The 228,174-nt window shown below is 40.2% G+C and overlaps 8 protein-coding genes, 2 long non-coding RNA genes and 1 other non-coding gene across 21 annotated transcripts; 8 read left to right on the plus strand and 3 right to left on the minus strand.

Moving 5' to 3' along the window:
- The first annotated feature begins 5,652 nt into the window (after nucleotides 1-5,652).
- Nucleotides 5,653-11,568, plus strand: LOC100552065 (selenoprotein Pb). Its single transcript, XM_062979629.1, is given in 6 exon segments — nucleotides 5,653-5,721; nucleotides 6,314-6,546; nucleotides 7,024-7,236; nucleotides 7,943-8,081; nucleotides 10,372-10,462; nucleotides 10,465-11,568. Coding segments are annotated over 6 exon segments (882 nt in total). The 5' UTR covers nucleotides 5,653-5,667; the 3' UTR covers nucleotides 10,617-11,568.
- Nucleotides 11,569-18,180: 6,612 nt separating this feature from the next.
- On the minus strand, nucleotides 18,181-29,273 carry prdx1 (peroxiredoxin 1). The gene is made up of 6 exons (XM_003220209.3): nucleotides 29,116-29,273; nucleotides 26,246-26,362; nucleotides 25,111-25,264; nucleotides 24,142-24,264; nucleotides 21,823-21,953; nucleotides 18,181-18,655 (listed from the first exon to the last, which is right to left on the minus strand). Exons 2-6 carry the CDS (start codon nucleotides 26,349-26,351, stop codon nucleotides 18,570-18,572), a joined length of 600 nt encoding a protein of 199 aa, XP_003220257.1. The 5' UTR covers nucleotides 26,352-26,362; nucleotides 29,116-29,273; the 3' UTR covers nucleotides 18,181-18,569.
- Nucleotides 29,274-38,181: 8,908 nt separating this feature from the next.
- Nucleotides 38,182-62,806, plus strand: akr1a1 (aldo-keto reductase family 1 member A1). Of its 2 annotated transcripts, none has more exons than XM_062979630.1 (9): nucleotides 38,182-38,339; nucleotides 47,054-47,149; nucleotides 51,446-51,565; nucleotides 53,241-53,392; nucleotides 54,239-54,434; nucleotides 56,287-56,486; nucleotides 57,226-57,298; nucleotides 59,729-59,815; nucleotides 61,899-62,806. In XM_062979630.1, the coding sequence occupies exons 2-9, from the start codon at nucleotides 47,060-47,062 to the stop codon at nucleotides 61,962-61,964; spliced, it is 984 nt and encodes a 327-aa protein (XP_062835700.1). In that variant the 5' UTR covers nucleotides 38,182-38,339; nucleotides 47,054-47,059; the 3' UTR covers nucleotides 61,965-62,806. The 2 variants fall into 2 exon arrangements, with proteins under 2 accessions (XP_062835700.1, XP_003230269.2); XM_003230221.4 differs by lacking the exon at nucleotides 38,182-38,339 and adding an exon at nucleotides 42,093-42,229.
- A 7,032-nt stretch (nucleotides 62,807-69,838) lies between these two features.
- nasp (nuclear autoantigenic sperm protein) lies at nucleotides 69,839-86,864 on the plus strand. Of its 3 annotated transcripts, none has more exons than XM_016993225.2 (15): nucleotides 69,839-69,996; nucleotides 73,540-73,596; nucleotides 73,883-73,993; nucleotides 74,965-75,045; nucleotides 76,754-76,857; nucleotides 77,493-78,437; nucleotides 79,641-79,726; nucleotides 82,605-82,681; nucleotides 82,769-82,842; nucleotides 83,585-83,773; nucleotides 84,289-84,455; nucleotides 85,108-85,164; nucleotides 85,272-85,343; nucleotides 86,110-86,238; nucleotides 86,705-86,864. In XM_016993225.2, exons 2-15 carry the CDS (start codon nucleotides 73,547-73,549, stop codon nucleotides 86,747-86,749), a joined length of 2,187 nt encoding a protein of 728 aa, XP_016848714.2. In that variant the 5' UTR covers nucleotides 69,839-69,996; nucleotides 73,540-73,546; the 3' UTR covers nucleotides 86,750-86,864. The 3 variants fall into 3 exon arrangements, with proteins under 3 accessions (XP_016848714.2, XP_008107730.3, XP_016848715.2); XM_008109523.3 differs by having other exon boundaries at nucleotides 69,840-69,996; nucleotides 79,635-79,726; XM_016993226.2 differs by lacking the exon at nucleotides 86,110-86,238 and having other exon boundaries at nucleotides 69,840-69,996; nucleotides 79,635-79,726.
- Nucleotides 86,865-87,906: 1,042 nt separating this feature from the next.
- ccdc17 (coiled-coil domain containing 17) lies at nucleotides 87,907-139,093 on the minus strand. Of its 2 annotated transcripts, XM_062979631.1 has the most exons (31): nucleotides 135,836-139,092; nucleotides 134,313-134,462; nucleotides 133,243-133,305; nucleotides 132,213-132,342; nucleotides 130,716-130,875; nucleotides 130,023-130,145; nucleotides 127,513-127,646; nucleotides 126,959-127,093; nucleotides 123,451-123,680; nucleotides 122,751-122,836; nucleotides 122,133-122,348; nucleotides 120,236-120,458; nucleotides 119,681-119,791; nucleotides 119,397-119,554; nucleotides 115,447-115,585; nucleotides 114,937-115,029; nucleotides 112,779-112,986; nucleotides 110,445-110,551; nucleotides 109,223-109,360; nucleotides 108,883-109,037; nucleotides 106,820-106,940; nucleotides 106,601-106,717; nucleotides 105,736-105,833; nucleotides 105,445-105,657; nucleotides 104,812-104,989; nucleotides 100,825-101,007; nucleotides 100,147-100,392; nucleotides 92,270-92,338; nucleotides 91,268-91,348; nucleotides 90,580-90,687; nucleotides 87,907-88,358 (listed from the first exon to the last, which is right to left on the minus strand). In XM_062979631.1, the coding sequence occupies exons 1-31, from the start codon at nucleotides 135,944-135,946 to the stop codon at nucleotides 88,329-88,331; spliced, it is 4,314 nt and encodes a 1,437-aa protein (XP_062835701.1). In that variant the 5' UTR covers nucleotides 135,947-139,092; the 3' UTR covers nucleotides 87,907-88,328. The 2 variants fall into 2 exon arrangements, with proteins under 2 accessions (XP_062835701.1, XP_016848713.2); XM_016993224.2 differs by lacking the exon at nucleotides 106,601-106,717 and having other exon boundaries at nucleotides 135,836-139,093.
- On the plus strand, nucleotides 132,339-133,932 carry LOC103278686 (uncharacterized). Its single transcript, XR_506260.3, has 2 exons — nucleotides 132,339-132,418; nucleotides 133,202-133,932. It is a non-coding gene; the product is annotated as an uncharacterized LOC103278686 (long non-coding RNA).
- Nucleotides 138,046-138,161, plus strand: LOC134299061 (U5 spliceosomal RNA). The gene has a single exon (XR_010006208.1). It is a non-coding gene; the product is annotated as a U5 spliceosomal RNA (small nuclear RNA).
- Nucleotides 139,094-139,413: 320 nt separating the features above from the next.
- kif2c (kinesin family member 2C) lies at nucleotides 139,414-173,746 on the plus strand. Its single transcript, XM_003220207.4, has 21 exons — nucleotides 139,414-139,594; nucleotides 144,533-144,627; nucleotides 146,246-146,350; nucleotides 148,777-148,825; nucleotides 149,619-149,741; nucleotides 151,105-151,224; nucleotides 152,242-152,342; nucleotides 153,349-153,444; nucleotides 155,070-155,124; nucleotides 155,625-155,787; nucleotides 158,846-158,936; nucleotides 160,625-160,688; nucleotides 160,950-161,041; nucleotides 162,581-162,723; nucleotides 164,832-165,036; nucleotides 167,598-167,708; nucleotides 168,107-168,174; nucleotides 171,348-171,456; nucleotides 171,542-171,649; nucleotides 171,878-172,001; nucleotides 173,262-173,746. The coding sequence occupies exons 1-21, from the start codon at nucleotides 139,528-139,530 to the stop codon at nucleotides 173,330-173,332; spliced, it is 2,160 nt and encodes a 719-aa protein (XP_003220255.1). The 5' UTR covers nucleotides 139,414-139,527; the 3' UTR covers nucleotides 173,333-173,746.
- armh1 (armadillo like helical domain containing 1) lies at nucleotides 169,782-207,041 on the minus strand. Of its 7 annotated transcripts, XM_062979645.1 has the most exons (14): nucleotides 206,938-207,041; nucleotides 204,980-205,043; nucleotides 190,644-190,865; nucleotides 190,277-190,345; nucleotides 185,476-185,642; nucleotides 183,996-184,192; nucleotides 182,158-182,242; nucleotides 181,242-181,364; nucleotides 180,639-180,711; nucleotides 179,517-179,661; nucleotides 178,606-178,683; nucleotides 176,871-176,985; nucleotides 175,873-175,974; nucleotides 169,782-172,101 (listed from the first exon to the last, which is right to left on the minus strand). In XM_062979645.1, exons 2-13 carry the CDS (start codon nucleotides 205,000-205,002, stop codon nucleotides 175,901-175,903), a joined length of 1,371 nt encoding a protein of 456 aa, XP_062835715.1. In that variant the 5' UTR covers nucleotides 205,003-205,043; nucleotides 206,938-207,041; the 3' UTR covers nucleotides 169,782-172,101; nucleotides 175,873-175,900. The 7 variants fall into 7 exon arrangements, with proteins under 7 accessions (XP_062835715.1, XP_008107721.2, XP_062835714.1 ...); XM_008109514.3 differs by lacking the exon at nucleotides 169,782-172,101 and having other exon boundaries at nucleotides 175,144-175,974; nucleotides 179,517-179,646; XM_062979644.1 differs by lacking the exon at nucleotides 169,782-172,101 and having other exon boundaries at nucleotides 175,144-175,974.
- LOC134298670 (uncharacterized) lies at nucleotides 178,808-185,660 on the plus strand. The gene is made up of 3 exons (XR_010005775.1): nucleotides 178,808-178,921; nucleotides 182,115-182,294; nucleotides 185,570-185,660. It is a non-coding gene; the product is annotated as an uncharacterized LOC134298670 (long non-coding RNA).
- On the plus strand, nucleotides 206,893-218,834 carry tmem53 (transmembrane protein 53). The gene is made up of 3 exons (XM_003220256.4): nucleotides 206,893-207,223; nucleotides 210,331-210,416; nucleotides 214,669-218,834. Exons 1-3 carry the CDS (start codon nucleotides 206,908-206,910, stop codon nucleotides 215,323-215,325), a joined length of 1,059 nt encoding a protein of 352 aa, XP_003220304.4. The 5' UTR covers nucleotides 206,893-206,907; the 3' UTR covers nucleotides 215,326-218,834.
- Nucleotides 218,835-228,174: the final 9,340 nt, after the last annotated feature.

A 228,174-nucleotide genomic window follows, 5' to 3' on the forward strand; every position in this document is an offset into this window, starting at 1 on the left:
CCACTTAACATAGGATTCCCCCAGGCAAGAAGCAGCCAGGCTTTGAAACTGCAAGGCTATTCAAGGCTAATCTACTGATAACAAACCAGTGTTTGCAAGGACTTGCTCAACTGGCTGATTTTTCTTTTTATGAAGTACCTTTGAAGCATCTTTTGTAGTGGCCACTGTAAACATTGCACAACAGATTTGTGTAAATGTCTAAAACATCCACTAGAGATGATGTTCAGGAAACGTTTACTGTTGCCAAATTTTTGGGACCTCAACGTTTAGCCAAGGGGGGCCCATTTGGGCTTGGGACCCACATGTTAAGAAGAAGTGCTTTAAAACAGGTTCTGGCTGCTTTGTTTCTTCCTTACAAACAAGCAGCTACCAAGAAATCAACTATTTTAGTTGCTCTTCTTATAGATGCTGTTTTTCAACTAAAGGTATGTTGTCATCACTATCCCTTCACATTTACACAAAGGACAGTGTGTTCTTCATCAGACTGGAAAAGCAGGATATTTAGAGACATTGTAAAAGGAATGTGATGCAAAGTTACAACATCAGAAAGAAGTAGAGCTTCTCTGCCATCCCACTTGTATTCACAACAGGGGGGAAATTGGGGGAGGGGGGAGTCTCAAAGATAGCAGTACCTATCCCTATCTGCTCTGCTACAGAACCAATCCTGGAAAACATAAAATAATGATGAAAATAGGGGCACCACAGAACATGGATCACATACCTTTTTCCACAACCTACTTTTCCACAACACTGTTAAAATACTTTTGTAACCCAGATCATTGTATAAACCTACCCTGTAGGTACATGGCTGTAACCCAAATACAACACATTTAAATAACCTCTGCCAATTGAGGAATATTTAAAAGAGTTACATGTACAGTCAACCCACCATATTGGCCCTGGTTAGGGGCACAGGAATTCTGCAGAAGTGGGAACTCTGCAAATAAATAACACTATTTTTAAGCTGAGAAATCATCTCTAGGTCTTCCAGTGCAGAGGTTCTTCGTCTTAAGTAAACTGTTATTTATGAAATACAGCTTATAGTAAAGTTTAACCAGGGGTATGCAATTTCCCTTGCTGAGTAGACTAACACTTAACGTATGCAATTCTATTGCTGCGCTGAGTACAAGAATCCACATATTACAGGTACAAAAAGGGGTAAAGATCATCACTGCAGATGACCTCCACACTAGATCCAACTGATAGTAATAGGATATTTGGTACTTGTATGCTTTTTATTTTCTTCACATTATGTTATACAATAATTCTTTGACTTAGAGGCACCCTGAGAAAACAGCACCAAAAGTACAAGCCACAGTCTACCAAAGATTATTTTCACCAGACTTTACTATATATGTATGTGTTTGCATTCCCCCTGATGCCACAGTGGGTTAAACCTCTGAGCTGCTGAACTTGCTGACCCCCCCCCCCCGATTGAATCCGGGGGGGGGGGGGTGCGGTGAGCTCCAGCTGTGGGTCCCAGCCTTTGCCAACCTAGCAGTTGTATGGCCATGTTGCAGAAGCCTTCTCTCCTGACATTTCGCTCACCTCGGTGGCAGGCATCCTCAGAGGTTGTGAGGTATATTGGAAAAACTAAGCACGGGAAGTTTATTTATCTGTGGAAGGTCCAGTGTAGGAGAAAGAACTCTTGTCTGTTGGAGGCCAGTGTGAATGTTCAGAAGTGTTTCTGGCCCAGATTGATTCATTTCTGGAATTCCTCTGCTTTGAGAGTGTTGTTCCTTATTTGTTGTTGTTTATTCGTTCAGTCACTTCCAACTCTTCGTGACCTCATGGACCAGCCCACGCCAGAGCTCCCTGTCAACCATTGCCACTCCAGCTCCTTCAAAGTCAAGCCAGTCCCTTCAAGGATACCATCCATCCATCTTGCCTATGGTTGACCCCTCATCCTTTTTCCTTCCATTTTCCCCAGCATCATATCTTCACCAAGCTTTCCTTTCCCAACAGTCCCTTATTTACTGTTCTGATTTTAGAGTTTTTAATACTGGTAGCCAGATTTTGTTCTTTTCCAATATTTCCTCCTTTCTGTTGAAATTGTCCACACACTTGCGGATTTCAATGGCTTCTCTGTGTAGTCTGACATGGTGGTTGTTCGAGTGGTCCAGCATTTCTATGTTCTCAGATAATATGCCGTGTCCAAGTTGGTTCATCAAGGGCTCTGCTATGGCTGACTTCTCTGGCTGAGTCAGTCTGCAGTGCCTTTCATGTTCCTTGATTCATGTTTGGGCAATGCTGCGTTTGGTGGTCCCTATGTAGACTTGTCCACAGCTGCATGGTATATGGTATATGGTATATGGTATATGGTATATGGTATATGGTAGACTCCTGCAGAGGTGAGAGGATCCCACTTGTCCTTCGCTGAACGTAGCATTTGTTGAATTTTCTTAGTGGGTCTGTAGATAGTTTGTAATAATAATAATAATAATAATAATAATAATAATAAATTTATTCTTATATCCCGCCCCATCTCCCCGAAGGGACTCGGGGCGGTTGTGTTTCTTTATTAGCTTGCCTATGCAGTCAGTGGTTCCCTTGATATATGGTAAGAATATTTTTCCTCTGGGTGGATCTTTGTCTTTACTCTCATGCAAGTCTATTAAATGCTAATCAAGGTGGCCAATTGCAGCATTCACACTTGTCTCAAGCAGACAAGAGTTATTTCTCCAACCCTGGGCATTTCACAGATATATACACTCCACATGCCTAGTTTGCAACACAACCTCTGAGGTTGCCTGCCATAGGAGAGAATGCTTCTGGAACATGGCCATACAGCCACACAGCAACCCAGTGATTCTGGCCATGAAAGCCTTCAACAACACAATGCAGGAATTGACTATTTTGGATTTCAGAAGAGCCGCAGAGATGAAACCCTTCCTTGTGGTTGCAGCCAAAGAAAGAGAGTATTGTCCACAAAACTTGACTATGCTGCAGTCCATTGATTCTTCCTTGCAGGCCACACAAGGTTCCCCTCCCTCCTTCTCCCCTCTTTTCTTGATGAAATACATCAAAGCTGCTTTCTCTTTTCTGATTGTGCTGCTAATTGACTTGGAAGACATTTCTTTCTTCCTCTCTCTGGCTGCATCTGCACTGTAGAGTTAATGCAGTTTGACACCACTTTGAACTGCCATGTCTCAATGCGATAGGATCCTGGGAGTTGTTTGGTGAAGCACTGGCTCTCTTTGGCAAAGAAGGCTAAAGATTTCTGGACCCCCCTTTTACACAGCTGAATAAATTTACTCATTTTTTATTTGAACTGGAATATATGGCAGTGTGGACTCAGATAACCCAGTTCAAAGCAGATATTGTGGGATTTTCTGCCTTGATATTCTGGGTTATCTGGCTGCGTGGAAGAGCCCTGGGAAATTTACTTTCCTTCTGTGAAGATCTCTCTAATCTCTGCAATCTCTGTCTCTTTATTTTGCTCCTCTGACTATGTTAAACTTGTTCTTCAATGGGGCTGCCACCTGGAGTGAAGGAACACACTGCTGGGTGGATAGGGTAAAACATGGCTTCAATGTTATTCTATGGGAACTTCAAAAGAAAAGACAAATTTGCTTGAAATTATGAGTGCAGAAAAAGGGGTTTGTGCAAAACCTTAACTTAGATCATTGGACTTGAGGATGAGTGATGCGTATTTTTCAGAAACTGGAAGTAATAAAAATATTCAAGATTATTGCACTTCTTTTCTTAGGAGGGCACAATAGACTTCCATTTCAAAAATAACATAGTGAGTGGGAATGGCCTTACCTATTTATGTGTAGTAAGTAAAGCATTCTGGGTTTTTTTTCAGTTAACATTGAATTGTATTTTCAAACTTTTTGTCATTTTCTCTTAAATAAAACATGGTGTATGAAGGGTGAAGGAACCACATGCGTAGCAGTATGCACGGGGTTTAAAAGACGAAATGAAAGGGGTTGGTGCAAAATGTAATTTTCACAGGTTAGCATTTTCCAGATGTAGTGGACTACAAATGTCATGAGACAGCAATCAGATTGTGAGATCTGCATATATTAGTTTGAGGAAAGCAATAAAATCTAGTCCCAAGAGAGTTTTGAATGAGTTGAATGTGCCATTTGTAGGCAGTGGTATTAATATCCTCCCTTGTATGTGGCTCATGCAACATTCTGTGAGGATGTAAGAATATGGTGTCACTTCTGAAATACAGGCAGTCCCCGAGGTACAAACATCCGACTGAAAAATGACTCATAATTAAGAATGGGGTTGAAACAAAGGAAATGAGAGAAATTGACCCCTCGAAAGGGAAATTCACATCTGAATTATCATGGGGAAAAGGTGTCTCCACTTAAGCTTTATCACCAATCCTTGTTTCCAATCCACCAATGAGACAAATTTTTCAAAATCCAGTTCTCACAATGGAAGTCCATTGCGCCTTCCTAAGAAAAGAAGTACGATAAACTTGAATATTTGTATTACTTCCAGTTTCTGAGAAATATGCATCACTCATCCTCAAGTGAGGTGAAATCTTCTGAACGGGGACATATTTATTTATTTTATTTACAGTATTTATATTCCGCCCTTCTCACCCCGAAGGGGACTCAGGGCAGATCACATTATACACACATAGGGCAAACATTCAATGCCCATAAACACATCAAACAGAGACCGAGACAGACAGACACAGAGGCAAGTTAACCTTCTCCTGAGGGGATGTTCGATTCTGGCCACAGGGGGGAGCAGCTGCTTCATCATCCACTCTGACGGCACTTCCTCATTCCAGCGTCGTAAATTAGTTAACCTTGCCTCCCCACTTTTTTTATAAGTGGTACCTTATTTCCTACTTGATAGATGCAACTATCTTTCGGGTTGCTAGGTCAGCAACGAGCAGGGGCTATTTTTTATTTTTAATTGACGAGTGCTCACCCCGCCACGGGTTGGCCTCGAACTCATGACCTAATGGTCAGAGTGATTTATTGCAGCTGCTCAACAGCCTGCGCCACAGCCCGGCAGTAAAACAACCATAGGAGTGTTATCCCTTAACTATGCTCTCCCTCCCTCTCCCTCTCCCTCTCTCCCCCTCTCTCTATAGAGAGAGACAGAGAGAGAGAGAGAGAGAGAGAGAGAGAGAGAGAAGGAGGGAGAGGCTGGAGTTATGCTTAAAAATGTACCTGTTCCTTACTTATATACAAATTCAAATTAAGAACAAACCTATACAACCTATCTTGTTTGTAACTTGGGGCTGCCTGTATGCTTTCTATAACAATACCCTCTTTTTGCTTCATTTTCTTTTGACGTTCCTTGAAATGGTCAGGCAGCAGTTTTGTCAACTTGCCATCCTCTCCAGAATGTATGTCCTGGCTTTGCATGGTATTTCTCCCAACTCCTGCCTCTGATGTTTTTGTGAAGCAAATAACACTGCATGATTGTCAGCAATAGGCACAAGCATACTGAAATTATCAAGAGGGATCTGTAGATATCCCAACAACCAACTCCCTCCTTCCTCCCAGCCCCTTTTGAGTGGAGAGATCTGGAGAGATAGCTTATGTTGGGGGTGTCAGTTTGGGGATGGGCGGTCAGAGGCTTGTATCAACACTAGAATAGTCCAAAGTCCCTCAGAAGACAAGAGTAGAGCAACAACTGGAGTCGCATGGAGAAAGGCAGAGTATATTTTTGTTGGGAATTGCCAGTGCAATGGACTGGGGGAGGGTGCCATTTCTTGACAAATGTGCTCTCCAAGTGGTTAAGGTAGCTGGTTTGTTGTTGAATTTAATATGAAAGAGGTATCACTAAAACATAAAGCTTGGAAGGGTTCAAAAAAGGAAAGTGAAAAATTCTTGGTGGATATCTGAGAGGAGTCATGGTTTTGTATGTTATCAATTCAGTTTGTGCTGATGAGAATGTAAAAGGATTTGAGTCACATATATAATTGTATTTTAGGGCTTTGCTATTTGAGCTTAAGGTTTGATCTCTGAGTTACATGAGAGCCAGCATAGTGGTTTGAGTGTTGGACAATGATTCTGAAGACCAGGGTTTGCATCCCCACTTAGCCGTGAAAACCCACCGGGAGACTTTGTGATAGGGTTGTCTGAATTTGGAAATGCCTTGAAGGCACACATATAATTGCATGTAGTCATTGCATGTCTGAAGTGAGACAGTCCCTGACATATACATATGGCCTCATTGTCTCACTGGGGAAAACTGTCTGTGAAGTTCTGAGGGGCTGCTATGTGACAGTTTCTTCAAATCACCAATTAATGTCTCATTGCCTTCAGAGATGCATGCTATACAGCGCAACCCTATCAGAGATCAGGGTTAATGCTGCTCTCTTCTGTTCCAGACTGAAGGGGTGGCTAGGATGGATTACTCCCTAGCTACCAGAATCCTGCTGCTGGGACTGGTGGTTATTTCTGCTACACAAGCAGAAGTGACTGAGAACAAGACCCGGATATGCCAGCCTGCACCACTATGGAAGATCAATGGGACTGCCCCAATGGCTGGGATGGAGGGGCAAGTGACAGTGGTGGCCTTGCTGAAAGCCAGCTGACCTTTCTGCCTCAAGCAGGCTGCCAAGTGAGTACATGCCAAAGGGAAGTTAGCTTTTCTTGGACTGTGAGTCTCACAGTTTCCCAGCCAAGTTTCTTTTCCAAACTGCTGTAACTGCATCTCTACTGTTCATAGCAAATATGGCCACTCAAATGTCACGGTTTTCCCCTGAGGCTTTCTGCCAGGAAATGTAAATCTGCTAAACAGAGCAGTAGTCAAATGTTAAACAAAACAGATTCTCCATAAATTCCAGTTCAATAACCTACAGCCTTGGCTGTAATAGACAACATAATGAACGAATGAAGCAATTTGCCTCAATAATTCAATTACAATATAAAATATAATCTATTTTTAGAGCTATGCAGCAATGGCAAAGAGTGAATTGATAAATGAAGGAAGGAACCTCTGGCTGTGAAAACATATATCAGATAGTATATGAAAAGAGCAAGGCAAGGGTTATATCTCCTTTTTGTAAATGTTGGTTATTTCTCTTCCGGCCATCAGCATTGGTGGCTTGCAGAAGAAGCTGTCCAACGAAGGGGTGGCCAATGTCAGCTTCCTGATTGTGAATGAGAAGACCCCTTTATCCAGGGCTATGTACTGGGAGCTTAAACGAAATGCCCCTCAAGGCATTCCTGTTTACCAGCAACAGATCCTGGAACCTGATGTCTGGCAGATTCTAGATGGGGACAAGGATGACTTCCTGATTTATGACAGGTCAGTACTTGTTGGGCATTTCCAGAAGGCTCTTCTCATTAGAAGGCACCAGCCACCATTCAAATTATTTTCCTTTTATTCCCTAAGGCAGTGGTTCTCAACCTGTGGGTCCCCAGGTGTTTTGGCCTACAACTCCCAGAAATCCCAGCCAGTTTACCAGCTGTTAGGATTTCTGGGAGTAGAAGGCCAAAACATCTGGGGACTCACAGCTTGAGAACCACTGCCCTAACGGATCTTGTTATTAACAGCAGTCAAGTTGACTTTGATTTAAGGTGATCCTACGAATAATATACCTCTTCACCTGGTTGGAAAAAATATAGAAAATCAAAGGAAGGTTGTAAGGGGATGGAATTGAAACTGTGTGAAAATCCTTTAATGTTCAGTGAATGAGTTAAGGTGGCATAATCAAAATTCTCTATGAATGAATCCATATGGGGAAGAAAACCCAAACTCACCTTGAATCTGCTGCTGGCTGTCTGTACAACATTCCATCAACGCATGGTTTTTAATGTTTAAACCTAAAGCTCTGGAATATCAGATGCCAACATGCATTGACTGAGTGTGTTTGGCCACCTTTTTGCACCATTTTGGCTTTCAAGCCATTTTAGACAATTCAGGCCTGGATACATTAATTCCTAGATGGCTATAGACTCCCTGATATTATGTTGGTGTCCTTTCCTTTTTATTTTTGTCTTGGGCTTTGCAGGTGCAGCAGGCTCACTTTCCACATCCAGTTGCCATACAGTTTTCTGCACTTACCATATGTTGAAGCAGCTGTGCATTACACACACCGGAAAGACTATTGTGGCAATTGTTCCCGGTACTATTCTGAGAGCAGCCAGGAGGTAGGAACCTCTTAATTCTCCCCCTTTCTATTTTTTTGTTTAAGACAGACATTTTCTTATTTAGCCAGCCTGATTTGACTAAGAATTATAGAAGACTTCTCATTGCTTCCTTCTTACAGCTGAGAAAGCAGAAATAGGTCATTTTTAGAATTGGTCTTCAATATTTTACTGCCTCAGGCAAATAATATTATAGTTTGAACTCCCATTTCTGTATGGAAAAGCTGGCTAACTAACTGCCCATTGAATCTTCCCGCCATAATAACAATTATATTACTACCTGTTGAGAACTGTGGGAGACGATGTGATTGAGACCTAGGAATGCATCTCCCTGAAACTGCTGTCCACATTCATAGAAATAGGGCCTTTTTGCTTGTGTCTAAGGAATGCAGTACTCAGAGACTAACACAGTGAAGCAAATACACTTTAGATAGTTTAACAGAGAACCAATGTGGTGTAGTGGTTGGAGTCAGACTGGGAAACTAGGGTCTGAATCCCCACTTGGCCATAGAAATCTTCTGCGCGATCTTAGCCAAGTTGCACATTCTCAGGAAGGAAGACAATGGCACTCCCCCCCCCCCTAAATAAGCCTGATAGTGTCTTTTTAGAGGCATCGTAAGTCAGAAATTACTTGAAAGTACACTACAATAATTATACTTTGTTATATGACACTTGGAGCCTCTGATGGCTCAGTGTGTTAAAGCACTGAGCTGCTGAACTTGCAGACCAAAAGGTCCCAGGTTCAAATTCGGGAGCGGAGTGAACGCCTGCTGTTAGCTCCAGCTTCTGCCAACCTAGCAGTTCAAAAACATGCAAATGTGAGTAGATCAATAGGTATCGCTCCGGCAGGAAGGTAATGGTGTTCTATGCAGTTATGCCAGCCACATGACCTTAGAGGTGTCTAGGGACAACGCCGGCTCTTTGGCTTAGAAATGGAGATGAGCACCAACCCCCAGAGTCGGACACGACTGGACTTGACGTCAGGGGAAACCTTTACCTATATGACACTTAAATGAATCGTGAGTGGGTAAAGGGATCATTAAGAGTATAGTGTATTTTAAAAACCTGCTTAATAGATAGGAGGTGGGGGTGGAAGACTATGAAGGGCGTATGCAGTGGTTTAGGGCGGAAAAACCCAGCAGGACAAACATTGTAAGGGCTTAGCATGTTCCTTCCCATTAAATTGTAAAATAGGAGTAGAATGGCTCAGTGGAGAATTGCAGTTTGAATTGAAGAAGGAAGCAAAGTAGAAGGAAACTATGGATTTGATCAGAAGCAGGAATGGGGAGGGACCAGTTGTTGTTACGTTTCTGCCTTGCCAGTTTCATTACTCTGCTTGTGAGATGCAATACTGTGTGTTATTTTTCCCAACATCTCCCCTCCCAACGCACCTCTTCCTTGGGCCATTCCTGTAGATTAAGGGAGCAGTGCATTTGTATTCAAAATAAAATATGAACATACTTTCAGTGCTATTAAACCAAATACCCCACAGCACCACAACCTTTCACATTCTGTTCCCATCACACCTAGGATGAAGACAAATGTATCTGCTTCTAGGAGTTATTGTATGATGTTTGGTTGCATTGAAAGCTCTGTTTTCCCTTTCCTTACCTTTTACTGATACTGTGGAGAAGAACAAACAACTCAGTATCTGTATGCTTGCCCACAATGCCCTGCTTCATGCACAGAGGTTGAACTCTTTAAAACTACAGACAATGCAGTCACTGTTGCCCATTTTTGGTCTACTCTAAAACTATTTAGCTGCTTGTGATCCCTTTATTTTATCAGTTTTAAACTTATTTATTTATGCAATGTTTTTGACATGAAATAAAATAACTGATACATACAGTTGGTTCCAGATTCCAGTGTAAATATTTTGCCCTCCAATCTTAGTTTTGGACTTTTTTAGACATCCACAACTTCCACCATGTTTATTTATTCCATAATTAAATAATCACCTTCTATTAATCACAAAAATGCAAAACATTCATTTGAGTAGATGGTTCTAACTTCTTCAATGGCTATTGAAGAAAATCTGATTGTGAAAAGTGGGAGAACTTCAGACAGTCAGACAACCAATAAGTACTTCATAGCTAGCTTCTCCAGAAGATACATGGGACCTGTTGCTTTGTATTCTGTTCACTCTGGACATGTATATATTTGTCCAAGAATATGAATGTGAATGTACCACTTGAGATATCTTAGTTCCTCCTTAAAATGTTTGTCTTCCTTCTGAGATCAACAGCCTGACTCTACCTGTACAATATATTAGAACCTGCTATTCTATTTACAGGTGAACAGCACAGCAAATGCTCAAACGATGACAACAACTGAAGCTCCCATGGTCATAGAGAAAATCCTTCCCAAGCACAAGCATGAAGAAAAGAGCAAGGCGAACATAACACTGATTATATAGCCCACCAATATTCACAGCATGGAGAACCTAGCAGAGAGATAGTTTTACATTTGCTCAGTACAGACCATCCATTTCACCACTCTCAGAGCTACTCAAAGAAGCTCCATGCAGGTGAACCCTAGTAAAATATATCCAATTACATAGAAATAAACCCATAAACAAACATTTAGGCATACATATACATACATATACTTTTAAAAAACTCACTTACCGTGTGCAAGCAATTAAAAAGAATAAAATAAAAACTCACCAACAGAGAAGAAGTTCCATTTTCAGCAAGTCAAGGAAACAATATCCTAATTCTGTGCCTAGGAAAAGATGGACCATCTAGATATCTCTTTGATAGCAAAGTATAACACAGCCTTTTGATTTTTGGTGTTTATTACTGGAAGGTATAGCCAGGGTCTTTGATGAGAGCAACCCCCTCATTTTGAATATTTTGGCACAAATTCATTCATTCTGTTCCACAAAAGCAAGGGTGCAATTTATCTCAAACTCCGACATCTTTTTAGGATTTCTGGATTTTCTGTTGAGGTTTGGCTCAAGTAACCTTCTTGCCTTCTGTCAAAACACTCAGGCGTTAGTCTTCTCTTCTGTTGGAAAGCTAGTTTTAATTCCCACTTCCATTTGCTTTTTTTGCTTTTTTGCACTTAATGAAGCATGTGGTGTAAACTAAAATATTTTAGTCACTGCAAGCTGACACTTTGCAGAAAGGTTTTTAAACAAGTGGAAGTATGTGATCAGTAGGAGGGTGGCTAAGTCATCAAAGAAGGCTAATTTTGACCTGGAACCTAATGCTTTGGACATTAATGGAGCTTGAAGACTCTGACATTTGTTTTGTTGTATGGAAAGAACAGCTGGGAAGTTTGGGATAATGGAGATGGGATGGGATATAAATATACTAAACTTGCACATTTCAGGGAGGTTTAGGAAGAAGCTGGAGTAAGCGATTATGTGTTGAGTTGATCAACAAAGAAAACCAATCTGTGCCAATTATACCAGAGAATTAAAATGATTAAATGCAGTAAATCTGTATCCTAGGGGAAATTATGGAAATAAAATTTCTGAAGTGTATGTATTCTGTTCTTACAATATCTTTGTGTATAAGAGGCTTTACAAATTTATGACATAACCACTAGGTTTCTGTTGGGGCTTTATGTCTTTGTAAGTGGACTTATGTCCATGGGATTAACCAAGAATGCTTCTTAGTCTCAGGCCAAGAATGTAACAAAGGATAGGCGATAGCTCCCAGCTACAAGCATCTTGTTTGCCCAGTCCAGCCATTCTTCTCCAGGGCCTGGATTTCATAATTCCAGGACTCTTGCTAGTCTGGAATGCCAGCACTCTTTTCAAATTCTTCTCTGCCCACAGAGCTTTCCTTGCCTAGCTGGGAAGAGATTTCCAACCACATCATCGGAGCTCAGCCAATCCGAACAGAAGAGAGAAGATTCAAACTCAAACAATTAAACAAACCCTATTTAGCCTCATGCAGGAGCACATGTAGTCAGACTTATTCTTTGAGGCAGGAGCCCACAAGTCTCCATCTCTGATCAGAATGAACAATAAAACACCTCTACCCTTGTCTTCAGCTGCTTTGGTGAATTTTAATCTGGGTTTATTATTAATTAGGGTTGGGTATTAATTGTTAGCATTTCTTGCCAGGAAGAATCCTCAAAGTATTGCAGTCTAGATTCTATAACAATAATACTGATCCAAAACATTACTGCTGTGTATTATCGCAAATAACATTTACTCTCCCAATTTTTATATTCGTTTAGTTTTCCCTCTTATTTTCCTGCATGTCTATTTGAAAACTAGAAAATCAATTTTGAATAAATATGAAAAGGCTCAATATCATAAACAGCTGGGAAATATAAAATTGTTGTTGTTATCATTATTATGTTTATTTGTACCCCGCTTTTTATCTCCACAAGGATACTCAACACAGCTTACATTAAAACTATTGCCATACAATATAAAATCTATAAATATACAAACATTAAAACAGTATTAAACATCAATGATATTGAAAAATCCAGTTAAAATCCAAGAAAAACATATTCAAAGCAAAAAGCCATAGCACCCCCTGACTTGATCTTTAAAACCTCTTTAAAGGCCTGCCTGAATAAAAAGGCAAAAGGACATTTAGGCTGCAATCCTATGTTTACCTCAGATTATACCCATATGAAGAAGTGGGACTTACTTTTGAGTAAATGTGCATAGGATTGCACTGTAAGAGCCTAAAATAATGTGTTTGTTCTTTCAGTGCTTTTGATCTAAATTTACCTGTTTTAGTATTATTATCATTATCATTTTGTTTTGGTTTTGAGAATAATTAATCTCCATATACTACTGATTTTTAAAAGACAAGAGAAAACTAATTGTTGCTAAGAAGAGCAAAATGAAGAGCTTGAATGGCTTTGGACTGTCATCTATTTTCCCTGGTCCCTTTTGATCAAGACTACTCTACCCATGACCCCATGACCTGGACTACTTATGGTCTGTTTATGAGTCCACAAGTTCACATCTCAAGTGGAGCAAAATCCTGGTTTCTTATCATGTTCACTATCATACCAGCTTAACATATTTCTCAAATATTTGCTAAAAGGCATTCTTCCTGGGGCCTCTCAGTTTCTCTGCAGCCTGAATCTACTCAGAAGTACAATCCACAGGAATATGCCTATTTTATTACATGTATGCCCAAGCTTTTATTTAAGTTGCTCAGGGCATACATAATTTCCCACGTTCACAGAATCTCTGCAAAATAAATTAGGCCAAGGTGAAGTGACTGAGCCAGGGTCAGTCACTACAATCACAAATGGTGATTTTGCCAGCTCAAGTCCAATAGACAAGTAATACTTTAAAAGTCATCCCATTCCCTATGAGGCATTACTTGGGGGAGATTGGATTAGTGGGAAATTAATAATGACCCTTTGGAAAATAACATAGGGATGGGTCACTATTTTGATCAGTGTCATATAAATTTTCCTATTTGATTTCCTTGGCTTTCTTTTTTTGAAGCAAAAATACTTTTTAAGGCACTTTGCTCAATTAACCCATTTAATGACTGCTTCATATTCCTATCCAAGACTACACAGTATTAGTAGGTTACTCTGATTGAAAAAGGAAAATCAATAAGTGACATCAACAAGCATAGTGCTTGCCAAATTATTACTCAATTCTCTGTCCAGCTGCCTTTTCCCAACATTTTTTAAGTGAAGAGGCATGGATGAGAAAACAGAGTTCATACATTCTCTGTTAATTTACACTTTAAAATACAATGAGAACATATAACAAGATGAACATTAAAATAGGATCTCACTATTGATAGTATTAAAATAAACTACACGTGAAACGATAAAACATGAAGGATTTTTACAACCTGTAACTGGAGACATTTTGGCTTCAAATAATGGGGGCAAAGTTTGGTTTCAAAATTCTAGAATTTATTGTCAAAGGCTTTCACGGCCAGAATCACTGGGGTATTGTGTGGTTTCCAGGCTGTACGGCTATGTTCCAGCAGCATTTTCTTCTGACATTATGCCTGCATCTGTGGCTGGCATCTTTGGAGGATCTATTCTAGAATTGCCTTTATGTTTGCTTTGCACTGGACAGAAGAACACTGAATGTGATTTTGAGTGTGGACTAATATGACTATGTAAACACTTGTCCATCCACATTTGTGGGTTTAATCTTTATAAAATTTATTCTTTACAGATTACTTGCTGTGTCCTTCACTTCTGCCCTACACCATTTTTAATAGTGACTTTTACCCACCTTGAGCCTAGAGACCTATAATGGTTTTCCACTTTCACAAGAGTTCTGAGCTCTAACCCACATAAAAGTAGATCGAGTTTTTTCAGTCAGGCAATTAGATGGTTGGGGATGTTCAAGGTTGTAGATTTTTGTCATTGCTGTTCTAGAAGTATTGGATTCATGGAGATTTCAGATCTTTGCACCCATTTCTTTGTTCTAAAAATGGTTTTTGGAACTTCTAAACCTTAATTTTGCTCTTTGTCTTCTCCCTTCTCTCTCAAACACACATGCACAAATGTGTATGACAGTTTTTGTCTCACTTAACTAGTATCAAAGTTGTGTAGATTTTTGGATGTTTTATTTTCCGTATAGCTCTGCCTTTTGCTGTGGAGGTCCTTGAACCTTGAATATCTGGGAGGGACATCTGTGGAAATAACATCTGTGGAAGTAGTACAATATTGTGTGCATGTAATTATTGGCCTGTGCATGTATGTTTTCCCATACAAGATACATTGAGGCTAGCCAGCACCTTCCAGGAAATACAAGTTTTGTCTGGATACTTCCCTATTTTCTGGTTGAATTTAAAAAATACTTGATTATAGTCATCCGTATGCTGAGAGCTGAGCACATTGAAACCTATTCTGGTTTCTCCTTCTGATGATAAATTTAGTAATTCTTTCCCAAGCATTATTTAAAGAATGTTTCAATTGACATTCTCTGAATCTTAGAATACTGGTACCCATACAAAGAAATCTCAAACTGCGGGCAGTTGATTGGATTTGAGAAAAAGCAGAGGAAAAGTTGGATTCAGTTACTGCCTTCTTCTGAATCTTTTCTTGTTGGTGAAATTGTACCAAGAACTCTATTGTCTTTGTTGGATGCATTTTTCCAGCTTTGTGGCACATGAATGACTCAACGTATTGTGGCTGTGGAAGACCTTCTGGCTACACCTGCAGAGGTTGTTGTAATAAGGCAATAAAATCTGATGACAAAATTAAACTTTGTATGTTTATTCAGTAATTTATATACTGCGATGGCCTGAGTTTTTTGAGATACAAGGTGGGCTATTTCTTGCAGAAATAAGTTATATCTCGCCAAAGGTACAACTTTTAAAAGTCTGTAGTGCTAGAGTGTCAATGCCCTGATGTGTTTTGTAGTTTACAGCCTATTTTTGAAGATATACAAAATTTAGAAAAATTAGGATGGTGTAATTGCTCCTATTGTCATGTACACAATGCATTCAATTCAACTTACTGGTACAGTGTGTAATACAATATACAGCTATCATGGTCCTAAGAGCATGTTTTATTTACAAGGCACCACCATTCACAACATGACAGAAGAAACTTGTTCGCAGAGCCTCCCACAAAAAGCACAAGTTATCAGAGGGAAAATATTAGGATTACGTTCTGAATCCTTTTGGGAAGAGCCCAAAGCTCAGTGTGTCCTTTCATATTCACAAATAAATCTAGTTTTCCATCTTTAGTCTATTTGAGTGGCATCTTGGAACGCTAAATGTAGTCTTTCCTTTCACATCAGTAAGCACAATTGATGCCACACATGGTATTTGGAAATGTTTTAAGTGTGTTGTCGAAGGCTTTCATGGCCGGAATCAACTGGATTGCTGTATGACCATTTTCCAGAAGCATTCTCTCGCGACGTTTAGCCCACATTTATGGCAGGCATCCTCTGAGGCTGTGAGGTCTGGGGGAATCCTGGCTGGGGGAAACAAAGGATTCCCCTAGGCAGGAATCAGCAAGGCTTTGAAGCTGCAAGGTTATTCAATGCTAATCAAGTCGGCCAATTGCAACATTCACACTTGCCTCAGGGAGACAAGAGTTCTTTCTCCCACCCTGGACATTCCAGAGATATATAAACCCCACTTGCCTAGTTTCCAACAGACCTCACAACCTCTGAGGATGCCTGCCATAGATGTGGGCGAAACATCAGGAGAGAATGCTTCTGGAACATGGTCATACAGCCAGGAAAACTCACAGCAAGCCAATGTTTTTTGTTTTCCTAAGCAAGAGCAACCTTCTTACAGTTCTCTGCAACTCGACAAGAGTTGGATATTACAAAAAACAAAGCCATCTAGGATACAGGGAACATTTCTTGGGCAGCTAAGGTAGCTCCTATGTCATGACAACCCAAACTAAAAACTTATATTCTAAGTTTAGTTAAATGTTTGCCCTGAAGGAATATTGAGAATGTACATGGAGCTATTTTTATTTAAGAATTTATGCCTGCCTCTCAATGCTCAGGTGGCTTTACACGGACAAAGGATATTTATTTATTACATGCATTTATACCCCGCCCTTCTCCCCGAGGGGACTCAGAGCAGCTTACATTCTGCCACGAGGGCCAGCAACAAGTATACTATAAAACAAAACAATTTAAACCTGATAAGTATACAAACATTAAAACGCTGCAAGGCAGCGATATTGCACCATCCTCAGTGACATTTTAATATGACAATGATAGTGATATGACATTTTAATGAAAATGACTGGATTCCAACAGCACCCTCCTTGTGACAATACCAGTTTAAGATAGCATACTGACACCTCGTGGTAGCAACAACATAGCATTGTAAATGAGACACAGTGGGGCCCTGGTCTCCATTAGCATTTGGTTCCCCTCCCACATCTCCAATCTCCATAGATGATTTATTTTTTTCCGTGTCAGGAACAACCCGAGTTGCTTCTGGTGTGAGAGAACTGGCCGTCTGCAAGGACGTTGCCCAGGGGACGCCCAGATGTTTTGATGTGTTTACCATCCTTGTGGGAGGCTTCTCTCATGTCCCCGCATAGAGCTGGTAGCTCATCCGCGCTCTCCCCGGGTGAGATTTGAACCTGGCAGCTTTCAGGTCAGCAACCCAACTTTCAAGTCACAAGGCTTTAACGCACTAGGCCACGGGGGCTCCTTCCATAGATGCTGAACTCCCGTTATACAGGCAGTCCCCGAGTTACTAACATCCAACTTACAAATGACTCATAATTACAAATGGGGGTGAAACAGAAGGAAGCGAGAGAATCCTATCCCTCGGAAGGAAAATTCACTCCTATAAGTTATCATGGAGAAACTGAAGCTCTCACACCAATCCTTGTTTCCACAAGCCAAATTTTTCAAAATCCACATGTAACACACTAATCTTGATTTTACAACAATATGCAAATGGTACCCAATAGGGCACTAGAATTTAAATCCTCATAAAAATAGCAACCAAAAGTAATATGTATCTATTACAACTGATAAAAGCAAATTGTCTCTCAAGGAAAAACTCAATTTCAATTACCTGAGGCAGGGGAAATGTGCTTCAATGGTGGTTTTAGATCAGAAGACTAATATGGCAGAGAAAATGCATTTTTTTCTTATAAAGAGCACAGGCTCAAGATTACTACAACCAAATTTAATTCAGGCTTTCATCCAGCATCCATTCTACTACTTTTACGAATGATAATTTACTAATACATTTAATACATTCTAGCTTGACTCTCAAGATATCTGATGCTATTATAATGTTCAAGAATAGCAGTGCAATTAAATTTGCAAGGAATTGTTTCTTAATGGAGTAGCAGTGACATATTATGAGCTTAACTGTCTGGTAAAGCTTTTTCTGATTCTGAACAGGTCAACAATTCTCATATGCACATTCCCCTCCTCTTCTTGACAAGGAAATGTTAGTTTCTCTTCACATTTGCTTTAAAAAAACAAGGCAGAAACAGACATAATGGTTCAATAACTTTTTACCTGCCAGTATTCTGATATGGAAGCCATAATTTCTAGTCTGAAAAGACATGCTCTAACCGCCCCACCCACCCCCTACAAGAAGCTGCAATACAAAATAAATATTTTATTGTTGGCGTCATTTCAGAAGTGCTGTTGCATCTGCTTTTCAGTTTGAGAACACTCAATAACTTTGACACAAGCTTCTTTTTTTGCACAAATTTAATGACAGTACAAAACAGAAGACCATTTGTTCTACACACATGACTGAGCCAGTCATTTAAATGATATTGGTCCGTAGTTACTCACATGAGCACAAGTAGTTCTTTACCCTGGTTGAGATGGTTAGGACGTATAATTGATTAACATTTATAACTACTGCTAACAGGCTTCAAAGGCATAATCCATATTCTCCAGAAACCACCACTGTAGAGTCAACTGGACTGATCTAGAATAAATGGTTTATGAACAGCACTGATAAGCCAATTAGCTCACAATATAGTAACTCTTTAAATAAGAGAAGGGTAAATACAATTCTGCTTTTGGTCTTGTTACAGAAAATGTTTTCTCATACAAAACACGATGTATAACATTTATTTATGCTTGGAGAAGTACTCTTTACTCTGCATGACATCAGGCTTGATTGTGTCAGAACCAGGTTGCCAGCCAGCAGGACACACTGTAGAGATAACATTACATTTTAGTTATAAGGAGTGCAGGTTAAGTAACAGAATGTGAAAAACTATTTTCTATGAGATGACTTGGATCTGCAGACAGTTACGTTATCTGTTTGATTATAGCTGGGAAACTACCGTGTTTCCCCGAAAATAAGACCTCCCCAAAGAATAAGACCTAGCAGGGGTTTGGGGGGGATTGCCAAATATAAGGCCTCCCCTGAAAGTAAGACCTAGCAACTAAGGCTGCAGCAGAGTTCCATTGGGAAGCATGGCTGCAGGGCTAAAGCAGCATTGGGATTCTCCTCTCATCCTTATTCCTATCCTATGCCATGAAACTGATTATTTTATACTATTATTCTATTACCATATTATTATCATCATATTCTGTTACTATTATTATATTATCCCATTAATATATTTTAAATCATTATATTATATTTTTCTATTATTATTATCATTATATTATTATTCTATTATATTTTCATATTATTATTATTCTGTTATTATTAAATTCCATTTTATATTACCCTATTAATATATTTTATATCATTCTATTCCATTCTATTATTCTATTATATTATCCTATTATTATATTATTATGCTATTCTGTTATTATATCCCATTATTATATTATCCTATTAATACCATATTATCATATTCTGTTATTATTATATCCTATATTATATTATCTCATTAATATATTGTATATCATTATATTATTATTATATTATCATATTATTATTATAGTATATTATTCATCATTCATGACTACATTGAAACTAGAATAGAGAGAAATCAGCGTGGAAACCTTGTGAAACCTAAATTGCAAGAGGTACCATAGATTGTTGTACATGTAAATAATGGTAGTAACAAGAAATTCTTGATAGGATTCATAGTTTGTCTGGTTATGCTGGTTTGTGATGACAACTACTTTACAGTATATAATAAATGTTCATTTTGTTGTTCAACAATAAATGTGAATTCTTCTTCATGGAAAAATAAGACATCCCCTGAAAATAAGACCTAGTGCATCTTTGGGAGCAAAAATTAATATAAGAGTCTGTCTTATTTTCGGGGAAACAGGGTACTCAGTTACAACATTCGTGGAACATTAGATGGCCTGATATTATTTCAGTACAGCCATCTCTCCTTCCACTTGGATTACTCCAAAAAAGAGGAGACAAGGAAGCAAGAAAATAGGCAAAAACAAAATACCATTAGGATTCCACATTTGTAGGTTTCACTTTGGCAAATTTGATTACATTGGTCAACATACATTTGGTGCCTCAAATGTCAGGCCTGTTTCTGGATATATTTGACCTGCTAATTCCAAAAATGGAACAAGTTTTCCCCTATCAGCTTTCAGTTGAGATACAGAAAATACCAGTCTTCATCTGCTCACACCTAAGAAACCACGATTACCATATCTGAGAAACTAGCACTGATGCAGTCTAGCCAATGTAATGTTCTGAATCAGCGTCCCAAAAAATTCCAAGAACAGGCCTAAAAACCAAGACTCTCTTTGTTTGTTGGACTCTCTTACTCCTGGCTTTACCTGAACATGAAGTTGAATTTAGTCCAGGGACATGTAAATACAGTAGAGTTTCACTTATCCAACATAAATGTTGGATAAGCGAAAATGTTGGATAATGAGAGATTAAAGAAATGCCTATTAAACATCAAATTACGTTATGATTTTACAAATTAAGCACCAAAACATGTTTTACAACAAATTGACAGAAAAAGTAGTTCAGTATACTGTAACATTATGTAGTAATTACTATATTTATGAATTTAGCATCAAAACATTGCAATGTATTGAAAACATTGACTATAAAAACACTGATTACTAAAAGGCTGACTACATTGGATAATCCAGAATGTCTGATAAGCGAGACTCTACTGTATGACCAAAAATGACAATGGACTACAGCTCTCATGAGTCTTATCATTATAGGGAATGGCAAGAGACATGTTTTGCGCATCCTTGATTTACATCTATGTACTACTGGTCAAATGGGGGAGGGAGGGAAAAAATGTATATTGCAGGCAGGACTGGCCCAAGAAAATTTAAAGGGGTACGCAAAAAGTTTTTTTGCGCCCCCTCCCCCGCGCCGCAGGAGGCGCGGCCAGGACTAACCCTGCCTCCCGCGCCGGGCGGCCACGCCTCCTGTGGCACGGGCGCCGTGGGAGGCGGGGCCAGGGCGCGGGCGGCGTGGGAGGCAGGGCCAGACATGGCCCCGCCTCCCGCATCCCCACCCCCCGTGTGATGCGGCCCCGCCTCCGCCAGGTGTGGCCCCGCCTCCCAGGGGCTCAATAGCGCCCCTGGGAAGGTGGCGCCCAACACGGGGGCGTGGTCAGCATGCCGTGTTGGGCCGGGCCTGATTGCAGGAAGGCTTGAAAAGGCACCATATACAGCCATGTCGGGAGCACCAAGAAACTCTGAATGCAACACTCCTCTTTTTTCAACGTAAATGAACAGCAGCCACATATTTAGGAGACTGCAATCACATATTCCAAATTACGAGGATGCTGTTGATATATAGTGTTCCCTCACTACTTCACGGTTCACTTTTCGCGGATTCACTGTTTCGTGGTTTTTCAATAAAGTCTAAAAGACTATTATAAATCATAAAAATTACAATTTACAGCCTAAGGAAGGAGAAGCCAAAGGGAGAGAAAAGGAGCTCAAGCGACAATAGCAGGAGAAGGAGGCAATTTATCAACACACAATTGGTTGATAAAGACTTAAAATAGTGTATAACTACCAAAATAATGTATAAATATTAAAATATAGTGTCCATACTTCGTGGATTTTCACTTATTGTGGGTAGTCCTGGAACCTAACTCCCGCAATAAGTGAGGGAACACTGTATTTGGCTCCTTTTCCTCCAATGACTCTCAAATCAATCTGCTGGAAGAAGTATTGTTGCACTGCTATTTGACATGCTATCCCATAGAAACTAACAATGATGATACCTGGCAATGCTTTTAGTCTATATTGCAAAGTGCTGCAAGGAACTACAGTTCTTGCATCTTGGCATTTTTAACAATTGTATACTTTCTGTAGACAAAAGATACAATTCTATTGTTAGAATTTAACACTTCCTTTTCCTTGAGAAAGTTTCCCTTTAATAAGTCAGATAAGCACAAATCACAAAAACATTACCTTCTCCATGTTTGTCTGTAAACTGAAAAGCTTGAACTAGCCGGAGTGTTTCATCAACAGAGCGACCAACAGGCAGATCATTGATCGTAATCTGGCGCAAAATCCCCTTCTCATCTATTATAAAGAGGCCCCTTAAACAGAAATAACACAAGTTGCAAACAAACAGATTTTTGCATTTGTTACTAGAAAAAATTACAGAATATAGCCTGATGGAGCAAAAGAAATGGAAAGCTTCTTGCCATGTATCTTCTTTACAATTCATATCCTAAACTGCTCTGGTTTAAATATTTATAGCTTACTTACAACATTTGGAAGGGCAGAGGTTAAGCTTCAACTGGTGCCAAAAGTAGATTTTCCAATACACTTGGCATTTAATGTGAAAATGTGGAATAGAAAGCAGAATGACTTCAAGGGGAAGTGAACACAATTGCAAGTATGCCTTTGTCTCTTATTTGCTTCCATAGCTTTTAATTTTAGAATCATAGAATCATAGAATAGTAGAGTTGGAAGAGACCTCAAGGGCCATCTAGTCCAACCCCCCGCTAAGAAGCAGGAAATCGCATTCAAAGCACCCCCGACAGATGGCCATCCAGCCTCTGCTTAAAAGCTTCCAAAGAAGGTGCCTCCACCACATTCCGGGGGAGAGAGTTCCACTGCCGAACAGCCCTCACAGTGAGGAAGTTCTTCCTGATGTTCAGGTGGAATCTCCTTTCCTGTAGTTTGAAGCCATTGTTCCGTGTCCTAGTCTGCAGGGCAGCAGAAAATAAGCTTGCTCCCTCCTCCCTATGACTTCCCCTCACATATTTGTACATGGCTATCATGTCTCCTCTCAGCCTTCTCTTCTGCAGGCTAAACATGCCCAGCTCTTTAAGCCTCTCCTCATAGGGCTTGTTCTCCAGACCCTTAATCATTTTAGTTGCCCTCCTCTGGACGCTTTCCAGCTTATCAGCATCTCCCTTCATCTGCGGTGCCCAAAACTGGACACAGTATTCCAGGTGTGGTCTGACCAAGGCAGAATAGAGGGGGAGCATGACTTCCCTGGATCTAGACGCTATTCCCCTATTGATACAGGCCAAAATCCCATTGGCTTTTTTAGCTGCCGCATCACATTGTAGGCTCATGTTTAACTTGTTGTCCACGAGGACTCCAAGATCTTTTTCGCACACACTGCTGTCAAGCCAGGCGTCCCCCATTCTGTATCTTTGATTTCCATTTTTTCTGCCGAAGTGAAGTATTTTGCATTTGTCCCTGTTGAACTTCATTTTGTTAGTTTCGGCCCATCAACAGCTGATATACTCCAAAATCTTTGCTCCCCAACAATCATGTGCCATCGATTTGTTCCCTGAAAATAATTTAAAGGTATCTGGCTAGAAAGCAAGATTCTAAGCAGAATTCAGTACAACATACCAGTTTGTTTTATTTTTCACCATCTAAAGTCTTAGGTACCATTTGACTAATATTTGCAGAATCATTTGCACATTTTAGAAAACTTTACTATATTAAACATTTTTACTATATACTGTACTTCCACATGTTCAGATTGCTTGACATGAATTATACAGTTAAACTGACTACTGTACATCAAATCTGTTAATATTATCCGCCATTTTTGCAAATGTATTTAGCTGACAGAGTGGCTCATTCAAGGAGACCTAGCAACATAATGGCAGAGGGAAGATTCATACAAGGACTTCCTGATCCAAAGTTCAGTTTCTTTGTCATTTCACCATACTGGCTCAACAGGTTTTTCTACCGGTACCAAGAAAAAAATCCCAATAATCTCAGCACATGCAAGTCAAGGAACAAAGGTCTTTTGTTCAGCAACACACGGAACACAAAAAATTAAGTTTAAAACAGATTCCATCTGGTGTAAGAGTCAGAAGAGACTTTGGATAATGCACACCTTTAGAGTAATTTACTGTTCCAATTCCATGTTTACCTGAAACCATGAATGTATCATGAATATTAATACCACCTTTGGTAAGATTACAGACACAAATTAATCTAGGATGCCCACACATTCCCTTTCCCTCTCCTTGCTAACGCATGAATGAAAGAATGCCAGAAGTTAACCGGGAAACTGAGAAATGCAAGCTAATTGTAATTTGCAACAGTTCAGAAAAAAGATTGTAAGGGAACTGAAAAAGACATTCCTGCTCATGTTTCATGTCTCATGTCTCAAACCAGTTAAAATAATTCCCCCCTAATTTCTTCACAGCCTTCATTCATGGAAAATCAACTCATATTCCTTTGTTATGTATTACAGGCTGCTTCTCAGAAATGCACCAGAATATTGGGGGAGTGCAGCAATAGCCTTACCTGTAAGAAATGCCTTCATCTTCTTTTAGCACCCCATAGTCTTTAGCAATTGTACGGTTTGTGTCAGACACCAAGGGGATGCGCATAGTGCCTAATCCACCCTGCTTCTTAGGTGTGTTAACCCTATAACAAAGAGATGCATTTCAAGAAAGAACACAGCATTTTTAGACTCCAAGTAGAAGTCACTGAAACATTTTGAAATGTCTTGGTCAACTGCAGTACAATCCGTATCAATGAACATTTTCTTATATTAATATGCAAACACAAGTTGAGCCACACAAGGCTGAAGAGACTGAGGATCTTTGAAATGGCAGAAATTGAAGTGTAGTGCTTGGTTTCAAATTCTCACCTCCTATCATTCCAGATTCTCAGTCCTGTCTAGCCTCATGTCTCAAACAAGATATAAGGCAACTGAAGTTTGGTGAACAGCCAGAGACATATATGCATGTGCAAATAAAAGTATTACAAAATTTAAAAATATGAAATACAAAATACTTTAGGTCCCAAGCATGCTGTAGCAGTGTTAATTAAACTGTACTATTCATTGCAGAAGTGGCTCACGGCTACTATCTCTAGTTTCAACCACTAACAAGTCTTAATTCATTGTAGTAGAAAGGTATAGGGGCAAATTCCAAGCTGTCCCATAATGTACTTTTAATATCCAGGTTCAGTAACCAATAAGAGTTTTATAATCCATGATATAATAGTGAATGTACAATTTGAAATGACACATAGAATTGAAACCTGGCAGAGCATGCCAATTAAACTTTAGACCTTATGCTTTCAAGTATGGCAGCTGGTAAGATACAAAGAGAAAGGAGTTGTCTATAGTAACCCAAACCCAAGTAAAATATCTCTGGCCAACCATCTTATGTGCTACTAGGAAAAAAGTGAGACAGCCAAGTAATTTTGTTGGTTACTGCCTGCCTATCTATGGCCCATCATTATATGCATCTCAGAAGTTCTTACCAGGCAAGATGGCAGAAATGAGAATCAACAGAAGCGCCGATTACTTCACAGTTGATCTTCCTGAAATCGTCAGACCTTTCACTGAACGCAACAATTTCAGTTGGGCACACAAAGGTGAAGTCAAGTGGATAGAAAAAAAACACAACGTATTTCCCTGAGAGGAAACAAAAAGAGAGGTTGGCTCTTTCAGGACAGCTTTAGTTGTGTATTTCTGTATGACAAAGGGTTGGATAAGCTGGACTTTCTGGTCCCTTCCAACTCACACATTGTTTTGCATTAAAACATTGTGTTTACTGCCAAATTAAACTATGAGAATGAAAGTAAATATTGTAGCAAGGAAAAGACAGACAATAAAAAGACTAAAACTATTCCTGGTATAGAGAGGACTTAAATATGAAAAAAGACAAAAGTATAATAAGCAAGAAACAAAAGGACTCTTGGTGAAATATATCCTGCATCTTTTCTCCAAGTGCTAATGAGTGTGCAAATAAGTTGGTTAGCGCTGAAGCATGTTGCAAAATCCTGACATTTCAGACATTAAGATGGAACAATAACCCTTGGGGATTAATTTCCAATAATAGAATTGTCAACTTTATAGAAATTAAAAACTATCTTGATCTAATTAACATTTGGCTAGTATTGTTCATGATTTTGATTATGTTGCACTTCAGAGCTTGGAAAGGTTTTGGAGGCCCTCACCTCCCAAACCCCATGACAGGTGACCATCCTAATTGGGAATTATTGGAAACTTATGTAAAAAAAGGAACTTCCCAATTTCAGACTGCTAAAGGTGTTATATGTCATACGGCAAGCACTCTAATACTGCCCATTAGAGATTATACTTGCAGATCTGTTTTATCATCTTGAGCACATAATAGAGAAGATCCTGTAGATCAATGGTTCTGAACCTGTGGGCCCCCAGATGTTTTGCCTTCAACTCCCAGGAATCCAAACAGCTGGTAAACTGGCTGGGATTTCTGGAAGTTGTAGGACAAAACACCTGGAGACCCACTGCTTTATATAGCCCAAGATGAGAGAAATTGTGGACTATGAACACATTACACGTGTGCATTATTTTTCTGTTGTCACTACCTCCGTTTCACTCCACATAACCAGTATGCTTCATTTGATATACCTTTGTAGTCAGAGAGTTTGATGTCTTTGAACTGCCCATCAGGCATCACTGCGGTGGCCTTGAAGTCTGGAGCTGGTTTCCCAATGTAAGCCTTTCCTGACGACATCTTGATAGAAACTAAAGAGAGGTGCAATTTGTTAAGCTCTATGACTTTAAGTTTACCTCACCCAGCCCAACCCAGAAAATTCTGCTGGCATTGAAAAGGTTATTTAACATTTAAAATACCTAAATGATTTGCAGTTGCAAGTTTGCATATATTTTACTTATGTTGATTTCATGGCCTCACTTTGAAATACTGTTTGAGACGCATTTTTAAAAAATGCATTTGTATTTAAATTATTCAAACTATAATAATTACTTCATTCTTTACGCTGACTTAAGGCAAACTTTCACTATGTGCAACTATATACTTAAATGCTGCTGCTGCTCAGTCGTTTAGTCGTCTCAGACTCTTCATGGACCAGTCCACACCAGAGCTCCCTGTCGGCCGTCACCGCCCCCGTTCCTTCAAGGTCAAGCCAGTCACTTCAAGGATACCGTCCATCCATCTTGCCCTTGGTTGCCCTCTCTTCCTTTTTCCTTCCATTTTCCCCACTTAATCCCAGATCCACTTTACTCAAAGGTGGAAGTTAAATAACACTGAATTTTCCAAGCACACCTTTGCTGAATATTTCTATTATACAACTTCCGTCAGTAATAAAGAAGGAACAAGCAAGCTGTGTTTTATCCTTTATAATCTACAGCACTGGTGCAATACTTGGCCCTCCTCCCAAAATTACTTCTTTAAAAACAAAAAGAAACTGCCATTCAAAGCTTGGCATTCCACATACATTACATACTCCAGCTAAGTGTTGCTTTAACAAGATTGCTATGTCTAAATGCTATGGGATCCTGAGATCCCATAGCATTTCATTCCAGAGAGTGCTGGGGCCACACCAAACTACAACTTCCAGGATTCCATAGCCTCTAGCCATGGCAGTTAAAGTGGTGTCAAACTGCATTAATTCTACTCTATATACACACAGGGATTGGGGTTATTGAATTAAACCACACTTCAAAGGATTGCATTTTTTTCTCCGAATTGTAATGTGCACTTTTGGTACTCAAAAGCTAAAACTAAATGTTTCTATCTTGGCAAAGAAAGACACTACACTGATACTTGGAAAAACTCTAAAAATGTTAAAAATGTAGAATTTATTGGTGGAAAAATTATTCTGACACCTGTAATGCAGCATGGCTCTAGTTCAACCATGTTACAATTACAATTTATATAACCGTTGCATACATATTCAATATCTCAAGACATTTCAGTGCCAATGAATTACAGCAAGAGCTGTTTTCCATAAGCCTACTAGTTTTGAAAACAAAAAAACAATTACTATATATATAAACCAGTCAAATCCTACAGTGCAAAATATGGATACCCAAGTAAAGCCTAAATCTAGTTTTAGTCCTATCATACCCACAGAAGCCATAGGATTTATCTATGTGCCAACTCTCCAAGTAACAACTGACTGAATGGGTCTACTCTAACTGGTGACTATAATGGAAGCCAACCTAAAACCAGATACAAGAACCTCTGACTCTATTTATTGCAGAAAAGTCCCTGGTGTTGGGTTAATTCAGTATAGTGGAAGTGCATCTACTCAAAAGTATCTCAGCTTTAGTTTTCCATTACGCAATGATGTGAAACTCGGAGGAGGAAGTTTGTTCAATAAATCTCCATCTCAACCTGCTCACGGATTTTGCAACATATTTGTTCTCAAGTCTCAGCATATTCCTCAGCAACATTTTTAGCAATTATGGAGATGGCTTACACTGCTTTGTCATTAATAAGTCATTTAATTTATCCAAAAGCAAAACTACCACCCAGAGGCATCTACAGTGCTAAATCCAGAAGGCAGAAAGCGGATCATCGGAAGCCACAGATTCTCCATCTCTGCTTTAAACAATTTGACTTCTCTTTTGCCAAGAAAAATTAAGCTTTCTTAAGTCGCAGCAATTAGAATACATCACTGAGCTTTCTTGGTGCTTTAATCCAGCAGGAAACCATGCTCAGAAAAGAAAAAAAGCAACCTTTTGAGGTGTGTCTTAATTCAGTAACCTCAATCACTACAGTAGAATTAAAGCAGTCTGACACTGCTGTAATCGCCATGGCTCATAGCTATGGACTACTGGGAGTTGTAGTGTCAGGGAAGGCTGATGGCCCAGTAAAACTCCAACTCCCAGGATCCTACAGCATTGAGCAATGACAGTTAAAGTGGTGTCAAGCTGCATTAATTCTACAGTGTAGATCAGGCACGGGCAAACTTTGGCCCTGCAGCTTAAGCAGCTGAGGGGGGAAAGGAATGGGCCTAAGGCCAGGAATTGTGGGAGTTTAAGTCCAAACACCCAGAGGGCTGAAGTTTACCCATGCCTGGTATAGATGCACCCTGTAGGCAAAGCTTCCAACTTTTGAATTGCTTTGTTCTGGTTCATCTCAAAAGGAGCAGAAAAGGAATTTCTTAAAATATACTCAAAGGCAAACAAATGAGTTGCATGGGAATATCAGGGGACTAAGTCCCAATTTTGCATCAATAACAAGAAAATAATAATTTCAACTATTAAAATAATAACAACAATTTCCCTATTTGTATTATTATTATTAAGCTTCTTCCACTCTACTTGGTGCAGCATCAAATACAGAGAACTGGCCTAGACTGAAATGCACCTATCACCTGTCTGCTCCAAAAATGGAGGGAAATGGTTAAATTACTAAACAAAACTATTACCGAACATATTTTTGCTTCAATGTGACCACCATCCACCCCAAAACATGCAAACGAATTCTGACATCCCTAGAATCAAGTTGAGCATCCATGGATATTTACCTGGAATCTCAGCAACACACTTCGAACCTCCAGCGACAAAGAGACTCCCGACAAAGCACTCTTTCTAGCGCGGGCTCGCCTTCCTTTTTATAGCCTGGAGAATCTCGCGAGAAGGAGAAGAAGACGAAAGAAGCCGCTCATTGGCCCCGCCCCCTCCTTCTTGGAGGAGCTGCAGCGCCAGCATGACTTTGCACTTTAAGGAGGCACTTTGGCTCATTAGCGAGGATGCGACTGGATGATGAGCCTTTGTCAAGCTTTGGACTTCGACTCCCAGAAGCCTTTACCAGGATGGCCAATGATATGGCATGCTGGGAGTTGAAGTCCAAAATGTATAAATTGGGAACCAATGGGATGTTGCAAGTGATCAATGAATGAATGAATGAATGGGTTGCTGTGAGTTTTCCACACTCTATGGCCATGTTCCAGAAGCATTATCTCCTGACGTTTCGCCCACATCTATGGCAGGCATCCTCAGAGGTTGTGAGGTCTGTTGAAAACTAGGCAAGGGAGGTTTATCTATCTGTGGAATGTTAAGGGTGGGAGAAAGAACTCCAACAGACAAATGTGAATGTTGCAATTGATCACCTTCATTAGCATTGAATAACCTTGCAACTTCAAAGTCTGGCTGCTTCCTGCCTGGGGGAATCCTTTGTTGAGATGTGTTAGCTGGCCCTGATTGTTTCCTGTCTTGAATTCACCTGATTTCAGAGTGTTGTTCTTTATTTACTGTCCTGATTTTAGAGGTTTTTTTTAATACTGATAGCCAGATTTTGTTCATTTTAATGTTTTCCTCCTTTCTGTTGAAATTGTCCACGTTCTTGTGGATTTCAGTGGCTTCTCTGTGTAGTCTGACATGGTGGTTGTTAGACAAGAAACAACAAGGGCCAGCTAATCACCTCCCAACAAAGGATTCTCCCAGGCAGAAAGCAGCCAAGCTTTGAAGCTGCAAGGCTATTCAATGCTAATCAAGGTGATCAATTGCAACATTCTCACTTGCCTCCAACAGAGAAAAGTTATTTCTTCCACCCGGTAAGCTGTTAGGAATTGTGGGAGTTGAAATCCAAAACACCTAGAGGGCTGAAGTTTGCCTATTCTTGATGTAGATGCAGCTACATAGAAACACTGTTGTTTTATTGCAGTAGCGGTTGCTTTTAGACACCGGCATGATTAATGCTGCAAGTTATAACTCTTTGCTGTTACCAAGGAACAGGGAATGTGGTTATAAACATTGCACTGGAATAGCTCTGCAACTGATCTCAATCAGTATTGAAAGAGCAAAGTCATGAAGATGTGATAGTTTAGGAAACAGGTGTGGAGGACTCACGTAATGAAACAACAGAAGTAATGGAGAATGAAATGAGAATCATACAAAATGTATATGCAGTAAGCTCTCTCCATTGAGATTGGTAGATGGTGCGTAAATTTAGTTTTTGGTTGCTTGAGAGATGCTTTTGAAAACAGACCTAACTAATACTATACTGCATATTATATCATATAATAAACTCTGTATTGGCTTGATATTAATAGGGAAATACAGCAATTAAAATCAAATTAAGACAAACTTAACGTAACACAATTAAGATTGGTCTAAAACTATTTAGCAGCTTGTGATCTCTTTATTTTACGAGTTTTAAACTTATCTATTTATGTAATGCTTTTGACACGAAATAAAAATAAAACATGGTTTTACTGTTTTATGAAAACCAGCTTTTTATTTAAAGTATATATTTTATTATTTCTTCTAATGTTTTGCTGGTTGATTGAGTTCTAGTTAATTGATGCCACTTTCACACAGCTGTATAAAATCCACATTGAACTGGATTATATGGCATTGTGAACTCACATAACCCAGTTCAAAGCAGATATTATGGATTATCTGCCTTGATATTCTGGGTTATATGTGGAAGGGCCCTTAGAATCTACTGTGTATATATATATATGTATTTATGTGTATGTATTCACACACACACACACACCTTGTAAGCGTCTATGGACAATGCCAGTTCTTCGGGTGAGAAATGGAGATGAGCACCCCCCCAGAATTAGACACGACTAGACTTAATATCAAGGGAATACCTTTACCTTTATACAAACAGTAAACTTGTTAGAAAGCACTCAGACTTGCTGAAAAGTTTTTGTGTTCCTTTCAGTCCACTTCAATTGTTGAAGGAAGGGGGTTGTATATCATAGTGAAATCTGTTAAACAATATTTTTCCCATATTATACCTTGCCTCTTTATGCTCTGTGTATGATGACAGGACTCATCATCGTTTGCATCTGTGACAGCATGAAACCTGGACATTAAGTCTTTTATCTCATCCTAGTTCAATGACGTTCGCTGCCAAGCGGATAACAGATAAGATAAATGATGGTTCTCCTCATTAAAGATAAGGAAAATGAACTGGGCAGCAGGCCACACAGATAGTACTGTACATGTGTAAGCAAACCTATTTGTAGAAGGTGACTTTAGGGTCTACAGCAGTGGTTCTCAACCTGTGGGTCCCCAGATGTTTTCAACTCACAAAAATCCTAACAGCTGGTAAACTGGCTGGGAATTCTGGGAGTTGTAGGCCAAAACACCTGGGGACCCACAGGTTGAGAACCAATGGTGTACAGGCACATGTAGAATTCATATACAGGATACTGCGACAATTAATCTCGGCAGATACTAATATGTATGTATATGGTGCCAACACACAATTAACTTATATGTGGGTAAAATATTGTCCTTGTGCTCTCTTCTTTTTATTGTTGTGTGCCTTTAAATTGTTTCCCAAAGGCAATCACATGGATTTTAATTGTATCTGTTAATTTTTATATTTATACAGTAGAATCTCACTTATCCAACACTCGCTTATCCAACGTTCTGGATTATCCAACGCATTTTTGTAGTCAATGTTTTCAATATATCGTGATATTTTGGTGCTAAATTCGTAAATACAGTAATTACATCATAGCATTACTGCGTATTGAACTACTTTTTCTGTCAAATTTGTTGTATAACATGATGTTTTGGTGCTTAATTTGTAAAATCATAACCTAATTTGATGTTTAATAGGCTTTTCCTTAATCTCTCCTTATTATCCAACATATTCGCTTATCCAACGTTCTGCCGGCCCATTTATGTTGGATAAGCGAGACTCTACTGTATGTATTGGCATTGAATTGCTGTCTGCTGTCAGGCCACCCTGAGTCCCCTTCCGGGTGAGAAGGGCGGGATACAATAATGTAAAATAAATAAATAAAATAAATAAATATAATGTGGACTATTCAGTACACCCTGGGCGCATCATTCTTTACATTATAGAATTAATGCAGTTTGATATTTTTACTGCTGTGGCTCAGTGCTATCAAAGTTTAGTAAGTTATCAGCACTCTTTGGCAGAGAAGGCTAAAGACTTTGTAAAACTACTGCTCCCAGGATTCCAAAGCATTGAGCCATAGCTATTAAAGTAATTTTGAACTGCATTAATTTTATAGTGTACTGTAGATTGCACCCTCTCCCAGAGATAAAGTAAAATGCAGCTGTTAGAGTGGATTGTGAATGGAATGGGAGTGAGGGCCCTTCTACACAGCCATATAACCCAGAATATCAAGGAGGAAAATCCACAATATCTGCTTTTAATTGGTTATCTGAGTCCACACTGCCAGTTCAATGTTAATTTTATACAGCTGTGTGGAAGGGGCCTGAGTTCCCTTCTACACTGCCATATAAAATCCAGAGTATCTGTTTTTAACTATATTATATGGTAATGTAGATTCAAACCCCCTTTACACTGCCATATAATCCAGATTATCAAATCAGATCATCCACATTATTTGCTTTGAACTGGATTATATGAGTCTTCACGGCCATACAATCCTGTTCAAATCAGATAATCTGGACTTTATATGGCAATATAGAAGGGGCCTGAGGGAAGTAAATAAGACATTTTGTCCTTTGCCAGGAAAATATCTTAGGTCGGTTATGGAAGGTAATGCCTTTCCCCAAATTTGATACAAACAGCTTCAAGAGTGTTTGAATGGTATTCCAAATTGTGTTTTTTCCCATGTGTAAAATCCCTACTGGGAAAGTAAATTATGTAGGCAGGTGTTACACAACTCCTTCTGCAGATTCATTATCTTATCTATTACTTAGCTTTGATTTCTATGAGATAAAGGTGCACAGAGTGAGACTAAGCTGCAGGACATGAACAGTAAGATTGGGAGGAGTGATGATGGAAAAATACGTAAAGGTGTCCATGGCTTATCAGAAGGGGCAGGTGTTACTGTTTACAGTCTCTTGTTTTAACCTGCTGTTGCAAAATATGGACAGAAATTTGAGTAAACCTACCAATCTCAATTGATGTAATTTCTTAATTGTTTGTGTTGTGCCTTCAAGTAATTTTGGATTCATGATGACCCTGCAGTCAACTTGTAAAAGTGGTTTCTTGCAATATTATCTGAGAAGATGTGATTTATCCAAGGCCACTAGTGAGTTTCCACAGACTGGATATACATGCAATATAATCCAGATTATCTGCTTTGAACTGGATGATATGAGTCTGCACTGCCATATAATCTTGGCCCCTTCCACACAGCTGAATAAAATCCCACATTTTTTGCTTTGAACTGGGATATATGGCAGTGTGGACTTAAATAATCCCTTTCAAAGCAGATATTGTGGGATTTTCTGCCTCGATATTCTGGGTTATATCGCTGTGCGGAAGGGCCCCCAGTTCAAAGCAAATAATATGGATTTTACATGGCAGTGTATATGAGTCCATAGTCAAGTAGTGAGTCTAACTCGTTTCCAGAACCGTAGTTTCACACCTAAATCACTGGCTGTATACTTTTGATTAACTAAATATCAGAAAGAATGTGAAGTATATTTGATCCAATAATCCCTCTTCATGTTTTTGCTGTAAGAATAACACTCTGCAACTATGTAAATTTGAATCCAGTAAACCCCCTTCATGTTTTCTGCAGCTAGAATTAACACTCTGCAACTAATTTTTATTATTATTTATGAGCAGCACAGTGAAGACTCAAAGACGGGGACTACACCCAGAATTAGAATTACTACAAGGTATAGTTTACAGTTTAATGAGATTGAAGAGTCCTTCAGTATAATTTATTATGTTTATATTAAAAACATTATGCCAAATAATGACACACAATATAGTTAATAACAATTAAACCAGACAGAACACATAAGTTGAATAATCACTGAAAATACATTAATGATGAGAAAGTCCATGCTCAAGAATAATCCTACTCAAAAGCCAAAGGTCTGAAAGGTTTGTGTCATCTAAATAGCTTTACAATACTCATTTTTCAGTTACGTCAGCCTGTTCCTATTCGGTTTGATAGCCTGCTCAAGTTGCCACAGTGACCCCACAGAAGAACACATCTACTAATCCAGTGGTTCTCAACCTGTGGGTATCCAGATGTTTTGGCCTTCAACTCCCAGAAATCCTAACAGCTGGTAAACTGGCTGGGATTTCTGGGAGTTGTAGGCCAAAACACCTGGGGACCAACAGGTTGAGAACCACTGCTCTAAATAAAAAGATCTTTGTCTGGTGGCAGAAGGACAACAGGGACAATAGGGTGTATCTATACTGTAGAATCAATGCAGTTTGACATTCCCTTTAACTGCCCTGGCTCAATGCTATGGAGTTGTAGTATGGGGAGGTATTGGCATAGTTAGGCAGAGAAACATTGAGCGATGGTAGTTAGTGAGGTCGAACTGCATTCCTTCTACACAGTGTAGTTGATAGGAGCCTCCGGTGGCCTAGGGGATAAAAGCCTTGTGACTTGAAGGTTGGGTTGCTGACCTGAAGGCTGTCAGGTTCAAATCCCACCCGGGGAGAGCGCGGATGAGCTCCCTCTTTCAGCTCCAGCTCCATGCGGGGACATGAGAAAAGCCTCCCACAAGGATGGTAAAACATCAAAACATCTCGGCGTCCCCTGGGCAACGTCCTTGCAGACGGCCAATTCTCTCACTCCAGAAGCAACTCCGGTTGCTCCTGACACAAAAAAAGTGTAGTTGATGCACACCTAGATCTATCACGACCTATTGTATAGAGCTCTCAGTGTATGACGTCCTAGATCAGGGGACCTCAAACTTTTTAAGCAGAGGGCCGGGCTACAATCCTTCTGTTGAGAAGCCGAATTATAATTTGAAGAAAAAAAATACAAACAAATTCCTATGCACACTGCACATGTCTTATTTGTAGTGCAAAAGCCCCCCAACAACACCAATGAAAGAACAATAGAATATTGAAAAATAAAAACAATTTTAACCAACATAAACCTATCAGGATTTCAATGGGAAGTGTGGGCCTGCTTCTTGCTAGTGATATAAGTCAAGTTAATTAGGATTGTTGTTGTTGTTGTTGTTGTGTGCTTTCAAGTCAATTCAGACTTTGGGCGAGCCTAAGTCTAAAACTGAGGGCAGGGGCCAGGTAAATGACCGCATCCAGCCCATGGGCCTTAGTTTGGGGACCCCTGTTCTATTGTATAGAGCTCTCAGTGTATGACATTCTAGATGTATACTTTGTGACGGAATGAAAAATCAAACAGTGTAGTCCACGCACTGCTTTGCCAGAGAAAGAAAAAATGTATGTGCCACACAGGTGAACAGTAAAGAACAAGTGGTTTATTCTTCTTAAATCCAGAACAACATATGTACAATGTCATCAGTTGCACCAACTCACATAATGTCCTTTCATGAGAGTTTAAAAATAGTATTTCCTTTGTCCATGTGGGTAAATTCCTTCCAGCAGCTTATGAAGCAGGAGCATGTATCAAACTCTGTATCTTTCTCTCTGCTTCTTTTTTCAAACTCTCTCTGCACCTGCTTAGCTCACAGAATCATAGAATCATAGAGCTGGAAGAGACCTCATGGGCCATCCATTCCAACCCCCTGCCAAGAAGCAGGAAAAGCACCCCCGACAGATGGCCATCCAGCCTCTGTTTGAAAGCCTCCAAAGAAGGAGCCCCCACCATACTCCGGGGTAGAGAGTTCCACTGCCAAACAGCTCTCACAGTGAGGAAGTTCCTCCTAATGTTTAGGTGGAATCTCCTTTCCTGTAGCTCAAGCCTGAACAAAAACACAACAGTATCACAAACTCCCAGGCTTAACCATCTCTCCAGACATGGCCCAACCAATCAGTTTCATACATCTTTTTTTTCAGTTGACACAAACACATATTAACTGATTTCTTACATATTGTAACATACTTTACATAGCTGCCTGACATAAACCTGGTAAGGATATAAACAGGTTAGGGTTAAACAGCACCAACCTCTCTTGCAAACATTATTTCAAAACAGGAGGAAGTTAATATCTTCCAGAAACTGAATGTGGAGGAATAATCAAATAAAGGCATGGTATTGTCTGGATAAAAGGCATATTCAGTTATAAAAAGCATCAATAAATTCCGTGCAACAAATCTGAAAGCCTGCAAGCCTAGCTCATTAAAGTCAGACAGCAAGGAGGCCTTTAAATGCATATTTCTCTTAGGTAAGTGAATGGCTGAAATGAAATTTTGGCAATAGAGGGAGGAACAAAAAAATTACTCTTAGGCTGCAAAGATGCTCCCACTGACAGGTTATGCAAAATACAGTTATTTTCTCCACAATCCTTACCTTTGCGGCAAGAGAGACAAAAAGGAAATATTTTGTACAGTATAACCAATATTTTGTATAGCCGGGCTGTTGCGCAGCTGGTTAGTAGCTATCTGCAATAAATCACTACTGACGAAGAGGTCATGAGTTTGAAACCAGCCCAGGTCAGATTGAGTGCTCGACCATTAAATAGCCTAGCTTGTTGTTGATCTAAGCAACCGAAAGACAGTTACATCTGTCTAGCAGGAAATTTAGGTACCGCTTTATGCAGAGAGGCTAATTTAACTAATTTACGTGTGTGCAAGAATGAGGAAGTATTCCATCAAGGACTTGGTGTCACAGCAGAAGATGAAGCAGCAGCTCCCCCTGTGGCCAGAATCGAGCATACCCTCATGAAGCCAGAAGCTGGAAAATGTTACATTGCCTCTGTGTCTCTGTCTGTATATCGTATGTCTATTGACATTTAATGTTTGCCATGTATGTGTATATTGTGATCCGCCCTGAGTCCCCTTCGGGGTGAGAAGGGCGGAATATAAATACTGTAAGTAAATAAAAGCAAGCCAACCAAGCAATATACTAGGAAAATAACCAAGTAATAAATGGGTCATGATAATGTCTTAAATAGCTTCCAAGCTACACCACTATCAGGGCAAACTTGGGCCTTCCAGGTGTTCTGGACTCCAACTCCCAGAATTCTTAACAGCCTCAGGCCCCTTTTAAGTGTCTGAGGGGTAAAACGAAAGGGCCTAAGGCTGTTAGGAATTGTGGCAGTTGGGAGTCCAAAACACCTGGAGGGCCCAAGTTTGCCCATGCCTGGGTTAAAGGCTGGACACCACTTTAAAACGGGCCCTTTCATTATTTCCAGATACTTTTGCAATTTGGGGTGCATTTACACTGAAAGATTAATGCAGTTTTACACCACTTTAACTCCCATGGCTCAATGCTGTGGAATCAACATTGGGCTCCGGCTGTGGCGCAGGCTGGAGAGCAGCTGCAACGAATCACTGCAATGAATCACTCTGACCAGGAGGTCATGAGTTCGAGGCCCGCTCGAAGCCTGTTTGTCTTGTCTTTGTTCTATGTTACAAGGCATTGAATGTTTGCCTATATGTGTAATGTGATCCACCCTGAGTCCCCTTTGGGGTGAGAAGGGCGGAATATAAATGCTGCAAATAAATAAATAAATAAATCTTGGGAGATGTAGTTTGGTGAAGCACCCAGACTCTTGGGCAGAAAATGCTAAAGAATTGTGTAAAACCACATTTCTCATTATTCCATTGCACTGAACCAGGCAAAGACATTCTAAAATTTCCAACTCCCATAGATCAATGAGCTATGGTAGTTAAAGTGGTGTTGAAACTGCATTCATTCTGCAGTGTAGAGAAACACAGCCATTCCTTCCACTTGGCTCTCCCTAAAACCACGTGGGCTGGGAAAATGTGAGCCAAGATATGATTAAATTTCAAACCCGGAAACGGAAATGGAGGAAAGTCCGGGTCTATGAGTGTTGCCACTCCGTTTTGAAGTCTTTTGGGGGGAAGGAAGTTTCGGAGCGGCTGTGGATTCCCCGCGTGTAGATCACTTCCTTGTGGGACTCGGTGTGCGTCAATCAGGTTTGTGCGGAATCAGGGCGTGGGGCGGATCTGCGGCTCTCTGAGAAGCGGCGCCACTCCTTGACGCGTCTCCAGCCTCTGCAAAAAATACTCAGTCTGAAAGTTGGTGGGCAGGAAGAGAGGGGATCTTCCTTAATCTTGATGCGTAACACTGAGCAAACAAGTGCAGCCTGGTTTGGAATGAGCAGGGTAAGGCTCAGGAGGAAAGCTCAGGGTGGTTCCTCATTGCAGAATTCAGGCCTGTGCAAACTTGGGCCCTCCAGGTGTTTTGGACTTCAACTCCCACAATTCCTAACAGCCAGTAGGCTGTTAGGAATTGTGGGAGTTGAAGTCCAAAACACCTGGAGGGCCCAAGTTTTCCCATGCCAGGTATAATTAGTGCAATTTGACACCACTGGGTCAGTGCAATGCTATCATGAAATGTGTAGTTTGGAGAGTTATCAGTTCTCTTTGGCACAGGAAACTACTACTCCCAGGGTTTCATAGTTTTGAGCCATGGCAATTAAAGTGTCAAACTGCATTGATTCTACAGTATAGATCAGGCCTGTGCAAACTTGGGCCCTCCAGGTGTTTTGGACTTCAACTCCCACAATTCCTAACAGCCGGTAGGCTGTTAGGAATTGTGGGAGTTGAAGTCCAAAACACCTGGAGGGCCCAAGTTTGCACAGGCCTGGTGTAGATGGGTTGAGTGTCCCTTCTATTTTGGAACGTATTTTGGAAATGGGGTGGTGGTGGGGATTTTTGGAATACCTATACCTGGAGGCACAGCGTGTTAAAGCACTGAGTTGCTGAACTTGCTGACTGAAAGGTTGGCGGTTTGAATCCGGGGAGCAGAATGAGCTCTCCCTTTAGCCCCAGCTTCTTCCAACCTAGCAGTTCAAAAACATGAAATGTGAGTAGATCAATAGGTACCGCTTCTGCGGGAAGGTGACAGCACTCCATGCAGTCAATGCTGGCCACATGACCTAGAAGGTTTCTACTGACAACACCGGCTCTTCGGCTTAGAAATGGCGATGAGCACCAATCCCCAGAGTCGGACGCGACTGGACTTAATGTCAAGGGAAAACCTTTACCTTTACCTTATATGTACATAATGAGATATCTTGGAAATGGGATCCAAGTCTAATCATGAGATTCATTTGTTCCTTTTGCACATAGCCTGAAGATAATTTTGTACAGTATTATAAAAATTTTAGTGCATTTTGCGAATATGCTTTCAAACCACAATAAAGCAAGGTGTCTCTATTTCAACCATCCATGCGGACAGTAATGAACTTGGGATTTTGGATAAGGGATGTTCATCCTGTATGGCTAACTATCCTGGTTTACACTGGCAAGGGAACTTTTCCATTTTGTAGTTGGTTGATGAGCTCATTTGAGCGGAAAACATGTTCCTATACTACATTTTGAGTCTAGTTTGCTTTTTATTTTGAAACTGAAACTTGTTTTCAAGATCTACAGAGTAGTCTTCAGAATCCTGTTCTGTGTTATTGTTATTATTAATACTTTGAGTTGCTGTGAGTTTTCCGGGCTGTATGGCCATGTTCCAGAAGCATTCTCTCCTTATGTTTTTCCCACATCTATGGCAGGCATCCTCAGAGATTGTGAGGTCTGTTGGAAACTAGGCAAGTGGGGTTTATATATCTGTGGCATGTTAAAGGTGGGAGAAAGAACTCTTGTCTGCTTGAGGCAAGTGTGAATGTTGCAGTTGGCTAGCTTGATTAGCATTGAATAACCTTGCAGCTTCAAAGCCTGACTGATTCCTGCCTGGCGGAATCCTTTGTTTTCTCTAGCCAGGATTCCCTCAGGCAGGAAGCAACCAGGCTTTGAAGCGGAAAGGCTATTCAGTGCTAATCAGGGTGGCCAATTGCAACATTCACACTTGTCTCCAACAGACAAGAGTTCTTTCTCCCACCCTGAGCATTCTGCAAATATATAAACCCCACTTACATAATTTCCAATAGACCTCACAACCTTGGCGGTTATCTGCCACAGATGTGGGTGAAAAGTCAGGAGGGAATGCTTCTGGAACATAGCCATGTGGCCCGGAAAACTCACAGCAACCGAGTGATTCTGGCCATGAAAGCCTTCAACAATACATATTATTACTTTATTTATACCTCGTCTTTCTCCCAATGTGGATTCAAGGCGGCTAAATATCTCACACTTTCTTCATAGTTTTAAAAGCACAGTATAAACATTAAAAAAACAATTACATAATACAGTGTGGATTAAGTTTGAAAAGATTATAATAAATACACTTAAATAGCCTTTAAAACTCGCACCCCCTGTAACAAATAAAGGGAGTATATATTTTGCACCACTTATATAAAAGCAAAAGTCTTGTTGGTTTCCTGGCATTCATATATTTCTCATGTGATTGCAATTGTTACAGAAAATTATAATTATGCTATGAATATGAGTGTGTGAATGTGGAGTTTGCATGAGCACATTGTACTACTATATGCATTACTATGGAACTCTTCAACTTTAATTTAGTTCTTTTAAGCTGAAAATTTATCAGCAAATACAAAGGTTGCCAAGTCCAACTTTCACATACTCACAAGTTAACTTGGTCAGAGAGCTAACTGACCTTCATGTTCAAATAGGGTAAGGCTCCTTCATTGGAACTATAAACTTAATTTGCATACAAAATGTCTGTCAAATTGCCACTTATTTGTTGAAAGATTACATCCGTGCAGTAAATTGTGGAGAGGTGGGTGATTCTGCAGGGATTTTTTTCTGTACTCCAAACCCCAAAGATTGTTGATTAGGACTGTGATGGAAGTTTAATCTGAGGGCATCTATGGAAAGTTCAATCAATTAAAATGTCATAGTGATAAAAATCATAATGTATACTTCAGGAATCCCTCTTACTGAATATTTGCAATAATAGAATTCATCAGCTATGTGTGCACTATAGAAAATTATAATTTTACCGGAGGTGTCTAAAGCAAAGCAAATTAAAATGGCATAATATAGTCTAAAGTTTTAAATAGAACACAATAAATTTCAATCTTTATGTTGTCGAAGGCTTTCATGGCTGGGATCACAGGGTTGTTGTGTGTTTTCCGGGCAGTATGGCATATTCCAGAAGTATTCTCTCCTGACGTTTCGCCCACATCTATGGCAGGCATCCACAGAGGTTGTGAGGTATATGGAGAAACTAAGCAAGGAAGGTTTATATATCTGTGGAAGATCCTAGATGGGGGAAAGAACTCTTGTCTGTTGGAGGCCAGTGTGAATGTTGTAATTAATCACCTTGATTAGCATTAAATGGCCTTCCCAGCTTCACTTCCTGGCCTGGGGAAATCCTTTGTTCAGAGTTGTTAGCAGCCCCTGATTGATTAATGTCTGGAATTCTTCTGTTTTTAGAGTGTTGCTCCTTATTTACTGTTCTGATTTTGGAGTGAAAATGAACAAAATCTGGATACCAGTATTAAAAAATTCCAAAATCTGAACAGTAAATAAGGAGCAACACTCTAAAAACAGAAGAATTCCAGACATTAATCAATCAGGGGAAGCTAACGACTCCGAAACCTTCCTTGCTTAGTTTCTCCATTTACCTCACAACTTCTGAGGATGCCTGCCATAGATGTGGGCGAAACTCAGGAGAGAATGCTTCTGGAACATGGCAATACTGCCCGGAAAACACACAACAACCACTTTCAGTCTTTACTTTCTTAACTTGAAGGCATCATACTGGGAAGGGTTAATTCTAATGTATTAACCAATAGGAACTGGGCTTCTCTATCAGCTGATGGAGGGTGAACTGTTGGTATCTGCTGATCGAGTTACTGATTATGCCTGGTAATTTGCCTTGGGTTAAAGTTCCATTCAAGATTAATGTGTATCCTATCAGAAGGTGCATAGCTAGGCTGAATACTCTGGTAAGTTATACAACTCAGAATCATATGCGTTTTAATTATAGCTTTTTATACGCGATTTTGCATGCTTATATAACACCAACAGTAATTTTTACATGCTTTTCTTTTTTCTTTCTTGTTGTCTTCTTGGAAAGTTACATTTTGTGGTGTCCAGGGTACAAAGGAGGCATGTTTCTGCACTTTTAGTACAAAAGAGAATTTCTGCAAATTGTTAAAACTAAAAGTACAGGATCCTGCTTACCGTTTCACTCTGCCACCTTATTTTTATTGTATAGCAATGCATTGCAGAGGGAAACTCAGAGGTTAAGTGGGGTCCTTGAACAAGAGCTCAAATTTTAGCACATCAATGAAGGATTTATAGCTATATTGGCTAGGTTTAGACCGCACACCTGTCTTGATACTTGCTTTCTTTTTTTAAGAGAGGGAAGGTATAAAATATGTAACATAATATTTAGAATATATAGTATGAAGAAGATTTTAAATAAACGAGGCAAATGAATCCATTCCTTGTTCACAATGACAAGGAAATAACTCTTCCTTGTTATAAATTTAACAGTAGAAGCAAAGGAGCTTTTTACTTTCTACTTTACTTGTCTGGTGTAGATGGTGTTTACATAATGATTCTGCAGGAAACCGCTTTATAGCTTATCCCAGCAAAAACTAAGGAAGCTGATGGGCCTGGAATCTCTTTAAGCATTATTTCCTCTTGTAATGCAGCCAGCAGAGCAACCTTTAAGTCACATTGCAGGAAGTTCCTCTTTGATAAAATGCTCTTCTGCAGGACACATGTGCATAGAACAAGCCAGTAAAACCAAATGGAATAATTTTAAATCACTTTCCACCCTGTAGGAGTCTTAGGAGACCACAAGCTGAATGAGTAAATTGTGTGATGTGGTAGCTAAAAAAGCCAATGTGCTTCTTGGCTGTGTCAATAGGAGTAGAGTACCTACATCGAGGGAAGTACCGTAATAATACCACTCTATTCTGGTCTAGTCAGACCTCATCTGGAATACTGACTAGACTGCAATATGATGGGTTTTCAGGGAAAAATAGAGACACAGATCTTAATTTTTAATTTGGCATAAATAGAAATTAGCTAAGGAGCTGAGGAGTCTTATAACCTAGGTGAAAGAAGAAAGTGCAAAAGCTGGGCCAGTTAAACATCAAGAAAACCAAGATTGTGACAGCCAGACTGATTGATAACTGGCAAATAGAGGGAGAAAACGTGGAGGCAGTGACAGACTTTGTATTTCTAGGCACAAAGATTGCTGCAGGCACAGATTGCAGCCAGGAAATCAGAAGACATTTACTTGTTGGGAGGCAAGCAGTGACCAACCTCGATAAAATAGTGAAGAGTAGAGACAAAGGTCCGCATAGTTAAAGCAATGGTATTCGTAGTAACCTATGGATGCGAGAGCTGGACCATAAGAAAGGCTGAGTGAAAGAAGATAGATACCTTTGAACTGTGGTGTTGGAGGAAAATTCTGAGTGCCTTGGACCGCAAGAAGATCAAAACAGTCCATACTCCAGGAAATAAAGCCTGACTGCTTACTGGAGGGAAGGATATTAGAGGCAAAGATGAAGTTCAGTAGAGTCTCATTTATCCAACCTTCGCTTATCCAGCATTCTGTATTATCCAACACAGTTTGCCTTTTAGTAGTCAATGTTTTTGTAGTCAATTTTTCAATACATTGAGAAGTTTTGGTGCTAAATTCGTAAATACAGTAATTATTACATAACGTTATAGTGTATTGAACTGCTTTTTCTGTCCATTTGTTGTAAAACATGATGTTTTGGTGCTTAATTTGTAAAATCAAAACGTAATTTGACGTTTAATAGGCCCATTTATATTGGATAAGTGAGACTCTACTGTACTTTGGCTACATAATGAGAAGACAGGAAAGCTTGGAGAAGAGAATGATGCTGGGGAAAATGGAAGGGGAAAGTGGCAAAGGTTCTCACTTTACTATCAGCTCATATGTGCAACAAGGGAACATAATCCCATACTTCACCTCAGGCAGCAAAGTATCTTGTACTGACCCTGGGGCTACTGGCTATACTTGGAGAACTGCATTCTCTTCATCTCACATAGGTAGTCAAACCTATTATAAAACTACTGTCAGCCCTTCACATTCATTGGGGTTAAGAGCAGAGGAGCCCTGCAAAAGTGAAAAACTGTGAATTAAAAAAATTGTTATTCACCATCCTCCTAATGCTGATGCTGCTAAAAAAATCCTGCTAAACAGAGGATGAGAAGGAAAAGGGAGACTTTTTTAAAAGGAGCTTCTTTGTCATAGGGTTTGATAACTAATGTATGCCTTGATATGCCTACTGGACTTTTCTCTCAGTTACAGTCAAATGTTGAGGAGTGTCAGGACCCAGGCTGCAGAGCACCAATAACCATGCACAGAGACCAGAATCTATCTAATATCTTTATTAAAGGAATATATAAAGTCAATAAAAACAAGTGAAGAATATAGTTCAGAAGTAGACCTTTCAGGAAAGGTCAAATATAGTCCAGGAAATCAATGTCCAATATGAGATATTAGAGTCCAAAGTTGTAATCCAATAACCGAAACACACACTTTGCCGAGCAAAGTGTGGGGAAATGACAGGGTCCTTTAGTCCAATGGAGCTTGATAACAAGGCTGGAGAGCAACTAGATTCTTGGCAATCAAGGCTTGATTCGAGGCAACAAGAAGCAAGAAACAAGAACAGGGTCCGTGGCGAAGTCCGTGGCGAGGTCCGGGGAACAAGGCAGGGTTGGAACAAGAACAAGGTCCTGGAAACAAGGAACAGGAGTAACGTAGTCCACACACGATCTCACTCCCGAAGCTGACGAATTGACTCCGCAAGGATCTCCTTGCGGGTAAACACCTATATAGGATCTTGTTTTCCCGCCAAAGAACACTTTCCCTGGGGAACAAGAAGTGAAACCCATACTATGTCCAGATGCATGACTCCTTAAGATTTCCCAAGGGAAACAGGCTTAATCAGCTAATTGTCTGGCAGCGATTCTGGCGCTTCGGCGACTCGCCTCCCTAGCGCCTCTATCTCGATTATAATTATCCCGGCGAGAGAACGGGGGAGAATTCTGCCCAAGGCTTGTTTGGCTGACTTCTGGAGGGCAAACATCCTGCAGGTGCAAGGGCTCCAATTCTGGCTGAAACGGTGGGAAACCAAAGTTTTCCTCTTTGTCTGCCACAATAGTACTTGGAAGGGGACTACATGGCCCATGAGACATCACACTATCCCCCTCCTCAAGGCCCCTCTCCAAAATGGGCCCTCTTCCCGAGGTGCGGGGCCGCGGCTTGGCAGGGTAGACCTGATGGAAGCGGCTTAATAATGTTGAATTTCCATAGTAAAAGTTGCAAAAGCTGATAAAAAAACTGGCAACCCTAAAGCAGATCACAAATAAATGCTTCATACTCCCGCTTAATTTTAGAGGAACCCATTGCTCTCTCACAGTCTTGAAACCAAGACAACATTACTGGAAAATTGTCTCTTATCATCCTCAATTGGTAATACTCTTGTCATGAACCAAGCAGCTATGAAAAAAATGCTAATTTCTCCTCTTCTTCATTATCTTTAACTTTATCTTCCAGGTTGATTATCTGAAGACAATGAGCGGGAAAACTCACTTTTCCTAAGAGCGATTTCATATGATATAGTTAGCGTACTATGATTTAGCGTTAACTACCATTACTATATTCTATCGGAATCCTGAGATTTATAGTTTGGGGCAGCTCTAAAGCTCTCTAGCTGAGAATTCGATGGCAGTTAAAGGCCCCTTCTGCGCTGCCATATAATCCAATTATCAAAGCAGATAATACACTCTATCTGCTTTGACCTGGATTATATGAATCTACACTGCCAGATAATCCCAAAGCAGAGAATCTGGATTTTATATGGCAGTGTAGAAGGGGCCTAAGTGGAATCATAATGCTGTACTGTGTTGTATGAAAAGGCAGAATGACTCTCAAGACAGTAAAGGCAAAACCCTTGACAATTTAAGAGTACTCTGGTTGGGATGGGGGAGTATGTTTCTTCAAGAAAGTACCTATTTTATACAACTTGGAAAAATTAATTGCCCTCCTCTCTCTGTCTCGCTGTTCCGTGAGATTAAGGCCCTCCATGGCCAAAGAGTCCAACCTACAACTCATTTTGCTCAGATTGGGCTGAGATATAAAGGGGACCAAGTGAAAACTTCTAGAAGTTCTGTAAAGAGGTCCATCTCTTTCTCCTGTCCTGTCTGATATTGACGAATAGCTGCACAGGACAGCTATCCTAATGAATGACGGGTGGAAAATGAGGATGACGAACATTTATTTATATAAGCATTAGATCAAATAGATTTATGGTTTGTAATCAGGAAAACCACAAATGAAATATTTTGTAAATAACATTTATTTAATGTAATAATCAGCCATCCGTTACACTTGTATTACATTATCTTAAATTCAGTGGAACCACACCATCAGGAATATATATATACTGTAGTACAAATAGTACAATAGGCCTTTTGGATCTGCAGGGATTTGGAACCCCACACAGATGCCAAAAAGAAGTGGATGGTTGCATCCCATATTATTAAATGATGGTGTTGTGTTCATATGCTCCAGTGCATCCGCATTGATGTCACCACCATTTAATATATATGACATGACAACTCCTAGTCAGTAGAAATCACGGATTCACAGCCTGTAGATCCAGAGGGCCCTCTACACTATCAAGTCTGCACGACTTTCAGGTTTTTTATAGTGAATGATTTGTACAGCTCAATATATTAGATTTTTAATAAAAATATCATTCTCGTATTTTATTTAGGAAAAGATGCCTTCGGAGAGCAACTATGTTTTGCTTCATACTGGACAGAAAATGCCTCTTGTAGGACTGGGGACATGGAAGAGTGATCCTGGGCAGGTAAGCGGTGATTTAATTGTCTGTGCTAGAATTATTATTCCTTTTCTGTATCTGAAACCCAAAATTTTGTGGACAGTGAAAAGGTAAAGTCACCTGAGCAGGAGCTATAAGCTCTTTACACATACACACACATATGTATATTTGTACACACACACACACACACACACACACATTGATATCCTAGACTTTTATTTGTAGTTTCTATAACTGCAACCATTTTTATTGCCTTCTTCTCTGCATAGTTCCCTCCACCTTATTCTCTTTTTCAGCAGTTAGTATGAATACTGTTACAATAGCAAAGCTAATTTAGAGATAACTCAAGGAGGAAAACACTCTTGATGTTAAAACACAGTAGACACAGTTCTTTCCGGCTATGTTTAAAATGTAGGTGAAAATGACAGATTCTGCTAGAATAATCCTAGTAAGTCAAGTTTTACCTAACAGTACAGTTTCTTGATAAAATCATGAGAAAAATACTGCAAGGAGTTCTAGTTTGTGTTCTGATTACACAAAGATTCGGTTTATATATGTTCAGTTAAATTGTTTCTGCTCAATGGAGCAATTTTAATTCCAGTATACAAAACGTGAAAGAAAGATTGTCAACTTAATTGAATTTATTGCTGTACCATTCATCCTCTATAAACAGTAGCCTGACATACTAGAATAAAACAGCTGAAGCATGGAGATGGTGACATCTTGGGATGCACTTACACTGTAGAGTTGATAACCTACTTTTTATAAAAGTTTTATTCACTCCCTGTATTTAGGCTATATCAGTGTACATTTTGTCTATATGAATACAGCTGACATGCACATAATACTCGCGTTGACAGTTCCTGGTTCCTCCTGGGTCCCAAGCTAGTACTTAAATACAACGCTGTATGAGCATGCCACATTTTATTTGTTTGATTGATGGCGAAACTTTGTAAAACCTAATATTTGTTGAAAGAAAATTTTCTAAGTTAAGCAACCATTCACAGTTCTCTATTTTTAGAATGATTGTTACAATCGTAATTCAGACCTAGGAACAAGGAAGGTAGGGTTGTGCAATTGTAATGAGGAACTGGAATTGCTTTATCATTGTGAGTAAAGGAGAATGGTTTTTCAGAGCTTTTTGTGTTGCTGCCTCCCTGTCTAGTGTCCAGGCTTCCAATAACTAAAAGGAAATTAAATTTGACATGAAGTAGGAGATCTGGGTTCATCTATAAAGGCAATAGTCATCCTTTTGTTGCAGTTGTTTGATCCCTATCAAAAACAAAACTCCAAAATCAAAAGCTTTATGAGTTCAGACAGATCTACTATTTCTCATATTATGATTTCTTTAGCCTTTTACCTAAAATAAATTAAATATCAAAATAAAAATATAAAATCTGAATTATCTTATCAGAAGAATTAATGAAATACATTTTTCAAAATTAATATTGTTGGGAGATAGATCAAATACAGAGCCTCTTTTTGTTGTGGTTGTGCTATCTAACACTGAGATCCATAGTAGCATAGTTATGGGTTGGTTAACCAATGCCAATATTCCATAACAACCGTGGTGTCCCAGCCTTAAATATGGAAAGTAGCAGATTATAAGTGTATATAGAAGTAAGATAACTTTCTGATAACCTTCATTGCCATTCACAAGGAAGCAGAACATTAGTAAACAAAGCAGGAGGAAACCCTGTTGCACATAAAATATATGTATCCTAAATTACATTGCAGAAAACTCTTCTTCAGAACGGGGGTTTATGGTGGCCATTCCAAACTTTAAAGCAGTTTAATTAATGAATTGATTAAATATACTGCTATTAATTATCCTACTAGCAACTATTTAATACTACTATCAAGAAAATCTTGCTTTTCTACATAGATGTTTATTGTAAATGTAATATCTATCTATATAATAAAAGTGAAATCGGAGTATGTATCAGCGTTTTGATTGGCCTGGCGGAATATGTGCTCGCGTTTTGATTGGCCGCCACTATCCCAGGCCACTGAGACCAACAGGAATGACAGATCTGCACCAAACTTGGCACACTTCATCCCCACGATGCACTTTATGACCTGCTGCCATTTGGGGGAGGATGGACCACAGATGATGGGATTTGCAGTACTTTCAAACACTTTAACTCCCACAGACTACTGCAATGCCCACCAATGATAGAAATGGACCAAACTTGGCACACAGAACTCCTGTCGACCCCTTTACATCCTGATGTATATTGGGGCAGGATGGACCAAGGATGATGGAATTTGCAGTACCTTCCCTCACTTCTTGAGACCACAGCAACTGCCACAAATCACAGAACTGAACCAAACCAGGCACACATATCCCAAATGACACACTTCACATGCTGCAGCAGTTTGACGGAGGGTGGACCAAGGATTATGGGATTTGCAGTACATTCATCCAATTCACCTCCCACAAACCACTGTGATGCCCATGAATGACAAAACTGTATCAAACTTGACACGCAGGTGCAGGGTAGCCCACTTTACATCCTGGTGCAGTTTGGGGGAAGAGGGACCGTGGATGAGGGGACTTACAATATCTTCAGTCACTTCCTGGGACTACTGTGACCCCCACCAATGACTGATCAAGACCAAACTTGGCACATAGAGCCACCATGGCCCACTCTACATCTTGGTGAGATTTGAAAGAGCTTGGACCTTGGATGATGGGACTTGCAGTATATTCATTCACTTCCTGAGACCACTGTCACCCCCATCAATGTCTCATCAAGACCAAACTTCAAACAGAGAACACCCATGACTCACTCTACACCCAGGTGCAGTTTGGAGGATGATGGACCATGGACGATGGGACTTCCAATACCTTCACTCACTTCCTGAGAGCACCGCGACCCACACAAATGACTGATCAAGACCAAACATGGTACATGGAGCCCTCATGACCTACTCTACATACTGGCTATGTTTGGAGGGGGGTGGACACTGGACGATGGGACTTGCATATGGGAGTTGGAGCTCACCCGCACCCACTGAACCCAGCTGACATTGGATATAGGCTACACTTGGAACACAGGCAAACAATGCCTTTCTCAAATGACCCGGGCATTGCCGGGTCTCCAAGCTAGTAACCAATAAAAATCAAGTACAACAGCAACATGTTATATAACCAACACTTAAAATCATAGCAAAAAATTAAAAATCTAACATCACAAAGAATGGAATAAATGCATATTAAATATTCCAATAGCACTATTGCACATGAAATGAAATTTCAGTTTATGGCAAGTAACATGGGCATAGTGCATCTCATGATTTTCAGATAGAAAGCAGTTATGTATTTTGCCAATCCCTTATCCAAAAAGTGCTATACATTGTGAAGAATTTCCATACTTCCAACAGAGCTTGTCTGTGGAGGAGGACTGGTACTCCTTGCACAGTAATGTTTGTGTTGTCGGCATGTATCTGTGGACTCAAGAGGAGAATAATTCCTAATTATTTATTGATTCATTTTTAATAGCATTGAACTGTTCCTGGTTAATATAATTTAACTATGCAGGTACATGACATAATAGTTCATGCTGAAATGTACAGCTGTGCAAACAGAAAGCTCTCTATATATTTCCCCCGGCTTCACTGAGAAAGCATTTTGGAAGAGCAAAGAATGGTGGATAGAGACACTGCATTATCAGTGTCAGTTGCTCATTCACTTAGCTACTTGAACTTTGCACAATGCAGTTGGCTTTCCCATAGTTGGGCATTTTTTCCCCTGAACTATCTGGGTGACTGAAAGAGTGATTTTCACTCAAGCTACATAGCAACAATCCTCTCTTTTTTTTCTTCCTCCTACTCCTCTTTCTCTTCCTCCTCCTTTTCCTTCTCCACCCTCTGCCCTTCTTCTTTCTTTTTTTCCTCTTTCTCTCCTTCTCCAAATCAATTTACTGCCATAACACACACAGAAAACAAAATCATCAGTATTCATTTGGAGCCACTGTTGTGCAATGGGTTAAAACCTTATGCTGGCTGGACTGCTGACCTGAAGGTTGGGTTGCTGACTTGGAGGTTGCCGGCTCAAATCTGTGAGATGGAGTGAGCTCCCATCTGTCAGCTCTGGCTTGTGGAGACATGAGAGAAGCCTCCCAGCAGGATGGTAACATATCCGGGGTGTCCCCTGGGCAATGTCTTCATAGACTGCCAATTCTCTCGTGCCAGAAGTAATTTTCAGTATGTTCTCAAGTCGCTTCTGACAGAATTAAAAAAATTGTTATTAGGTGAGGTATTGGGGTAGAGATGATCTCTTCACATTCTAACACACAAACCTCTTTGGTTCTGTTTTAGGTGAAAGAAGCAGTAAAGTGTGCTCTTGGTGCAGGCTATCGTCACATTGATTGTGCTGCAGCTTATAGCAATGAAGCAGAGATAGGTGATGCTTTTCAGGAGATTGTTGGAAATAATAAGGTAAGAAAATTGCTCATAGGCAGTTGTTGGGAAGTAATTGTAAAACAGGCAGAGGCATGAGTAATTAAGTTGGTTCTACAGTAGAGTCTCACTTATCAAAGACTCGCTTATCCAAGGTTCTGGATTATCCAAGGCATTTTTGTAGTCAATGTTTTCAATATATCGTGATATTTTGGTGCCAAATTCGTAAATACAGTAATTACAACATAACATTACTGCGTATTGAACTACTTTTTCTGTCAAATTTGTTGTATAACATGATGTTTTAGTTCTTAATTTGTAAAATCATAACCTAATTTGATGTTTAATAGGCTTTTCCTTAATCCCTCATTATCCAAGATATTTGCTTATCCAAGGTTCTGCTGGCCCGTTTAGCTTGGATAAGTGAGACTCTACTGTATTTACAAAGCAACTACTTTCATACAACATCTCCATGAAAGCCACTGCCTGCTGCTTGTCATGTTTTGCAGACTTTGACTTTATACTTTTCCTATTCCCTTGCACAATTAAAAAATGACAGTGCCGTTTTTGTGTTGCACTTGGAAATTATTAAGCCCTCAATTATTGGGTACACAAAATTGTTTCATATGTTACAACAGAGGCAATACAAAAAGAGGTGATCAAAAGATGAATAACTACTTCAGCATTTTAAAATTATCATTAGATTGTGTGATTGTTAGCCATCTTGAATCCCCATGGGGAAAAAGACAAAGTATAAATAAAGTTAATACTCTAATAATTAATAATTTAAAACAAACCATAAATATATATCATACATTCCAAAGGGCTTTCTAATTTTCATGTTGCATTCATTTAACTATAATTGTTCTGAAAAATGGAAAACATAAGACTATGCTTAAAATGGTTTCAATATTGCTTGGAGATTATTAATTTTTAGTTGAGGCTGATTTGTCTTGTTTTCAGCTCTCTTCAGGCTTAATGGGTTTTGTGCCTTAACTCCTGTTATTGAATCCATGATTGTTAGAGACGCTCTTTTAAAAAGAAGAGGGGAGACAGATCTAGAAAGCATGTAAAAATTATTTTGTAACTCTGTGTTGAATATGCCACTGTAGGCCTTTTAATGATGGATATCCGCTTCCTAAGTATCAGTTTTAGTATCGTAATTTAAAGCATTTTTAAGGTGTCAAATTTTGATTTGGTGTGCATTAAAACTATAGGTGAAATGTATGGCAAGCCATGTGACAGAAATTACCATATCATCAACATTGGAAATCAAAGATTCTTCTTATAATGGAAATAATTGAATAGATTGTATAGATTTGATAGCTTTAAGAATTTATGACAAAAGCAAAAATAAAATGTGCTACAAGATAGGATGGAGAAACCCTTAGTGTGCTGGCAGCACGGTCTGTGGCTATAATACTTCATTTTCGGTTTGTATGAGTATGTGTAAGACTCAGAAGATGAGTGTCTAGAATGGGGAAGTAGAGGGAAATAGAAGAGACATGGTTAGAAAAAGGAAGGTATTTGCTAAGAGAGTTAGATATATTTTAAAAGTGAAAAGGTTATTAAATAAAAAGTTGATGTTAGAGTTTGAATGCTATTCTTGGAAGCAATGTAGACATGGATGCATCTGCTTGATGTACTGAGCAATGTATAATTTAGAAATGGTCTTTATTTGTGCCTTTATTCACTTTCTTCTTCTTTCTCTAAGACTGTTAAGAGGGAAGAACTATTTGTGACGTCGAAATTGTGGAATACCAAGCACCACCCCGAAGATGTGGAACCAGCTTTAAAGAAATCCCTAAAAGAACTGAAGCTGGATTATCTGGACCTCTATCTTATGCATTGGCCACATGCTTTTGAGTGAGTGTCAAGATAAAGGAAATGAGAATTAAATCACAACAATGTGAAACAGCAATATAGAAAGCAAGACCGAATCAGATGTTTCTCACCATCTGCACAGATGCTAGTTGGTTTCCAGCTCTTTTATCACTTGTTTTTATGAGATTATAGCAGGTTGTTTTTGTGAGTTTTATTATTTGGAGATCTGAAATTCCATTGAAAATAGCAAGGAGAGGAAAGAGAGTAAAGCAAAATGAAAATTGAGAATCATATAGTTGGAAGAGACCACATGGGCCATCCAATCTAACCCCCTGCCATGCAGGAAAAACACAATCAAAGCTAAAATCAAGGCTAAAAAACATTCTGCATACCATGTGGTGGACTTTGATTGGACTTTTGAATATAATGCTAAAACTATGAGTAAAGCTAGTCAACTTGCTAGAAGTTACTTCTCCATCATAGTGGGTTGTTACATCGAACAAGAGCTGCCATAATTTCTTATGGCTCAGGATTTTTAAGTTAGTTTCTAATTGGGTATGAGCTAAATACTAGCCCAGGCAGTTATTGTTGTTTTGTGCCCTGTTTCTAACCTATGGCGATCCCAAGGCAGACATATCATGGGGTTTTCTGGGGAAGATTGGTTCAGATGAGTTTTGCTTCTGCCTTCCTCTAAGGCTGAAAGAGTGCAACTTGCCCAAGGCTACCAAGTGGGACTTTTGAACCCAGGTCTCCAGAGCTGTAGTTGGGTCAAACTGCTATGCCACTCTGACCCAGACAGTAAAATGAGAAATAAAAGGAACTAGTTATCTACTGGGTCATTAGCTCTTAATATTTTCTCTGAAATTTGGGATCTATGTTTTATTATAGACGGGGAGAAAATCTCTTCCCCAAGAATCCGGATGGCACCATGCGTTATGACTCTATTGACTATAAAGAAACTTGGAAAGCCATGGAGAAGTTGGTGGAGAAAGGTTTGGTGAAGGCTATTGGTTTATCCAACTTTAACAGTCGTCAGATTAATGACGTTCTTAGCATCGCTTCTGTGAAACCATCTGTATTACAGGTGAGCAGAAATTAAAATTTGAGTGTTGCTTCCTGAGATGATGTTTCCTTTATGAGTGTGAAGAAATATGGGCCACAAGGATGCCAGGTGTTTCTGCTGAGAGTGAAAAGAGGGCACAAGGGAACTGTAGCAAATGTTATCCTTCTAGCATGCGTGTGTGCCCCCGATGTAAACTTGTGTTTAGTGTTTCATATATAGCATTTGAAGAGGAAGCTTATTTCTCCTTTTATAAAACTTTCAATGTGAGGTTAGGGTGGGCTTCCTTTGGCTTTTGGGCCTACTTGCAAATATTCCTGGGTTCATCTCCATCCCATTTAGACTATTGAGAGTGAGGAGGAATCCCAGCTTAGATATTTTTGGATGTTCTGAGTAGAAAGAAGCCAGTTCAAAGCAGATACTGATCGAGAGGGGCAACAGCAGCCTCCTATGAGCAGGGGTATGATCAAGTGCTCAAATCAGACTTCTGTCAAGCAATGATTAATTCATGGTTGAGTGCAGTAGCCTATATAATTGTAGCAGATGTCCTCACCTTTGATTATGAAAGGCGCACAGAACCCTTTCTTTTTTCATGTTATTCCTTTTAGCATATTAGTATGCCTTGCCATATGCTTTGAAAATTTCAGTGATAGAGAATATGCATTATACTGATGAACTGTTAGGATTGGTTCATCCAGTTATTGGGAAGGCAAATCTGTCCAAGGGCATGGTAACCCTTGGAAGAAATGACAGCAGGACTCTGGGGTTCTTGAAGATTTTGAGTGACTAATAGGATTTTCTATTACAGAAACATCTCTCCTAATAAATCTGCTTAGAGTATAGGTTCAGCATGACTAACTCTAAGGAATGCTGTGGGACAGGTTATTTGCAAATGGTAGTCTGGTTAATAAAATGCATATTGTAGGTTAATACGGATTGTTAAAACACTATGCCTCTAAATGAAGGGTAGGAGCCAAATATCACAATTTTTCCCATCTGGAGATAATCTATAACTACATATCTTGCAGGTTTTATAATGTGGTATACAAATTACATGCTATATTACACAATTTGTCCTAGAAAAATTACTGTAGAAGCCTGGAGAACAATTGTATAAGCAGATTACAGGCTGTATAGGCAAGGGCATCTGTAGTCCAATAAACTTGGGATATAAGGATTGACATTAGATGGGAAGACTAATGTTTCAGTAAATCAATCACACCGCTTGCCCTCACTGATTTTAATGCATCTCCCATTTCTATTTGTTTTTGTAGAAATAATTGTTCTTGATGCTGATTTCATGTGGAAAAAATTACCTGGACAATACATCACAGTACTGGTATTCTGCATAAAAATGCAAGTTTTAATGCACAGAAAACCACTTATGCTGTGCAAGTAATGTTTCTATGTAGAAAATGCTGTTTTATGCAGGAAGCATGTTTTTGCTGCAGAATTCAACATTTTCTCTGCAGAAAACAACATTTTCTGAGCAAAACAAGCATATACATTTTTACAGAGCAGGTTCTAAATTAGGTATTGTTCTCAAAAACTTGAGTTTTCAATGATTATCCTGCAGCAAGGAGAAAAATGTAAAATTATTAACTCTTGCTTTTAAGAACAGAATTTTTGAACATTCATGCTTCTTTTGAAATGCTGCTCTGTCTCCCCACCATCTGTTGATGGGGGTTTCATACAGTTTGTGATTAGGCACTAGGTTTAGCTTGTACATCTGCCACTAGGAAACAGACCTTGTGGGAATGCCTTGATTTTCATGGTAGCTTTCACTTCTAATTGTCAGAAGTCAAGATTTATTTGAAACCTGCTGTTTTAATATGGTGATAGCAATCTGCCCATGACAATATATTGTTCTTAACAGGTGGAGTGCCACCCTTACCTGGCCCAGAATGAACTGATAGCACATTGCCATCAACGAGGGTTGGTAGTGACAGCTTACAGCCCTCTCGGTTCAGGTGACCGGATGTGGAAGCACCCAGATGAGCCAGTGCTGCTGGAGGAACCTGGAATAAAAAAGATGGCAGACAAATATGGCAAATCCCCTGCCCAGATTCTCCTCAGGTAATAATGAGTTAGCCATTGGTAGAGGTGGGTAGTGAGCATGGAACAAATACACAGAGTTTGTAGTTTTCTGTATTAGTTCATAATTGAAAACTACATTTTCACTGCAACTGCCCATCACTCCTGTGACCCCCCCCCCTGGAGTCAGAATTATTCTTTGTTAAAAATCAGTTTTTGTCCCCAATGCCATTGTGATGTGTGGGCAATTTTTCTTTTCGCACACTTGCTTAGCTCAATATTGTGATTTTTTATTGTGAGAAAGCATTTTAAGCCTTTTTTGACATTTATACAGCAAGAGTTTGGTTCCACAAGAACTATAAATTTAAAAGGTAACATCAACTGCAGAAGTTTTGCAATTTTAATAACCAATAGCTGTACTCAGCTTTCTGTAAGACTAGAGGAACTTAAGGTACTCAGAAATCATAAGCTGTGAAAGAAGAACCTAGTATTAAGATCTAAGAAGACTTAGGTCTTGGATAAATTGCACATATGTTAGTAAATGTGTTCGGCTTTAATAACAGCCATTGAGTTTGAATCTACTATGAAGAAGATAGTTTGGCCTGCCAGCTTGTAGGTTAAAGTGATTCTCAGAGCCTTGAAAATGCCTTGTAATCCATGAGAGAGCTGTAGAATCACAAAGGAAGGCTGCAGTGGCTGTGGCTTGTACTAACTATTTCTTTATCAGAGATGGCCATTTTTCTTGGTCTGTGGGCAGAAATCATAATGTCTTCTCTAATAGGTGGCAGGTGCAACGCAAAGTGGTCGTCATTCCTAAAAGTGTCACTCCGGCACGCATAGTCCAGAATGTCCAGGTAAATGAGGCGTCCTATCCGGCCTTCCAGAAAACATAGCAGATCGCTTTGGCTGGCCATATAAGACTGACTCTTGTCGTTTTCTGTAACATTATTTCCGAATATATAATCAAATACAGTACTACAGTAGAGTCCAAGCCTCTGGATAATCCAAGCCATTTTTGTAGTCAATGTTTTCAATATATCGTGATATTTTGGTGCTAAATTCATAAATACAGTAATTACAACATAACATTACTGTGTATTGAACTACTTTTTCTGTCAAATTTGTTGTATAACATGATGTTTTGGTGCTTAATTTGTAAAATCATAACCTAATTTGATGTTTAATAGGCTTTTCCTTAATCCCTCCTTATTATCCAAGATATTCGCTTATCCAAGCTTCTGCCGGCCCATTTAGCTTGGATAAGTGAGACTCTACTGTATTGATGAACTAGCTATATTGTTTTACTGGAGCCAACGCATGTATGTGTTTCCAATTTGTTATTCATAGCATCCACACCCTGCAGTATTTCATCAGCTCTTTTTCTGTTGGATGTTATTGCTACAGGGTCTGGCTCGTCTCATTGGCTCTGATTTTTAAAGATTGGAGAGATTCAGTACATTGAATTGTAGTGTACTTAGCCAATTTGTTACCGCTGATCCTTGCCATGTAAACATTAATTACCATCAGCTTCCTCTGCTTTAAATACATTTCCTGTTCTGTTTTGATCTCAGTGGTTTCATCAGATCCCTAATTCTCTATATGCTTTCATGTTAAAAGTATCCTTTTCAATTGTATTTCAAATGCTTTGAGATTTATATTAGCTAAACCTGATATATTTGATGTTGTTCTGAAGCCTTTTTTTAAATTCATGCAAAAATATTTTTTCTTTCTACTCCTCTTGTTTGTAAAAGATAATTCATGAAAAATTATTCTTTTATTTTTCCCTATAAGAAGCTGAGGTTTTGTTTAATCTATCTGTGTATTATGAAACTCTTCTTGCAATATTAGATTATCCAGAATGATTTAAAAATAGATGTTGTTTTGAGGAGAGATTTTGCATATGTTACTCAAGACACACCTAAGTATCTCTCTCTCTCTCTATCGGCCTGATTATGAGCAATGCCTACTGACAATTTGTTTTTGCAGAGTTTGGAGTAGTTATCACTTTTGTAGTTGTTTCCTTTGAACAATACTCCACCTTTTTTGGTTAAAAAAATAAACCTTTCTGAGCTTGGGGTGGGGTGGGGGTTATTTGAACAAAAAAATTATTTTAGAAACCCTGTTAAACAGGATCGTTTTTCCAAAGAATCCATGTTTTTTCCAATGACATTAGTCAGGACTGGTGAAGGGATGACGTGGACATCTGTTCTTTGAAGAATAAGATGTTCGTGTTCATTCCAAACTCCCTCAAGGGAGAGAGAGTCATTGAACAAAGCAGGCTTGCTTTATCAAAGAAGTCCATGCTGTGGGACATTTCTTTTTCTTACTGCTGTAGTCGCTCAACCTGAGAGGAAACAAATGAGATCCCTATATTTTTGTATTGATCACAAGGTATCACATCCATCCCCAAAGCATCTGGCTGATAAAGCGTGGTCTATGCTGGTTATCAGGTGATGGCTCAAACGCTGTAGACAGTACCAAAGTTTTTATATGGACAAGTTCTGTTAATATCTTTCTAAAATTGCCTCAGGAAAAAGGTTTGAAATTCCTTTTTAATTGGGTGGGCTATTTATAGCTGCTTCTTCAGCAGCATAAAACAACCCATTGTAATGTCTAGGATTTGGCATCCTTCTGATTCCAGTCTCCTCTCATTCCAAAGAGAATTACTAACTAATAGCCCAGCTGTTGTCATCTTCCCAAGGAGAATGAGATTTACAGGAACATTTCTTTTATTTCTTTCCATTTAACCTTTTTCAGAATAGTCTGGGAAAGAATCAACACATCATGTATCCTAGGCATGTAGACTTAATTGAAAACATACCGTATTTGACAAAATCCAATATTTTTCTAGTAATAAGCAATTTTTTGTCTTGTAGGTATACATCAACAAATGTAGTGTAAGAGGAATACATTTTAGGTATAAAGTCAGGGCAGGGGGAGTCATAGGGCCCTATATAACCCAGGGCCCTTCCAGACAGGCCCTATATCCCAGGATGTGATCCCAGGTTTTCAGCATTAAACTGTATTCTATGAGTCTCCACTGCCAGATAATCTGGTAGAAACAGAAAACCTAGGATCAGATCCTGGGATATAGGGCCTATCTGGAAGGGCTGCCAGAATCTCAAGGCAGATAATCCACAATATCGGCTTTGAAATGGGTTATCTGAGTTCACACTGCCATATAATCCAGTTCCGTGCAGATAATGTGGGATTTTAGACAGTTGTGTGGAAGGTGCCATAGACTTTGAAGAGTGAAAAGCATAAGAGTCTGTTTCTTTTTTTAGGTATTTGACTTCAGTCTAACAGATGAAGAAATGAGTTTTATTGGGAGCCTAAATAAGAACTGGCGATACATTGTGCCAATGGTTACGGTAAATATTACCTCTGCTGCTTTGTATAAAAATGTATGTTCACTTTTAATTCGGGTGTTGTGCAGTAAAGCTTTTCCAGGAGTGTGCTATCTTTCTACCTCTTCAGCCAGATCAGATTTTAATGAGTTTCTCCCTTGGTAACCAGTATTCAAACTTTTGAGCAAGGACCACTAGAGCAGAAGACAAAATGATCTATTATGTCCATGCTGAACCATTTTAATTTGCTTTGCTGCCTGTTGTGAATGCTGTTAGATAACAGGAATGTGTCGGGGAACATGAAATTGGCTCAAATCTGTGCTTTTGTGCTTCACATAAGATGCAAGGAGAAGGCAGAGCCTCAAAATCTCAAAGTTGTTTACCACAGAGATGACTGATTTTATATAATGTGGAATCAGAGCAATTCATGTGACAAATTGCTTTAAAACTGGACAGCTCCAGTATGTATGCACATACTGTTATTTTCAGACATCCTCTGTCAAATGGTTCTGAGAATGGAGGAAAGAAACGCAGCAGCCACCATTTCTTCGGCTGTGTTTTGTTCATGTAACAAAGCATAAATAGTTCTTGTTTGTTAGAAAGCCTTTTAAATACTGAGTTGTGCAAAATGCTTTAAAATGGTTGAAAATAGGAAGAGGATATGTATGGTAGTGACAGCCTATTGTGAAAATAGGATCAAATAATCCTTTGCTGTGGTAAATGGTAAATACAGATACATTACTGGTCCTGAAAAATATGGGGGCTTTTGTTTGCCCACTACTTCAAAAGGTAGTCTTTGCAACCATTTGTTTATGATTAATAAGTGAGGTGATAATTGTTGTATTATTAGTATTGTGTGCCCCCTAGTGGCTTCTGGGATACAGAACAAAAGTGTACTTACTATATGTGATACTCTAGGCTGCGTGAGCACTGGAAACCAGACACCAAAGCCAGTAAAGAATCTAATATCTTTATTAAAGAATTGAAGAAATAAAACAAAAATAAGCAGAATATATAGTCCAACAATAGACCTTCTGGGAAAGGTCAAATATAGTCCAGTATTATAAAGTCCAATGTCCAGTATTAGAGTTTAAAGGTGAAAATCCAATTAACCGAAACACACTCAAACTTCCAAGCAGTTTGAGTGGGGAATAATCCAGGTCTTTTGCAAGAGTCTCAGGAAGCTAATCCAAGGCAAAGGAGTTCAAGGCAAGGCAAGGAAACAAGGCAAGGCAAGGCTGAAGATAGTGGAGCCAAACGTGGTCCAGACTTGACTAGAAGGCGAGGCGCATCGCCCGGTCTACTCGAGAGTAGCACGCCACAAGGAACTAGAAGCAAAGTTACTCCTCCAACTGACACGTTGACACCGCGCTGGCTAGCCAGCGCGCAGAACTTTTAAGGGACTTCAAATCTCCCTTCAAAACAGGTGTCCAACACTTTTCCCAAGGGAAAAACTGGCTAGAGACAACATCTTCGCCAGATGCAAGCCTCCCTGGAAACTCTCAAGGGAAACGGGTTAGTCAGCAGTTTCTCTGGCTGCTAATCTCACGCTCCTCCGTAAGTTAGCCTTCTCCGAGCGACTTGATTCCCAAAACACCCTCCTATCAAAGGGTGGGGAACCGCTGGGGACAGGCTCGGCCCCAAGGTCTTTTTTAATGAGCTTTGGGCTTGAACTGTCAACAGGGAGCATCTGGAAGGGAACGGACTCTTGCTGAGTCGGCATAAACCCCATATCCTCGTTGCTCTGGTCCGCAACGAATACAGGATCATGACCCGAGGGTCTCTGGGACATTACACTATATCAGCTCTGTCTTTTCAAGCATTAAATGGCTTTCCATAAAGGTTTGTGCCATTTTCCATGTTAAAACGTCTTCCCTTTTATTAGATTCTTTCTTGCAATTTCCAGTTTCGTGTTTCCATTTTTTTTAAAGTTCCAAACTGATCACTATGTTGCTTCGTTAGAGGCAACATAAGTAAACAGTACTTAATTAAAATGTTTTTTTTGCCCTGCTGAAGGTCACTATTAGAAATTGATAGTACATGAATAAGTTTTGTAATTAGGTAACCTAAGAAATGCCATTTATTTTTCTTACTTTGTCTTTCGCAGGTGGAGGGCAAACTAATAGCAAGGGATGCTGGACATCCTCTCTATCCATTCAATGAACCATATTGATTCCAGCAGTTTATAGCACAGAAGGAAACTACGTTCAAGACTTCCATTTCAATCAGATATTAGACTGCCAAAAATCAAAATAAAATGTTGTGTTTCTTTAAGAATTTATTTTACCTTTCTTAATTAACATATGTTCAAAAGAAATCAGAGAGGCTGTATGTGAGACTCCTAAGTGTACTAACCTGCCTTGATCTTTTTTTACAAAGTTGACTATGATCCCTATTAGAAATACAGTATCAATGCAAGGAAAAGGAATAAATTGTAGGAGGTATACTGTGTAAGCATTTAAAAATTAAAATGCACCACAAGTTTGCACTTCTGCTTTGATACAGAATTAGCAAAGCAATGCTTAGCAGTATTAATGTTATCGTGACTATTAATGTGTTCAGTAGTGCACACCTGCTTGTCAGGATGTAGTTAAAGGAGATGTCTCATGTTATTGTTGCCTTTATGAGTGGATGGGGTTTTATCCTCCAGCCCAGTGTTTTGATATCTCAATAATGTAGTAGCATGTCTTTTCTCCTTTTATTTGTCTCAAATATGTTCTGCCTTATTGTGTTATACATGAATTGGATGGATGGCGATAACACTCTTTTCTAATAGCTTCACTATAACTGTAATTGATCTGATCGACCAGTTTATCTAAAGCAGAAGTATCCACTTTCTTATGAAATCATGATAAGATCCAAACTGGAAACTATAGCCTTTTGTTCTGGAAGTTAAAATTTGTCTTCTTTTTATTTCTTCTGTATTACATATAAAGGAATCTTATATTAAGTATTAGCTTAAAATGAAAGCTTCCCTTTTCAGCAAATAAATATCATTTTGTATGTATTGGAAAATGCTTATAAATGATGTGGTTTTTAAAGAACCATCTCTTACTTTACAATACAGTTTGATTAAAATACTGTATGCAATGCACTGTAATGAGAGCCTTAGATGGGCTACAAGAGTGGTTGAGAACCACTGGGCCAGGCCTGTAGCAAGGGGGGGGGGGGGGTTAGGAGTTCAACCCCCCCCCCTGAAATTTTTCAGGTTATAAAAAAAACCTTGTTTACTCATGAATTTTAACTGGTTAACCAAATCCCCATGCTAAGTCTATGAGACGCAAAACATTAAGTGCCCTCCAGGCACTATCTCAAGCAGATATTGACAGGTTTGTAGCTTCAACCTAATATGTATTATTTTGGTGGTTTGGTAGCATGAGCCCAATGGGTACAATCTGATTTCATCTAGCTGCTTGTTACTTCAATTTCATTTTGCTAAACTATGACTCAGGAATACACTTAACATCCTTTTAACTCTTAGATTACTCTCCAGATGTTTTAGGCACTCAAATCCCTTCATCCCTGCCCAGCATAACCAGAAGCAAGTTTTTTAGGAGCTATAATCAAATAGCCTCTGGAAAGCTACTATTATCTTGCTACCTGAACTGAAACTCTGGTATACAAATATAGTATGAAGGTGCAGACTGAGCATCAAGATGGTTACATGCTACTTAGCCACAAACCTGAGTTTCAGTTAACCTTACCGGTATTGTTACAACAATCACTATTTGGGCTGGTATAGGAACTTATTTTATTTGTCCTTGTCTTAAGACCAATGCCGATACTTTTCTACTGGAAACAATTAGTATTTTATTTATTTATTTATTTATTGTATCAGAAGCGAACCGAGGGTACAGCTGAAATGTATTTGAAACACAAAGTTAAAAACTTGGCGTTATACTAAATGTCCTTTGACCAGTAGCTGGCCACTTGGAGTGCCTTTGATGTGGCTGTGAGAAGGTCCTCCATTGGGCATGTGACAGGGCTCAGACTGCATTGTAATATTTGCTCTTCTCCACACACATGAAACAATTAGTGCAGGTAGATTTAGTCACAGATGCACATTACAATATGTTTAGAAGCAAAGTTACCTGTGTTCATCAAATTTCTATACAAGGCAGAATCCACTGTGGCATCAAACTGCAATTATTAGACAGTATAGATCAGGCATGGGGCAAACTGGGGCCCTCCAGGTGTTGCACTTCAATTCCCACAATCCCTAACAGCCCCAGGCCCTTTCCTTTTCCCCCTCAGCTGCTTAAGCTTAGTGGCAAAGGGGACTTTTCCCTCTGCAGCTAAGGGGGAAAAGGAAGAGGCCTGAGGCTGTTAGCATTGGACTACTGGATTATGACTTGTTAGGATCACAACCTAATGAGGATTATGACCTGTTAGGATCACAACCTATTGGATAGCAGAGTTTCAGGAGTGTTCCTTTAGTTTCTTCTTCGTGGTGCTTCTGTGGAAATCGCACATATGGGACATTATCCTGCGCCTGTGCAGCATTTCGGAACCTTCTAGAACTCTATATTTGAAAAAAATTGGCGGAAGCCCTGCCCACACTCCCCAATATAATATATATAGCCTTGTGGGCGGGGCTAGCCTCAGTTCATTTTTTCCGCCGCTCAGTCAACATTAGGAACCTTCAGCTCACTGTTCACTAACTTTTACTTTGGCTTTGACTCGGACCGGACTTAATTGTTTGTGCTTACTACACTCCAACCGATAGACCAGGAAAGGGCTTAACTTCTCTGTCTCAGGCTAGTGGATATGGCGTCTTTCTTTAAGAAATGTGGGGCCTGTGGGGGCAAGCTCCCTGAGGCGGATGGCCACTCTAAGTGCCTCTTGTGTTTGGGAGAGAGCCACAACCCGCAATCCTGCCAAGTGTGCTGAGGGTTTACCCCTCAGGCCAGGAAGAACGGAATCTAGATTAAAAGCTCTTTTATATGAGCAAGCTTTGGCCCCAGCGTCGGCAGAAACGGCAACTCCCGAGGTTGGGACAAGCCTCTTGGCAGAAGGAAGTAACCCATCAGACATGGCGGCCCTCACGCCGCCTGAGGAAAACCAAAATGGCACGGAAGAGGACGTGCCTATCCTTGAGAGAGGTAAAACAGCCTGTGCGGCAGCGCCTAGGACCAAAGAGGGCTGAAAGAAATCAAAACACAATCTTAGTCAACAATCTTCATGCGAGGGGGCGTGCTTCGGCATGGGATATCCAATCCATCCTTGGCCATATGGCCTCAACTACATCCCTTGTAGACTTTGCAAGGCTCAGAATGCAACCACTTCAGATATGGTTCTTAAGAGTGTTCGACCCATTCCTCCACAGCCAAAGGACCTCTCTAGAGCCCCCACCAGAGATCCTCAAGTCTCTTGCATGGTAGGCGAGACAATGCAACCTACGGGCCAGCCTTCCCTTCCATCCATCGGAGCCGTCTCGCGAGCTGACAACAGACGTGTCCCAGGATGGCTGGGGGGCACACCTGGAAGGCCTCACAGTCAACAGCAAATGGTCGAAACTGCAGCGCAACCTCCATATCAATGTTCTCAAGCTGCTAGCTGTAGAGAAGGCCCTTCATGCTTTCAGCAGTCTTCTCGAATGGAAGACAGTGCGAGTGATAACGGACAACACAACGGTCAAATACTACCTCAACAAGCAAGGAGGTACACACTTGGAGACCTTGCTGCTCCTCTCGTCGTGGATATGGGAATGGTGCATACGCAAACAAATGAAAATCGTAGCTGTTCACCTGCCCGGGAAAGACAATGTTCTCACGGACGCACTGAACAGGTCCTCCTCAACCACCCGCGAATGGCAGCTGAACATCAAAGACTTTTGCCTCCTAGCTCGCCACTGGGGTTGGCCAGCGATAGACCTCTTCGCATCCCCCCAAAACAGCCAGCGCACCAATTTCTGCGCAGGTCTCCGCCCGCATGCCACTCCAGGATGCCTGGGGGGTGCGTTCAGCTACACATGGACAGGGGATCTGCTATACGCGTTTCCCCCTCTTCCCCTAATTGGCAGGACAGTCACCAAAGTAATACTAGACAATTCCGACTGCATCCTAGTGACTCCCTGGTGGCCCCACCAACCTTGGTTCGCACCGCTTTGGAAGGCGGACAAGGGCAAATACCTTCAACTCAGGGCCTCACCAAACCTGTTGATGCTCCAGCAAGGTCGGGTCAACCACCCGGACATACAGACATTACACTTTACCGAGTGGAGGATCAGGCCTCGAGGAACCTCTCCTCCCCTGTGAGGGCAATCCTCCCGGCAGCTCAAAAATTTTCGACGAGGCGGGCGTACAAGTACAAGTGGGATAGGTTCAAGAAGTTCGTGGAACCCAAAGGACTGAACCCCGTCCCAGCCCCAACACCAGTTGTCCTGGACTTTTTAGTCCACCTGTCGAGGCTGGCCTCTCATTGGCCTCTCTGAAATGATATGTAGCTGCTTTGTCTTGGTATAGAAGAGGTCCTCTAGGGCAATCCTGTTTTCAGGATCCCCTGATTAAGCTTTTTTTAGGGGATTCAAGAACTTACATCCCCCAGTAATACCGCCGCCTCCAGCCTGGAGCCTAGAGTTGGTTCTGTCTCAGCTCTCAAAGCCACCATTTGAACCGATGGCCTCCTTGGACATCTGTTATCTCTCCTGGAAGACGGCTTTCCTTGTGGCTGTTACATCAGCAAGGAGGGCTAGTGAACTCTGTGCCCTTAGGGCGGACCCACCGTACCTCCGCTTCCACAATGATAAGGTTGTGCTGAGAACCAACGTCACTTTCTTGCCCAAGGTGGTGACTAGATTCCATATGTGTCAAGATATTACACTGCCAGCCTTCTTCCAGAATCCATCTTCACCCTTGGAAGTGGCATTGCACTCTCTAGATGTGAGACAGGCACTGGCATTTTATGTTCAGCGAACAGCAGAGTTTAGGAAGTCGACTCGTCTCTTCCTGAAGTATTGTCCGGACACGCTGGGTACCCCAGTCTCCTCCCAACGCCTGGCAGCTTGGGTGGTAGCGACCATCCGCCTGGCTTACAGGCTAGCAGGCCAAGACCCACCGTAATGCGTGACAGCTCACTCCACAAGAGCCTTAGCAGCATCACAGGCATTTCTCAAAGGAGTGCCTTTGGAGGACATATGTAGAGCAGCAACATGGTCCTCGTTGTTTACCTTTGCCTTGCATTACAAGCTGGACATCCAGGAGAAGACGGATGCAGCACTCAGGAGGGCCGTTCTCTTCTCATGCATGGCATGTCCCGCCACCTTCGGTGAGTAGCTTGTCAGTCTCCCATATGTGCGATTTCCACAGAAGCACCATGAAGAAGAAGATATAGTTGCTTACCTGTAACTGTGTTTCTTCGAGTGGTGTTCTGTGGAATTCGCACAACCCGTGCTCATGCCACGGTGCTTCAGCTGCTTCCTGGCGGCTGGGAACCGAGGCTAGCCCCGCCCACAGGGCTATATATATATTCTATTGGGGAGTGTGGGCGGGGCTTCCCCCAATTTTTTCAAATAGAGATTTCTAGAAGGTTCCGAAATTCTGCGCAGGCGCAGACGAATGTCCCATATGTGCGAATTCCACAGAACACCACTCGAAGAAACACAGTTACAGGTAAGAAATTATATCTTATTGGGTAATGGATGATCACTGGGAACAGAGATATTTTGTTTCTATTCAATGCTTTCAGCAGACAGTAGGCTTCTTTGAAATAACATGTTTGTTTTACTCACAACTTCATGTATTTAAATATACAGGTACATTTCTTGTCAGGTTAAGCTTTAAGGTGTTTCAGTTTGTATCTTTCATTTATAATCTTTAACAGTCCCTTTAAAATTATATTGTTCTGTTCAGCAATCTTTTATAACAATCTACTTCCAAAGAAACTCAGGCCTCAGCTGACTTCTAACTCCTAACATTGGCTTCTGCACTCTAACAGACTTCTGTACTCAAGCTCACTCAAGCATGGTTCAACTGACATTTCTAACTAATCCTTTTAAAACTGAACATTCTAAACCAGGGGTCCTTAAACTATGGCCTGCGGGCCACATGTGGCATGCTGAAAATGTTTATCCGGCCCGCCGGGTGTTTTTGCCGCCGTTGCCTGTCCTGTGGGTTTGTTCCCGTGGCGGCAGCTACTTCCTCCTCTGCTGAGGAAGGTGTGTGCGGTGCGAAGGAGAAGGAGGGAAAGGCACATGTCTTTTCCTCCTCCCTCGCCCCGCAGACATCTTTCCCGCCTCCTCCCTCACCTGGTGCGCGCCTTCCTCAGCAATGGAGGAGGGAGCTGCCGCTGCGGGGACAAACCTCGCCACTGCCGAGGAAAGTGCGCGGGGCAAGGGAGGAGGCAGGAAAGGTGCATGTGAGGTGAGGGAGGAGGGAAAGGTGTGCACCTCTTCCCCCTCCTCTCTTGCCCCACATGCACCTTCTATCTGTCGAGGATGCTTTGCTTGTGCTTTTTGTGCATGAAGGCAGAAGGGTATTGGACTAGATGGCCCAAGGGGTCTCTTTCAACCCTCTTTATTATTATTATTATTATTATCATTATTAATGACACAAAGACACAGCAAACGAGATATATATGCTGGATTTCGTATCACAAAATCACAAGTCGAACACTTCCCAAGTGTTTAGGGCTGCGTGATGTATTTTCGGATGATGCATGCAGATCCCAGTAAGGTGGCCTTTTGCAGTTGACAGAACGTAATTTTATCAATGTTTATTGTTTCCAAATGCTGGCTGAGATCTTTTGGCATGGCACCCAGTGTGCCGATCACCGGGACCACCGGGACCACCTGTACTGGTTTATGCCAGAGCCTTTGCAGTTCGATTTTGAGGTCCTGATAACGGCTGAGTTTTTTTGTCAATTTTGACTGTCACCTGGTATGGCGACATCAATAATTCAAACTTTTTTCTTTTCCACAACACTGAGGTCTGGTGTGTTGTGTTCCAAAACTTTGTCAGTCTGGATTTGAAAGTCCCAAAGTATTTTTGCGTGCTCATTTTCCATGACCTTTGAAGGTTTGTGATCCCACCAGTTATTTATTACTGGCAGGTGGTACTTGTGACATAAATTACCATTATTATCATTATCATCATTATTATTAACATTGAGGCTGGGTGGCCATCTGTCAGGGTGCTTTGATTTATGTCTTGGTGCACAAAAGCAGGAGGCGGTTGGACTAGATGGCCCAAGGGGTCTCTTCCAACCATCTTTATTATTTTTATTATGATTATTAACATTGAGGCCGTATTTGTTCCCGTTTTGTTTTTTTACTTCAAAATAAGATATGTGCCGTGTGCATAAGAATTTGTTCATAGTTTTTTAAAATAAAACTATCATCCGACCCTCCTAGGGTCTGAGGGAAAGTGAACTGGCCCCCTGTTTAAAAAGTTTGAGGACCTCTGCTCCAAACCGTCACTAAACCAGTCACATGGTCTGCAGCCCCTCCCACTCCCTCAAGTACATAGAGCTAAGAAAACTGCAAGTCTGCAAAGAAGACATACACTTCAGGAAATAAACCGACACATAAACAGAAACATCAAATAGAAGAGGCTTGAGAAGGTTGCAATCCAATAGTTAGGAATTGTTGGAATCCAAAATGCCTGGAGGGCCAAAGTTGGCCCATGCCTGGTATAGATAGCGAGGCAGACATTCACACTCAGATTGATGAGATAGAGCTGAGCTTTTGAGGTAAAATACTGTAAACTGAAATACAAAACCATGTTTTTTTTCAGTCACTCGCTGGATCACCACAGATTGGTGCTATTTATTTCACAGTCCCATTTCCACACACAGATTTGACCGTAGAAACTATGTTTCTACAAGGTGCTATGTCTGTGTGAGAGAGGAGGTTGGAAATGTTTACATCTATTTATTGGACTACGTTTCCCAGGATGCCCATCGCGCTCTCCTTGGTTACACGGCCCATACAGTCAAAGGTTTTTATGCTCTCGGAGTTGCAATCTGATTGGGCGATGGTGGAGTTGGGCGGCCGCGAGGCATGCCGGGAAGGGTAGTTCCAGGGTGCTGGGAGCGTGCCTCGCGCCGGCGGGGCGTGTCCTCAGGGGGCTATATAAGCATCCAGAGGGGCGTCGGGCTGCATTTGTCTGCCGAGTGTGGTCCCTTTTTCCTTGAGAATTTTTGTCGGCGGTCATTTTTGTCTGCCGAGGAGGCTCGAGCCAGGTTTTGTCCCTCTGTGGGAAAACGAGGTAAGAAAAAGGAAATGGGGTTCTTGACTTGGTTCGTGTAATGGGGGAAGGGAGAGGCATTTCTCCTCAGAGAGGCGTTTTTTTCTTTCCTCCCGGTTCAGCCTCAAGTAGGCTATTCTACTCTATTGTTGAATCCTTTCCCCTCGCCCTTAGTCTCTCTCCATTCCCTATCTCCAACCCCCCCCCCCCCGCCCCTCTTTGTGGTTTGGTACGTTCCACTTTCCCTAGGTATCGAGCGGGGGGGGGCGGTTCTCCTTCAAACCGAGGCGCCACGTGACCCCGCTCGCTCGAGCCTTTTAGGCGCCATGTTTAGCGGTCCCTCGGTCGGCGCGCGCGGAAAAGCGAGGGGAGGGGTCAAGGAAGGGATAGGGAGCGCAGTCACGTGGCAGAGGGGCTCGGCCAGTCAGGAGCAGCGGTTGGGATTTGGCGCCAAAAGGTGGCTCGGAGGGGGCGGGGCAAAGCGAGCCTATTGTTTGCTGAGGTCAGGCGACTCCCCCCCCCTTCCTCTCAGCGGACTTCCCAAGCTTCTTGGTTTCTAGAGTGAGCCTGGCTTTAATATGTTCTTAGTCACCCGAATATGTTTTAAGTAGCCTGGCTCTAGAAGTAACGTAGGGCTTAGTAAGATACGTGTCTATAAAGCAGGCATGGGTAGGCTTCAGTCCTCCAGGTATTTTGGACTTCAACTACAATTCCTAACACCTCCCAACAAAGGATTCCCCGAGGCAGTAAGCAGCCAGACCTTGAAGCTGAAAGGCTATTCAATGTTAATCAAGGTGTCCATTTGAAACATTCACGCCAGTCTCAAATAGACAAGAGTTCTTTCTCCCACCCTGAACATTCCACAGATAAATAAGTCCCACTGGACTAATTTCCAACAGACCACACAATCTGAGGATGCCTGCAATAGATGCAGATGAAACGTCAGGAAAGAATGCTTTCTGACACATGGCCATACATCCCAGAAAAACAGTAACTAAGCCGGTAGGCTGTTAGGAATTGTAGGAGTTGAAGTCTAAAACACCTGGAGGGCCGAAGTTTGCACATGCCTGATATAAAGTGTCTATATATCTAAGGCAGTGGTAATAATAATAATAACTTTATTCTTGTATCCCACCTCATCTCCCTTAAGGGACTTGGGCGGCTCACATGGGTACCAAGCTCAAAATTTAACAAGTACATTTTAAACATATAAAATCAGAGGCATATAAAATACAATAAAAACATACTATTAGCCTTCTAGGCGCAGTGAGCATAACCAGGACTGTTCAATATCTTGCAACCTCTGAGCTGGGCCAGAATAAAGTGCAATAGCTGGGTATAAGTGGAGGTGAAATGTGTTTTGGACTTCATCTCCCACAGTTCCTAACAGCTGGTAAGCTGGCTGTGGTTCTGGGAGTTGAAGTGCAAGACCTGGAGTCCAAAGTTTGGGAACCAGTGATCTAAAGGAATTAGCTCAGTTTCATTTTGAAAGCTAAACAGGGTCAGCCTTGGTTAGATCTTGGATGGGAGGTCACCAATGAATACCAGATACTATAGCCTATATTTCAGAGAAAGGAATTAGCAAAGTATCTCTTAGATTTTCCTTGCCTTTGGAAGTACATGGTCACCATTCTACAGGTGACTTGAAGGCACATTCACACACATGTACATGTCAGTGCATATATTTTATTGGTGTGTGTGTATACAAACACACTTGTATAAATACACAAACACACAGTCTCAGTTAACTGAAACTTTCAGGTAAGCAAAAAAAATATATATTATAGAATGATAGAGTTGGAAGAGACCTCATGTGCCATCCAGTCTAACCCTCTGCCAAGAAGCAGGAAAATAACATTCAAAGCACCCCTGACAGATGGCCATCCAGCCTCCGTTTAAAAGCCTCCAAAGAAGGAGCCTCCACCACACTTCCGGGGGGGGGGAGTGTTCCACTGCTGAATAGTGCTCACAGTTAAAAAGTTTTTCCTAATGTTCAGGTGGAATCTCCTTTCCTTTAGTTTGAAGCTGTTCCACATCCTAGTCTCCAGGGTAGCATAAAACAAGCTTTCTCCCTCCTCCCTATGACTTCCCCTCACATATTTGTACATTGCCATCATGTCTCATCTCAGCCTTCTCTTCTGCAGGCTAAACGTGCCCAACTATTTAAGCCGAAGAAATACTTTGAATTTCAAAACCCTGTTTTATAAGATTATAAAACTGTTACATTAAGTCCAGTTTGTCTTAATTCGCTTTCACGTACTGTATTTTCATATTCAGTCGATACAAAGCTTGTGGTATAATATGAGATACAATATTAGCTAGGTTTGTTTTTAATAGTAACTCTGAAGCAACCAGAAACTGCATTAATCTGGCACTTGGCAATCTCATTTAACTAAGTCACTTACACATATATATTAGCCCCACTAGAACTGCTGAATATATTCAACAGTTTGAGCAGAAAACTGGTACTACAGCTTCCTGCTCTACTAATGGAGAGGAGTGGGAGTTAAAAATGTATAGCTCCACAGGCAAAGCCTCAAAATACTGTCTTCATATTTTTCCTGGAGGCTGAAATTCCCGTTTCAGACTAAGAAGTAACTGGGAGTCAACTGTATGTGGCAGTTGTCTACACATGATCATTGTTACTCTTTTTTCCCTTATACCAAGTGGTGTGTTGGTAGTTGAAACTATGTTTTATATGTTTGAGTAGGGTTTCTAATGCTTGTGTAGAATTAAGGCCAGTCCATAATAAACATTACTCTTGGCATTTAGTGAACACCAAGGATTTAATGGACAATATGCATAGAATTTTATGAGTAGAGTAGCTCTCTTGGTGGAAATACAGTGTGCCCTCACTTATCATGGGGGTTACGTTCCAGGACCACCCGCAACAAGTGAAAATCCGTGAACTGCTTATTTAAGCAGTTACAATATACAGTACACTGGCAGAGAAAAATGGAAGCTAAATAATCTTTTTTTAAAATTTCCAACCCTTCCCTTCCTGCCCTTCTCTCCCTTTATGTCTCCCTTCTAAAACCCTTTGCACACTGCAAAAACCTGTGAAACAGCAAAAATGCAGCGATCAATGGTTACATTAATATTTATTGAAAACCCGTGAAACAGCGAGGGAGCGAAAAGTGAACTGCGAAGTAGTGAGGAACACTGTATATTGTGACAAGAGGGCTTCCATGATTTAGTAAATTACACTTGTATTCATACATAAAGTGAAATGGTGCTCACCTCATTTTCTGATTTTGAAAAACAGCAGACTGGCATTTGTAGAATCCAAAAGTTGTAGACACATTCCTTTGAATAATGCTGAAATTCTTATTTTATATTACAAATCTGAGCACATAATGCATTTTGGCTAGTGCACAGAGTATTGCATTGATGATTTTGTGCCTTCATATCAAAAGATAATGTAATTTGTGTACATGCAAAAGTTGATCGTATCAACAAGCCTGTAAATTATTTTCTATTTGAAATTGCTCCAGTACTTACTGCTATGGAGCTAACTGCTATCTGGTTGATCATGTATAAGCTGTTCTAATTTCACATCTTCAGTTTCAGAATGGCAGAAGAATCTGCTGCTCCATCCACCTCTGCTGACAAAACTGAGAGGTAAGATAACAATTGGATAAACATAGGAATAATGTATATATATTTTAAAAAGGTAGCATGACTGATGTAATAAAAGCAATATACATGATTGATTTCTGTTCTGTGAAAATATTGGTTCTATTTGATAGATTTACCGTAAGAATAGATCCTGAATATTGATGGTGATGCTAGCTTATGGCAGTAAACAGTGGCATGAGTGGGTGGTTAATTTGGCTGTTGCTCTTAAATTTGCACTCAGAATGGCTATAAAGTGGTCTGCTTAACAAACCTGTTTTCATATCTGCAGTATGAATGTGGATGGAGAAGCCAAGAAGCTACTTGGTTTGGGACAGAAAAACCTGGTAATGGGAGATATTCCAGCTGCTGTGAATGCATTCCAGGAAGCTGCGAGTTTGTTGTAAGTAATGAGATAAGATAATCTTCTATTACATTGTCACAGAGAACCAATATGCCTGGGTAAGCAGCATGGTGTCCATCATATTTGTCAGCCCCTGCTAGCATAAATTTTCCTTTTCCCAGGAATAGTAATTAAAGCCTCAAGAAGATAGTAGGGAAAATCTTGGCTAATGTTACTATGGTAGGATTTCAAGGTGACAATATGAGGGCCACAATAATTATGTCTTTGATTTTTTTACACACCAAAACAACACTTAGTTCTTGCTTACTGTTGCAGTGAGGTTTGGGGTGTGTTCTAAATAGATATTTGTATTGTATCTTATTAAATATAAGCACATCTTTGACATGTTTAGGATGGTAAAACAAAGCAGGAAGGTTGACAGAATGTTCAGGATGTGTACTAGATAACAGATGAGGATATCCCTTTCTATACTTCACCTTGTAGCCACAGGCTAATTCATATTCCATATGCCATCTTTTCCTGATAGTTCTATGCAGCTGGGTCTAGTTTAAGCAGAGATATCTGGTTCAGGCTAGAATCCAAAGTTGCTATTTGATCCCTGCCCTTTAGATCTCATGAATATCATTTAGTACTGAGCTGCTTAAGCTTTTTGACTCACGAACCCGTTTGACCCTAGAAATGTTACTGAACCCCAATAATGTAGAGGACGGGGAGGTGAGAGAGAAAGGAAGGCAGATAGACATGAGAGTAAAGGGAAAAAAGATAGAAGTGAGTGAAAGAAGAAGAAAGGCAACCCCAACATAGTTATGGCAACTCCGTTTAGGGTCCTGACCCATAGTTTACAAAGCTCTTCTGTAGTATACTATTTTATGTATTTCTTTCTATGGTAGAATGCTTCAGTATAAATATTTTTTTCATAGCCAGTTTTATAATTTAATGAAGCTTGACATTAATGGTGTTTAACAAAAGTTAGCCATAATATGAGAACCTAATCTGTAACTTTCTTGTAGGGGTAGGAAATACGGTGAAACAGCAGATGAGTGTGCTGAAGCTTTCTTTTTCTATGGGAAATCTCTTTTAGAATTGGCAAGGTAAGATTATATGTTCTGCTGTTGAGCAGCATCGTAGTTTGAACAGTATATGTAGAAGTCCCTCAAACCATGGGCAGACTAAGAAAGTATTAGTTACATTTAAGAAGTGATACTGTATAGTTTGAACATCTCTTATGTGCATTCCAAAGTAGTCCAAAATCTGAAATTGTCCACATGGATGGCTGAGATAGTGACGCTTTCTGATGGTTCAGTGTCAGGGTTGCCAGGTATCAAAGGTGAAAATAAGGGACAGGTGCAGGGAACTGTAAGTTGGAACTGGAAACATCCAAAGTTTGAGATGAAGCTTAAAGGGGGTGGCCACCTGGCACCTTCAGGGCTAAGCTCATTCAGAGGGTGCACGGCAAGTCTAGGCTGTGACCTCATCTCCAAAGGTATTCCGGCCCTTAAAGGGATCCCCAAATATTCTGCTGCTGCCACCACCACCTTTTCCATCATAAAGGTTGTGCATTTTCTTCTCTGGGAAAGGAGAGCCTGGCGGAAATACGGGACAATTGATGTCCCAAGAAAAACTAATGGGACGCAGGTCATTTCATTCAAATAAGAGACTGTCCCTTAAAATCCAGGATGCCTGGCAACCCTGTTCAGTTTACACAAACCTGGTTTTGTGTACAACATTAGTGAAAAAAAATAGAAATTTTCCTTCAGGCTATGTGTACAAGGAGTATATACAATATAAATAAATTTAATGTTTAAACTTTAGTACCATCTTCAAGATACCTCATTATGTTAGAATTTATTACAAATACAGGTATTCCAATATCCAAACCACTTTCAGGCATTTTGGATAAGGAATACTGACCCTCACTTCATTAACATTTTGTATGTGGGTGATGTAGAATTTTCAATGTTAAAGTTTGTGTTTTCATCTTTGAATAGGTTATACTTTGTTATTTAAATTGTAATTTTCATAGAGAAGACTTTAGGTGTTTTCCAGAAACTTAGTAGCCAATGTAGATTATGACAATCCAGTTCTTCTAACTGATGGGTTATAAATGTGGAGATACTAATCCTTCTTATCACTGCATTTGCACCAGCTCTTCTGGCAGGAGGGTTATCCAGCCTGGGTTAACCCCCATCTCTAGCTCCAGGTTTTAGAAGAAGTTCTGTCCTTATTTTTTGTCTGCCAGAATCAAGTTCCTCCCTTGCTACATAAAGGTGATAGACCTACTTATCAGATCCTCTTTAACAAATGACACTTGGTCCCCTTCTATACAGGCCTTATATCCCAGGATTTGATCCCAGATTTTCTGTTTATCCGAGATTATATGACAATGGACACTCACAATTCAGTTCAAAGCAGATAACCTGGGATCAGATCCTGGGATATAAGGACTGTGTATAAGGGACCTTGGTTTTCTGTTGGTGCACCTCCTTAAATATTGTTAGGCAATGGGATGGTATTTTCCTATTCAGGTCACAGTTTCTGGAGTGATCACATTTGCTGTTCTATCTCTCACAAAGTACTTGCTTTCTCCCCCCTCCCCCCAATATATTCTGATTCATATAAAATTGTCCAGCTGGGGTGAATACTTTAGTGGTTTGTTACTAGTGTATCAACTATGCTATATTGTAGCAGTCTTTCTTTCAACAATTTAGACCAGTATTTCTTTAAAATGTTCTACATGTAATTCTTTGTATCAGTATTCCTGAGCAATGGAGTGTAATGATCCTATCTGGTCTTTTCTAGAATGGAAAATGGAGTGCTAGGAAATGCCCTAGAAGGTGTTCAGGTGGAAGAAGAGGAAGAAAAAACAGAAGATGCAATTGTAGAAAGCACTGATAATATAGATGGTATGTAGAGCTGTCTTAAAATAATATAGAGATGCCAAGCTATGTTTTGAATATTGGGTCTGAGTTGTTTTTATTCACCATATAGCCTCTGTTTCTGGGGGGAAATAAATTGTATACTTAATTGTTTTAGGAAGAATTGGCTGTTTATAAACCTCAACTTTACAGGACAGATGTTCTGTGAATAAAGTGAGTAGAAAGTACAGAATTGATTAAACAGTTTAGCACAATATGATCCAATTTGCTTATGATGCCATAGCATCTAATCCAGCTACCTAAGTTTGATGGCATGAAGATTGTATTGTAACAATATATCATATTCACTTAAGTTAATGAATAATCTTTCCATATGCTTTGTACCTGAGTAGTTTCCTTTGTGAGCCAGTGTGATGTTTCATCTAGACAAAGCTTGGCATCTCTTGCTTGGCATATAGCTCATTGCTTAAGCGCAACTTCATGCAAGCTCCGAGTGTTATAGTGAGTCTCTTTATCAGGTTAAATATCTCAAGGATTTAATTTTAGATTGCTGTAAGTTGGTGGAAAGACATAATTGGGATTGAGGGTGGGATGTGAAGATCATGAATGCTTATCACTAAATTCGAAAGTTTGTTTCTGCTTGATCTTCCTTAAACATGTAGAAGAAGAAAGGGAGGAATTAAGAGAGCAGGTATATAATGCCATGGGGGAAAAGGATGAATCCGGAAGAACTGGTGAAGAGTCTGTGGTAAAAACTGAAGTGAAGATGCAGCCGAAAACCAAGAATGTAGAAATGGAAGACGCTAAGGAAGAAACATTAAATGAGACAGCTGTGGATGTAGATCATAATACCCTTGAGGAGAAAAAGGAAAAACAGGAGAAAACAGAAATGCAGGTAGAGGCAGTTCAAGAAAAGGAGGGGGGCAGTGGAGTATCTCCTGAGGATCCTCTTGAAGATAAAGCCAGGGATGAGAAACCAGTGGCTGAAGAAAGGGCAAGTAAAGAAAAAGAAGAGCTAGAGATGGCTGAAAAGGCTCTAGAAGATAACACTGTAAAGGGTACAATGGCTTTAGAAATGACATCTGGAGAAGCAAAGTCAGTAGTAAAAGAAATGCCAGAAGCAGCGGGAGAAGACACTGTAGAAAAACAAGTGACTGCAGAAGGGGAAGATAAAGCAGTTCTAGAGAAGACGGAAGGAAAACTGGTAACTTTGGTTCCTGAAAAACAGGCAGGCATAATGGAAAACAATGCAGTAGTAGAGGAATTAACAAAGGCTTCAGATGAGGCAATAGAAGGAAAGGAAATGGCCATAGCTGTTGAAAAAGTAGAATGTGAGATAGAGAAAGCAGAAGAACACCCAGCTAGAGCTAGTGATGAGAATGTGGAAACAATGGATCACGCAGAACAGGTGGTGGACTCCAAAGAGAAAGAAGAACTAAAGGAACCCTTGGCTTCAAAAGATGTATTGCTTTCCGTTCCAAGTGAAGAAATGACTCCTGGAGGGACCAATGACAAATGTGATGAAGTACAAACTGAAGAGAAAGTTGAAGTTGCTGCTAAGTTAGAAAAGGAAGATGAAAAGGATGAAGAGATGAGAGAGGGTGAAGGTAACGTGGACAGAAGATAACGGTGGATTACATTAGGAAGCTAACTCCTAGTAAAACTATAATCCATTCAGAATTCTCTCTGCTGTATGCTATGATTTAATCTAGCTGTGGCATAACTTTAAAGCTGTAAAGTGGCAGAATTTTTATTGATTAAAAGGTCAACTTGAAAAGCATAGCAAAACTGTTTAGTGGACAGTGATTAGCATGAGCATCAAACAGGCTAATAGAGAACCCTGAATGGATGTTTATTGCATGCCCTGGTGTTACAAGATTAACTCAGTACATTAAAAATGTAATTTGATTTTTTTCTCAGAGGATTGTCAACAGCAGGATCCACCAAATACAAGTAATACTTGGTTGTTGGCTCATGGATCTGTATAAATAGAACTTTAAGTTTGCTTTTGGGCTTATCACTAGATACTAATACAGGTACAGGCTTCATGGCTTCCATATCCTGCTTTGCTTGCTTCTGCTTTGCTATTCACCTCATAACATTTTGAAAGTTGCATCTACAAGTAGAAATTCTAAAGTTTAAAATGGCTGAAAACATAAATGATTAATCTAATAGAAATGTTTGCCATATTTAAAAGGATATGACTAGATGAAATCTGAGGTGGCAGGTTGATGTGTGACTTCTTAATTTCATAGTATGGTGCATTTCCTGTAGATGTTGTCTCATGGTCTTGCTTTAAAACAATTTGATGCTATAGTCATTCTTAAGAAGCAACAAATATTTAGAATGACATTCAAAGATACCTTTTCCTGTACATAGTAGTTTTTCCGAATGCTCTGTAGAATAGCTGTCTTGAGGGATCCCATTATCCATTAAAGTGTTCATCACCTTAATTATTCCTTTGTTCTTTTATAAATAATTTTAACATGCCAGGGCTATTCCAAGATTTCCTCTAAATAACTTGCTGAAGTGCGAGGAAGTCTTCAGCAAATAGTACCTCCCTCCAAAAAAGAATATCTTAAACTTTGGTCCTTTGATGAGATTACTCTTGAACCTCAAAAACATACCGTATATTGCAGTCTTTAGGCTAATCATACAAAAAATGACTAAACTCCAAAGGACTCAAGTTTAATGACTATATAATGGTGGCACAAGAATTTGCATGGACAGAATAGCAGAACATAATAAAGGGAATTTATAGACAGCGTACAGTTGGATACATATTAATAAGAAACTTATTGTAGAGACAGAAGGATCAGAAGAGGAAGACAAAGCTGAAGAGGATGATGACAAAGCTGAAGAGGATAAAGAAAATGACTCTACAGTTGAAGAAAAGGTGAAGTATACATTAAATGAGTGTCCAGAGTTGTGAAAGGGTTGTTAGAGCCTTTCAATCATAAAGTAAAGGATATCGCTGCACTGTAAAGCTGTTTTACAAAGTAGAATATAGAATGAATACTGAAAAGATTCTAGTTCCACCCTGACTGCTCAGGGTTATACTAGAATAAAGTAAAATTTTGGTATATGAGTGGCCTCTTTTTGGGGAAGGCACTGAAGGTTTAACTGAATCTTATCGGTAAAGTCATTGCTTCTGCTGTTAACTTTCTTTGTTCTTAGAAACTGATTTTAAGGACTGCTAAATTTTCCCAAAGTTTTATCTCAACCAATTCATTATTTGGGTCTACAGAATGAAATCCATAGCTTCTACAATTTCAATGGGCATTACTTCCAGAGATGCTAGGATTGTATCTTGAAGAAACTATTAGGAACTGCAGACCCTTTAGAATAAGAATTTGCTAATACCCTGGAAAGCTGGAAACACTATTTCTAAGTCAAGAAAGTCAGTTCTAACTCCCTAAGTGGAAAAACACTACCCTCAGCAGCCCTCCCTCTTCCCTTCATCTCTTATTTGTGTATAAATTCTCGGGTCTCTACAGCTTATCAGAATAACAATGTTTTTACTGGTATTCTTTCCCAGCCTTGATCCATCAGATGGAGGCAATTAACAGGTCATTGTGAAATGTCCTTTTGATGGCTTGGGTACCTCTTGGAACTTCCTTTGAAATTCAAGAGAGCCATGACAGACATACTTTAATTGTTGTGATGGATCTAGTCTCTGGGATGGCTCTTCAGTTCCAAATTCTTGGACTGTCACTCCCCTTGCCCCATTTCCATCCCCCCTCATGATCTGCCCCTGGATTTTGAGTACTTTGGCCTCAAGATAGTTCCTGTATGGGCTAGTTCAGTGCTTCTCAACCTGTGGGTCCCCAGATGTTTTGACCTTCAACTCCCAGAAATCCTAACAGCTCGTAAACTGGCTGGGATTTCTGGTAGCTGTAGGCCAAAACACCTGGGGACCCACAGGTTGAGAACCACTGGACTAGCAGATGTGTTCTTCTGTGCGGTCACTGTGGCAACTTGACCAGGCTATCAAACTGAATAGGAACAGGCTGACGTAACTGAAAAATGAGTATTGTAAAGCTATTTAGATGACACAAACCTTTCAACGATTTAGTCATTCACAGCTACCCAAAATCCTATTAAATTTTCCCCTTCCTTACTGACTTACCTCTATTACAACTTTTTCTTTTCCGTATCCACTTTTTCCCATCAGGTCTCTGATCAAGACAGGCCTGAGTTTTGTATCCTTTCTGCCCCAAAACCAACTCTTCACAGCATTATGTGAGGTGTGATTGTCTGGCATCAACTAGATTTACCCAACTCTTCTTTGCATTGTTATATTTAGACATGTAGTAAATACTACTGCTTCAAAACTACAGTAAAGTCTCACTTATCCAACATTCAATTATCCAACATTTTGGATTATCCAACGCAGTCTGCCTTTTAGTAGTCAAATTTTTGTAGTCAATGTTTTCAATACATTGTGATGTTTTGGTGCTAAATTTGTAAATACAGTAATTACAACATAACATTACTGCGTATTGAACTACTTTTTCTCTCAAATTTGTTGTATAACATGATGTTTTGGTGCTTAAATTGTAAAATCATAACCTAATTTGATGTTTAATAGGTTTTCATTAATCCCTCCTTATTATCCAACATATTCGCTTATCTAACGTTCTGCTGGCCTGTTTATGTTGGATAAGTGAGACTCTACTGTAGTTGCCCAGCCCTCACATATAGCAGTGGTTTTCAACTTGTGGGTCCACAGATAGTTTGGTTTTCAACTCCCACAAATCCTAACAGCTGGTAAATTAGCTGGGATTTTTGGGAGTTGGTACAATCCTATGTGCAAGGGCCAGGCAACTCTTTTTAAAGCAGTAATATATACTAAGGCCCTGAACATCATGAGGTGTTGACAGCCATAGAAACAACTAAAAGGTGGTGTTGTGTGTTTTCTGGACTGTATGGCCATGTTCCCGAAGCATTCTCTTCTGACATTTTGCCCACATCTATAGTAGTCATTCTCAGAGATTGTGAGGTATAGCTAAAGGGTGTGCTTTGTTCTCCATTATTATAAATTCTACTGAGAAGTAAATCCTTAATTCAAATAGGAATTTGCAACATGTTTCACTTGTGTGTCAGAATCCGTAACACTGGTGAGTTTTAACAGAGGAAGAAAAGGGCATTGCTAGAAGCATGTAAGTTCACATCAGTATAATGAAGAAGTGAATGACTACAGAAGAATTGTTAATTTTTAGTCACATTTTCACAGCAGATTGGCTGAAAATGTGACCAGTTGTTTTGGGATGGCTTCTTCCAGTTGAAAAAATGCATAGGTGTTGGAGAAAAGGGAGTTGAACTCTTCATCCAACACTGGTGCAGTGGATCAACTAACATATTAACACATTATGCACTTCCTGTCTGCTAACACAATTGGCATATCCATATTTACTCAAATGCAAGTAACTTCAGTTCAGTGAACCTTCTTCCCTAGTAAATATGCATATCATTGCCTTGGAGTGTGGCAGAGGCTCCTTTGGAGGCTTTTAGACAAACTAGATGATCATTTGTTAGGGGTGCTTTGTGCTTTTCCTGCATGGCAGGGGGGTGGACTAAATAGTCTGGGTTGTTCTATAGATTTCAATTGATATAATATGTGTAATAGTAATTTTTAACTTTATTGTTAGCTTTTTCTTGTTTTAATATTTTTGTAAGCTATGTTGTGTCAGATGCCAGAAGAAAGGTTGACTGTAAAATAAGTACCACATTTTCAACGCATTGCTTGATTATTTCAAATCACCTTGTTTCAGGAGAGTGAAGAAGATGAAGTTGGGAACTTGGAATTGGCCTGGGATATGTTGGAGTTGGCCAAAGTAATATACAAAAGGTGTGTCTTTGTAGTTTACAAAACAGTATTTTAACTAGCAAGTAAATGTATTACAACAAACCTGCTGACTCTGCTTTCTTGATATAGACAGGACACTAAAGAAGCTCAACTTCTTGCTGCTCAGGCTCACCTGAAACTAGGAGAAGTTAGCATTGAATCTGGTAACTATCTTAAAGATGCTCACATATGCCCCCGAATTATGTATTTTGAGTATAGTAGAAGTAGTTACACAAACTATTGCAATGTCCTATGTGTTTATTCTATTCTAAAATGTTGATATTTTATTCATTTTATCTTAATTATATTTAATCCCTTTTTTTGGTAATTAGTCAGCTTAGCAGTGGTAGTGTGTGTCATTTGGCTTCTCTTCATGCAATTCTCCCGTTGGCCAAAACATTGGCATTGTGCTCTCCAAAAGTCTCAAAAATAGGTTTAGTTTGCCAATTTTAGTCATGGAGGGTTTTTTCCCCGTAATTGGAAAAGAGTGCTGTTGTAGAAAGGTCTACCCAAGTCTCTTCAACCGGCAACCTCCAGGTGTTTGTGCTTCCAATTCCCAGGAGCCCTAGTCGGGTTGTAGAGGCCTAATCTATCCCCTGTAACATGAATCCCACCTAGTTGAAAATATCATAGTGACCAGTTGCATTTCAGAAAACATTGGCCAAATTGGAGGGCAATGCTCAAAAGGTGTGTATTTGTGTGTGTGGAGGGCTGCACTTCGGCCACCTATGAGCAAAATCTTTCCATAGATTGCATGTTGAACTTTGTTGTTGAACACTTGGAATAAACAGTAGGGCAAAGCTTATGACTATACAGATATATGCTTTTAGTTAATCCAGCTGGAATTACTGTGCAGTGTTGCTTCCTGGTGCAAATCCTTAATTGACTATCTGGTGTATTTTGCAGAAAACTATGTTCAAGCTATAGAAGAGTATCACTCTTGCCTGAATCTTCAACAGAAATATTTAGAGGCCCATGACCGCTTGCTTGCAGAAACTCACTATAATCTGGGATTGGCCTATCACTACAATGATCAGTATGATGAAGCAGTGCAGCAGTTCAGTCAATCAATGGATGTCATTGATAAAAGACTGGGTAAATGAAAATCCATATTATGTGGTTGCTTTAAATCTTTTATTATTTGTATGCTTTGTGTGCATGGGCCTTGCTTAGTAATAGAACCGGTTTTTATAACAATGAAATAATAATCCAGCCTAATGCAAAAGACATAATTCTTTTTTTCCAGTAGTTACGAGTACTATTGAGTACTAGATAGAATGGTATAAAAATCCACTTTGATTTCAGCAGTGAGGAGTGGAGGGTTTATTTTATTGCTGCTCTTGTTAAATGGATGGAATTTTTTGCTTATCTGTAAATCAGCTACTGATTTAGAAGCAAACCAGATTTATTTTTCATAAACCCTTTGCCAATATGTCTGAATTTTGAAGTCTCTAATAAGATTCTTCTGTCGTGTGTTTATAATAATAATGAGTTGAAGAGCTGGGAAAGCATTTGGTGTTCAGTGACAGTGCATTTTAAGTAATACTGCACAAATCAGAATTGTTGTGTCAGGTAGCACTGATGACTGCTAACTTGTTTCCTTTTTCTAGAAATGTTAACTGAAGGTCTAAAGGCAAAAGGGGAAGGATCCACTGAAGATGAGAGAGAAATTGAGGAACTCAAGGGACTGCTTCCAGAAATTAAAGAGAAGATTGAGGATTCAAAGGAGTCTCAGAAGAGTGCAAGAGTAGCTGAAATAGCTCTTAAAGCAAGTCTGGTGAGTTTTGGCTTTGCTCAAACAATCAGGGAGACTGCTATTATAGAAGGACAGGTTGCAAAATACCAAATCATTTTATGTCAACAGAGAAGATGGATACATTTCCCCCCTTTACTGTTGGAAGCAACTACATATCTTGATGTCTTCTGAAATGCTTATTGCTTAGTATTTGATCTGAGATGACCCATAAATAGCAAATTTTAGTATAAATTTAGTCTTTAAAACCAAGTTCACAAATGATGTGATTGTCAGAAAGCTTGGAGATAAAATACGATTGTGGATATCTTGAGAAGCTAGCTAGAAAAATCTGTTTTGGTTTCATCCTGCTGTCAGTAGCCAAACGTTTAGATACCATAAGACCAGCTTCCATGTTTGCTGCTCATGGCTACATGATGAAAAACTGTGTGTAAGAAGTGTGTAAATTACAGTAATTACACAGTTTTTAAAATTACCTGAATCAAATGCACGGCTTTTTGGGCTAGTTAGTATGCACATAAGAATTAAGTTGGTATAAAGTGCCCCCCCCCCCCCCTTTGCTGCAATGCTGCCAAAAAGGCATTGCAATGCTGCCGGAGAGACATTGACCCTTTAAGCTGCTGCTGCTGCTGACTTCCAGTAGTGACTAAAAAAATGTTGATATCTTTGTTTTCAGGTTGGTGGATCATCATCTAGCTTTTCACAGGGAACTGAAAGTGGTTTGGCTTCAACAGTAAGTGGTTCTTGGTAGAGAGCAATCTCTGTGGCACTCGAGTGCGAACAGTTTAAGGCCACTGTAATGTAGCCTTTCAATAATAATAACCTTTTTTTCTGTAATAGATCCCAGTGGGACAACAATCTGATGGAGCATCTCAGTGTATTACAGACATTTCTCATCTTGTTAGGAAAAAGGTATGTGTGTCCCACCAAACTAACAAATGTAGCGGTCACTGGCTTGCAATAGTTTGCCCCTTGATCAAAAGCTTAGCTAACCCCGCCTCTACACATTCTGCAGATCCCTGCATAAAATCCTTTCCACTGGGAGCCAATCAGTCTGGGAACCCATCTAGCTTATTTTTGATGCTTTTGTGCTGTGCAGCATCCACTTGACTCAATCTGGCTTAATTCCCACATCTTAATTGTGTGGATTCTGTAGGCACTTCAAAACTTGGCTCTGTTAAGGAGCTGCAAAATTGCCTGCAGTAGAGGTTTAGATTATGAAACTAACATACAAAGTCCATAGGAATTGACCTTTGCAGCCAAACAGCCAGTCTGAGATGGGTTCCCTTTATTTCAAGTGGAAATGGAGAATCATTTTAAAATAGTGAAAAGCCAGTCTGACACAAGCCATGTGTACAGTAGTACAGCTATGCAATCCATTCAGTAATATTCTCTTAACCAAATCTCTCCATATAGTTGAATCATGTTTAACTGGATTGTAGACTGGCTGCCCAGTGTTTGAATCCAGTCTTGGTGGTCATGTTTCAGCTCTTCAGAACTAAGTACAGCTAATTTTGTGTGCGTTTAAGGGGAACATATTTCAAACAGCAGAAGATGGCCAAGGAGAACCTATGTAGTTTGTAATCCACAGAACAGTTGAAAACTGCTCATTTGGCACTTGCTAGTGAAGTTGCATGTGAAATTGTACTTGGTGAAGAGTAAACAATTTTGTCTTCAGAGGAAACCAGAGGAAGAACCTCAACAGGGAGACAATGAAGCTAAGAAATCTAAACCAGAGTCGGCTGTCAATGGTGGTGATGCAGCCCCCAGTGGAAATGATGAGGTTGCAGAGAAAATGGAAGAGGAGGTGGGCAGTTGAGCCAGGAGTCTATGTATATGTTTACCTTCCCGGGCATGCAATTTCCTGCTTATTATTCATTGCCTTTTAGTCTTCACTCCAAGACTATTGGTACTTCCAAATTGGGAGTTTGCTCATCTCAGATTGCATGTTGGAGTTCATAGCTGAAAACAGAACAGCTAAGCTAGTTCTGTATATTTGTGAATAGCAGCACAAATTTCTTAAGGATGTTTTGAAAGGGCAACCTTGCTTCAATACTGTTTGTGCAGGAGTTGCATAATGCCCAAATTGCAGTAATTTAAATAGATTATTTAAGAATAATTTGGTTAATGGCTTCTGTCATGGTGCAGCCGTGCTTAGTTCTTAAGTGACCAGTCTGCTAATCAGTGCTTAATCCTTTAAAGTTGTTGCATGAATTACAGTAACTTCTGAAAAATGGGTGTATGCTTAACTCCTTTTCTCTTCCTCTTTGCAGACAGAGGGAAGGCCACAAGTTGAAACTGTTCAAAGCTCTGTATGATAGTTCTTTTATCCCTGACACTCCTCCCTCCCAAGGACCGTGGGTTTTGTATATAATGTATTTTTTTCACTTTTGGCAGTTTTTTCTATTCAATAAAGATTGTACCAAACATTAACACTTTGCCTTTGATAAAATGCAGCAAAATTAATGCTTAAACCAATTGTCTCAGATCATCAAACTTAAAAAGATGTTGTACTTGTTTTTAGTCAGTCTATGCCAACAGTGTAGCAGGACAGTTTTTAAAGATGCTGTTTGATTAAATTCAGATACCACAACTACAGTATAGATAGAAAGAAACTAAGCAAGACTTTCTCAGAAAAAAATGCTACAGTTGGCATGCTGCTCACTACTGAAGAGGCCGCTAGCTTGAGAAATTTGCACAGGTTTTTAAAGCCATGCAATGATAAGTGGCACGGTTTTTTACAAACTGAGTCACAGACAGTATGTGCTATTTCCTTGCACATGTGTTGTATATACTAGGGTTCTTCAAAAAGTTACTGCACTTTATCAAGAATTTCAAGTGCAAGCTACATCACTTTTCTACATAGTCACTTTCCTCTGCAATGCATATGTCTCAGCATTATCGCCATCAACAAAAAAATGTTTTTGGTTGAGAGTATAGCCACGGATGCACTGATGCAAATTGATTACAGGGTTCTTTGTTCATTCTTTGTGGGTCGTAGCAATATCTGGATGTCCGGAGCGCTTTGCATCCATAACACTAGTATGGCCATTTTCAAATATTTCAATCCATTTGGATGACTCTACAACAGAGAACATTATCCTCATACTGAGTACACATGTGGATATGAATTTGTGCTCCCATCACACCTCTTGCCCACAAAAAGCATATGACAATGCTGTTCCTCTTTGGTGCAATTTATAAATTTCATAGCCATCTTCACCACAGCGTTCAAACTTTTGCACTTCAAGATCAACCAACTTCCCAGACAGACCTGTCAATTGACTGTCAGACACAACCAATTATTGCTACTACTGCCCTCGCCATTTTCAACAAAAATATGAAAGTGCAGAAACTTTGAAGACCCCCCTCATACATCAATGTTTAATCAGCCCTGCACATTGTTAGCTATAATTATTGCAGACATTTAGTTGCTAAAATAAGGATTGAGATGGAAACCAGGTGCTAAGAAATCTCATTTTTTAACTATATCAATCATTTATTACATTCTGTTCAATGAAAAGAGCAGTAGAAACAAAAATAAGAACTACCAGAACAACAAGGGAAATACAACAGATTGAGAATGCATTATTGGGTAGAGTAGATAAGGAGATGGCTTTTCTTATTGTATTGAAAGATTTGTTCAGATTAATTGCAAAAAAGGCTGGTTTGGTAAACTAGTCCCAGCTGTTGACATAGAAAACTTCGAAGCAGAGGAAAATAACCATGGCCCATTGTGGAAAACTGCCTGGTTACTAGCAAAATTCTTGATTACCGAGCCAAAGATACCTGTTTCTGTGATGGTTGTCCCTTGAATGGTTTTTTGAAGTACTAACATCCATTTCTGGCAGCTTTATGTATTTTGAGGATAATGCACCATTGAATAATTATCAACATTTAAAATTGCTCCAGAGCCATCAGCCTTATCTGAAATAAAGAACAAATGCAAAATTTAAATCCAAAGTGGAAAGAGCAGGTGTGCTATTGATCACTGCCAATTTTTTTAAAAGGCTGGGAAGTGGTTTATTTTAATTTACTCGCACAGTAAATTTTAATGTGTCTTTTGCTTTCTTTGAGAATGCAGTATCTTCTGTTGGATTCAAAACTTTTTACATGCTTTGTTTATATATTAAATGACCTATCTGATCTCATCAGAATAATCACATATACCCTATATGTTCATGGATAAGAAATTTTAATTAAAAATTAACCCAGAACACCTGGGTTGACATCTAGGGGTCAATGTGATCACAGTACCTTAAGCCCCTATCAGAAAAAGCTATCCCCTTTTTCCCAGGGGGTCAAAAGCTCAGTTCATCCTGGGAGAACCTAAAAGAGGCACTGGCCCCCTCTATTCTCTCGACTATGGTGGTGCTTCTTACTTTTCTGAATGCCCAAGTAGGGAAATCGCAGCTGGCCTCCTGAGGCGGCATTGATGGTTTCCTCTCTGGAATGACCCCGAATTAGTCCACGTTATATCAAAACCCATAATTTTGACCCGAAAATCTGCCCTCAGCTTACGTATGAGATTGACTTATACATGAGTATATACAGTGGGGGGAAAGCATTTAGTCAGATACCAATTGTACAAGTTCTCCCACTTAAAAAGATGAGAGAGGCCTGTAATTTGACATTATAGGTAGACCTCAACTATGAGAGACAACATGAGAAAAAACATCCAGAAAATCACATTGTCAGATTTTTCACAAATGTATTTGCAAATGAAGGTGGAAAACAAGTATTTGGTCCATAACAAAAGTTCATCTCAATACTTTGTTATATAGCCTTTATTGGCAATGACAGAGGTCAAACGTTTTCTGTAAGTCCTCAAAAGGTTGTCACACACTTGCTGGTATGTTGGGCCATTCTTCCATGCAGATCTCAAGAGCAGTGATGTTTTGGGGCTGTCCCTGGGAACACGGACTTTCCACTCCCTCCAAAGGTTTTCTAAAGGGTTGAGATCTGGAGACTGGCTAGGCCATTCCAGGACCTTGAAATGCTTCTTACAAAGCCACTCCTTTGTTGTCTTGGCGGTGTGCTAGGTATCATTGTTGTTTCATCTTCAGTGCCCTTGCTGATGGAAGGAGGTTTGCACTCAAAATCTCACAATACATGGCCCCATTAATTCTTTCATGTATATGGATCAATCGCCCTGGTCCCTTTGTAGAGAAACCCCCAAAGCATGATGTTGCCACCCCCATGCTTCACAGTAGGTGGATGCAACTGAGCATTCATTCTCCAAACACGACTTTGAGTTGTGTTTCTGCCAAACAGTTCTACTTTGGTTTCATCTGACCATATGACATTCTCCCAATACTCTTCTGGATCATCTAAATGCTCTCTAGCAAACTTCAGTTGGGCCCGGACATGTACTGACTTTAGCAGGGGGTCTGGCACTGCAGGATCTGAGTCCCTGTTGGTGTAGTGTGTTACTGTTGGTAGCCTTTGTTACGTTGGTCCCAGCTCTCTGTAGGTCATTCACTAGGCTCCCCCGTGTGGTTCTGGGATATTTGCTCACCGTTCTTGTGATCATTTTGACCCCACAGGGTGAGATCTTGCGTGGAGCCCCAGATCAAGGGAGATTATCAGTGGTCTTGTATCTCTTCCATTTTCTAATTATTGCTCCCACAGTTGATTTCTTCACACCAAGCTGCTTGCCTATTGCAGATTCAATCTTCCCAGTCTGGTGCAGGGCTACAATTTTGTTTCTGGTGTCCTTCGACAGCTCTTTGGAGTTTGGAGTGTGACTGCTTGAGGTTGTGGACAGGTGTCTTTTATACTGATAACAAGTTCAAATAGGTGCCATTACTAAAGGTAATGAGTGGAGGACAGAGGAGCCTCTTGAAGAAGAAGTTACAGGTCTGTGAGACCCAGAAGTCTTGCTTGTTTGTAGGTGACCAAATACTTATTTTCCACCTTCATTTGCAAATAAATCGTGAAAAATCAGACAATGTGATCTTCCAGACGTGTTTTCTCATGTTGTCTCTCATAGTTGAGGCCTACCTATGATGTCAATTACAGGCCCCTCACATCTTTTTAAGTGGGAGAACTTGTACAATTGGTATCTGACTAAATACTCCCCCCCCCCCAATTGTATGTGTTCACTCTGCAAATGGTTGTATTCCTCAAAAAAGGCAACATATTTTACCTGTTTTTCTGATGTTTCCTGTAGCATTAATTCTGCAATTTTTACTCCAGAGGCTTCCTTGTTGTACAAGCCTAATGCTTCTTTTGGTAGAAACAATTGCTCAATGTCCTAAAGCAGAAAAATAACAGGATGTGATGGTCTGCTGTGTGAGTATACAGTCATTTGCCATGGACTTCTACCAAATTTTCAGTGAGTTGATAAACATTATTATGGGCAAAAAAGGTAAAGGTTTCCCCTGACGTTGAGTCCAGTCATGTCTGACTCTGGGGGTTGGTGCTCATCTCTAAGCCGAAGAGCCAGCGTTGTCCGTAGACACCTCAAAGGTCATGTGGCTGTCATGACTGCATGGGGCGCCGTTTCCATCCCGCCGGAGCGGTACCTATTGATCTACTCACATTGGCATATTTTTGAACTGCTAGGTTGGCAGAAGCTGGAGCTAACAGCGAGTGCTCACTCCGCTCCAGGGATTTGAACCTGGGACCTTTCGGTCTGCAAGTTCAGCAGCTCAGTGCTTTAACATACTTCACCGGGGCAAGATCCCTGTAAAATAATGAATGCTCTGGCTGCATAGTCTCATAGGATTGCAGAAAGAACAGAGGCATTCATGTTAGTAGGGAGGACAGCACTCATCCTCTGTATTGATGGGATGAATAGATAACATCCTCAGCTTCACTTTAGTTGTACATACCAATGATGTATAGCTGAATTCTCCATCCCATCTTCCATCAGCAATGCGCACAACCACAGATGCACCTGGCACTACCTGGATCTAGAAAGAAATATATTCTTACTCATCATACCTGCAGTATTGATGCCCTAGAGTAGAGTACTAATGGAAGTAAGGAAAAGTCCATGTCTATTGCATGCATCTTTTAAAATCTATTGTATAGCTTAATAATGCTTTCCTGAACCTGGTTTCCTTTTGATTTTTTAAAATTATAATTCCCATTTACACCAATGAGCAGAAGGAGTAGGTACACGCTGGAGGGCACATCTGGTTTAGGGTTCTGTTCATTCAAAGAACAAAAAATGTACTTGAAGCTGACAGACCCAAATGGGGTATAGAAAGTGGATAGGAATCTCCCCTTGTTTGAGAACTTAAGAGAATGGTGAGAAAAAGGTCCTGATTTCTAGGCATCAATCCAATCTTTTTAAACTAATCGAAACTGACAGACATCGGTATCTTATAGTACTGGATTCCACCCTAAATGTGAAAATACTGTGCAGTATTTTGAATTAGGCTGGAATCCAGTATTATAAGATACTGGCATCTGTCAGCTTGGATGAGTTTAAAAATGTAGGATTGATGCATAGAAATCAGGCTACTAGTCACAATGGGTGTACTGTATATTAGTTCTAATGTCAGGCAATATGCCTCCATCAGTTGCTGGGCAGTGATGTGGATAGACCCCTGGACTAGATAGGATCTCAGTCTGATTCAGTATGTTGCTAACTCTTTTCACATACTTTGTTTTTTGCCTTCACAGAAACATTCTGAGCAGTTAGATTTTCTGTGACCAAGAGTAACATATGACAGCAAATTCTACACCATTGCTGTACACTTCACATACAAAGGATAGCAAGGAAAAGTATACTTTACGAAATTCACTGTTAACACGTTTTAAATGCATAAAATCAAGACCTTTACATTCTTTATAAAACCACTTCCTATGCTTGTCTCAGCACTTACCATTTGTCTATGAAGCATGTTCTTTATCACACTATTGCATTTTCCTTGAGATAAAGCAGCCAACATGATCTGTTCAGGGAAGGAACAAAACACTAACTGAGCTGCTTTGTGCCTTTCTATTTCATAGCTGCATAAAATAATTTATTGAAAGGAGAATCAATGGATAGCAGTATTCTGAAGTAATTCATCTTGTAAACAAAATTATCCTTTGTAACTTTTGAACTGAATTTTGTACCAACCCTCTTCTCCCTGAGCTTCAAAATGAGAAAATGATTATAAAGCCCTGATTAAATTGTACATACTAGGACTAGGACCAATAACTGAATGAGCAAATGCACCAAATTTCTTCCATTTCAAAATAGAAATAAGGGCAACTGTCAAATCACTTCAGTAAGGTGGGGCACGTGGCAGCGTTGTACATTCATCAACCTCACACCACAAATCTGACAAGGTGGTATTTGTAGACAATAGGCATGTACAGGCAAGCTTAGTTTTTTATTTAATTTTTATTCTGTCTTTCTTCCACCACAGGCTCCAAGGTGACTTGGTTCTTTGGAAAGTACAGGATGCTCTGGAACATAAAAATCCCTAGAATTCATCTTTTGCCTGTTTTTTATAGGCTACTTTTACGTATCAATGCTTTTCTCCTTAATAGTTATTAAAATGACAATGATTCAGTAAAGTCATATGATGAAATAATTGCAAGGTATATTCATGTCCCAACTTAGTTCCCCCAAAATGTGATGAATATTTGTTTCCTCCATCGTGGTCAACTGAAATAGGCACATATGGTATCCCTCAGCCTATGCTGACAGTTCACGGAATCTTCTAGAGCTCTCCCAGTGGAAGCCCCGCCCACTCTACCCCATGACCTATATATAGCCAGTCCAAGGGGCTGCCGCCCAGTTCCCTTTTTTCCGCTTGACAGTTAAGAGAATCCTTTCTCTGCTCTCCACTTTAAAGAGTAAATTTTGACTAGTGGCATCAGCTACTGCCTTTAAAAGATGTACCTCTTGCAGAGGAAAATTACCAGACACTGATGGGCACACAATGTGCCTTCTATGCCTAGGAGAAGGGCACATAGTGCAATCCTGTGCCATCTGTCAGGGATTCACCCCCCAGGCAAGAAGAAATAGAGAATCGCGTCTAAAAGCGATGCTCTATGAACAAGCATTGCTGTCTTCCTCAGTTTTGGAAAGTCAAAATACCTTATCAGAAGTTTGCCAAAATCCTGCAGTTCCTGAGAGAAAAAAATCCAAGAAATTCAAAAATTCAATGACTATAACGGCCCCCCAAAATGGCAGCGGACGTCAGGATGGCTCAACTTTACCTCAGATAAATAAAGATAAGAATCGGCAATCCTCAGCACCACTGCTAGTCGTGGCTGCTAATGAGGATCAACAAATTAAGCCCTCTCCGACGCTCCCAGAAGAGGTGCTTGCACCCCAGCCTCAGACTGTTGAAAACCAGGAGGAAACAGAGGCTTCCCCGGGGGCAAAAGCCGAATCCCAGGAGCAAGTACAGGCTTCGGGCTCGATGCCCGCAATGCCAATCCTGGAAGGGCCTGAAGGCCAAGTATCAAAATGGAATGGAGCAATGCAGGCTCCCTCCTTACCTATTGGGCTCCATAGCCCAGGAATGGAAGTTTCTTGCCTCCGCAAAAGGCATCGGAGCCAAAGCCCATCCCGAGGCTCCAAACGCCTGCGCGGAGGCCATAGCCACTCCCGACGCAAGCATAGGAGTCGTAGCCACTCCTACCACTCCCATCAGCATCGACGTAGAAGGCCTAGCCCCTCCTCCTCCAGCAGCCACTCCTCGGATTCGAGCACTGGAGGCTTGTCATCGAGCTCAAGCAGCTCAGGAAGGGCTTGAAACCGAGGCAGGAAGAATTCAAGAAGGGAAAGGGAGGAGCATCCCCTTTCAAATCAATGGAGAGGAGTTCAATATGAATACCAGGGTCAACAGGCAAATCTGTGGCATATCTCCCCAGATGGACAATACTATTATTTTGGACCACCAGGCTCAAATGTGCCTCTTCCCCAAGGATTAGCCAATTGTAATCCTATACAAATGTATGAGTTAACCCCTTAATTGACTCAGCCCCAAAAGAGGGCTCTCTGGAGCATTCCTTAGCAACAAGAGAACTGCAGAATGCAGGCGTCTCAAAGGAAAACACCAATAAAACTATAACTCATCAAAAATTACTTTCTCCCTCCTCTAATATTGAGAATAATGCAACTACAATATCTAACCAAAATTTAAATATAGCTACATCAGTAGCAATGTCTGGATTAGGACTACCACAGCCACCAATACAAGCTATACCCAAGATATCAAGACCATCTCACAACAAACAGAGATCTTGGAATCGGATTCAAGTGATAATACAGAACAATTACAAAGCATCCTTGTGGACAATGATGAGTCATTAACAACTTCTGAGGAGCTACATAGTTTCTCATCTCTGATGATCCGAATGTCTAAAGCACTAGCCTTACCTACCCCTAAAATACCTACCACTGTGGATGATCCTCTCTTTCCAGCGGCTCAACAAAGACCACCAGCACCAACAACATTACCTGCACTACCGTTTTTCCTTCAGCTGGCAGGTACAATACCAACCGCACCAGCAGCAGTACCAGCCATACCTAGATATGTAGACAACATGTATAAACTAGACACTTCCTCAGCAGAATGGCTGGCACGTCCACCTAAACCAAATTCAGTAGTTGCAGACGCAACTCATGCCAAGCGCCTTAGAAAGCAAATGCCAACACCACCAGACAAAGGACGCAAAATTGACGCCCTGGGTAGAAGAGTGCATACCTCTGCGGCATTATTTACAAGACTAGCCCACTATGGTGCATATATGGGGGCTTATCAAACCCTATTATGGTCAAAAATTGAGCCTTTTATTAGTCTCTTGCCTCATGATCAACAAAGACTGGCCAGAGCATTCCACCTTGAGGCTATTTCTTTGGCTAAGCTGCAGAAAGACTTAGGGAAACATATGGCAGACTCTGCTGGGAAACTATTCGCTATAGCTACTTCGATTCGCCGGCATGGCTGGCTACGTGCTTCAGGACTCTCGGAAGAAGGTCGTGCTGTTGCAGAGGACCTCCCTATGGACAATACAGGTCTTTTTAACTCATAAACTGATGCCAATCTGAAACATGGCCAAGAAATGAGACAAACAATGTTTAAATACGGTTACCAGCCACCATATCAACAGAGAGGACGCTGGCAGCCAATCATGCAACCCTTTTACAGGAGATCAGATAGACAACAAGGTGCAGGCTATAATAAATTCAAAGGGGCATCACAATTTAGATACAATTCTCAGAGAAAACAATCTTATCAGGCAAGAGGTCGAGGCACTGGTAAAATGAGGAATCTAGGTGGCCCAAAGCGTCGGCTTTAGCAACTCGCCAAAAATAAAAAACCAAGTTGACATTTCCTCATCCCGCCCATTGGCGGATTGTGAACCATTAGTTACAAAACCTATAGAAAATACATTTAAATTACCTGTTTTTGGTTCTAGACTGGCACCTTTTATCTCAGTTTGGCATGGGATCACGTCTGATAGCTGGGTGCTCAACATTATAGAGTTTGGTTATTTTATAGAGTTTTCTAAACTTCCACCAGTTGGTGTGGTTCGTTTAACTCCCCCCTCTCCTGCATTATGGGAAGAGATCCAAGCACTCCTAAATAAAGGTGCTATCAAACACCTTAACCAAGATATGTTACCAAATTGTTTCTTCTCACGTTACTTCTTGGTACCTAAAAGGGGAGGGGGACGTAGACCAATTCTGGATTTAAGGGAAGTAAATACTTTCATTATTTCGAAAAAGTTCAGAATGATTACTTTGTCATTGATTCTTCCACTACTAAATAAAGGAGATTGGTTTGCTACCATTGATTTGAAAGATGCTTATTTCCATATATCGATACACAAAGACCATCGCAAATACCTATCATTTATGATTGGAAATCATGCATTCTGTTTTAATGTCCTTCCCTTTGGTTTGACCACAGCCCCAAGAGTGTTTACGAAATGCATGGCCGTAGTTGCAGCTGCCCTCCGTTTACGAGGTATAACTGTTTACTCCTATATTGATGATTGGTTGATCGTATCTAACTCTCCTTCACAGTTACAAACTGATATTGACTCAACGTTATCCCTTCTCCAGTCTTTAGGTCTTATCGTGAATCTAGAGAAGTCACATCTCCAACCAACACAATCAATTCAATATATTGGGGCTGTCATAGATTCAATACAACAAAAAGCTTATCTACCGAAGGACCATTTCCTAACCCAAAAAAATGCTGTGCAAATGGCAATCCAACAACCGAACATCTCTGCCAAACAGATTCAAGTAATTCTAGGTTACATGGCCTCTACCACGAGCGTAACACCTCATGCTTGCCTGCGTATGCGAATCTTACAGGCATGGTTCCTCAATACTTTCAACCCCTTGGTGGACAATCCCAATATGTGATTGTACCTTCCACTGGAGGTACGCAAATCAATGTTATGGTGGACCGTCCACAACAATGTCTGCGCTGGTCTCCCTTTCAAGCAGTCCGAACCAACTATATTTTTAACAACGGACTCATCCTTACGTGTTTGGGGGGCCCACACAGGGGAATTAACAGTACAAGGCATTTGGTCAAAGGAAGAAGCAGGCGAGCACATAAACTACTTAGAACTTCTCACAGTACAGAAGGCACTGAAAGCTTTCGAACCAGCTCTCACAGGACATGTCATTCAAGTCATCACCGACAATACGACTACAAAGTACTATCTAAACAGACAAGGAGGAACGAGATCAAAGCGACTTCTTCAACTCTCCCTTCAATTGTGGAATTGGTGCATCGACAAGGAAATAGACCTAATGGCGATACATCTGCCGGGAGAAGAAAATGTCCTTGCAGACCAACTAAGCAGGACATCTTTTGCGAACCACGAATGGTCACTCCACGAGGAAGTAGTGAAGATGTTAGTCAATTACTGGGGAGTCCCGCGCATAGACCTATTTGCTTCACCACAAACTTCGAAATGCCCTCTGTACTGTGCTCGCCAACCTGCCAATCTGAGACCAGGATGTCTAGGGGATGCGTTCCTTCAACAGTGGAACGGCAAATTTCTATATCTGTTTCCACCAATTCCCCTTATCACGAAGGTGATTTCCAAAATACAGAAGGACAAAACAAATTGCATTCTAATCACCCCGTGGTAGCCTCGACAGCCATGGTTTGCGAGCCTCTTACTTCTGTCCAAGAGGGAGTACATTCGCCTACCAAGCCGCCCGAATTTGTTATCAACCCAGGGAGGTATGGTCTGGCATCCGGATGTGCTTCAGCTCAAGTTGACAGCGTGGCGAATTCGTTAAATGCAGTGACTCCAACATTATCTGCTTCAGTGCAAAAGATACTGTCAGCAGCACATAGAACGTCCACAAAGAGATCATACATGTATAAATGGACTCGATTTAAAACATTCGCTCAACATAAAGGAGTTCAACCAGAATCAGCACCGTCTGCCATAGTACTAGACTTCTTGGGCTCACTTGTAGATGCAGGATTATCATTATCATCGCTGAAATGTTATCTTGCTGCAATATCCTGGTATAGGAGGAAAGCTGGTTTACCATCATGTTTCACAGACCCATTAATTGCACTATTTCTTCGAGATTTTAAGAATCTGAGACCATGTGATGACTCATGGGCCTTGTAGTCCTGTTCCTAGTACTATTGTGGCAGACGAAGAGGAAAACATGGGATTTTCGCCGGTTCAGCCAGAGCCGGAGCCTCTCCACCTGCAGGATGTTGACGTTTGCCCACAAGAATTCAGCCAAACAGGCCTTGGGCAGAACTCCCCCCCGTTTTCCCGGAGGGAAAATTACTCCAAAGATAGAGGAGCCAGAGAGGCTAATCGCAGAAGCATGAGAATCGCTGCCAAACAAATGGCTGATTAGGTCTGCTTCCCTTGGGAAATTCTAAGGAGTCATGCATCTGGACAGAGTTGGGTTTCGCTTCTCATTCTCTAGGGAAAGAGTTCTGTTGGTGGGAAAACGAGACCCAATATAGGTGCCTAGCGCCAGGGATACTTTGCGGAGTCAATTGATCAGCTTGAGGAGAGAGATCGTGTGTGGACTTCGTAATCCCAGTTCCTTGCTTCCCGGATCAAGTTTCAAGTCTTGCCTTGTCTCACGTTTTGCCACGGACCTTGTTTCATGCTTCATGTTTGCCTCGTTTTAAGTCTTGGATCAAGTCAAGAATCAAGTTTAATTCCAGCCTTGTTGCCAAGCTTCATTGGACTATAAAGACTCTGTTATTTCCCCACACTATTGCTTGGCAAAGTGTGTGTTTCGGTCAAGTGGATTAAAACTTTGAACTCTAATATCTTATATTGGACAATACATTTCTGGACTATATTTGACCTTATCTGAAAGGTCTGCTTTTGAACTATATTCTTCACATGTTTTTATTGACTTTATATATTTCTTTAATAAAGATATTAGATAGATTCTGGCCTCTGTGTAAGGTTATTGGTGCTCTGCAGCCTGGGTCCTGACAGACCATCAGTCGCTCCTATAGTTCCATGCTGGAGTTTGGAATTAGTATTGTCGTCTTTAATGAAGCCTCCATTCGAACCCCTGGCTACTGCGGATTTAGCTTACCTGTCTTGGAAAACAGCGTTTTTAGTAGCAATTACGTCTGCTAGACGAGCAAGCGAACTGTGTGCTCTTTGGGTGGATGCCCCATATATAAGATTTCATAAAGATAAAGTGGTGTTGCGCACTGATGTCTCATTCCTCCCAAAAGTAGTATCTGTGTTTCATACTTCCCAGGAAATAGTCCTTCCAGCCTTTTTCAAAAATCCATCAACAGCACTAGAAAGGAATTTACACATGCTAGATGTTCGAAGAGCACTGGCTTTTTACATTGACAGAACAGCTGATTTTCGTAAATCTCCAAGATTATTTCTGAAATATCGTGAAGATACTAAGGGTGCACCAGTTTCCACACAACGGCTGTCGGCATGGATTGTAGCTACAATTCGATACGCGTACAAGCTAGCTGGCCGAGAGTTGCCAGAACATGTTTAGAGGCCATTCAACGAGATCTATGTCCACCTCAATGGCCTTTATGAAAGGTGTGCCCATGGATGCCGTTTGCTGTGCAGCTGCTTGGTCCAATCCATCAACATTCATCAGACATTACAAGGTTGATGCAGTGTCTCGATGCTGCGTTTGGAAGAGCAGTACTTTTTTCTACGGTGGCATGACTCCCACCAGCCAAGGTTAGTAGCTCGCTAATCTACCATATGTGCGTATTTCACAGTTGACCACGATGGAGGAAAGAAAAGGTTGCTTACCTGTAACCGTGTTTCTCCGAGTGGTCACCTGTGAAATTCGCACATCCCCGCCCATCCTTCCCCACTATGTCATGCCTCTAACCTTGGGAGGTTGTCATGCCTCTAACCTTGGGAACTGGGCGGCAGCCCCTCGGACTGGCTATATATAGGTCATGGGGTAGAGTGGGCGGGGCTTCCGCTGGGAGAGCTCTAGAAGATTCCGTGAACTGTCAGCATAGGCTGAGGGATACCATATGTGCGAATTTCACAGGTGACCACTCGGAGAAACACGGTTACAGGTAAGCAACCTTTTCTTTTTACGGCAAACATCCCATCAATGTCAGTATACATCCTCATACATCATGTGCATCTGTGGTTATAGCATTCAAGGGAATGTACCAGATTTTAGATTATAAGCAAGAATCCTCTAGTGTTATACCCATAACTTCAAAATCCCAGAAATCTCTTGGTATAGATTGGGTTGTTATTTAAATGTGTAAATAAACATCCCTAGTACCTTGCTAGGAGCTCCTTGGAATAGGGGCAATTGGTAAACGCCAGTGTTACAGTAACCTGTAGAAAATACATGGAGAGCAGTCCACGCCTCACTTGGTGTGTTATCTGAGTGGTCTACCTTCGGGTTGGTTGTTTTCTTTCTTGGCTGAGCATTTTTGTTTTCAGTCATATGGGCTGAACTTTCTGCTCTTCTGGACAGGTGGATAATAACTGTTGAATGCTCATAGTAAACCCTGTGAGGACAGGACTGGAAAACAGGAGAAAGGTTCCATGTTCTGAATGAAAAAGCTGTCCAAGTTGTTATATACAAGGACTCATATATATCTAATACCATGATGTGTAATTTGTTGAAGAACACCGACTCATTACCAACACCAGCATTTCAGTATATACGCCCCAGATATAATATAATGGGTTTAAGTGGATAAATGTTCTAGAGCAGGGGTTCTCAAACAATCCATTACAACAAAACACAATAAAATAAATCCTAGTGACATATGACAAACCTGATAAGAATATAAAACAACAGCATTGAAACCATCAAATGCTCGACAAACACTAATGACCAGAAATACTAAAATGGGAGTGAACAGGCTATAAAAAGGCCTGGACATGGGATAGTGCAAAACAGTTCCTTGAATTACTACTTTTGTAGGATGAGTAGTAGACTGACTAATACCTTGAAACCATCGAGCCATGTAGGCCATTTCTCATAGCTGTTTGTGTCAAGTTCTTTAAGGAAGATGGGATAGTCATATTTCAGCCAATCTCTCCCAAAGTAAAATGCTCCAGGTGGATTGAAGCAGAAATGGGCTGTGGTCAAGCCTGACCAGGGTAAATTCATTGCTCTATCCACTGCAAACTGGAACAACACAGATAGATATCAGTTCAGCTAACAACATGATATAACAAAAGCTTTGTTACTTATAATCAGAAAACGAAATGTTAAACATATCTTAATAATATGGCTCCAGACTGTCTCAATCGCCACCAGAAGAAAACTGTTTCCTCATGTAGCTGTTGGCTGATGAGATAGGTTGGGATGATGCATAGCACAAAAGGCATATTTTTTTTTCTCTGATGGAGGATCATGGACAAATTTTATGTCATCAAGAGTCCTTGTGACACAATTTGTTTGGTACAGACTATGAACTTGAGCCAATGTCAAGTGTAGCATCATGCATCTGATGAAATTATAGTCCACCAAAGTTTATGCCAAATAGGCTTAAACATGTCTCATGACTGTTCATAAAAAAGTGATGATTTATGGTAATAGGAGTTAGCTATTATTCAACACAGGCAGAGGTGAAAGTTGAGGTGAAATGTTCAACAACATCTGGAGTGCTACACACTTCTCATGATACTCTGCAGTTATGTACAGCAAAGTATCTTGAAACTTAGTGGCTTTTAACACTGAGCAGATAAATTTCAGGTTGTATAGAACACTAGCTGTGCCCGGCCATGTATTGCTGTGGCTTTTTGGATTTGTTTGTTGGCCAGGTGGATTAGCAGTGAATATCCTTGCAGCCGCAAAGTATGGCCGTTTTCTTCCTATTGTAATCCTAGTTTGGTGAGCTGGAATAGTCTCGGTGCGGCAGGTATACATGCTGTTATTAGTCACCTTGATTAGCATGTAATGGCTTTGCAGCTTCAAAGCCTGGCTGCCTCCTCCCTGGGGGAATCCTTTGTTTGGAGGCCCAGTTTGCTAGCTGGCCCTGATTGAACCCCTCCCTTCCTGTCCAGGGAGTTGAAGAAGGACCAGCAGAAGACAGGGCTCAGTGGAAGGCGCCTCCCCCAGGCTGCTGTAATCAATAGCAATGATATTTAGTAATAATATGAAGGATGTGGGTGGACTACAATTTCCCAAAAATTTTGGGTTAATTCCCCCAAAACTTCCCCAATTATTCACAGTTGGCCGTGTTGGATCTGTGTGCCAAGTTTGGTCGAGATCCATCACTTGCTGAGTTCAGTGTTCTCTGAATACAGGTGAACTACAATTCCCAGACCCCAAAATCGTGCCAGTCTTCACAGTTGGGCATGTTGAGTCTGCGTGCCAAGTTTGGTCCAGATGTAACGTTGGTTATCTTCAGTGCTCTCTAGATACGGGTGAAGTACAACTCCTGGATAGCAAATTCAACCACCTCCAAACACCGCTACTATACCAAGTTGGCCGTGTTGGCTCTTGCACTGCATTTCATTGGGTTGTGTTATATGGGTCTACACTGCCTTATTATTATTATTATTATTATTATTATTATTATTATTATTATTATTATTATTATATAATGCGGTTTGAATGGCCTTGGACTGGTTTACATGGGTCTATGCTGACCATATAATTCAGTTTGAACTGCATTGGTCTTATATTTGCTTTCAATGGCTGCATTTCAGTATTAATGTCTAGTCCATACAGGGTTATGTGATGGCATACTATGGGGCATAGCATTAATACAAACTCTCAAGCAACCAGAGACGACTGTCAGTCATCCGACATCGACCGCTCCCCACAGGTGCCGGTTAAATGAGAGTCGACTGTCATAGTATTAATACATACTCTCAAGCAACCAGAGATGACTCTGCGTTATCCAGCATCGACCACTCCCCAAAGGTGCCGGTTAAATGAGTCGATTGACATAGCATTAATACAAACTATGAAGCAACCAGAGACGACTCTCAGTTATCCGGCATCAACCACTCCCCTCAGGTGCCGGTTAAATGAGAGTCGACTGTCATAGCATTAATACAAACACTCAAGTAACCAGAGATGAGTCTCTAATGTTCTGACCATTTCTAATTTAAACTCAACAGCGAAACTGAGGCCCTGGGCTGAGTGGGTTGCTAGGAGACCAAGTGGGCGGAGCTTAGCCCTCTAACTGGCAGCTCTTGGATAAAAACAATTATTCCTTTCCCTCTAATTAGGACTTCATTTTTCTTTTCTTTTTGTTGTATCAACCTAGAGCCGTGGATGATGGGTTGTGTTGTCAAATTTCGAAGTTGGGGGGCCTGTAGTTTTGCTGTTTTGTCTGGTGCCCTGATTCCATCACTCTTTTATATATATAGATTATTGGAACTGATAGAATAAAAACAGGCATAAAGATCTGAATGATACTGAGAATAAAAACAGGCATAAAGATCTGAGTGATACTGATGCAACTGGCTGGTTGAGAGCTGTAGCTGCATCTATCCCAACTAATCAGTAGATTTTCGTATTTGACTCAATATAATTAAAAATGACACCTAAGTACAATAGTCTTCTTTATCCAACATAAACAGGCTGGCAGAACGTTGAATAAGCGAAAATGTTGGATAAGGGATTAAACGTCAAATTACATATGTGAATTTTGTAAATTGGATGTTGCTCATCCTGCTTGTGAGAAGAACTGGTTGAATTCCTTGTGATATGTTTTGTCTTTAGTTTGTAATTTGTGTAGTTCTTTGGTTTCATTATATGAAATTAATATGAAAATAACAGAATGTGCTATAATAATGTAAATAAAAGTGATTTGGTCATGTTCACATTACTCTCCTGTAGAGTGGTATTTCCTATTCCCCTTTGGAGCCTCTGGAACTATAAATAGTCAGATATGGAGAGATGTGGTATATTAAAGCAGTATTAACTTGCAGTTTTTCTTGAGGTTCAGTCCCACTTTGTGAGCATAGTTTTAATCTCATCTACTTTCCCACTGCCGATTTTGAGTGCTTAGGATATAAATATTCTGGTAATGGGTAATAGGCCGGACTCTGTGCCCAATGGGAAAAGTCTGCGCCAGCAGCTTCTCACCTCTCCCAGCAGGCGCCCAGTGCACAGAGAGGCCTGCTGGTTGCGTTGGATAATACAGAAAGTCGGGTGAGCGAAGGTTTGATAAGCGAGACTCTACTGTATTGCAGATAAAGCTGCAGTCGAGGACAAAGGTACATAGCCAAATATAAAAACTGGATGCTATACAATAGATGGAAGTCATTTTTATCATTATTATCATTATTTTCTTCCTTCTTTTTTTAATTTTTTTCCTTTTTTCTTCTTTTTCTCTCTTTTTCCAGGAGCAGCTTACACATTTTCTGTCGGGTGTAAGGTAAATATACCTTAGGTTATATCGTCCTCTCACTCTAGGCAAATTTCCCTATTTGACTGGAGTCAATGTTTCTTTCCCCACCACAATCCCATCCCAAACAGTGTTTGTCCCATCCTTTTCCCTGTCCTTACCTACTTTCTTTCTGTGTAATCTCGGAGATGGGTTTATGCTTTATGTTGTTGTTTTTTGTGTGTTTTTTTGTGTTAATTGTTTTTTAAAAATATTTTTTTTTAAAAGCTGGATGCTGTTTTCAAGTTCAGGCCTTACCTCAGATTCGCCATAAGGTATCAGCCCTGTTGAAATGAATATTTAGGGTTTGGGTCCAAATGTTTTTGGAGTTATCACTCCCACTATCTGTGGCCAGTTTAGTCAGTAGAGACACAAGATGAGATTTGCAGTTAAATAATATAATGGAAGCACCAAATACTGATTTAGAGACTTGCTTGAAATGTTGTATAGTAACACATTGACTTTATGCATATTTATGCATAAATATATCAGAAGATCTTAATTTGTCTTATACCCAAACCCATGTTTGCATAATTTTAGTCTCCTACAAAATTGCTCTTGCTAGCCGGGGCATTGCCATTCACCTTGATGCCATATGTTGGGATGTATCTGGAGATGTAGGTGAGGTTGAAGGACTGTGGCCTACTGTCTGGTTCCCGTTTTAGTTTCTTGTGGATCCAGGTCAAGATTTCCTCATCTGTGTTCAAGCTCTTCTTATGTCCAACAAGCTGTTGAATAATCTCTCGAACTGAAACAACTGACCTATGGGGAATGAAAACTAGTTCTCAATATGGCACAGATTAGGCATATTGATTGACGTATTTATGGCTATAAGATAGTCTTTCGATTTAATTACAGTAGAGTCTCACTTATCCAACATAAACGGGCTGGCAGAATGTTGGATAAGCGAATATGTTGGATAATAAGGAGGGATTAAAGAAAAGCCTATTAAACATCAAATTACATTATGATTTTACAAATTAAGCACCAAAATATCATGTTATACAACAAATTTGACAGAAAAAGTAGTTCAATACACAGTAATGCTATCTAGTAATTACTGTATTTACGAAATTAACACCAAAATATCACAATATATTGAAAACATTGACTACAAAAATGTGTTGGATAATCCAGAACGTTGGATAAGTGAGTATTGGATAAGTGAGACTCTACTGTAATCCAATAAATTGTGAGTCAGAATAAACTCAGCTCACCTCATCATCATAGCCTCATAGAGGCAACTTTCTCCTGGAGTAGGTCTGGCTGAGTCTGAGTAATAAACGCCATCAGAATAATCAGGCCTGAGTTGGAAGAGGCCCAGCTGGACCCACTGTGTTTGAGGAATCATGGTTCTTTGCAAAGTGTGATGACTGGAATCTACAGGAGCCTTGAGAAGCCGCACCAGTAGGGTTGCACAAGGCACATATCTGTAGGGAAGATATATTAAATCCAAAATATGACGATGAAGTGGGACAGGGAAGGGATATAAGTCTGGAAGTCCTTACCGTCCTTTTGAGGTCAAAGAAAGGGTAGAAAAAGGCTGGTCTGGGCAGGGACTGTTGTGAAAAATGCGAAGCTGATGAGCACCATCATTTAAGGAGACCTGGAAGCAAACAGTAAACCAAGTATAATTGACAGACCATGTTTTAGTGTATTTCTTGTAACAGTTTTGCTAGTAGGTAACAGGTCACAATAGTATTTGTTTTATTACACCTCTGTAAAATGTCTTATGTTGCCCTTAGAGCACTATCTACATCAAATGTACAGTGTTCCCTCACTACTTCGTGGTTCACTTTTCGCAGATTCGCTATTTCGCGGTTTTTCAATAAACTCTAAAGGACTATTATAAATCATAAAAAAGTACAATTTACAGCCTAAGGAAGGGAGGAAGGAAAAGCCAAAGGGAGAGAAAAGGAGCCCAAGCGGCAACAGGAGGAGGAGGTGATTTATCGACACATGATTGGTTGATAAAGGCTTAAAATAGTGCATAACTACTAAAATAATGTATAAATATTAAAATAAATATAGCATCCCTACTTCGTGGATTTTTACTTATTGCGGGTAGTCCTGGAACCTAACCCCCGCGATAAGTGAGGGAATACTGTAATGAAATAATAACATACAATGCGATTTTCCAGTATTGTTCAATACCATCTTAGTCTTCTGGAAGATAATGAGGGTTTCCACCAAAAAAAAGCACTGCTAAGGGTGAACCGGGTATTTTTAAGATGGAGAAAATAGCACTTTTCTTTACACGATCCTCCTAGAGCCTGTCAGTGTTATAAAACTGGATTCAAGACATTTCCTAAATTCAGTTTTCACTGTTAGGCTGGTTCTTCTGAATTCTACCATCTTCTTCAGTTAACTCACCCGAATCCCCTCTGTTCCAGGCTCAGGGGCTGAGAGTGTTCCAAATTCCACAAAAAGACTGAGAGCTGCCCAGCCAATTTGGATGAGTCTGGAGCTCAAGGGATCAATTGAATAAACCTACAAAGTATCCATAGACATTATTTAATATTTTAATGTAGATATTATTCTAATTGAGAAATACTAGCATTTCCCTGGATGTCACCCAGCCCCAGCACAAACCTTTAAGAGAAGAGTTGCACATGGTGTTAACACCAGTTCCCGGATTTCAACGGAGTAATTGTAAGCTGGATCATAGATGTTGCTATTCAAGTCAATGTCGGTGTAAATGTCTGGGCCAACCCTAAAAAGAAAACACAGGTAATTTTCTCATGAAAGTATTATGAGTGGATCATAAACAACTCTGCATTGGCAGGTACCTTGGAGTGAAGAGGACACCCTTCTTGTTTATCAGACCCATTGGTACAACTCTTTATCAAGGGTTACAGGAATGTCCAGCCTCCTGTGACACCTCCCACTCCAGCTTGGAGTTTGGAAGTCGTCTTCTCATGTTTGTCCAAACCGCCATTTGAACCCATCTTCGACTGACATATTCCACCCGTCGTGGAAGACAGCTTTCCTCATCATCATCACCTCCGCTAGACAAATGGGTGAGCTGTGTGCTCTCCGTGTAGATGAACTATACCTACGCTTCTACAAGGATAAGGTTGTGCTGCATCACATTCCTACCCAAAGTTGTTTTTAAGTTCCACATGTCACAGGACATAGTATCCACCCTGGAGCAACTCCTTTACCTTCTGGATATTTGCAGGGCCATGGCTTTCTACATTCACAGGATGTCTAGTTGCAGAAAGTTCCCCAGACTTTTTCTTAAACATTGTAAGGATGCCAGTGGCCTTCCTGTATCTCCCCAGTGACTATCCTCATTGTGTTCATTATCCGCTTGGCCTACCAACTGGCGGGCTGTGACTTCCCCTCACAGATCAAGGGCTATTCCACAAGGGCTGTGGCCACATCTTGAGCCTTCCTAAAGGGCGTATCCTTAGAGGACATCTGCCAGGTGGCCGCCTGATCTACCCCACTCACCTTTGTTACCCACTATAAAGTGGATACTCTCTCCAGGAGAGATGCAGCCTTTGGCAGAGCAGTCTTCTTCTCTTTGGTGGCATGACTCCCACCATCTAAGGTTAGTAGCTTGGTAGTCTATGTGTGATTTCACAGAGTCCACGAAGAAGAGTTGCTTAATTGTAACCATGTTTCTTCATGTGATAATCTATGCAATTCGCACGTCCCCACCCATCCTTCCCACTATCTCATCATGCCTCGATTTCTCTTGCTGCTGTTATGCAGTGGAGGAACTGAGGCTGTAGCCCCTCCCACTGGCTGTATACCTCCATGGAGAGTGTGGGCGCACCTTCCGCCAAAATGTATCCTAGAGTTTTAGAAGATTTCAAACTGACTGCACAGACACAGAAAATACCGTATGTGCAACTTTCACAGATGACCACTCACAGAAACATGGTTGCAGGGAAACAACCTTTTCTTCTTCTTGGTACAAACATACTTATTTTTGTTGAACTAAAGATGTATTCTAACATGATAGCATAGGAATCAGTCACTTCTCCAGTAACTTCTCCCTATACCACTTGGATAATGTCAGAAATTGCGGATTATGTGTAAGACATCTATGACACAATTGCCTTTGGTATCAGCATATTGAAACTGATGTAATATTGGCATGTGAAGGCAGGAGTGGCCCTAGGTTTTTTCAGTATGTATGCAAACCTAACGCCGCCTCCCCCCCCCCCCCAAAACTTACCGGAGGCGGCAGCGGCGGCGACCATTGGGTCGCTCGCCGCGGAACAAGGAAGTACTTGCTATTCTCGTGAGATTTCGCTAGATTTCTGTGAGATCTCGCAAGATTTCTGCGAGATCTCACAGAAATCTCACGATATTTCGCGAGAATAGCAAGTATTTCCTTGTTCCGCAGCGAGCGACCCAATGGTCACCGCCGCTGCCGCTTTGAGAGCGCCCAGCAAGAGCTGTGCCCAAAGCGGCGGCTTCATGGGCCTCCATTAAGAACTGGCCCTGTACGAAGGGGATGAGTGATAGGTTTAACCCTCACAGGTTTAACCTTTAATATGCTGGTATTTAAGCAGCTCACCTCCTGAAGGTTAAAAAATAAAAACAGGCCCCAAAGCAACATTAACAAATGTTCAACAGATTAGGGGAAAAGTAGAACAAAAACTTTTAGAGCAGGAGAAAAAGAATCCCTTCCTCCTTACTGTTTGTAATTGCTGGTAAAGATGCAAGCAGTCACTCTGGTAACCGTGATGCCATCAGGCAGAAAGCGAGCTCCATCGATGTACAGGTCAAAGCCATCCCCAGTATCAAATGACTCAAGAGGAGGTGTCTCCCTGACATGGTGAATAAAAGCTTCCTGTAGAATTACAACCCATAGAACGTCATGACACATTATGCACATTGGATTTGGGAAGTAAATGGGGAATCTGCCATGACTGATTACTTCTATTGTGCTTAATTTTCTCAGGTCAAAAAAGGATGAGCCAGATATAACATACACTCTCTACAAGAATTTCAAAATGCTCTCTGTCCTATACTCACATCTGGCCATGTTTTTGCAGGGTTAAATACAAATGGTGATTCCGGTGGGAAAGGAAGATCAGGCTTCTGGGTGCTAAAGACATGCAGTCTCAAAGTTGCATCGCCATACAGCTTAAAGTTCTGATCTTGTTCTGCTGACTGTGAGATGTATTGCCATGTGTCAACAAAGAAAAAAGCATGAGAACGTAAGGCTAAGAAACAGGGAATCCATGCATGACGGACTAGACAGGCTTAATAGACTAAATCCTACAAATATTAAATGGTTTCTACCTACAATTACTTTACCATAGGCCCTCCACATTCTCAGGGTTATGGGTACAGGACTCCTGCAAAAGTGGAAAAATGTTAACCGCCCCCCTTTTAAAACTAGAGAGAAGCTCTAGAGCAGTGGTTCTCAATCTGTGGGTCCCCAGATGTTTTAAACTCTTAACAACTGGTGAACTGCCTGGGATTTCTGGGAGTTGTAGGCCAAAACACCTGGGGACCCACAGGTTAAGAACCACTGCTCTAGATCCACTAGCACAATCCTATGGTCAACTTCTACCAGAAGTTGACCATATAATTGTGCTGGAGGATCTACAGATAAACATTTTCTCTAGTAAGAGAATTGACCATAGAGTTGTGCTGGAGAACCTAGAACTTCATAGAGAAAACAAATGAACCACGTTTATGAAAAAATCAAATCTTTAAATGTTAAATCTGCAAATTTTGAAGGCCAACTGTATTTTAAAGCATCTACTAAAGAGAACCATTTAGGAGTATTGTATTAATAACAACAGCAAGAATGGAATCATCATTGTTCAGTCCAGTATGTCCTGCACATTTTGCTTTTGCATTAATGCTGGTGTGCTCCAGGGGTGTAGATAGATATAGCAAAAAAAAGAACCTTACCCCTACTTGAAGTTTTCCTTCACTGCTCACCTTTCTGGCATTGCAGTGTCTAAAACTCTAGTTGAGCTTTTAGAAAGACAATTTAGGCATCCAAAGAAAAGGGACAAGCAAAGTTATTAAGAGAATGGGGAATACAACAAGTATTTTAGGTGTGAATGATATTCCGTTCCTCACTCTCTATAACGCTTAAAATTTGTGGAGGAAGAAATGTTTTGTTGGGGAGGCAGAATTTTTATTGGTGGGCATTATTCTCATTTTGTCCCCCTTTTCTAATTACACTCCTGACGTGATCTGTGTACCTGCTTGGTATCCTGCCTTTGGGTGCACTTACCACTGTTGACAAGGCTACTACAGGTGGCACAGGAGCATGGAACAGAGCCAGCGTGTGGGTCCCTGTGTTCCATCCAAGCACTCTACGCTCTCCTTCCTGCCCTTGACCTGAGGAAGCAAAGGGAGACAACTTTGGGGACTGGCACTAGGAGGCCCTTCATTAGTGTAGAGTGGGGGAGGGAGTCATCCCATAGACCAGGGGGTTCTCAAACTTTTTCAGCCATTGAGCCCTTTTTGATCTAAAGCTTTCTCGTGGACCATATATATGGGCAAACTTTGGTAGATGGGCTAGGCCAGTGGCAGATGGATGGAGAGTATTTGTGTGAACTAATTGAAAACAACATGAACAAATGTCTATACACACTACATTTGTATTACTTGTTGTGCAAAAAAGAGGAAAGAACAATATAATAGTTAAAATTAAGAACAATTTTAACCAACATAAACTTAACAGTATTTCAGTGGAAGGCTCCAGGGGCCATCCAGTCCAACCCCTTTCTGCCATTCAGGAAAAAAGCACAATCAAAGTACCCCCAATAGATGGCCATTAATCCTTTGTAATAATAATAATAATAATAATAATAATAATAATAATAATAATAATAATAATAATAATAGGAGCAATCTCAGGGACAGCCAGTCAATCCCCTGATGACATGCAGAAAAAGCACAAAGTGCCCTGGCAGAGGGCACTCTACACTGTATAGTAGTAGTAGTAGTAGTAGTAGTAGTAATAGGAACAACCCCAGGGCTGTGATGTCCCCTGAACCCTTGGGCCGTGATCCTGCCTCCATTATGGACCACAGTGATGAGGACATGGAGTTTGTGCCGATTCAGCAAGACTCTGCCTCTTTCCAGCTGCTTCCTATTGACAATTCTAGTCCACAGCTCATTAAAAAGGCCCTTGAAACGGAGCCTTCTCCCACCAATTCCCCTCCCTTTGATAGACAAATATTTTGGGAAACTAGTAGGTTTGAGAAAGTTGGCAGGAGAAGGAGCGTGCGATTAGCGGCTAGAGAATCTGCTGATTAACCTGTTTTCCCCTGACAACTCTCAGGGAGGATCGCATCTGGTCGAAGATGTTGTTTTAGCTCTTTTCCCTTGGGAAAAGAGCATTTGGACACCTGCTCTGTGGAAAGATTTGAAGCTCCTTAAAAGTTCTGTGCGCTGGCTAGCCAGTGCGGAGTCAACGTGTCAGTTGGAGGATTAACTTCTCTTCCAGCCAAGTGTGGACCGCGTTTGGATCCACTACCTTCCAGTCAAGCCGTGCCTTGCCTAGCCGAGTTTCCGTGCCTTGCCTAGCCGTGTTTCCTTGCCTTGCCTCGCCGTGGTTCCAGCCTTGTCTTCTATACCTTGCCTTGGACTTACATTGAACTCTAGCAAAGACTTGGACGTTTCCCCACTCAAACCGCTTGGAAGTTTGAGTGTGTTTCGGTTTTGGATTACGAACTTTAAACTCTAATATTAGACATTGGACAATATATTACTGGACTATATTTGACCTTTCCTGAAAGGTCTATTGATGAACTTTATCTTCTGCTTGTTTTTGTTTTATTTCTTTAATAAAGATATTAGATTGTTTATTGGCCTCGATGTATTGGTTTCCAGTGCTCTCGCTGCCAGGGGTGTCACAAGGGCCCATCCAGCCCAACCCCTTTCTGCCATGCAGTAAAAGCACAATCAAAGCACCCCCAGAGCAGTGGGAGGGAAATAGGGTTTTGGAAGCAAAGAAGGTAAGAGGGGGAAGGTGCTGAGAAAAAGAGTCTAAGCAGCAAGGGAGGCAGGGGAGAAAGGGTGCATGCCCCAGGAGGCCACCACTGCTGTTTCACCAGCCCCAAACTTTAATTTCCCAGCATTTCCCAGGAGGAGAAAGAAAGAGGAGGAGGCAGGAAGCAGCATGGCACCATGGAGCCTTCACAATAACTTGTGGAGCCCCAAGAGCTCCCCGGAGCATAGTTTGAGAACCCCTGCCATAGACCACAAACAGCTTCAGAGGATCAAAGCCCCTCCAGAGATTTCCCTAAATCCGGAATACAGTACTTCCCAAATATCTAGCTAGCTAGCAAGCTTGCTATTTGTCTGTGGGGTGATTTTGAGACAATGTTTTAAATGCCACCAGCCCACAAACATGGTGGTTTCATCCCAATGCCACACCCCCCAACATACTTTAAAAGATGATTTTGCATGAATAATGCAAAAGAAGGGAACTAAAAGTTCTGATGTTCAGGTTTTGCTCACAGGGCTGAAAATTGGACCCTAGCCACCTATTCAGTTGCCCACCCCCAGCTGCAGAAGGTATCCTAATTCCAGGCAAGTTAAAAGGTTGGAGGAATACCTGCAAGCATCACTTTAGAGGATTCAGACCTCTTGGTCAACCTGAGCACAGTCCAAGCAGCTAGCCATTGTTCGCTGCCCACTAGTGGCTGGGGCTGAGGCTTGGCTCCTTTGTCCCAAGGGGCAGGCGCCGTTCTCCCACTAGGCCAGTGGTAAAAGCGGATAATAAGGATCATGTCCTCCTGTGGTGTAACATCCCAGAAGGTTACCTGGAGGAAAGAAAAGGAAGCAACCCAGAGGAACCATGAAGTAAAGCAGTATACATACTATTTGGTTATTTCACATCCATTCCTTCCCCATGTATCCTATTTTTAAAACCAGTTCTTCTCATTTACTACTACTAATAATATTACTTTATTTTTCTATCCCACCACCATCTCCCCGAAGGGACTCGGGGCGGTTAACATGGGGCGGAGCCCAAAACAGAAACAAAGTATAACCATTTAAAACACATATCAATAACTAAAAGCAATGAAACAACAATCAAATAAAATAATCGGTTAAAGCATAACATACAATAAAACATATAATCACCAAGCAAACATCAACCACTTGATGCAAACATCAACCACTATGGGTAAAAAGGGGTTGGGCATAAGAAAATACACAATTTCAAGGGCTTTTAATAAAGTGCATGGACAAGTGTCAGAGAATCGGCTGGGATAATGCGGGGTAGGATAAATAGCAAGGAGATAAAGTGCTAGGAAGTCATGTATCAGTGACAGGGGTCTATCATGTTGGTGGTTATTCAAACACACGCTGGAAGAGCCATGTCTTGAGCTGTTTGATGAAGGCAGACAGGGTTGGGGCCAGTCTAATCTCCCTAGGGAGGGAATTCCAGAGCCGAGGGACCACTACAAAGAAGGCCCTTTCGCTCGTTCCAGCAAGCCAAGCCTGCGATAGTGAAGGGAACAAGAGGGGGGCCTCCCCTGAAGATCTAAGAGATCGTGCAGGCATAGGGGGAAAGGCGGTCGCGAAGGTAGACGGGTCCCAAACCGTGCAGGGCTTTGTAGGTGATTACCTGTACCTTGAATTGGGACCCAAAAGTCAATGGAGCAGGGAGGTTGAACACTCCCTGTAAGTTGCTCCGGTTAGCAATCAGGCTGTCGATCGTTGGACTAATTGTAGTTTCCGGGCCGTCTTCAAGGGCAGCCCCATGTAGAGTGCACTGCAATAATCCATCCTGGAGGTAACTAAGGCATGGACCACCATGGCCAAAATGAGTGAGATCTGGTCTAGATTTAATTATACAGCATGCCATAGGTAAAATAATTCAACACCTGTTTTTTGGCGGTTTTTTTGCATGTAACAACAAAAACGTATAGCCATGAACTCAATCAAAGAATGAAGCAATTCCATAGGCAAGCTGCTGATGCAAAAGCTATGACCAGAGGTGCTCACTGCAAGTACTGGTGCAATGTCCATACACAGCATCAGTAGATGTGATTTTCATGAAAATGAATTGTGGACAGTAATTATGTCCATCCAGATGGGTCATTGTAAGTAAAGGTAAAGGTTCTCCCCTGACATTAAGTCTAGTCATGTCTGACTCTGGGGGTGGATGCTCATCTCCATTTCTAAGCTGAAGAGCTGGCGTTGTCCATAGACACCTCCAAGATCATGTGACCAGCATGACTGCACGGAGTGCCGTTACCTTCCCGCTAGATGGGTACTTATTGATCTACTCACATTTGCAGGTTTTTGAACCGCTAGGTTGGCAGATGCTGGGGCTAACAGTAGAAGCTCACCCCACTCACCAGAATCAAACTGCTGCCATTTCAATCAGCAGGTTCAGCAGCTCAGCGGTTTAATCTGCTGTGCCACCAGGGGCTCCAGGTCATGGTACCTACATTTAAATCTACATCTGTAAGTTATTTTCCCCCAGTGTTGGGGGATACTGCATAATGTATCTATTACATGTATGTTGCTGGGATTTCCCTCTCACATTTGTGGATCTTGTCTCCTTTTGCATCCTGATTAGTCAAGTTGCAAATTTTAACTTTTTTTTGTTATTGGCTTTGAAAAGGGGTATGAGGTTGGTTAAATCTGAAAGATAATAATTTGTCTAAGAACAGTTAGTAAACCTTACAACAAGAATGTGAACTTGAGTCCCCCAGTCTCCAAACCTAATATTCTCTGCCCAGGATACCATTCTGTACCTCCTGCTCTCCTAACACGAAGTAGCCATATTTGATGTTGGACCTGACAGAATCAGTGCAGTAATTCAGTCCTGAGTCTCTGGTGCCAATGACCTAGAGGAAAGAGTTATAGCATTTTAAATGGTGACAGATGCTCTAGTTTGTTCCTTAAGTTATTTTCATGTGTTATAATACATGCATTTATTTGGTATTCATCAACCTCTTCCTCAACTAAGTAGCTTCTAGCTACCTTGAAGAATATAGAAAACTTTCTTACAACAGATCAAAACTTTGGTCTATTTAGCTCTGTGTTGTCTACATAGACTAGCAGTGGTTGGTCACAATTTCAGACAAAACTTTTAAGCAATTTCAGAGCTTAATCCTATGATATTTGCATTAAAAAAAACCTCCAAGCCTTTCCCCTACTGTCAGGCTAGGAGTGCAGGAATATTGGGCCCAAGAATGTCGGTTCCTAATCGAGGGCGCTAACCATTGCACCAAAGTGGACCTAATGACACATTGGGTTCCTACCTGACCAGTTTTCTGGTGGTAACCTGTCAGCCGGATGGCCCCATCTCCAAGAGGAGCACCTTTCACTCTATCAAGGATGAACCCCAATTCTCCTTTTAATTTCTGCTGCTGATGTTGCGGCCTCTGAGGTGCTGTGTCACTTGTAAAATAATCAGATTGCTATTAATATACTCTTTGAAACAGCATACAGCATTCTTCCATCCTGAGAACAAATGTTTGTTTCCCACCAAACAAAAACTTGCTAGTCAAACAGTTGAACTTGATCTAGATGAAAGCCATCCTGATATAGCAGATGGTCTGATGTGCTATGTAGGAGTAACAGATGAGCTGATAAAGAATGTAGGGATAACATAGATTTCCGCACAACCACACTGCTTTTGAATTACAGTAGAGTCTCACTTATCCAACATAAACGGGCCGGCAGAACGTTGGATAAGCGAATATGTTGGATAATAAGGAGGGATTAAGGAAAAGCCTATCACACATCAAATTAGGTTCTGATTTTACAAATTAAGCACCAAAACATCACGTTAACAACAAATTTGACAGAAAAAGTAGTTCAATACGCAGTAATGTTATGTTGTAATTACTGTATTTACGAATTTAGCATCAAAATATCACGATGTATTGAAAACATTGACTACAAAAATGCGTTGGATAATCCAGAATGTTGGATAAGCGAGTGTTGGATCAGTGAGACTCTATTGTACTGTACTTCTGGACCAATCCTTCTGGTGACTAGCCTTACTGCTAGGTTATCACTATAGGCTGTAAATGTAGGGGAAGCGGAGGAGACAATAGCAGCATCCTTTCTCAATTGTTCCTTTTGATTCCTCTGACTATTCCGCTCTCTGTCAGGTCATAGTTATGTGTAACACATGATCCACTTTGTGCCCTTTATGCTAATCTGCTGTTTTCAGCTACAGTTGATTAAATACAATGATGGCATCCCGTATTTCAGTACAGGCAGTTGAATTGGTATGCCAATCGGAACAGGTACATTTTAAAAGTGTAGCTATAGATGTGTGTGTGTGTGTGTGTGGTGTTTGTTTTGCTGTCTGTGCCCCTGTTCTGAAAATTTCACCTAATTTTTTTGCCTTTGTGATAATTCGATTTTTAACAATTTGGCTTGTTGTGGAAACAAGGATTGGTGATAAAGCTTCAGTGGAGACACCTTTTCCCCATGATAACTCTTTCAGGAATGAATTTCCCTTTCTAGGGGTAGATTTCACTCACTTCCTGTTGTTTCACCTCCGTTCTTAACAAGGAGTCATTTGTAAGTCGGATGTTTGTAACTCGAGGACTGCCCGTGTAACCACTTCTTCTGATCTCTATGTGGTCAGTGTCTTATTGCCACTGCTGAGAACACAACATCTCATTGTATATACCAGTGGTTTTCAACCTGTGGGTCCCCAGATGTTTGGTTTTCAAATCCCAGAAATCCTAACAGCTGGTAAACTAGCTGGGATTTCTGGGAGTTGTAGGCCAAAACATCTGGAGATTCACAGGTTGAGAACCACTGGTATATACGGTCAAAATGTTTTGGTTAAGGATTCCTCTAAACACGGATCCTTTGGGCTCCAACTTTGAATCTATATAATAGGACTCTAATTCCATTACTATCCTATATGAATACTGAAGAAAGGATATGCAAAATTTATGCAAATTTCTTAGTCCTTTATTCTAAAGTTTTTCAGTCTCTAGCAATGGTCCTAATTTTCAACTATCTGTAGCTGCATATAATTTGTTCAAGAGGATGCTGTAAGCCAGCTCTTTCTTCATGCAGCAGAATGGTATTTTGCAACAGTTTTGATCACTTCAGACTATTTCAACAGTTGTGCTGGGATACAGGAGAGATTATCTTCCCATAGACATAAAGGGGGAAAATATACTTGGTCTTTACCTGTAATGATACAGTGAAGCCTTTTTTCCCTTGATGTCTTGGTGCTGCCAGTGCCACAGCCAGGACAGTGGGAGACAGTAGAAACAAAGAAAGGAAGGAAGGGGAAGGTTGCTACTTCTAAACTGATTGCAATATTAAGGCAAGAAGCCTCAAACTTTAACCACGTAGGAAGCAGGGAAGAAATGTTAGAAGTGGTAGATCATATGGATAAGTAATATGTGATGTACAGAAAGTGAAATTGAAAGAAAATAATATTGTTGGTAGGAGTAATTTATGCACATTTCTCTTAAAAGATATGGCCAATTGTCATTGTATTACATCTATAAACTATTTGGCAAGTGCACAACATGAAAAAAAACAGGTTCGTATTAAGTAATAACCCATTCACTAACTGGAGATTGACATAGGATAATCTAAAATGACAGAAACCTCAGACAAACCAAACTAATTAGGTACTGTATACAAACATGCTCCTTTTTTGCATATGCCTGAAGGATGTATGCCTTCCTTTTTAAAAATCAAATATCCTAGAATAAAAATGCAAAAAACAAAATCACGACAGATGTGGGAATGAAATGGAATAACTAAATCTAAAGAGAATATGTATCTTAGTTGACACTACTGATGAAACACTGTAAATATGGAACGATGCAATTTGAGAATATATCTGTTGAATTAAAGCGACAGAGAGAAAAGTTTTAAAGTAAAGGGTAGCATGTGTGCTGTTTCTCCTCTATCAGAATACGGAAAATATATTGGCCAGAATAGACTCTATTCCTGGTTTGAAAGTGTTATTTCCTGTTTACTTGTGCAGGACTTACTTTGAAAGTAATTGTTATACCCCAGAAACTTCATTTTTGTAGCTTTGATATACAATGTTGATTTTTTATCCTTCTGTTATGTAAAGTCCAAAAGTTTGTAATTTTCCTTAATGAAAATATGTCATTTTAAACTTTTCAATGTGCAGACTGCAAAAATGGCAAAAACAAGGTTTTGCAGTTTAATAAATTTTTCCATATTTTTATGATAGAACCAATTAGGAAATGACATTTATAACCCAGAAACAACAATTGTGTTACATAGTGTTATCACTCTATGTGCTTCTATGCATGCAGAAAGGGACTCAGCTGGTGCATGAAGGACCGATCCAAGGAAGAAGCAAGTTCAGCTAGCATCCAAGCTCTGTGTAGTGATATGAGATAAATAACATCTCTGAATGTAGGCATTTGTGTTTTAATTAACAGTTATGGAGAAATGCATCACAAATACGGAACTGTAGTTAATTTAGTAGGGTTGAAGATGCACATACAAACATTATTTATTTATTTATTTATTTACTACAATTATATCCCGCCCTTCTTACCCCGAAGGGGACTCAGAGCGGCTTACAAATTATATTTACATACAATATATTACATTATTAGCATAGCACAATATTAGCATTATATATTACTACATTGTACTGCCCTCTTGAGCAAGAGCCACACCCACCCCTCTAAGCCATGCCCCCTTTCCAGGGGGCGCTGAGTAATATTTTTTTCTGGAAAGGGGGTGGTAGGCCAAATAAGTTTGGGAACCACTGATTTAGAAAATAATTATTCATATGGAGAGCCAAAAATATTTCTCCTGCATCCAGTCTGTTGCTTTAGTGCTGCTCTGGAAATTCAGGAGAAACTGGTACCCAGCACTATAAAAATTGGTGGGAAAACATGTGATCAGCATTTGTACCTTAGATTACTGTGGTCACCCAGACACAGAGACTATTATAATTTCTCTCTGCTGTGCAGGTGGAGCATTTCCACAATGTACAGTGTTTAAATCCTTAAAGGCAATCTTTGGATCAAGCAGAAATTATCACAAATAATGTTGGATTAGAAGAACACATTTTATTTTAAGCCATTTTAACGCAAAACACACAGATATATACAAACACAGACACAAAAACAAATGATAACACACATATTTGTTTATCATTAGGAGGACAGTTCAGACCTTGAGGGAGAATGGGGGAGTGGGGAGAAAGATGGCTGTCTTCCTTTTTCCTCACCTTTTATTGGATTGGTGTTGGACAAACTGTTCCTGATTTGGAGGAGGGTCAACAAAGCCAGTGTAAGGAGGGACAGAAAAGGACAGGCTGGTGGGGGCAGAGCGAAAGGCGTGCTGGGTTGGAAGAGCATCAGCAGAAGATGCTGTGCCACTGAACGCCTGCATTTGGGAGAAAGAAACAGCATCATTAAAGTAGGGAGGCAGCAGATTCAGGAGAAACAAGGGGACAAACAAATAATACAGCAATACAACTAAAAACAGCAGGTGTCACAGAGCTAGACTCACGGTTGGAGGGTATTTGTACAGGGAGGCATTGCCAGGATGGACTTCAGCCATTGACTGCATATCAGCATCTCTTGCATTCACCAGTCGCAAGTAAAGCTCAGCCTTGCCAGCCTGTGAGATAAAACAAGGTCAGGTCTGGTTAGTTGAGTATTAAAACACATGTAAATATAACCAAATAGGAGACTGAAATAATACACCTTGGTTTGTCCAAGGATCAGTTTTCTCAGAATTAGTCATTGTCCCAGGAAAAACGTCAGAGTGTTGTTGTTTTTTTGCTGCCTGTCTAATATGGCTATCCTTTTGTAATATTACTCTGAGAAAACATGTATCAAGTGGACAGGACCTAGGAAGACAACTGTCTTAGATTACAAGGAGTCACATGAAAGAGGTGCAATGGAGGATGGAGGGATTCAGTGTGAAGAATTGGACTAAATGGTTCATCAAGACCTCCCTGAGACAATCAGCAGGACACTCTTAATGGTCAACAGAAAACAGTTGTTGCAGCCAACAATCTTGGTTTGTGGCTCTGCTTTGATCCTTGTTAAAGGCCCTCACCTGAGGTACACCATTCATCTGCTCCACATTAAGTCCTGGCTTCACAGGAAGCGCCCGGATAGGTACCTTCCATCGTCCACTCATCACTTGATGCAGTTGGTCAAAAATTTGGATTTTGGCCCACCCTCTGGGAGCCAAGCTCTCTATTTCTAGTCCATAAGCATCAAAGCCTCCGGAGGCTTGAAGTTCAGTTACAAGGGCAATAGAAGTTGAAGGGAGAATTCTGAAAAACAATTAACACAAATGAATGGTACACCAACATACCTACATTTCTTTTTCTATGAAAATTATGAGCTTGGAAATTGTTTGCACTCCAATTCCCAGAATCCTATAGCCATTGTAAGGGTAAAGGTTTCCCCTTGACATTAAGTCTAGTCAAGTCTGACTTGGAGGTGGGGGTGCTCATCTCCATTTCTAAGCTGAAAGGTCAACGTTGTCTGCATGGAGTGCCATTACCTTCCCATTGGAGCAGTACCTATTGATCTACTCACATTTGCATGTTTTCGAACTGCTAGGTTGGCAGAAGCTGGGGCTATCAACAATGGGAGCTCACCCCATCCTGCGGATTCGAACTGCTGACCTTCTGGTCAGCAAGTTCTGCAGCTTAGCGGTTTAACTAGCTGTGCCATCACAGCCCTATAGCCAACATAGTTTTTTTTAAAAAGGAATACTGCCAAATTCTGGTCTTGCATTCCAGTGGTTGCAGAGACCATTGCTATTTACGTATTATTTACTAATGCGTTTTAAATATGAAGAGACAGGATCTGTCAGTTGCAAAGTTGGACTGAATCAAATCATTTCATAGAAACTAGACAACACAGCATACTCAAAGGAAAGTAGCAAAGGCTCTGAGACTTTCTTTGGGAAAAGTTTTCAATTATACCAAGCACAGAATATACTGAAAGACGGAGAGCACCATCTGGCTAACCATGGGACCAGCTGTTTAATATTTGTAAAGGTCCTGCAGTCTGCCCCTTGGCTAGCCATATGGTGATGTCTATTTTTAATATTTGCAAAAAGCAGGAGGAGGAGTATATTCTCCTCTAAGCAATCATCCCTGTGTGTTGGCAGCTTTTAGTTGTTTCAGACGAAAATAGCTTATGATAGTTAGCTTTTTCCTACTGCTGTTTATAAATAATTCTTTGAATAGTTATATTTGATTTGAACACAGTTTTAGAAAAAATAGTCAGAATCATCCATGTCATATTATTTCTGATATCTATATAGGAGTGTGTATGCAGGCCTTCAAACTGCTTGTTGACTTATGGTGACCCTATTAATTTTATACAATTATTAAGGGAAGGAATACCCAAAAGTGCTTATGCCAGTTCCTTCCTCTCAAATATTTCTTCTCAACAAAAACACCTGATATTTGTTGATAATCTTTCACCCAGGTGCTAACCAGAGCTGATCTTGCTTTGCTTCTAAGATCAGACAGGTTTTGGTGCCTTTAGGGTATTTGAGGTATGCCTGGAAAGGTTGGATGATGAAGAAAACTCACAAGAAAAGAGTCAACTCATCTGAATAGTGGTGTTGGAGAAGAGTTCTAAATTTGCATAATTTATTTACCGGTATTTGCCAGAAAAATAACAATATTTGCCAAAAAGACAAATAAATGGGCCCAAGAGCAAATGAAGCTTGCTTGCTTCACTTGAAGCCAAAATTATCAAGCGTAGGCTGTTGTACTTATATCATATCATGAGATAACATAACTCAATGGAAAAGATGAAAATTCTTGGGAGAAGGAAAACAGAAGGAAACGAGGGAAAGCACATTACAAATGGATTTAGTCAAGGAGTTTGCAAAACCTGAGCAAGGCTGCTGATGACTAGGATTCTTGGTACAAATATATGTTTTATAAATAAAAAAACAAATAAACACAGTAACTGAAACTCACCTAGGAACTGGCTGTTGGGTCGCCAAGATGGCACAACACCCTCTTTGTCTATCCATCATATACTGTGAGGACTGTCCCATATCTGAGGAGACAACGGGCAGTGGTGTGGGCTTGCCCAGCTCTTTTCCATTACGATACAGGGCAGAGACCAGGCAAATTTGGTAAAATGTGGGATCCAGACCCAAGAGAAAATCATAAAATATCACAAAACCAGACCTGCAGAAACAGGAGAATATTTCACTCTCATTTAGCATGAATTATGCTACTTTCTTAGAGCTAAGTGGGATGTGGAATACACAAACTGCTTTGTTCCAAGTCAAGTGCTATGACAATTGATTGGGGAAAGTGAAACATCTTCACTGTGCATTCACTGACTAAAACATATTTTGGTGCCTCAAATGTTAGCCCTGTTTCTGGGTATTTTTGACCTTCTGATTCCAAAATTGGCGCCAGTGAGATACAAAATATATATAATTTACCAGTCTCCATCAGCTTGCCCATAAAAACCAAAACTATTTCTAAAAAACTATAGCTGATATGGCCTATCCAATGCAATTGTCTGAATCAGCCCACAAAGTACAAGTAAAACACCCCTTCAATAAGTGGAGGGAGACATACGCTGGATCATACGGAGCTGGTCCCAGGGCATCAGAGGGGTCCAGGAAATAATGGCTTGTAGCTCTGGCAGATGATCTCACGGGGTTCTGTAACAGGAAGAAACTGGATGAATTTGATAATCACTTGTTGTAATAGTATTTAAGCATCATATGTAACCACTAGTCCTTCCACAATACCACACCATAGCTTCAAACAAAAAATTCACTCCTAGGCAAATAGGCCAATACAATATTTTCTATTGGTGGAGCATGGCACATTTTCTCCAACATTTGTTGTCTTAACCTGGAAGTTAGCCACTGATTAATTGGAATGACAGTCAAGGATTCAATACCCAGATCCAACAAATAAGTATCTTAATATTCTGCAGGGTTAGCAAAGAGCAGTCTTTTTCTATGGTTACGATGTAACAATATATTCAAGTAAATAAGCCATTACCAAAATCAGAAACTAAGGCATAGTACAACAACCAAACATCAGAGAGATGAGATGGAGGTCTGAGAAAGTTTTTCTGGGTTACCCTTCTCATGTTAACCATGAAGAAAGCAAGCCACTGGAGCTAACAAAAATGGGATAATCAGCCACCTGGGTTATCAGCAACCTCCAAAATTTCAACAAGATGAGTATTCTCACTGATGACTATTTCAACTCCTTAGGCAGGTCTTCTGCAAAATAATTATCTTTGAATAGAAATGACACTCACCACACTGCTAGATAGAAAGCCAGGGTCTGGGAGGCCATGAAGATGATGAGGAGGTGGTGGTGGCAGAGGAGGAGCTATAGGAGGTGGCAATAGGGGTGGCAACCCCCTTCTGGGCCCTCGGGGTTTCATCCTCTCAGGGTCCTGTTTCAATCTGCCAATCTCAGCATGAAGATGAGCCATCTCTGCCATGTGCCTCTGTTCCAGTTTAGCCAGCTCTGTATCCAAAGATTCTGATCAAAGGAAGAAAGTGTCTCATTAATGCAACACACTGTACCTAGACAGGGAGGGGACTGTAAAAAAGAACAATTTCTGTGGGAAATATTTGGATAAGGTAAAAGGTAAAGGTTTCCCCTGACATTAAGTCCAGTCATGAACGACTCTGGGGGTTGGTGCACATTTCCATTTTTAAGCCGAAGAGCTGCCGTTGTCCATAGACATCTCCAGGTCATGTGGCTGGCATGACTGCATGGAGCGCCGTTACCTTCCCGCCGGAGCGGTACCTATTGATCTCACATTTGCATGTTTTCGAACTGCTAGGTTGGCAGGAGCTGGGGCTAACAGCAGGCGCTCATTCCGCTCCCGGGTTTTGAACCTGGGACCTTTTGTTCCGCAAGTTCAGCAGCTCAGCGCTTTAACACACTGTGCCACCAGGGGCCCCTATTTGGATAAAGAATTTAGAAATTAGTCCTTATGTGAGTGTATGATAACTTAAAATGCATTCATTTGGTGTTTTATTTTTTTTAACCAAAAGTTTGTTCAAACTCTTATTCCATTTTGGCAAAATTAGTGATATCTAATAGCTTAGCTTTGCCTCCTGAAGGACAAAATAACTGTGATAACATCCATAAACAGATCACACATCGGGTTGTTGTATGTCTTTCGGGCTGTGTGGCCATGTTCCAGAAGCATTCTCTCCTGACGTTTCGCCCACATCTATGGCAGGCATCCTCAGAGGTTGTGAGGTATGGAGAAAACTAAGCAAAGAGGTTAATATATATCTGTGGAAAGTCTAGGGTGAGAGAGGTCAGTGTGAATGTGTAGTTAATCACTTAAATTAGCATTGAAAAGCTTATCTGCTGTCTTCTTCCTGCCTCTGGGGCATCCTTTGTTTAGAGTCGTTAACTGCCCTTGGTTGATTCATGTCTGGAAACCCTCTGTTTTCAGAGTATTGCTTTTTATTTACTGTTCTGATTTTTGAGTTTTGTAATACTGGTAGCCAGATTTTGTTCATTTTCATGGTTTCTTCCTTTCTGTTGAAGTTGTCCACATGCTTGTGGATTTCAATGGCTTCTCTGTGTAGTCTGACATGATAGTTGTTAGAATGGTCCAGCATTTTTGTGTTCTCAAATAGTATTCTGTGTCCAGGCTGGTTCATCAAATGCTCTGCTATGGCTGATTTCTCTGGTTGAATTAGTCTGCAGTGCCTTTCATGTTCTTTGACTCTTGTTTGTGCGCTGCGTTTGGTGGTCCCTATGTAGACTTGTCCACAGCTGCATGGTATCCGGTAGACTCCTGCAGAAGAGAGAGGATCCCTCTTGTCCTTCGCTGACCGTAGCATTTGTTGGATTTTCTTCGTGGGTCTGTAGATAGTTTGTAGGTTGTGCTTCTTCATCAGCTTCCCTATGCGGTCAGTAGTTCCCTTGATGTATGGTAAGAACACCTTTCCTCTGGGTGGATCTTTGTCTTGACTCTCCTGGCTTGTTCTTGGCCTTGCAGCTCTTCTGATGTCTGTGGTGGAGTATCCATTGGCCTGTAGAGCCCAGTTTAGGTGGTTGAGTTCACCTTGGAGGAGGTGAGGTTCGCAGATTCTTTGTGCACGGTCTGTCAGGGCTTTGATTGTGCTCCTTTTTTGACTTGGGTGATGGTTGGAGTTTTTATGAAGGTATCTATCTGTGTGTGTAGGTTTTCTGTAAACTGTGTGGCCCAATTGTTGATTGGGTTTGCGGATGACCAGAACATCTAGAAATGGCAGTTTTCCTTCCTTTTCTTTTTCCATGGTGAATTGGATGTTTGGGTGGATGCTGTTAAGATGGTCCAGGAACTTGCTGAGTTCTTCCTCTCCATGGCTCCAAATTGTGAAGGTGTCATCTACGTATCTGAACCAAACAGTGGGCTTTTTTGGTGCTGTTTCTAGGGCCTGTTTTTCAAAGTATTCCATATAGAAATTTGCTACTACTGGGCTGAGAGGGCTCCCCATGGCCACTCCATCCTTCTGTTCATAGAATCCAGTGTCCCACTGAAAGTAGCTAGTGGTGAGGCAATGGTGAAACAGGGCTGTGATGTCTTCTGGGAAGTTTTGTTTGATTAGTGTGAGGGTGTCAGCTACTGGGACTTTGGTAAAAAGGGACACCACATCAAAGCTGATCAGGATGTCCTTGGTGCTTGGATTGAGGTTGCTGATCTTTTCTATAAAGTGTGTAGAGTCCTTGATATAATGTGCAGTGAGCCCAATGTGGGTTTGTAGCTGTGTAGCCAGAAATTTTGCCAGGTTGTAAGTCGGCGATCCAATGGCACTTACAATGGGTCTGAGTGGGATGGAGTCCTTGTGGATTTTGGGGAGTCCGTAAAGCCTGGGTGGGAGGGCTTCTGATTTGCACAGCTGTTGGCGTATGTCAAAGTTAATGGAGGAGTTCTTGATTAGAGTGTTCGTTTTTCTGGTGATTTTGTTAGTGGGGTCTTGTTTCAGTTTCTTGTAAATTGTGGGATCTAGAAGTTGTCTGATTTTTTCTTTGTATTGTTTTGTTTCCATGATTACTGTGGCATTCCCCTTGTCAGCTGGAAGAATGATGATTTCAGGATCTGAGTTGAGATCTTTGAAAGACATACAACAACCCTGTGATCCCGGCCATGAAAGCCTTCGACAACACAGATCACACATCTTGCACATGAAGCCATTGGGCCAAGATTTTCCTCAGTGAGGAATTTCAAGGGATAGATTTTATAATTAACTCTCTCTCTTTTTCTCTCCCCCCCCCACCCCCCCATCAAAGTAATATTTTTGGAAAGTCTGGGTACAGTAAAGATAAAAAAGGACAAGAACATTCTTTTGGAAACTCTCAAAGTGTGCACATATCAGATGAACCAGGAAGGCCCAGGTTAACACAATGCAGCCCTTCTGCCATTTTTTAGAATTTCTCCCAATAACGGATCATCATAAAAACCGACCTTGGTCAACAGGCCAAACCAGGCCAGAATCACTGTTCATCTGTTCAGATAAATATGGAACATTATGTCCTTCCTGCTATAGCTCCAAAGTGAAGAGATCCTTGCAAAGTTTTTTTTTACTAAGATGAAAATAATATTCTTAAGCCCTTGATTACAGAAGTGGTTGTCTACCTATCATAAAATAACCTTCCCCCAAAGCAGTGTTGTTGACTTTTAATACCACTATGGTATTATTATTGCTGCTACTACTAACGGCAATAAGACAAAAAAAATTGTGATGAATCCTAAGCTTCCCCAGGTGTTATCGTTGGCTCAGCTATAGAAACGTAGGCAGACCATCTACCATGTTCTACTATCCTTCTGTCCTTCAGGATCTTTAATTTTAGTATTTCATCTTCCAACTTCTGATTTTCCAACTCAACGGACAAGAGTTCAGCATCCAGACCCCTTGAATAGGCACTGGGGCTGCTTTCATATTCTGCAATGACAGCAAGAAAAGCTAATGAGCAACAAGATTTGGAGAGATATGTATCAGAGGAAGGAAATATTTGTCAAACTTCCTGGATTTATCTAAACAACCCTATAACATTTTGAAGACTTACACATTTTTTATATCTTTTGAGCTTTCAAAAGCAAGATGCTGCTTCCCAGTGTAATCAAATCCTCACATTGTCTATGAACAACAAACCTTTGATCAGATCAAAGATGTGCAAAATCTAGACCAGACATGGGCAAACGTTGGCCCTCCAGGTGTTTTGGACTTCAATTCCCACAATTCCTAACAGCTGAAGGGCCAAAGTTTGCCCATGCCTGATCTAGACCAAAAGTTCCAAGAAGACACCTAGTCTGTGATTAAAATGCAGGCAATAGAAAGGAAGGCAAGGAAACAGAGCTCACTCTTCCTTCTGCTCTTGTGTTCAGGTTTTGCTTCAGCTTTCTCCAGTGCTATAGCCTCTACCTGCAGCTCATACATCTGACGAAGGACGTTAACGTCACTGCCTCCACTCTGCACATAAGCCAGGTATACAGACCTGTGGGGATATACAAAAGCAGCCTCACCTTCCTGACAATGTTGCTAAATCTTTTTCAATATGTGTTTCATGCCCTTATTAGTTGCACTTTATGTATCGATCCCAGAGCTGTTGAAGGCATGGAAATTAATGATGGGAAAGCTACAACTGCTTAATTTCTGCATTTCATGCAACTTGAATATTGCATAGGGTTGCATGGGGTGGGGAGGGGGAACAGCAATCCTACTGACTAGGGCCCCTTCCACACAGCTGTATAAAATCCCACATTATCTGCTTTGAATTGGGGGGTCCTCCCACACAGCCCTATATTCCAGAATATCAAGGCAGAAAATCCCACAATATCTGCTTTGAACTAGGATATCTAAGTCCACACACTCAAATAATGTGGGATTTTCTGCCTTGATATTCTGGGATATAGGGCTGTGTGGAAGGGCCCTAGGAGCTAAATCCAATTGCTAGTGTCAACAAGAGGTGATTGATTAAATCAACATGGACTTTGTAAACTGAGGAATGGCTATATGATTTAGAAACTTTCAAAGGAAGCCATTGTCTTCTGAAGCAGTTTATTCCATTATGTAATAGCTCTTACCATCAGTGAGCTCTTCCTAGTGTTTAGGTTGAATAAATGTTTTATTGTTCTTTGATTTGCTCTGAACATTGTCAGAAAACATCTTTTTGTTAGTTTTCATCTCTCAAGCAAATCTCAGTTAATTTCCCCCCTTCAAGTACTGGCTTCTTTTTTAGATTTCTTTTTGGTTAATTTCCCCTTTTCCGTTTCTTGTCTCTTTTAAATCGCAGTCCAAATGAAAACGTTTATGTATCCAGTCTGCTTTCGTGAGACATCTTCCAATGTTTGACTGCAATTATCTGCTACTGCACTTTCAATATTGCTCCTAGAGATCATTCTGACTATGTGATCTAACTCAATATTTCCTAAAATAAGGTTTCATAAAGTCCTGAGTGCATTTTGCAGTAGATGAATGTCTCAAAAAAGGGAAGAAGGAAGGTTCCACAGGCAATAACAATGGAAAATATCTATGTTATCTTTTTTTGTGTTCCTACCACCCTTCTCTCCTGTCATATTGGTAGCCTGGTTTCCCAATAGGTTTGTGTTGCCACATTAATCTTTTGGAGTCCTTGATTAGTCACTCTGGTTCTATCCACTTTGCCATCATTGGTAGCACCGTGGCTCCACTTTGGGGAACTTTTTTTGCTACCTCTCCTTCCTGTTGCCAAGGTTTTTGAAGATGGAATTAGTGCTAAGAGTTTATTTAATGTGTATTTTTAAATTTCTGGAACGTCTTATTTGTTTGCATGTGATTATTTGTTTCATCTCCCTTTTGATGTTGGTAATTATTTTCCCCCTGGCTCTTAGAGTTGATTTTAAAGTGCTTGTTTTCATCCACTTTTGTCCGTTTTGTTCTTTTATCTCTAGACCGGGGAGTAGCTGTATCCTGCCTAGTTGTATCTGAAATCTTGACAGCCGGCATTACCTTAGTAGAATCACAGTTGTACCGGCTTTCTAAAACCTCCTCTTTAATTATTTTTGCAAGTGTACTCATGAGCACCATACTTTCCTGTAGAGATACTTCTTAATTATCACCAAATCATTATAGAAGGCAGTAAACTTGGCCTCCAGGTGTGAATAGCCCTCATTCAATTCTTCTCCTTGTTGCAAGTCAAGGTAGGGATACTGCTGTAAAAAATTCTTGGGTGTGTAAGAATTAAAGTGACCCTCTCCTGGAAATGAGGTTGGGGCTTTCCTGGTATTGGGTCCAAGCCCCAGTTTTGTGTTACCATAGTCTCAGGACTGTCCACCTCGGCTTCTCCCACCTTCTGAGTCCATAATATTACTCTCCTTAAATAATAGCCCTTTGGTGTTAATTGGCCAGTCTTTCAGCTCATCAGCAGGCATAATAGTATTGCCTACCCTTGTGAGCCTTGGGCCCTCATCAACGTCTGCCAACTGGCCCTGATGCGTCTTTTCCAGAGGGAAAAATGTAGTCATCTTTGCTTGGTTCCTCTCTACTGCTAACGGCCCCTCTTCTCAGCTACTACAGCCAGCTGTGGCTTCTCGGCTGTGTTTGTCCATGTAAAGTTAAAGCTTTCTCCATGTAATTATTCCTTGTATAAACTATTTCTAATAAAAGTTCAATTTATCAGGTACTTCTCTGCAGCGTCCTTTTTCCTGCTTTGGCAGTCAGTATTCTCTGTATCTTGGAATTCCAAAGTGAGGAATGAATGAATAGCATAGGAGGAAGGTTGCTGCTTGTAGCTTTGCTTGCTCTTTAATGGCAAATATCACTAGTAAACATTTCTATTAATGCTATTAATTACTTATTGCCTTACCAGTCTTACCCCTTCCTCTGTACTCACTGTATCTCTGAAGACAGAGGGCCAACAGCTGGTAGAAATGGCATAGACTTGAAGAAGACGTTCTCCTTCACCTTGTCTGTAACATTGTCTGATTTTATCATGGTGGTGGGTTCAGGTTTGCTCCTAAAAAGAAGACAGGATATATATATAGAAATATATATATATATATATATAAGGCCCCTTTGATTTATTCATGATTTCTTTAATGATGATGCTTAAGATTGGTCATAATTAGGCTGGGTGAGGCAACTGCCTCAAATAGCAGGAAGGGCTGAAGGAGAAAGGTGGACAGTATACAGCACATGGCCTGCTCAATACCTCCTGGTCCAGTCTGCTACTTCCAGTTATAGATGATGACACTGTCCCATGATCAGCAGTGAATACACATTCAATGACTGTATTAATCCAGTTGGACTTTTAAAATTATATGGGAGCAGTTGCTATTTTGTTCTTTGCCTCAGACAGAAAAATAGCCAGCCCTAATGGTGTTTGCATTTCCCACACCACCATCTATGTCACCCAAGTGATTGATAATGGGACAAACCTCAGATATATTTTTTGATCCCTGCACATTATGTACATTGGCCTGGCTTCTATGTCAGGATTATAACAAGAAGTATGAATAAGAAATATCCCCATCTCAGAATACTGACACATTCATCATTAAAACTAGTTCTCTCCTTGGAGTCTTACCTGCTCTCTGCTGTTACCTGCAGCAGTCCCACTTGTTTCCGCAGGGCATCCAGGGTGAGCTGGTTTTTTCCTTCCTGAGCATTCAGCTCCACTAACAACTGTTCTATATGAGATGTAGCCGAGTTCCCTAATTTCAGCTCTTCCAGGCGTTTGTGGATCTCTGGATAAAAGATATAGAGGCAGTCCCCATCTTAAGAGCAAGAAAGGCCAGATAGGTTTGTTCTTATAGGTTTTCTTAAGAAATCAGAACAGGTACCATTTTAAATGTCACTCCAGCCAAATATCTATATTTATATATAAGCTCTGGATAGAATAGGGAAGCAGCGGATTAAACCACTGAGCTGCTGAACTTGCTGACCAAAAGGTCGGTGGTTCGAATCCGGGTAACAGGGTGGTAAGCTTCTGCTGTTAGCCCCAGTTTCTGCCAACGTAGCAGTTCAAAAACATACAAATGTGAGTAGATCAATAGGTACCACTCCGGAACGTAACGGCGCTCCATGCAATCATGCTGGCCACATAACCTTGGAGGTGTTTATGGACAACACTGGCTCTTTGGCTTAGAAATGGAGATGAGCACCAACCCCCAGAATCAGACACGACTAGACTTAAAGTCAGGGGAAGACCTTTACCTTAACACACCTGTGGTGTTTGTTTTGCTGTCAGTGCCCCTGTTCAGAAGACTTCACCTTACTTTCAATCTCAGAAATGTGTCTATTGGGTTTGTTTCCTAAAATAATTGGTAAAGAAGATGTAGAAATTTGCCAATATAGTTTTGTGGCAGCAAAAATTACAATAGCAAAATATTGGAAAGGGGAAAAGGAACTACTCATTAAGGACTGGAGAAGAAAATCAGTGGAGTATATCCAAATGGCCAAGCTCTCCAATGGCATATGTGGAGGAAATAATGAAGATTTCATTAGAAAATGGAGACTTGTATTTGGACATTTAAAAAAGAAGACAAAAATAGACTTTGAATCTATTAGTGTAATTATAAGGATAGATTACTAGTTCCATACTGAGTGGTGTCGGAAGTCATGGGTGGTGGTTCACGGGTGGGTAAGGGGGTGGATGGGGAAACAATATTTGTATTTTTATTTTTGTATACTGCATGCTACTTTCACACAACACAATAAAATTTATATCACAAAAATGGATTTTGAAAAATTTGGCTTGTTGTGAGAACAAGGATTGGTGATAAAGCTTCAGAGTGAAGACACCTTTTCCGTATAATAACTCTTTCCCTTTCTAGGGGTAGATTTCTCTCACTTCCTGTTGTCTATCACCCCTGTTCTTAACTATGAGTTGTTTGTAAGTCGGATGTTTGTAACTCAGGGACTGCTTGTACAGCATTAGAACATCTCATGCAAATCAACATATTTCCAGATGTTCTCTGAATCAAATTATAATATCCTGTATAATTTTTAAAAAGACAAATTTCTTTAAGACTGTTGACATCAAAAATTGACACAAGCAAGAATATGCTCTCATTTCTTTTACCATTCTTCTGTTGTTCCAAGTGTTGGTTTCTGGATTGAATATCAGCTAATTGGCGCTCGTGGATTTCTGCTATTTGCTGATGTCGTTGCCAATATTCCTGTTGGTAGCAGATCTGCTGCGTGCCGCTATCCTAAGGATCAAGGAAAGTAAGTCCACAAGTTGAGATAACCATGAATTCTATAGTCAACTACACAACATTTCAAGAGGTAAGTGTCCCTAAAAGATGGTATGTGGTGAGCTAACTGTGAATTCCAGAAATTGTAAACTCAGCCAGCCCTCTACTGAAAGGCTGTATTTTCAATGAACAGAGTGTTGGGCTTGGATGTGGAAAAACGAGGTTCACATTGCTATTCATCTGTGAAGTTAAGTGAACAGATATCTATTATTCTCAGTCTAGAATTGGTGACCATGAGACACGGCTTTTTAAATGGCCCCACAGATATGGAACTCTATTCCAGTGAATTTGTGCTTTGCCCATTCAATTCAGATTTTGAAAGGTTATTCATTTTTACCATAATATTTACTTAAGAATATGAAGAGCTGTTGCGGTTCTTAGCAGTCTCGGATTAGTAATTGTACCAGAATTGGGGGGGGGGGGGATTTTAGGGGAGTTGAAAATCCTCCCCCAATATGGTCTCTCCTTACTCTGCCTATTAGTATTTGTAGTGAACCAGTTAAAGTCTATAGACCACGATGGTTATCTTTCTACAATAAAACCTACAAAGTAAGTAATCCTTAGGCTGATGGGAGAAGCGATATGAGAAAAGAAACTTTGTATGTATTACAGGATGGTAGTAGTAGTAAAAAAATGCAGGCACTGAACAGTCCATTGGAAGAAAAAGAAAGGAGAGTATGTTAAGAATGGAAGGAGTCAATCATATAGAAAAACGATTAAATCATTGAAGTGAAACAATTGGTAATCCAATTCAGTTTTATTGTCTAATGCTCAAAGCCTTTCCTTCCAATATGTGTTTTAAATTGTTTTGCAGGTCCAGCAAAAAGTTTTTAAAGCCCCAAGATGCTGTTTTACCTCTGTCTGGAGGGTCCTGAATGCAGGAAGCGTGCCTTCCAGTGATATCCTCATTTTCTGGAACTGCAGAAAGCAAGAATTATTTTAGTGGCACACAGTTTGTGGGCCTGCCAAATAATTTTCCTATTTGACAGTTTCAGCAATAGGGATTTGGCTAAGGACACACAGGATTCCAGGTGCCTATCATAGCACTTGATTTGAGTTGTTGTGCTTGAAAATTGATTCATCTGTATTTGCAACCATGTCTGAATGCTGATGCAGTTGTAGAACTGGAATGGAATCTGAATACAGTGTCTAAATCTCAATATCCTAAATTGGGGGCAATTGTCAATTGTTGGATTTATGAATTAGAAGAGTGTTACCAAATGCAGAAGTGTGATTATACAATACTATTTAAAGGAAGTAGAATAATAAGAGTTGAAAACCATAGTGACTGTGAGTTTTGTTTTCTTGTGTGTTAGTTTAGTCTGTAAGTCTGTATAGGTATGTATTTTATTTTTGTGTTTGTGCTTTGATGCAGATCTGTACTTAGTTGTAGTAGGTGAAATGGAACTGTGTAATTTTATCATCATATAAGACAAAATCTTGCGTATTTGCATTATTACTAGCGTTATATTATGCTATTTCTTTCTTGAATAAAAATATTGATATCCTAAATTCCTTATAAAGAAATAAAAATTAACTTCCTTACTAATGCCCCAAAGCCAACTTGGTTTTTTAAAAACTGTTTACATTACTAAAATGACCTGAGACTGAAGACTAAGGTACAGGTTTGAGATGGCAGAATGGAGTTAACCTAGAACAGGCATGGGCAAATTTCAGCCCTCCAGATGTTTTGGACTTCAACTCCCACAATTCCTAACAGCCAATAGGCTGTTAGGAATTGTGGGAGTTGAAGTCCAAAAAACCTGGAAGGCCCAAATTTGCCCATGCCTGATCTAGAACAATTAAAGATGACACTACTTTCTTCATAATTTAAATCTTATGGGGAAAATAATGTTATATTATAAAGAAAGTAAGGTCAACTTTGCCTGCAAAAATAGTATTTTCCTTCCTGTTTTCTGCAGTACCTCTTCTGTCAGTTTCTTCAACATCTGGCTGTTGGAAAGACTTCCTGTGTAGTCTAAGCTTCTTAAGTCAGACCTCTGCTGCTTGTATTCCTCATTTTCCAAGGTTTTCATGTGATGCCTCTTTGTTTTTGATGCTTCTGGCTCATGATACTGTTCCAAGGAAATCAAACAACAGGATGGAAAAGATAAATTAGTCATAATGAAAATAAATTTAGACTAAGTTTCAAAGAAGTCAGAATGTTTCAATGAAGTCCTTCAAGGGAGCAGCTGTAAAACCTGCTCATCCTCTCTGCCTTCTGGGGGACAAAGGAACTCTTTTGTGATGAGAAGCAAGTCCTTTAGGTTTTTCCCACAAAGAGCAATAGTAACTGATGCTTAACAGAAGAAGAAAAATATCCCAGGAATAGTCTATTCTTATGGCCTCCCTCAAAAAATGATTTGCTAAATACAAATATGAAGTTGTCACTGGCTTATTGGATATGGTGAAATTGTTTGAAATTCAAGAGTCATAGGCCAAATCTGGCCCACTAAGTAATTTTATTGGCCTTCCATATGTTGGATTACAACTGCTGTATTCCTCATCATTAAACATCATGAGTAGAGCTGATGGGGATTTATTTATTTATTTACGATATTTCTAGCCCAACTTTCTCAACCCCAAAGGGGATTCAAGGCAACTTTACATATAGGCAGCTATTCAATGCCTTAAAAACAATACAAAATTAAAATAGACATTTAAAATAGAATAATAAAATACAATTAAAACAATTAGAGACATTTGTCTCTACAGCAATATCTGGAAGGCTGTTTGTTCTGTTTTAGTCAGGATAGTGAGATTTGGACTTAGATACAAGGCTGATTTTAAAATGTCCTTTTATTTTTCCTTAGCCTCAGAGTCACAAGTGTAATTCCCATTATCTTCAGTCCACATGACAGATAATCAAAAGTGATGGGAGTTGTCATTCAATAACACCTAGGAAGCCAGGCTGGGTAAAAAATAAACTGCACTGATCACTATGCAATACACACACACAAACACACACACACATATAGTTGGCCCTCTGTATCCACGGATTCTCTGTCCATGGATTCAATGGCCCTTTGGAGGCAACCACAAGGCTGATGTTTGTAACTTGGGAATCGCCTGTATATAATTATTTCCCTCCTATATTCAATACCTATAACAGTAGCTCCAAAATATTGGGACAAAAAGTGTTAATTTTTTGTCAGAATATCAGATAGCAAACAAATATACCTATCTGGTTATGGTGTAGTAATTTAAACTAACACTCCAATAGGCCAGGGAACCCATTAAATGCCCTTGAGCAGGTCACTCTCTCTCAGCTTCAGATGAACATTTCCTGAACAAATCTTGCTGAGAAAAATCAATAACTGGGTTGCAATAAAATGGAATTAATGTGAAGACAATGTAGCAAGCAGTCCGTTCTATTTCTTTTCCTACTTTCTTTGCCCTTATGCGGTGCTTCTGCTGTATTTAGCATCCGTTATTCAACATCACTTACAATAGCTGTTTCTCGGCCGATGCAGAATTTTTCCATGTGCTTCTCTAGCAGTTTCCTGGAACGGAAGCCCATCTCACAGCTGGGACAGCGGAAGACCGCCAAATCTGTCATCGTGAGAAGGTATTTCTCTGGAAGGTATTGCCCACTTGCACTTCTTTGAAGGAAAGAGCTACATGGGCATATAGCGTTTCTGAGTTGCTATGCTGGTAACTGGGGTGTGGTGCCAACTTGCCAGAGGAACAGAGCCAAGTAGCCAAGAGCAGCTGGGATCATCACTATGACAATGGCTTCTGTTTGTGTTTGCAGTTGTGGGTTGGGATAAATAAGACTTAGGAATTGGTCAGAAAGAAAGGGAGTTTTTGCTTCTTCTGTAATGACTATTATCAAAGGGAGGATGATCTGTATGCCAGGAGTAGAAAGTCTCATTCTTCAGACGTTTCTACAGTCAGTGCTTATAGTCCTTTAATATTGGTGATAGGAGCCCCCAGTGTCACAATGGATTAAATCCTTGTGTCGGCAGGACTGCTGACCAAAAGGTCGGCAGTGCAAATCCAAGGAGTGGGGTGAGCTCCCATCTGTCAGCTCCAGCTTCCCATGCGGGGACATGAGAGAGGCCTCCCACAGGATGGTAAAATATCCGGGTGTCCCTTGGGCAACATCCAATTCTCTCGCACCAGAAGTGACCTGCAGTTTCTCAAGTCGCTCCTGACACACAAAAACCCCCAAAACATTGGTGATGCTGGTTGGAGCTTCTGGGATTTGATGTCCAAAACTTCTGAAGGGCTAACAGTTTTTTGTCCTTGCAATATAAGTACCGGGTTTAAGATGCATCTACACTGCCCAATTAACGCAGTTTGACAACACTTGGACCAGTACTATGGAATAATTGGAACTGTAGTTGCAGAACTCAATTTTCCAAGCGTTGCTACTGATATTACCAAAATATTACAATAAAAACAGTAATTTAAAATTTTCATCTTCAGAAACAAGTCCTTTGGAGAAAATGTTAAACAGAGGGGGGCATAAAAACAAAATCTTACTCCCAGTTAAATTGATTTCTCATCTATATTGTTCAGGGAGTTTCCCCCCCCTGATAAACTGATTCTTGTGCTGCCGAAGGCTTTCATGGCCGGAATCACTGGGTTGCTGTGAGTTTTCCGGGCTGTATGGCCATGTTCCAGAAACATTCTCTTCTGACGTTTCACCCTCATCTATGACAGGCATCCTCAGAGGGTGCGAGGTTTTTTTTGGAAACTAGGCAAGTGGGGTTTATCTGTTGAAGGTCCAGGGTGGGAGAAAGAACTCTTGTCTGCTTGAGGCAAATGTGAGTGGCCACCTTGATTAGCACTGAATGGCCTTGCAGCTTCGAAGCTTGGCTGCTTCCTGCCTGGGGGAATCCTTTGTTGGGAAGTGATTCGCTGGCCCTTATTGTTTCATGTCTGGAATTCCTCTGTTTCCAGAGTGTTGTTTTTGATTTACTGTCCTGATTTTAGAGTTTTAAAATACTGGTAGCCACATTTTGTTCATTTTCATTGGTTCCTCCGTTTTGTTGAAATTGTCCACATGTTTGTCAAACTACAGAGAAGCCATGGAAATCCACAAGCACGTGGAAGTTCAAAACACCTGGAGGGCCGAAGTTTGTCCATGCCTAGTGTAGATGCAGTCCAGCATACGGCAAAAATCAGGGTGATTTGCCTTTAAATTTCATGCAGCTAAAAATACCATCCAGGATCTCAGAACTCCCAAACGTTGCTTTGGGACTACAAGTCCCAGAGTTCCCAGGTCAGAAAGTCAATATCTAGGGATCATGGGATCGTAGTCCAAAAAGTATTTCGTCCAAGCAGGGTTTTCATTTCATATCCTCGCATTACTTTTGGGGAAAGTAACAATATAGTTGTAAGGAATCTCTGTTACAAACTGCAAACAAGGGAAAAAAGAGACCATGCTTCCTCTCCCAAAAGCGAGGGCGGAAGTGCCCGGGAGCTCATTTGCTTATTTTTGCAACCATAGTGCATTGCGCTAAAGGGAAGGGGTTTGCCGCATTTTGAGCTAATATTCTTTGCCAACATGAACATTAAGAACAGATAGAAATGCCGAAATGTCTATATAATCTTCTGAAAAGCAAAAGTAATAGTCGCTTTTCTGGTGTCACTATCACCTAAAGAGCAGGCGGCGATATTGTGAGGGCCGTGGCAGCAGCAGAAAAAAGTATACTCTGGTTTCTCTTCAGATCGTATAAATCTTTCGCCTTTTACTAAAGATTTCCGTGGAGAGGAACATTTATGAGTTTGTAACCAATTTTTTGAGGCTCCACCTTGGTGGAGCTACCCTTTTCTGTGTCAAAAAATAGAGGAAAAAAAATCTATTGCAGCAATTTTACTTTGAAACCAAAATGCAACGCTCTGCTTTACTCAGAGGTAAACTTGGGAACTTCTAAGATTCTTTACTTCAGTTCTCACATTTATTAAATACCGTTAGGAAGGGGCATGAGGCTGTCGAAGGCTTTCATGGCGGGCTCTATGTATGGCCATGTTGCAGAAGCATTTTCCCCTGACGTTATGAAATCCACAAGCATGTCGACAATTTCAACAGAAAGGAGGAAACCATGAAAATGAACAAAATCTGGCTACTAGTATTACAAAACTCTAAAATCAGGAGAGCGAAAAAAGAACATCAATCAGAAAACAGGAATTACAGACATGAATCAATCCGGGGCAGCTAACACCTCCGAAAAAAGGACTCCCCCAGGCAGGAATGAAGCTTGCAAGGCCATCAAATGCTAATCAAGTTAGCCAATTACAACATTCACACTGGCCTCCAACAGACAAGAGTTCTTTCTCCCACCTTGGACCTTCCACAGATATATAAACATCCCTTGCTTAATTTCCAATAGACCTCACAACCTCTGAGGATGCCTGCCATAGATGTGGGCGAAACGTCAGGAGATAATGCTCCTGGAACATGGCCATACAACCTGGAAAATGCACAACATCAGGAAATGTGGGAGCTGAAGTCCAAAACCTCTGGAGGGCCTAAGGTTTCCCATGCCTGATCTACACTGTAGATTTAATCCAGTTTGAAATCGCTTTAACTGCCATGGGTTAATACTACAGAATCCTGGGATTTGTAGTTTGGTGAGACACCAGCTCTCTTTGGCAAAGAAGGCTAAAGACCTTGTGAAATTAAAGCACTGAGCCTTGGCAATCAATATATTGATATATTGATACAATATATTGATACAGTACAATATAGTAATTTATTACCAGTATTGTAAGGTAAAGGTAAAGGTTTCCCTATGCTAATAATATAATATTGTATTTAAATTTAATTTGTAAGCCGCTCTGAGTCCCCTTCGGGGTGAGAAGGGCGGCATATAAATGTAGCAAATCAATCAATCAAAGCTTGCAAGGCAAAAAAGCCCGCTGACTTCACAAGGAGTCTCCTGTTTCAAAACAAGCTGTCAATCAAGTGCGTAAAGCGTGACTCAGCACTCTGAGAGAAAGCGCCGCGCCGCGCTGCATGCTGGGAACGGTAGTTTCGAGGGAGTTTACGGACCCTTGAGCGACGTCGCTTCCCGGCAGGCTTTGCGGCGCGCCCCTTTCAAAACGGTGGCCGTTGGTGCGCTGCTCATTTGCGATACCCGATTCAGAAGGGAAAGAGAGGAGCGGCTTCCTTGCTTTGTTTGGGAGAGGATGGAGTCGAGTGCTCTTTATGGGTGCCTTCAGCACGGACTGACCATTAGTATTCAGCGAAGCAATGGTAGGTTGAGGTGAAGGGCTGAGAAGAAACGCGACCCGCTTTGAAATGTCTCCAAGGTGTTCTTGCCTTCACTGCGCATGCTTCACGGTGCCGTGTTACTGCGCATGCGTCACTGTCCTCTTCCCTGTTTCTTTTGGAGTGGCAGTACTCTTGTGGCCCAACTATTTTGCAAGACAGGGGGCCCTTCCACACAGCCCTGTGTCCCGGAATATCAAAGCAGAAAATCCCACATTATCCGAGTGTGGAATCAGATAACCCAGTTCAAAGCAGATATTGTAGGATTTTCTGCCTTGATGTTCTTTGATAAAGAGCTGTGTGGAAGGGCCCTGGATTATCCAAGACTACATGTCTAATTTCTGTCTGTGGGCCCTTCCACATAGCCCTGTAACCCAGAATATCAGGGCAGAAAATCCCACAATGTCTGCTCTGAACTGGGTTATCAGAGTCCACACTGCAATATACTGTATCCCAGTTCAAAGCAGATATTGTGGGATTTTATGCCTTGATATTCTGGGTTCTGATATTCTTGATACTCAGTTGTGTGGAAGGGGCCTAGGTCTTCAATACTTCAGGAGATTCTTTAGACCTGTTAAGCATTTAAAAACATTACATTACATTTAAAAATCACAACATCCACAGTCGTAGTCCAAGCCTTTTCCATAGTAATTCCATAAATTCCAAATCTGTCATTGCAGTGCCCTATTTACTAAAAGCCTGATCCTACAGCGAGGGTTTTACCTTTCTTCTAAAGGCTAGGAGTAAAGGGGCTGATCTAATGTCACTGGGGTGGGAGTTCCATATCCAAGGGGCCACCACTGACAAAACCCCGTCTTGTTCCTATGAGTCATGCCTGCGAAGGAGGCGGAACCAAGAGCAGGGTCTTACTAGACGATCTTAATTTCTGAGATGGTTCTTATGGAGAATTACATTTGGACAGGTAAGCTGGGTTTAGGGCTTTATAGGCTAAAGCAAGCGCTTTGAATTGTGTTTGGTAGCAGACTGGCAGCCAGTGAAGCTGATGTAGCAAGGGGGTTGCATGCTTCCTGTACACCGCTCTGGTGAGCCATGTGGCTGCTGTCCGTTGGATCATTTGGAGCTTCCAAACAGTCTTCAAAGCTAACCCCCACGTAGAGCACATTAAAATAGAATTAAATACAGGACTTCTTAAAAACACAATGCTAAAACCATTTGAGTCTCCTTGACAGAGAGAAAGCGGGATACAAACAATAATTAATAAATAAATTAGGAGTCTGTTAAACTACATAACACATAGCACCTCCAGGCTTCAGAAGCCTGTGTTACTTATTTATTTATTATTGGGATTTCTATGCTGCCTTTCTCCAGGTGGACCCAAGGTGGCTCATATCATCTTTGAAATATACAGTGCAACACAAACTATTAACTTTTTTTTTTTAAAAAAAGAGTTCAGTGAATGCTCCATAGCATCAGCCATATTATAAGCAATAAAATTAAAATCAGTCTAAAATTCCCCATACAACCCAAGGTGCTAGGATTCAATGAAAATTAAATTAAAAGCTGATGTCTTTACACCTTTTCTAAATGACATCAGGGTGGGAGCTGATCTAATTTCTTCCGGCAACACATTCCATAGTTTTAGAGCTGCCCCCAATAAAGTGCCTTCTTTGATAATTTTAAAATGCAAGTTGGCCCTAGACTGTGTGGAAATGAGGTTTCCTTGCTAGACCTTAAAGGTCTGCCCAGTCTGTATCTCATGATATGATGTTAAATCAATATTTGCTTATTCATTTATCTGCTGCCTTTCCACTGAAAGTAGTGCTCATGTAAGCTAAAATATACAAAAACAATGATTCTTAAAATGGTAAAATTGATTGCAATAAAAACATAAAAAATGAACAACTCAGTACCTATCCATTTGCGAAGGTAAGAGCTAAGGTGTGTCAAACCAAAGGCTTATTTAAGCCAACATTCTGTTGGTAAAGTGGACAATTAATCTCGCCGAAGCATATCAACAGGATTTGAAGACAACTACATAAACTCTGAGCAGCCAGGAAAAATACGAAAAACAATACTTTAAATAAAAATAAAATCAATTTTCATAATACAGTCAAATTACCATAGTTTTTATAATACAGTAATACTGTGTTACATTAAGTTTGTCTTTATTTTCTGTATTTATTTCAGATCAATACAAGAGTTTATGGTATGGTATAGTATTAGGCTTATTTTGAATAGTAACTCCCAAGCAACCAGAAACTACATTTACCCTGCATCTGCCAATCCCCCATGGGTGTCGGTTAACTGAGGCCCCTTCCACACACTTGTATAAAATTCCACATTATCTGTTTTGAACTGGGTTATATGGCAGTGTGGACTCAGATAATCAGCTTCAAAGCAGATATTGTGGATTATCTGCCTTGATCTTCTGGGTTATACAGCTGTGTGGAAGGGCCCTAGGAGTCTAGTATATGTCCTCCATCCTTTGTTCGTCAGCTACTGACCCAACTTCATAGTTACCAATACAGCTTCATCGTGGAGAACATATAGCAATTCTGATTAGTAGCCATCAATATCTGTAGCCTCTGTGAATTCATCTAATCAGCATTTCAAAGTGCTCAGATTGTCAATCATCATTACATCTTGTAGCACAAAATTCTACAATAACTACATAATGTATGAAGAACTATAGTTGGCCCCCAGTATCTATGGATTCAGTTATCTATGGCTTGAAAATAAAACTCCAAGAAGCAAACCTTTTTTTCTATTTTATATAAAGGACACCACTTTATTAGCTCATTATTTATAATGGGACTTGAGCATCCATTGATTTTGGTATCTGTGGGAGGGGCTCTTGGAACCAAACCTCAGAGGATGCCAATGGCCCATTGTAAATTTATGATTTTATTTGGTTTCTTTTTGTTTTATTTACACAGGAGTATATATTCTGCTCTCAGACTGAATGGTATGCGGTTACTATAATGCACACAGGTTACCATAATGAATCTCAGTTTTATAGTCTTGTAATAAGTGGCTCTTTGCACAAAATGCCCGCCCGCGCGCCGCCGCGCCCCCCCCCCCCCCAGGGTAAGGACTTAACAAAGCAAAACTAAAAAGGCAGTAGGTGTTCTGAGATTTCAGTTTCACTTTGCAGTGTGGGCTGTTGTTACTAATAGTTTACTATAGGCTTTTACTAAGTACAGTAGAGTCTCACTTATCCAAGCCTCGCTTATCCAAGTTTCTGGATTATCCAAGCCATTTTTGTAGTCAATGTTTTCAATATATCGTGATATTTTGGTGCCAAATTCGTAAATACAGTAATTACAACATAACATTACTGCGTATTGAACTACTTTTTCTGTCAAATTTGTTGTATAACATGATTTTTGGTACTTAATTTGTAAAATCATAACCTAATTTGATGTTTAATAGGTTTTTCCTTAACCTTTCCTTATTATCCAAGATATTCGCTTATCCAAGCTTCTGCCGGCCCGTTTAGCTTGGATAAGTGAGACTCTACTGTAATAAGAATCAGAACCAGTAAGTTACTACAGTAGAGCAGCTGTTATGGTTTAGTTGGGCGTGTTATACAGCATACTGTATAAAACAAAGCATTGAGCTTGCAAACGTGGTTGGGAGTAGCAGGTAGTATACTCATAGCCAGTAGCTGATATGTGGCGGTTAGAAGCTGAAATTAATGCAGAGAGTGAAGGCTCATCCGATTACCAGTCAAGGGCATGCTGATTCCACAAAAGAGACAGAAACTGAACTGTTTACTACTTTTGTTTCCTGTCCTCATTTCAAGAAGACTCACTGAAAAAAGTTTGTTATGATCCTGTGGTGAGATCAGCTACAGTGAATTGTTTTGTAACATTGTAGTTCATTCACTTAGTATACAGTGTTCCCTCGCTACTTTGCGGTTCGATTTTCGCAGATTTGCTCTTAGGCTGTGAAATTATTTATTTACCCCTTTGATTCTTCTCCTCAGGGCTGTCCCCTTGTTTCGTGCCTGCAGTATTGCTCTGGCTTCCTCTGCTCCTGCAGCCAGGGAAGAAAGAACACTGCTCTGCCTGGTGAGTGAGTGAGCGCTCCACGTTTCTAGTGTGGCCTGGCTGGAGCGGCGGCAGAAGCAGAAGCGTGGCTGCCTCTTCCAGGCTCCTGCTGCCGCTGCCACTCTCTCACTACCCTAGCTAGCTAGCTCTCTTGCTAACTCACCGGGCGGAGCAGTGTTCCTTCGTCCCTGGCTGCAGGAGCAGAGGTAGCCAGAGCAACATGGCAGGCACGAAGCAAGGGGCCAGCCCTGAGGAGGAGGAGAAGCAATGGGGTAAATAAATAAATATTAAATATTAAAATAGTAGCATCCCTACTTCACGGATTTTCATTAATCCGTAGTCCTGGAACGTAACCCCCGCGATAAGTGAGAGAACACTGTATTTTTCTTTTCTACTTTAAAAAGCACAACTGGCTCAAGTGGATTTTTTGAGTTCAGGTTCGCACAGCATTAAAGGAGCTGGTATATCTTTAAAAGGATATGTGCTTACAAACTTCCAAAATCTGCTAGTCACACAATATTGTAATAGTCCTAACACTGGTCTGACATAAAATTCACTGGTCTGACAAGCAACTATCACCAAGTAAATTAGATCTGTTTATCAGCTGCAATATATAAAGCATGAATCTCATTATGAACTTTTAAGACCACCAAGGAAGTGATCCAGAGGAAAGTGATGCAACAGGTTTGCTTATTGTGACCATTGAGAGGAAGGTACCTACTGTTACCTATGATATGCCACTAGTCTCTTGCCCCTTGCTTATATCTTTGTGGTAAAATCTGCATTCCATTTTTTCAATAAATGTTTCAGATTACTTAAAAATTCAAAGCACATATTTTCTCATGAGGCTGGCTTGCTGACATTATAAATATCATGAAAAAGCATACTTAAATGTCTTTTTAAAATTCAGGTGTAATCCACGATGCCACTATCAAGAATGTGAATTGGGAAAAAATGTTTGTATCAGTGGAATGGACAGAGACTAGCACTATCAAAGGAAAGGAGGTGAGAAATAGGGTGTCTACCTGGAGGTTTTTCTCTAATAGTAAGTCTCTTTGAATTCAATATGTGTATCTCACAGAACATGTATAGCATTGCAGTTCTAAAGTGCAGACTACTTAAATTGATTTATTTAAAGTGTAAAGTAAAGCCAGTCCCCACACTTAATGCACACAATGCTTTGTGGAGAATTAGTAAACTGTTTTGTGCACATCTTTGTAAAAAAATTCAGTAGCAATTCCATCATCTCTTCACATTAGGAGTCTTTTTTCATCCAAAATTCTTCTTCTTCATAGGAATTCCACCTAAGCAACATGATGTAGACTTAATTCAGTATGTTTATAAATAGGACATGCATTGTAGCAGTGCAAACCTTGGGAACTTTTATCACACTTAAAGCATAACTAATTTGTATTATTTATATTCTGAATTTGCAGTCTTCCTCAAAAAGGGCTGTCATTCTTTACAAGCGTAACAAGAGCTAGATGGTCCATGTTTTTCCTGCACTGTTAAATGGTGTATAATGTGGAAATAGATCCCAAAGCAGTTGAGCTTTCTTTATTTTAAAGTCAGATAATCTACATTGCAGTCCTAACTCACTTGGAAGGAAACTCTTCTTTTCTTTGCAGGACTTAACATCTGAATACACACAAGTATGATAAGGTTACATGCTTTTTATCATATTTTTGTGTTAAGCATATATACGAAGATGTTTGTGTGCATTGTGTTTTGTGAAACATTACCAATGAACAATAATAGTATTTACCTGCCTCTCCTTGTGGCTCTAAACAACTTATAATATTGCTAAAAAAAAGAGTCATCTAAGGCCATTCTGCAGAATACACATAATAAAACACATTTTTATGAGATGCATATTAAAATATACAGAACAATGATTACATGTAAGATAAACGTTTAAAATGTGTGGTTAAAACTGGATATCATCTACTTCTGTTTTAATAGTAAGGAGTGATTTCTTCTAATATTGTGTGATATGTATAAGAGAGGTCTAGCTGGTCTGGAGCCTTGGGGTTTATTTAAATGCTTGCTATTTGCCTCTGTAGCTCAGTGAAGTGGTTGTTGGAATACTGAAGCATTAGTAATAGGATTATGATGTCACTCTAAGGTCAAGCAGTTGGACAGAGAGGACATGACTTGTTCACTATTTCTGCACAAAACTAAGAGGGTGAGGCCAACAATATATGCTAAGTCATTAATTGTAGATAGAACAATAAATACTTCACTTTTTGGAGTTCCAGTCTTTGCTAACATTTATTTCAGTAAGTACTAACTACTTAGCAAGCACATGGGACTTTCTCACCATAGAAATCAGAGGATGATTAGGATGTACTAAAATTAGTTCCCAGAGATTAAAGCATATGTGTTGAACAGACTTTGTTAGTGTCTTTCGAAGTACACCGTCTCCCATGGAACTGTATGGGGTTTAGGTGACATTGGTGGGCAGGTTGCTTTGGTAAACATCAGATCATAGTAGCAATTAATGTATTGTTCATCCTTCAAACTTGATATTGTGAACAAATAATTTTCTTTGATGGACTGACAATATCTAATAATGATGTTTTAGTACGGGTTATCTTTGCTTCTTGTTTTCTTCCCTTTGAAGATTGACTTTGATGATGTGGTAGCAATAAATCCAGAGCTGTTGAAGACCCCAGTTGCTGCTGATGGGAAAGAGAGTCTTCCTCTCCAGGAAAATGTAACCACACAGGTAGGTGATTTTGAGAAATTTTCTCAGATATTTGAACAAGCAGCAAGAGTCCACAAACTCTTACGTATGCTTTCATGAGAAGTAGAATATAAAGGTAGATTAAGATAGTAGTAGTAATGACACAGTACATTATATTGCATTCATTTAGCTACTTCCTATAAGACTGTTAATTTGGTTTTGCCACAACTTTTTGTGCACATGCTTTCAAGTCACTTGTTGATCTATGGTGACCCCATGAATTTCATAGGGGTTCCTTAGCCAATGAATATGAAGAGGTCCCCAGTTCTTTCCTTTGAAATATAGGATACAGCACCTTGTATTCATTGGTGATCTCCCACTCAAGTAGTAAACAGGGCTAACATTGCTTTGCCTCTGAGATCAAACATGATCTGGTGCTTTTACAGTATTTAAGCACCAGATCCTTTCTGCACACCTTCTCAAAATGTATTACCTAAGTATATTACCTGTGGCATATAAACAGCTGTGTCTCTACTAGTTTCTTGAATGGTTTTCAAGACTTTCACAAAAGTTTTACACCTATTATAGTGTACTTTATTCTTGTGGGCCAGTTAGTCATTTTAATATGATGAGGCAAAAATAATAAAGGGACTTTGTAGATTTGTGAATAATTTATAAACATACAAAACTTTAATCTCCCATCAACTTACATTCCTTTATTTTAGAATTTTGTGCTTCAACTGCTTTGGAACTCTTTCTTCCATTCCTTTAGAATCTTCACCCCATTTTCTTGGAAGTCAGACTTTGATACATTAGGTTGCCAGCAAGATTACTCAATTTACCTGGTTCTTTTCATAAAGCCCTATGTTGTTTCAGGTTAGGATAATTTTGAATACCCTTGCACATAAGTCTGCTATTCCTCTGGAGTCATCAGCAGAGGCCTTATGCCACATCTCATTGCTTTATTTGGTTGACACGCAGGACAAGGGTATCCTTGGTTGCAGCTCTAGTTGTCGAATTCTCTCCTAGAAAGGACTCATTGATTTCTTTTATTGAGAATTTTCAGTAGGACATACTATATAAGGTTTCTTGTTGAATGGCAAGGCTTTCTTCTTCTTGTTTGTTTTTTAAAATCTGATTATCTGGGTCTCAGGATAAGTTACTGGAATTGAAATTTTATTATCTGCTTTTGTTGCTCTTTGTCCCCTAATCCTCACAAGACCAAAAAAGAAATGCTTGCATTGAAATCCGCAATACCATCTCATTTGACAACATCTCAGGCAGGATATAGATTTACAATTTTTAAGTAGTTACCTTTTTTGTCCTGTATGGTTTTTAACATGTTTGCTTGATGAAGAGGCCAGTGAAGCTTTGAAGGCTTGTATAATGAATTGTATGTTTTGGAGCTGAACCAATGAAAATATTATGGTTTTTATTATGTTTTTGGGGCACAACTACCCTTGTATATAATATGTTTTGAATAAGAAATGCAAATTAATACAACTTTTTAACATTTATGAGTTTTTTGTGTTGCAAGTTATATGTAGCTTTGTATTAACAATTTGTCTGTAGACAGAAATTAATGAAGGCTAGTGCATAGGTTATCAGAGAAAGTTATAGATCTCTCTATTTTTTCTTTGACCTGCCTTATTTCTGTGTGAATCACAGAGACGAGAATTCTTTATAATCAGAATGGGAAAGTTAGAGCGATAATAAAATCAAAAATTCTCTAAAAGTGGTATCCTGAAACCTTTGTTAAACTGTTCAGAGGAGTTGCTTGGTCTTTTTTCTTAATGCCCATCTACATGGGTGCTTAAATCTGGGGCCAATCGGAAGCATTGCTGCTGTGGACCATCCCCAGATTCTGCCAAGGTCTTTTTGTTTCTCTGCTCCTGAATTGTGGTAGTGGAGTTCTGAATGTCCAGTCAGGCCAACCCAATGGATAGTTACCCTTTTGTGCCTTTTTGTCGCTGAAGCTGTGACCATGGAGCTCCAGAGACACCAACAAAGGTGTCCAGTGATGGCCAGGAGCTTTCTAGATCTCTAGGTGCTGCTGTGATAACAAAGAGCACAAAAGGTAAGAGCTATTCCTCCATTCCCCATGCTACAGATCACAGGGAAAAAAGGATAGCAATACCGACATGTGTGAACAGTGGTATTAGTTCTGAATTATAACTGACCCAGCAGTTTATATGCAACCATTTCAAAGTGCAGGGCTGAAACTTTGGAGTATCCTCCAATTTCTGGTAATGTGATCTATAGCTGGATTTACCCGTGTTAGGGACTGTATGTCCCTGAATGTTGTGTGCACACCCAGGAGAGATTTATGGCATGATCTGGGGCTTGTGGTCTGGGTAGAGATGCTCATATTTTTCATCAGATTTTTTTTTAAAATTACAGCCCAATAACTTCTAAACATCTCTAGACATACTATAGATGTTCACAAATATAACACTTTTTCCCTTCAGAGTCAAAACCCCAGGGCAACGGTCTCAAGAATTCCCGCTCCAAGAGAAGGTAAATGCCAGTTTACGAACTGTATATTATGAATAGTTCTATGTCTTACCTTAAAATGAACTCTGATTTTGCATTTACAATTGAAGATATTCATTGCTACCATTTAGTTAGTGAAACTGAATTTGTAGATGTCAAGTGTAAATTTTTCCATATTACGGTATTTGGTAGTGTCTTATAGGAAAAAAAATCCTACCCTTGTGTTAAGACACAACTTAAAGTGGCTAGTAACAATGATCACCAGTAACAAATCATATTTCCCCAAGGGTAATGAATCTTAATCTGATTATGGTTGTTTTCTCTCAAGAGACAAGATAAATGTTTTTGTTTAAAAAGTGATCAAGGCATGTATGGAGTGTATAAAACCGAGCAAGTATGTTTTGAATTTGAGTGTTTGCAAGTACATGGGATAAGTTATCAAAAAGATGTGTAAATTTTATGGTTCTTTTTCAAGGTAGTTTTGTCAGAAATTCTGTTTTTTCTCTAGAGATAACTCATTAGTTAACAATTTTGTTAACTAACCATTTAACTAAATAATGAGGGTGTGTAATTAAGAGTTGGTTAGAAATGGAATACTGGCTGTAGTGCTGATTCATTCACACTGTTAAATTTCACCCAGCTTTTCTGCAGGACTACTTTCCCCAAGCACTTGCTGAAATTGTTTTGTTTTGTTTTGATTTATTTTATTTTATTAATTTTAATTATGCAACTTTCAAAAATATGCAATTATTTTTTAATTTGAACATTAGTCCTGGTGAGTTGGCTACTGTGATACCACTTTTCCTTGCTCCTTTAGCACTACGGTACCAAGCCAGCAAAATGTCTGTAATAACCGAATCACAAAACAATGCTCTGGAAAGCAACATGGAGGTAGAATCACCTGCTCCCATGCCACCACGAATCCGTTCTTATCTTCCTGGTGAGTTGGGATATGTACAGGTCAGTGTAGCTTGCCTTGTAGATGTGTCTAAATAGGCAAGATCTCACACACTTTTTGCTTTTAAAAGGCCTTGTAAATGTGTACTATTTAAAGGACTTATGAAAATTTAAGAGTATTAACAAAATTTGGTCCTCTTACATTTCAGCTGCAAAACTGACTATTCAAATTCACTACATGGCTCAATCATTTCACAACCTGGTCCAATATATTCATAGAGCGATTGCAGTTAATAATAACTTTAGAGTACTTATGCGATAGCAGAAATTATTGTGTGGAGGGCATTTTTTCCTGCTTTTTATGAGACCTTATGCTTAAGGCTTCAAATGACATCATGGAATTGCGATCATCATTGCTTTTGCTGAATATTGGAGGTGCTTCAGCATTTCCAAAGTATGAATAAATCAATATTTCAGTCAATGACCAGCCTTAAAACAAGCACTAAAAGATAAATAAAATATATGTTTAGGCATTAGAATATAACATTTAAAAACAGAGTTAAGAAACAATGTTAAATAATGAGAATTAAAAACAGTGTTAATCATTTGTATATGTAAATAGCAATGATAAAAGCTGAGATAAAAAAAACTGAAGATTAGGACAATATCCTGTGCTGACAAGCTATTGATGCTGCAGAAAAACTAGCAACTTTGGCTATGATTCCAGAAGACTTGTCAGCCAAAAGATAATCAGTATAAAACCCTGATATACTTTGTAAGTTTGGATTAATAAAATATCGTCAAAGGTCTTGGTAGAAAGAACAGTACAATAAAACTTGTCCCACAGTTTCAATCACCTCAGCCTCACAGGGACATAGGCATTTACAATATGATATGCTGTTATATTGTCCGTCTAGTACTGCAGAAGAGGAAGCACATTGAATTTAGCTTTTGTGTAGCCCATAGTTAGGGTAGTTTTTTGTGAGAACATTTGAATTTTCAGCATAATGATCCTGGGGAAACTCACCAGAATAGAAACTCATGCATTTATTTTTTCACATATTTAGATTAGTGCTCTTTTGTTTGTTTAACAACAAATACATTTTCCTTAGTGTTTTGTAAATCACAGTATTAGCCTGCTGGAAATACTACTGCATACCTGCATACTATTTGGCGTCATTTTTAAAAGAAAGGTGGCTCAGGCAATTTGCCTGGTAGATATTCTGTTCTTAAATGTTCATGTCACTTGTTTGGACTTTCCCCTCCAATTAGAAACCTGCAGTTCTTGAGTTAAATCTATATGGGGTATGTTTTGTTTCCCTCTGAACTAAGTGGTACCAGTCGCCTCGCTGTTTCTTTTATTGGCTTGGGAAATATTTTTAATAACTGGTTTCCTACCCCAACAGTTGTGCGAGCTCGATCTAGGAGTAGTTACTGTTCTGATAGATGTAGTATACAACCAAATGGCAATGGAATGATAGAGGAACCTCCACAGTCTCTCAGAATTGTCTCTGCTGCAATTCAAGGTAGAAAAATGCTTTATAGTTTTCCTTCATAAACTGCTTGGTCCAGTTTTTATACAGGGTTTTTTACTACCCACTTGTTTAGATATAGCTGAGGATGTGGACTAGTTCCCATTCTACACTGTCCTTATATTCCGGAATCCGATCCCAGATAATCTGTTTATCCCAGATTATATGGCAACTGAGACACATAATCCAGTTCAAAGCAGATAACCTGGGATCAGATTTTGGGATATCAGGACAGTGTAAAAGGAGCCTAGATCTGAGCTGCACATCATCAATTCAGCAGCTGCATCTGGTTCAGCCCTGAAATATATAGAGAAAGAAAAAGGGGATTAGGAAAGGGGGGTTCTGTAGTACATTTAAGGCTATCAAGGTTATCTTCATATGAGTGTTCTTGAATTATAATCTGCTTTCTCAGATGCCCCAACTAAATCAATTCGTTTGTAAGGTATTACAAAAAGTATCTTGTTGCTTTTTCTGAAGCAGATTAGCATAACTTCTCCTTTAGAAAATTATATATAAAATAGCATTATAAATATACCATGATGTGCAGAATGCCCTTTCTGTTCACTACCACAGCCAATGGTTATTCTCCGATCTGTGAGACCAATTAAGGTCAAAGCAGATGATTTCCAGAATTTCTAGCTATTTTCCTTAAAAGCGATAGTTATTTTATACTTTATGGGATTATCTTTCTAGGAGACATCTCTTAATGTACATCAGGGATAGGCAGAGCATACCCTCATAGTTAATGTATAGCTCTAGGGGCATTCTCCCATGTCTCTACTGAAAAAGCTCCCTTGTGCTCTTGTGGGGTCCAGCAAAAGGATTTTTACCAGTTTTAGTGCAGCCAAGCCTCTCGTAGGCTGTTTTTCCCCCAAACTGGGGGGGGGGGGGGCAAATGTGGCCCTTCTAAGTTCAGCATGGGGCTTACATGGCCCAAGATCTGGAAAGGTCACCCATTTCAATATGGGTTGTTTTGTTTTGGTTTCACTAATGGCACCATTCTTCCTGTAGCTCGGAGAAAATCTACAATTGTAAAAGAGATGGAAAAAATGAAAAATAAGAGAGAAGAGAAAAGAGCTCAATACTCTGAAATAAGAAACAAGCGGGCACAGGTAAATATTGGTAAAAATTTCAGAAAGGAAAAAGTATTTAAAAATATAGAGCAGCAACAGCAGCAGCAGTTTAGCAGATCAGAAGCTTCTTGAGTATAGCAGCAGAGCGGATGAGCTTCAGCAATGCAAGCTTATTGTATTGCTGAAGTTATAAAAGACTTCATTGAAAGAACTACTTTTCTAGATAGGAAAGTAAGGCCTAGCTATCTAACTAGCTAGCTCACTTGTCTGTCCATGCTCACAGGAGAACAAATGGAGGACTCAGGGGCTTGCCACGTGCTCAGAAAAGGAGACTATCCTTGAGAAGTATCAGTCTAACAAATGGGGTAGGAGGAGATAATAGCTAACTCACCTGCTTATCTATGTCCTTGATGAGAATATAAACTTGTGCAGGACGTGGCTGAGTTCCAAGAGTAAGGATATGATGGCATATAATTCTTGAACTGAAATAGTCACTTACTAACTGAATGCTGCCAGTGTTCTGGATGACATATAAAATGTGCGTATCCTTCCTCCAATCTGAATAAACTAAGAGACTCAGGATGTATGCAGCTCTTCTGTCTTTGAGGAACGAATTAATAAAGTATTTCATATTAATCAGTGGCTATCTTTATGAAAGGTTTTATGTCAAAGCTGCCTGGATTCTTTTACTTGACCGAGAATACCGTTATATATGTAGTAGCATGTATCATTATCAAGGCTATGGGTGGAACAATACAATAGAAAGTATTTAATGTTTTAAGGAGCTTTTTAGTATCAGTACAAAATAAAGTTACATAAGATGTATTTTGAATATAATAAGTGCTGAATTGCACTTTAATTATAGAATAAAAGCTTAATGAAAGTCTTATGTTTGGGATTTTACCCAAGGAAACACCCCTTCCAGCACTGCTTCCACATTGTTTTGTAACTGATACTTCATGCTCTTGAAAGAGGGTAAAGCTTCCAGAGCTCTAAAATTATCACTGTACCAAGTTTTTAAATTAATTCCTAATTTGCCTTACAGGAGTATGACAGTAGTTGTCCAAACTGGGACTTTGCACGAATGGTCAAGGAATACAGAGCAACCCTTAATTGTCAGCCAATATCAATGAATGACCCAGTGAGTAAAAACTTGTAGCTAACTAGATGAATTTTATGTTGCCCCAAATGTTGTGTTCTTCCAACACCAGGCAACAATGAAGCCTCTGAGAACATCAAGAGCTATATAACTGAAGTAAATTAATTGTGGAAGGGAACTCTTTCTTATTCGATATACAGTAGAGTCTCACTCATCCAAGTTAAACGGGCCAGCAGAAGCTTGGATAAGCGAATAACTTGGATTATAAAGCGGGATTAAGGAAAAGCCTATTAAATGTCACATTTCGTTATGATTTTACAAATTAAGCACCAAAACATGTTTTGCAACAAATCCACAGAAAAAGCAGTTCAATGCACAGTAAAGTTATGTAGTAAATACTGTAATAAATTTAAAATACAGTACTGTTGGCTTCCCCTGATTATTTAGCCTACAGCTTGCATCACTCTTAATATGTCTAATGGTGAAGGCTGTGGGAGTTGTAGTTCAAACCATCAGAAGGGACTAAGATCCCTTATCCCTGATAGAGAAAACAAACAACAAATGGTTCTTGTCAGTTTTCCGAGCTGTCTGGCCATGTTCCAGAAGCATTCTCTCCTGACGTTTCACTCACATCTATGGCAGGCATCCTCACAACCTCTGAGGATGCCTGCCATAGATGTGGGCGAAATGTCAGGAGAGAATGCTTCTGGAACATGGCCAGACAGCCTGGAAAACTGACAACAACCCTGTGATCTGGACCATGAAAGCCTTCAACAACACAGGAGGAGCCAGGCAGCGAGTGGGTGAGCCAGGAGGACTTTTGGAGCCCTCCTCGCTCACCCACCCGCCCGTGCCTCGGCTCCCTCGCATGCTGGAGCCGGCAGCACCAGCACCCAGCATGGAGGAGGAGCCAGGTAGCGAGTGGGTGAGCGAGGAGGGCTCCAAAAGTCCTTCTCGCTCACCCACCTGCCCCTGCCTCGGCTCCTTCGCATGCTGGAGCCGGCAGCACTGGCACCCAGCATGGAGGAGGAGCCAGGCAGCTAGTGGGTGAGCCAGGAGGACTTTTGGAGCCCTCCTCGCTCACCCGCTCGCTCCTCCTCCATGCTGGGCGCCGGCAGCACCAGCACCCAGCATGGAGGAGGAGCCAGGCAGAAAGTGGGTGAGCGAAGAGGGTTCCAAAAGTCCTCCTCGCTCACCCACTCGCCCCTGCCTCGCCTCCCTCACGTGCTGGAGCCGGCAGCACCGGCACCCAGCATGGAGGAGGAGCCAGGCAGCGAGTGGGTGAGCCATTTCATAAACTATATGATTTATGGAAAATCTTGATGTAATACAGTTTCCATATTCACAGATTTTGGCATTAATAGCTTTACAATATATATATCAAAATTGCAAACTTTGATGTTGCTATTTTATATAAAAATACCATTTTCTTATGCCTTTGGGTATGACATCCATAGATTTTGGTATTTATTGGAGCGGGGTGTCCTGGAAACAAATCAAGGGCCTATTGAAATAGTCTTATCTCTTCTTCCTTGCTTCTGGTTACCATGTGATCCCATAATATTTTTGGATCTTGTGTATCTGCCAGAGAGATGACATCTGAACTATGGAATAAGAATATCAGCCTTTCTGATCTAATTGTGGTTGATGTTTTTCATTTTTTTCAGATAGAAGAACATCGAATTTGTGTCTGTGTGAGGAAAAGGCCCCTAAATAGGCAAGGTAAGATGTCATGTAAGGTTGAGTAATTTTAATCTTAGCTCAACTATTGCTCATGTTGGGTTCTATATCTTCTGTTATTGCAAACATTCTGTGTGATAATAACCTTTGAAACTAAACTGCTGTAGAAATTTGCTTTAAAATCACAGTATCAAATACTAGCTTTAATTTAAAAGATTTAGAATATTGCTAGGCCTCTTGAGGAAATTTGCCAGTCTAATAGGTACATATTGTCAGTTTTCTCTAATTTTATATAATTTCTCTCTCACTATTCTGATGTATTGCATTTTACTTTTACCCTATAGTCTTCTCTCACAGTTTTCATCACTACCAGAAGTTCTCAATTTCCAAAATTTATGTCCTGTAAATCAGTCTTTTTGCATTAGTAGGTATAAATGACTTTGGCCCCATCTTCCCTGCCATATAATGCAGTTTACTATTATTTTAGAATGTTTATAGAACCCACAGCATCCCATCTCATACTATTTCTTCCTCCTAAACAGAAATTGCAAAGAAGGAATGTGATGTTATTACTGTTATCAGCAAAAACAACATCCTGGTACATGAACCAAAAGTGAAGGTTGATCTGACGAAATATCTGGAAAACCAGCCTTTTCGATTTGACTTTTCATTTGATGAAAAAGCTTCAAATGAAATGGTTTATTGGTAATGTATTCCTTTCCTTTTACTGACAGTGAGCAGTACAGAGTAAGGTCAATTTTCAAATTAATACTGATGTTTCTTTCATGCCTTGCTGCCAAAAACAATTTAATATCTTCATGGGCTTCAGAGTGCTGATGTTGGATGCTGCATTGTAAAAATTCTTGCCTTTTTGTATCTATCCATATGAATACACCTTACATGCTGGTACTATGTATACTAAAAAGTCAGATCGATTGGATTCTTACCTACATCACAAAAACATGAAATTTTCTGTGCTTAAAGATTTTCTGATAGTACCTCAATCAATACTATCTCAACTAAAATTTGGTATTCTGCAGTTGGTTCATTCTTCTGGAAAATAAAAAGCATCACACGAAACAAAAGTTGATCTTACTTTATTGTGGTTTAAAGTTGAACTAAATGACAGATTTTGTGATAATTGCAAGTTTTTAAAATTCCCTTTTTTTGTAAGAAATATTTGGAATTTTTCAAATATTTGTTGTGAGATAAATTTGACAGATACCGACTCAGACCTTAGTCTGAGCCCCAGTAGTAAGGTTCCTATTTATTTAATTTATATCCCACCTTTCTTCTTATGCAGGACCAAACATGGCTTTTTGCAAAAAAAGATATTCTAACCCTATAAACTTCACTTAAAAGGAAAAAAAAAGCGAGACACATGCATTCTTTGTTCCTTGTTTACAATTTGTGTTAGTTGCAGTTTCTCCCCAGGGATTCAGTAGCTTTTACCTGCTAAGAGCAGCAACTCATTTCTGAATCTGCCTTAGTTCATTAAAGGGGCACATCAGTGGTTTATGCACTCCTATTTTAGGACACCTAAATCAAAGCAAGAGACACTCCTGCCACCTCATTAAATTTGGGGTTTTTTTTTGGGTTTTTTTCGTGTCAGGAGCAACCGGAGTTGCTTCTGGTGTGAGAGAATTGGCCGTCTGCAAGGACGTTGCCCAGGGGATGCCTGGATGTTTTGATGTTTTACCATCCTTGTGGGAGGCTTCTCTCATGTCCCCGCATGGAGCTGGAGCTGATAGAGGGAGCTCATCCGCGCTCTCCCCGGGTGAGATTCGAACCTGGCAGCCTTCAGGTCAGCAACCCAACCTTCAAGTCACAAGGCTTTTATCTCCTAGGCCATCGAAGGCTCCATTAAATTTGTTGAGGGCTTCTGTTTTCAAGATTGCGTGATGAACACATTAAGTACTTAATGAACTCTTAATTTTTCTAATTTTCCTTTCATTTTGAACTGTACCTTACTAGTTTTTAGACTGCACATTTTTTCTCCAACTGCACATCTTGTGTCCAACTACACAACAACAACCTCTAAATGAATTGCACCCTTTTTCTATGGACAGGGGTTTGGTATTGTTGGATTGCAGTTCTTTTGTGATTGAGGAATAGGGCAAGGCTCAGCAATGGAATCTGGAATTATGGTGGCATAATTGTTGTAGCCAAGCAGAAGACTTAGACCAGAGGTCCCCAAACTACGGCCTGTGGGCCACATGCGGCCCCCTGAAGCCATTAATCCGGCCCACCAGCGTTTTTTGCCTCCACTGCTTGTCCTGTTTAGCAGCCTGGGGGGCGGGGGGGCAGCCAAGAAGAGGAAAGCTGCTACTACTGTTGCTTCTGCTGGCTCTTGGCAGCAGGTGGGCAGGCAGAGGAGGGACTTTAGGAGCCCTCTCGCCGTTCTCCTTTTCCTCTCCTTCCTCTTCTTCCGAAGCAGCAGGCAGGGGAAGGACTTTTAGAGCCTGCCCACCATCCTTCCCCTCTTCCTTTTCTTCTCTTCCAAAGCGGCGGCAGTGGCAGCACGGCTGCAGGCTGAGCGTTGTCGTTTTCCTCTCCTTCCTTCTTTTCTTCCAAAGCAGCACTGTCACCACTGCTGTGGATGAGAAGGAAGGAGAGGAAGACAAGAAGGACGGTGACCGGGTTCCTAAAGTCCCTCCCCCACTCGCTGCTTTGGAAGAAGAAGGAAGGAAGGAGAGAAAAAGGAGAACAGAGAGTGGGTTCCTAAAGTCCCTCCCCTGCCCGCTGCTTCAAGACAAACATTGTTTTTTAAGGCTTTCATGGCTGGGATCACTGGGTTGCTGTGAGTTTTCCGGGCTATCTGGCCATGTTCCAGAAGCATTCTCTCCTGGCATTTCACCCACATCTATGGCAGCCATCCTCGGAGACTGTGAGGTCTGTTGGAAACTAGGCAAGGGAGGTTTATATACCTGTGGAAGGTCCAGGGGGGAGAAAAAACTCTTTTCTGCTAGAGGTCAGTGTGAATGTTGCAATTAATCACCTTGATTAGTATTGAAAAGCTTTGCAGCTTCAAGGCCTGGCTGCTTCCTGCCTGGGGGATCAACTATGGAACCGGACATTGACCATCTCAATAGCCAAAAGTAGGCTCATAAGATATGTGCAGTGTGCATAGGAAATTGTTCATAGATTTTTTTTTTAACAAAACTATAGTCCGGCCCTCCAACGGTCTGAGGAACAGTGAAGTGGCCCCCAGTTTAAAAAGTTTGAGGCCCCATGACTTAGACACTGTATGAGTATGCTATTCTTTTTCTTCCCCTTTCAAGCTGTTTTTGCTACATTGTTTCAGACCGATATAGCACTGGTCCCATTTGTCTGCCTGCCTGGGAACTGAAAGGGGCTTAGCTCCTGGTTGATCGATGGCCTCCCTGACACCCCTAGCCAGGGACACTTAATTCAAACCGTGAAATAGAAGAGGTGATGGGGTTTCCTCTTTCTACACCAAGGAAGCATTTATTAGTGGCATAAGACATAGAGATATTATTCTGTGATCCCCTTGGCTGTCATGTTGTGAAGCACAGGATTGCTCCCTTTGTAGAAAGCCAGTTCTTAGACTACTGAAATGGCCATATTTTTCAGTTGACAATATGTATTTGGTTATGCCAGTTTTTAAACCTGATTCATCTTAATTTTTTAGTGTCTGTTAAGACTTTTACGCTGTAATATACTTTTTACATGGGTCTTTATGGGTTCCATTTGAATGCTGTGAAAGTTGCTGTTCTCATGTACTGTAATTATATTTCTTCAGGTTCACTGCTAGGCCACTTTTGCAGACAATTTTTGAAGGGGGGAAGGCTACGTGTTTTGCCTATGGCCAGACTGGCAGTGGAAAAACACATGTGAGTATGTGACAGTCTGAAACCAAGATTGATTGACTTTCAAGATATTTTGGACGATGGCTGCTTAATATTTTGCTCTTGGCCATTCTGGGTGGGAATTATAGTCAAAACCTGAAGGGTCAAAGGTTCCTTATCCTTGTCTCAACTGTGCTATAATCTGGATGGAATGAAGGCAGTTTAGACCATTTCTAAATGTCTGTGTTGAAGATTAATTACATTTTACAATTTTCGTGTATTCTGATCAATTTAATAGTTAAAACTTGGATGTTATCTTGTATTTTATGCAATGCTTCTGTTCTGTTTCTCTACAAGAGGATAGAGTTGGCATTACTGAATTTTAAACTTCAAAGCCAGTTCATGCCTGTCTTGACATCTGGGAGAGAGGACTAGGTTTGTGTTCGCACCTTTCCTTGTGCTGCAGACATAAAGGAACTAGGAAGTCTGCATTTGGCCAATTCTGGATTACAAAAAGGAGTCTGAAATTAGTGAAATTAGAAAATGCATATGCGAAGTGGAGACCTCTTTTAATTTCTCTGTGGGTATTGCCCTGTGGACTGAGACTCATCTAAGAATATTTTTAATTTAGAATTACTTCTTGCTAACTTTCTGTTATCCCTATTTAGTACAAATGAGGATAGTATGTTAGTCTAGACCAGGGGTCCCCAAACTAAGGCCCGGGGGCCGGATGCGGCCCTCTGAGGTCATTTACCTGGCCCACGCCCTCAGTTTTATAATATAATATATTCTATATACATATAATATTGATAATAATATTATAATGTAATGCAATACAATAATAATACCATATAATAATATTAATTATATATTCTATATTACATATAATATTACTAATAATATTACAGTATAGTGGTATAGTTCAATATAGTAATATATAATGCTAATATTGTGCTATGCTAATAATATAATATATTGTGTGTACATATAATTTGTAAGCCACTCAGAGTCCCCTTTGGGGTGAGAAGGGTGTGATACAAATGTAGTAAATAAATGCAGTAAATAATAAATAAATAAATACATACATACATTTTAGACTTGGGCTCACCCAAAGTCTGAAATGACTTGAAGGCACACAACAACAACAACAACAACAACCCTAATTAACTTGACTATCTCATTGGCCAGAAGCAGGACCACACTTCCCATTGAAATCCTGATAAATGTATGTTGGTTAAAATTGTTTTTATTTTTAAATATTGTATTGTTCTTTCGTTGTTGTTGTTGTTGTTGTTGTTGTTTTTGCACTACAAATAAGACATATGCAGTGTGCATCGGAATTTGTTTGTATTTTTTTCAAATGATAATCCGGCCCCTCAACAGTCTGAAGGATTGTGGACCGGCCCTCGGCTTAAAAAGTTTGAAGACCCCTGGTCTAGACCTATGTGTGTATTAAAATTGTTTTCATGCTATGCCCGAGTGCCTCAACTTGCAAATCGGTCACTACATTAATCTACAGATTCAGACCTTGTGTAGTTATTTTTGAATGAGATTAGATGTTGAATACTGAGGATTGGCTGATCTTGAATGATCTTGCAGGGATTGAATTCCATGAGTTTATTTGAAAAACAAAAAACAAACAAACCAGTTTTCAGTGCTTAGAAATAATTACAGATATAACCATTTTCTTATGATGACTGATACTTTGTTTCTAATGTGTATTTCCTTTCTAGACTATGGGTGGAGATTTTTCTGGGAAAACACAGAAGGCCTCCAAAGGAATATATGCTTTTGCGTGTATGTACTCTTTACACTAGAACATTATTAAAGTTTAGTTTTTAAAGGCAAAGTGTTTGGTATGTGTTGAAGCCTTTGTCAAGGTTAAAGCAGTGTTCTATTTGAGCTGCTCCTTAAATGGTGTGTTAAATTGCTAACATTCGTTGCAAATGCTTCAAATACATTTTCTTAAGCACATTATAACTGAGTTTGTGAGAGCACCTCAAATCCTATCACACTATTGATAAAAGTTTCCATCTTGTATTTTTTTTCCTCTACTAGCTCAGGATGTTTTTCTCCTCCTGCAGCAGACACGGTACAAGGTCCAAGGACTAGAAGTATATGTGACTTTCTTTGAAATATACAATGGAAAGGTGAGGCCATTAAGAGTGCTGAAGAGGATCTCTTTGGTATACAATTTAGTAGTGGAAGTGACCGTGGGCTGATGCTTCCCCCCCCCCCCCCCCCCCGTTCTGTGTCTTGATGCATATAGCTATGATACTTGTCACTAAGCAAATGAAACTGGGGTCTGGGGAAAAACAGCTTTGTTAGTTTGCCTTGTCTAACTTTTTATTGCAATCTTTTCAACTTGCTTAACAGAGTGAATAGACTGGGAAGAAGGTCCTTTTATAAGAGGGATGTGATACATCAATTGCTCCTGAGGTCAAATCCCACATATACAGTAGATGTGACTTACTCCAGTTGTGAGGCAGATGTCCATAAAGGAACTACATCCTTATGGTAGAGAACTATGAGTTATTGTCAGGCCCATCTCCAGTTTCTATGTATAACTTCTTTTATTTTAAATATTTAGTTGACTCCCCATACTGGGCAAATTAGATTTTTAATTTTGTATCTTCAGTTTCGTTCTTTAGCCTACTATATTTTTCCTTCATAGGCTATCTACTTCTGAATTAGGGCTAAGCCTAGGATGTGTTTTAAATTGGAATGTTCATTTTGAAGATTTACAGTAAAATAACCCTATTAAGTTTAATGAAAGGCCTTCTTCCCAATGTGTCCCATGGTAGAGCCAACAAAACAATCTGAACATAAACTATAAAAGACTATTCTTTCTCCAGGGATTGAGTGTGCCTCATCAAACTCCCTAATGTAAGGTAGCTTTGTAATATATAATGCTTAATTGTAATATACTTTTATTGGTTAGTAAGCTTCATAAGGAGCACTTTTATATTGGGTATGTTAAAATAGCATAGTTTTATGTTTATTATTTATTTATTATTTATTTATTTACTATATTTATACCCCGCTCTTCTCAACCCCGAAGGGGACTCAGAGCGGCTTACAGATTATGGCAAAATTCAATGCCGCATTATACAACAAATAATAAATATAACATATCAAATTATAAAACAATTAAAACATATACATGCAATAAAACATTAAAACATAGTTTTAAAGGAGCAGATGTTCCATCAGGCAATGAGACAAAACTGGTGTCGCAGTGCCAGCATTCACTCGAGAGGGCCCAGGTGAGTCAAGGACCATGGCTGGAAGAAAAAATGCCAGTATCTCTGTGCTGACCCCAGGATGGTTCACTTCTTGCTTTTGCCTGAGGCCCTGCAGGTGACATCCTTTTTATGCTCCAGCCTCTGAGCAGCAGGTGTTGCTTCCTGGCTTTGCAGAGTCAGGGACTCAGTTCTGCCAGGAGTGAGTCCTCAGGAGCTGAGCAAGGGGCAGCAAGGGAAACAAACACTGCCCCTTCCCTCCAAGCCCCTGGTGATGGTACCTTCACTTCTTGCTTTTGCCTGAGGCCCTGCAGGCGACGTCCTTTTTATGCTCCAGCCTCTGAGCAGCAGGTGTTGCTTGCTGGCTAAAATAGCATAGTTTTATGTTGCTGATTTATATGTGATAGTTCTGGCATCAGCTCTTCCTGCAATTTTTTTTTAATACAGCTGTTTGACCTCTTGAATAAAAAAGCGAAGCTGCGAGTGCTGGAGGATGGCAAACAGCAGGTCCAGGTAGTTGGCTTGCAAGAAGTGCGAGTGAATTGTGCTGAAGACGTTATCCGGATAATTGAAGCTGGGAGTGCCTGCAGGTCTGTTGCTTTTTGGGTTCTGATAATCATTGGCTTATTGTTTGTGTGGAATTCCTATTTGGCCATTTCTCAAAACCCTCCTAGCTGTTGGGGGAAAGGGAAGTTTGTTTGCTGTATGTTTTTTTACCAGTTTTACATGAGAATTTAAGAGAGAAAGTGGTGACTGCTTGTGACCTTTAGACTTCAAGTGGTAATATATAGCACAAGAGGAGTCATGCAATAGAATAAGTAGGGAAATTGTGTGCTAAGCAAAACTAAAGTCAGCTCAAGCAACTTCAGTTCAATGTGCATGCTCTAAGTAAATATGCATCTATCTATACCAAACAAAAAGCTACAAACACAACTGAAGTAAGAAGTAGATTGATGGGTAGATGTGGGTAGTTCGGGGTCAGTTACTGTGGGGGGCTTGAAGGCAGAATTTTAGTCATTCATGTCAGAGAAGTTCAAATCCAGAATGCCAAAGAGCATTGTGCACATGTTATAAATCATGATACATTACCTTTCTCGTAAAACCTTGTTGATGAAGCATGAAATGGAACATGGCAAGATGGAAGTGGAAGTGTTATCTGGGAAAGAGAAGCAAGATCCAGAGCTGCTGAGAAATTTGTGTGGGTGAAGAGTCAAGGTTCAGTCATTTTGATTACCCCCTTTCTGTAACTAAAGGGGAGTCAGACCATGATGAATGGCATGACCCCAATTCTAGAACAGGCAGAGACAGGTCTTCATTCTTCAATGCAGAAGTGGAGTCAGATAAAAGACAGCAGGCTTCTCTTTGAATGCTGACATAGAAAAAGAGCAAGCCTCATGCTTTCTCCAACCTTGACCTGTTAAATGGTGGGATAGAATTAGATCCCTCCCCCCAAAAAAGCTTATAAGAAATGTAGATTGCTGTATGCATTTACATGGATGAATTGGTAAGATCTTAAAGTTCTCTGTTTCAGGTTACAAATTAACAAAAAACTAATGATCTGTGCAATAGGTAAATGTATCGAGTTGCCTGTTTCAGCACTTTACTGAGTAACAACAATCACTTAATTTTCAAACACTTGTAATGAGTAACAGATTTAAAATTGGAAAGGATAATCTGAGGTTACTTTTGAGACTTAGCATAAGCTTGTCTTCGGGAAAGTCTTTCAACACAATTTTGGTTGATCAGTAAGGTGTGCCCAAATTTGCAGACCCTTTAAAAATCAGATTTTTAAAAGTATGATTGCAAAGAAAAGAAACATACACATATATTGGTATAACCTAGCCATATTTCCAAAAACCATGCGTTAAAGTAAATAATTTAAAAATATACATTTATACACAGCTAACATGGTAACCTTTTCTGAATATTCATTGACAAGTTGTGAATGTTTCTTTCCAATGTTGGAATACAATTCTTTTTGAGCAGTAAAAACATACATTATCCAACAACGTTGACCCTTGGCTGAATTCACACTGCTTGAATTTACTTAAAGGAACATGGGCATATACAGATGCAAAAGAATTTTCTAATACAAAATTAACACATCGCACCTTCAGAAAAAACGAGCAACCACTGAATACACTACTTGATATGCCAGGGAAGCATTATCTTTTATAACATCACCTTTTTGAAGTAAACAGTTTATATCTAAAAGAGGGTGATGATCTCTTAACAGTTTTAGGCCTAAGGAGGTTATAGATACTGAAGTTAGGGCAGTTTTTTGTTGGTTAATTTGCACAGGACAGTCTACCATTCCTCTCAACTGTGAGGTTGTTAACATAAAATGTTAGTGCTTTTTCATAAACCTTTGTAAACTGGACATGTTTTCAGCTTTTCTAAGGATATGATTGTTTTTAATACATGCATAGCACTAAATAGTGTGATTGTATATGTATTACCACAATGTTCCCATGAATAATTGATAAGTAAACTACCATATTGAAAATGATCCAGAGCAGATCAAGAATTTTAGCCTGTTGGTTGATGCAAAGCATCCATCTCACAGTCAACCACATTTCTCTTAAAAGAGGTTGTTTTGTTATCTTCAAATTAGAATTATTTGACAGGGTTAGCATGAACTAAACTTGCCAAACCTTGTTAATTCCTGGTCTTATGAATGTTTCTGTTTTCTCTGCAGGACATCAGGGCATTCATTTGCAAATTCCAACTCCTCACGATCCCATGCTTGCTTTCAAATTATCCTGCGCAGAAAAGGGAAACTTCATGGCAAGTTCTCCTTAGTAGACTTAGCTGGAAACGAGAGAGGGGCTGATACATCCAGTGCTGATCGACAGACGCGGATGGAAGCAGCAGAAATAAACAAGAGTTTGCTAGCACTAAAGGTAAAGGGCAAGACATAAATGATAGAAGTAATGAGAGTTTGTTGGTATGCTATAAACTGGGACAGCTATAAACTGTTGCTTTGCAATAGGGGAAGGTCTTTTATTGCTCATCACACAGTACTCAGTCTGGATGCTAAATTAAATTGTGTGCCCATGCTGAATTTTTCTTCAAATGTGGACCCTGACCTTCTAATATAATAACACAATTCTATGTAAAACTTAGTTTAGATGTCGTTTTAAAAAGTACTGTTAAAGGATTAGCCATCCTATGTCAAGAGTCAGACGCCAATTAGCGAACAAAAATAGAGTTTATTCAGCAGATAAGCTAAAAAGTAATGTTAACACAGAAAAAACCTTGAAACACTTCACTATCAGTGCTTCAAGAGCAGTTCAAACAAAAATATAATTCAGCAACACAAGCAGGTAAAAACAAAGCTAAACAAACTTAGTGCAAACTGCACTTTCTGAGTCCAAGCCCTGCCAGCCGGCTCTGTAGTTTTCAAAGGAACAGTTTCCAAAAGAAAACACCAAATTGGTCAGCAAACAAACAAACTAAGAATGCAGTAGACTGCTTCCACAATGTGGATAAAGCCGAAGGCTCCAAAAGGATGGTGAAAAGACGTCGTCCGGGATTCCAAGGTCAGGTCAGGAGATAACAGCGGTGTCCAAAGAGCAAGCCAGGAGTCAAAAGCCGATAGTAGTCATCAATCACAGGGCGAAGGCAGTAGCAAGGTCAAATTCCGATCCAAGGTCTGAAGAGGGTGCAGTCATCCAAAACAGGCCCACGATAAGACACAGCGAGAGCCAAGCTAGGTGATAACAGCAGATTCAAATCATAGTCCAAGTCCAGTCTTCATGGAAACAGAGATCCCAATGGCGCCTCAGCAACACCTTGCCACACGCAAAGTGCAGTGGGCAAACATTCCCATTTTATTCCCCTTCCTCCTGGGTGACCAAACACTCACACCCCAAACACCAGGTGTCCCAAATCTACTCAGAGTCTGAGCTCCACACAGCTAGAGCTCGTGGATCTGGAGTACCTAGCAATTCGTCGGAGTCCCAATCATCCTGCCCACACTTAGCCCCATGAACACTTAAAGAACCATCCTCCCTTCTCCAAGCATCCCAATTGGGATCAGCTCCTGCAGAAACCCCAGGTTCAGAAGTATCCATAGATCCCAAATCCCCAGACATTTCCGGTGGCTGTGCCCATTCAGTGCCCGCTTCCCCAGCCACCACCTGTTCCTCAGCATCCATCTCCCCATCTGAATCTTCCTCAGAAGATCCCCCATATAGCTCTCTAAGTCGCTTCCTGCGCAACTCCTCCAGTGAACCCTCATCATGAGGGTTTTTCTTCCTCTTCGAATTCCATCCCCATCAACCATAATCCCCGAAGGCGCAGTCACAACATCCTATTTCCAGATAGCTCTGTAATTACAAAGATGCTACATTTAGTTTTCTTAAACTTGAAAGTGTGGACCATCCATGTCTATGGAATTAAAATGACTGTTTTGAAACCCTATAAATCTAATTTTATAATTTGATTAAAAGCTTTTATGTTTTTACAAAGAGGCCGTGTTCAGATGGCACTCAAAAAAATAACAAACAACTCCTGAAAATGTTAGTCAGTTAGATCATACATTATGGCATGGATCTATTACACTATGTAACACTATTTTTGTTCCTGGGTTATTGATGTCATTTCCTAATTAGTTATATCATAAAAACATGGAAAAGGTTTATTAAACTGCAAAAACTTTGTTTTTCTGGGACATCCTGCAGCACATTTTGCTAGAGGTTTTCAATGAATATCTCATTGGGTCTCAGCCAATTTAACATAGTTTGTGGCAGCCACAAAAATGAAGTTTCTGGAGTATAACAACTACTCTTAAAGTAAGTACCACACAGTTAAACAGGAAATGACACTTTCGAACCAGGAACAGAAAATGTTTCAAATTTTGTTACTTAGTGTTATTTTTCCCAACTATAGTAGAACAGTTAAATCAAATGAATTACTTTAGTGTCGATTCACTATTTAATAAATGGTATTACTTCTAGCTGAGGTCCTAGTCAAATTTTATTAAGTTTAAATAACATAACTTATGTCTAGACAGATGTTATTTATTACTTTAGTCCAATTGTGATGCCAGTACTTAACGGTGATGCCACTAGCAGACTCACCTTTCCAGAATTGCTATTTTTCTTAAAAGTAAAAAAAGTCAAGCTTGCAAAGTAGGCTGCTTGTACCACTCTGGATGCTAACATAAAAGGGATATTTGACAATATTTTGCTTGTTGGTCCATTGGTGACTAGATTTCCATTTTTCATCCACATTTTAAGGGACATGTTTAAGAAAATATGGAGAACTGGAACTTTCTAGGAGAGGGAATCTATTCAGTATATAGTACAGACTTGTCTTTTACCACCTAATTTTATGGTGCAGGATTAATTACAATGCTTTCCCTCTGAACCCAAATTTAATATTGAGGACCACAGTCTTGCCTATAGCTACAATTCTGTGCTACTATGGTTATTCTTTCTTTCCCATCCCCACCTTACAGGAATGCATCCGTGCTTTAGGCCAAAATAAGCAACATACACCTTTTCGGGAGAGCAAACTTACACAGGTATTGCGGGATTCCTTCATTGGCACCAACTCCAGAACTTGTATGGTAAGTTAAATGGCACATTGGTTAGGCACAAATATGTTATTGCCAAGTCTCGCTTAGCATGAAAATTTAGCATAAGCTTTTTCGGCCAGCGTCCTGCAGTCCAGCTTTAGAAAGCTGTGCTCTGTATTCTGAATTAAATATTAGCAAACAAATGTTAGCATTGCTATTGCTAGAACTGTTCATTGAACAGTAGCTCAAAACATAGAAAAAGCTCATAGATTTCATTAGTCACTAAACTCCAAGTAGATAATCTTAAAGGAAAGATGAAGGCTTAAGATGGTTTCTCTTTGCATTCAGAGAAGCAGAATCGATTGTAATGAATACGGACTAGAGAGAATGGATTGCAGTTGTACGAAAAGCAAGAAATGTTTCCTATTTAACTGTTTCTTGGCTTTCAGATTGCAATGATCTCTCCTGGCATGAATTCCTGTGAATATACCTTAAATACTTTGCGTTATGCTGATAGGTAAGTGATGTCTGAAATTTACCAAATGTTTACAAAACTTGGTGTAAATTATTTATATTGGGAAAACTTCAGTCTTTCTGGCAGACCCACCCAGTCAGTTTTAATTATGACTTTTAAATCACATGTAATGGCTATTGTGTTTTAACTTTTTCTCTCCGGTATTTTATTATATGCTTTTATGGTGGTATTTTAACTATGTTTTAATATGTGATTTTATGGATGTATTTAACTATTTTATGCCTCGCCTCAAGCTGAAAGGAGAAGTGGGAAATAAATATTATTATTATTATTCCTGTATGTTTTCCTAAACATCATACATAGAGGAAAAACTAAGAACAAAGATGTGAATGTACACCTAAGCCCCATCTTTCTTTTCTTTTTTTTGCACTTTAAAAAATTTTTTAAAATACATTTTATTGAATAATTGTGAATTTTACATATTCGATACTTAAAACTTCTTGTACATTCTTTAACAAATTTGCAGTACAGAATTGTGTATATCATAGCTCCTATGGTATTCTCACTCTCTAACTATATTACATACTCATATTATTTACCTTTTGTTACCCTTCACCTAGTGCTATCCCTTCACCCCAGACCAGCCAATTACAATATTTATTTCCAAAATTCCATTGTTTCTTTTACAGGTTTGTTCCCCTTACCTTCTATATATACAAACTCTATAAATTTTCCCCATATCTTCCCAAAATCATCCTTTTTTAATAACCCTCTTTTAATCTTATTGTTAGATGTCAATTTATCATTTATCGCAATATCCCAAATCATCTTATACCATTCTTCCAATTGGCACTCCCCCCCTCCTTTCCATTTTTTGGCTATTAACAATCTTGCTGCCGTTACCAAGTTGGCGATTAGTTGCTTTAACTCTTTTGATATTTGAATATTATCCATAAATGACAACAGTGCTATTTCAGGCATTCCTATTCTTTGTTTTGGTGATTCCCTTTATTTCTTTAAAAACGTTTTCCCAAAATTTTTGAACATATTTACAGGACCACCACATATGTATGTATGTACCGATTTCCTGACAGCCCCTCCAGCACTGCTTAGAGTATTTCTTATCAATTGGTGTGAGGTACCATCTCCAAAGCACTTCATAATAATTCTCTTTTATTCTTATAGACATGTTTTTAATAACACCTAAGCCCCATCTTATGTGTACAGCACCTGGAAGTCCATCTTTCATGTGCTGAATGTGGTTGTATAAACAGGCGTACAAAGCTCCCATTAGTGGGAGACAATCAATCAACAAATTTATTTATCTCTAACCTTTCCCCAAAAGTTAGAACTCCGATTCATTCAGGGTTTATGTTTATGACAGCTTTATTACCATAGTCAGATGAATGCAGTAATGAAGCTCATTTTAAACCTGCATGCTCAGCACTGAAAAGTCCTGTTTACTTCTGGATATTCAAAGACTTCTGGATATTCAAAGACTAATTCAAAGTCGCAGGGATAATCCACTTTGTGTTCAGACAAAATCCAAAGAGGGCTTCAATGTATTTATGGGGAAGATCGCAAACGAGATTTAATTTTGTCTTTTTTTAAAAAATTATTTTTATTCAAAGACAAAAGAAAAACAAAAGCATGTTTACACAAATTTTATTTGTTTTTGTTTTTTTAAAAAAACTACTTAACATAAAACAAACACATATGGGCAGTCCCTGAGTCACAAACACCTGACTTAGAAACAACTCATAGTAAAGAACGGGAGTGAGACAACAGGAAGTAAGTCATCTACCCTTCAGAAGGGAAATTCACTCCTGAAAGAGTTATGGGGAAAAACTATCTCAGCTGAAGCTCTATCCTTAATCCTCGTTTCCACAACAGGCCAAATTCAAAATACAGTTATCATAGGACAGAAAGTGAGGTGGAATCTGAACAGAGATACAGACAGCAAAATAAACACCACAGGGTTATTAACTCTTTCCTATGCTAGCCAAAACTTTTATCTCCCTCCCTCCCCCCCCCCTCTCTCTCTATACACACACACACACACACATATACCATATATTCACATACACACAAACTCTGTATTTACTCCAATCTAGGGCACCAGTGAATGCAATGCACACCTCAATTTTTAAAACCCTGAAACCAAAAAAAATTTGCTGCCAAATGTAATGCGCAGCAGCAAAAAGTGCACTCCTTGAAATTTGTCCAAAAAGGCTGCTGCCTGCTTATAATTGCTTCTTTAAAAACCAAAGTGTTAGGGCACCAAATCTTCCAGAAACGGAAAGGAAACCAGAGAAATAGAAAACCCTTCCCTCAAGAAGCCTCTTCTGTTTATCCTGCCTAAGCTTCTTTGGGCGAATCTATGCTATAGAATGAATGCAGCTTGACACCACTTTAATTGCCCTGGCTCAATGCTACGGAAGCCTGGAAGTTGTAGTTCTACAAGCTCTTTAGCCCTCTCTGTCAAAGAGGGCTGGTGCCCCCAGCTATAAATCCCAGGATTCCATATACTGAATAATGGCATTATCAATGTTATCAAACAGCATACATGCTTACAATATAGGTGCATCCTAGGTGATTCCAAAGTTCTTGGGTGAATCTACACTGGAATTAATGCAGTCTGACACCACTTTCACTAATATGGTTCAGTGCTATGGAATCATGGGGGCAGTACTTTATAAGGTCTTCAACCTTCTCTGCCAAAGAATACTGGTACCTCACCAAACTACAACTCCCAGGATTGCATAGTACTGAGCCATGGCAGTTAAAAGTGGTGTCAAATTGCATTAATTCTGCAGTGTAGCTGCATCCTAGGAGGGTTATGCAGGGGTCTTAGACTTTAGCCCCAAAATCTACTTAGAGCTGCAAAAGGGAACCACAAGCAAATCTAATTGAAAACTCCCCTGACTTACTGGAAGGAGTTATTGGGACTAAATACTCCAAAGGCAATAATCCAAAAATAGGATTTAGATTCTGTGTCTGCTTTTAATCCTGTGGCTGCTTCTTGCAGAATTCTGGGGTTCATAGTTTAGGGAGGGGTTTTTCCCATTCTCAAGAGAAGGTAGATTTTGTATTATCAGTGCTAGGGAAAACTAGTACAGGATGATGTTCATACACAACTAAGGGAGAGCAAAATCTGCAAGTTGAAGGAGGTATTAACCAAGCAATTCATTTGTGAGATCTCTATTATTTCTCAGAGTAAAGGAACTCCCTCATAATGGAACAGCTGATGAGGCACAGAACTGTATGGAAACTGAAAACAAAGAGCTTGAAATCAGTGAAGAAGAGTCAAACCACTTCCTTGAGGTATCATAGGTGTATATTTGGGATCAATTTCTTTATAATAGACTTTGGGAAGATTGTGCTAATACTTTTTTATTATGAACATCAGCTCTCTGAAGAGGAATTGTCGCCTCATCTGTCCAGTGTCCGGGAAGCTCTCACCCGAATTAATGAACTTGAAGATAAGGCAATAGAAGAACTTAAGGAAATCAGACAGGTATGTCTTCATGTGTAATGCTTTAAATCTACCATATTGGCTCTGTTTACCAATATGGCTGGCCTTAGTGAAAAATGGAAATTGTGTTACAAATCGTGCTCTTTAATGGCTCTGAAATGTTTACAGTTAATTAATTGCTAAACAAATCTAGTTAAATTGTGTCTTTGCACTGAATGACAGGATCACTATAAATCTCAATTCCTTAACTCGTCTCACTTCTGCATCCAGAAAATGAATGCCTGTAACGATCTCCTGGATATTGCGGAACAGCCAGAATATGACCTGGAGGCATTTGTGTACGAAGCTCAGTGCTTCATCAATGAAGGATCCAAAAGCTTTGAAACTTTGAAAGGTACATTGGAAACTGCGGTTTATTTGTTTGTACAGACTAAAAGAGTTAGGTTTTCCTGGGAGTTGGCCTTCCACGTCTATGACAGGATGTCCTTCTGTCACTATAAGAGAATACAGAATTAATGCTGTTGCTATGCGCAAGCCTTGGATTTTGCATTAAACATATGGTCTTCAATTTTATAGCAAGCAGTGGTAAGAGTAATAGGTTAAGATGATGGTGTTAAAAATAAGCCATGCAGAATAGTTACAATTAATTTAAATGGTTTAACAGAGTAACAGAATAGGGAGTTCTCACAAGCCAGTTATACTTGCAGTGCTAGCAGCTCAGCAACAAAACAATGTACTCTTGCAGAACTATGGGAATCCTCCTGTGCTTGAGCCAGAATCTTTTAGCCAAGGACATGCTTTCCATACAGTATTTCTGTCAAAGTGGGAGGAAGAACGTAGTAATCTTCATTTTGTTCTTGCTGCATTGGGGGCCAACATTGTGCCAAGTGTATTTTAATATTCAGAATAGTGTTCGGTAATTTCAAAAAGGAAAAAGCATTTAAAACTGTAAGGCAGCAGCAACAGCGATGATAGTAGGAGCAGTTTAGCAGATCAGAAGCTTCTTAAATTAGCAAATGAGCTTCAGCAATACCAAAGCAGAGTCAAGCTTTAAAAACTAAAAAAGGCTTTATTCCAAGAACTACATGTCTATATAGGAAAGTAAAGACCTAACTGTCTGTCTAACTCACTGAAAACATCTTTGCCGATCTCCATCTACACAGTTAAACAAAATGAAGGATTCAGGGGCGTCCTGTGTTCAGAAAAGGAGGCAGATCCCTGAGAAGTATCAATGTAATCAGCAGAGAATAGGCAGACAGAGAGACTAGTGGCGGAGGGCTTTCTCTATCAACGAACTCATCAGCTTATCTATTTTCTTGATAAGGATTGTTAACTTGTGCAGAGTGTAGTTAAGTTGCAGCTAGTACCATAGAACACTTCTTTGTGTGTGATTTTATAGACTCATCTTTTTTCTCTGAGAAATAGATTAAAAACTGGTTTAGGGCTTTTTCATTTACTATTCTCTCATGAGTGTAGATAGCTAAGATAAATATGATAAATGACTATACTGACCCAACATATACTAAAGAAATATATTGTGAGCAATATTCCTCTAATATCACAGATATTTTCAGTTTCTGTGTCTTGCGATTTCCTTTATGTTTTGTGAGCCTCATGTTAATTCATATGTTTGTTTCTTCCGCTTCTGCTGCAGAAACTTTGGATGAACTAACCCTTGCCATGCAGATGGAGGAGCAAGCTAGCAAGCACCTGAATAAGAGATAGCTTCAACGGCCACTCATTTGTTAAAATGAACCCTTTCTGTCTTCATTTGCCTGTCACTTCTTTGTTTTGGTGTTAATGTGTGTTAAATGCAATCAAAAATTCAGCCATCTAATTTGAGGAGGGTGGCCACTATTTTTTGCAGGGTGATGCAGACATTGTTTTATCAGGTTGTGATGTTTCTGGGGTTGCTCCTCATCTTTATAAATACTGAAAGCTGCACTGGGTGTATGCTTTAGTATCATTTGGTAAACTCATGTATATTTTTAGTGTACATAAAACCATTTATTAAATATGTTTTAATGTCTTAATTTTAATCCAGTGACTGTTAAACTGGATTTCTTTAATATTGTATACTTTTAATAGGGAAGAAACAATAGCTAAATCCATTTGAATAAATCTTTCTAACTTCATTAAGTACTGTTTTCAAAAAGCACTGATGTTTTTCTGGAGGTTACTCTGTTGTGAAAGTGTGTAACAGGTAATTATGGTATTCCCAGTGGAAAGTGCTCCACCATGACATTCCAGAGATTGTTCTAAAGGAAGTCATTTTTGGGCTACCTATGAGATGCCGAAGGATGGAACCTTGCTTTGTTTTTCTTTTGTTCTCCTTCACCCAAATTTTACCATATAAGTGTAAGTCCACCTAATCTGTAATTCAAAAGCATGTTTGAGGGCCAAAATGACACATTTTGCTATGACTCTTAGATAAGTTGAGGGCAAATGCCAGCTGTCCCTGGTTGCCATTCCTCCCATTTTCTTGTCCAGGCATTCAAAAAGGCCTTTTGCCCCGCTACTCAGAGACAATGGCTCATTTTAAAAAATAAAAGTTAAGGTACAATACTCTTTGAAAAAGAGAACTACCACCTACTTTGAATAGACTGACAAAAGTTGGGAGCCTAGTCTGTCCTGGGACAAACTAAAAGAAGAACCAAGGCCCTCTACTTCTTACAAGCAAAGCACCTAGGAACAGCTGCTGTCACAATTTTCCTGGGTATGGGAAATGTGGGAAGGATAGAGAAAGATAACCAAAAACCCAAGTCAACCTACATCAGTGATTTTTGTTAATTTCACTCACTGGCATAGTCTGGCCATATACTGAATTTTAGCATTACAAAACTACTTTAGTATTGGATAGTTTCAAAAAGGAAAAAAAAAGTTTTTAAAAATAAAGCACCAACAGCAGCAGTTTTAGCAGATAAGCTTCTTGAACATAGCAAAATGAATATGTTTAAGCAATTACAGGAGCTTTGAAAATTACAAAAGACTTTACTGAAAGAAATATGTTTCTATATAGGAAAGTTAGGGCCTATCTATCTATTTGGAGATATCTTGTCTCTCCATGATCACAGGAGAAGAAGAAAATAGAGACTTAGAGGCTTGCTATGTGGCTAAAAACTTCAAATAAAAGGAGGTATGTCACTGAGAAGTATCAGTCTAACAAACAGAAATAGGAGGAAAAAAGAAAGAGGCAGATAAAGAGGACAGTGTGGGAAGACCTTTCCTTACCAGCTAACTCATCTGCCTATTTCCTTGATGAGGATTATAACCTTGTGAAGGTTGTGGTTGACTTCCAACACTTTGGCCCTCAGAAAACTGGCAACTAACCGTGTAAATAAATGTGAGGCTACTGATTTTTATGGCTCTGGGAGGCCAGTGCAGAGATTGTAAAATAGATACATAATTTGAATCATCTTAATTATTATAGCCAACATGTTGAGTTGTAATCAGTATACACTTCTATAACTCAAGTTATAGATTTATCAGAGCTTTACAAGTCAATGATGGGAAGAATCGACACATTACACGGATACTGAAATTTAGCAAGATTTAATCTTGTCTCCCAAATTCATACTTTCCTATATGTGCTTAGAAGAAAATAACATCTGACCATTGTAATCTTTTTAAAAAAAAACTACAGATAGGTGCATCCATCTTCATTTATTTGCATAGATAATGGTAAGAATTAGCCAAGTGTGGATTAATTGGGTCACTTCATTCTAATTGTACAATTTAAGATTTACTAAGGGGGGTACTCTACAGGGAATAATTTGTTGGTTGAGGGAGAAAGTAGAGGAAGAATGGGTATGCATCAGTTTAAATATCTGAACAGCTGAATGTAAAATTGAAATGTTACTTTGGGGCGAAGCATGACCTTTCGTTTCAGGCTCAAAACAGTGAGTTATTTTTATTGCATCCTATCTTCTAGGAACTCATACAGTACAAGTGATGACGTCCTGTTTACCTTTACAAACCTGTGACATAGGTTGGAGCTGTGGTTCTGGGAACACTGACCCAACTGTACTGCATGTGCCATTTGGTGTAAACTATTTTAGATGCATATTAGAGCCAAGAAGGGTGGGGGAATGGCACGAGGGATTATCATTAATCTGTTTAAAAGCATTTAGAACTTAAATTGTATTGCAATCACATAGACATTCACACGTTTTTAAAAGAATAAATGAAAGGATCCAGCAAGGCACTAATAATCTAAATGAAAGGGATTCATGGAGGAATAAGATGATGAAAATGGACACTAGCACCTAACACTAGCACCGGAACAAGGGACAGTTACGATGTAGCAGGTTTAGGAGATGTATAGTTATCTTCAGGCTGCATTTCCTCTTCGGGGCTTGATTCTCTTTCTGCAGGTAGAATGAAAATGCTAAGTTGTGGTTGTACATTCTTTTAAATATAGTATTTCATTGCATAATAGTTACACTTTTATCCCTTTTTAATTGAAAAAAGAGGTGACTTTTATGCAACAAAAAAGTCTCTCTTTGATTTGCCAGTTTTTTTAATCGAACTGCTATATCTCTAAGGTAGGAGGAGGAAGAGGGATGATCCAGCCTCAAACAAACAATGTTTGTTTGTTGATTTTTTAAAAAAATGATTTTGCCTTGAAGGAGGAGGGAAGATCCCCCTCCCTTCTTTCTCTGAAGGAAATGCAATTTACAAAATCTAAAATGAAGCTCTTTAGAGGATGGAGGGAAAAGCAGAGCTTCAGAGACATCCATTTCATAATTTTTAAACCGCCTTGCCTTTGGAGGAAGGAAGACGGGAGGGAGGATCGACCCCAAATGGCTCTACAACTATTATGTGGGGACCAAAAATACCAAATTTTGCCATCCCAGAAAATGGGTGTGCGATTATTACACAATGGCAACTATTATGTGATGAAATGTAGTATTGTCATAACATATGAACATGATCAAAATCTTTTAGAAAGAAAGTGCAGCATGCTAGATGGAATGTTATAGAGTTGTTGGGTATAATAAGAAAAAATACATTGCACCTGAAGTTTTGCTGTAGAGATTATAGCATCAACAACAGCATTAAAGGATCAAGACCTATCATCAGCCTTAGGGTAAAGCTACTATCCAATGATGTGCCTTAACAGATAAGTCCATATTCTTGTTCCTCTGCAGAAGTGCCATACAAAATGCCATCCCATAATTCCCCATCATTTCTTTATTTTTCAACATCGTGCAGATTTTTACATACCCCAGAAATATGTGGCCTACACCTGCAGTGAACATACCTGGCCAGTCCATTTTTGCTCTAGCCAAAAAATCAGCTGGAATGTTAACTATATTAGAGGCCAGGATATCGGCTTGCACAGCATCCATGTTCAAGTATAAGTTTGTAGCATCTTGCTAGAATGAAGAAAAAGTGATATGTTCAGCAGCTGAATGAAAGAGGTAACTTTCTGGTATATCTTTGATTTCTGCCTGAAACCATGGCCAGCTTTTCTCTCTATTAAGATGTTAGGAATCCTAAACACAGAGTAGGAGACTGGTTTGTATACATATCCACCACTTGATTTCAGTCTGACATTCAACCAAATGTGTGAACTATTTACTGGAGGAATTTCTAAAAACAAAGTGTTTTAAGGAAACAACACACATGTCTGAGAGTTTTACCTATTTCCTATGCCTTGTTAATATGTATGTACTCTTCCAAATGTCCAACTATATTTTATACAGATGTTTAGATAACAGCTGTATATGCTCTGCATAAGTGCAATAACTACTGAGCAAAACTATGCTTTGGTTAATTTAACCATAATCCGAAATGCACAATGGTCTAGGTTATGTTAAGGTTGACTGAGGTGCAAATATTAGATAAAAGTGCCAAAATGCTCAGGAAACACAATGTTACATTCCACAAATGTCACCAAAATAGAATAGTTTTAGGAAGCAGCCAAATGCTGAAACATAACAACAGGTGTTTATCTCCTTTGTTGACACTCCTGATGTACCACAAAATGCATCAAACTCAAGAGGATGCTATTTGGCATGGCTATAGGTTTTATTTATCTACTTCTCCCAAATTTCCTTCTGCAATATAAACATATAGATTAGAAAAACAAAACTTTGAGAATCCCCCTTTGTCACTGCACATTAATAGCTATCTAACTCACAGCAGACATCTTGTCTCTCCATGCTCACAGAAGAACAAAATAGAGGATTCAGGGGCTTGCCATGTGCTCAGAAAGGGGTGTGTCCCTGAGAAGTTTCAGTCTAACAAGCAGGGAATAGGGCAGGATTGGGCAAACTTCAGTCCTCCGTGTTTTGGATTTCAACTCCCACAATTCCTAACAGCTGGTAAACTGACGGATTGCTGGGAGTTGAATGGCAGAGAGAACAGGCAGGCAGGCAGGCCAGCGAGCAGGCAGGTCAATGAGAGAAGGGCTTTTCCCTGCCTATCTAAGTCCTTGATGAGGACAATAAACTTAGGTTGGAGATGAGTTCCAACAGTTGATAGGCAGTAAAATAAAATAGGGATGACAGAAGGGTAAGGTTATACCATTACCCTTTCCCAATTGCAAATATTTAAATTATGTTAAATGCTGTTTTTTTTCAGGTACTCGCCTAACTTTAGGTCTATAGAGAAAGAAGATAAAGTGATTCTTATATGCGTACTGGCAGATGAAAACACGTGCAATCCAAATCTATTGGGCTAAATCCAGTTGTCCTGGATTATACCACTAAGTAACTGAAGGTATGCGACAGTATCTGAAACTCAGGAAATGTCCAACTGTAATCATGTTATCTTTGGAGAGTATGACCTCATACCTTCAATTACTCAATTAATTATACTATTTAGCAATTGAACGGATGAAACAGGGTTCTGGTCTGAATCTGAAAATGTGCAACTGTTATGTTACGTATTGCTCAGAATGTTTACTGATTGCCCTTGGAAAATACATCTGTGTCTTAGCTCCATGGGCCCCATCAAACAAAAGCTATATAGAGAGCATAGATAACACATACCATAAAGAGCTGGAACAATTTTTCTCCCATGGCCTCCTTTACATAATTCTCAACCACTATGAAATTCTGTACAAAGAACTGCAAGGAAACAATAGTCAGGCGATGGAGAAAAAAAATGCAACAATCCTTGTATGCTGTCTAAGACACAGGGCCATAAACCCCATTTTCTAGGATTTTCTATTCTGCTTGCATGACACCATGTTTTGTTTTGCTCCATCATTCTCTTTCCAGAATCATCAGGAAGAGAGAAAAAACCCCGAAGTCTTCTACAAGTCTCCAGCATCGCTCACCATCTCACAGCAGCTGATACCTTCAAGTAAGGAAATTCTTAATGATGAAATATGTGGTATAACTTTCTGGTCTTATTTGGAAGCAGTGCTTTCTCTGTTACAGATTATAGCTACCTTTAAAGTCTTAGGTAAAGGTAAAGGTTTCCCCTGACGTTAAGTCCAGTCTTGTCTGACTCTGGGGGTTGGTGCTCCTCTCCATTTCTAAGCCGAAGAGCCTGTGTTGTCCGTAGACACCTCCAAGGTCATGTGGCCGACATGACTGCATGGATCACCGTTACCTTCCCTCCGGAGCAGTACCTATTAATCTACTCACATTGGCATGTTTTCGAATTGCTAGGTTGGCAGAAGCTAGAGCTAACAGCGGGTGCTCACTCCGCTCTCTGGATTTGAACCTGGGACCTTTCGGTCTGCAAGTTCAGCAGCTCAGTGCTTTAATACACTTCGCCACCGGGGCTCCTTGGTATGTCTTACCAAGCCATATATCTTGTATTCTAATCACACATCACTGGTGTGGTCTCACTGTCCATTGGCTTCGGACACTAACCTTTGCTAGTCCTATCAATGCCACCAATCACTACTAAAGTATCCAAATGCAATTCTCTAGAACTGAAAACTACTTGCCTCTAGTGTAATGCTGGCTTGTCTCTGGGAGTTGGTGTGATCCTTGTTGCCCATGGCGCACATAAGGCCATGCACCACATTCAAGAAGAGCAGCTCCTCTGCCAGTTCTCTTGAGTCTTGGGCCAAAATTCTGTAGAGTTGAATACTAATCAGATCAATATATAAGAGAGGTGGGAGAATAGCAGAAACAGAATATGGGAGGCATCCGAGGTTTTAGTTGATTTGCATTTTTAATTATTGCCTAATATTATTAGTTATTAGATTAGTGAGAGCTCTTAGTTGCCAGTCTTGGTTTTCATGTTCCAATGAAATTTTTGAAGCATGGAGTATCAGAAAAATAAGGTGGCTGTGTCCAATAGATGTAAAGCAGCAACCAGTTAGGACAGCAGGATTGCATAGGTGGTACTTTGGAAACAGGTGTACAAATGTCAGTGATCTGTTTGCTAGATTCTCTTCATGCAGTGAAGAAGACTTCTGCTTGGGCTAGACAAAGATCACATGATTGAAAGAGACAATAATACATGGCTCACATCCCAGTTCTTTCCCTTGCTGTCACCAGGTTGTTTCTTAACCATTTATCTTCTGGTTCTCATCTCCATTGCCTCCTTGCTTTTTCTCTCTCTCGGCTACAATAGATAACAATGGGGAAAACATGCTGCAATCCTCCTGATCCTCTTTTGAAAAAACCCTGAAATCACCCCAGGAACATTTGTTTGATTAGGAACAGCTTCATGGCCTTATTTATTTATTTACTGTAATTTTCCCCTGCTCTATCTCAGTCCTGGAGGGGACTCAGAGAGGCTTCCAAATTGGCAATAATTCAATAATTCAATGCCACAGTATACATTTTAAGTTAAAATCAATAAAAATAATTAAAACCATAACATATAACAGCCTCTTTACGGTATCTTCCATTAGTCTTTCAGACCCATGCGGTCTCAATACCCACTGCTACTATCCTGGAGGATGACTCTTCGTTTGTTGCCTATCTGCCCTCGTGCCTGCTTCACATAATGTTAGTCAATATGTAAGACAGCATGTGCTTGCTGACTACTTCATACTGAGTTAACAATATACTAACATTTCATTCATGTATTGACAAATGACATTATCATCTCTTACCCAATAGCTTTTGCTGCAGCTGCTTGCTGAATATATACTGGCAAGGACTCCATCAGGTGTAATGTGCCTGCTTCTGAATTAAGAAAACAATATAGGAGTAAGTTCTATGACTCAAATTCTCAGCCACTTAACTTTTACCCCAAGAATTGGCTAAAAAAATTGACAAAACTATAAATTCCCAATGAAAATCCATATAAATTATGCATCTGACAACAGCATCTGTCTTAGCCTATCTTATTTCAGTTACCATTTCACAAGTGAGACAAGGAAGCAAGAAATTTTGGGTTTCGGTCTGCTTCTAGCTTTCCCTAGAAAGAACCTGCCAATTCTCATTCTTACACCATAGACTCACGTTATGCAAAGTTGGAGATCATTAGGTTTAAGAGTAAGGAACAAGATTAGATTAGTGAGAGAAAGGAACAAAGTTTGCATGTAAATTTGAGGTAGCACATTGGCATGCTCCCTGTGATAGTGAAGTCTCTGCCCGATACACGCCAAGCATGCAAATCTAACCCTGCTACTCCAGAAATGGGGAAGAAAATGGAAATATGATGTATATCTTCCCTTCAACCAGACTTAAATGGCAATCTTTGAGAATCGCACCTTCCAAGATTTTGGCTTGCATTCGGGCAGTCTCCTGTCTCGATGGCTTTAACAGTGCTACTAGTCCTTGTAAAATTGCTGGCTGCACATCATAAGCCATGAGGTCCTTGATCAACTGAATTGCTGAAAAGAGGAAAATGTTGATTCTTTGACATCTATTACAGTGCTCAAGCAGCTTCTGTTGCATAGTGATTGAGTCAGGAAACATTATTTAATGAAGTAGCACAGACAATGCAAAGGAAGAACCCCTTGATCAACACTATAGATGTTCACTGTGAAGAAAGCATCATATCAGCTAGCTTCTTTCCTTATGCAAAAAACAGCCCTGTCCCTCTCTGGAAAACTTGACTCCAAAGAAAAGCCCGAGTTTAGAACCTGTGCTTTACAAGATGATCCATTAAGTCACAAGTCAGTAAACTTGTGAGTTCCAGAACTGAGCTTCCAATACTCTTTAGTGGGAAAATTACCATCTCTGGAGTACATTTAATTGTAAAGCTGCATGCACATTTGATTAAAGAACAAATATCATGAGTATTATTGGGAAATCACAAGGTAGTCACTCTGCAAACTAGTCTCCCAGACCCATCCAAGTTTGCTGCTGGCCAATCATCAATAAGCGAAACAACTTGACTAGACTTGCCTCCTCTGATCCTATGAATTTTTCTATCATAACTTCTATCACACCCAGTTAGTATGGTCAACAGCTGACAAAACTATTTGGAAAGATCCATCTTGAAATAAACTGAACTAGATAATTGTATATGTACATTTGCCTCATGCTGTATACAAGTTCCTTCAGTGCTACAGATTTTAGGTCGCACTTACTGATATGTGAAATGTTAACCTCAACTTTTTGTATTTTTTTTGCCCCAGTATTTTGAGAGACAAGTTCAAAAATGGAAAGACAAGGGCTTACCTTCATACTGTACCTCCAAATGTAGTGAGTGAAGCACTCCCAGCACAGAACCTACAATACTCGGGTGGGCTTTCCCTACAATTGTCTGGCAAAGTAATAGAGCAAGAAGGAGGCATTATTTCTTGAACTGGAATCAGGTATTGTCTACAAAAATTCCAGAACAAACTTGTATGAAAAATATGGGTCATAATCAGATCACAAGAAAAAGCTAGCATGGTCCAGTAGACAACATATTATTATTTGTATTTGAAAACCAGCTCCAAATCCCCCTTTTCTGCTGTCTGTTGCATATATAACCTGAACAAGACAGTATCTTAGGTGCACTAAATTATTTTTTAGCAAATAATTTACAAGAGTGGCAAAACTCAATTAGAAGTAATGATGTAAAAGATGTGTAAAGGGAAGCTGAAGTAATTGGCTGCTGTAGAACATACGTTTTGCCATTTAGAATGTACCCCTTCATCTCAATTCTCAAATTGAACACCGCAACAACAACTAAAGATTAGAGAGATTCCTTTGAGGGCAAATGAAAATTGTAAACACAAGGTAAATAAAGGTTCTCTGCACGAGAAACCAAAAAGAAATTACACAGATGTTATAGATGAGTTCTTGCAAAGGCATACACTTCAAATTTAAAAACACCCATTACATCTCAAAATACTGTATATGATTATCTTGACCTTCTCTGCTTTTAAATTTTTAATTAGCTCAACAGTAGGATGGTAAATAAATAGAACTTTAAAATGATGGAAGTTGCTAGCATTGTAAGGGAGATAAGATCATTTAGTATCACTCACTCATCCTTCAAAGAATTTAGAAGCTTTTTATCTTTATCAGAATCCTTTACATTAGGCTAAATATGACTGGAAGAAAATCACAGCTTAACTAGATTCTCCAGTTATATGTCTATTAGGGCTAGGCGAATAAGTCACTACTTTTCCAAAACATAATATTAAATCAAATACTTGTTACCTGAACAAGGAACATAGATAGTATTAGGGAAAGCATTTTCCCCTTGTCCCTTTTCCAGGAAATAATCAATTACTGCCTAAGAGTACTTGTGCTTCTGGCCAATCCAGATTCTACAAACTGAGTGTGTATGGTTATAATGTAAACAGTTAAATGAATTTTATTCTAAATATGTGTGCATAGGTTTAGATATGGCATGGGAACTAAATGGTTCAGGTTCAATTTACAGTATAAGTAGCTGAGATAATAAACAGTTACCCAAACATTCTCTTAAAATGCAGTTTGTAGTTTCTAAATAACTAGACATTTTTGTTTTATTTTGTAAAAACCAGTAACTGACTTAAAGTGCTATGTGGCACTTTAAAAACTCACATTTATGCCTGTAAATGTACAATACTTTATTGATCTGTAAATCTAAAACTTTTTATGCCCTTGATGAAGTGGCTTTTAATCAATAAAACTTACGTCATAATAGTTCTGTTACGTTATCAATTACGGCTCATTGTTCGTTTTTGTAAGTGTAATTTAAAATATATGTTGTATTAAATATGTGGCAGTCTTATTTCTAATCTTTTCTGCTAAAATCTGAAATGATGTCTATAAAAATGCCTTATTTGGGCTAAGAATTATTAGTTTTTAAGGACGGTAAAGATGAAACCACGATGCACTCAGAGAAGTCTTCTTTATGCTTAATAATGGATTGAGGGACAGTTGGAACATAAAGACAGTTAATTTGACCATGTCATAATTATTACTCATTGGGTTTGTGAGCCTATTAAATATAATTTATCCATTAGAAAACAAGGTTCCATTTGATGGATAAAACTGAGAGTGCCCTGTCCCCAGTGTCCCCATTTTGTTTTGCTGACCTGAATTGTCCTGAGTGTTTGCAGAGAGAGCTGCTGGGCTTTGGGGGAAGTGCACTTTAGAAGAGCGATCAGCCCTTTGTACACCTGCATTTGGTATTTGGGATTGCCATGACCTAAAGTATCCAGAAGAATCTGCACTTGCTCTTGAGTCTCTTCCGACTTGGAAGTGGCCAAAAACTCAGCAATTGATCGCACACCTGAGTAGAGAAAGGATAGCAACTAAAATGAGTCAGCTAGGTAACTCCACTCTTTAATACAGAGGATTTTATGCAAATATTTTGAAATGTCATTGTGTGGATGGTTACTTTGCCATTTTAGAACAGGGCTGAGGCCAGAATGGTTGTTACACTGAAAGTGGCCTCAGTCTGTTTCCAGAATCCGCAGTATCTACAGTTACCTCTGCCAGGATGCACATGTGCATTCCAAGAGGCTTATGAAGTAGAAAAAATAAGGGAAAGTCACCGTTTTTGTCAACTAGATCTATTCCAAATTTTACAACACACGTCAATGTGCTGGGTGTCCACAATGCGCTTATGTTCTATGGAGCCAATTTCACTATGCAATATGATATACATTATGGGAGCATTGCAGTTCATTCAAGGGCTTGTTTCAGGTTTTCCCTAAAATTAGCTTAAATCGGTTTAATCTCTCTAACCTCTTTGGCAGCATGAGCTAGCTTCAAACTGTGTACCGTGTTTCCCCGAAAATAAGACAGTGTCTTATATTAATTTTTGCTCCCAAAGATGCGCTAGGTCTTATTTTCAGGGGATGTTTTATTTTTCCATGAAGAATTCACATTTATTGTTGAACAAAAAAAAGAACATTTATTATATACTGTACAGTAGTTGTCATCACAAACCAGCATAACCAGACAAACAATCCTGTCAAGAATTTCTTGTTACTACCAATATTTCCATGTACAACACTCTATGGTATGTACATTTACCGATCCTGCATGCTCTGGTGTTCTGTTTGGCGGGCATGCTTCCAAACAAAAACTTTGCTAGGTCTTACTTTCGGGGGAGGCCTTATATTTAGCAATTCAGCAAAACCTTTACTAGGTCTTATTTTCTGGGGATGTCTTATTTTAGGGGAAACAGGGTAGCAATATCTGAGCTAGCTTCAGACTGCATTGTGAGGTTAGTAGAGATAACCCCAATATGGTACTCTGTTTGTCCTGAACTACAATTTTCTACCTGACTTGGCCATGAAAACAGGAGCTGATTGAACTTGAAGTCCAGAAATCCAGAGAATGTAGTACCCCTGTCTTAGATTGTAAAGGATGGGATTATTACCTTCTAGGAAGCAACTGCTGTAAATCATTTTGAAGGAAGCGACCCTATCCTAGCTCAGATCACATACATCAAGTCCTGTGCAACAGCTACTGGCTCTGGGTTGGGATATACCAACACATCTGTTTAAAATGGCAACATCAGTTGATACATATGTCAGTACAATTTATTTGACACAATTTGCCTACCATAGCTTTCACAAATAATCTCTTTGAACTTCCTGCCAGAACTTGCTATTATCTGAAGAAGCTTTATTGATTCCTTTTTTGCCTCCTCTTTTAGTTGCTTGAGGCCAAGAATTTCCAGCAGTGTGAGGACACCACCGATTTCTAAGAATTCAATAATGTACCGTTGACTGAAAAAAAAAGAAAAGAAACCAAAGTAAATTCTTAACTTCTTGGGAACCATCTCTCTTCCCATGTTCTCCCACCCTATATTTTTTTCAGATATTCCTTAGTACATGTTAATTGTGTTAATCTTCTCTATCTTATACTTTTTCCATTCTCATTTTGGTAATTTCTTTATATAATAAGGAAAGAACATTCCTCTTTCTTTTTTAATGAAAAGATGAATATAAAATACAAATTATGAAGGAAACTAAATTTACAAATTAACACCATTGCAAACATCCATACAATGAATATTATCAGGCTTCCAGAGTTAATGATATATTTCAACCAAATGCATCATTCCTTATATGGAAATGGGTATTCGGGGCTTGTCTTCTTGGGTTTGTGGATTATTACCACAGCAAGTGAAAGTGAACTATAATAACTTCCTGTAAAGTTTTTTGTGTCTGTGTCTTCATTCAGTTCCTTAAATCTTTCTGTCAATTTTCCTGATAAAGCATCTTATTCTGTGTATCACGCAAGATGCTCAATGCATTTCCTGATTCCCACTGCTATGTTAGTAAGTGCATAGCAGCTAAAAGTAAACATGTGATCAGATGTAATTACTGAGTAATAGAACCAGAGAAAATGTTCAATACTGCTAAATTTAGGGGGGAAAGAACTTTCCCTTATATAATCCCACTACATATACATGCTGTTTCCTGGTAAGTCATCCCCTTCCAGTACTGCGAATGTGTATTTTTTGGAATTTTTGTAATATTTTCATTGGTGTTAGTACCATTCATAAAGAAGTGTGTACATGGTTTGCCTAAAATTTGGTGGTATTTAAAGGGGTTTGATTTCCAAACTCTGTTCCAGTCTCCAGCTCTAGTCTTGTGTCCTAGATCATTTTCACACTGAATCTTTTCACTATAGAGGTTAGAATTACTATTAGGAAATAACACAAATAATATTTCCCCTTTTTATAGTCCTCTATGGCAGGGCTTCTTAAGTGTTTCCATTTGTGATGCCTTTTGGCCCAAGAAAGTTGTACACGATCCCAGGTATATAGGTGTATAAAAACCAAATGTTTACTGATTTTTTTTTCGTGTCAGGAGCAACCGGAGTTGCTTCTGGAGTGAGAGAATTGGCCGTCTGCAAGGACGTTGCCCAGGGGACGCCCGGATGTTTTGATGTTTTACCATCCTTTTTGGGAGGCTTCTCTCATGTCCCCGCATGGAGCTGGAGCTGATAGAGGGAGCTCATCCGCACTCTCCCCGGGTGGGATTCGAACCTGGCAGCTTTCAGGTCAGCAACCCAACCTTCAAGTCACGAGGCTTTTATCCCCTAGGCCACCGGGGGCTCATGTTTACTGATAATAAATAAGCATTTGCAAGGCTTACTAAACAGGCTGTTTTTCCCTTTTATGAAGTACAGCTGAAGCATCTTCTGCAGAGTCCACTGTAAACTCTACATGTGGTTGCTAACAGATTCATACAAATGTCTAAATCAGCCGTTGTTAAGAAAACTTTTACTGTTGCCAAATATTTTCAGTTCCCAGCATTGAACTAAGGGGAGCCAATTTGGGTTTGGGACCCACTGTTTAAGAATCAGTGCTCTAAGCCACCTAGCCTCCCATTCTCTACAGAAATACAGGTTTAAAAATTTTCAACCTTATTTTGTACAAAGACGTATCCAAAATTTTCTGAATAAGAAACCTGGCATGGGTAGTCCCAAATTCAGTATTTACATTTGTAATCCCAGCCAGATAGAAAAAATAATGGCTCCATTTTCTAAATACCTTCTATGGCCTTTGTTGGAATAGTGTCTGTTTCCTATTCCAGCAGTATGAATATTTATTTATTTATTTATTTACAACATTTATACCCCGCCCTTCTCACCCGAGGGGACTCAGGGCGGCTTACAAAAATTGGCAAAATTTAATGCACAAATTGCAATCATAAAAACAAAACAATATAAACAGATCTGTTAATAACATTGTTAAAACACATTATAAAAACCTTAAAAATGTATATATAATTAATTCCATTCATCAGAGATCCTCATGCTTCATCCTTAAATCAAGCCATGTCAACTTTGTCATTTACTCATCAAAAGCTTGGGCACATAACCATGTTTTCACGGCCCTTCTGAATCCCAGCAGGGTAGGAGCCTGTCGGATATCTCCAGGGAGGGCGTTCCACAGTCGGGGAGCCACCACCGAGAAGGCCCTGTCCCTCGTTCCCACCAGCCGCGCCTGTGAGGCAGGTGGGACCGAGAGCAGGGCCTCTCCAGATGATCTTAGTGATCTTACTGGTTCATAGGAGGAGATACGTTCGGACAAGTAGTTGGGCCAGAACCGTTTAGGGCTTTATAGGTCAAAACCAGCACTTTGAATTGGGCTCGGTAGCATATCGGCAGCCAGTGGAGCTGGCTTAGCAGGGGGGTGGTACGCTCCCTGTATGCCGCCCCAGTTATTAATCTGGCTTCCGCCCGTTGTACTAGTTGGAGCTCCCGGGCCGTCTTCAGAGGCAACCCCACGTAGAGAGCATTGCAGTAGTCCAAACGGGATGTAACCAGAGCGTGGACCACCGTGGCCAAGTCAGACCTCCCAAGGAACGGGCACAGCTGGCGCACAAATCTGAGTTGTGCGAAGGCTCCCCTGGCTACCGCCGAGACCTGGGGCTCCAGGCTCAGCGATGAGTCCAGGAGAACCCCCAGACTGCAAACCTGTGTCTTCAGGCTGTAACCCTATTCCCTGTTTGGCCCTATGACTGACCAGGAGGACCACTGTCTTGTCTGGATTCAATTTCAATTTGTTAGCCCTCATCCAGTCCGACACAGCGGCCAGACACCGGTTCAGGACCTGAACAGCCTCCTTAGTGACAGGTGGAAAGGAGTGACAGAGCTGGACATCATCTGCGTACAGATGACACTTCACCCCGAAACTCCGGATGATCTCTCCCAGCGGCTTCATGTAAATGTTAAACAACATGGGGGACAGTACTGAACCCTGCGGGACCCCACAAGTCAATGGTTGTGGGGCCGAGCAGGTGTCCCCCAAGGACACCATCTGGGAACGCCCCTCCAGGAAGGACTGGAGCCACTGCAAAACAGTACCTCCCGGCGAGGCACCCCAGAAGGATACCGTAGTCAACGGTATCGAGGGCCGCTGAGAGGTCCAGCAGAACCAGCAGGGACACACTCCCCCTGTCCAGTTCCCAGCGTAGATCATTGACTAAGGTGACCAAGGCTGTCTCGGTACCATGACCCGGCCTGAAGCCAGACTGCGCCGGATCCAGAAAATCGGTATCTACCAAGAATGCCTGGAGTTGTGCGGCCACCACACATTCCACGACCTTGCCCAAAAAGGGGAGATTGGAAATAGGCCGATAGTTCTCCAATTGAGTGGGGTCCAGTGATGGCTTCTTCAACAGCGGTTTGATCACAGCCAATTTAAGGCTCGCTGGAAATATGCCTTCCTGAAGGGAGGCATTCACCACTACCTTCACCCACTCGGCCAATCCCCCTCTGGCTTCTCTCACCAGCCAGGATGGGCAGGGGTCTAGGATGCATGTGGTAGCTCTCACCTCCCCAAGCACCTTGTCCACGTCCTCAGGCTGAACCAATTGAAATGAATCCATCAAAATAGGACAAGCAGGTGCTCGTGCTACATCTTCGGAGACTTCCGTTAATATGGTGTCAAAGCCAGAACGGATCAAAGCGACTTTGTCCGCAAAGAACCGAGCAAATGCTTCACAGCGGGCTGCCAAGTTGTCAGGGATCCCGTCTTGAGGGACGGGATATAACAAACCTCTGACAACTCGGAACAGCTCCGCCGGACGGTTCTTTGCGGACGCAATATTAGCTGCAAAGAAAACATTCTTTGCAGCATCTATTGCCGCGGCATATGCCCTGAGATAGAGACATAGCCGTGTTCGGTTTGGCTCGCTCGGCTTCGAATGCCACACGCCCTCTAGTCCCCTCTTCTTTCACTTCATCACTGCCAACCAAGGAGATGGTTTAGCTCGGGTACTCGAGAGGGGACGTTCCAGAGCGATCGTGTCTATTACCCTAGTTACCTCCTTGTTCCAGAGGGCGACCAGAACATTGTCAGAATCACCAGCCAAGGTGGCGGGAAACTCCCCAAGAGCCGTCAGGAATCCATCCGGATCCATAAGCCTCCTGGGGCGGACCATTTTTGTAGGTCCTCCACCCCTGCGGAGGCTGGGGGGCGCAGTAAGTCTAAACCTGACCAGGTGATGGTCGGTCCATGGCAACGGAGTGATGGTGAGCTCCTCCACACCGCCACCTTCCTCCCATCCCTGGCAGAAAACTAAGTCAAAACCTACCCTCTGTGGGTAGGGCCAGATACTAGTTGCATAACCTGAAGTTTGAAAAATTCCATTGTAATATAAAGCACTGCAAAACATAAAGTGGAAGAGCTAATTTATGGGTACATGAAGGCTTGTAAACAGAACCTTGCTTTCAGGCAATGAAGTTGAGAGAGGATAATTTTATTAGAAAAGAGAGGTACAGAAGCACAATCCAGATAGCATTGCTTTCTACTGTGGTTATTTACTTTAACAACACAATTATTAAAACTCTTGCACAAACTATTGTACTAAAAATCTCCAGAAATGAAACACATTTTACTCACCCATTTGCAGCTGATAGAAAGATGCCAATGGACTTCAATTGTTGATCTAGGCATGTTCCATACATATAACTATTGTAAAATTGTTAAGGCTTTAAAAAGTATTATGCTACTCACTTGTGAAACCCTTTTGAGGACCTCATACATTCTATCCAGTTAAAAATAGTGCATTTTAAGCAGGACTTACACAATTTAAGTCAACTTTAGAAGTGGAAGGCTTGAAGAAAAATTCTGAGATCAGCAAATTCTGCTAAATTTTATGAATAATTACACTTAAGTTATATATTTCAAAGCTGTTCTCATGATGATAAACACATATGTTCCTTGTCTTTGTTCCACTTCACGACCAGGTTGCCAAGGAAATGGATACGTAAGCCGGAGCCAGGCAGTAATGCGGGCCAGAAACAAACTGGCTCCCTGAGAAAATTCCATCTCCAATTCTGGACCTGTTTTGCCTTTGTTTGCTAGAATGAAATTTTCCAGAATGTGGCTTCGAGTGACTTTGCCAGTACCATCCCATTCTTGTAGGAAACTTATTAATCTGCTGACAGCTGCCTGTTCCTTTATGGAAGTCATGTCTGGTGTGCTGCTGCTGAGGGCAGAGAAAACAATAGGGCTTCAAAACTTCTGAAGCATATTTGGCTCAGACAACATACCACCTTGCTTGATGTCCTTGATGTCATGACGTAAAAGTCCTGCACATTTCATTAATGTCAATTCAACAGATTGATTACAGTTTTAAAATAATTTCTTCTTCAAGTCAGCTGTGACATCGCACATATGGTAGTAATTGCGCCCAAGCAATACTGTCGGAAACCCTCAACAGGTGTTGAGAGGTACTCTGGCTCCAGCCCCGCCCACCCTCCCAGAAGGCATATATGCCCTGGAGAGGCTGTAGCCTTAGTTCCTTTTTTTCTGCTGCCTATAAGCAGCTCTTAGGAACCCCTCTTAATATTATTATTAAAATAGACTAAAGGAGTGTTTCTTTGATGATTCTATAAGTTTTCCTGGTACTTTGGCTACCGATAGGGACTCCACAACGAGTACTCTGACCTTTGGCTCCCTGACTCGGATTCCCTGACTTTAAGACAGGCTAGAATGGCTTCAACTGGCTTTGAAAAATGTAAGTCCTGTGGAGGCAAACTCCCGGACGGTGACGGCCATGAGAAATGCCTCCTTTGCTTGGGAGAGTCTCATGCTGTCAAAGCTTGTAAAATTTGTCAAGCTTTCACTCCACAATCAAGGAAAAACAGGGAGGCGCATTTGAAAGCCCTGCTTTATGAGCAGGCACTCTTACCTTCTTTGCCTCCTATGAGTGGAGCAGCCTCGGCCCCTCCCAACACCTCAGCAGAGCAGCCAGGCGGCCCTGCCTCTCCCAGCTGCTTCCCCAGGGCTTGGGAAGCCGGAGAAGAGACCATGCTCCCCAGTGGCTTCCCTGCATTCTGAGGCTATGGGGAAGCCGAAGAAGAAGTAAAAGAAGTGTGTAGATTCCTCTGCTGCTTCCGGAACGCCAGCAACGCTTGGCACGCCGACGGCCTGAGGGCTGTTGTTCCTCCCATGCCCTCCCAGCATCAGCATGGGGTCAATGCGTGCGCTCACGTCACACCTCCAACACCATCTCCAGGCATAGGCGTGGCCTTGCTCCCCAAAGCGGAGTCAGCCTGCCCCCCCGGCAGCACTCCATCTGCAGCCCTTCAGCTCAGATGGCAGGCAGCATACAGACCACGGAGGCTTGCAGCGGCCGAAGGTATCTCCCTTTTTGCTCTCTTCCCATATGAGAAAGAGTCCTCGGGCCCAAGGCCTACCCTGCACTCCCTCTTGTGAGGGACAGAGGTATTTTCCATTGCCTCCACCGAGGCAGAGGATGGAGGGAACACTGGCTCAGTGGCACCCATCTGCCCCATCCTTGCATGTTGGGAGCACTCATGCTCAATATATTCTCCAGGTGGAAGAGCATATTTTTTGGGACCAATAACGGCTTTGGAGCCCCAGCCACCTGTACTGTCTCTTCAGGGAGACATCAGGCCCCAGCCTGCACAGATGCCAAATACTGATCCAGCATACCAGTCTGAGCAACAGGAGTTGCAGTCATATTCGGGGCCTGAGTCTGATTCCTCACACCATTCGGCAGGGGACCAGGAGGCTGGGGCAGGCCCAGAGACCTCAGTCTCAGGAGATATGGCAAGCTTTTTACCTTTGATGATACACCTTTTGCATGCTCTTAATTTACCACAGTCAACTGCATATAAACCAGTTGAGGATCACCTATACCCGTCTGAAGAGCAATGCCAGTGAGATTCCCCTGCTATGGCAGTACCAGCAGTACCATACCTCCTGCAAGTGGCTCGAACTCCAGATGTGGCCCCTGCAACAGTTGGTGCAATTCCCCGCAGGAATGATAACCTGTACAAGGTTGACCTTTCAACTGCATCATGGGTTTCTAAACTACTGTAGCCAAACACGGTAGTTGCTGACATGTGCCACAGTAAACATTCTTTTAGAACAAATACAACACCTACTGACAAGGAAAGCAGAAAGCTTGAGTCAGTAGGGAAAAAGGTCCACTTAGGTGCAGGACTTATGACACGCATAGACCACTATGGGGCATATATGGCAACTTACCAAAACCTTTTGTGGAAGAAGATTGGCCCTTACCTCAATGCCCTGCCAAAGGACAAACAGCCCATGGTGAAGGCTTTTCAACAAGAAGGCTTGGCCTTGGCTAAGGCTCAGAAGGATTTGGCAACAGATACCACTGAAGGGGCAGGGAAAATTTTTGCCGCAGCCACCACAGTTCGTCGGCATGCATGGCTTCATGCATCCACTCTGTCAGAGGAAAGAAGGGCCCTGGTGGAGAATATGCCGATTCACGATGCAGGATTATTCAATCCAGACACAGACACGCAGCCCAAGACTAGTCAGGAAGCACATCAAGCAGCCCAAAAGTATGGCTTCCAGTGTCAAGCCTACCGGTTTAAGGGGAGGTCTAGCACTTCTTCAACATCCTACAATTGGAAGCCATATGACGCCGAGTCCAGATCACTTCCACAGGCATCATCCACAATACTCTCTAGGCAGGCCGCACCAGCACTGCAGCGACAGCAGGGTAAGGGGAAGTCCCAACCTAAGATGAAGCGATGTTTTTAGCGTCCACTCTCCTGTGACACGTTCTCCCCCTTCTCTCACTTGTCATCCTAGGGTTTAAGTCCCCTCACCACACCACGCACTGCGAACTACGCTCACAAAAAGCATTGTTTTTGGAATGCGCCTTGCAGATTATGCATCCGCATGACAAGCTATTACCACAGATAAGTGGATATTGGACATAATTCGTAATGGCTATACCATTGAATTCTTTCAGCAGCCGAGGACAGTCTGCTTTCTGTCCATGCCACCATTGGATGTCCTCATGGAGGAAATCAAAACTTTGTTGGAAAAGGGAGCAATAGTCCCTCTTCAGCCATCTTTATTTTCTCGATCTTTTTTCTCCAGATATTTTTTGGTTCCAAAAAAAGATGGCGGCCAGAGGCCAGTTCTTGATTTAAGAGGCCTGAACCAATATATTCGGCCAAAAAAGTTTCGGATGGTGATGCTTGCAACCATCCTTCTGTTATTACCAAAAGGGGCGTGGTTCACTACCATAGATTTAAAAGATGCCTACTTTCACATTACAATTACATCTTGCCACCACTCATACCTTGCTTTTATGGTAGCACAACACGCTTTTTGCTTTTGTGTCCTTCCCTTCGGGATATCCACAGCATCTAGGGTTTTCACTAAATGTACGGCGGTGGTGGGTCACAGTGTACCCCTACATAGATGTTTGGTTGGTGGTGGCACCCTCCCGTTACGCTCTTCAACAGGATCTCACTTTCACTATGCCTCTTTTAAAGGAGCTTGGCCTAGTAGTAAACTACCACAAGACGCACCTCAAGCTGACACAGGTGACACAATTCATCAGTGCACACATCGACTCCATCCGGTGTCTGGCATATCTTCCAGAGGACTTTTTCGGGCCTTGTGATTGGCACTGCTGCGCCTCCTTCACGGCCCATTGCCACGAGCCAAGGATATACAATCTCTGCTGGGGCACATGGTGTCCACAACATCAATTACGCCGTTTGCATGCCTCAGAATGCGTCCTCTGCAGGCGTGGTTTCTCCGTGCCTTCAATCCCATCTCGATGACCTGCACATTCATCTTGTTCTACCGCCACATGTGCACCAGTCACTGTCTTGGTGGATGTCTTGCAAGAATGTCTGCAACAAGACCCAACTGTCTCAATGACAACGGATGCCTCCCCATATGGATGTATAGCTACAAACCGACAACACCACAGTGATGTGGTATATAAACAAACAAGGGGGCACAAGGTCCCTTTCCCTCCTCAAGCTTACAATCACGATATGGGAGTGGTGTATACAGAACCACACCCATCTTGTGGCAGTGCATGTGCCAGGACAAGACAATGTAATAGCGGACTCTCTGAGCAGGCAGGGCTTGGAGAATCACGAATGGTTGTTATGCCCAGCAGAAGCACAGATGCTTTTCCTCAGGTTGGGCGAATCCACGATCGACCTGTTTGCAGTGCTAACAAACACAAAGTGTCATGTTACTGTGCTTGCCAGGTGTCAGATCACAGCATTGGATGTCTAGGAGATGCATTCCTGTTCAAATGGACAGGACAACTCCTGTACATCTTCCCACCGATTCCTCTGCTCCTCAAGGTGGTGGCCAAGGTCTATCAAGACAACACCAACTGTATCATGCTGACACCATGGTGGCCCAGGCAGCCGTGGTTCTCCCTTCTGCAATGGCGGAGTATTACATTCTGCCTCAGCGCCCAGATCTCCTCACAGCCCACCAGGGCTCCCTCCGATACTCCGATATCCACTGCCTGCACCTCACAGCATGGCACATCTGTCCCAGCCTCTCTCTTGAGCAGTAACAACCATTTTGGATGCTTCCCATAGGCCATCGACCATGAAATCATATTAGTATAAATGGGACAAGTTTGAGAAATTTGCCACGCAGCATGGTACGATACCATTGGGAGCTCCAACGTCCATCATCTTAGACTTCTTAGCATCCCTGGCATCTTCGGGACTTGCGTTGGCCTCTATGAAATGTTACCTAGCAGCCATTTCTGCCTATCACAGGATGGCAGGGTTACCCTCCTGTTTTCAGGACCCGCAAATACATCTGTTTCTCAGAGGATACAGAAATATCCAGCCTCCAGTTACGCACCCCATTCCAGCATGGGATCTACAACTAGTACTGTCGGCACTTACAAAACTGCCTTTCGAGCCGCTAGCAAAAGCAGATCTGTCACATCTTTCCTGGAAAACTGCATTCCTCATTGCCATCACAACAGCTAGGCAAGCGAGTGAGCTGTGTGCCCTCCCGGCTGACTCTCCTTACCTGTGGTTTCATAAGGACAAAGTAGTACTACGTACGGACATTGCTTTTTTACCAAAACTAGCTACAGCATTCCACTTTACAGAGGATATAGTGCTACCATCTTTTTTCCAGAATCCAACAACTCAGTTGGAACATTCCCTTCATCTCTTGGATGTTCGGAGAGTTCTAGCATTCTATGTTGATTGGACAAAGGATTTCAGAAAGTCTCCCAGACTCTTTCTTAAGTATAGGTCGGATGCCAGGGGCCTCCTGGTTTCCTCTCAGAGGCTTTCCGGATGGATTGTGGCGATGATTAAACTCGCCTATCAAATAGAGAATCAGCAGGTACCTCATCTGCTGAAAGGCCATTCTACGAGAGCAGTAGCGCCACCCACGGCCTATAGCCGTGGAATCCTGCTACACAATGTGTGCAAAGCAGCTATGTGGGCTACTCCGCTTACATTTGTGTCACACTACAAGATAGATGTGATCTCTAGAAGACAAGCAGCATTTGGCAGAGCGGTTCTGGCTTCAGCCCTGTCATGACGACCACCATCCACGGTGAGTTGCTTGCTAGTCTAGCATATGTGCGATTTCACAGCTGACTCGAAGAAGAAGGAATGGATGCTTACCTGTAATCATCTTTCTTCGAGAGATCATCTGTGAAATCCGCAAATCCCAACCCATCTTCCTCACATACGTCATGCCTCTGTTCTAGCTGCTGCTTAGACGGCGGGGAACTAAGGCTACAGCCTCTCCAGGGCATATATGCCTTCTGGGAGGGTGGATGGGGCTGTAGCCAGAGTACCTCTCAACACCTGTTGAGGGTTTCCAACAGTATTGCTTGGGCACAATTACTACCATATGTGTGGATTTCACAGATGATCTCTCAAAGAAAGATGGTTATAGGTAAGCAACCATTCCATCTCATAATAAAATAATATCTCATGTGAATTAAGAAATTATTGATAAAATTTTGGGATAATGTTAAGAGCAATTTAGGACTGCATAGCATTACCTGAATAATAGTAAACAGCTTCTTCAGGAAGGTCAAGACACAGAGCTTCCAAAATTTTGAGAACTTATTCCACTACATGCTTTTTTTCAAAGCTTTTGAGAGAGAGAACTCACTTTATGAAGAATATTTGGTATCTATATTAAACAGAGTGCAGTGCAGACTGTGCAATATCAGCCTTAGATAGAACACAAGAAAAAATAGAGTGCTCTTGTAAAGTTAAAAACTGTTATAGGAAATCTATCTTGTGATAGGGAATAAAAAAGGCAGATGATTACCAAAGAAGAGTCCCTAAAATTGGCTGTCATGTGTAGATGTAAATCCGCTTGAGTCAGGAGCCTCATGGATGCCTTTTCCCAGACAAATGACTAACCTCTGGAAGAAGGGGAGGTGAAATTTGAAGGAAGGAAGCAAAAAGGCACTGACAAAGAAAGAGAGAGAAAAGGGGACTGGGATGCTCTCTAGAATTCCCTCGCATCATTCACTTTGTACAAGCACTGATGCCTCTTTGATTCCAACAATCAATCCAGGTTTCTTCTGGTTTAACTTTAGTGCTCTTGAATTTTCAGTTTTCTCTAACTTAGGTTGCATCTACACTGTAGAAATAATACAGTATGACATCATTTTAACTGTCATGGTTTAATGCTATGGAAGCATGGGAGTTGTAGTTTTACCAGACAACAACTCCCAGGATTCCATAGCATTGGATCATGGCAGTTAAAGTGATGTCAGATTGCATTCTACAGCGTAAATGCACCCCTGGTTTTTTAGACTTTAAAGTCATAGGCATATTTTTACTATCCTTTTAAAAAAGAATTTAAAAATAAGATCAAGATTACAAATACTTTATGTTTCAATGTTTAATGAGTATTAAGACAGTCATGATCAATCTAACCAGCATAAACCCATCAGTCAAAAACAGACATAAAAGGAAACTAATCCATGTCAAAATGAGAGAATTAATACTTTGAACAAACTGACATGAATCATGGAAGCACATATTGCCATAATAAATCATTGAAGACAGAAGCTGGAATAAAAATAAACAACTTGACAGGATGGTAATAAACAATACAGAAGAACTGGTACTGGTGACCATTTTTTTTTTCGTGTCAGGAGCGACTTGAGAAAGTCGCTTCTGATGTGAGAGAATTGGCTGTCTGCAAGGACGTTGCCCAGGGGACGCCTGGATGTTATGATATTTTTATCATCCTTGTGGGAGGCTTCTCTCATGTCCCCACATGGAGCTGGAGCTGATAGAGGGAGCTCATCCACGCTCTCCCCGGGTGGGATTCGAACCTGGCAGCTTTCAGATCAGCAACCCAACCTTCAAGTCACAAGGCTTTAATCCAATACGCCACGGGGGCTCCTTACTGGTGAGCATGATCAACATAAACGAAAGGTAGTTTGTACTTCTTGGCTCAAAAATTATTAACAGTAAGAAGTACTGAACTATACATGTATCTCCTACAGATAAGATACAAAACTCAGATTTAATTCACACAAAAATAGCATTTAAAGAATCACTATAACTGAAGCAGCATTAAATCTCTGGAAGAAACATCTACCTCATATTATTTATTTTGCCAGCTCCTTCAAAATTGTATAAAGAAGCAGTGGCAAGTAATACATAGGAATCCATCAGGGAATTAACAATCTGTAGTCTGTAGGAGTTTTTGTCCTTGACATAACATTTCAGTAGAAGAAAAAAATGTTCCAAATAAATCAGCTTTCTGCAAATAGTTGTGATTGAAAGTGTTATTAGCCATAACAAATGTTAGTACTGATAAGGGAACAGATGTATCAGCTTTTTGAAGGAAAGAAATAAAACACGAGTCACATTTATTTGATTTACAGAATATTTTTGGAGGTACCTGTGAGCTTGTAGCTGATATTTGTGTGTTCAGATAAATTGTTTTTTGTTTGGGTAATGGGGAAATTGATAATTTCTTCTCTGCACCTCCCTCCCTCTGCACTGATCTCATCCAAAAAGTTGACCATCTGAAATAGCACTTAGATTTATCTTGGGTTAATATATTTGTACTGTATTTATACTAGGGCATCATATCATATTCCTTCTAGACAGCAATGAGTTCCCTCACTGAGAATAAATTAAATATGTTTAGCTGCCTGATTGCAGTTGACAACAAAAATAAGTCAATTAAAGTTTAGAAACGTGCATAACCTTAATGATAATTCCATATTATTCAGCAGTAACATCTATTGGCACAATACATATCTGTACCATAGCAGAGACAAAATCATTCAAGGTGTGGGATGAGTAGAGCTCTGCAGATTGCCAAGTGAACCTCTGGTATCATCACATAGTCTTCTAAAAAAGCATACAGACATTCTGTTTTAATCTCAGAGGTTGAACCCAGAATACAGAAATGTGTCATACAAATATATATTTCAAAGCAGATACAGATGCTCAGGTGACAGAATGAAGCTCCTATCCTTTTAATGTCTCCTCTGCCAATTATTATTATTACTTAAATTAGACCAGTGGTTCTCAACCTGTGGGTCCCTAAGTGTTTTGCCCTACAACTCCCAGAAACCCTAGCCAGTTTACCAGCTGTTAGGATTTCTGGGAGTTGAAAGCCAGAACTTCTGGGGACCCAGAGGTTGAGAACCACTGAATTAGGCAAACCTCAAACAGCAAAGTTTGGTGATTTAGACAATGTTCCTGGCAACAGAGGCCTCCACTGTTTATTCAACAGCTTATGGACTAGGGCACTATCAAAAGTGGAAATGTGGAATGTATAGTGCTCTAGTCCCTAATCTGTTAAATACGCAGATAGCATCTTATTTGGCCACATCAGTAAGCACTCAAGTAAGTCTGGAAGTAGCTTTAAAAGAAGTAGTGTCTCAGTTCACTTTGCTAAGAAGCACGTGGAAGGTGGAGAAAGAAGAAAAGTGGGGCAACTGAGAAAGGAATTGTGGAGTAGGTGCTATATGTGAACATATTTGCTGTCTGGAAGGTGGGAGATGATTTAGCTGAAAAGGATGGATTGATTGTAGGAAGGGGTCCCACCATTCTATTGCTTCTTTCACTTCATAGTTTTGCTGCTGCTGCCACTATTTCTCCTCAACTTCCCACATGCCAGACTGCAAGTTGGATGAATTGAAGGCACATCTACACTAGCTAATTGGGTTGGTTTGGAACCAATTTGGGACACACTGGTTTCATTGTGCAGATGGTTACATCATCATTTCTGGAACAGGTTTGAGGCCACATGGGTAATTACATTAACCACAGAACAAAGAACAAATTACTGACCAAGAATACGACAACCTAATATTAGGGGATTTTAATGGAGTGATAGATAATAATTTGGACAAAAGCAATACTCTAAAAAACAAAAAGAAAAAATGCAGGGAAACTTCCCATGTCTTTTAAGAATTTAAAAGAAGAATTCAATCCACAAGATATATGGCGACTCCATCATGAAGGAGAAAAAGGCACGCTGGGGGAAAATGGCTATCTCCAGGTCTGGCTACCCAAGCGGCTTCGGTTTACCTTATAATTATACCTCAAACCCCAAAGTAAATACTCTAGAAGCTGATTAAAGATAACCAAAAATATATTTATTGAAAACAGGAAACAGTCCTTTTAATGTATTAGAAATAATATGAGGTAAAATCACTGTAATTATACAGAAATAAAACTATATTGATTGAGAATGAAAGCTATAGAGACTATAAAGGATAAACACACAAGCTATGAGGAAAGGTAGGTACTAGGCTGTGATAAGCACTATCTATAATGACTATAATGACTCTGAGGTAAACTATTAGCTATAACTATGTGGTAAATACCAGCTATAGTGAACTATTTATAATAACTCTGAGGTAAACTATAAGGTGATAAGCTATAAGGTAAGTACATAAGGTAAGTACATGAGGTAAATATGAGACTATGAGGTGAACTATAAGTTCTAACTATGAAGAAACTATAAGCTCTATCTATAATGGTTATGAGGTAAACTACAAGGTGGTAAGTACACAAAGCTATGGTGGTAAGTACAAGGTGAACTATAAGCTTTGCTATCTTTGAGGTAAATACATAAGCTGTAAGGTAAGTACGTGGCTATGATGAGCTCTACCTGTAATGGTAAGTATGAGGCTATGAGGTAAATACCTAAAGCTATGATGTGACTATAAGGTAAGTACATAAAGCTATGGTGGTAAGTACAAGGCTATGAGGTAAACTGTAAGGTAAGTACGTGGCTATGATGAACTCTATCTGTAATGGTAAGTATGAGGCTATGAGGTAAATACCTAAAGCTATGATGTGACTATAAGGTAAGTACATAAAGCTATGGTGGTAAGTACAAGGCTATGAGGTAAACTGTAAGGTAAGTACGTGGCTATGATGAACTCTATCTGTAATGGTAAGTATGAGGCTATGAGGTAAATACTATCTATAATGACTGTATGGTAAGTACTATCTATGATGGTAAGTACATAAAACTATGATGTGACTATAAGGTAAGTACAAGGCTATGAGGTAAACTGTAAGGTAAGTACAAGGCTATGAGGTAAATACCTAAAGCTATGATGTGACTATAAGGTAAGTACGTGATTTATGTTGCCTGTTTGAATTTGCCAGGTCAAAGAACCCAGACCAAATTCTAAGATCTATCTCTAAGAGGTTTTTCTCTGGAATCCCAAAAGGAGGGGAAAAGCCTCTAGAGCAGGGGTCCCCAAACTTTTGAAGCCGAGGGCCGGTCCACAATCCTTCAGACAGTTGAGGGGCCGAATTATCACTTGAAGAAAAAAAAAACAAATTCCTATGCACACTGCATATGTCTTATTTATAGTGCAATACAACAATAACAAAGAACAATACAATATTTAAAAATGAAAACAATTTTAACCAACATAAACCTATCAGGATTTCAATGGAAAGTGTGGGCCTGCTTCTGGCTAATGAAATAGTCAAGTTAAGTAGGATTGTTGTTGTTGTTGTTGTGTGCCTTCAAGTCATTTCAGACTCTGGGCTAGCCTAAGTCTAAAATTATTTATTTATTCATTTACTACATTTATTTATTACATTTATATCCCGTCCTTCTCACCCCGAAAGGGACTCAGAGCAGCTGTATGTACATACAATATATTATATTATTAACATAGCACAATATTAGCATTATATATTACTATATTGAACTATACCACTATACTGTAATATTATATGTAAAATATAACATATAATTAATATTATTATATGGTATTATTAGTATTATATTGTATAACATTATAATATTATTGTCACTATTATATGTATATACAATATATTATATTATTAAAAATGATATAAAAATATTATATTATAAAACTGAGGGCAGGGGCCAGGTAAATGACCTGGGAGGGCCGCATCTGGCCCCCGGGCCTTAGTTTGGGGACCCCTGCTCTAGAGCCTAGCTCACAGGCTGAACCAACTCATACAAACCTAAAGGGGAGTCCCAAGCTCCACCCCCAAAACAGGAGCCAATGGAACATTCCTCCCAAGAACAGCAACCAGGAAATAAGCAAGGGAGGGAAAGCCAAGTAGGACAGCACAATTATACTTCATTCTAGGCCAGGCAAAAAAACTGGTCAAGGATTGACATGATTTGGGCATCAAACTCCATAGCATCAAATGTAAAGAAAATTAAAATTTTACCAAAATTAGATTTGGACCATTGCCCACTGGAATTAATATTATTCCAAACCACAAAGATATGGAAATAGAGACTGAACGCCAATTTATTAAGACAAGAGGAAGATGTAGATAAAAACAAAAAGATATTAAAAGAGTACTTTGAAATAAATGATACCCCAGAACTACCACTACATATCATTTGGGACGTGAGCAAAGCAGTGATGAGGGGACACTTCCTACAAAAAGGTGCCATAAAGAAAAAATTAAAAATGCAAAAACTTACAAAAATATATAGATGATAGCAAACACCACAAATACACTAATACATTGACAAATCTAAAAATACAGCAAAAATTGGAACAATTACATAAATAAACAGAACATGTAGAGATGGAGGAGAGAGCCAACCAATTAAAATTCATAAAGCAACTCCATTTTCAGAATGCAAATAAATCTGGGAGATGGCTCTCAAGAAAATTAAGAAGGAAAATGGAAGCAAATTATATAAACAAAATAAACGTGGAAGATAAATCCTATACATTAGAGCAAGATATAACAAATCAATTCCAAAAGTTTTACAAAACATTATACCAGAAAGATCAAATAAAGAAGGAAAAAATAACACAATTACAGTATTAGGAAGGCAGAAGCTACAAAAATTATGGAAGAACAGAGGGAAGAATTAAATAAAGAATTTTCAGAGAAAGAGATCCAAAATGCAATTAGGAAAAGGGATGCAAACAAAGCACCTGGACCAGACGGACTGACAGCTATATATTACAAAACATTTGAAGAACTCATAGCATATCTTAAGAAACTAATGAACGAAATTGGACTACAAAGAAAATTACCGGAGTCCTGGAAACAAGCAACAATTATGCTGATACAGAAAGAGAACTCTGAACCAGAAGACATGAAAAATTATAGGCTGATTTCATTATTAAATATGGATTATAAACCTTTTACAAGTATATTAGCAGAAAGAATGAATTTTTTTAATTACATGAGTAAAGGAAGAACAACCGGCTTCCTGCTGAATAGACAATCAAATGAAAGTGACAGAACAATTGTAGACTTATGGTAATAGAATATTATGAATCCAAAAATTAAAAAGAGGTAATGTTTATAGTGTTGGATGCTGAGAAAGCATCTGGGACTTCTTTAACTGGGACTTGTTTAAATTACTTACGCAAGAACTGGACATGGGCTATTACTTTGAAATTCAGTGGAGGCAATATATAAGAATCAGGAAGCAAAAATAAGAATCAATGGACAAGAAACAGAAACAATAAAATAAAGAAGGGAACAAGACAGGGATGCCTTCTCTCACCCCTAATATTTATCATGATGCTAGAGCTGTTACTCAATAATATGACAAAAAAGACTTAAAAGGAGCAAATATACAAGGCCAAACCTATAAAGTCAGAACATTCGCTGATGACATTATTTGTATTATTGAAGACCAAGTTAACAATGTGAAGAAATGGCTGAGAAAAATAGAATTTGGCGAGTTAGCAGGCTTCAAAATTAATATGAACAAAACCAACGCAATTACAAAAAATATCCCAAAAATGAATAAGAAACACTAACAAGAAACTGTGATGGAGGCTCCTTCTTTGGAGGCTTTTAAGCAGAAGCTGGATGGCCATCTGTCGGGGGTACTTTGAATGCGATTTCCTGCTTCTTGGCAGGGGGTTGGACTGGATGGCCCATGAGGTCTTTTCCAACTCTACTATTCTATGATTCTATGAGAGACATTAGGAATTAAAATAGTATCAAAATTAAAATACCTAGGTATAACAATAACAGTGAAAAATTCACGATTAATGAAAAATAATTATGAAATAAAGTGGACAGAAATTAGAAGAGATTTAGAAAAATGGTAGAACCTGAACTTATCTTCACTGGGTAGAATCTCAGTGATCAAAATGAATATTTTACCAAAAATGCTTTTCCTTTCCAAATCCTTCCAATTTTAAGAAATCAATGGATATTTAGAGAATGAAACAAAGATATCACAAAAATTGTATGGCAAGGGAAGAAGCCACAGATAAATTATAAAAATTTGATTGATGATAGAAGAAGAGGAGGATTCCCATTACCCGATTTGAAAACTGATTATGAAGCCTGTGTACTTACTTGGATCAGAGATGGGATAACTCTATATAAAATTAAGATCTTAAATCTAGAAGGCTTTGATCTAAGGATGGGGTGGCACGCAAACCTTTGGTATGGTAAAACAAAAATGGAAAAAAAATCGGCAATCATTTCATTAGATCAACCCTAATAAAAATGTGGGAGAAGTACAAGAATAGGCTCTACCCTAAAACACTAATGTGGCTATCACCCTTGGAGGCATCACAAAGAAAATTAATAGGGTGGGAAGAATGGCTGGATTAAAAACAAATACTTAAGAGACAAGGAAAAGAAATTAAACCACAACAAGAACTAAATTTAAGATACAAAAGTATATCATGGTTCCAGTATTTACAAATACAAGAATGCTTTAAGAATGGAAGGTGAAAAGGAGAACTGTGCTAAGAGGAAGGTGTGTCAAGCCACCCCTAACTGGGACTGCCTTCCACCTGGAAGCTGATGCCCTCATTGTGGAAGAACATACGGGTCAAGAATAGGTATCCACACTCACCTATGTATCCACTGCCAAGACATTGTACTTGGAAGGCCATCTTACTTGGACAGCGAGGGATTGCCTAAGTAAGGAAGGAAGGAAGTGACCACCAATAATGAAAGGACCAAGGCATTGACATCACCGGCCCATCCTCTGTTCGGATATCAGCCAGCATTCCAACACCTTAAATCAAGAAATGTGTTGTTTATTTAAGTCATTTTAGACTCTTCGTGAACTCATGGACCAGCCCATGCCAGAGCTGTCACCACCCCCAGTTCCTTCAGGTCAAGCCAGTCACTTCAAGGATAACATCCATCCATCTTGCCCTTGGTTGGCCCCTCTTCCTTTTTGCTTCCACTTTCCCCAGCATCATTGTCTTCTCCAAGCTTTCCTGTCTTCTCATTATGTGGACAAAGTACTTCATCTTTGCCTCTAATATCCTTCCCTCCAGTGAGCAGATGGGCATTATTTCCTGGAGTATGGACTGGTTTGATCTTCTTGTGAATTTTCCTCCAACATCACAGTTTAAAAGCATCTATTTTCCTTCGCTCAGCCTTCCTTATGGTCCAGCTCTCACATCCATAGGTTACTAAAGGTAATACCAATCTAGAAACAGCTTTCTACAGAGATGCTCACAGGAACATCCAGCAAGCGAGAGTCCAAAAGTGACAGGTTAAAACCCAGAATCTCAATTAGTGGCTGATACCAGATGAGAAACTCCCTTCTGGGCACACAGAAGACTGGGCGACTTGGAAATCGCTGAAGAGGCTGCGCTCTGGTATCACGAGATGCAGAGCCAATCTTAGGAAATGGGGTTACAAAGTGGAGTCCACGACATGCGAGTATGCAGAACAGCAAAGCACAGACCACCTATTACAATTCAGCCTGAGCCCTGTCACATGCACAATGGAGCAATACCAGAGGCATTCGAAGTGGCCAGCTTCTGGTCAAAGGTCATTTAGTACAATTACAAGTTTTAAACCTTGGTTTGGTGTCTTTTTATACATTATAACTATATTCTGTATTTGCTTCTGACATGATACATAAAAATCAATGTTTGCCGATTTAGGAATAGGGAGGGAAGAGCTTGCCGAGGTTTGAAACCTGATGTCTCCTTTCATTAAGAAGTCACAACTGATTCATTCAATGTGTTGTTGAAGACTTTCATGGCTGAAATCACTGTTTTGCTATGAGTTTTCTGGGCTATATGGCCATGTTCCAGAAGCATTCTTTCCTGACATTTTGTTTGCATCTATGGCAGGCATCCTCAGAGGTTGTGAGGTCTGTTGGAAACTAGGCAAGTGGGGTTTATATATCTGTGGGAGAAAGAACTGTGTTTGAGGCAAGTGTGAATGTTGCAATTGGCCACCTTGATCAGCACTGAATAGGCTTTCAGCTACAAGGTCTGGCTGCTTGCTGCCTGGGGGGAAATCCTTTGTTGGGACTGCTATTTTAACTGAATTTGCTTTGTTTTGTTTACGATGTATTATTTGTTGTGATAATTTATAGTATGTTGTTTTGTATTTATTTTGGAAACCGCTCTGAGTCCCTTCGGGGAGATAGAGTGGTATATAAATAAAGTTTTATTATTTATTATATTATTATATATAAGTGTTAGGTGGCCCTGATTGATTCATGTCCGGAATTCCCGTTTTTGAGTGTTGCCTCAAACAGACAGGAGTTCTTTCTCCCATCCTGGACTTTCCACAGATATATAAACCCCGTTTGATGAATTTCCAAAAAACCTCACAACAAAACCTCTGACGATGCCTGCCATAGATGTAGGCGAAATGTCACGAAAGAATGCTTCTGGAACATGGCCATACAGCTTCATTCAACTTCTGTTTTTTGTTTTTTTTAAGTGCTGCAGCTGAACTTTGCACTTCGTCCATGCTTTTCCTTTCCTCGCCTTGTTACATGTAGTTTGCCGTCCCTTCACCATTACTATGATAGCATACGAGAGAAAAACGACTTGCCTCAGGGCATCGAAATCCCCTCACGCCGCTCCTCTGGGTTCTGGCAAGGGGACGAGAAGAGAGAGGCAAAGCCTGCCGGTTGCCAGGGCCGCTGCGTTGCCAGGAAGCATCACGGTTGCTAAGGAAGTGAGGTCACGGGCGCGCGGGGCGCTGCGCTGGTTTGCTGGAAGGCCGGCCGAGGAGGCTTGCTTCCGGCAAGATAGTGTTGGGGAAGCCGGGGTCGGGATGGGGACTAAGGCCGCGGAGCTCGGGTGCGTGATGGAGGAACCTCCGCAGTCAAATACCGGTAAGGCAGAGAGGAGAGGAGGGACAAATAAGAAGCCAGGAAGAAGACTATCTTCCCTAGAAGGAGGAGGGGTCAGGCTTCCTCCTCAGTTCTTAGGCTTTGTTCTGGGCGGTAACCGTTGGCGCTGCCCCGAAGGGTCATTTCAGCGCGAGGTGCCAGAAAATGGCACAGCAACTGCGCATGCGCACTCTAGAGAGGAAGGGCTGTCCTGTAGAACAGGTTGACACCACTTTAGCTGCCATGACTCAATGCTATGGGATCCTGGGAGTTGCAGTTTGCTGAGGCACTAGCACAGGTATGGGCAAACTTGCGCCCTCCAGGTGTTTTGGACTTCAACTCCCACGATTCCTAACAGCCTCAGGCCCGTTCCTTTTCCCTCAGAGCCGCTTAGCGGGGAAAAGGAACGGGCCTGAAGCTGTTAGGAATCGTGAGAGTTGAAGTCCAAAACATCTGGGGGGCCAAAGTTTGTCCTTGCCTGCGCTAGCACTCTGACAGAGAAGACTAAGGATCTAGTAAAACTACAACTCCCAAGATTGCATAGTTTTGAGCAATGGCAGTTAAAGTGGCATTAAACTGCATTAATTCTAGTGTAGGTGCAGCTCTCACTTGTCCAGGAAGAGTTTCAATAATAGCACTAACTCCCGAGAAAGAGATTTTTCTATCAGACGTTTCCTGGATGATAATCCATTTTGTCAGATGCATAAACTGACACCTCTGTAAACAGATATTGGTGTGTTGTCGAAGGCTTTCATGGCCGGAATAACTGGGTTTTGTGAGTTTTCTGGGCTGTATGACCATGTTCCAGAAGCATTTTCTCCTGATGTTTTGCCCACATCTATGGCAGGCATCCTCAGAGGTTGTGAGGTCTGTTGGAAATAGGCAAGTGGGGTTTATATTTCTGTGGAATTTTCAGGGTGGGAGAAATAACTCTTGTCTGTTTGAGGCAAGTATGAATGTTGCAGTTGTCCACCGTGGTTAGCATTGAATGGTCTTGCAGCTTCAAGGAAAATGACCAAAATCTGGCTACTAGTATTAAAAAAAACTCTAAAATCAGGACAGTAAATAAAGAACAACACTCAGAAAACAGGGGAATTCCAGATATGCATCAATCAGGGCCAGCTAACACCTCCCAACAAAGGATTCCCCCATGCATTAAGCAGCCAGACCTTGAAGTTGAAAGGCTTTTTAATGCTAATCAAGGTGGCCAGTTGCAGCATTCACACCTGCCTCAAACAGAAAATAGTTCTTTCTCCCTCCCTGAACATTCCACAGATATATAAACCCCACTTGCTTAGTATCCAACAGACCTCACAACCTCTGAGGATGCCTGCCATAGATGCAGGCAAAACGTCAGGAAAGAATCCTTTTGGAACATGGACATACATCCCGGAAAACTCACAGCAACCCAGATATCATTAGTTTTATTTACTTTTTTTGTTAATAACTATTATTGTTACTAATTATTATTACTATTATTAATAGCTATTACTACAAATAATAATAATAATAATAATAATAATAATAATATCTACCTCTCTATATGGATTGAGATGAGCAACAACATATTTACCCATGGATGTGTGAACTGTAAACGAAATACGAAACAGGTTGGTGTGGTGATAAGTATCAATCTAATGATTGAGATAAAACTAGTTGAAAGGAGAAAGATGGAAAACAGGTTTTACATGTAGGCATAGACAAACTAGCACTGTATGCAAGATGCTCAGATAAAAAGCTTTCTCTACTTCATCAGTGTTTGTTCAAGTTCAGTAAATATTTTTGTAAAGCAGGTCCATTTGTGCTTACAGTAGTGGTAAAAGGTAGTATTGTAATCTGTGCAGTGGGCCAAGAAACAGTTATCACGGTGAAAAATAGCTGACTCTGACCGGATGGGAATTAATGAATTATAGACCTAGTTAAGATATATGCATTATTAATGTAATTACTAGGTGTTCTGAAAATGTGAATAGTTAAAGAATATATTTTACTAGTATACAAGTGGAAGAACACATAATAGTTTAGGAATGAATGGAAATCTCTGGCCAAAATCATGTGCATAAAATGCACACATGGAACCCAGGCAAAGCAGGTACTGTATACATTATTTTACAACTGTTATACAAGAAGAAATACATTAACTTCTTATGGAATACCTTTCCACAACTTCCAAGCTTTCTGCAAATGGCAGGTGCCCACTCCCTTAACCATTTTATTATTGAGGAATGTGCAGTGTGCCCAGGCTTCATCCAAGAGGAAAATCCAGCTGGCTGCACCCAACCCATTCATCTCGAGCATATTTCTGGGTGGTCCAGGAGGGCACAGCTGCCGTTTTTTGCTACTACCTGGGCACTATGCATCCTTCTCCATCTTCCACCTCCTCTGCCTTTAAGAAGGAGGTCCAGCCACACTGGCTTTCACACCTAAATGTGTAGCTCTTTCTAGGCCACTTGAAATATTGGAATAAAGCACGAGTGAGATTGAGACCAAATACATCCTATAGAAATATTTCCTTTTAGTTCATTATTATAATTTGATCATTTAGTTAAAATTAAAATATTTAAAATATTTTAAAATCTTACTATGGGCAGATTGGCAAGGATAGTGTTCTGTGTACATAGATAGTCCTTTTTTCTGTATGAAATGTGTGAAAAAGTGGGAAGGCAAGGAGATGAGAATATAATTGAGGAGGAAAGGGAAAATTGTTTTTTTGGAGTGGATCAAAATGTTTTTTTAATAGAAAATATAGCTGTTTCTTATTTTTTTTAAAGTTCAATACAGGGATAATGGGAAGAGGAGTAAAATGATTAAAGATTTTTCATGCCTGCCATAGATGTGGGCGAAACGTCAGGAGAGAATGCTTCTGGAACATGGCCACACAGCCCGAAAGACATACAACAACCCTTTGATCCCGGCCATGAAAGCCTTCGACAACACATTTTTCATCTTCATTTATAAAGCACAAAGTGTAGTCATGGAAATTTAAATATAAATTTAAATTAGTACCATTGTTATTTTTCAAAAGACATAATTTTAATTGATTTTAAATTATGAATTATTAATTTAACATTTTATTTTCTTTTACTAATTTTACCACCTCTGAAAAAAAGTCAACATGCCAGTGGTGATACTACTTGGGTGGGCTGGCTGCAAGGACAGGTATCTGGAGAAATACAGCACCATCTATCTTCAGAAGGTGAGTAGTGTCTGTTCAGGATGTCTTTGCCACCAAGTTTCTTCATTGTACCTGAATGTAAGAACCGTGGTTGACCCACCAAGAGAAACATTTGGTATTATTCTGTTTGGCATCTCTGACATATCTTCATATTTTCTAGGAAGAATCTCCTCAAAATTTTATGGAGGCAAAAACTGGAAACAATTTTCTTAACTATGGTTTTTCTATGAAAAATCTAGGTTGAACATTTTGTATCTTGAGCTTTCCCAGAATTAATGTATAGTAAGATCTTGTGTAGCAATGCTTACCCAACTGCTTTGCTTGCACTTTGAAGATCTTTACACACAATTGTCACAATTTACTACTTGAATTTTCATTCCTTGGAAATGAGATATTTGAATTTAAAAATAAATGCTTAAAGTTAATCAAATTTAGTGTGTGCTAATCAAACTATTTTGGTGCAGAGACTGGCGGTTAAGTTTTCACTTCTATATGCATTGGAAGTCCATTATTCCATGTGTTTCCTGTGAAGTGTATTGAATTTCAGTAACTTGAATGGATTGAGACTGTTTTGAAACAAAAACACCTTATTTCTATATTGTTAGTGCGAAATCTTCTAAAGGATTGTCCTCCCTCTAAATGCTTCCTTTCTTTTAGAATATCCTAATTGAAAAGTTTGGTTTTAATACCAGTACCAGGACCAATATTTGATGTTGTTCAGTTTCCTCCTTAAAATGCATTCTAAGAGTTATAAGTTTGAAAGCCAATTTGTCTCCAGAGATTGTGAAAATCAAATGAAGCATTAAAGTTATGTTTGGTCTTCTGTCTAGTTCACTTCAAGAATGTTATGTGTAGAGAGAAAATTCTGTACTGCTGGAATCCCCATGTTGGAGCATGGGATTATGTCTCACTTCCATTTATGACACATGGGCATACAGCCACTTTGGATTTAAGTGCAAAATGTTTATGCAGATCCCTTCTTGCTGCCTTGCCCCACACCCCTAATTAGCACTTCTGGAAATGATTTAGTATGTATGATGATTGATTGGTGTAGTGTTTCTGTGTGTTAAATCATCTTCTGAAGCAAAAGCATTTCATACCCAACTCTGTACTCCATGCAAAGGACAGTTCCTGGCATTTATTTAAGGCTACAGTTCCTGACCTCTCCACCCAACATGATCAATCCCAATAGATATTGAGAATTGTCAGTGATTTTCAAAACCTGTTCTAGAGGTTAATGCTTTATATGTAGATGCTCTAAGATGAAAGCCTTTGGGGTTCCTCTGAAAGACTGGCCAAAACCTAGCACTGGAGGACATTGCTATATTTTATCCAATAGACCAGGGATGCCTTGTGCTATCAAAGTGCATTTTGATAAATGTAGGCTGGAGTAAGGAAAAGGATGTTGTAAGTTTCTACAAAGCCACATGAAAAAATAAGTTGAAGACTTCATTAATGTAATTTAAAAATACAGTTCTCCGTTGTGACTATTCTCAAAAGCAAGAGAGTAATGACAAAATGCCACCATGTGGTTTTAAAATCAGCAAATGTGTCCTGTGGTACCTTAAACATTGAAAAATAATTGTATCATTTTAATCCTGTTTTAATAATTGTTTTTGTCTTTGAAGTGCCACAAAATTCTTTTTTTTTTACAACACGCTAATATGGCCACAGCTTAGAAGCTTTGAGTTCTACAGTTTAAATTCTTTAAAGAAACTGCAGCAATAGTAGACATCTTACAAGTGATAATATCATTGTCAGTCGACAGCTGAATTGTATAGGGTGTATTACAGGTCTAACTGCCTTGTATACATTTAACAAATAATCGGATAGTTCCGTTTACTGGCGCCACAACATTTGTAAACCCACTAGCTGTAAAAATCTAGAACTTTTAAAGCAGTGTTAAGTCCATTACAGCTCATGAAGATGTGTTCCGCAGTATAATAACAAACAAAGGGGTCTGTTTCAAATACTACTATTTTGGAGAGGAAATCGTCATGCAAGATAAATATTAGCCACTGTCTAGTAGCCTTATGTCTGATAAGGATCTGAACTTTCTATGCCTCTTCATCAATATCTGTCCATAGACATAAAGCAGTATCTGTCTTTTATCAGAAATTACATAAGCATGTGTCATCCTACAAGATAACAGTGCTATGAAATTACTATTGGTTGAACTTCTTACTTTTAGACAGTTTATTGTATCTTTAAATCTTTATAAATGGCATAGGAATCTGGTACAGGAAGGCTACTGATTCTTTTTTATTCCTCTCTGATCTCTTCATTGAATATTTAATGCTTTGGGAATTTCCTTATTGTCTGAAGTTCACATCTAAATTCACATCTAAAATGGTCTTCCAAGTTATAGCTTCATCCCTGTGAAATGCCTTCCTTAGGGTAGTATGTCCAGCTGAAAAGCTGTCATTTTTAGACATAGTTAAAATGTATAGTTCTTTGAGGAGATGTTGTAATCTGCCTTGAGCCACAAGGAGAGGTGGGTAAGAATTAAAATTATTATTATTATTATTTGTTGGGGCCTGAACTCTTATTTAATTAAGTTCTTTATTTTATTATTGTCGTTTCTGTTCTGTCCTTTTAAAAAAAATCCACAGGGCAATGCACAATAAATCTGAAACGAAATAATAAAATCCTGAAAGTGGTTAATAACACATTAAAACAACAATAGTACAGTACAAAACACTGCTGGACTGTATATTTCCTTTCTGGACCACTGTTTGTGGTTTTAAATAAGAAATTATATTATTAGATTAGTTATATTGTTTGGTATTCACTGGGGGTACCTGGTGGCCCAGTGTGTTAAAGCACTGAGCTGTTGAACTTGCGGACCAAAAGGTCCCAGGTCCAAATCCCGGGAGCAGAATGAGCTCCCGCTGTTAGCCCCAGATCCTGCCAACCTAGCAGTTCGAAAACATGCAAATGTGAGTAGATCAATAGGTACCGCTCCGGCGGGAAGGTAACGGCACTCCATGCAGTCATGCCGGCCACATGACCTTGGAGGTGTCTATGGACAACGCCGGCTCTTCGGCTTAGAAATGGAGATGAGCACCAACCCCTAGAGTGGGTCACGACAGGACTTAACGTCAGGGGAAACCTTTACCTTTTTTTGGTATTCATTATTCTTTTTAGGAATTTGGTTTTCATCTTGCATGTTTCTCTGATTTCTTCGTAAAGAAAAGGGAATATATAAAACAAAAACAGGTAAAATCTAAATACTTTAGAGCAGTCTCAGAGGATGTCTTTGATGTAAGTTTTTCTAACACGACCTTCCTCTTTCATTGATCAGTGCAGCAGCCTTTGTAGATCTGGTCAAAGTGAACATGAAAAAAATTACTAATAATAAAGGACGCACCTATTTCATCATTTTCTCTTTGTAATAGAGAGTCACTCAAATCACACCAAAAATTATAGCAGAGGGAAGTGGCGTTAATTATCTCGGAAGTATCCATGTAGCTGCTTTCTTATACTATTACCTTTATCCAGTATTTCAGATCACAGCTGGCTCCCTCAAGTTCTATTGTGTTTCATTTTGTTCTGATATTTCTGAGATTGCTAGATGGCAAAAATGTCTCCAATAACATAGAAGTAAAGATTTGAAAAACATGATGGTTTCGTGTTGCCAGGTTTAAATGAGCCCCAGGCTTGTTTTTAAAAATGTGTTTTATCTATAAACATGCTGGTATATTTCCCCTGTAGTTTGACCACACAAAATGTACAAAACCTGTCTAGGCCCATTGACTCTTCTGTATTATCTTGATCACAGTATGCGCACTGAAGCTCTAAGGATGGAAATGTTACAAAGGTGGCAAGGAAAGACATCCTCCATTGTCTCCTACACTGTCAATCCAGTGTGCCATTGTTGTTGAAAGGGTCATGGAGGTTGCATTGGAACCCATAATTAAACTAGGATGATGAGTCAGATCGAAACATGCAAAGTTGATCTGATTTGGCTTCCCATCCTTGTACACAACAGACTTATCTTCTGTACATTCATCGTCTAGTTTATATAAATATACTGTACCTGTAGGTAGAACTTTTAAAATAAATTAGTAGATTTCTGGCCACTGCCAAGCTTTGGACAGTCTGTTTTTCTGTTTCTAAACATTTAGAGTGTGGCACGTCATACAAAACTATTTAGTAATATTGCTTCCGAAGTATATGGAGGGCTATATGTAACTTCAGGAAATTGTTAGTTAGGTTGGCAGATTTGTTATTTGTCAATATGCTCTCACTAAAACTTCTGTGTTTCTCACAGGGATGCATAGTGATCCGCTATACTGCTCCCTGGAGATTGGTGTTTTTTTCAGAATCCATGGGTATAAAATCCATGCAGGATTTGGCTAAGAAGCTGTTGGAGCTCCTCTTTGACTACAAGGTGGAGATGAAGCCCCTGTTTTTTCATGTCTTCAGCAATGGAGGTGTCATGTTTTATCGTTACATTGTGGAGTTGCTCCATACACGGCCGGAGTTCCAGCACCTGAAGGTGGTGGGTGCTGTGTTTGACAGTGCTCCGGGACGGAAGAATTTGAGAGGTGCACTTCGTGCCATGTCAGTGGTCTTGGCATCCTATAATGTGTGTGTTAAGTACTCCTTTATGTTGACGTTTGTGATTCTGGCAGTGACGTTACGGATTGTGCTTTATCCTTTTTCCCGCTTTGTACACGAGACTCACTATGATGCCCTGTTGAAGCAATCTTCTCAATGGCCTGAGCTCTACCTCTACTCCAAGGCTGATCCTGTCATTCTAGCAAGTGATGTGGAGAACATGATAGAGGCCCGTAGGCAACATCATGTCCTTGTTAAGGCTGTGGACTTCATAGACTCAAATCATGTCAGCCATCTGCGGGCATATCCCACCTCATATATGACTCATTGCACATCCTTCTTGTACAGTTGCATTGGAAACACTTAGGCTCACCAAAGTATATGTTAGAGAAGGGTGCAGAAGTGTCTCTTCTCTCTCAATAATATATTTATATTCTAAAACATATGTGACTAGTACTGCTGCTCATGGTGGAAATTGGAGTATTTCCTAGAATTGGATTATCTGAAATTATTAGCTTGTTTCTCATTTGGGAATGAAACTCCATGAAAATTTGTGAGGAAGCGTAATCTGATGCATTTACTGTTTCCCTTTGGTTGGGCTTATAGGAAGGATTAGGCAAACTGTGGCCTGCTGGTCTCCAGAGCCATTTTTGTGGTCCTCTGGAACCCCAGGAAGTCAAAAATATTTTGCATTCCAAAATGACCCTAAATGCATTCTGTAGTGTGTAGAGAGCATTTCCAGCATTTTTGGAGTCTCCTGGGGCCTCTCAAAATTTTAAAGCAATTTTTTTGTCCTGAAATACCCCAAAGTGGCTATTAGGTGCATGGGATCTATTTCTGCTCCTGTTTTCAAGCCTAGTTTAGGCCCAGGAGAGGCCTTATTTTAAAAATAAAAATGATGAAAATGCTCTTATACTCCCTGTAGCTATTTAGAGGCAAAAATAGTTTTGTTTTTTTGAAGTGAGTGGGCACTGCCCTCTAAGGCCTCCTGGGGCAGATGAATCCCCATAGTCTTCCACAATTGCACTCCGGTTTTTGGCTTTGGAAAGTGCTCATAATGAGCTGTGAGTACTCAAGCTTCTGGGTGAAAGAAAAACGGAACTTTATGATCTATATCAGTGATTCCCAGCCTTTGGGCCTCCAGGTGTTTTGGACTTCAACTCCTAGAAATCCCAGCCAGTTAGGAACTGTGAAAGCTGAAGTCTAAAACACCTGGAGGCCCAAAGGTTGGGAACCACTGATCTATATATAAATATATTTCATTTATTTGTTTAATTTGCATACTGTGTTATGTTGCTGTAGGCTGTGAATGGCAGGAATAACTATACTAAGCACTGAAATTGCCCTTCCAAATACTGGCTCATTCAATTTATTGTTTAATCTCAGAGATTGTAACAAGCACAGAGACTTACATTTACCTGTGCCTCATAATGTTTTTCCTGTTTGCTCTGATTGTGTGCATTTACATTGTTATGTACAGCTCTCTATATTTTCATAAAAGGCAGATCATGTGTCCTGCTTTGTACATACTTGTATTTTCTGTCCTTTTGGATTTTCCATCATTCTGTTTTACATCATACTCTATTGTATGGCATTCCAGGAAAAGAGATGGGAACTCCTCAGATTAGTTTTCTATCCTTCATTAAATGCACAGAACCACATGCTTGTTCTCCATATTAATCTAAAATAACACCCAGATCTTTGCATATACACACTATAATCTGTGACAATAAATTTGGATTGAATGGATCTATGAATACCAAATGTGTTTGATTAATTTAATCACACGGTTTGGACTGATAGTTGGATTAATATCCATTAAAAGGTTGGATTGGTCCATCTTGGTATACATTGATGTATTTCCTCTTTAACAACTTTTATCAGTTTGCCTGTTATAGCATTGGACACCTTTATCTTCAAGTACGTACATTTGTACACTTGGTCTGGACATCTGGGGTATTTTATTTCTAGCTTAATTGTGTAGCAGAAATAATGCACTGGGACAATGGAATATGATGCAAATTTGTGAGGTGCTGAAACCATTTCCATTCCGGCTGGCTGGAAGATGCAGTCTAATGGATTTTAAATGCCTGTAGAGAAGATGTTCTAGGACAGTAACACAAGTGATCTAGAAAGAGTAGATAACTTAGATCCAAACCATTAATTGGATGATGTTTGTAAAGTTTTCAGGAGTTTGATTTTTGTGTGTGTCAGGAGTGACTTGAGAAACTGCAAGTTGCTCTTAGTGTGCGAGAATTGGTCGTCTGCAAGGATGTTGCCCAGGGGACACCCGGTTGTTTGATGTTTTACCATCCTGTGGGAGGCTTCCTTCCCTGATGTCTCCGTAAGGGGAGCTAGAACTGACAGATGGTATTTCACCTTGCTCACCTCAGTCAGCAGTCCTACCGGCACAAGGATTTAACCTATTGTGCCACCGGGGGTTTTGTTGCCGATGGGAGTTTGATGCCTGTAAACAAAATGCAACCTCAGTTATGCTAGGTGTAGATGTGATATCGAGATATTTCATTGCTCCTTCTTTCCAGTACATTTTGAAGGACATACTTTTTCTTTAAATAGAAGTTACTTGCTGCCACATGGGGCGAACACAGTCCATTTTACAGCTGCTTTCCCACAACATTGCAACAGAATTGAAGAAGACTACCTGTGTGCATGTCTATAGAAGAACAGTTTAAAATCTAGACCATGACTGGAAAAGAAGGCCAGGTAATAGCTTCATCTGTATGGAATACAATAGAGTCTCACTTATCCAATCTAAATGGGCCAGCAGAACCTTGGATAAGCGAATATCTTGGATAAAAAGGAGGGATTAAGGAAAAGTCTATTAAACATCAAATTAGGTTATGATTTTACAAATTAAGCACCAAAACATCATGTTATACAACAAACTGGACAGAAAAAGTAGTTCAATACGCAGTAATGTTATGTTGTAATTACTGTATTTACAAATTTAGCACCAAAATATCACAATATATTGAAAACATGCATTGGATAATCCAGAACCTTGGATAAGCGAGTCTTGGATAAGTGAGACTCTCCTGTAGCTGGCAAAATTGACATTATCGCTTTGTGTTTGTTTCAGCCAGTAAGATGTTGGGTTCATATTCTTACAGCTGAATCCAATGTTTGTGGCTGGAAAAGCAGTCTCATTAGGTTTTATGAGACTTGTTCCAAAGCTAGTATTCATGGAACTGTAGCTTCAATTGTGAAGACGATTTGATAATCTTGGGACATCCAGAATGTCATTGTCCAACCTATCTCAGAGTTTTTCTGAGGAAAACATGAAGTAACTATGTAAATCTGTGTAAAGTCCTTCCAGAAAGCAGGATTGAGCTACAAATTAAATTACTGAGTTTGAACTATTGCACAACTCCTTTTGCTTGACCATTTTGCACGTTTTATATTATAAAATGTTCTACTGTTTCCTTATTCTACTTCTATTTATCTGCCATATGATGGATTTCCTGTTCTGTATCTTTAATTCAAAGCTATATGTGCTTTCCACAGCTTTAATGTTTGAATGGTACCTCCTCAAATTAATACTACTACTACTACTACTACTACTACTACTAGAAACATTAAGCATTTCAGTAGTTCTTAAAATTCTTATCTTCTTTATTGGCTCAGAAATGCCTTCCTTGTGGAGCAAAAGCACAGCTGGCTTCTCTTTAGTGGTCCTGAGTCCAAACTGTAAGAGACTCGGGATTATAACTGTCCATCAGGTTACTATTTTTTAAAATGGGAGTGGGTAACTGTGGCTCTCCAAATATTGTATGACTGTTCCAGAAATGTTGAAAACATGAGGAAAAGTTTTCCCCTCCATTTCCACTTAATAAAAGAAATCCTGGTGAAATCAGATATATGTGTGGTGCTTCTTTTTGTATGAAACATATATTTTCTGCTCTAGCAACATGAAGTGCTTCATTACTACATGTCACAATGTACTATTTGGTATATTTATTAAATTAAAAACTGTAAGATTCTTTAATTTATAGAAGTAAAATTGTGATTACACTCCCAGCTAAAGAGAGATCTGCAAACAGCCATAGCGTAGAAAGCAGAAGAAAAATAAAAAGAAGATTATGAACATATAGCCTTATGCAGGAGTTGAGCAAAGTTTAACTACTACTTCATTGAAAATATTTGGCTCTTCTGTTAAATATATGTATTGGTAGAATTGTATTATCAGAAACAATGAAGTTTCCCTGTATGGATTTCCAGTGAAGAGAGAAACATCTGATAAATGTAGAATGCATTTTGAAATTTGAGTGTTTACAGCATGTACAGGAACTATCACATTTACTCGAATGTAATGCTCACATGTTTTGTCTAAATTGCGTAGCCAAAAGTGATGTGCGCGTTAGATTCAGTGGTGCATTTGAATCACACACGTAAACTCACCTGCACCCCTCCACCAGTCCAAGTCTGGCAAGTTGCCAGTCTCAACCTGATGGAGGGTGCAGTTTCCCCTTGCTTGTCAGTCTTTGTGAGGTGTGCAGCAGAATGGCCGATAGTCAAGGGGAAGCCGTGCATTACATTTGACAACAAATCTTTTTTTTTAATGCACACCTCCAAAATTGAGATGTGCATTACAATGGATATCACATCAAGTAAATATGGGATCATCTTATTTTGCAAAGGGTCTTATCTACAAATCTTTATGCTATATAGTTCCCAGTCAATAAAACTCTCTTCATTTTCACTTATTGCAAATATATTATGGGAGACCTTTATCTGTGTTCCTCAAATTTCTCTAATTTTGCCCTGGGGGGGGGGGGGGGGAGGTCTGCTTTGGACAGCTCCTAAATGCAGCCCTGTGGCCAGTCAATGGCTGAAGGAGAAGCAGTTCTCTGGGGCCTGAGACAAGTGATTTCTGCAAGAAGGTACTAAATGCTTCCTAGTTCCTTTTAAATTAGCTTGAGATGGCACAACTAGGGGTTGTGCTACCATGATCTGCTAAAAAGATTTTAGCAAAAATAAACTAACATGTATTGGAGAAAAGATCTTCACTGATTGCTTTACCACTTTGCTGCATATCTATTGATAGTAATTATTTAAATTTCCACTAATTTAAGTTCAGTCTTTATTTCTTTTGCCCGATAGCAACCTTGTGAGTAAGTAATGATTTTTTTCCTTTCTTTTAAGTAGAAAACCAATTTTGTTTGAAGAACTAGCCTAACACATGGTACATTTATAGCATTGATGGGGCTTCAGTCTTTACTTTGAAGATTACAGTGCAATTTTGTATCCACTGGTCTCCGGCTTTGTTAGGATTTTTCTCATATGAATACTAATTTCAACATTGAATTAATAGCCTGTGTATGTAGGGTTGGTAGAGTGGTGCTATGGCACAGGATCCAAGGCTGCCTGGAAACATCAATTTTCCATACCAAATGAGAATATTATTATATAAAGCAGAACAAAATAGATCTTAAGGAGTGGTGTTAGAGCTAGTGTCCATCTCTCTATTGTCTCACACCTGAGTTGCCTCTGACCTCTCAAGTTGATTAATGAGCTGACAATAGGATATTGATAAGGAATTAACCTTGAGCCTTTCTTGCTTTTGTGTCAGTAGACCAGGAGCCAAGTACACGCCTCTCATTGGACGTCTGTGTACAGACATCTTGAGAAACCATTGACACGTAAGGACAGAGAGCCAGGGTTCGAGGGCAAGGAAGGGCATGAATTCCAGCCAGGCGCGATGTGCGTGCAAATGAAGTTTTACATAGCTCAGCTGTTCCTTTTCAACAATCCTTTAGTGCCTCCCTGATTCTTCTTTCTCCATGTGTAAAGTTGAAGCTCCTCTTGTGCATAGTTGACATGTTTTTCCAAGGCTTCTTAAACCATATATTTTTTAAAGCTTTCACTGTACAATATAATCATGTACCAGTCCTTTTCCTTTTGCATCTCAGCTTCAACATGAAGATCCTGACATGTAAAGCCAGAAGTCTTCATGAAATCTGATTACTAGCATATCGTGGTTTAGCAAATATTAAACCAGCCTTCTTTATGGGAATATTGGTAAACTCTAGCTCTGACTCTTGCCTGAGAAATCAACTGATGGATTGAAAATTCTTTTGCAAACTTTGATAGATAAAGCAAGTAATAATGTGGAAAACGACCAGGACAGAATTTTTCATAGTTTTGTTTTCAGTTTACCCTAAATTCAGTGGTGTACCAGAATGCTTGTGGAAAACATTGTAGGAATGAGAGACCCTGTCTATTTGGATGTTATGCACATCTTTTCCTGATGTGGACATGTTCATCTCTATTGTGATTCTCACAAACTGTGAGACACTTCTGTCTCTTACTTTTTCCACTGGATTCTTAGATAGTTCCAGGTGTGATTTCTTACTTACATCTTCTCTTGATGTAACATGTTTGAGGCAGAGACTGGAGAATGTTTTTGGCTGGAATTGAATGAAGAAATTATGGAGGAGATCATTTTCCCTGATAGCCTCTATCATTAAAGGAAATTTAATAGAATTTTGAAATGCATTAACCCAAAAAAACAGTGGTTTTAATCTTAATGTAAAGCATTTTAGATTTTACCCTACCTCCTGGATTATAATGGTTCAGCAGAAGAAACAAGTTGTCTAAAAGGATGTACCTATAGTTCCCTTGGAAACATACATTGCTTTTTGACTGAAAGCTCCTTAAGCAGTTTGGTGACTTGTCAGACATGGAGCAGGAGCTTTATCAAGAAGTTCTTTTCTTAATGGTAGCCTACTTCGGGTTCTCATTTTGGTGGATTCTTTTAAGGGTCAGCCTGCCTATGTCTGGTGACCTGATGCACAAATCAGATTAGTGAAGGACTTGGCTTTGATCCATAAGGCTAGTGAGTGGTGGTGGAGGAAATTGGGCCACACATTATTTGAATACCACACTATCACCTGCTCCACTGAGAATTTTGATTTCCCTCTAGCCTCCTTCCCCATTCTGTTGATAGAACAGCCTTGGAGTCAGAGCCCTGAAGTCAGCTGCCATGATGGGAACAGTTTGTTTAATTAATTGTTTTGCCTGATTTCCATAACAAACTGGTGGCTTGTCATCAGCATGGCTCGCTCATTCATTACCGTTAATTAGATATGGATCTTTTAGAAGGCAGCAGAGAGTGATGGACGAGCCGCCTGACACGTGCTATTATGCATTAGCATTTTCTCAATACATTCGATAGATCATCTCTCTTCCCTTTTTGAAGATATTTTAAATAAAATATTAGCTGATCCATCAATGAGATTTATGTGTGTCTCCCTCATCCTACTCTCTTGCAAATGCTTATCTCAACAACTTGGTTAGGAAGTAGTCATATATTTCCAGTACTTCCACTTGACAAAGCCTCAAGGTAGTGGCCAGAAATGTGGAGGGGACCTCCCATGCTCTCACTTGCTCATTTGAACCTGTTTGTCCAAAGACATTATTATCTTTGTCGAACAAGGGGATTTATCTAAATTCCAGAAACAGTGGCAACCCAAAGAGCTAAACTCTGCTCTCTGCCCATGATCTTCTCTCACTTCCTTCACAACTGCACTTTATGGTGGCTTTGCTTTTGTTTTGATCATTAATTATTTTAACAAATATTGCTATAGCATGCTGCTTGCTTTGAGCCAGGTTTTCTCTTACAGACCATTGTAATACCAAATACTAGTCTCAGAGCAAACAGAAAGGAAATTTTAACCTTGTCAGACAATTGTACTGTACTATTTATACAGATATATACTTTCTATGGTTGTCTTCATCAACCAGCTATTATGTTCATGATTGTGATAGGCTCCAGAAATTCCAGGCTGGATCATGCTGGTGCCATTTATTGGCTATACTGCTAGGTTCTGCCTGTGATTGGTGGCTGCAATTTACTTTTTCCTGCCAAGAAGTGAGGCTGGAAATAGGCTTTTCCCCAAAATAGACACTGAAGGAGTTGTATGAATGCCTGTGTATGCACGCATGCATGCAGGCATGCATACCTTCTGTGGATCGACCTGTCTGCCTGATGTTTGCACACTTGCACTGATGGCACCACCTCTCCCTTCCAAGTCAGCAGAGCTGTTGACCTCGAGCCCCTGATTTCCAGCCTGTCTTTCACTTAAGACTGGGGCCAGTGTAACTCTACCCCTGAGTCCCTGGCCTCCTAATGTAAGCCCTTATAGATCTGTTTGGGCTATGCTGTGTCTCCTTCTCTCAGTCCAGGAAAATGACAAAATAATGCAGCTGCCCTGACTTCATTACCAGAGTGTTTAACAAACCTGACACCCTCCTTCACTGCACTAAGTGTGACGTTAACCTTTGACCTCCTTGGGCTGTATTGACTGTGTCAAAGGACAGCTGGGATAGGCACATACCAGTCAATCTTAATTGGTTTCTCAGCTGGGATCAAGGAACCATTAAGAACTGAGCAGGTGGTTTGAAGCATCACTAGTGCAGTAGAAACGGACGTGGATAATATCAGCACCAGCTAATCCTAAAGTCAGTAGGCTTAGCTGTGTCACACATAAGCAATTCCTTGTGCTTCAAGTAGGGTATCTCTCCCTTTCCCCAAGCATCAAGGCAACTTGAAATTATGTTGTATTATCACAGGGAACCTGCATTGTGTCTAAGAATCTGGGCCTCCTCTAGTTTTTCCTTTAAAATTTGGGCAGATAGTTTTAATGCTAAAGATGTTCATCCTCTGTAAAAAGGGTTGATGCTATTGCGAAAGCTCAACAGATAGTTGAGCTTTGTCACAACTGAGAATACTTCACATCTCTTGTCAGAATTTGAATGGGTTTCATGTTGTAAAGGTGTGACACAGGGCATAATAGTTCCATAATACTATGGAAGTTGAGAGGAAGATGGAGACATAGTGAATAATGCACAAGTGGGAAATCTAGAGGGAAGACTGGTTTGTTAAAGGTGAAAGAGGGAATAGATGTGGTGTCATTGCTATCAGAGCAGAATGAGCATGTGATAACATAGTTTTAAGAAATGAGAGATAGATAACCCAATCCAACAAAAATTGTGTACTTGCAGGAATAGATTTGCTTGATTACGGATGGGTTAGATACAGTTGTGGAGCAATGTTTGATGCATGTCTGACCATAGTTAAACAGACTGGATGACGTGGATGGAGATGTTTTTCCATTTGAAGCTAGTAGTTGAGTGTGACAAAAGCTGAATCTATGTAGTATGTATGTATGTTGTTTCTATTTCTTCTATTTCATAAACAACTTACAAATTCCTAATAAATGGAAAGGCACTAGGACCCAGTGTTGAAAGTAGAATTAATGGGCTGCAGGGATATTGCAAAACAGAAATTTGAAAGCTGTCAAATGGTGGTGGTTGTGTTTACCAAATCTATCTATGAATAAACCTCTTCAATTCAGTTTGGTGTCAAATTTTTGTTCTCAATAGTGGTGCTTTGGATTAGATAATTTGAATGACTCAGATTTACCACCAAACCTGAAGATGTGGTTTGTTGATTTGTCTCTTAATCACCTGTGCCAATGAAGCAAGAACCTTTTATACTTATTGTATAAGATATAATAACTATATTAAGCAACTTTTCAATAAAAATATTCCATACATGCATTCTGGATCTCTTGGTTTAAAAATCATTTTAGTATTGGAATTGCTATCAGTTTTATTTTCTCTTGTGTTTATGTTATTTGTACTGGTCACAACTGAATTCAAATTGTCTCTATACTTGGTCAGGATTCTGTATGGGATATGTGGAATGTAACTGCAGGTCCTTGCCTTCCCCTGCATTGACTAAGCCCCATTGTCATTGAACAGTTGTGGAGAACAGAAGGCATCTCCTTTTTAGGCTCCTACAGTTTGTCAGAGAGACAGAGAGGCCCAGGCAGAGGACTCACCTCCCTCCCTCCTGCCTTAGGCTTCCATCTGCTGAAGGGGTGATGGTTTGGGTGGGACACAAGAGGCTAGAGAATAGAATAGCATCTTGGGCCCTGTTCAGCAAAATACATATACATGTTCTACATATCACAGACAGTTATTGTAAGCCTTCTGGAGAACTTTAATGTTATGAGATGTCATATATTTTATTTTTATCTTAAGAAATGAATCATAGAATCATAGAATCATAGAATAGTAGAGTTGGAAGAGACCTCATGGGCCATCCAGTCCAACCCCCTGCCAAGAAGCAGGAAATCGCATTCAAAGCACCCCCGACAGATGGCCATCCAGCCTCTGTTTAAAAGCCTCCAAAGAAGGAGCCTCCACCACAGTCTGGGGGAGAGAGTTCCACTGCCGAACAGCCCTCACAGTGAGGAAGTTCTTCCTGATGTTCAGGTGGAATCTCCTTTCCTGTAGTTTGAAGCCATTGTTCCGTGTCCTAGTCTGCAGGGCAGCAGAAAACAAGTTTGCTCCCTCCTCCCTATGGCTTCCCCTCACATATTTGTACATGGCTATCATGTCTCCTCTCAGCCTTCTCTTCTGCAGGCTAAACATGCCCAGTTCTTTAAGCCTCTCCTCATAGGGCTTGTTCTCCAGACCTTTGATCATTTTAGTTGCCCTCCTCTGGACGCTCTCCAGCTTGTCAACATCTCCCTTCAACTGTGGTGCCCAAAATTGGACACAGTATTCCAGGTGTGGTCTGACCAAGGCAGAGTAGAGGGGGAGCATGACTTCCCTGGATCTAGACGCTATTCCCCTATTGATGCAGGCCAAAATCCCGTTGCCTTTCTTAGCAGCTGCATCACATTGCTGGCTCATGTTTAACTTGTTGTCCACAAGGACTCCAAGATCTTTTTCACATGTACTGCTGTCTAGCCAGGTGTCCCCCATTCTGTATCTTTGATTTCCATTTTTTCTGCCGAAGTGAAGTATCTTGCATTTGTCCCTGTTGAACTTCATTTTGTTAGTTTCGGCCCATCTCTCTAGTCTGTCAAGATCGTTTTGAATTCTGCTCCTTTCTTCTGGAGTGTTGGCTATCCCTCCCAGTTTGGTGTCATCTGCAAACTTGATGATCGTGCCTTCTAACCCTTCGTCTAAGTCGTTAATAAAGATGTTGAACAGAACCGGGCCCAGGACAGAACCCTGCGGCACTCCACTCGTGACTTCTTTCCAAGATGAAGACGACGCATTGGTGAGCACCCTTTGGGTTCGTTCGCTTAGCCAATTACAGATCCACCTAACCGTAGTTTTGTCTAGCCCACATTTTACTAGTTTGTTTGCCAGAAGGTTGTGAGGGACTTTGTCGAAGGCCTTACTGAAATCCAGGTACGCTACATCTATGGCATTCCCTGTATCGACCCAACTCGTAACTCTGTCGAAAAAAGAGATCAGATTAGTCTGGCATGACTTGTTTTTGGTAAATCCGTGTTGACTATTAGCAATGACTGCATCTGTTTCTAAGTGTTTGCAGACCACTTCCTTAATGATCTTTTCCAGAATCTTGCCTGGTATCGACGTGAGGCTGACCGGACGGTAATTGTTTGGGTCGTTCTTTTTTCCCTTCTTGAAGATAGGGACCACATTTGCCCTCCTCCAATCTGCTGGGACTTCTCCCGTTCTCCAAGAACTCTCAAATATGATCGCCAGTGGTTCTGAAATAACTTCCGCTAGTTCCTTCAGTACTCTTGGATGTAGTTGATCTGGCCCTGGCGACTTGAATTCGTTTAGAGTGGCCAGGTGTTCCTGGACAACTTGTTTCCCTATTTGGGGTTGGATTTCCCCAAATCCTTCGTCCATTTCATGTTGCTGAGGTTGAAGATGGCTTTCTTTTTGTGAGAAGACCGAGGCAAAGAAGGTATTAAGCAGTTCTGCCTTTTCCCTGTCCCCTGTCGCCATCACCCCATCTTCTCCTCGCAGAGGCCCTATCGCCTCCTTTTTCTTCCTTTTTCTACCAACGTAAGCAAAAAAGCCTTTTTTGTTGTTTTTAATGTCCCTGGCAAGCCTGAGCTCATTTTGCGCTTTAGCCTTGCGAACCTTTTCCCTACAGGAGTTGGCTATACATTTGAATTCTTTTTTGGTGATTTCTCCCCTTTTCCACTTCTTGTGCATGTCACTTTTGAGTTTTAGCTCAGTTAGAAGTTCTTTGGACATCCATTCTGGCTTCTTCGCATGTGCCATATTTTTTTTTCTTTGTTGGCACTGTTTGCATTTGCGCCTTGAGTATTTCACTTTTAAAAAATTCCCATCCATCGTTAACTCCCTTGTCTTTTAATATTGGCATCCATGGAATGCTGCTCAGTATTTCCTTCATTTTTTGGAAGTCAGCTCTCTTAAAGTCCAGAATGCGTGTTTGACTTGTCTTAGTTTCAGCCTTCCATTGTATCACAAACTGCAGGAGCACATGGTCACTGAAGTAGCTTTTATCATGTAAAATAGGTAAACATAATATTTGGCTAGTGCAAAGACCATATAGCATTCTTAGCCAGATTGGCAAGAGAAATCTTGAGTTTTTAAGCAATTTGGTTTATTGGCCAAATGCACAAAGCTAGTATATGGGCATAGATCAGGGGTTCTCAACCGGAGTCCCCAGATGTTTTTGGCCTTCAATTCCCAGAAATCCTAACATCTGATAAAGTGGCTGGGATTTCTGGGAGTTGTAGAATCATAGAATCATAGAATAGTAGAGTTGGAAGAGACCACATGGGCCATCTAGTCCAACCCCCTGCTAAGAAGCAGGAAATCGCATTCAAAGCACCCCTGACAGATGGCCATCCAGCCTCTGCTTAAAAGCCTCCAAGGAAGGAGCCTCCACCACGGCCCCAGGGAGAGAGTTCCACTGTCGAACAGCTCTCACAGTGAGGAAGTTCTTCCTGATGTTCAGGTGGAATCTCCTTTCCTGTAGTTTGAAGCCATTGTTCCGTGTCCTAGTCTGCAGGGCAGCAGAAAACAAGCTTGCTCCCTCCTCCCTATGACTTCCCTTCACGTATTTGTACATGGCTATCATGTCTCCTCTCAGCCTTCTCTTCTGCAGGCTAAACATGCCCAGCTCTTTAAGCCTCTCCTCATAGGGCTTGTTCTCCAGACCCTTAATCATTTTAGTCGCCCTCCTCTGGACGCTTTCCAGCTTGTCAACATCTCCCTTCAACTGTGGTGCCCAAAATTGGACACAGTATTCCAGGTGTGGTCTGACCAAGGCAGAATAGAGGGGGAGCATAACTTCCCTGGATCTAGACGCTATTCCCCTATTGATGCAGGCCAGAATCCCATTGGCTTTTTTAGCAGCCGCATCACATTGCTGGCTCATGTTTAA

This window comes from Anolis carolinensis, chromosome 4 (assembly GCF_035594765.1).
Source record: "Anolis carolinensis isolate JA03-04 chromosome 4, rAnoCar3.1.pri, whole genome shotgun sequence".
Taxonomy (NCBI): Eukaryota; Metazoa; Chordata; class Lepidosauria; order Squamata; family Dactyloidae; genus Anolis; species Anolis carolinensis.

Excerpts from the sequence above, each read along its gene's own strand:
- prdx1 (XM_003220209.3), bottom strand. The coding sequence starts at position 26,351 with ATGTCGTCAGGAAAGGCTTACATTGGGAAACCAGCTCCAGACTTCAAG. Across the intron at positions 25,265-26,245 it reads CAAACTCTCTGACTACAAAG|GGAAATACGTTGTGTTTTTT; the intron begins GTATATCAAATG and ends GTTTCCTCTCAG. Across the intron at positions 18,656-21,822 it reads TACAGACAAACATGGAGAAG|TGTGTCCTGCTGGCTGGCAA; the intron begins GTAATGTTTTTG and ends TTATCTCTACAG.
- akr1a1 (XM_003230221.4), top strand. The coding sequence starts at position 42,143 with ATGCCTGGTAATTTGCCTTGGGTTAAAGTTCCATTCAAGATTAATGTG. Across the intron at positions 42,230-47,053 it reads TAGCTAGGCTGAATACTCTG|GAAAAGATGCCTTCGGAGAG; the intron begins GTAAGTTATACA and ends TATTTTATTTAG. Across the intron at positions 59,816-61,898 it reads ACATTGTGCCAATGGTTACG|GTGGAGGGCAAACTAATAGC; the intron begins GTAAATATTACC and ends TGTCTTTCGCAG.
- nasp (XM_008109523.3), top strand. The coding sequence starts at position 73,547 with ATGGCAGAAGAATCTGCTGCTCCATCCACCTCTGCTGACAAAACTGAG. Across the intron at positions 73,994-74,964 it reads CAGGAAGCTGCGAGTTTGTT|GGGTAGGAAATACGGTGAAA; the intron begins GTAAGTAATGAG and ends ACTTTCTTGTAG. Across the intron at positions 82,682-82,768 it reads GCCAAAGTAATATACAAAAG|ACAGGACACTAAAGAAGCTC; the intron begins GTGTGTCTTTGT and ends TTCTTGATATAG.
- ccdc17 (XM_062979631.1), bottom strand. The coding sequence starts at position 135,946 with ATGACAGATTTGGCGGTCTTCCGCTGTCCCAGCTGTGAGATGGGCTTC. Across the intron at positions 120,459-122,132 it reads ACCCAACAGCCAGTTCCTAG|AATTCTCCCTTCAACTTCTA; the intron begins GTGAGTTTCAGT and ends ATTGTTTTTCAG. Across the intron at positions 101,008-104,811 it reads TCCCAACATATGGCATCAAG|TTTGCAGTGGATAGAGCAAT; the intron begins GTGAATGGCAAT and ends GTGTTGTTCCAG.
- kif2c (XM_003220207.4), top strand. The coding sequence starts at position 139,528 with ATGGAGTCGAGTGCTCTTTATGGGTGCCTTCAGCACGGACTGACCATT. Across the intron at positions 139,595-144,532 it reads TAGTATTCAGCGAAGCAATG|GTGTAATCCACGATGCCACT; the intron begins GTAGGTTGAGGT and ends TTTAAAATTCAG. Across the intron at positions 144,628-146,245 it reads GCACTATCAAAGGAAAGGAG|ATTGACTTTGATGATGTGGT; the intron begins GTGAGAAATAGG and ends TTCCCTTTGAAG.
- armh1 (XM_062979645.1), bottom strand. The coding sequence starts at position 205,002 with ATGTCTTGGCAGTGGATACATAG. Across the intron at positions 185,643-190,276 it reads TTTCTATCAGCTGCAAATGG|TCAACGGTACATTATTGAAT; the intron begins GTGAGTAAAATG and ends TTTTTTTTTCAG. Across the intron at positions 181,365-182,157 it reads TTTGGAGGTACAGTATGAAG|CAATTCAGTTGATCAAGGAC; the intron begins GTAAGCCCTTGT and ends TCCTCTTTTCAG.
- tmem53 (XM_003220256.4), top strand. The coding sequence starts at position 206,908 with ATGATAGCATACGAGAGAAAAACGACTTGCCTCAGGGCATCGAAATCC. Across the intron at positions 207,224-210,330 it reads ACCTCCGCAGTCAAATACCG|TCAACATGCCAGTGGTGATA; the intron begins GTAAGGCAGAGA and ends TCTGAAAAAAAG. Across the intron at positions 210,417-214,668 it reads GCACCATCTATCTTCAGAAG|GGATGCATAGTGATCCGCTA; the intron begins GTGAGTAGTGTC and ends TGTTTCTCACAG.